At 37.9% G+C, this 288,358-nt stretch overlaps 5 protein-coding genes across 8 annotated transcripts; 3 read left to right on the forward strand and 2 right to left on the reverse strand.

Moving 5' to 3' along the window:
• Window positions 1-30,244: 30,244 nt before the first annotated feature.
• On the reverse strand, window positions 30,245-39,401 carry MZT1 (mitotic spindle organizing protein 1). Its single transcript, XM_082780611.1, has 3 exons — window positions 39,339-39,401; window positions 37,308-37,453; window positions 30,245-34,752 (listed from the first exon to the last, which is right to left on the reverse strand). Exons 1-3 carry the CDS (start codon window positions 39,385-39,387, stop codon window positions 34,729-34,731), a joined length of 219 nt encoding a protein of 72 aa, XP_082636737.1. The 5' UTR covers window positions 39,388-39,401; the 3' UTR covers window positions 30,245-34,728.
• A 237-nt stretch (window positions 39,402-39,638) lies between these two features.
• On the forward strand, window positions 39,639-58,204 carry BORA (BORA aurora kinase A activator). Of its 3 annotated transcripts, none has more exons than XM_082751966.1 (13): window positions 39,639-39,737; window positions 40,447-40,617; window positions 41,820-41,926; window positions 45,054-45,099; window positions 46,653-46,734; window positions 47,874-47,939; window positions 48,717-48,773; window positions 50,079-50,296; window positions 51,533-51,686; window positions 52,679-53,277; window positions 53,678-53,809; window positions 55,268-55,442; window positions 56,682-58,204. In XM_082751966.1, the coding sequence occupies exons 2-13, from the start codon at window positions 40,462-40,464 to the stop codon at window positions 56,765-56,767; spliced, it is 1,878 nt and encodes a 625-aa protein (XP_082608092.1). In that variant the 5' UTR covers window positions 39,639-39,737; window positions 40,447-40,461; the 3' UTR covers window positions 56,768-58,204. The 3 variants fall into 3 exon arrangements, with proteins under 3 accessions (XP_082608092.1, XP_082608093.1, XP_082608094.1); XM_082751967.1 differs by having other exon boundaries at window positions 52,709-53,277; XM_082751968.1 differs by lacking the exons at window positions 39,639-39,737; window positions 40,447-40,617; window positions 41,820-41,926; ... (1 more) ...; window positions 48,717-48,773; window positions 50,079-50,296 and having other exon boundaries at window positions 46,703-46,734.
• A 1,827-nt stretch (window positions 58,205-60,031) lies between these two features.
• DIS3 (DIS3 homolog, exosome endoribonuclease and 3'-5' exoribonuclease) lies at window positions 60,032-89,666 on the reverse strand. Its single transcript, XM_082784671.1, has 21 exons — window positions 89,377-89,666; window positions 87,799-87,956; window positions 86,911-87,101; window positions 86,721-86,794; window positions 84,593-84,760; window positions 80,850-81,014; window positions 79,822-79,935; window positions 79,590-79,727; window positions 77,449-77,595; window positions 71,996-72,112; window positions 71,071-71,172; window positions 70,377-70,441; window positions 70,201-70,285; window positions 69,466-69,593; window positions 68,929-69,015; window positions 67,909-68,065; window positions 66,430-66,644; window positions 65,830-65,998; window positions 65,203-65,361; window positions 64,677-64,799; window positions 60,032-60,501 (listed from the first exon to the last, which is right to left on the reverse strand). Exons 1-21 carry the CDS (start codon window positions 89,608-89,610, stop codon window positions 60,412-60,414), a joined length of 2,886 nt encoding a protein of 961 aa, XP_082640797.1. The 5' UTR covers window positions 89,611-89,666; the 3' UTR covers window positions 60,032-60,411.
• Window positions 89,667-89,751: 85 nt separating this feature from the next.
• Window positions 89,752-209,794, forward strand: PIBF1 (progesterone immunomodulatory binding factor 1). 2 transcript variants are annotated; one of them, XM_082752362.1, is made up of 18 exons: window positions 89,752-89,869; window positions 90,421-90,736; window positions 91,571-91,671; window positions 93,473-93,671; window positions 100,154-100,273; window positions 108,829-108,962; window positions 110,965-111,073; window positions 115,621-115,802; window positions 118,420-118,545; window positions 120,644-120,742; window positions 158,452-158,617; window positions 164,553-164,703; window positions 170,311-170,401; window positions 174,795-174,897; window positions 178,991-179,121; window positions 187,614-187,698; window positions 207,405-207,584; window positions 209,527-209,794. In XM_082752362.1, the coding sequence occupies exons 2-18, from the start codon at window positions 90,485-90,487 to the stop codon at window positions 209,581-209,583; spliced, it is 2,286 nt and encodes a 761-aa protein (XP_082608488.1). In that variant the 5' UTR covers window positions 89,752-89,869; window positions 90,421-90,484; the 3' UTR covers window positions 209,584-209,794. The 2 variants fall into 2 exon arrangements, with proteins under 2 accessions (XP_082608488.1, XP_082608489.1); XM_082752363.1 differs by lacking the exons at window positions 174,795-174,897; window positions 178,991-179,121.
• Window positions 209,795-229,321: 19,527 nt separating this feature from the next.
• Window positions 229,322-248,303, forward strand: KLF5 (KLF transcription factor 5). The gene is made up of 4 exons (XM_082751674.1): window positions 229,322-229,651; window positions 231,023-231,893; window positions 232,990-233,049; window positions 246,338-248,303. The coding sequence occupies exons 1-4, from the start codon at window positions 229,418-229,420 to the stop codon at window positions 246,514-246,516; spliced, it is 1,344 nt and encodes a 447-aa protein (XP_082607800.1). The 5' UTR covers window positions 229,322-229,417; the 3' UTR covers window positions 246,517-248,303.
• Window positions 248,304-288,358: the final 40,055 nt, after the last annotated feature.

The following is a 288,358-nucleotide window of genomic DNA, read 5'->3' on the forward strand; positions in this document are numbered from 1 at the left end:
CCTTACCATGCTTACAACCCAGAATTTCTCTGTTCAAGACCGTTTTGGCTGTGAGAACAGAATTAGTATTTTAGGCTGAAATGTCTGTGCCAAGCATCTTCTTCTGCCCTTACCATGCTTTATCCTTCTTTCAGCTCACATCCCTCCCACGCAGAAACACTGTTATGGGGGACTGTGAGGAAAATATCCCAGCACCTTGGCCATTTGCTAAAGATGTTCTTAAAGAACCTCAGAAAGCTGTGTCTGTACTGGACAGAAAAACTATGTGAGGCTTGGAGGACACCAGGACCCTCCTCACTGTGTGTCACAGACTGGGAGCACTGTTTGGGACTGTAAGACACAGCCTGCAGGGACATGGCATGGCAGTTCTACAGCAGGGTGAAGGGAGGACTGTTTCAAGCACAATCCCAAATGGACACTTATGGGGGCATTTACAGAGCAGTTAAACTCCAATTTACCTTTGGAGCAGGGAATTTCACCCCCAAGAAACAAACCGACCTCAAATTTTAGTGAATCACAAATCCCTGAAACTATACCTTTTTTTTTTTTTTTTTTTTTTTTTTTTTTAATCCATGCTAGACATGCTCCATCACAACTGAAAAGGACTTTCTTTGCAACTGAAATTGGAATTTGGGATGTCTAAAAGTAGATGACCACACTGCAGATGTACTTGTATAAGAGTGTGGGAAGGAAACACATGACAAACAGGATAAGGTATATGTGAAAAGAAACTGGGAGCAGGAGTGAGTGGAGCTGGAGACAGGGTTGCTGTGCGGGCAGTTTGGAAGAAGAGTTTGAACAAGAAGCTGGAAGGTGGGAAAATGGGATTAGCTCAACCTGTTGTTATAAAGCCTGAGGGGAAGAGACTCAGTATGATTTGGTGAGAAAGTGGGGAGGTGGGTGTAGAGTAGGAGTTAAAATTATGTAGAAAAACACAGCTTGGAGGACGAGTGTAATGAAAATCCAGACTAGGGATGAAAACAAGCACAGTTTGTTTCCAAAAGTACACTCTTGCTAGAGACTGGAAGGAAATGCAGTTCTCCTAGGTATGCTGTGAGCCAATGTCTATCAAATCCCCCAGACTGCCCCCACAGGACACATACACATTGTGGAACTATCTTTATTTGTATGCTCCACATAACTCTTGATGTATTCAGCTAAGAGGATGGACCTGCTGAGCTAACAAGACAAACATGCAGTAATCTGGTATTCCTACCCATTAACTCAAGTGGTTAATGTGGCTTTTGTGATTGATGTCCAGCATTCAGAAAGCACTACTGATGGCTGTTCATGTGACATAAAATGACATTTATCATTTCTCTTTTTTCAGTTTACTGTCTTAGAAACAACTCAAACTGTGTTAAAATAACTTTACAAAAAGACAGAAGTCACTTAAAGATTATGAAGCGTCAAAGTTAGGTTATCTCTGAGAACTCTAATTTGCCCTGTGCCTGTATTTTAAGAAGTTTTAAATTGGTATCAACACATTCTACTTTTTCCGCTCACTTCATTCAGTGCACATGAAGGCTGATGTTCACTTAAGGAACAGGTATTCAATATTTTGTTGCATCTTCCCTGTTCAGTGTATGGCCTAAAGTCTTACCGCACTTCATTCTAATCTTGCTCTGAATACCAAATTAATAATTTCCCAAAGGGCTACTTTGTAAAACTTTCTTAAATATTTCCTAGACAGTAGTGAGTTCACTTTCATAACTCCACTGGGAGATGAGTGTCATTATTCCCATTTTACAATTGGGAATAATGGCACAAAGAATGTTGGTGCTAAAGTATTCACAAGTTTGGGATGTTCAGTTTAAGAACAACAGGACCAAGTATTTATGAGCATGTAGCATTCTACAATAAAATTACAATTTACTTCAATTTCAGTTGTGAGTGCTTATTGCTTCTGTAAATCAGACTCCAGACACCCATAACACAAGAAACACACAATTATTGACCACCTGTTCAGTGACTTACCAAGCATCCCACAGGAATTCCCTGACAGATGCACAGATAGAGTGAAATTCCCTGTGGTTGCATTCAGCTCCCTTAACCATGACACCTTCTTTTTTTTTTTTTTTTTTTTTCCTTTCTTCTTTTTTTTTTTTTTTTTTTTTTTTTTTTTTTTTTTAAGTCTCTCATCTCGGCCACTATGCATGGGATTATGTCATCAAACATGAGCCATCTAGAAGTTAGCCCTGAGCTGGTTGTCACGTCTCTCTGTTGACAATAGGGAGGAAGGCTGAATCACTAAACCCCTGTAAAGATGAATGGAATGGTAGAGTAGGTGCCTGTCTTTCCCCGCTGACTAAAGAGAGATCCCAAACTAGCTTAGAATATACAGCTAGCATTTCAAGCATTTATTTTTATAAGGCTAACTTCTATTCAAATAAATCCTTCCCAGTGTAACTTTGTTGTTGTTATTGTAAGAAAATAAATAGCAGCATCCTCCATAACAAAAACTTGACAAATTCTCAGTGCAGATTCACTCTCTTAACTAGGTACATCAAGAGTTACATATGTGGATCACACAAGTAAAACAGTTTCGTGATATATATGTCCAGTGGGAGAAAATTAAACCATAATCCCAGCCTTATAACAGCACATATAGCTGCTGAAAGTAATTTAGTCACATTCTTTCAACATAGGTTTTGCAAGTAAAACCCTGTTTAACTCAGGCAGGCCATGTCCTTGTCTCAGTCCTCCTTGTCATCTCGCATGCACTTACTGCCTGTACTGTCACATTTTGTGATAACAATAAAGGAATCCACATCCCATACTGTAACAGAGGGCAGAATTTTCAATCCACAGAGAATTAGTTCAAATTCTCTGAAAAAGCCCAGATCCCAACTCTTTGGTAAAGACTCGAATAAAGATCAATAACCCTTAGATCACAAACCACAACATGGCCAGATAACTGATCTTAAATCCAAGCTCAGTCTAGTAAATAAGTCCTATCATAAGTGCCTATGTTCTCTGTCTAACTAAAGGATTGAAATAGATACTTTTAAAGAGCTCCAGAGGGCCACTTTGCCTGCCTAGGCATCTGAATCACACTCCATACCTGGAGTTTGACCCTTAGAATAACAAAAAAACACAATGCTTGATCTGGCCTTCTCCAAGTGGAAATCAGGTTGACACAACACTGAAATCTATTGATAAATTATGGTACTTTGGAAAAGGCTGTCTCAAGATGCCATAAATGACAACTAAGTCACAAAGCCACTACGGAAGCCAGTACAGCCTTCAGAAAAGGTTACATCTGAATGTTTGGAATGAAAGAGATATCCAACTTCAAACAAAAGTAAATATGCAGTGCTCATTTGTCTTTACCACTCCTCTACGCGGACTTTGCAGCTTGGACAATTTACAGTTGCTGTATCAAATGTCTTAGCCAACTCCATATGTCGCCTTTGTTCTTTTACTGGTATAAAATAATAGGGTGTGCTCTCCAACAGCAAAATCTTAGAGTACTGGCACAAATGTAACATAAAAATAAGCACAGTTATGCTGGTCCTGAACACCTGGTCCATCTCCAGATATCTACAACTGACTGCACAACAACCAGGTGCGCAGTATCAGCTACACACCTAAGGCGTGTAGCTGATCTATACATCTATAAAAAGTGGTAGACTGGTAGACTATATCTGCAGCTATCTACTGTGGCAAAGAATATGTGTTCACACCACCAAAATCAGAATAATACAGCACAGCATAAAAGGTAGGAAAGCTGGCATAGTGTTCAGAGTGGGTTCCATCTGAGTATGTGCAAATACAATCACTGCAAAACTCGTCAATTTCTCACTAATCAAATCCCCTAGGCTGACTCTTCATGTATCAGAGCAGTGGAAAACTTCATCAAATGCAGAAACAGAGACCGGTAGGTCTTGTCAGGATTTACAAAAGACACAACAATATATCTGATATCAAATACAGCATTGCTTCTGTATGCTCCATTTATTTTTCCTAAGACTTTGTACAAAAGGTGCAGCCAGGATAATCCATTTCATGGGTTAAAAAAGTGAATTCTTTCCAGCCTACAATATTTTTTGTCTCATATTGTCTTCAATCTCAATGTCTTCAATGTGCAGGGATACTTGTCTGTCTTAAATCTCATGTACGTATGCATCATGACTTCTTCATAAAAGGACTATAGAATGTTGAATAATATGTAAATTTTATGTTGTAATGAATTGGGTCCTAAGATCTTTAAAGGTCAGACACCTGATATAATACATCATGTTCTTTAATATCAACTACAAAATAACCGTAATAAATTTTGCCGCTACCATATCCTCACACGCTGTTACCCACAAAGAAGCACCAAAGGAAATGTGTCATTTGTCAAAACATGTAGGGAAACTGACATGTGTACAGGTAATTTTGAAAGTATTGCTAAGGTTAGGCACAGTTACACAAGTTACAAGGTTAACTCTTGAGGGAAGTAACACATTGCCAAAGAGCCTGTTGCTTAAATTCCCTAGAAGATTCATAAAGCCACAAGGCTATTTCTTTTAAAGTCAAGACTTACACCTAATGAAGTGACTGTGAATTAAAACTACCTTAGCAGAAGCTAGACACGTGGCAAATTGAGATTACTGCTGTTGAAGTGGAGTAAACAGAACAAGAAGCTATAACTAGAAAAACCCTTCATATAGACACGCATTCAGTAAAATCTTTCACAACACTCTTCAGACGCAAAAGTTAAAAGTGTTTAAATACCTTGTTGAACAGGAAAGTCATAGACATATGTTTCAATCTAAGCACATACTTAAATGTTAATATAAGAGGTACTAAGAAGGTAGATTCAATAGGTGTTTCCTTACTAGAACTCCTAGCAACATTAATGTGAATGGAAAGAGAGGTGGACAAAAATGTGAAATATAAACCAGAATTTACATATTGTTATGACTGGACCTTGGGCACACTGCATAACCACCTGGTTTTTGTACTCTGCAATCACACAGGTCTCCCAAAAGTGATAAGACAAGGAAAAAAGCATATTTCCCTGGAAAACTTTGACAAAGATAATACATGAGCTAATTTAATGCCTCTTCCCAGTTTGCACAGGTAGACAGCAAAGCCAAAGACAAGCAGTACATATACTCACTGCCCACCTTTTCTTTGAAATGTGAAGGCAGTGAACCTGTTACAAGTTATGTGAGTGGCAAAATCACCAAACTGTACTTTATAGAAACAATAAAAAGAGGAATACTCCATGACCTTCTCAAAAATAGGAAAAGTGAACTCAGGAATGGAGTAGACCATCACAGCACAAGAAAAGGTACCTCCAACCATGGGTTAACACCACCAATAAGGGTTCAACACTTAACTAGAAAGGACTTATTAAGAGAGAAATGGTATGCTTTTGTACTATGATCACACAATGCTAACAATCTGGCATATATTCCTGGTATGCTTCTCCTTGTATGGTTGATCTTCCTTCCACTGATGCAGGGTAGAATTAGGTAGGATTTTGCTTCAGATTCATTCACTTAAATTTAGCCACATCCAGTGTAGGTGTCAACTTGACAGCTGGGTGTCCAAGTTCAATTATAGTTGACAGAAAGATCCACAGCTCAATTCAATGGGGCAGTTTCTAATGACCACATGAGTCACTCTGGAGCATACCACTGAAATTCCCACTGTTACTTCAGGTCTCACCTGAAATGGAAACAGGCATGATGCCTGGAGCCTGAATGAGGCAACCGATTATACTGGGAGCTTAAACACCTATACAGGTGTCTGCACCTGTAGGCATTACAGATTTAGACAGATTTAGACAGAAGAGTCTCAAGGTGACTCCCACACTTCCTATTTCCTTGGTGAGATGTAGTTATCCACAACCAAACTGATCATCCTTTGTACATAATGACCTCCAAATAGACTGTTCCCTGATGAGAATATGCAGAACTCAACACCTCAGGCATGGATGGTGATTGAATAGGCTGTTTCAGCCCTAAAGAACCATTACTTCCTCATTAACCACAAAAGAAGCCCTGGTGATGCTCTCAAACATCTAAAGCTATGAGGAATGAATGTGATGCTTAATTTTATGTGCTTCTATGTTGTCACTCATAATGTCTTGATATGTTTTTTATTACTGATCTACTTCCATGGAGTTAGAGTTATGCTCATTGGCAGACAAATAGATGTAGAAGAGAAAGCCCCTGTGAGGAGGAAAAAGAGGGGTGCCCTTTGCCCCTCTTGCAGCAGGAGCAGCCAGGCCTGAACAGAGTCAACACAGGAAAAAGGAAAATCAGTGAGATTTCACAGTCTGTGTACTGGGTAGATTACCCTTACCTACCTTCCAGATGTCCTCTGAACACTACTTCTTAAGTTTTTGCAGCATTTTACAGACGATAAAATGTGGAAATTGTTGCTTCTACACATGTTTCCTAAGTCACTGCTTCTTCTATTGTTAATAGCATATAGCCATCAGGTATTAAAGAAAGAAGAGATTCCCCAGTAGTGTAAAACAGATGTATAATACAGTGTTAGCACCTGAAGAATATAATTTTAATTTTGCCATTTCATAAAGCCTTAATTCATAAATGTTAATGACACTGGGGAGTAACTGTCTTTTCCCTGGAGAGAGATTAGACCTTGTATCATATTATATATTTTCCTGAATGTGGTTTCAACCTGGATTTTATTATCATGTATATTTGATGATTTTTAAAAAGTTGATTCCATTCCACTTATAGAAAATATTTTCATTTACATGACAATTTGGGATTTTAATATACATGACATAAGCACAATTTTTTAAACTGCTAACACATGTTATTTTAAGTCATTTCAGTTCACTGTCAAAGAGTGTATGTATACAACAAATATTTTCACTCACTGGTGTTGCTTACCACAATATGTGATGCACAATCTTCTAAAACATTTTTCAGCATTTTAAATTAATTCTAATATAGGTCTATCAGTTCCTTGTTATGGTGCAGAACTTATATTAAATTCTGTGATCCATAAAACCTTTTTTTGAATGACACATAGTTTAGTTTTTCATTTAGAGGCTATAAAAGTGTTCACAAAAGTTATGTTGGAAAAAAAAATGATTGAAAGTGCTAAAACACTGTACAGAATATAAAATTCTTTCATAGACTTTTTATGACACATGAAACATGAGTCTTAAAGGTTTAATGTTACTGACTTTTATACAAGGCTTTTTAATTCTTGATTCCAGTTATGGTTCTGCAAATGAACTGTGACATTAAAAAGAATCAGGCTGGAACTGCCTCAGCTCTCTCTGTAGATGAGTTTCTCCTGGCCATGAAGGGTTCACATAATCTGCCCCACCCTGCCCACGTCTGGTTAGCACTAACTTGCTTTAGCAGCAGTGAAGTGTAAATCCTGCACTGCATTAAATCTGCTTAACACATCGCATCCTACTCAAATTCATCATTAAGGTTAGGTGGGCTTATAAATTATTAAGAAGGGTGAAGTGTTACTTAATTTTCCTTTCTCTTAATATTTAATAGTGTGCTACAACAATTGGGCATGTGATTTAATTGACTGAATACAGAACCAGCACTGATACGTACTCCCAATAAAGACTGTCTCAGAAGAGAGACAAAAACAGTTATTCTATTGTTTACCTAGGGCTAAAGATGGTCATGCATTTGGGACCAGTGAAGGGATAGATTCTCATACCTGACATCAGCTAAAAGAAGCCAAGCTGTCAGACATGAACCACTCTCCCAGTTCATCTGATTTCCTGGACTGTCCAAAGGAGCATTTCACACATTTTCTGGGCCTCTCTGTGGGTTGAACTGCCATGATAACAATACAAAAGATGCTCCCAACCAAACAGAAACATGAACCAATTTGGAGGGGTTTCCTCAGCACACCAAGTGACCTAAGGTACATATGCTGCAACAGGGGCTGCTAACACGGGACGAGACTTCAGTCTTAGCCTCCTTGAATCCATTTCTGCATACGTATCTGCATAGAATAATCATATTTTGCCTGAAAAGCAGCTCAGTTTCACTGGCCCAAGGACTTAAGGAGGCACAACAGTGGTTGAGCCAAGGTTTTGTTTTACCTAGTCATTCACAGCTGCCAGTTTAACAGCTGTATCTACACAATAAACAGAAAGAAATAGGGTATGGTTTATCCCATCATTAAATAAGTATCTAACATCATTAGAAGTGCTTCTTTTTCTCCACTGAGCAATAAAGCAGCTACAATGACTAGTCCTGGTGTAGATGTACGCACTGGTATGTAAGAGGGAACTTGTCCTCTGAGTCACTACAACCTGACGGCAGCCAGCTGAGAGTCCAGTGCAGTAGCAGACTGTGCCCATGTAGGGGCTGTGTCCTGCAGTTCTTCCACTTCTTCTATTGAACATCAAGAGAAACATCTGTGAATGCATCCTTAAAGTAAATAACATAGTGCAGGAGCAATTTTTTGCCCCTGTAAGCAAGAGGCATGCCACTGATAACATCTATACAGGCAAATTCCCCTTGCCTCTGGATCAAAATAGCTTTCTCTCTCCTTCTTACTGAGATTAGCCCTTTGCTCATGCAGAACTGTGCCTGGGTGCTTGTCTGCTAGGGCTAGCTGGTATGGTTCCTTGTTTGCAGAATGTACACTATGGGTGAGTCTGGACTATGCTTAAGCCCAGGCCCCAAAACTGTTCAGTTTACTTGTGTAAATAGTCAAAGGTTGCAGGTGAAGAAGGAAAAGAATATTCCAAGCGATAAGACAAAGGGAAATGGCCCCAAGTTGCACCATGGGAGGTTTAGGTTGGGTATTGAGAGAAATTTCTTTACTGAAAGGGTTGTGCAGCATTGGAACAGGCTGCTCAGGGAAGTGGTTGAGTCACCATCCCTGGAGGTCTTCAAGAAACCTGTAAATGTAGAACTTAGAGGGTAGGTTTAGATTAGATATAAGGAGAAAAAAATCTTTACTATGAGAGTGGTGAGGCACTGGAACAAGTTTTGAATGTCCCATCCCTGGAGGTGCTCAAAGCCAGGTTGGATGGGTCTCTGAGCTACCTGGTCTAGTGTAAGGTGTCCCTGCCCATGGCAGGGAGATTGGAACTAGGTGATCTTGAAGGTTCCTTTCAACCCAAACCATTCTGTGATTCTACAATTAGTAGCAGTGGTGGACTTGGCATTGCTAAGTTAAAGGTTGGACAAGATAATCTTTGAGGTCTTTTCCAACCTGAATGATTCTATGATTCAAGCTTCTAACTTCAATAATGGATATTTAATTCTCACTATAATTCCACACAACACAGAAGATTGATTGAGACTGAACTTTTAAGGACAGGGACATCTTTTCACTAGTACACCTTACTAAATAATGTTGAATTCTTGGAAAAAAAAAAGAACATCATTTAATTGTTATAATTTCTATTACTACAATATGTAGAAATGCCATTCATTGACTAGATTCCATAGACTATATACTAGGCAATTTACAATAAATAAATAAATAAATAAATAAATAAATAAATAAATAAATAAATAAAAACTGAGTCTTTTCATTAGATATAGCACTGTTACACAGCACAAGATTACATTTAAAATCCTGTTGTTTGGTTGCCAAACCATTGAAAACATAAAAACAATAATACAATAAGGTTTGCGTTTTCTCATATGCATGTCAGAGAAGTAAATTTGGATGGCTATTACTCGGTAGGAAACCTGGATTAAAATACATGTGCTTCTGGCATTTTAACTTAATACTGCAACCACTACTCTGTGTTAACTTTCTGACATTTCACAAATTCAGTCAAAAAGCTAGAGTAGGAAAATGTCACAAATACTTCACTGAAATTATTTTTTTTTTTCTAAAATACTGCTTTGTGTGTTCTTATATCTGCTATCCAAAACTGAGCTATAAAATCCCTTTCAATACCTTCTGCAAAAATCAATTGGCAAACAGAATTTTACAGTAACACTACTTGTTCCTGTTAAAAACCTAGATCATGCTGACTATCTCACAATAGGACAAAATGTCTACACATCCAAGTGCAGAAATTACCAACATCTTGTTGGTCTTTTGCCATGTAGTATGCCTTTAACTTGTTAGTTGATGCAAATGTAATATTATCAGTAGATGGCATGATTGGCTGGGATTCAGTACCAATTTACTTTGTACATGATGGGATCAAAATATCCATTGTAGATTCTCATGCTTGCTTTATATCTCATTACAAAATTATTATAGCTGTAGCTATGCACACTTAGCCAATTTCAGTGTATGCCATATTATATGTTAGTGGAAGTGAATCTCACTATCCTCTCCAGGGTTCGAAAACCTCAATAAAGGTTTGCTGGCTTTTTTTTTAATCCAATTACCAAGTGGCAAAAACACATTTACAGCAAAAGTTAATAGTGCATGATTGTGAAACAGCAATCTAGTTCATGAGCACTGTGTCCAGTGAATGCTATGGGCAATGTGATTCAGCTGCTGATGAAGAAAAATCCACTGCTGTTACCACAGTACATTGATCTATTCTGAATTAATTTTGTAATTCCAAAGTTCGCATTGGTTGCTCTTGAAGATTTGGCAAGCCCATTAAGGGTGGACAAAAACAATTTGTACATTGTATATCAACATTAGCAACTAAACTTTATATTCATTTTGTTTTCTAAGGTATTTAATTTAGCTTTTGTCTAGAGAATGTGCTTGAGTTGTTTGTAGGAAGAAATATTATTTTTACAGTGTGAAGGACTAGAAAAGAAAAATAAAGCTGTAAAGTGTCACGTAAAGCTGTCTGCTGCAAGGGCAATATTTCTCTCCTGACGGAAAAGCTCCATGTTCTTTTTCCAAAACCCCTCACTAAACTCAGAAACATTGATCCAGACATTTCTATTGCCTCCTTGCTCCACATGTTGATTACAAACTTCATGAAAACTCAGAGCTATTGTAAATTTTCAAACAACAAAAAGCGTAGCACTTATCCACATCGGATGTGCAGCAGAATGGCATTTTAACTTGCCCCATACTTTTCTCACCCAGCATTTCCATTCACAGTGTCAGAATAGATTGAAATATTAATGTCAAGCTGTAATATAATGTAAATATGAAGTAAAAGTAACGCATTACTCCAAAATGTCTAGAAAATCAACCTATTATTTTAGCAATTAGAGGAGTCCTTTTTCACAAAGTGACATGAAAACTGACCAAAAAAAAAAAATGTGCTGAAAGAACAAAGGTCAAAATCTGTTTTTTTTTGTTTGTTTGTTTGTTTGTTTGTTTCTGTTTTTGTTGCTTGAATAGCTGTTCCCTTTAAAAAAAACATCAAACTACTTTAGACCCTGATGTAACTCTTGCCTCTCATCACTTTCAGCTACTCAGCCTGTGCCCAGTTTCAAGTGCAAGCATACTGGTAAGGGGATATCTTCAGAGGAGGTCATCTCACATCTCGCTGCCTCAGACCTCCCCTTTCTCCTTGCCCTTTCTCCAGGACTTTCCCACTTCAACACAGCCTTTCAGAGCTTTTTTCTAAACCATTCATTTAGCCAGAACAAACCCCTACTGAAAACTGGGTTTATGTTGTTTTGAGAGATGATTGATCTAATGAAAAAAATATATTTTCTCATTTATTTTGAAGAAGAGAAGGTTAGGAATGAAAGAAGCATTTAGAGACCATCATGTTCTAGGAAAATGTGTTTTATGAAAGAGGCAAGGGATTTTTTGAACTGAAAATCCGAAATATCGCAATCAAGATAGTTGTTAACTACAGCAATGAAGAAAGTAGAATGCCACTGTAACCAATGGGTCTACGTGAGAGAGACTGAAGTGGGGCAAAAGAAGATGATATTCTCTTAAGCTATTGAGTTAAGGTAATAAGAAAGGATAAGAGGAAGAATGGGCAGCTGCAGAACTACAAGATAGCAAAGAAGTGATTTTTGATTGAAAGAAGATAGTTAGTTCCTTGCCAAGATGCCTAACCTGGATGAGTGTTAAAAATAAACAACACAGAAAGATTGCCACAGAAATGTAATGAATAACAGGAGAGAAGAAGTAGAGAAAAGCAGGAATAGCAGCACTAGTAGAGCAAAGAGAAGAAAAAGGAATGGCATGACTTTTTAAATCCAACTTTCTGCTATCCCAAGTGTAGGTACTGACTTCTGGGAATGGTTCCTATGCTTTCAGAATTCACTTTAGTTGTGTGCTTCTTTCCTTGAAAATCTATTTTACCTACTGTGTAGAGTTCTGCTTGTTCCTAAAATTCTTTTCAATATATCTAATCTTTTCTGTCAGTTTGGGATACTTTCCTACATGTCTTGTGTTCTTTGCATACAAAACAATTTCGCTGTTTTTAACTAAAGGAAATTCCAAGTCTCCTGTAGATTCCACTGCCTGAGTCTAAATGTAACTGACTTCATTAACTTACTTGAGATTATTCATTTGTCTTTTTTTTTTTTTTTTTTTTTTTTTAATTGAGCTACAGATATACTTCAGTTTTTCATTTATTTTAATTTAATTTGAGCTAAACTGTAATTGCTTGATCCAAAACCAGGTCTTCTATGATGCTTTATTTTTAAAACAAATCAGTGTCTGAACTATCACCATTTCTTAGTTCAGGAACACTTGGTGAAAAAATAAATAAATAAATAAATCTGTTAGTAGAGCTGTAAGTCTCTAAATCCAACTATTACATATATGGAAGTATCATCTCATGCTCAGATAAATATAATGTTAGGTACTGTTAATACATTGTTGTGGTCATGATCTGGTTTTGTAGACCTAGGTGATAAAATTATTAACCTAACTTGTATGGTGGGAAAAAACATTTCTGGGCACATGAGATGTAGAATGGAAAAAACAAAACTGAAACACTGTTAAGATACTGATGGATGCAAAAACTGAACAGTGCATGTATATCTGGACCCCAGCGTGAAAAAGAGTATAGAAGTACTAAAAAAGAGGAGATAAAGATAAGAAAGGTATAGAATGGTTCCCATTCAAACAAAAGCTAAATAAAATAGGATTCTTTAGCACTGAAAAGACATGTGACAGGGCCTATAAATCCTAAGTGGCATGGAAAAAGAAAGCAGATGCACATTGTTCTTCTTAATAAAAGACGGGAAGGGCCTTACATGAAACTAGCAGATCACATTGTCAAAGAAAGGACATTTTTTCTCATAATTCGTAGTTAAAATGTAGACCATTTAACCACAAGATTTTTGTGGATGCTTAATTGTTATATGGACTTGAAAAGAAAATGGACAAATTAATGAAGAAAAAAACCAATGTCTAGCAAATACAAAAAAAATTGACTATTATGTCCAGAAGTTCCTGAGCTGCAAATCACTGCAATGTGTGTTGGGCACCTATCACTGCATGTACTTCTCCAAGGCACTTGTGTTGGTTGTGATGAAACCATTGGAATGAAATGGAACAATGGAATTCCTGCTTCAGTGCAACACAGCCATTCTTATATTGCTATTAGTACCACTCAACTTTCGTACAATTTGGCTTTACTGCATATTGGGGGAAAAAAGTAACCCATAACAACTGAACTAATAGGTTCTTTCTCTCTCACTGCAATAGATGATGGCACACAATTCTGAACTGTATGAAATGTGTTTATAGCAGGCTCCTAGTCCAACACCATGACTTCTCATGTGACTTTTTAGGATTTTGGATCAGATTCTACCTTTTCACTGGAATCCTTCCCTCCAGGGACCACTGAAAGCATAAGCTTCAAGTGGGAGAATTAACTGAACAGGTCACAGCTGTAGAAGCCAACTAACAGGCAAAAAAATTTCCTTCCCCCTGACTCTACACCCTGTCAATATTAATCTTTTTCTAGATTGTATTTTATCTCACCTGTATCATTTTAAATACTGAAACTCCACAAAAAATATAAATGAACATTGTGACTGTGGAAAGCTGGTATTGACTAGTAGGATTTGAATGGTGTTGATCTATTCTGCTTGCAAAAGGAATTACATTACTGTCAAAGTCTCCTGGCCAATACATATCCATATCCACAAAATGGAAAACATCTTGGATCTTGCAATAGTGGCATGAGCTGACTAAAACAATATCCTTTTCACTGCCATTATACTAGCACAATATAATTGGGGAATTGCTGGAGTCCCTATATTTAATTTTAGTGCCCCGGCAAATGATCCTAATAGCCTAATGGCTAGATGCTGCTGTTGCTAATACTGTTCAATTGACTAGGTTTCAAAGTGTATCAATGAGTCTTTTAAGTATCCACTAGAGCTGTAAGGTTTCAGATTACGGCTCTTAAACTATACGTGATCTCTAATGAAAAAGGAGAAAGAAAAAAAAAAAAAGAATTGATAAAACAAGCTAAGGCAGCAAAGTCAGCAAAAATTGTGCAAGCGATCTAACTTCACTCTATAACCGGGTAAGCACATAAATTACATTTGGTCAGTAAATAATACACCTGGGAAAGAAAACAACAATGCAAATAATAATCCATTTTTTAATAATTAAATCTTACCTAGGCCCTCATTTGGTCACAATCATAATTTTTATAGAACTGTAAGTATGAACATGGGGCTTGTTTAAAAAAAAAATGCCTTGTAGCATTTTATGAAAATTAATGCATATCCAGTATTGATCCTGATTTGTGCATGTTAAAACAAGCCTCCTCGGGTAAAATATTCTTAAAGTCAATAATATGCTGTAATCTCATGTGACACTAATAAAATAACACAAATGACAATTCATTTTTGTTTACTTGTCTCCTCTTTAATGGATTGATAAATTTTGCTTTAAAAAAAAAAAAAAGTAAATCCTATTGCATAGTAGGCATATTTCTAAAACAGTTCTGATTGATTTTGGGGGTCATTTCTGAAGAAACAATCAATCTCTAGAATTTTTTCCTGAAACATATTTTAATGGCTGTTGAGGTATGTTGTGCATAAAACAAACACCCAAAAGCAGCCTTGAAGGTTCTAATCCAGCAAGCATTTTACACTTGCTTCCTCCAAGCATACAAATAGTTCCACTGAACTCAGTGAGGCACAGCTGATTTCACAGATTTTAAATTAAGCATATGTGTTTGCAGATTCTAGCCTAAAAGAAGCTGAGATATTACAGAAAACAATTCTGTCATAATCAGAGTTTATCTGTGTACAATGCCAGCTGTATTTATTGTAAATTGCCCCAAATTAAGATCACAGCTATTACCATTCCTCAAGTAGCTGTGTTTTGCAGCCTCTTGGAAACAGAATAGAAAATAGTGAAAGTCCTGTCACAACAGTACTAAGAACTACATGTATTTACTGAGACAAACAAAACAACCTTGAGACTATTCTTCTGCCATAGACAGTGTTTCACCTCCTCAGTTATGGAAAAGAGTGGAGAAAAAACAACAACTACAACAAATATTTAATTTACTCAGCCTTTACAAACTGGTAAGAGGAAGTGTACACAAGGTGTTGAGATCCTTTCAAATGCTGTTGGTTAGGTCAAGTATTTTCACCAGAGAAATCACAGTGATCTGTTGTTATTTTGGTGTTCACATAACAGAGGGAAGAGTTCAGTAAATAGCAAACGAGTTGAAGTCTGAATGGAGATAAGGTACCAGCCTACCTTTTTAGAATGTAGGTGTACTAGGAGCAGCATGCCCTATGTGCCCTTGAAAGACTAGCTCTGCGAGCATCAGAACCAAATTTCTGTATTCGTGTTACAAGTTAGAGTTCCTGTGGCAAGAGTCTGATTTCTAAAAGGGGTAGTCCACACTGCACCCAGTGAAGTTCAGCTTCCCCCAGTGGGACCATACCCTTCCTAGTTTGGATTTGATTGCTTCATGGGCAAATGGGCTCCATATATAGCCATGATGACATAACTGAATTTTTAGAGAGAGAGGAAAAAAAAAAAAAAAAAAAAGAGAGAAGGAAAAAGAAATGCTACAAAAGCATTTATTAGATGAGATTTTAAAGTCTCATTGAGTTCACCAGAAATGTTCATGGACCTGATCTATGGATAAACTGGCTACCATTTTGCACTGACTATTGTCCAGACACCCAGTTTCCTACTACATTGTATTTGAGTAGTTCTTACCCCAGTACTGAACAGAAGACAATGAGAACAAAGTAAAGTTAATCCTTTGTTAAACAGAGCCTCCTCATTTTTCTTTCTTTAAATGTTGAGCTTCTAGAGAAAAAACACTGCCTTCATGGGTTCTCTACTGTTGGAAGAATATAGCCTGGCAAGTTTTTAATAAAAAGTAGTAATTACTAGAAACAAACAAATTCATAACAAGTTCATGGTGCTGCCTTTTTTTTTTTTTTTTTTACTTTACTGCTTCTAAAATAATTTAAAAAATTATATGACTGTGTTTTAAATGTGCTTTATGTGTAAACCGTATCAATTTAACAAATTGTGCACTACCAAAATTCCAGTGTAAACTGGTTAGGTCCTTTGGTTAAATATATTTTGGTGTTGCTCCTCTGCAGTGAAAAGAACTATTCCAGATACAGATTAACATATATATTTTCTGATATCTGTTAGCATGTGTTCACGGACATACCTTCCTATCTCTTCCTAATTCAATTTAAGAAAACCAACTATTTGAATTAACATTATCTACTAAGTCTTTCCCTTTGTTTTTGCTTAAACAGCTCAGCTTCTGGTCTTAAGCTTCCAGAAGTTTCATCTAGCTCTCCATCATTCATTAAAATAAACACTGCCTATTTTATTATTTGCAGTTCTGATGTCTCTCCACTGAAACAAAAGGGTAGATTGTCTGCTACAAGAGACACCTGGAAGGTGCACAAAGTACAAAGGCTAGTATTCAAAAGAGTTCTCAGTGTATTCAACAACCAATTACTTCTGCTTGTGATAGGACACTGTCAGCTTCAAACACAAGGCATTCTTTGGAAAGATTAGTCCAAATTACATTTTATTACATTGGCCTGCTTGGATGGCCTGAACTTCATCTAGTTCTTATTCTAATGGAATTCAATCAAGGGTATTAATATATTGTTTATGACATGTTTGGAGTTCTTGTGTTATCAGCATACATTCATGAGAGGAGCTTCAAACAGTATCAGATAACAGTGAGCTGGATGTTGGATGTTGTACAGCACAGGGGATTTTATCATCTTGTTGAACCAGTGGCAGTGATTAAATTAAACTGTCTGAACAAAGCTTTTGCATGTCAGGCTGTTGAATGGCAAAATGAAAGAGTGACACACTTCAAAGATCAAGGAGAGAGAGAGCTGGAAAACCATAGTTATGTAACTTCTTATTTACTATAATGAAAAAACGAACCAGTGGCTGCCTGGGCTTCTACTAGCAAATAATCAGAGCAAAACATTTTATGCATTCAAGAATTAATTTACTACATGTGCCTGCCAAAATGCATACAAAGTTCTTAAATTGCTGCTGTTTCTCTGATTTCAGTGAGCACCACTCTGAGTCTTACTGGTTTTTCCCTGCCATACTTTTGAAAAACTTCCAGAAAACCTGATTTATACCAATTCCCCTTACAGCTCAGTTTTCGTATGCGTGAGATCCAAAGGCACGATTCATACCTGTTTTCTGAAATGAGCAATACTAACAATCATCATTTCATAGACACTTGCAGGCCTGTTTTTGGGAATAAATATTGTTCAGAAAGGTTACTACTACCGCATCCAGGCCCCAGATTCTTGAAATGTGAGATGCTTAACAATTCGTATTAATTTTTAATACAAAAAAATACAAATACAAATACTAATGGAGATCAGGTAGAAAGGGGACTAATAAAAGGCAAAAGAGGAGAAAAAAAAAAAAAAAAAAAAAAAGGAATGATGTATGTACCATCCTTCCACAGTGCTTGGTTTCTGAAAATAATTACTTTTGGTAAATTTTATTTAGATAAGTGGGACCATTTAATGTGAACACCATGATTTACAGTGTAGCAAACAACTTGCTGATATTTTTGGTATGAACTCAGATATCTTCCTTCTACTAAGTCTTATATAAACAAATACTGGTAGCATTTCATCTCCAAAATCTCCATAAAACATGCCTTTTATTCTAAAATTCCAAATAAGGAAGTCCTAGATTAAAAATAAGTAGGTTGAACCAGAAACCAATTGCATATGTCAAATTTTAAGAAACACCAGAATGACTTTCTTTCATTCTATGCAGAACTCAGAATAGGTCTTGACCTTGTTCAGAGTGTTAGCATAATATAAATTATCATTTCTTATCAATAATAATTTGATTCCATTACTTTACTTTGCACCTTTAAACAAGCTTTAGTATGCTATCTGCATAAATAAATAGATTTCCTATATTTATACAGCAAGATAATTTGTTTTCATGTGCAAAAATGAAAGCATCCTTATTTTTATCAGAGCTGTGACTTAAAACCCATCTTCTTCAAAACTTGTAGTGTTTCTATTTGATAGTAATATTTTTCCTTCTTGTAGAGCCATAGTGCAATGACATCCATTAACATTCAAAACTGAAGAATGCTTTCAAATTCAAATCCACTTGAGATGGTACCGTAGCAGAAATGGAGCCTGAGGGAAAGAATTCTGAGAATAAACAGAGAACCAACCCATTAGAATATTCCACTGTGTACATCAGTTTTTATAATTGGTGCTACATATGTGTGCATACATGTTTGTATTTAATTGCAGCTCTATGAATAAATCAAGATTTAAAATTTATGGCAAACAGTCTAAATATTAGATGTTTCAGTGTACTACAGTCTTTATGCAATAGCACAAAGATACCTAGAGCATATTAAAGAGCATATTAAATCTTACACATATGTATGCTTATTTAAGAAAAAATATACAATAACTTTCCAGAGATAGCTATTCATATTAGACATTCCAGGAATGTCAGGCTATGATTCAATATATGTATAACCCTTACTTTTTCCTTTGTTTTCATTGTTAAATGGCACCGTATATGAGACAACTTAATGGCCAATAACATTAAATGTACTTGCCTAGAAAATGTGATTGTTTAATTTTCTTTACAAAAAGTAAATGTTGCACATTCACTACTTATGAGACATGGGCAATCTAACCAAAACAATGTAACCATTTAACCAAATAGCAAGTCTATTTTTTTCTTTTTCCAAACTCTCTCTCTCTTTTTTTTTTTTTTTTTTCAAAGAATTATAGCAAAAATAATTTAAAAAATGATGGTTTTGGTATCACGCAGGATTCTAAAGCATGCTGAGATGAACAGCATTATAGTGAAATGAATGTAAGAAGCTCTTCACTTTAATTTTAGTTCTGCTACTAGAGAAGGCCAAAAACCAGGTCTCATTATTTATGCGCATATTCATGTAAGACAAGGAGAATGTGACCCAGGTTGTATACCAAGTTATTACAACCCTCTGCATTGCATGGTTTTTTTGTGTTTTTTTTTTTTTTTTTTAATCTGTATCATAGAATAAAAAATGCATAGTACTATGTACACTGGTATTTTTTATTGTGTACAAGCATATGTATTTATGCACTAAGCCCTGGGGTTTTATTCTTTTGCTTGCTTAATATAGGTGTAATTCACTAGCAAGTAGGGTGAAAGCATTAACAGTTGAGAATTTCCTCTGGTGTCTTTTAATTACTGTGTGACTTACTGACACTTTCCAAATCAGATCTCTTTCAGACATTCATAGTCTGAAGTCCTCAGCCTGTGAACATTTATATATATGACCAGTCTCACTGCACTCAGCAAAAATAGTACATGAATAATAGTAGTTGTGTCTGTGAGAATGGAGCTCATCTGATCAATAATAGACGGATGTGTCTGATATAGTCTAGATAATCAGCAGATTAATATAATGTGATTTATGCATAACAGTAGTCTAAAATAAGTCAGACTGTGTCCCAAAAATGCATCTCCACCAAGGAACAATATGACTAAGGCAACTAGCTCAGTAATAGACCTCATTATGGCAAATGTGAAGTTAAACAAAGTGAATCTCCAAGCTAAGTATCTACAAAGATAGGTGCTAGCATGCAGGAAACAGGTCTCCATTCTGAACTATATAAGTGCATGGGAATTCCTATGTAGCTCATAGGGTGAACATAAATATATTTAAAAGAAGATTGTAATCCAAGGCAGGAACAAGATGAATGCTTTCATGGGCTATATATATCAGACATAATTCACTAATGCTCTTTGAACCATTCATTCCTCATGCTCATCCTCTCTTACATAAGTCCACTTCAAATAACAGTAATTTACTAGTGATATTCTCAACATTGAAATTCATATTTGCTTTCTTGTAAAAATAAAATAGAAGCAGTCTTGTGTTTCGGTGGTACTACTCACCATGGAAATGTATCAGTTTCAGGGGAAGTTATATTTGTGCTTCGTTCCCTATATTGAAAAGGACTTCCAAACCCTGAATAGAGTCCGTGTGAATTCCTTTCCTTATCATGCTATTCCATACTGAGTCACGCAGACACAGGCTTAAATAGTCCTGTATATCCTATGTGCTAATCCATTTATTTAAGCCAGAATCTTCATGAAAGTACCTCAAACTACTACAAAAGCAGTGGAGTCCTATTTATCTAGTAAAAGCCCCATAGAAAGCACTCTACAACATGTCTTTCTGCAGCTAGAGGATGCATTACTTCAGCCAGAATGTCTGAGGAGTCTGTTCCCATTCCTAATATCTAGGAATGTATTAATTATTCTTAAACACAGCTATTAGAAGTGTTAGCACATCAATATAAAGCAAAGATAAAGGCAATTTAGAGTGTGCAAAAGGAGCAAGGCAATATTTTACTGTCTAAACTATATGCTTGTGTTAATGCTCGTGGTCAGAATCCATCATCATGCATCAATGCATGCCAGGTCGTATAGGAAGGAAGCACTACTCTAACTGGCAGCCATAGCATGGATCAAAAGACCAGAGTGATATGCTAATTTGGTTTAAGATGAATAAGCATGTCAGCTGCAGCATTTTATGTAAAACAGAACTTGTGAAGTTTTACAATCAGGTAGACACCAGAAAGGAATTACAATAATCCACCTTAGAGGTGACAGAAGTACTATATGGATTAGCATTTCAGCTGTGGCCTGAGAAAATATTATCCTCAACCCAGCAACAGCAAGCACATAAAATGAGTAAAAAGTGCAGTGAGAATGGCATGTAAACCATCACTAAAGAACACAAAGAGTAAGATGACTATAATTATCTGTGGCAAGGGATACAGGGAAAAATGTGTCTACGACAAGGAACGCTAGGAATCTACTGAAGTACTTACACGTGGCTTTTATCTCCATAGTATCTGAAACACCTTTGCACCTTTACCTGAAGGCCCTTACTCATCAGTGCATTTAAACCAGCAATTTGACATATATCCAGGAAAGATAGGAAATTCTAGCCAGTACCTATTGAGAGACAGGGTGACTTTTACTACTCCTAGCACAGAGCTGTGAGAGAAATTAGCTCCAAAAATGCTCAAGAATGCTCTAGGGATTGCTGTTGTCCCAAAAGGAGCTATTTTGCCTATACTCTCCTGGCCTGAATAACGAAGGATTTTTTTTATTTTTTTTTTCATATATATGGGTTGACACTATATTCTAATAGTGTTTTTTGCCTCCTTACATGACAATTACCACCTACAGTAGTGGTGTAGTAAAATCACCTAAAATAGGAGGTGTAGTAAAATCACTAGCGTATAATGTGGTTGCCAACTCAAAAAATGGAAAGCTACACTGAGTGCGTAGAAAGCCAATGAACTGGGATTTGAAGTGGTTCTGAATAAGCTTACAGAAGTAATTAAGATATTTAACATTCCTTTTTAAGCATTTGTGCTCTAGGAAACACTTGCACAATCTGGCAGTATCGGTTAGGCCTTCATCTTCAAACAAGGGAAATGGTACTCCGGGCTGCTTACAAGGCAATTATTGTGGACTTGACTTTAAAACCTGAAGCTTATGTTAAATGTATATATTAACATTCTTGTGCTTCATTTTGTATGAACAAGGATTTGCCTGGTGTCAATGTACCAAATAATATTTCCTCAGGGAATTATGCTAGAGATGGTGTGAGTCTAATTTAGACCATTATAGGAATATAATGTATGAAGTACAAAGATCATGCATTTTGATAAATATGTATATAATTTCTTTTTGCTTCACTGAGATAGGCTATACTGGGACAGGTGTTTTATGGGGACATTCCCCCATGAAACTGATAATCCTTATTCTAGTGAACTCCAACAGGCATTTTAATTGAGAAAATATTATCACACATTCAGTGTCAAGTAGTTTAATGGTGTTTAACCTGGTGCTAAATAAGTGTAAAATGCTCAACTCCATACTTCTAGTATGTACGTTGCAAAATAAAGATTAAGCAGGTATGTTTTGCTTGTACATAGCCAACTATAAATCTGGTACTGAGTAGCAAATAGATAAATAAGTAAGGCCTAAGTGTATAAGATCTAAACAGAGGGAGCTAGATTCACAGCTATATTAACACTCAACAATAATTTGATAGGAAATATGCAATGCAGACCCCACTAAAGTAGCATGTATAGTTGCATTGGTATTCAATATATTGATGCAAATTTTAGGTTTTATTGTAATTTACAGCAATGAGTAGTTTGATAACTGAACTACTTTAAGATCTGTACAAGCTTCATTTTACAGCCACGTACTTCTACTTCTGTCATTTTTGTCAGACCTGTGTCTGTCTACTCCTCCCCGATGCTTTAGATTTGAAATTGGCTTGTAAACTTTTTCCAAACTTCCTCACAAACTGGACTACATTAAAATAACTTTACCACTGCCCCTTTTTCTTCTTGAAAACATTATAGATGTCTCATTTCTTCCCTCATATTTTTGGAGTTCAGGACCCTTTAAATGTTGCTGTGCTGTGTAGGAGCCACTGACATTTCTTACCCTCCAAAGAATGCCTCTTTTTTTCCTAAAGCATTTTGGACAACTGAAGAACATCATAATCCTGGCCACCACAAAGGCTGCATGCTTCACGTGTGTTTTATAGTCTGAGTGTATGTTTAGCTGGTTAATAGGCAAAAACTTTGAAATGCTACAATGCCTGTGAGAAAACATTGAGCTTGCAATAGACTTGGGCAGGGCTATGTTCCTAAAAGGGAAAATAACAAATAACAACTAAGTATATCTTTCAAGGCCTATTTTTACAGTCTCCTGTAAACAAAAGAATCAACAAGACATTTGCGACAGTGCCATCTGGTGACTCCCATATCATCAGCTGTAATAATAGGATTTATTTGCAATAGTTAAAAGTTTGTAGCACAAGAGAATAATGAGGAATGTCTTCCTTCTGATTTTAACACATTCAAAAAAATACAATTTCTCTCTTGGATGTCAATTTTTGGCTTGGGTTTTTGGAAATACTCTGATTATTTTTTGTATTTACAAACAGCAGTCAAAAGACCAAAATACACACAGTTATAGAAAATAATATCAAACTATTTAAATATTGCATCCCATATATACACACTCACATAAGTGTATGCATGGAAGTACAAAGGAGAAGTGAAGGAAAATAGTAGGATGAAGAAAAACTTAAGCAAAAGATTTTTAGTCTAGTGCTGTATATTTTAAAATCTTCAGTAATAAGATAAAACTTGAATTAGCACGAATATTGTACTATTCTCTGAAAAGGGGAATTGTGATGACCCAAGTAACTTAAGGCCAGTAAGCATCAAAAAAAAAATACAGGGAAATTTAATGGAAAAGCTAATAAGCTGATGTGGGATTCAATTAATACAAATTAAAGGAATGAATATAATTAATGATGGTCAACATGGTTTTGTAGAAAATAGGTCTTGTTAAACAAAACTTACTTCATTCTTTGATGGGATTATTAATTTGGTTTATAAAGGTAACTGCATACATTTGGACTTCTGTAGGAAGTTTTGACTTTAGACAGTACATTTTTTGTTTTAAATGGCCTAAACTATTTTAGTAAAAACTCCTTTCACAGGATTAAGAAATGGCAAAATCTTTCAAAATTCACTTTCCAAAAACAAAGAAATTGCTGGGACTTGATTTAAATAAAGGACAAGCCATGTACATAAGCATATGCTGTGCAAGAGCACATACAAACAAGAGTACCTACCCTGATTTGAGCAGGGTGCTGTAAGGGTCAGTAGGTGACCTTATACCTTTTCATAGATAACCTGGGATTAAGTTTTAAAAAAATGCTGATATGGTTTGTAAATTACACAAAAGCTGATACTGAAGCTGGCAGAGTAGTAATGTAAAGACAGACAGAGGGATTTTGAACTGTTCAGTAAGGTAGACCAACCAAATCCATTTTAATGCAGCTACATGAAAAGCCAAACAACTGTGAACAAGTTGGACTACTGCGTTCTGCTAAGTAGTGCCTCCAGAAAGGACTTAAGGCATCAGACAAATAATTCAAAGGGAACCATGAGTGTGATACTGGAACAAAACGGTGAATAGAGCTGAGAGATCTTATCTCCACAGACAGCACAGGTGAGACTGCTATCACACCTGAGGGAGAGCAAAAATAAGACGGGCTGCAGGGAAGACCAGAATGATCACTGGAGAGAAGAAAAAATGCTTTACAGAAAGGAAAATCCTTTCAGCTTATCAAAAAGGAGATACAGTGGTGGCTTGATTATAATCGCTCCCTCAGGAGAAAAGCCCACAAACTAAAGAGTTCTTTAGTTGAGAAGGAAAAAGCATAACAAGCAGCTGTGTACTGAGCCCAAGCCAAATAAATTAAAACACGAAATAAGGCACACAAAGTTTAATAGTGGAGATGATTAACTACGGAACAAACCAACAAAGGAAGCAGTGGATACACTATCTCTATTAATGTCTTCAACTCAAGAATAAATGTCTTTTTGGATATGCTTTATCTAAACACAAGTTATTGAACTCAATAGAGAGGCTGTTGGGTGAAATTCAAAGGCTTGTGAAATACAGGAAGTCAGAGTAGATGATCTAATGGGAATATTTGCAAAGACTAATCTTAGCCTCGGGATCCTAGTCTCCTTGGGTTACCTCTTCAGTCAATAGAGAGTTTCCTTTAGAGAGCAATTCAGAGAAGAAGAAAAACTTCAGAGCTCTGATTTGCCCCTCTCCACTGAAAGCTTGCCTCTCCACTGACTGAAGAGGAAACCAGAGGTTTAAGGATAGCTGAAATAATCTGGGCTTTTCACTAAAATGTGACCATTTTAAGATTATAATAATTATAAAATGACAATGTTATTATGTATTTGGGGAAGGGCTTACTGGGTGAACTGAGGGGACAGCCCCCTTTTCACTAATTAACCCTTGACAATTTAATTTGATTATGCAGGAAGTTACAGTTTTTCCCAGATTTCATCACCACTTATGGTGTGAAGCTGAAGATTGATATGGCACTCCTTTCCCACCCCCTTAAATATCCTACCTGAGGAGATCTCCATCCTTCCTCCATTACCCTCTAATTTTGGAGACTACAGAGATTGACAATAGATGCAGAAACATATTTGGTGGATAGAAATGAACCCCATGACCACAGAGTTGGTGGGAAGGTGTCTCCGCTCCCTGTCCCTTTTTACTACTGGAAGTGGTAGGAATTGTCTTAATTCTTAACTAATGTATCAATGTGTCTATCTATTTCATACTTTTAAACTGTGGTGCTGCTATGGCATTGGTACATCCATACCATCTGTTGGTGCATGCTAACCAGGAAGCCGTATCTTCCTATGCGAGTCTACATGCTGCCCTTACCTCTGTTGTGCCCCCTTGTCTTAAACGATGTAGATTGCTGACTAGCTGCTAGAAAGTACATGAACACCAAAAGGAAAAAACTAACCCAGTTATGAACTACAGAGTGTTGTAGAACTTCCTTCAGTGCAGTTTCTAAGACACTGTGTGCAGCCTTCATTATTTTGAAAGGAAAAATATGTCACTACTGATTTGCCATGCTGAAAACACTCTTTATTGTGGCTACTTTAATGCTAGCATATCTCATTTCAGTAAAAGTTAAATGCATAACATACAAAATTTTAAGTGCCTAAAACTTAGTTTTCTCCTTTGTGGGCCAAAATCACAAAATCAATAGCATGCTTTTTTAATTCTTCCGCCTAGTTTTAAAATGTTTTCAAAAATAAATCAAAAGGTTAAATTACACCAATCCTTCATTACACTGAAAATTGATCCTAAGATACTATTTATTAGAATCCATGCAAAACTAACAAAGGAGCATTTTACAGAGCTGTGGCACTGGTTGCAAATGTTTGTCTGCCATCTAGTGGAGCATGTTACAGTTTTCAGTAATATTTATACTTTTTCTCCTGCTTTGTATTTTATAAATGTTGGATGTTATTTGAAACAAGTTATAGAAGTAAATATGAAAAGCATGAATGACAGTAGTTCTCTCCTCATAAAATTCTCAGACAACCTGAATTGCCTCAAAAGAAAAAATAGTCACCATTGTGTATGCAAAATTCTGTAATGCAAATTAGGTTGTGTCAGTTGACTAACACAGAAGCAGGGATAGAAAAAGATGAATACGTTGAAAATCAGGGCAAAGATCTGTTTTGTTTTGTTTTGTTTTCTGTCTGAATTTTGCACTAGAAGTATTCCGGCCAAACATGTACCTATATAAATAGAGACCAAACGTGACTCAGATACCTCCTGTTTGACACAGCACAGGACAGTAATAATAAAAAGCAGAGTAAAGCTGCATTTTTAAAACAATGAATGATATCCTTGATATCTCTCATAGAAAGGCTTGGCTTTTCTATGATAGGCTTAAAGATCATCTAGTTCCAACCTCCCTGCCATGGGCAAGGATGCCACACACTAGATTTGGTTGCCCATTATTGTATCTATGTGATATCTCTCCACACAAAATTGGTATGCACATACCAATCCATTGACTACCTACACTGCACATGGTAACACTCTAAAGGTATTTTAGGGATACATAAATTCAGAATTTTGTGTACCGGGACAAAGAGCAACTTTGGCCATGTGGAATATTGTGCAACTCGGACAGTCACTCTAATAGTTGTGCACATATTAGGACCAGTCAAAACTCCAGGACAAATATGATTTGTCAGGAAAAATCCTTATTGAATAATGCTTGATTATCTAGGGGAAATATTGTAGAAATGACTGCTGAAAAATTGGAAACCAATGAAGCCCCTCTAATGAGAAACTCAAAATTGAAGAGAGAGAGGAAAATGGTGAATTATGGCAAATTTATTTGGAATAAGGCCCACTTCACAGAGCAGAAATGGGGGGATAGGGCATAGGACATTAAACCATGATAAAATATTCCTGAATGAAAATCTTTGACGCTGTAGTATGTGTTTGTTTTTTAAAAAAAATTATTTGTTTTTATTTTTTTTATAATTGGCATGTTTTGATGAAGGAAAACAACCTATTTTAACTAGAGTGTTCACCCACTTGAAAGTTAGAGGATCTGCCCAAACAAAATCATATCTTTGTGTCCTCCATTCAGTCACAGTTAAGACAAGCAATGCCCATATCCACTGGTGGTTTACATCCTGTATGGCTTTCACTAACTTCAATAAAACTTCACATGATGTAAGTCAATGCTGAACTTGGGCCCAGCATGTCTAAAAATGGAATGGTCATTGCAAAGACATTTAACTAGGGCAGACAGACAGCTGCTGATTGACAAAAACTGGCAGCTTTATTACTACTGTCATTCTTACAGTGAAATGCATAGCCTGAGATACCATGCTAAAAATACAAACCAGATTACCAGCCTGCGTATAAGCTGTAGTCATTTTTCTTTCTTCCATGTGAGTACAATTGTCACAGCATGTAGGACTAAATGACCATGCATGTAACTTGCTGGGTTGCTCCTATGCCTGAGATTGTTTTCACACAAACTGAAACTAAACAAAACATTAATTTCTGAATTGGAAAAACACTTGATTTGAAAAAAAGTCTGAGCTTTACATTAGTCTGTATCTCTGATCTGATAGGAAATAGAAGCTAGACTTCTTTTTCTGTGACCTGAGGAAAGTTTGTCCAGATATTTTGGCTCATATCTTTACTTTAAAATGTATAAGGCCAGTGTACGATTCTCTTTTAAATCCCACATTAAATCTTATTTAGACTGGAGTACTGTATTTCCAAGTGATTAATATATTTCCTTAACATTTTTCCTAGAGCATGTATACCTCATCTAAGGTCCTGAGCTTCATGTGTAAGGTGCATGTGACTGTAAAATCCTGGCTTTTTCACAGCCCTAAAACACAAATAGTAAATAGCAATCTGCTACTCACGATACACAAGTTAGATGCAGGTTCACTGGTCATAGGAATAAGCCTATTTCTCTGTCTTTGATTAGCTGAGCCCTCTCAAGAATTTAGTTTGTCCTCTTCACAAATGTATGCCTCTATAAAGTTCAAAGAGAAATTGGCAACAAAGCCGGGGGTATGAAGCAGCCTTCCTAGGAGGGAAGAAAAAATGTCAGAAGAAGCTTTTCTGGAGTATGGTGAAGAAGGATGAAGTGAGAGGTGATAACTTCAACTAGCAGCCTCACAAGCTGCTTGCAGTGATGTGTGGTGGGACATTTTGGGTCAGGGCAGTGATGGCAGAGGAGGCTGGCAGCCCCATCTTCCCCCCACTGCCAGCCTCAAGGCCTAAAAACCATCAGAACAGTCAAAAAAGTTTTAGCATGGCCAACCCGGGGCTGTGTTCAACCTCAGTTGCCTTCACTAGGCTTGGCTCTGGCCCCCATCCACCTGTGGGCCCACAGCCCGGCCTGGGTCTGGCCTTATCCCCAGGGAGGCGCCTGATGCCCAGGGCTGCCCCAGCGTCCCCTCAGCCTGCCCAGCTCCTGGCTGGGGTGGTGAGAGAGGCCCTGGCTGCTACGACCTGACCTGACGGACCCCTGGGGAGCCCCTGGAAGCCCCCAGCCTCTGCAGCGCCCTGTCACTGCCTCGCTGTTGCTGTTTAATAAATGGCCGTGCTGGATTCTAAAAAATCTGTTGTTCAGCGTGCTGACCCCATGGATAGGGAGAAAGGAAACGTGACCATCAAGCATCCTTAGTCTCTCTTCCTATCTTCAAACATGTCAATTTTTGGGTCTGTCATGCAGATAACATAATCATATAAAATCAGGCTAGGATATCCCTCAGCTTTCTCACCTGACTGTGGCCCACTTCCTCTTCTCCCTGGCTTAGTGGTCCTGCCTGGCTGCTTCCTACAGAAATTTCAGTACAGCCAAGTGCCTCCTCCTCAATTCCTCTTTTCCATCTTCTTTATTGAAAATTACCCATGACTGTTAAATTCACATTCACGCATGTAATGATGTCATTGATCTCTCCCAACAGTTTTCAGAGATCCATTTTCATGAGCTGGCGTCTCCTTACATATAAAGAATCAGAGGTGAGAAAACAGGAACACAGTGATAATAGAAGTGCTCAAACTCAACATATTCTAGATTGCCAGCAACATTAATATCAGGTGTGGTGTGTTTTTTTTTATATCAGGTAACATTTAACTGTCTTAGAAACTAGGCTTCCATTTATCTTACTGACAGAAACATCACTGATATGTATCCTGAATATTCCTAATATTCATCACATTACTTTTTCTTAGAGCTTTTTTATACTGCCCTTCATGGACCGTGAAGGCAGAAGGAACTGCTATAACCAATTTGCCTGACATCCTGCAAAAAATATTGGAGACTTTTCCCCAAAATCTAGACTAAATCATGTCTTTTAGCAGTACCCTTGATTTCATTTTAACAATATCAGAGTAATCAGCTTGCCATTTCCCTGGTATGCTGAGTCAATGTTGCATTACCTTAGTTTCTGGAAAGTTGTACCTTATTTTTAAGGTACGATTTATTTAATATCATCTGTGTTCTGTTTGTTGGATTTAAAAAAAAAAAAAAAAAAAGCCATTGGATTTCTTTCCATGCTCAAGGACATACACATGGTGATAATGTCTCAAGTTTTCCTTAAGGAACTGCATAGACTGAATTTTGCAAGACCTCATAAGGTCAGTTTTTCCAGTCCTGAAACAGTGTCATGGCTTTTATATAAATGCTTCTTGTATCACCGTAAGTTTCTGGATGTATAAACATGGAGCCTGGAAGCAGTAATCAGACAGCACCATGGTTTTTGTGTTTTCACTCTGTCTGTATGATAAATCCATTTTCTGTATTTAGAAGGAACTCTTCATGGTTTAGTGGGGACTGTTGCGTTAGGTCAGAGGTTGGACTCGATGATCTTGAGGTCTCTTCCAACCTAGAAAATTCTGTGATTCTGTGATATAACTAGGCAACACTTTACAAAACCCTTTCAGTAAAGCAGTTTATTCAATTCACCATTTTTCAAGAACTACGATTTTTTTACATTTCTACACCCGAGTTAACTAGACAACTAAACAGATAACAACCCAGTACATTTCAGTTTTTATTGAATGATGTCAACAGTGTGTTTTAAGTGAAAATTGTCCTGCACAATTTAAGCATACTGCTTCTACATCTCACACATAAACCTGTAAGTAATAAAAGAGCCCACCTACATTCCTATGAAACAGTGTTGAAATAGAACTCACTACATTTTTTTTTTGGTCTTTCATTCCTTGCTGATAAAATCCCAAGTTCACAGATTCACCCTTTGCTATCGCTGATGCTAGGTGGCGGGTCTTCAATTCTGTTATCACTCCTGCTCTTTTAAGCATCAAAATTACATTATCACACCTTTCATCTCTGGAATCCTCAGTGTTCCAAACTTAGATTAAAAGTATTATTTGTGATCCAAAGAAGTAATCAGTTGACTTCTTTGGCTGTATATTACTATGCCTTACCTAAGCCCCTAGCTCAGGTAATGCATAGTAATATATAAACCCCCTTGTTCAGTGTTAGCTCTCTCGAAAGCAGGTTGTCTACTACTACAATACAGGACGTTTTGTTGTGGGTCACTGCTGAGTCTTAAGGGCACTGTCATTTCTGTGCTTTTTATTTTAAGGTATATGCAAATATGAGGTATACAAGGGCTGGTGGTGGTGGTGAGGGGGGAGTTCTATATCATAAAACTATAAGCAAGCTTTAGTCTGAGATAAAAGTACACAAGTGTTTGAAGGCAAAAGGTGTTGGGCAGAAGGACTCAGCCTGCTAAGAAAGCAAGTCTAGGAATAACTAGAATTTGTTCAACTGAGACCAGCAGGTGTGAAGGAAAGCAAGCTGACAAATGTATGTGTACTTTTCATGGATACAGTTCCATTAAATCAATTGTCTTTGCCTGATCATCATCCAGTGCATTTATTTATTTATTTATTTATTTATTTATTTATTTATTTATTTATTTATTGTTAACAGACTTTTTGGTTAATCACATTGCCCTAAGAAACTCGGACTCCCTAATGTTAAGATGGAGGTTTCAGAATAATTCTTTTTGTTGTAGTAATTTACAACCTCCTGTGAAATTATCTTCTTATTTAAATTTCTAGAATGTAATTATATAAATTCAAATTTCAAGGATCGTAACAGTTATCTAGAATTGTATGCTCTCTGCAGGACTGGATTCATGACTGTGCTTAAGCTCTCACAGCTACATTACGTGACACTAATGATAGTGAGACTGCAGGAAAACTGTGAGGAACTGCAGAAAGACATATTAAGACCGCTTTGGTAATAAAATGGCAGATGCAGTTCAGCATAGATAAACAAAATATATATATACATGGAAAGAAACAATCAAAGAAGATTGAAAGAAGAGCCTTTGAGCCTATCACTGCCACTCACAAAGACAGCTCAGTGTTCAGTTCATATTAAAAAAGTAATGTATTAGGAATTACTAGGAAGGAAATAAAGAATATAAGAGTATACAAAGAGGCCAGTATTTACACGGCTAGTGCTGTGTACGGTTCTGGTTCTCTTTTCAAAAAAATAATGAGACAGAAAAATTTCAAAGGATGACAAACACAGAAGCTATTCCACACCTTTGGGCAACCAAAAGGTATTTTAACATATATCAGTGTTAGTTACAGTAGTATGAGGAAATTTAAATGTAAATGTTACACCTGCCGAATCATGACTTTCACAACCACTACACTTAAAGGTTTACTGTGCAGGGAACATTAAACAAAGCTAGTAAAATTCAGGTTCCAAAGAAGTAAGAAGTGATGATTCTTTATGCCACTGACATCGAATGATGAAGGCTGCTGTTAGTCAGGAAACATATATAGTCCAAGGGAAACTGGACAAATACTGGAAAAAACAGCATTAGGGATTACTAAATAGACAAACCATATGATGTTCAGGAAAGCCTGGAATAGAAGACATTTAGAAGCTAGAATACAGAAGGAAAAGAACCAAATGTGCTTGCATTGTTCTTACTCTTCCTCAAGCATCTGCTTTTGACAACAAAAGAGAGGCTATTGTGTTAGGAAAACGTGTGGTTGGAACCAATATAGCTATTCTGTTTTCAAGAGTTCAAGCTGTTTGACTCCTTACTGTTAAGTCTAACTTGAATGTTACCATTTAGATCCATGTAACAATTAAAAAAAATATACAAATGCATTTTTAGTTTATATCCATCAAATTGAGTTTTTGAATGTCAAAAACATTCTCCACGTCTATAATTCCGTATGAGAAATTGTCTCCCAGAGAAAATAAGTGCATAAAACCAGTAATTTTATCAATGATAAAATGGTAGCCACAACTTATCAGACAGAATTGCATACAGGTTGATCTCATATTACAGTTGCAAACTGTTTTAAGCACTTCAGGGACATAGAACCAACACTGGAAATCACGCAAATGCAAAATGCAAAAAAAAATAATCAAGCAAAGCCACCAGAATTACTGCACTGTCTAAAGATCTGGTAATGCAAGAAAAGGAAAAGCACTAGCATGCATATGCACTCTAATAGAATTTCACAATAACTTTGGCCACATTTGCTACAGTTCAAAAAAAACTTTTGGTGTTTAAGTTTCACAAGTGAGAATTCTCAGATTTAGCTATACTTAGGAGCCACAACAATTAGACTGCCTACGGATATATATATTTACATAAAGGCCAGCATAATTTCTCACAGTAATTGTGTACTCATTGAATATATAGAACAATTTAATAAGAATCGCCAGAATTTTTCAATAAAATTGTACAGAAAGTACATGTCTTTGGCTTATGACAATTATATATTAAATGCTAAAAAAGAAGATAACCTGTTCACAGTGCAGAAATGCTCCCCTGGTCTTTTCTGATTATGACAGGTAGCACTGAGTCTAGCTAAAATAGCTGAGCATTAATTTAACTGACCTGATGCTTTCGTGACATTTTGCTGACTTTTCAGGTTTGGTAGGATAAATTGCATTATTAATCTTTTCATACTATGGATAACTTAGCATTTTCAAAAACATTATACCCAGTATTCAAAAAAGCTTTAACTCTGAAGTTAGAACATTGATTTACAAAGGATTTTGAACATCCATTATGACTGAGACAGATGATACTACTTTAAATCCCTGACAGTTTGGTTATCAAGAAGTTTTCAGAGCATCCTCCAGGAATAACTTTTTGACCAGAGAAACTGGACATAATGGTAAATAACTTAATGTAATACATATTCCTATTCTCTGCCAGGAATGTGAAGTCTTTAGCCTGCTTGATCTCTTTTTGTAGAGCTATGACCTAGCTAGAATGTGTATGATATAAGCTCAAAATAGAAAGACCTTTTTTTTCTCTGCACAAATAAAGTTTATCTTAAAGATTCCTGGTTCATTTCTATGTGTAATCTCTCTATCAACCATGCAGGTCACTACGGTTCCACTAGCAACACTATACAGCTTTAAATTGTTCTGATGAAAAATTGCAAAAGCTTAAACAGCAGCAGAGGAATAAATACACCAGAAACAGTTTTCTTACGAAGTATATTTCCTGGATGCAAGGACATTCACTGGATAACACGCTCCACAGTTCACTGTATATACACTATAAAGACTCATTTTGGCATCAGTGAAAATTCCTAGTGCTGAATATAGAGACATTCCTGCAAAAAAATGAGCATTAAGACTCACAACCGAATCTAGTAATTTCTATATATGCTTTGAGTAGGAAGTAACAACATAGGCTTAATATTTTCAGGTCTAGTACTCCAAACAAGTGTAAACTAAATAGGATTTGAACTCTGTAAGATATCCCTCTGCCATACAGAATTCAAATTTACATAGATATCTGCATAAGTCGAAGTTCCTTTTTTACTCAGGTTAAAAACACTTCTTATAACAACGTGAATTAAAAGGACAATTAATTAGCTTCATTATAAAAGTGCTTTATTTCTTACTTTTGGAGTGAGATTGAAGTCACTTAAATTATCACTGATACTCTAGTTACAATCAAGTCAGGAGGGGCTTCATTCCTATCTTGACCACAGATCAAAGTGTCTGCATTGGTTTATACAAATACAGGAGTAAAAACAGGATACATTAGCACTTCTAAAGAATGCATTAACCAGCTATACTCAAAATATTCACTGGAACATGCTAGCAATTTCAGCAAGTGTTCAGTACCTGGCATGGTTTAAAAATACTGGATGCTAAAGAGTGATTACACTGTATTTACAAATGGTTCACAAAAATAACCAAGTATTAAAGAATAATAAAATTATTGTTGGGCCTATCTTATTTTAAAAAAGCTTCTCAAAGCTGTTCTGTACGTCATCCTTTTCAAGAAGATTACAGAAATATTCCGAAACCTTCACAGCCATAATTTCACTTTATGTCTGAACAGCAGTCAATTTTCATATCTATTACCCCTACAACTTTGAATTCTTCTCATGCAGAAGGCTTCTCCCACCTCAGCCTGTCATATTTTCAGCAGCCTAGAAAAAGAAAAAACATTTATTACAAGTCGTAAAAAGAAAATACCAAGCGAGTTAAAGCCTTACACCTACCTAGAAAACTTCAAATTAAAGATAAGCTATTTATAATCTTCATAAGCTGTCATGTTGTTCTCTAAGGAATAGCTTAATATATATATATTTAATAATGCTTTCAACTGCCATTAGCCTTTATAAACATTGCCATTTCTGTTTGTTTTGTTAAATCATGTATCTTTATCTGAGCAGATTGTGTCCTGACCATTTTACTCTAATGCTTTCAGTAAGTGCAAGAATGCATGAAACTTTGCATAGCGAACCCCAAAGGAAAATCTCTAATTATTGCTCACTCAGTGAAATTATTTACACAAAATTTATTAAAAATGACACATTGCAACTGCCTAAATCACATTGCCAATTATTTGATCAAGTTCCTAAGCCTTTAAAACTGCGCAACTTAACCCACACAACTACGCGCAGTACTGATGGCAGGCAGGCGCTGGTAAATTTTAAGCCAGTTATGGGACAAACAGGCAAAGGACAGCAACAAAAGCGAAGGGGAAGAAACAACACCCCTCCCAATTACATATAAGCACAGTTAAACACACATTTGTACACACTAAAACATATAGATGAGTAGGTACACCAGCAGGGAGGGTCCCTTGGGAGTCAGTCCTGAAGGGCAGAGGGGTCCATGAAGGCTGGACACTCCTCAAGAATGAAGTCCTAAAGGCACAGGAGCCATAAGGTCCCCGTGTGCCGTAAGATGAGCCAGTGGGGAAGAAGACTGGCATGGCTGAACAGGGGACTTCTGCTGTGTATCCGGGAGACAAAGAGTTTGTCTGTAAAAGAAGGGACATGCAACTTGAGGAGAGTACGAGGAAGTTGCCAGCATATCAAGAGAAATAATCAGGAAGCATGATTAGCATGAGCTCAACCTGGCCACTATGGTTAAGGATAACAAAAATGTTTTTTATAAATATATTAACAGCAAGAGGACCAAACATCTGTCTTTGCATCTGTTTTTACTAGCCTATCCTTGGGGTGCTCATCCTCCTGACCTGGAAGTCTGGGACAAGGAGCAGAAGAACACCCCCGCAGCTCTGGTGGAAACAGTTAGAGACCTGCGGCTCCACCTGGACTGTTTTTCAATGGGACTGGATGGGATCCATCCGAGGGTGCCAAGGGAGTTGGTGAATGTGATTGCTGGGCTACTTTCCGTCATCTGTCAGTGGTCTTGGTCATCTGGAGAGGTCCCAACTCGATCTCCAGTCCTAACTGCAGACTTGCCAATGTGACACCCATCTTGTGAGGAGGACACAGGGAACTACAGGCTTATCAGCCTGACCGCGGTGCCAGGAGAGGTGATGGAACAGGTCATCTTGAAGGCAATCACACAGCATGTGCGGGACAGCCAGGTGATCAGGCCCTGCCAGCATGGGTTCATGAAAGGCAAGTCCTGCCTGACCAACCTCATCTCCTTCTGTGACCAGGTGACCCGCCTGGTGGATGAGGGAAAGGCTGTTGACGTAGTGTACCTAGACTTCAGCAAGGTCTTTGACACGGTCTCCCACAGTATTCTCCTGAAGAAGCTGGCAGCCCACGGCTTGTGCAGGTACACTCTTTGCTGGATTAAGAACTGACTGGATGACCAGAGAGTGGTGGTGACCGGAGTGAAATCCAGCTGGTGACTGGTCACCAGTGGTGTTCCCCAGGAGTCAGTGTTGGGGCCCATCCTCCTTAACACCTTTAGTGATGATTTGGATGAGGGAACTGAGTGCACCCTCAGTAAGTTTGCAGATGACACCAAGCTGGGGGGAAGCGTTTATCTGCTGGAGGGTAGGAAGGACCTGCAGAGGGACCTGGACAGGATGGGTCGATGAGCAGAGGCAAATGGGATGAGGTTCTATGATAGTCAAAAACTCAAAAAGGGTGGAAAAATAGCCCTGACTAGCATCCATCCAGTCAAAATCTAAAAACTGAGTTTTGCACAAATCAGAATAGAAATAGGCTAGATATGGATTTTCCCTCCAACCCCAGAGAAATAAACTTAAGTTATAGTGGAAAAGAAACCATGATGCTTAGGTAGGCAGTAAAGAACAAAAACCCTTTAAAAGGCAGGTGAGTTTTTTAAACTCTAGTCATTTACTCTATTAGCTGAACAGCTAAATTACAAAAAGTCACATATATCCACATGCACCTCTATGAAATCCCTTTGCTTGCCCCTGGAGAGATTTAAAGCATGGGTGGATGTGGTTAGAGCAATGCATGAAGTCTACATAAGCACCAGCAGCTGCATGAACTTGTTTACAAACACTGAACACTGAAGCTGAAGTTGCTTAAGTAAGCTGATGCAGGTTGAAGAAGAAAGCAACAAAATAATCACAACATGATGCAGATGAGGGGGGGCAAATGGCAGCTGAAAACTCCAGGTTAGAAGACTGTTTTTTATTTCAAAGTAGAATTTATACATATGCACAGCAAACTGAACATAGATCTGATTCCTTTAAGGTTCTCCTTAAAGGAATGTGTATGTGCTTTTTAATTAACAGAAATACCTTTAGAGCTTCTGTAGCTTTACGTAGTTCTTTAATAACAGAAGATAGTGCTTCCGGATTGATGCCCTGCTCACAAAGTCGCACACAAATAGACAAGGTCTCCATATCCAAGCCAGTGTTTAATATTCTTGAAATCTCAAACAGAACTGTAAAAGGAAAAAATGAAATCAATTTAGACCCTACAGCGATCAAAAGTGTTTTTCATCAAAATGTATTTTCCACTGTAGAATCCGTGGAGGTGGCAGTCATGGAAAGCACGTGCAGCATGAACCTCAACAGTATTTGTGGTCAGCTTTCCAGTGCAAGTCAGAATCTACAGCTCCTCGCTGACTTAAGTATCATGCATTTCTGATTCAGAAAACTTAACATTGGATAAAGGGTTTTGGAAAAAGTGAAAAAAAATCAATGATTAAACTGGCTGCAAATTCTGTGAGGCTATAAGAATATGCAGTTTTGAACTCCAAATACTTACTTGAAGACAAGCTTAAATGGACTGGAAGCTTTGACAGAGAATGCCAGGAGCTTTCTAGCCCTTTTATTCTATAGCTAAGCCTGGCTTTATATCCAACACTAACAGCAGACTAAGGACAAGCAATACTATTAGAATTTTACATAACGTGAAAAAAGACTGACACGACTATATGTCAATGTGAAACCTTCTAGAGAAGGAGACTGCAGTCTGTTGTGTTGTAACAAAAATCCCCCTCTTCCCTTTTAAGTCTTCCCTGGAAGGCCCCGTTTCTTCAACACCCTTAAACAGTTTTAATTACACATATAGCAACTGAGCTTGTTGAGAGTTTATTTCTGGGTGCCATGGTAATCTCCAACCTGAGGTTATGACAATACAGCTTTAGTTTGTATAGATGCTACTCCCCAAATTAGAAGAAAATGAAGTAGGTCACTCTTAGCATATAAAACCAACATGGCATGCAACTCCTGTCCTCTTGACAGCTATGAAAATATCGTGTATATTTTGTATTGTGTACACTTCAGTGTAACAAAAGCATATTGTAGCACAGCCTCAGAGTCACATTTACGCAGGCAAAGAAATTAAAGGCCTAACACATCCAGTCAATTCCATTGAAGTCACAGGGAAAAAAGATGCTGTTGAAGAAAGCCTCTGACTTTCACAGCAACAAAAGTTATCTGGCCATAGGAGTTAAATTATGAGCCTCATTAGAGCATTTCCAAAGGAAGCCTTCATATTTAACCACCCTCAAGGGATTTCTCAGCAGCTTTCTGCTCAGCCTGAAACCCACAGAATTTGCCCTAGTCCCCCTCCAGAAAAACTCACACTACACCCTCAAAGTTCTGTTGTATTTCCCCCAAAAGATGCCATTTTGTGCCCTGTTGGTTACCTCAGCTTTTCCACCAGATAGCGTCAAGTGTCCCCTCCAAGCTACCTTAGCTTCTCCCTCCACAAAAGAAAAAAGCTGTTTGTCCATACTAAGTTTGTCCCCTCTAATTCCCCACCTCCCCCAAGTCACATCTGTCTCCTCTAAGCATCCTTAACTTTTAGCATCCATTCCACATGGTGTTTTTTTTTAAGACCCACAGTTAAAACACGCCTCCAGAGCCTGCTAGCTTTGATTCTCCAGAGTTAGCCTGACGAGGAAAGGCAACAACTGATTTTTATTCACCCTGCTCACGTTGCTGAGAGTTTGTTTATTTACTTTAGGTTAGTTGTTTATTTATTTTAGTTTATTTGTTTATTTAGTTTAGTTTATTTATTTTAAGAGTATTTATAAGCCTCTAGACTCATAAATACTTCCCCCTGCCTTCAGTGCCGCTTCTCCCGGACTCTTTATGCCACAGGGCAGTCATTTTAACTTGTACTTTGGGCTATTCTGGCTCTGTAGCGCTCGCTGCCCTCCTCACAGCCCCTTCATCACCAGGCCGCCCTCCCAAGGAAGGGAACTGGTACACCCACAGCTTAATAGCAGGTATATTAGCCAAACCCAGAGCTTAATAAACATCTCCCGGGTTTAATTAGGGCTTAATTAGGGTTCAGTTGGGCTATTTGCCCCTCACCGTCCATGGTCTCCCTCACGGCGTTGAGGCTGGCGGCGTTGCTCGCCATGGCGACCGCGCGAGCCCCACCCGGAAGCGGAAGCCTCCCCTCCCGCACCACGTGACACCGCCCCGCAGCGCGGAGGCGGAGGGCGGCCCCGCGTTCGAATTCGTGCCGCGGCCCCCGCCGCCTATTGGCCCGTTCGAGACAGGAGGGAGAGCCTCCATTGGCTCGGCCGCGGGGCCGGCGCATCCTGATTGGGCAGCGCCGCGAAGGGGGCGGGGGCAGTTAAAGAGCCTGGCGGCGCCGCGGCTGCGGGCCGCTTTGAGCTGGGGCGAGCGGCAGCGGGCGCCCGGCAACCGCCCGCCAACGGCCACAACGGCCGCGCTGAGCGCCCGCGGCTCGGGGGGGCCCGGGGGGTACGTGAGGGGACCGGGGGCGCGTTCGCTTTCAGCGCTGCCGCGGTGCTTTTTAAACGTCTTTGGTTTTTAATTGCCTTTTCTTTTCGCTTTTTGAGGCTTTTAGGAGCGGTGTTTGGGTTGCTCGCGCGCTGTCCCCTCAGGGAATAATGCTGAGCGGGAGTGGGTCGGGTGTGGGGTCGGAGCGGTTGTGCCCCCTGGGGAAGAGGGGGATCCGGGGAGACCTCACTGCTCTCTACAATTACCTGAAAGGAAGGTGTGGGGAGCTGGCGGTCAGCCTCTTCTCACAGATAACTAACAATATGACCAGAGGGAATGGCCTCAAGGTGCACCAGGGGAGGTTCAGGTTGGAGATGAGGAGACATTTCTGCTCAGAGAGAGCAGTCAGGCACTGGGACGGGTTGCCCAGGGAGGTGGTGGAGTCACTGTCCCTGGGGGTGTTCAAGGCAAGGTTGGAGGTGGTGTTTAGGGACATGGCTTAGTGGGTGACATTGATAGTAGGGTGATGGTTGGACCAGGTGGTCTTGGAGGGCTTGTCCAATCTTTATGATTCTATAAAAAAGTAAGTATCACCAACCCCAAGTTACCTGTCTTTAGTGTTCTCTTGGCTCCTAACATTAAACCATTGCTCCTTAAAATCATTAAGACAACCCCCCCAAAAAAAAAAACACACCAGAATTCTAATTTCCTTCCCCTCTCTCTTTTCTAGGCACAGCTCATTGGCATGGGTGATACCAAAGAAGCTAAAATGCAGATCACGCCTGAAACTCCAGGACGAGCCGTGGTCCTGAATCCTTTTGAAAGTCCAAGCGATTATTATACACTTCAGGAGCAGATTGTCTCCAGTCCTTCAGTCTTTAAGTCAACAAAATCTTCGTCTGTAAGATCTAGTCTTTAGATAGATATATAGATGTTACGTATAGCACTAATGTTCTAAAATGCTTGATCACTGCATTTTATTTTAGTGTACTTCAATGTAGTACTAAGCCAAGAAATTTGGGGGCATTTCTGTGGTTCTATCGCTGACTTCAGCGTGCTTCTTAAAGTACTAACGTTGTTGCTCAGTCTTCCTACCTTACTGGTAATAATGATTGTTTTAAACTTTAAATATGTGGTGTGCCAGTAGGTTAGCATATACCTGGTAAATACAAGAAAAATAAAAGAATAAAGAACAGTTTTAAAAAATAAGTATGGTAGTGGTGCTCTTGTCCCACATTAAGTGGAACAAAACCAATTCCTACTGAAGTGCTAAGCAGTCTGTGTGCAAGCAAGTTTTATTTTTACTTTTACCATGAGCTGTTTGCATATATATCATGCATTGCACATGTATATGGAACACATTTTTCAGCTGTAAATTGCATTCTGATTTTCACTGGAAATTACCTCAATAAGGTTTGCAGAGGGCTGCGCTGGTGAAGCTAAAAGGGTAGACTTAGTAGATCATTTGCTCAGTGTTTTGTACGTAAGTGTTAAATTAAATAAAGGAGGGAGGTTACTGTATTCTAGAACTGGATTTTGTTGTGAACTATGCACAACATTGCCCCAAAGTGTGCCTTTGTGGTCTGCATATGGCATTACAACACCTGAGGCTCCTTGGAAAAGTGGAATAAAAGGAAGGTTGCTATATTATTTGGATATGTTGGATTAGATAAACCCATTAGATAATGCATTTTCAGGGAACCACATTTTTCATTGTGGCAATCCAGAAGCAGTTTTATCCCATGTTCTAGATCTTTAGTAAATTTGTCCTCAGAAATTGAGGGGAAAAAATGACAACTAGATTTGTAAATGTTACCAATAGGCTTCCACTTCATATAATCTCACAAATCATTTTCATACCACTACCAAGAGGAAAAAATCTGCTTGAGGTGGGGTTTTGTTGTGTTGTTGTGTGTTTTTGTGTTTTTTTTTGAAGCAGGTCATTTAAGTAGCAACTTTTTTGATCGGCTTTGACAAATTATCTGCAAGTTATGGCTATGTTGTTCTATAGGTATTTGTCCTGTGGTTTTATGTTTATCATTTTTCACTAGCAAGCATTAAGTTTCCATTTCTTTTTTTTTTTTTTTTTTTTTTTTATTTTAGACACCAGGAAAATTTAGATGGTCTATCGATCAGCTTGCTCTAATAAATCCTGTGGAAATTGACTCAGAAGATGTTCGACGCCAAGCAATGTATTTGAGTCATGCTAGGTAACTCACCATCCATTTTTAGGCAGTTAACTTAACTTGAATAGCAGAACACTGTTCATTTGCTTTATTGGTATTTCTCACAGCATTAAAGACCTTTTATTCAAATCGTTCAACATAAATTTTTACATGTCCCTGATGTGGATATAATCTTTAGATGAGGCTCCTCTGTATTACTCTTTTTTAAAGTTAAGAACAGCAGTGCCTCTCAGATTGCAATTTGGAAGACAGCTGGATACAGCAGTCAACAAAAGCAGAAAAGATAACTTGCCAATAACTACTATCTAGCTACCTCTTCTGCCTTGCCACAATCCTGTTCTTGTCACAACACAGTTTATCTTGTCAGAGTGTTCAGCATTGACACACAGGAAGCGTGGGCTTCTGTCTTTGGGACATGTGCAGAAGGATAAAGCTGGGAAAGCCAGTATTGGCAACCCAGTACTATTTTTGAAAAGTACAGATTATAACTAATGCGAAGGAGAAAAGCCTAAAATCCTTGTCTTTAAGGAGAAAACTGCTAGTTACTTGAGGTTATATGGGATCTTGATCACAACTTTGTCCTTTCTTTGACCTTTTCATGGTGGGGGGAGTACAAGCAAGTAAAACAGGCTTGGTAGTCTGTGCACAGGTTGAAGGATGGTATTTAATGCTACTAATGCAGTGATGTGTCAAAGGTAGTCAAGGGAAGACCAGAAGTGTTGATTCCTGTAAGTAGTCCCATATGTTTCTCAGATGTGAACTTCCACGAAGAATTGCACCTCATGGCATGAAGCACCATAGTAAAGGAATAGTAAAACAATCTTCTTTCCTGTTTATTCCTGTAGGACTTTCAAGTCCTGCAAGTGAAATGGAGGAACAGATAGAGGGCTGTTCAGGGTGAGAGTCCTCTGGATGTTGTGGGTTAGACAGTTTTTCTTACAGTCTGATTGTACTTTCGTTGCTCTTTTTGGACATGAAAGAGGTGTAAGAAGGAATAGGATTTTCTGTTTATAGTAGAGATGTAGAAAGAATATAACTGTCCTTGGCTATATCTGTGGGTCATGTTTATGGATGGATGCATGGAGGGGGAGAGAGAGAAGTATGTATGTAAAACTTTGTATGACAACTCAATTTATCTTGCATAAATACTGCTTTACAGAAACTAAAAAATGTCATATGTAGCTCTTGACATTAAAAGTTTCTGATTATAAAAAAGACTTTTGGAAGCCCATGTTTTGAAAACTACAGAATGTTTTGGGTTGGAAAGGACCTTAAATCTCATCTGGTTCCAACCCCTGCCATGGGCAGGGACACGTCCTACCAGACCAGGTTGCTCAAAGCCCCATCCAGCCTGGCCTTGAACACTTCCAGGGACGGAGCATCCAAAATAACGTTACCTGAACTATATACTCTTTTAATAAAGCTTGTTAGCAGTCATTTTCTCAAGCACTTGCAAAGAACCACAAGCATAAGGGATTTGGTGTATATTTCAAACTGTTAATTCTCCAGTATGTAATGAAAACCTTGCGTAGCACCAGTGTGAAAACCTACGAGCACTCTGTGTAGACTTAGGTTTGTGCATTATTACTGTTTTCATAAACTGGGCATCATCTGTGTGCTGTGTGTTTATTGCATTATTTATAAAGCAATTTTAAGAACCTTTTCCTGGCAAACTGTTAAGGAAAAATAGAAGGCATGTCAGTAATTTCCATAGCTGTATTTTGTTACTGTGGCGTAGTCTTGTACAGGAACTTTTTGTTTTTACTTTCTGTTGGTAGAATCTATGCTGTCTTGCATTCTGCGTGTCAAAGCTGGAAGTGCTCTGTTGCTTGAAGTTGTGTGCAAGACTGGCTTTTATTCCTGTTAAATACACATGCCACTTTCACTTTATTTCTGTGAGTTAGGCACTAAAGAAAACCCATCCTATCTCCGTGCTAGTCAGCGCTTTTAGTGGGAGCTGCTTTCCCAGTTTCACTGTTCGTCCTTTGGAGTCTGACTTGCAAGGATGCTTATTACTCATGATCCACTATGCGTAACTAAACAATGATTGTATGTTTACTTTTTTGGTACTGTACCACCATTTTGTGCAAGTGTCTTCACAGAACAGTCATTTATAATGTCTTCAGCTACATCTGCTTAGATGATGCTAAAGATAGCATATCAAAGTACTGCTCTTTAAAGTCTGATTTCCATCAATGAAAGAGATCTATGAAGGAAACTTTATTTATGTATAGCTACACCTATATGTGTTTTTTTTTTTTTTTTTTAGCAAATATTAAAAATGATTTTTAATATTATGTACCCAGGGATACTAACTCTACCGCAAAGTATTATGATTGATCTTTCTAAAGCGATGAAAAGTCATTGTAATCTATTCTGAACCTTATAAAATAGAAAGTAGCAATTGAGACTTGAATGTGATTGTTAGAGGAAATATAAATGGAGAAGCTCAAGTATTTGAAGGTAGTTGAAGTAATTTTTAATTACTAATTTTTTTATATTAGGCTTTTTGATTTATTTTTTTTGCAAAAAGTGTGTTCAGGGAATGTGTTAATTGGTTCAAATTGAACCAGTGTTTTATTCCTGAGCTGAAGAAACTATGGTAAGATTCCCTGTTTGAGAGGGAGAACCCTGTGCTGGGAAAGTAGGCTGTGTCAGAAATTTGAGTGTGCAAATGTGCTCTAAATATATGTTGCTCTCTTTTTTTTTCCAAATCTTTTATTCTACTAGATTTTATAGTAAGCTTCTTTAAACTGTTACCATGAGATTAGGCTTACAAGGTTCAACATAACTAAATGGTTTATTTTGGAAAATCAACTATAACTGAGCCTTTGTTCAGATTAAAAAAAAAAAAAAAAAAAAAAGCTTACTGATACAAAGAGTAAATAGAAGGTCAGTAAATCTGTATCTGTAAATTAATTCATTTCAAAAAGATATATACAAAGTAATTGAGATATGTTTGTCCATTTCTGAACTTGTAGTATGAGTTTATTGCTTGTAGCAGTAAAAACATGAAGTCTTAAATCTTAGTATGATCTCGTTTATCATATTTCTCTTATAAATACGCGTAAAAAAAGACTACATGGTTGGGCTTAATATTTTTTTTCCTATTGCAATAGTTTTGATAACATAATTGGTTTTTGTTCCTTAGAATTGATAAGGAGACAGAAGACAGAAGACAAAAAGCCATTGAGGAGGTAAACTCCATGCTCTAAAATGTTAATTTGTTTTAACTATATACTTTTCTCCTTCCCCCCTCAAAACAAAAAAAAACAAACACATTTTTATTATAGAATTTCAAAATCCAGAAGTGTTTTGGATTTTATTGGGTGCTAAGAAAGTAATTTTTGCATCCTCATCCCTTGCAGATGTAGTTAGAATCCACATGCCTTTTGCTTCCCATCTTCTTTCACATATTTGTGGGACAAAATAGCAGATTTGTCTTTCATGTGGTTTGGCTAAGAGGAATGTAGATGTTCAGCTAAACTCTTACAGTTTTACCTTGAGGCTAAAATAGTGGTTGAGGTTTTTTTCCTTCAGTAACTGTTAAGTAACTTTCTGTTTCTTTTATTACCTTTTTATAAAAAGTATAGCAGAAGCTTGGTGACTTTTATTTGCTTCTTCCAAAGTCTGCTGAGTTAGAAGTCAGACCTTCTTCCTACAGTGTAGCTTGTAATTCTTTATTTTTTACTATCTGGTTGTCTAGCAGAGAAGGGAAAGTTAAGCGTTTCAAATTTTCACTGCAAAAATCTTCAGTGTTTTTTCAATTTCAACTAAGAAATACATACAGAGACTGCTCTGATAGACAAATCTTCCATACTGTTATTGACATTCTCATGTTGTTTGTATAATGCTGTTACCAGTTTGTCCCTGTAAGCCAAAAATGTTTTATGATTCTATAAGGGTGCTGTGTAGTTGGCCTGTGGCAAAGATGCTCTGTTGCTTTAATAAAAGGATTTGCATATCCTTCTATTTCTTCCTTGTGAGGCCTAAGAACAGCATGGAAATGATAACTCAGATGGATAAAAATCACACCTGTAGTAGTTGTGCATTTCAAGTTGAGATTTCTTGCTTCAATTTCAGTCTTGCTTTTATTGTGAGAACAGAATTTGCCACGTGTTTCTTGAGGCAATGTAATAGTGTTTATGTTCTTAACATCATAGTATTTTTAGAGTATAACTGACATAAGGTATGGAAACAACTAAGCCATATGAACTTATATTACCAAAAAGCCTTGGTCATACACATTTCTTACTGCTACTACAGAGTTTCTTTGCTGCTTTTGCAAAATAGCTCAGTTGTCAAAGTACAACAACTTAATTTCAAATTTTAATTTATTTTTTTTTAAGTATGTTAAACTACACTGCAAATATGGTAGTGTGCAGTAAGTGCTGTAGAGATGATTCAAATTTTTTAAATAATTAGTTAATGTTAAATTAAGTGTCTACAGTTTTCATTGTGCAGACTTGAAAGACCTGAGCTGGTAGGTGACATTCAGAACACGGGTTCTTTTTAAATCAAACTGTTCCTCATTAATAACTTGGGACCTGAAATAACAAAATACATAGGTATAATAAAACTATCTTTTAGGTTTGGGGATGGAAGAATTAAAATTCTTAAAAATACAGGTCTGTTAATAGTAAAAAAGTATGCCTTAATTTTGTTCTTGGTAAGAGTGCTAATCTAAAATAAGTTGGGAGTTCACAATTTTTAAAAATTCTAAGATGTTGTTTATTCTATTTTACTCTAGTTTTTCACAAAAAGACTCATAGTTCCTTCTCCTTGGACTGATCATGAAGGCAAGCAAGTTTCTCAGTTTAATTCAACTAAATGTAAGTAGCTTTTGTCTGTCCACCTAGAATTGTCTAACATTTGAAAAAATATCCGTTTTTTTAACTTCAAATTTCAAGAACCACTAATAAAAGATGGCACAACTGATGGATTTCTAACAGTTCTCTCCAAGTGCTTTCTTAGTTTAAAAATCATTTATTAATCTAGAATCTTATTTTTTATTTTCTTTTGGATCCTGTTCTTAAATCTTCTTCATGTCATAACATTTCTCTTACCAGCTTAGTTCACACACACAACTTTGCTAAGCCAGTAGTGATAATAGCCGGGTCTTCTGTTTCATTCTTTTCTTTGTCATCTTTCTCATATTCTGATTGCTTTCCTGTCAGTATAAATGTATGGGAACAGAGTTCTATATTTTTCTAGCTTTATTTGGTATGTAAGTTCCTGTTGTTCTCTGTGTCCTGCTATGTCACTATTACTGTATGTTGTGGGTTTTCTAAACTTATTTAATATATGCCATTATTAGGTTTTGTATAAAATCGTATAACAATATTAATAACATAGTCAACATGCAGTAAGTGGCTTAGAAGCTGAACAAGTGTTGGCTGTGAAATACTGTGTGGTAGGAAATTCTTAAATAAGTGTTTGGGGTCTTTGATAAACTATTAAAATACTTCCTCAAGGAGATGCAAGGCATGGATAGTGGGTTTTGAATTATCAATTTTAAAATAATCAATTCTTGAGCAAAGAACATAAGCCACAATCCTAGACCTGGGAAAGTGAGTGGTGAAACAAAGTGGTGTAATGCTGTATAAAAAGGATGGAGTGGTAGATTCTTTGTCTTCAAGCCTGGACTGCATAATTTTTTGCAAATGTATTTTACTTTAACGCAGCCTATTTGCTAGCCATAATCCAGTTTTGTTTCTAATCTCTAATGTAGAGGAGGCTGCAGTGGGCAAAGATTTGGGCAAAGCTGATGCTATTTCACAAAGCTTTTTTGAATAGAAATATTGTAATTCTTAATCGGATATAATTGTAACTTTAGTATTCCTTTCTAATCTCTGCAAAACTTTAATACAGCTATATACAATTTCTGTATCAAATATTCTAATTTACAGCTGTTAAGTTTCAGAACTATATGCAGCACATACTTAAATTTAAATTCTTATCTGTTTCACAGCCATAGATCTAAATAGCATTTCTCCAATTGGAAGACAGCTACCTCTGCAGCCTGGGAAAAGCAATGGTGAGGAAAAAGCAATGTCTGTGAAATCACAGGTTTTCTTTGAAGCATTGTAACTCACTTTTTAAAGGCTACTTAACCTCAAAAGGGAATGATTTTTTGGGTAATATTCCTAAAGAAACAACTGTTCTTGAACTGTGTGCTACTGCTTATCTTAGTATCTGTTTCTTATAGTAATTTCATTCTATTATATTGGTTCATAGTCTTCAAAAAGTAAAAAAAAAAAAAAAAAAAAAAAAAAACCCAACCTCTGTGGAGTGTACTTTTTCCAAGTTCATATGTACTCTATTATCTGAATTTACAAATAGTAAATAAAAGCTTCAGGTTTATGGGTAAATTAGTTTCAAGAAACCTTTAATGTATTGGAACATTTTGGTTTACAAAATCTTGGTTATTCTCTCTGCCAAATAAATAGTTTAAAAGATTAAAAGATGTCTTAAGATGTCTGTTTCATTACAGATATTTTTTTCTTCCAAGGTATTTTGGTCTTTCTCCCATTTCCTTTTCAATCCTTCTTCTCATCAGAGGCCTATTTCCTCGGATAAGAATGCCTCTCCAGAGGCCTCTGTACTACAGCCCTCTATTTTATCTCTACGCTTGATGAGTATGCTATGTATAGTGTTGCCAAATCAGAATCCTAGTCTTAATTAACACTTTTCCTTATTGCAACTGTAACCTTTAAATAGCTCAATCGCAATGCAATTTAAAAGTTAATTTTTGTTTCTACAGTTATACTAAAAGGTCACTGTAAGCTAATTTTGTTGATTTTATTCATTACAGCTGCTTGTCAGACAGTACTGTCTTTGCCAGTGGATTTTAATTTAGAGAAAATACTAGGTATGCTTTGTAATATCTAAATTTAATTACGGATGTCTAAATAGAAAAGGTGTTTTTGTCTTGTTTTTGCTGTTTTTGTCTTATGAAATAATGAAAATTTAATGTATGAATTAGAGCTTTTAGTAAGTGGTCTTAAAAGTAGCCAGTTATTGTATGTTGCATGTATGTTGACATACAACTTAAAGTTGATATGATTAGAGTGTAGACATAAGGATAAAAGAAATGGAGGATTATTGGAGCTATATTAAAACACCAAATGCAAAATTGTTAATAAGCAGAAGACTTTTTTTCCTCCTTCAAATATAGCAGTTAGTTAACTTTGACAGTGATTTGTGATTAGATCAGCTCTACAATAAGGCTTACAGCCCAGTCTTTCCTTGAGTAAAACTATGCTATAATTATGTGCCTTTAATTTAAGTGAAGCTGTGGTGGTGTGACTAGCAGTTAAATGGTGGCAAAAATGCCATGGTTGCTGAGGAGGAAGGGAGAACAGTACAAAATTAATTTCTCTGTCTACCAGATCAAGCAATGACTGCTTGGCTCTCTAGGCAAAATGACTGTAAAGGCCTTTTCTTACAGTTTCGAGATGTGAATAGACAGCTCAGAGTTTTTTGGCTGCTTGCTCCTATCCCAATATTGAAGTTCACGATCCCGATTGTGCCAGTTAAATTATTTGTGAGATTGCAGTGTAAACTTATTTAACTTGGTTATCAAAACTAAAATAGAACCATACGCAGTGCTTCAGTGTTTGATCTTAACAAATGTTTCCATCAATGAGTAGTGCATGAATTCAGGTGAATTTTCATGTCTTACACTAAATAACCAATTAGAGCAAGATATTTGAATGAGTGTTTGTTAATATTGCACTTCTGCTGTAAACTGCTAAACTGCTTTAACTTCAAGTTCAATCTGTTTTACTTTTGGATACATCACCATGACCATCAGAGCACATGAGATTCTTGAAAAAGGATCTTGTCTTGCTTATAGAGTATAAAACCCCTTTTACCAATTTAAAATGTTAAGAGTAATATAGTTTTGGAAATAGGCCAGTAAGTAGATGCTAGCCCCTCTCTCTGTTAAATAAATTGCAGACTAAAGTGTTAAAGGTTGATAGGCAGAAGCAGAACCTTAGTAGATAGAGTGTAATGATTGTTGTAATGTTAACAAATTGGGATAGGTCCCTAAATTAGTTCAATTCCATGCTGTAATGGTAAATTGGATTAAATGTTTTGTTGTATATGCCTCCATAGTGGAAAGTTTTTCTTGCGTTCTTACTGGAAACAACTTCCCCCCCCACGTTTCTAGGTGAATATTTTAGAACTGATGAATTTGCAGATCAGTCTCAGGAAAACCTGAGCTCTTCATCACTCAGAAGAAAGTTGTTTTTAGAAGAAAATGGAAGTGTATCTGAGTGTTTGTCCCCTCCTCTGCATAATCCATGCGGTAGTCAGCCACTTGGAGTGCTTTGTTCAATAGATATATCTCCAGTCCGGTGCAGAAGCCCCCTGGAAACATCTAGCTCAGTAAGTAGCCTGTTGGGGGATGGATGGGATGTGACTTAGCTGGCACAAACTCTTTACAGCAGGCTGCACCAATTTTGTTTTCTAACAGATTTAACAAGATGAACAGCCATGTTTTTTTTAGAAAGCTACAACTGCTTTATGGGAGAGCAGGTATTAGACCAAGGGTGTCTTTTTTTTTTTTTTTTCAAATTCCATTTTCAGAACAAATTTATATGAACAGAAGTCTTAAAAGAACATAGAACTAATTTTTAATCATGCATAAAATTATAATGTCATGCTGCTATTCTCTATAGAAGGCATTGTGTTTTAATTTCCTTTTGCTATGAAAATGAAGTAGGAATTGATATATCAAGGACTTTCCTGTAAATATGTTGGAAACTGGTTATTTGTAAAATGAGTACGTATGGGAAAAAATGTTTAAATCGATGAGGTGCTACCGAAAATATTAGCTGATAAAAACTGATGATACAATTATAATCCTTATAGCTCATAAGCTCATTTGTGGTGGGAGAAATAACTTTTCATATAAACAGATCTTTGAATGCAGTGCTACATAAGCTTTTCTCCATTGACCAGCAAATTCATATGAATAGACAAATATTAGAAAATGGAATGTTATGTCTGTTTCTTAAATTGAGGGTGAATCTTAGGCCCAGATAAGCAGCTAAGCTCTTTTAGGTGGCATGGTGTTATGGCTTCATCTGTTTGGAGGCTGAAGTGCATGGAAAAAAATAATTCCAGCAAGAGTGTAGTTTAAAAAAAAGTCCATGCATTCCTGTAGCACAATTATACTGCTAAAATATATATTTTGCACCAGACTTAAGCAAGATCTATTGTGTGTTTTTTGAGGAAAATTACTTTGCTTGTGAGTTAAGTAATTCAGATATTGATTCCATTACAATATAAATAGTAGGCAGCTTTCATCTGTCATGGTGTTAGAAACTGAGGTGAAATACTTGACTACACAGCTTTGTTTAGGCTTCTTGTAGTTATTAAATATAATGGGTGTTACATTCTCAGTTGGTATTAAGTGACAGAGGCCATTGCTCTTCTATGTGGAGGCATAAAGTCCAAGTGAAAAGGTGGAACAAAGCCAAACTAATGAAAGATTGTCTTCATACAAGAAGGCTAGATTTCCTCAGTACTGTCATATTAAGCTTGTAAATAAGAAAATTTATTGTGTGCATATTAATCGAAGTTTCTATTATGAAAATGTGTTTTTTTTTGTTATTGAAGGGTCAGTTTTCATCCAGTCCTATTCAGGGAGGAACAAGGGCGTACAGTCTGGGAAGCATAACCAGCCCCACGTTTCCAGAGGGGTCTCCTGCACATGCTGGTTCTCCTGCTTTTTCACCAATTGCTTTTCATATAAGACATACACCACTGTCAGGTATGGTTTTGCTGTATATGTATTACTCGTTTTTGATTTACACATTTGGATTAAAAAAGCAGCTGTGTTTTTACTAGAATTTGTTTCAGAGACAAGGTAGTGGGCTTGGCGTGCCAGTTGTCTCCTTCTGTTTGGCACAGTCGTTGGCTGTGAAGTATCTGAATAATGTGAAACAGGGAAGTGTATCTACTTGCAAGAATCAGTTAAGGAAAATAATTTAGAAAAAGGAATGGAGACCTAATGAACAAAATGTGAAGGATTAATCTAGTCTGTGGAGGGGGTTTAAAGCCATATGCCCGAGCAGACAGGTCACAGTTTTGATTTGGTCAGACCTGAAGCATTTTAATTGGACAAGGGATATTTAGCTTGAGCTTTCAAATCATGTTATGGTCAAGATGATGTAAAATGAACTTGACTAGAGAAGAAACAACAACCGTTGGTGTCCTTGTTGTTACTCTAGAAGATGTCAGTATTTTCATTTTTCATCCATTACCTGGGAGGACTTGAGCCATGTTTATGCATGATTTTGCTCTGAGCCTTATAATGTTTCGGTGCGATTACATAAACAGATTGCATTGGTGTTTCCCCACACTTGATTTTAATTTTTTGACAATTTTATTGCTACTCAAAAATTTTTACATGCCTATGGAATGTGTGCATATTTTTTATTCTGAAAACAGATGGGGAACCAGCCTGCACACACTTTCCTGGGAACACTATAACATTGCTGTTTGAAAATGCAAGACCTCCTCAACCTTAGACATAGTTTGCCTTGCAAAATATATAGTTGGAAAAAAATTTGGTGGTAAAATTTGGATTGAAAGGTTGCCTTGACCACGTCAGGTACTTCCAGAAGGCCTTGGAGCAAGGAGGCAGTTCTCTGAAATACTGTGTAGTTGGCTATAATTATTCCAAGTACTGCAGAGCTTTGAGGATAGTGACTTCTGATATCTAATGGAATAACTTTGTTGTTTTTTTTTTCCTGTGGACAGACCAAAGAAAACTTACATTTTGTTCTCCAGATATTGCTTCTGCATCCAATAGAATGACACCCCCAAGTACAAGAAGTCCTTATATAGATGGTTGTTCTCCAATTAAAAATTGTTCTCCTATGAGTCTTGGAGGATGTAGGGGATCTGCCCAATATCAGACTTCTGTCATTAGAATACCATTTGCAGTTGAAAATCATGATGAGGATGAGGACAAAGAAAATGCTGCTCCCGCAGAAGTGCGGTTCCCGGAAATGGATAATGGGATAAACTTGTGTCAGCAGGACAGTGATGCTTTTGCACATGGTACACATCTTGTTCTAACAACTGTGTCTATTGCACAAGATCACTCGGAAGCTTGTCGTCAAAGGCTGTCATCGTTTCAGGATACAGAAGGCTTAAAGGAGAATAATACTGTAGATATGGCTGATGCAGCTGAAGTGTCAGAGGAGAACACTTGGATAAAAGAAACAATTGGCAACAGCAATGCACCCATGACCAGCTTTATGACAGGGATCACTTTCAGCATTGAAAACTCCCGCATGTGCATGTCGCCTCTTGCGGAAAGCAGTGCAAATCCTTGTGACAACAGCAGCATTCAGGTAAAAACAAAACCCTTTTTGCTTTCCTATAAAATTGAACTACATAAAGGCATGTTTAGCATGTATGCCATGCTGGATGCATTTGCCTATTTTTCCCTCACTGGATGTAGCTTGCAGGCTGTACTGGGGCTTTTACCATGGGTCCACCCCAACTTCCTTTCTCCAGTGGACCTTACATAGCACTTAATGATATTTTTTAATGTCACTACATACAGTAATACATTTAACTTGATCCAAACAAATTCTGGCTGACCATTTTACAACTTGCTTTTGTTAGTATCTGATAGTTGGTTAAATTTGATTAATTCAGCTTAATCTAAGTCATATCCCTCAAATTTTTATACTTGATTTATTAGTGATAAATTGCAGTACAATTTAAAGTTCTTCCTCTTGATTTCAGGTGGACAGTGGTTATAATACACAGACATGTGGAAGCAGCATTATGGATACTGTGGGGGCTGAAAACAGTTGCAGAGAAAATGATGTGAATACTAACATATTTCAGAATAAATCTCAGCTTCCTAAAACAAAGGTAGGAGTTAAATTACTGGAAAAAAAGTCTTCCCATCTAATTCATCTGTTGGTTATTTTATTCAGTTTCAAGGGGTCTGGGAATAAAAGAGGTCAGGCAATTAAGCGCAAAATGGCATATCAATATAGCATCATTTCAAGTATGTTGAAAACAAGAAATATAGGACAAACATTGTAAGCTGTCAATTAAATTAACGTATTCTGTAATAAAGGAAAAGGTAGTTTAACGAGAAACTGAGGTATATGCATAAAGGGTAGGTTTTAAGGCTGCTTATGGTCTGTCCTTCATTTTGTTGTTCTTGCTTTTTTCTTTTATTGCTTAGTTTTCAAAATCTTGAGTGCCTGTGGAAAATCACATTTTTGGGGGAATACTGTCCACCACTTCATTTTATAAACTTGCCTCCAGATTTTTTCCACTGTTTCTAACAGGCTGACTTGGTGGGGGTCTTTTGGTGGGATGAGTCTTTTGATTATGAGCCATGTAGTGACCTACCTTAAAGCCTACAGAAGACAACTGGCAAGATTCCCAGGCTCTTAGTCTCGTGACTGATGGGGAAGAATTCTTCCAGAGCAAGGGAAGCGGAGCTACAGTTTCTTTGCAGGAGAAAGCAAAAGTCATCTCCTCAGACTTAGTAACTATGGTTTTATAAACTTAGTTGTATATTGTCTTCTACTTAATGGTTTATGGTCTTTGAAGGAGAGACAGTAGTGACCAGTAATTATATATATATATATATAAAAAAAAAAGCACATTCAGTCTTGGTTTCAGTTCTGGATGTGATATGCTAATAGCTGCTTCTCTTCCATGGTAGAGCGGATTGATGCTGTCTCACAGACCAATGGCAATAAATCTGGGACTTAGCTCAGTTAAGATTAGGATAACTGTCCATAACAGGAAGAATAGATGAATCTTTTCTTCCTCTAACTTCTAAAAATACTCAGCAACTCTGATGTCCTGTCGCAGGCATCCTGGTGGATATGGATTATGCGTGACTATCCTTCAGAATCAGTTGGCTCCTATCAAATATGTTCAAGATGGTCAGCAATGTCACACGACTGGCTTTTCCCACGGCCAGTCTTGCGATGGCTTGATCCTGATTAAGCTCAATTTTATATTTTGGATTAAAATTTGCGTTGCTGACATTAATGTATTTAATTCAGCTCTTAAAACAGAGAACCCCCAGAGAATGGAAAGCAAAAAGCATGGCTATTGCTGGCTGCAAGAATTGAGCCTGGCTCATTCAGAGCATGTATGCTTTAAGAGATTCTTGTTGACAGCCTGTCTCAGCAATTGTCAAGACAAAACATTTTCATTGCTCTTTCATTTTAGAAGAGGAAAGATGGGAGGCAAAGGTATTAACTTTAACTTGACAATTTCAGATAGTAAGTTTGGATCTTGTTTCTTTGGGGGATTTTTTGTGAAAATGGTTTTAAAATAAACGTTTCCTTATAAACCTAGGAATGTGTTTTAAGCCATAAGGACGGTCAGTTGCTGAGAGCAAAATCTCCAGAGAAGCAATCCTGTTTCCATAAAGCGAAAACATACAACGTGGTATTTGGTCAAAATGCGAATTGCAACATTTCTACCTGGAAGCATAAAAATGAAAATCAAATTCAGGGATTTCACAGAAGTGGTATGTAATGTCCTGATGGGGAACTTCAGTTGTGTTGTCTAATAAATGTTGGTATGTGTTATGCCAATGTATAGGGAATTGGGAAAGGGTAGGCTCAGCCTAAATCAAGTGATGAAACTCAGCTGACTTTTATTGGGAATATGTGTATGTTTCATAGTAGACAACAGGCTGTTAAAAATGAATGCTTTTATTTTAATACCAGGCTAGTCCTTCACAAGTTTTGCTTTGTTTTGCATGAAAACACCGTTCCAGTTGTAGAAATAACACTTGCAGTTAAAATTTTTAATTTTTTAATTTTTTTAATTACTACTAAGATGAGCTTTATGTCAAAAGAGGCCTTTCATCAACTCTTTGAGCAGTTTTTGCGTTGGTTTCACAGAAATCAAGGAAAAGGATAGGTGACAAATCTCTTCATAGGAAAATAGAATTTATCCCTTTTAAACAAGCAGCTCTTAACTCTGAGAAGTGCGTATCCATCAGTTTACCATCACCATGTAGTTAACTAAGATGTACTATTGGTTACTTTAAAGTTAAATGCTAGTGTTGGTACCTTAGTAATTGCATTACTGGTGATCTTGAAGATGATCACCAGGCTTAACTAATGTCTAGTAAGAACACTTGTGTCCAAATCCATGCTCCAGTATCCTTTCCAAGGAACGTAAGCAGGTGCAATGGTTTTCACTGCTCTTAGTGTGTCAGTAAGGGAACAGTGCAGCCTTTGTTGTTATGGAAGTAAATAATTACATTTCTACTTCCCTCTCACATTTCGGTCCTAATCCTATTATGTCTGCTGCAAGAATTACCAAAAAAAAAATAGAGTATCTAGATAAAGTATCTAGAAATACTATTCTTGCATGCCAGTTTTTGTAAAAAGCACTCGTTTAAGAAAACTCAAAATACTTCTGAGAAAACCATCAATGAACAAAAGCAGTGGAATGAGGAGGGTCTGGAAGCCCGGCACTCCCTTTGCCTAATAAAATGAGATTTGAAAAAAATTGATTGGATTTGTTAAAAAGGTTCATTTGGAGTTAATGTGCTTGTGTGCATTTAGAAACAAAAATATGGCTGGTATTTTTCTAACCCTACTAAGTAAGAGGGAAGGGAAGAGATACGGGGAAAAATGGAAATTTGGGGGCAATGTGTTTGTAGCACTCTGAAGCTTTATATTTTTTGTGGATTACTCAAAACATCCATTTTAGTTGTTGCTCTGGTTGAAGTAGTCTTTCTCTCTCTTTATAGCAACGATATCCAGTCCCAGGATGCTGGATGGAAATTCTGCTTCCTGCGCTGTTCAACAGTCCACAGAAAGGCCGACATCACAGTGACAGATGCATAGCCATCAGCACACTAAGCTCGAAACAGTTGGTCCAACCTGAATTTGAGGGAAACTGACAATGTTTTTAAAAATTTCAGAAGTGGAAGTATGAGCAGCATTGCATAGCATTAAAAAGCAATGTGTTAGAGGTGGGACTTCTGTGCAGGCATTGTATGAATGGAACAGTTCTTGGAAAAAATGTCATCGGTGACGTACCACTGAAGTCTTTCTGAAAAATATCCTTAAAAAGAGAAACTTCTACGCTGTCAATAAAATGTGTTTTTAGTATTCACATTTCAAAAAATAAAAATCAAATAAAAATCACTTTAGGTTTCTCACCAGCAAACATGATGTATGTTTTTCTTACTTCAGTAACAATTTTATCAGTGTTTCTGTAATGTTTCTGATGATAATTGAACCTAATGTCCTGAGAGATCTATTTAATAAACTTGAAATAGTGCCCTGCTAAAAGGTGGAAATACTTGATAGGATTTGATAAATCCTGGAGGATTATTTTTTTTAAAAGTGAAGAATTAATTTAGATTTCTGGAAAACTAGTATGTTTAATAAGGCATTCAAAATGTTCTCAACCTTAACTGGTAAGATTTGTAGCTCAAAGGCAAGATGGCTTATTGTCAAATTGAAGTGTATTTATTACTTTGTCTTTTGTTTCTCACAATTTTCTTTTACAATCAGTTGAATGGGTTACCTTTAGGTTACCTTTAGATTTCTGGAATGTGCAAAGGAACGAATAACAGCATACAACAGTGTAGAGGGAGAAAATGATAAGCAGGGTACTGCAAATTATGATCAATTTCTGAACTGCTCTGTATAATAGCTATGGTTAAGACTTGGTTTTATGTTTTTAATGAAAAATGTTGATTCTTTATAGTGATCTGTTCAGTGATCAGAGACTTTTAAAGTAGCAGATTTAAAAAAAAAAAAAAAAGGAAAAGCAATCACTAAAATGTTTGATTGCACCCTCTATAAGTATTTCCTCAAAGATGAGGGAAAGATAACACCAAAAATGGCGGGTGTATGTGTGAAGTAATTAAGGACACCTCCCCCCCAAACTGCATTTGCTATCCTGTTTTAAGTCTTCAGTTATATTGGAATTATTTATTTTATGAGAACTTGCATATTTTTTATGTTTGTATAATTGTGTTGTAGAAACCTACTGTACAAATCATCATGGAAATAATTTGATCGTTCTGTTTCTCTAGTACTTAATGCATTGGTTGGCACATGTTGCACAAAATGGTCATTGTTTACATTAAATTAATTTCAGTAGTTTTTAACAAGAGTCTTATAATGTGGATAATTGTAAATGGAGTAGCAAAGCAGAATAAAGACCTCTCTTCATACCTTAGATTGTTCAGTGTTTTGCTGCAGTTTGCAGTATCTGTCACACTTCAGTGGTGCCTGTGTGTACTGTTTGGGTGGGGAGCACTGGGGAACTGTGGGAGGAGGTGAAGTGAGGTTGGCATGCTTGCTCTATGTTTACAGCAGCTTGCTATACATACAAGTCTGGGACCAGTTACATACCCAGTACTATGTCTTTCTTAAAACTAGACTTCATTTGTAAAGTTTCCAAGCAAACCTTTTAGACCTGTGGTAATGGGATTCAAACATCTCAACCAATGCAATGTTTTTCTCTATTGTGATCAGTTAATCATGTTAATTGGCTCCTTTTGAAGTCTTCAGAAAATCTGATCAAATCCTTTGTAATGAGTGTTCACAGAGCTGAGCAACTATTGTTAAATGACAGTTGTATCTGTGACCCCCTGATTAAGAAAACCACTGAGTGACTAGCAGTTCATGGGCAATGATTCCAAAGATCATGGAGAAAAATCTATTTTATGGGGGATTGTGGTTTCTGGACTCTGGGAGGTGGGAATTGGTATTGGCAGAACAAGTCTGTGCTGAGGCTAGAATGAAAGCTACTACACTCCCAGGCACTTTGGAGGATGATAGCTCAACTGCAATGAACTCACAGAATTCAACAGCTACCACCTTGAAAGTTTGGTATCTCGAGTTGCTGTGGTCAGAGTTTACCACTGAGTCTGGGAGCACACTTAAAGTTACTTTTGTTCATCCCCAACAGCACAAAACAACTACATAGCCAAGTAATTTAATGTGACTTACAAAAAAAAAAAAAGGGTAAGATCAGACCTTGTATCTGAACTTGCCCATACTGTAGCAATGCAAACCAGACTGATCCCTGTTACAATCTTCACTTTTGGATTTTGGCATAAAATTTAAAATAGTACAAAAAAAAATAACATTTAAAACAGTTTATCTGAGGGTAAGCAATGATCTGATGTTGCTTTAAGGTATAGGACAAAGGCGAACACCTGTACAGGGGTATGGTTTTATCTTTTCCACCTACACATTGTGCATGTGTGCGCACAAAATCACTCATACCTCCAACACCCCAATCTGGTGGGAAAGAACTTTTCCAGAGAGTAAATTAAGTCAATGGCATTTATTTTCCAAGAGACAGCCTTTGTTTTTTAAGGAAGGAGAGCCTGAAAATTCTGGTGATGTGGCTGAAACTTTTTTTTTATTAATTGGACACCTGCAGATGTGGGCTTGCTTTTAATGAATGTAACTCAGGTTGTTCATTGCTACTTAAGCCATTTTTTACTTTATCAGGATAAGGCAATTTCAGAAATCCTATTTTATTAGTTAGCTTTTGTGAACATTAGGTTTTATTTCTTAGCTGTCTTGAGCTGCAGAGCTTTCTCTAGGCTTGCTTTCTTTGCCCTTGTTTGCAGAAGGGTAGATTTGCCCTGTATTACTGTTCTTTTTAGGCATGATGTAGGTTTACTTTGCAGGTCTACTTTAGGTTAGCTTGCAGCATTCACTATGAGAGTGAATTCCTGCTGTCAATTTCTAGCATGGCTGTTCAGGCTGTCTCTTGAATGGTGTACACTTTCATTATCTTCCTCAGATGAATCAGGGTTGAAGCAGCATATTCTAACTCTCAGAACAACTGAGAACAAATGAATGTGTGGATACAGAAATGAGATTTACCAGTGAAGAGGGGTGGCTTTTTCTACTATGCTTTTTCCTTTTTTTAAACGCAGGATATTAACCCTTCAAGGATGTCCACGAGCCTGCAGCATTACTTGTTTAGGACAGGCTGAATTCCAAGAACAGATAGAAAATAGTATTTTTCTTGCTCTTAAAGACATCATTATTTTCTAACAACTTTACAGCAAAAAAATTGTTCTTCACAGCTGAATGAATTTGTTCTTAAGTATTGCCTTCACTAGTAATAGAAACTTCTAAGAAAGGGAGGTACAGAAAATAAATATACACTATGTCCTGTTCAATAACATCTACATTATTTTATTTTTTTTAAAGATGACAAGGGTCCAGAAGGTTATTCAGAAAAACATAGTATGACTATTTCATCTATTTCATCAATTTCATCACTTTGGAGATGTATTTATTTTCCTCCATAAGATAAGCAGGGCTACAATTTTGGTTTAAAAACTTTTGTCCTTTATGTTCATAAAAACAGTTAAAAAAGCAGTTTTACAAATTATTAAAAAGTGTACTTTAAAAGTAAACACTGTTTCCATCATTTTGCCCATAGGGAAAATGAAATACAAATAATTCATATGTGGTTTTAACCATTCTACTTAGCTATTGTTGTAGCTTCTTTTTCTTTTTTTCTGGTTCACTGTTGCTGCTTGTTGCTGTAGAGAGCTGTGCAGGCACATCATTTCCTGGTATCTACAGAAAAAAAAAAAAAAAAAAAAAGAAGTCAAAACTGAATTTTAGCTTATATTGTGCTGATAATACTTAAATTTACCTCCTACAAATACTCTTATCAACATGGGAAAATACTACAGTAATCATCTAGAAAGGACTCTAGCATCCTGATGTAACCATCACAGCTAAAATACTAAACTGGAGTTGGAAAAATAAGGGAGACACAAGCAGCAGCATCCCTCCCCCCTGAAGTGCCAGCTGTTCTTTTGCACAAGACTATGGTGCAATACATACCTCAGCAAATAGTTAAAAGCTGGTGAGCATGAATGAGGGAGAGGTGAAAAGGTCTTAAAAGCAAAATGAAAATTGTTAGACTAAAACAATCCCTACTCTAGTGTTTTCCTGAAGTGCCGTTACTGTCCAACAGGCCACGCCAGGCTCAGCACGTGGCTCAGGACACTGCACAGTAAAAAGAGATTTAGCTGTGGTAGAAACTATAAGAACTTCAAAATAAGTAAAAAAAAATACCATCTAAAACAAGGAGGAAATAGAAGAAAAGCCTGTACCTTTACAGAGGTAGGCTGAATTGTCCTCTAGGAAAGAGGTGGTTAAGAAGTGTGCTATGCTTTCTTTGGGAACAGGGGAAGTTTTACCATTCAAGCAGAAGAGTGAAGCAGCTTTAGAATGAAACACCTTTTATTTAAGTACAGTTCACAAAAAAATTAGACCAACAGCACCTACATGAATGTTCTGCTACACTCAAGCCAACCTCTGATGCCTGATGAATGAAGAGGTAATGGGTACTTCTGGAGTTTGATGCAAGGAACCTAATATGCAGGAGGATCTGGATAGGCTGCACCGATGGGCGGAGGTCAACTGTATGAAGTTCAACAAGGCCAAGTGCCGGGTCCTGCGCCTGGGGCGCAATAACCCCAAGCAGCGCTACAGGCTGGGAGATGAGTGGTTGGAGAGCTGCCTGGTGGAGAAGGACCTGGGAGTGATGGTTGATAGTCGGCTGAATATGAGCCAGCAGTGTGCTCAGGTGGCCAAGAAGGCCAACGGCATCCTGGCTTCTATAAGAAGCAGTGTGGCCAGCAGGGCTAGGGAAGTGATTGTCCCCCTGTACTCCCTGTAAGTTGGATATTAGGAAGAACTTCTTTACAGAAGGGGTTGTTAGGCACTGGAATGCGCTGCCCAGGGAAGTGGTTGGGTCACCATCCCTGGAGGTCTTTAAAAGACGTTTAGATGTAGAGCTTAGTGATATGGTTTAGTGGAGGACTGGTTAGTGTTAGGTCAGAGGTTGGACTAGGTGATCTTAGAGATCTCTTCAAACCTAGATGATTCTGTGATTCTGTAATCAGTAGGACTTCAATGCCAAGTTACACGAGTGTGACAACAATATACATCAGCAGAAGAGGCATGCTGAAGACAAGTTATGTTCTAATAAGATTAAATTAATTGTACTAGAGTAACACAGTTATCCATGCTGGGATTTAAAAACAATACCACTATTATGAACACTAGCACTTAAGGCTAGGTTTTTGGTCAGTTACCTAGGATGGGAATAATAATGACAAGCTATAGAGCTAAATAAGTACCATCAATGAATAAATGGTACTTAAAGGCACTAAGACACACTCTAGCTTTCTAGATGCTGTAACAGTGCCTTTCCTAGAGCAAAGAGTTACAGACGCCATGAAAAACAACTCTTGCCTGAGGACCTGCTTAAGAGATTACCCACAGAATCATCCTTGTAATATTCATTTCAGCCTACTTACTCAAATACACCATCATGGTAGAAGCAAAAAACAAACAAACAAAAATCTTAAAATGTATTACAGCAGCTACATCAAGGGATTTAATGAAACCGTCATTAAAGGTGTTGCAAAAATGATAGAATGCTTTCAGAGTGAGATGGAACTTTAAAAAAGAACCAACTGGGAGTCATATACAATTTATAAATAGAATTAAGATGGCAGTTTAAAAAAAAAAAGTGAGTAGAGAGATTTGTATTACAAGTCAAGAAAGATCCTTTAAATTAAAATCCTATTCAAATGAAGAAATAAGTACAAAACTGAGTGTAAAAGAAGTTAAGACATAGATAAAAAAAAACCCTGCTATAGACAACTGTAATTGAATAAAAAGAGCTTCAGAACAAACGAGGTAAAGAGTAATGATATTGTCAAGTCCTGTCACTTTTCATCCATTCTAAATGCAAGTAGAAAAATGGTCAGCTAGCAACGGTTCATGTGTAGAAGCTCATTGCTTCAAGTTGGTCTGAATACCAGAGGAAATGCACAGTGATGCAAAGTGTTCCCATGTAACGCCATACAGAACAGAAAATGTGATCCTGTACATATCTGTGTCATGCTTACGTTCTGAATCATGCTTGTAATTCTGTTCCTCCCAGCTCAAAACTCACAACAGAACTACAACAACATAAGGGTGACAAGGAAGATTAAAAAAAAAACAAACAAGATAGTTTCCAGAAAACCAAGAGATAACAGAGTAGACAAAGTATATGGAATTGAGTGGCATAGGAATTGTACATGGAATTAATAAATGTGTATTTTATTCCCTATATTATGAATCACAGAATCATCTAGTTTGGAAGAAACCTCCAGAAGTATGTTATCAAGTAACAGTATTAGGCATCGGGCTTGAAAAAAAGTTTTTTTTCCCCATATATGGTGATTTGCGGAATACTCTTAAGACACTGTGAGAGCCAGAAACTTAATTTAGGGTGGTGGGTGCGTGTCATTAAACAATGTCACAGAACAAGGCTCCATCATTATCACCACAACATTTCTCAGTGAGATCGTATGCAAGTCCCAAGTTGCTGAAAGCTTTGAATGGGCACAAAGGGAATGTATATGTGTGTCTTGTTCCTATATTCTTTCCGTACTATGAAGAGTTACTAACAGCAGATGTTTAGGAAGAGAAATTAGTTTGGATTAACAAGTATGGTCATTCCTGTATCAAGGGATAAGCTAAACTTACAGTATTGACTTAATTACAGACCAAGGACCTTTCCAGAAATAGTACAGGAAGCAGAAGGGAAGGGACAAGGAAAAAAAAAGGAAAAAAAAAGAACTTTCATGAGCTTACTCTGTTTTCAAAGAACAAAGTATGACCCTCGGACTGAAGTCAATGCCAACAGTAGCGTTCTTGAGTTGAGCCCAACAACAGCATCTCTCACAAACACCACTTGGTGTGCACAAGCAGTGGGCAGGCAGCTCAACTAGTAGTTGTGCTCCAGAATGCAGAGGTTTATTTACTACTACAAACATTGTCTGCTTCTGCTCTTTGAAAGCGTGAGGACTGCTTGTCACCAGGCATCAAAATATTTGCATGCATTTGGAAACAGATGATTTTTCAGATTAAAAAAAAAAAAAAACCAACAAAAACTAATATGTTTGTATAAACAACAAGGACCTGTTGTTTATTTTCACTTTTCTTTTTCCTTCAAGATGACATATACTCGTTATGTATACTCAATACTGCAACCATCTGTCTCCCAGATGAATCACATGCAGCTTATATGAAAGTACACGATCTTGTAATGCCATGGAAAACACTCTACAGGCCTGACGTACGAGCCCAGGTGAAAACCCCAGAGTCACAGATGCAGTGAGAAGCAGCCAAGTCAGAAATAGTCTTAAGTCCAGACATACACTTATTAGGATATTATAGGTCTTACACCATTATCAAAAGAGACTTTCATATTGTGGAATTTGTGGTAAGAAAGGACTGCTATTTATGCACCTCTCCACGCTCAATCATGCTGTTTCCTTCTGAGCTACCCAGCATAGCTGGGCAGTAGTTTACTGGAGCTAAAAAAAAAAAGTCCTCAGTTTTGGAAGAATTTCTAAGAGGAGATCTGATTACAGAACCATGAAATTTAAGAGATACTATTTCAGTGAATCATCATCTTTCCCATCACTGAAAATATTCCTGATGGGCCAAGAAAGGAAGTTTAATTTAGAACCCTTTATCCTTTTCAACAGTCAGTAGAAAACAGATCTGTGTTTTACTAAGAGTAGATAAGAAGCGAATCACTACAATCTGCTGATGTGTATTTTTTTTTTTTGTTTTGTTTTTTTTTCCTTTTAGGTTAAATTTTACTTTATCCTGACAACATTTTAAGATTACCGAAGGGTAATATGCTGCTATAAATCACAAAGCTTTTGTCTTACCTTTGGTTCTACCAATACCATCCGAATTTTCTGATGCTGGATATTGGAAGCATCTAACATAACGTTCACTTTAACCTTGTCAAATACATGCAGCGTTGTGTCTTCCACAGTAAGTGATGGTACCTAAACATTAAAGTTTTGTTTAAATACTTACTGCTTATAATGTGTCTTATATTTTTATATGAATAAATATTTCTGTACATAGTTTTTAATGTGTTCATTTTCATTAACATGTAATGAGTTATGGTGCTGAATGCCCAGAGTGTCATGGTACAGGTACTATGTTTAATTTCTGTAATAGATATTAATATCTAATATTAATCAATGTCAATACCACACATTCCTCTGTCAGGACCATTTGTGGTTAAACTTATGAAGACCACAGTGACACTATTACTACAGATAAATAAACCTGAAATTAGAAGAGCCTCTATTAACCACCTAACCCAACTAAAATAGATTTTAGTCATTCCGCTCAATTACCAAATCAAAAAAAAAGACAATTAATAAACATTACAAAACCTACTTCATTGTTGTAGTCAAGTCTTGGTGTTGGTTTATCTTTTTCTTCAAAGAAGACTGTTCCTTCTAACCCATACTTGGGAATCAAAACCACAATTGCATTTTTTCTTACAAATAATATATATGCATCTTCATTCACCACTCCTTTGGTTTTGAAGAACAGCTGTAACAGAAGATACAATAAAAAAAAACATTAGAACATTCTCTTCTGGATGACAAATACACCAAATTAAAAAGAGTAAAACATAAATATATATAAATATGCATTTATACTATAATATTTATATTTATACTAAATATAAATTTATACTTAGAGATTATTACCATATATTTAAAAGCAGATTCATATCATTATATTAGCTATTTATAGTATCGCTGCAGTATTAAGCATTCATCATATTTATTAAACAAAAAAAAAAAAAAAAAAGTAAAAAGCATCCTCTAGATGTAACTCTCAATTTTTTCAGTACCAGCAATGTAATGTTGAAGCTTTTCCTCAAATAAACAGCATTCATTCTTAACGATTACTGCAGACTTACTGATCTACAAAGAACAACCTGATTATTACTACTCAGTATTTCCTCCCTTCCTTTAAGGGCAATGTTTGTGCTCCCACCTCAGAACTATTTACCTGCGTATGGAATGCAACAGATGCTCTCTGTGCATATTGAGCCATTTTATGCCGGTAGTTAAGATTTTTACACAGATCTGATAGTTTGTGTTTATCCGTAAGTTCTGGATAAGTACTGTCGGCTCCTATGGCCACTGCCAGAAGTCGATGTACTATAATGTCAGCATACCTGCAAAGATGATCAGTGACGTGTCAAAACATTTTGTATTACATTTCTGAATATAATTTTGTATTTAGAAATTTTACAGATCAAAAAAACCTTTGTAATACCGATGGTCTGCTGATATCTCCCTGTATTAATTCAAGATCACATTCCCTTTATTGACCAAAGATATGCTCTGCAGAGAGAAAATAAACTACGTTGTTTTCTTTTTCATCTATGAAATTCTTTATTACATTCTACCAATACAGCCTGTACTGTTGAGCACTTAAAAGAAGAAATAAAGCCTTATTCTTGGACTAAGAATGATGTTTCACCGATACAAATCTAAAGCTGAACAAACACATTATTTTGTTTTAAATAGATACCACCACCATCTAAAATATTTCTTAACAGATAAATCACCTTTGTTCTCAAAAACTACTGTAAAATAAGGGTACCTTCTAATAGGTGAGGTAAAGTGGGTATAAATAGGTGAGGCTAAACCATAGTGATGAAAATCGTTATCCATTCCGGAACAGAAATACACAGCTTGCATCATGCAGCGAGTGGTCAAAATTCGCAAGAGTGTATTTAGATATGGGGATGCAGGAGACTCAGCTTTGTCTAATGATTCAGCTAAAGCCTTTGCAGAATCAGTCTTAATTTCCAAATTCTGTAGAAAGGGAAAAAAAGTCAGATATTACAAGCAAATATTAAACTATCATTATTTGAATTTCAACACTTAAATCCATGCCAATCCTAGCAACTGTAACAAATATCATACCTGATAAATTCTGAAGTGTAGACAACTTAAGGAATGACAGTGTTACAAATAAAGCCCCATGCATTTCTCATTATTATTATTTGCATTCTATTCAAACAATGGAAAACTAAGTCAGCCTACAAATTCAGAAAAAGCATGAAGTGTTTCTTAGTTCTGTATGGATGCCAATATTAACAAATTTCTCTTGGTTTTATTGTTTTCCATCTCAGTATTGGTTATAGGTATATGAAAAGGTATATAAAAAACAGTTACCAAAAAATTTATTAGTAACATATTCAGACTTCCACCCAAGTCCCATGTAAGCACTAATCAACCTTATTTTGCTTCCTACACGAATTATTAAAACTTACACTTGGAAAAGTGATTTGTAACATTACTACTTTTTTGTTCCTCGTGTGCCAGTGACACTTGTTACAGATAGCATGAAAACAACAGAAATGCATTTTTACTTTGCAGTGCCACAAGATCAACAGAATGTACACCACTGACAACAAAGGGCGATGTAGAGATCAAATGATTCCTGTACCATGGTAAAGTGACTGCATATTTATTAATAATAAAAAAAAATGTGTGTGTGTGTGTGTGTGTATATATATATATATACACACACATTTTTTTTTATTTACATATATATATATATATATATATATATATATATATATATATATATATATATATATATAATGCTAATACCTGTTGTGTTGGTTCTTTTGGAGTAATTAAAAGTAAATTTGGTTAATTAAGAGAAAGTTAGTCCATGGAAAGCCTTCTGAGTAAAACACTACTTTTAAAATCATTTTCAGATTAGAAATGTGTGTGACCCAAAGCCAAAAACCGTCTCAAAAATTACATTCAGCTTAGAAAGGAGAAATGTTTCACAGTGCGTAACATTTAAAAATAAAACAGACAGACAGATCTGCTTTCTTTACCCAAAAAGGTTTTTGTTTGTTTGTTTGTTTGTTTGTTTATTTTAAGCAAAAGATTTCACCTAGAAGTACAGGAACCTTGTTGCGGATACCAGTGGTTAGAAAGTGTAGCAGGACACATTTTTACAGTACTGCTTTCTAACCCCTATTCTTTGGTAAGTGCCCAACCAGAGAGAAAATGCAGCTTTTTTACCATACTAATTAAGTGAATTAATTATAAAACTTGCCTTGGACTTTGCTGCTTTCACAAGAATGTCATAATTCGATGGAGGAGGAGCTGGATGTTTCCTGAGCAGGGCAAACTCTGGGAACTCATCATAAATTTTTTGTGCTACAGAGACATTGGCAAGCAACATGAACTCTTCGACCATGGAATTTGTTTCTCTGTCAACATAAAATATTTTGCATTGTTAGAAAAGCATTATTAGGTATTTGTTTTGTGTGTCTAATGAAGAAACATGTCACTATCCTATAAATATTATGTACTAGTATCTAGTAAATCAGTATTTTTGAACATATAGTACAAGCAGACAAACATTTTTAAGAGTAAAAACACACCAAATATTTAGTAAAGTTCAAACACTGGGGCAGAAGGAAAAAAAACAAACTAAAATAATAGATGAAGATAAAAATGCTCTTTAAGATAGCATTGCTATCTGAAAAAAAAAGACCAACAGACAAGCTGCTTCTTTCTAAGAACACTATTTAAACATCATGTGTATGACGCTTAAAAGCACCATATTGCACACCATGAAGTCATGACAGTGGACACAACTTGGTGCAGATTTTAGCACAGAAACTACATAGTAGTATGACAGAAAGTAATTAGATCCAAAAATTGCATGAGTAGCTCTGCTTCTAAAACTCCTCAATAATACCGCTGATATCACTCTGCACATGTGCAGAATTGTTCTGTTGTTAAAGTTTCAGTAATCCATGACTCCAAATTCTACTTTGTTAGTTCGTACTGGTAGAAGAGCTTTGGAGAGGTCAGTGGGACGTAGACAGTCCATAGCCCAGTGCTCCTTTAAATCAGTAGCAAAGATTTAAATTAATCTACGAAGCATGCAGTTCATAACTTACTTCATAAATACTGTAGTAAATACAGATTAACTGTCTATTCTATGATTATTGACTTGAACTATTACATAAACCTTGTACACTATTAAGAAAATGCTGTTAGTTAAATATACCTTAACTCCATCCCTGCCCCAAATTAAGCAATTGAGGAAAATAAAAAGGCGTACTTAAGTTCCTTAGTTTGCAGGTCAATAGGATCATGAGTTTCACTGTCCATGTGGAAACGAACTTCTGGTGAGGAAAGTGTCAAAGCTCTGGAAGACAATTAAGAGGTATTAATGAATTACAGTAGAGCAGAAACAGCAGCAGACTTGCAGGCCTATGCACAGCATCTGGGTTTGTTATGAAAAACATAGCAAAAAAAGATTGGAATTAATGTTCAAAATAGCAGAAATTCTGATGCTGCATCCACAATTTCAAATTTTAAATACTACTCCTTTGGTTGTTTGCATAATGTCCGTAAGAGAACCATATTGCCAATTCATTTTGCAAAGGAAAAATTAACATCCCAAGTTTGTGTTTTTAGGGGAACAAAGATAACTGCTTTTCTGCAAAACAAAACGGCAAAACACTTTTCTTTCCAAAGATTTTCACTGGAAAAATGAACACATCATCTGCATATGTAACATATAATTTGACAGTTGTAAATAGACAGTAAATAGACAAAAGGGGGAGGGAGAGGTAACAGCAACAGCATGGTTTACCCATTATCAATTCTCTTCTTCTTCAGAATTTTTGCTAACTTGTTTAGTCCACGTAAACTGACAGTAATATCATCATTCATTGACGCTGAATCAATTCTCATCTGTGCTTCAGCATACGTGAGAGAAGCCTTGAAGAGGTTAAAAAAAAAAACATACATAATTGAACACTGAAAAGAAGAACACATTTCTATCTTGCAGAAACTGCTGTTTGTTGTCAAAGCTGGTTCACAGTAATACAAAACTTTACATTCAATACCTCAATGTATGTCATTTACAAAGACTAAAGGACAAAGCAGGACAGATCCATGGAAGACCCTAAGAAAACTCAAGCGTTTACAGTACTTTTTTAATGCTGATAACAGACATGTTTTATACATTAGAGGTCTGATTTTACAGAACTGTATTAAACGCCTACAGACTCTACTGAATACCAGTATTCATGGTGTATAGCAACCATGTCCAGTAAATATCAACACATTTATACTTCTTAAACAAAACATCATAACAAAGTAATTGCAGAAAAAACATTGCAATTGTTCTAAACATTGATGTTTAGAACAGGGCAGGATACTCTTTGCTTTAGGATTTAAGCATCATTTGCTAATTCCAATAAAGTACATCAATAACAGAAACAAGAAAAAAAAACATAACTTCAGTATCAAGTCTGTTAATCACTGCTTTTGTAAGAAGGTCTACAGCTTTTTAAAACAATATATATATATTCATGTGACTAACCTTGGAATTAATAATACTCTTCATAAATCTGGTTTTTAGAATTTCAGCATTATGGTTCATCTCCCATATACATGAAAATGCAAGCCTTTGAGAGAGGGGTGGAAAATCTGTTAAAAATCACATGCACACATCTGAAGTTTCTTGTCAGGACTGAAGTATGGATCATATACATATACCTGTCCACATTTGATCTCAAGGAGCATAAATTGGAACTCAGTAACTCCGGAACCATATCAATCCTCTGCAAAATAATGAATAAAACGCGTGACTAGTCATAAATACTTAATGTTGTAATTTTTAACCATAATAAAAGCTTGGAAATAGTTTGATTTTATCAATACAAAAAGCTCAGATTTGTGAAAGAAAGGTGCACTACTTTAAAGGAAACTCATTCCAACATCTATTTTAGCTATTTGTTGTTTTAACAGCAGTTATTTCTAAGAACCAGGTCTATGGGAAATAAGTTACTACAAACCTAAACATACAGTTCCAAAAACAAAAAACACAGACCATAGGAAACAGAGATTTAACTATCATAAGAAAAAAACAATGGAAAGAACAAAAATCAGGTCATTTCTTTTACAGTTTCAGATCTATATTAAAACAGAAGTCTAGTTTTAGAACACATTATTTCTTGCATCAAACAGGAGTTGAAAGGCATATTATCTATGTAATTGATTTATTAAAAAAAAAAAAATACTTGCTGTGTAGAATGACAGAAAGCAACTTCATTTTGATAGTTATGCAAATTAAGCGCAGCCCAAAGGAGCTTTTCTTTCTTAGTCTAGAGATAATGGCTCTACTAAGAATTTAAAAAGGAAAGCAATGAAAAATTAATTGTACAAAAAGCTGTCTACATAGAAAACATACTTTTTCACACAGATACACAGTTGTTCCTCTTTTTGCTGACTCCTCATCCAAAGCATTTCCTGGGCGAATAAAATGACTGACATCTGCAATATGCACACCAACCTTAAGAAAACAAAACAATAAAACAAAACAACAACAAGCATCACATTAAACATCTTATGAAACAATTAGGTTTCAACATGAAAGAAACTTTCTCAGGTTTTTATTTACAAGCCAATTTACCCCTTTCCTGTTCCCTCCAGCAGCTTCTATATTTATCAGTAGGTATAGTTAAAAGCTCTTAAATTAAAAAAAGAAGTAATAATTGTAGCAATTATGCAAAATAAGGGCATGCATACATTTAGTGGAAAGCTGCATTCATTACCAATGCAACTCTTCTTGCCAAGGGCCTCAAACAATCTGTTTCATTTTTTTCAAGGCTCATTGCAAATTGTTTTTTGCTTTTCTCTGTTTGCTAGACCTTCAACGTTGACATTCTCTGCTATTACAACTACAAATTAACTTATAGCAAAGAAAGCACAACTAGATCAGATATAATGGTGCAGAGCTAGTGTTAATCAACCCTATAGCTTTTTAATGCCTTTTTAATCAGTCCTTAGCTATTACAGCTGTAACTTCACCCTACTAGCAGTTTCTTATCCTAGCTGCAGATATCCACGTTTACAGTTAGCTAAAGCAGTAAATAAATTGTTACTTTCTCATACTAAATGAGCAGACAGCAGGGTGAATTTAGAAGAGATTCACCCTGAGATTCTGATGGAACATCTTTTCTTTATTCCCATCTTATAATTGTGCAAACACCAATAATTTCTTTCACAACAGATCTTGAGCTTTGCTGGTATTAGTTGCACTGCCACTATTACCACTACTGCACTGCCTGTAAAATAAATACTAAATGACTAGTTTGACAACACAAAGAACCCACCTCCAGATTTCCATTTTCCATTTCTCTATAATGTAATGCATCATCAATATCCGTACAACCAGGAGGATCAACACTACAAACACACAGATGCCTCAAGTCCTCCCTGTATTTCATATCCTGAAGTTAAAAAACAAAACAGAGAAAAAAAATCTTCCATACCAAAGTAGAAATGATCATTCAGAAGGCGTTTTTTGTAAGATTTTCCAAAGCAGCCAAACATTTAAAGAGCGGCTTTTATTTAGCATATGATTTGCAGTATTATTTATCTATAAGATGTAAAAACTATAGTGATAAAAAACAAAAAAACAAAAAAAACAACACGAGACAGAAGATGATCAAGTACTGCAATGTGGTTTTATAGCAAAAGGAAGAGAAAGAATAAATCCACAATGTTTTCATCATCTCAGATTTTTTTTTTTTTAAGTGAAATTGTGACTCTGCTGTCCAGCTAAATAAATTGTTTAGAATTACTGTTCTCAAGTAACTTTAGCTGTCCAAGGCTGAGATATCTACACAGCTGTAAGGAACTGCACACTTTGGAAGTATCTACCTTTGTACAGTGGCTACAGAAAGATACGTATCTTTGACTAGACAGCCAACACTGTCAGCTTCCAAGCTCAGAAGAAACCAGTATTGTGGGAGTGTGGCCATGGGGGTCGACAAGCCCCATGGTTGGGGATAACATCGGGCTCTTAACGATGAGGCCATCAGGAATGTAACGAGTTCAGAGGGAACAAAGAAGGGTGATTCAGGAGGCGCCTCGTCTCGGGTTGCCTGTTCTCCAGCCGTCAGGGCATGGCAGCGGGGGGGGTTGCTGTTGCCGGGCAAAGTTGTTTGACCAATGAATAGTGAGTGGGAAAGTACTGCGGTGGGGCAAATGGTATAAGAAGGGAGCCTGTCCTCAATGAGGGTCGAAGCTACGCCCTCTGTGAGGGAGAGATGGGGTTATGCCATTAATAAAGAAGTAGCAGTTACTGATCCTAAAAGAAGCCTGGTGTCCGAGTGGTCGTCACGCCACAAATGGCGCCGAACAGGGACATGAAGAACAGGGACACGCTGAGGAGCACGGACAAGCTAACGGAAGAGGGACAAAAACAAAAGAGGAGTGAATAGGGACAGGCTAGCAGAACAGGGACCAGGACAGGAACAGGCACACTGATCGCCTCATGAAGACAGGTTCGGCCAAACTCCGCAAACCCCTCAAAGGAGCTCGTACAGAAAGTCGCTGGAAATAGGCACACCACAGCTGGGAAGAAGCTCAAGCTGGGAGAAGCAGACCGGTGCACACAACTGCCCCTCGCTGGCGAAAGGTAAGCAGTTGCGCATTATGGGGAATCATACGTCCTTAGAAACAAAGGCTGTCCTGGTAACCTTACAGCTTACTCTCTTTATTGACAATCAGACAGTTTATGATCCTGAAATACGGAACCAAACTGAGGTCAAGGTGTGGGACTCAGCAACTAAAAACGACAAGGTTGTGGCGGGATTGCTCGGCACGTGGCGAGCAATCTCTGAGGCCTTAAACAGCCAGGTGGGACCACAGTCAGAAACGTGTGGTTTGCCAGATTGTGAGGGACCTGCGGGCTCGTCCACCGATCCTTCTGCTACACCATCGCCCCCCCCCCCCACTGCTGCTGCCATCGCACGCCTTTGCTGTTACGCCCTCTGGTGACCTGGACGTGCCTTTTGGCCCAGGCCCTTGTCACCTGTAAGGTTTTTGTATTTTGGTCTCACTAGATAGGTTTGTAACCAAATGCCATAAACAGAATAGTCTGAAGAGATTTCAATACATCCCAATATAATCCATTTAGGTAATCAGAGAAAGAGAAGTTGATGTTTACAGAATTGCTTGTTTCAAATGCTGTTAGTGAATCTCAAGTTCTGCCCGGTACCTTAGGCCTTGAAAAGGAGACGGATATGTTTCCCTTCGATCCGGGAGGAATAGGGTATATAAGGCCCGAAGGCCGAGTTGCTTAACAACTTAAAGCGAGACATATTGTTCCCACGACTGGCCCTGGAATTGTCCTGTGTTTGTAATCAAATACGCCACAGAGTATGGGATAAATGATGATAAAACTAGACCGCTTCAAAGGCAATAAAACACACAAAATAAACAACCAAAAAGGACCACCCCCAAAAACAAAGCAAATGAAAAAAAATCCCCCCCAAACAAACACTGTTGGTGTTCAGGGTTCCCTGGTGAGCTGGTTCTGTACGTTCTAAAGCAGCCGTTTCCTGTACCTAAGGTACCGGGCAGAACTTGAGATTCACTAACAGCATTTGAAACAAGCAATTCTGTAAACATCAACTTCTCTTTCTCTGATTACCTAAATGGATTATATTGGGATGTATTGAAATCTCTTCAGACTATTCTGTTTATGGCATTTGGTTACAAACCTATCTAGTGAGACCAAAATACAAAAACCTTACAGGTGACAAGTGCCTCCTGCTACGCAGAAGACAAAAGTTCCCCCATCCTGCCAGGCAGTAGGAGGGGACCTAGGCCAAGGGGGGGAATCGAGGCAGGTTCCTTCTCGGGGTGGTGCGTGAGCCCTGTCCCTGCCCACCTCACGTTCCATCAATCCTTGTAGAACAGGTATGAGGCCCTAGAACTTGTCAGTCAAAACAACTGATGTGGACGAAAGCCTGTCCCAGTTGGAGGGTGCCTAAGGCAAGGCAACCTACCCCCCCACATCGCTGCATCTCTTGCCAAGACAGAAGGGTTATTGTCATGGGGGAATCCCTTCTAAAAGGGACAGAGGGCCCGATGTGCCATAAGGACCCAACCCACAGCAAGTCTGTTGCCTCCCTGGGGCTCAGGTTAGAGACATTGCTGAGAAAGTCAAGCGCCTGGTACAGCCCACTGACTACTACCCACTACTGGTCTGTCAGGCTGGTAACGATGAAGTAGCAAGGAGAAGTCTGAGAGCAATCAGTGATGAGCTAAGGGATGGTGCACTAGAATCAGAGGGACTGTGTGCTAGTGAGGTCCTTTGGTCTGCTCCACAAGGTGCTGTGCGTAGGGAGGTGCATTTGAAGTGCTTCTACACAAACACATGCAGTATGAGGAATAAAATGGATGAGCTAGAAGTCTTGGCCCAGTCCCGCAGCTACAACATCATCAGCATAAGTGAAACCTGGTGAGATGAGTCCTGTGGCTGTTGTGCTGCAATAGATGGTTACAGGCTCTTCAGGAGGGACAGGCAGGGCAGGCGAGGTGGAAGAGTGGCGATGTATGTGAAGCAGGAGCTGGACTGTGTGGAACTTCAAGCTGGTGATGGCAAAGTTGAGAGCCTGTGGGTAAGGATTAAGGGACGAACAGATAAAGGGGATATCGTAGTTGTCGTAGTGGGAGTCTATTACAGACCACCCAGCCAGGATGACAACACCGAAGAATTATTCTTTGCTGAACTAAGATGCCTTGAGATCAATTCCCCTTGTCCTTATGGGGGACTTCAACTTGCCAGACACAAGCAAGTCCAGGAGGTTCATAAAGCACCTATATGATAAACTCTTGGTGCAGGTGCTAAGGGAGCCAACTAGGAAAGGTGCCCTCCTTGATCTGTTGCTGGAGAAGAGAGAGGGTCTTGTGGGGGGTGTGGCAATTGGCCGCCATCTTGGCCACAGTGATGATGAAGTGGTTGAGTTGAGGACCAAAGAAAACATAGGTCCTCTACTTGATGGGGATGGTCATCTTATAGACAATGATATAGGCAAAGCAGAGACATTTAATGCCTTCTTTGCCTTTGTCTACAACATTGATGATGGGCTTCAGGACCCAGAGTGCCCTGAGCTGGCGGACCATGATAGTAGGGATAATAAAATCCCAACCAACCCTGACTGTGTGCAGGATTTGCTGCTCTACCTGCATCCATACAAGTCCATGGGTCCGGATGGGATTCATCCCAGGGTGCTTAAAGAGCTGGCTGATGTCATCGCAAAACCTCTCTCAATTATTTTTCAACGGTCTTTGGTCTACTGGAGAGGTTCCAGTAGACTGGAAGCTGGCAAATGTGCCAATTTTCAAGAGGGGCAAGATGGAAGACCCTAACAATTACAGGCCTGTCTGTCTCAAGTCAGTGCCTGGTAAAATTCTGGAGAAGATGACCCTTGAAGTTAATTGACGTGCACCTGGGGGACAATGTGGTCATTGGTCCTAGCCAACAGGGGTTCACAAGGGGTAGGTCCTGCTTAACAATGTTTTTATAAATGATTTGGATGCAGGACTAGAAGGAGTTTTGAGCAAATTTGCCAACGACACCAAACTTGGAGGAATTGTAGACTTGGCTGAGGGTGGAAAGGCCTTCCAGTGAGATCTGGACAGATTGAAGAGCTGGGTGATCACCAGCCACATGAAGTTTAACAAAGGCAAGTGCCGGGTCCTGCACCTGGGAAGGGGCAACCCTAGCAGTATTTACAGACTGGGTGATGAGACGCTGGAGAGCGGCCCCACAGAGAGGGATCTGGGGGTCGTGGTAGACAGCAAGCTGAATATGAGCCAGCAGTGTGCCCTGGCAGCCAGGAGGACCAACCGTGTCCTGGGGTGCATCAAGCACGGCATTGCTAGCTAGTTGAGGGAAGGGATTGTCCTGCTCTACTTGGCACTGGTGTGGCTTCACCTTGAGTACTGTGTGCAGTTCTGGGCTGCACAGAACAAAAAGGATGGGAAACTGTTGGAGAGTGTCCAGAGGAGTGCGATGAAGATGGTGAAGGGCCTAGAGGGGAAGACGTATGAGGAGCGGCTGAGGGCACTAGGCCTGTTCAGCCTGGAGAAGAGGAGGCTGAGGGGAGACCTCATTGCAGTTTACAGCTTCCTCGTGAGGGGGAGCAGATCTATTCTCCTTAGTGACCAGTGATAGGACACACGGGAATGGTGTCAAGCTGAGGCAGGTGAGGTTTAGGCTAGACATCGGGAAGAGGGTGGTTGCGCACTGGAACAGGCTCCCCAGGGAAGTAATCACTGCACTAAGCCTGTCTGAATTTAAGAAGCGTTTGGACTGTGCACTTAGTCACGTTCTAAAACTTTGGGTAGACCTGTGCGGTTCCAGGAGTTGGACTTGATGATCCTCACAGGTCCCTTCCAACTCAGGATATTCTATGATTCACAATTGCTGAATTGTAAACTCCCATCCTTGTCAAGTAATTTTGTTTTACATTTTAAATGAAACCTTCTATAGTAGTAGTGGTAGTTGTGTGTGATTTTTTTATTATTATTATTATTTTTATTTTAAATTTTAAAACATCTATCCCTAACAAACAGTTTTAGCCAAAACACAAAAATCTTGCAGAAGCAGCTATTATTTCCACAGGAAATCAGGATAAAAGTCCAGAAAAAAATGCTTTTAGACAACATTTCTCCTCTATGTTTGGAACACACAAATACCTGAGAATGTCACAGTGTTTGATTTGAAGGAGAAGGCACAGTAATTATTGTAATAATTAAAATACATTACCTTTTCTGTAATGCTCCATGGCATTTTTGGTAGGAAACTAAGGACAGCTTGTGAAAAAGGTTGATGAGGGACATCATGTTCAAGCAGAAGAACTTCTGTCTCAGTTTCTTTATCTCCAGCACTTCCCAAGTTCTTTACAAAATGACCCTGAAAAACAACATACTTGTGTGTGTGTGTATATAATGTATGTACACACACACAAATACATGAACATCAAGCAATACCAATTGCTCAGAAGTAATTAAATATTTGAAATGCTTCTAACATGAATACTTTAAAATGTATTTTTTCTAATGAACTCATTCTTTATAACTCATTTTAAGTAGCGCAACCACAATGTAGCATATACTGAAGATGCATAACATGGCAATAGCAGCACACTTCTGTAACTTGCAAACAGGTGTCTGGGCTTATTTAACGATCTAACTAGCATAAAACAAATTTCTACTTATCATATACACCAACTATTTCAATAATAATGTTTCAACAAAGCCAAATCTCTGTGACACGCTTGCAGCTTTAAGGTATTCCTCCAGATACTGTTTGATTCTCCAGAAATTATTTAAAGTATTATTTCATCTCTTTTAATCTACAGCATACATTTACTATATAGTAATACCTTAAGCCTACTGTGTCTGCATCTCTGAGACCTGAACAGGATTTGCTTCTTTGCACATGTGATACACGTGTTATGTACATGAAAGTGAAAATATGCTTTTTTTTTTTTTTTTTTGTAAATACAGAGCTAATTTTTGTTTGGGTGCAAGCCATATTTAGTATTCACACAACTAATTCCGCTCTCCACATAAGCCTTCCACGATTAGATGCTGTACTGCTGTTAGACTTGTACACAGCTGTTTATTTTGCCAGGATGACAAGCTGCTGAGACTTCACACACATCTCAAACAACCCTGTTGGTCTTTTAGTCCTACTGGGACTTGAACATGACAGAGTTGATAAAGCTCAGGACACCCACCACTGGGTAGCAGAGATGTTATTCATGGAAATGAGGGCTACATATATACTAGCAAGCTGAACAGGAGCAGGTCTGGCCTGCAGGCATCTGTAATGAATAATGGAACAGAATAGCTCAGTTGGAAGGAACCTGTGAGTCCAACTGCCAATCGTGTTTGATCAAAAGTAATTAAATATTTGAAACTATTATTCCACAGATTATTAGTATTAAATTAGTTATTAAATTACACAGTAGGAGTCATATTTTCTTCTTCATTTAACCTTCTCAACTTAAACAACTGATTCAGGAGGTCTGAACTTTCTCTTTTCTTTTGCTTCAACGGTACTAAACTCTCTAAAGTTAAAACTGAAAAAAACTGTAAAGATGGAAATTCAGTTTTGCAGGAAAGAAAATACATTGTTCCCGCAAGCCACAGAACAACTAAGGTCTAATTTTTCTGTGAATTTGTGCTGCACCATACATCCCACTCCCTAATACTCACATTAACTCACACCTCTCATCCTCTGCAGCAATGCTGTTTGTCTTAAAACACTCTTTCTGTATGTTCTGAGTTTCCTCCATACCTTGAAATGTGCCTAAGACACCTGTGCTCTCACTATAAACTACACACTCTTACACAAGCCAGGGGAAGCCCCTTCCAAACCCAGTGTTCAGCACAAATTGAAGCTTATGTTCAAATTTTCTCTAATATATTCCTGTTTATTTATATGGAACTTCTAAGAACTTAATTACCTGCAACTCTGCCCCACCTGATAATTTGACTGCATTAGGCCCGTGTGCTTAAAACTACTTTCCAGGATGCTGATCGGCATGTAGATGAACAAAGCCAGAAGAAAAGAGTTGACGTTTCTAGGGAGCCAGACTAAAACAAGGTAGTCCCTAGTTAGTCTAGATAAAGCACCATAGTTAGGAAGTATAGCTTCACTGCAGAACCTGAGGACTGGGTTTTTAGGTTTGATGACATATATTTTTGGGGGGAGCAAGAGTAAACTAGATTATTTAGGGACTTCCTTAATTTGCACTATTAAAGAACAATATACAAAGAACTTTAACAATTCATGTCAACACCTTTTCAAGTTACTCAGCATTACAGATAATAAACATCTTACCTAATAAACAAGTTTAAGTCACATAGATAAAAGTTCAGAAGGAAACACAAACTTACGTTAGGATACCTAGAATTCCTGGGCCAACCATCAATAGCAACAATTATTCTTTGTCCTTCCAGTGTATCTGCTTGTCTTGTTTCTATTCGAATACGAGGAATCCTGCGATCAGCTGGTGTAAACAAGTGCCGCCTTGCCTATTAGCAGACAGAAAAAGGAACAAATAACTTCTAATTAACATAATAATAATAATAATAGAAATCTACTCTTACAATAGCTTTATTACCTTACCTCTTTGATCTGTGATTTGGAAAGCATGCCACAGAACGGTCGCCAGTTTCGTTTTATAATGCCCACTACTTTTCCTGTAGGTCTCAGCATGCTCTTGTTATCAGAAGTCTTCAACTGGTATAAAACAAAGGGGTGAAAAAACAGAATTGTTTGAACTTGTTAACGTGTGATTATAGCACATATCTCAAAACCTATGTGGTAGGTGGTAATAGGTTATGTTATCACTATAATGCCATAAATTCATTATGGCTTCATAAACAGAACAATTTTAGTATTTGTAATGTGACAAACCTTACTCTGTAAAGATTTTTATGGACATAATTTCAGAACAAAGAACAGCAGAAAAAAGGCTGAAGAAATGCTATCTTCTACTGTCTCAGCTTGTTCCCCGAGTATCCCCATTTTCTTTTCTAACCTATTGATTTTTAATGAATCTTTTTAATGTTTCTTGAAAATTCTCCAGTACTTCTAAACACCGTAATAAATACGTATCTTCCTATAAAATTCTGTGGAAAGATTATGTTTTTAAAGAAACGCAAATATTTGTTGGACAGGGTATATACACGTGTATACACACTAAGCAGAATTACTGCAAATAGCTGAGGAGTATGTTACAATTGGTTCCAAATATATCTAATGCCATTAAAAGCTGACTCTCATTGTAATACTGTATCTGCTCCTATTTCAGCAATTCCTAATCTACACACTAGCATATAGCTTTGCATACTGCCACCTGGCTACCACTCAGAAACATTGGAATTATGTAATTTAACAAAATAACCTGGGAATATCTGATAGGGATTAATACCCCTCAAAAAAAAGCACCTCTTATACATGTATTCACATATCCAATGCAACAGTAGGACTAGAATAAACATTTAATTTTCCAAGATTTTTTGAGGTAATTACAGCTTTTAGGAGGCAGTATTAAAAAGATGTGCAAATCTAAAACCTTATGGTCAGGATATTACAGATTTTGTCTCTCTCTTGACAGAGAGGTGGTAAAAAAGAAAAAACAACAAACATACAATGTTTTCTTTTTCCTCTTCAGTTTCAATATCATCTTCATTCTGGCCATCATCTTGCAAGACTACTGAGGATGGTGCCACCCATTCATCTTTTGCCAGCAACTCCACAGCTACAATATCTTCATGAACTGCTCGGTTTAAATGTTTAAGACCTTGTATAATTATCTGGATTTTTAAAAGACAAAATGAAAATGGTCACAATGATAGCAGCAAAAGACCCAAATCAAAGCAGCATAATGGAAGAGTATATACATTTATGTACAACAGGCTCTGTACTCTAAAGAACATTTAAAAGATTTTTTTTCCACTCCTTACGCTTATTTTCATTCTGATATTACTTCAGGATTCCAACAGTCTCTCCAAAAACATGTTTTCACCAGACTTTAAAAAGATATACAATAATCAGGCAATTCTATTTTTGTGGGCCAGAAGCCTCCACACGCTACCAGGAAATCGGAGTTAAGAGTCAGAGAGTGTAAGAAGCACCCACAGCTGCCACCAGAAATGGGGAGGGAAGAGACAACTGCTGCTGCTTGGAAATAGTGTCTGTACAACCGTACCAACAGTTGTAGGTACAGAATCACAGAATTGTCTAAGTTGGAAGAGACCTCAAGATAACCTAGTACAACTTCTGACCTAACACTAACAAGTCCTCCGCTAAACCATATCCCTAAGCTCTACATCTAAACGTCTTTTAAAAACCTCCAGGGATGGTGACTCCACCACTTCCCTGGGCAGCCTATTCCAATGCCTAACAACCCTTTTGGTAAAGAAGTTCTTCCTAATACCCAAACTAAACATCCCTGGCACAACTTTAGCCCATTTCCCCTCGTCCTGTCACCAGGCACGTGGGAAAACAGACCAACCCCCACCTCGCTACAGCCTCCTTTAAGGTACTTAAAAAGAGTGATAAGGTTGCCCCTGAGCCTCCTCTTCTCCAGGCTGAACAAGCCCAGCTCCCTCAGCCGCTCCTCGTAGGACTTGTTCTCCAGGCCCCTCACCAGCTTCGTCGCCCTTCTCTGGACCCGCTCGAGCACCTCCATGTCCTTCTTGTAGCAAGGGGCCCAAAACTGAACACAGTACTCAAGGCGCAGCCTCACCAGAGCCGAGTACAGGGGGACGATCACCTCCCTAGCCCTGCTGGTCACACTGTTCCTGATACAAGCCAGGATGCCGTTGGCCTTCTTGGCCACCTGAGCACACTGCTGGCTCATATTCAGCCGACTATCCACCATCACTCCCAGGTCCTTCTCTGCCTGGCAGCTTTCCAACCATTCCTCTCCCAGCCTGTAGCTCTGCTTGGGGTTATTGCGCCCCAGGTGCAGGACCCGGCACTTGGCCTTGTTGAACTTCATGCAGTTGACCTCAGCCCATCGGTGCAGCCTATCCAGATCCTCCTGCAGAGCCTTCCTACCCTTGAGCAGATCGACACACGCACCTAACTTGGTGTCATCTGTGAACTTACTGAGGGTGCACTCAATGCCCTCGTCCAGATCATTGATGAAGATATTAAAGAGGACCGGCCCCAGCACCGAGCCCTGGGCAATGCCACTAGTGACTGGCCTCCAACTGGACTTGACTCCATTTACGACGACTCTTTGGGCCCAGCTATCCAGCCAGTTTTTAACCCAATGAAGCATAAGCCAGTCCAAGCCTAGAGCAGCCAGTTTCTTGAGGAGAATGCTGTGGGAAATGGTGTCAAAAGCCTTGCTGAAGTCAAGGTAGATCACATCCACAGCCTTTCCCTCATCCACCAAGCACATCATTTTGTCATAGAAGGAGATCAGGTTCATCAAGCAGGACCTGCCTTTCATAAACCCATGCTGACTGGGCCTGATCACCTGCTTGCCCTGCAAGTGCTGCGTGATGACTCTCAAGAGGATCTGCTCCATGAGCTTCCCTGGTACTGAGGTCAAACTGACAGGCCTGTAGTTTCCTGGGTCTGCCCTCCGGCCCTTCTTGTAGATGGGCGTCACGTTTGCTAGCCGCCAGTCAATTGGGACCTCCCCTGATAGCCAGGACTGCTGATAAATGATGGACAGTGGCTTGGCCAGCTCCTCTGCCAGTTTTCTCAGTACCCTTGGGTGGATCCCATCCGGCCCCATTGACTTGCGCACATCCAAGTGCCGTAGCAGGTCGCCAACTATTTCCTCGTGGATTGAGCACCATATTCTGCTCCCCATCCACTTCCACCAGCTCAGGGTATTGGGTGTCTAGAGAACAACTGCTCTTGCAGCTAAAGACTGAGGCAAAGAAGGCATTAAGCACCTCCGCCTTTTCCTCATCTCTCGTCACTAAGTTTCCCTCCACATCCAGTTGAGGATGGAGATTCTCCTTAGTCTTCCTTTTTGTGTTGATGTATTTTTTATAAAAACACTTTCTGTTATCTTTAACGGCAGTAGCCAGATTGAACTCCAGATGAGCTTTGGCCTTCCTAATTTTGTCCCTGCACAGCCTTGCAACATCCTTATAGTCCTCCCGAGTGGCCTGCCCTCTTTTCCAAAGATGATAAACCCTCTGTTTTTTCCTAAGCTCTAGCCACAACTCTCTGTTCAGCCAGGCTGGGCTTCTTCCACACCGGCTCATATTTGGGCACGTGGGGACAGACCGCTCCTGCGCCATTAAGACTTCCCTCTTGAAGAGCGCCCAGCCTTCCTGGACTCCTCTGCCCTTCAGAAACGCCTCCCAAGGGACTCTACCAACCAGTGTCCTGAGCAGCTCAAAGTCAGCCCTCCGGAAGTCCAATACAGCGGTTTTACTGGTCCCCTTCCTGGCTTCTCCAAGAATGGAGAACTCTACCATTTCATGGTCACTCTGCCCAAGATAGTTTCCAACCACCACATCTCCCACTAGTCCTTCTCTGTGAAGAGAAGTTTAAGCGGGGCACTTCCCCTGGTAGGCTCACTAACCAGTTGTGTCAGGAAGCTATCTCCCACACTCTCCAGAAACCTCCTAGACTGCTTTCTCTGGGCTGTGTTGTGCTTCCAGGATATGTCTGGGAAGTTGAAGTCCCCCACAAGAACAAGCTCTGATGATTTTGCAACTTCTGCCAGCTGCCTGTAGAACTCCTCATCCGTCTCCTCATCCTGGTTCGGCAGTCTATAACAGACCCCCACCAGGATGCTTCCCTTGTTGGCCTTCCCGCTGATCCTAACCCACAGGGACTCAACCTTATCATTCCCAGCCTCGAGTTCTACAACCTCGAAAGACTCTCCAATATAGAGAGCCACACCACCACCCCTTCCATGCTGCCTGTCCCTTCTGAAGAGCCTATAGCCAGACATTGCAGCACTCCAGTCATGGGAGTTGTCCCAAGCAGGATAAACTTCTTGGGGGGGGATGCAGCCTGAAAATAGCAGGGCAAATAAAGCAGGAGAACCACACAGGGGCTCACCACAGTTTTTTTCATAATCCTCTGCAAAGTTGTTTCTCTTTCACCAAACATTTCAAAATCTAATCTAATTCAACGGAAATAGTATTAAGAACTAAGATTCAGGTTTCATTATATGTATTTTATCAAACCACAAATAATACCTTTAAACAGATTATTATTATTTTTTTTTCAAAAAGAGCATATTTGGTATTTCAGCAGTCTATATCCACACAAACAAAGGAAAAAAATGATGTCAGAAAAATTAATACAATATTCCTTTTTAACATCACAAGTCACCATGGAAGAATTACATTTTAGGTCATTACTGACCCTGACTAAAATTCGCAGTGTGAAGTCAAAATAAACTCACCTCTTTGTTTTCTTCAGCATCTCCATGAACCCAAACAGTAGCTTCAAGATAATTATCTCTGCTTGCCCTATAGGTTCCTTGGAGGTAAATACCAGATTTTATTCCTTGCTGCAATTTGCTAAGAGGAAGGTGTTCTGGGAAAATTATTTTGCCACTTTCTATTTCTTTCTTTAAGGGGGAAAAAAAAAAAAAAAAAAAAAAAAAAAAAAGTCATCTGTAATAATTCCAAAACTCTACTCAGAAACATGAAACTCAAGCTAGCAAACTACAAAATTATAACTATGTGTAGGAACGAACATGCACAATAATGAAAAACTATTATTAAGCAGTCATTTTTTCTGAAGAAGCATAAAATCATAAAGAACGTAGAAATATAATAATGCTAGGAACATCTTCTCCTGTTTGCCTGCAGTTACTTAAAGTTTACTGTATAAGTAAAGTATGCATGTATGTTTACTTGGATATATTGACTAAATACATGTTTGGTGAAGAAAATATTATCACAGTACTACATAGCAAAGAGTATAGCACGCAGGGTAAGCAGCTGTATGAAACATGAAAAGAAACTCGGAGGACTAAACTTTGAAACAGTAACTAAATTAAAGCTGAATGAATTGTAGATAACTCCTGAAAGCATCAGCTTGGCAGCCCTCCACTTTCTTCCCACTCCTGTGTGTCACAGAATCATAGAACCACACACTAGTTTCGGTTGGAAAGACCACCTATTTCCAAAACCCCTGCTATGGGCAGGGACACCTCCCACCCGACCAGGTTGCTCAAAGCCCCATCCAGCCTGGCCTTGAACACCTCCAGGGATGGGGCTTCCACAGCTTCTCTGGACAACCCATGCCAGTGCCTCACCACCCTCAAAGGAATGAATTTCTTCCTTAATATCTTATCTAAACCTACCCTCTTTTATTTTAAAGCCATTACTCCTTGAGTTATCACTACACTCACTGACAGAGTCCCTTCCCAGCTTTCCTGTAGGTCCCCTGTAGGTACTGGAAGGCTGCTATAAGATGTCCCCAGAGCCTTCTCTTCTCCGGGCTGAACAACTCCAACTCAGCCTGTCTTCACAGGAGAGGTGCTCCAGCCCTTTGATTATCCTTGTGGCCCTCCTCTGGACTTGTTCTAACAGGCCCATGTCTTTGTGCTGGGGGCTTCAGAGCTGAACACAGTACGGTACTCTGGGTGGGGTCTCAGGAGAGGAGACAGAGGGGGAGAATCTCCTCTCTCGCCCTGCTGGCCATGCTTATTTTGATGCAGCCCAGGATACAGTTAGCTTTCTGGGCTGCAAGCACACCTTGCTGGCTCATGTTGAGCTTCTCATCAACCAACACCCCCAGGTCCTTCTTCTCAGGGCTGCTCCATTCTGCAGCCAGCCTGTATTTGTGCTTGGGATTGCCCCAGCCCAGATGCAGGACCTTGTACTTGGCCTTGTGTAACCTAACGGGGTTTTCACAGGACCACCTCTCAAGCCTGTCCAGGTCCCTCCAGTGTGTTCCATTCCACTGTTAAAAGTAACTGATGGAATTTATCTTCCCTTTTCTTGGTGGTGTTAGTTTCCAGCTGTGTTAATCTTACATGAGCACCTGAACCTTAATTCTGATAAACACGGGACAAAGAGAATAAACAATGAAGTAACTCATCTGCAAGCTGCAGCATGCACTTCTGTCCATTAACCGCTAAATCAGATTATTTTGCTAGAAAATGCTTTTGATAAATAATAAATTAACACAAGCTTTCAAATAATAGACAAAACAGAAACAAAGATCAAATGGTTTGCAATAGACTTCTGACGTTTTCAGTTTAGTTGAATTATTTCTGTTTTTTACACAATTTGTTGAATCACTTGTTAAGATTCTCAGCCTTGTATCAGTTACCTAAAGCAACCGTTTTTTCACAAATAAATAGGTGATACCTACTAATAGGCATATAAAAATGCAGCAGTAAAAATAGTTGCAATATTTCCTTTTCAGTTAGCAAGAAGTTGTATTGTGAAAATGGTAATAAAGACCAGAGTTTTAATTTTCTGAACTGATGCTAGTAGCCTGACATACGGCATCTAACAATAGACTGTAAAACATTTTATAAAATAAATTAAGCACAAAAGAGAATAAAGACATACCCCTTCATCAGATACGCAAGCAAGACGATCTACAAGTTCAGGATTAGCTATCAAGCTTTTTATATACTCCTCACCTACAAAAGCACACACACAAATATTTATGCAAGAGAGGTAAAGAATTTAGGCACGAAGACACTGCTGAAATAGTGTATCCATGCAATAAATTAAACATACATGCCATTTAACTTACATGTATAAGCAGTTATCCCTTCCTCAAGGGCTTTCTCTTTATTATTTCTGTCATTTGTTAGAAAGATAACTTGGATCTCCTCATTCTGCATTTTCTTCAAGTGTTCGTTGTACCATTTTACTGCTACCCGAATGGCTCTGTCATTGCGGTCATTAGAACTTTCTCCTTGCTCTTGCTCTATGTATGTTTCTCTAAAGAAAAATAAAAAGTGGAGGGGGTGGTAAGCAAACCAAAACAACAACAAAAAAATCGCAACATTTATCCATAATCACAACATCTTTTTCAGACAAATAAGATTAAGATTGTAAAGCCAAACAAATCACTGCTGTACTAATTTTTAAAATATGCAATACTAAAGACCACTGAAGAGTTAGGAGACAGGAGGGTCAAGAAGAATAGCAAGGAAGTGTTAAGTTCTTACACAACCTCCTCACTAACAATTGAACAGCACTCAAGATGAACACTGCTACAACTATGATACTGCTGCAGTGGAAACTACTTACGAAAACAAATGTAGGCAAAGTAATCGCATCTTCATTTCTTAGACCCTTCTGTCACTACCTAACAGATTTTTGAATTTTCCTACAGATTGAGCCTGCATATTTATAAAGCATTGGAATATGTTTAAAAGGAACACTGAAATAGAAGAGCATTATTCCGTTGTGCAGATTAACACTATTGCCCATAAACTGCCTACAGCAGTTAAAAAATTAAAAAGCTCACGGAATATTCATTTCCCAATAGGATTTTTTGGAAGTATATAGTGCTATGCAGTAATTAAACTGACATGTCCATCTAATTTATTTGCCTAGTTCACATGTTCCAGCTGTTTCCCAGCTTTTTAGTGGGCATCTATACAACCTTATTACATCCTATTCTACGCCTTACCGATGATGTTCATTGGTGAAAGAATAGAAATGTTTTTCCGGGTTTCCAATCACGTCTCTAATTCGTTTGTACACTGGTGCACTCCGATTCCTGACTTCTTGTAGAACTGTCTGTAGCACAATGACATTCTTGATAACAGGATCTTCAAGTATATCAATCTGAAGAACAAAATGGAAATGCATCATTATTTTTTTTCTGTCCAATAACAGGATTTCAAATATTTGTTTGGTTAATATGCAAAAAACTAATGTAGAATGAGACATGCTATTCCTGCCTTTCTCTCTTGCCATTGGGAATATGAAGTGAATAATAAGCTGCACCCTTCTGCTTGTAGGCAAAATGCTCAAATTGGATTTTCCAACCTGTTTTTTTTTTTCCTTTTAAATTTAGCACTTTTTTTTTTTCTCTGCTCCTGATAGCCACAGTACACAACCATGTACAAAAAAACATATTCCTATCAGGAGAAAAAGATGCGTGCTTCACTTCTGAGCTTGTGGCAAGCAACTGTGTAAACCCACCTCCAAAAAGAGACAAAGATGAAGTACTGGGTGGCATGGCTGAGACAATTAAGAGCAATGCCAGATGAAGCTTCTCTGATGGATGTTTAGATGACCTAGAACAATGTATATAGGGCAAAAAGTTTAATACTATTCTACACAGGAGCTGAATTGCCAGGCCAAGCATTACTGTTGCAACCCTGTTCCAGTTGCTAGAGAAAACCTGTTGGTGTTGTTACCAAGAATGCCTAATACCCTCTGCTCTGGTTCATAGCACTGCATCCTGGCAAGGTCTCAGAGTGCTCTACAACATATGAAAATTTCACCAACAAACAAGAAGTTCACAGAAAATAGGCTGAAAACATCCACTTTCTTGCTGTTTTGGATGAAAAGCCTTACTTACCGCTTTTAATATAGCTAACTGCTAAAACATGAGAGTGCTGTGCCCCTCTCCTGAGTAAGGAATGACAGCATTCAGGACCCACATCTTCCAGCTTCCAACATCTGCAGGGGATATTCTATATCCTACCGATGTACTCAACAGTATTAAAACAAACAAACAAACAAATTAAACACTGAGCTTGAGAATTCACCGTCTCCCAGCCTGCTGTACTGCCTGCGTTGCCCAGACCTAAGCCGCTCTTTACAGTGATGGGTTGCAGAGCTCACCCCAAACTCATGGAGATCACTTTGGGATAACTTTGTGGGCTCTGTTCATCGCCTGGAACCAACACCACGCTATAAAATTTGTAGCGGTCTCTGAAGGCCGGGAGAGGTATTTAGGGCAACGCACGTGGGCTCTAAAACACACGAGGCCACCTGAGGATTCAGATGGCTGCTCCAGCATCTGCTCACCCTCCCTGCCTGCCTTCCCACACCCACGCCAAACCAAAAAAATAACCGGGTTTCCACTCCCAGCGTTTCCAGACAGCAAAACCCTGTAAGAAGGAGGAGGAGGAGGAGGAGGCAACCCAAAGCCGGGGGGCTGCGGGACGCGGGGAGCGGCTCCTCAGCCCGGGGTGGGGGCGCGGGGTGATGGCGGCGGGGAGGAGGCGTCGTGCCGTGCCCCGTCCCGGCTCACCTGGTGGAGCAGGAGGTTGGTGTCCGGCAGCAGGTAGTGCGGGCCGGGGCACAGGCTGCTGGCCGCGCCGCTGGGCCGCTCCTCCAGGGCGCTGGGGCCGCCGTCGGGGAGCGGGGGGCAGAGCGGGCAGGCGGCGGCGCCGCAGGGGATGTCGTCGCGGAGGTAGTGCTCCCGCACCACCTTCAGCACGGAGCCCGCCCGGGTGCGCTTCAGGAAGGTCCGCGAGGTTAGCATGGCGGCCGGGCGGGCAAATACAGAGAGAGAGAGGGAAAAGGAAAGGGGGAGGAAAGGGGGGGGAAGATGGCGGAGCCGCGTCGCCGCGGTGATGGCGTCGCGCAGCCGCGCTGAGGGGGAGGAGGGAGCGCGGCCGCCAGGGCGGGCGCTGCCGTGTGGGGTCCTGCCGCCCCGCAGGGTCGCTGCCCGCTCCTCTCCCGGTCCTCTGGAAGCGTGCACCGGGCTGTGCTTCTCCGCAGCAAACCCACGGCCTCTCCCCGTAAGTAGCTGCCGGTGCTGGGCGAGCCCCGGAGCCCTGCAACGGCTCCGGAGCCACGGAGCATCCCGGTGCTGTCCCCTGCCCTGGGAAGGGGTGGCCCCACCGGAGCAGGCAGCCCCCAGTGCCTTGGTTTTGGGAGGTGCCCCGAAGGTACCGGGCACATCAGTCCGGTACAAACAGCAGGGACAAAGCCGGGCTTCAGGGGGTGCCTCTTCTGTCTTCTCGGCCCACTCGCGTTATGCCCCTCGCTGGGTGGTGCTCTCTGATGCTTTATGGTTTGGGGGCTTGGGGTTTGCTTGAATGCTCTTCTGGCAGTGTGAGAAGCAGGTGTTTTTTGCAGTCAAACCCCTTGTTACTATCATTATTTAGTAGTATCAAAACCCTTGTTAGTATTATATATTAAAAGACAGAGTCCTCGGGAAACCACCCTGTTCGGAGCTTCTTAAAATGTCTTCCTTAAGTGCAGGAGAAATACATTACTGTGATGTTGAGAAGTATTGCTTCTTTAGTTAATTTTCAGTTACATTGTATCTTGTTTTGCTTTTTTGCAGTTGACTCTTCCGGGGGCTCGTCTCAAAATATAACTTTAAAAAGTGCTTCAAAAAGTGAAAGAAAATGTCACGTAAAAGCTCTAAGGAAACCAGGAAAGTAAACATCTCTAGCTCCTTGGAGTCAGAAGATATTAGCTTAGAAACCACCATCCCAACCGATGATCTTTCTTCCTCTGAAGAAAGGGAAGGTACTGTGAAAATCACTAAGCAGCTGATCGAACGGAAAGAGTTGCTCCATAATCTTCAGCTGCTTAAAATAGAATTGTCTCAGAAAAACCTGATGATTGATAACTTGAAAGTAGAATATTTGACCAAGGTAAGAGATGTTACGTTTCTTTCATCATACAATCGTTTCTTGTTTCTGCTGCTTTTAGAGCGTAGTAGAAGCTTGGGTCCTCAAAAGGATGTCTCTAAACTGCATACTGGAATCCTACTTAGCGTTTTGTTTGTTTGTTTATTTAAGATCACAAAAGGAGGAAACAAAGATACAGAAGATGTAGCTGAGTTGTGCAAGGTGTTACACTTACAAATGGATGAGTTGGGATCATCTTAGGTCTATTTTTTTTTCATTTCTAAAGTAAAAGGAAAAAAAAAACTTTTTTTTTTCAGAAACAGTAAATAATTTGTCACTAACGTGAAAAAGTTAATGAGGCTTTTAACCTGAACTTGACATAGGCTAGAAAAAGTCTTCTGAATGCTATTGAGTGATCTATTAGTGAAGATGTAGCTAGAATATGCCACACAGTAATAATAACAGTAGGAGACTTTGTTGCATACAACTTCAACTAAGATACATGAAATTAAGACAGGTTTTGTAAAAGCTTTGTGACATTTGTGTCAAGTCCAGGTTTTCAACCTCCTGTATAACTGGTCTTTACACTGGTTTGTTGGCGTAAGTTTAAGGCTACTTTGAAATCAGCCAATTAAGTAGCTATCTAGATGAAATAAGCAGTTGTAGAACCAAGTCTTTTTAATTTGAGGCAAAATCCATATTTTATTTTGTGAAGCCTTAGCATATTTAGATACTTTGTTAGACAATCATCTTTGTATTCCTAGTTCTCTACTTTTTCTGAATAGTTGTAATTCTTTAAAATAAATGTTTAGCAAACAAACAAAAGGTAACTTCTTTTCTGCATTTTGTTTTCTTTAGATTGAAGAGCTGGAAGAGAAGCTTAATGATGCAATCCATCAAAAGCAGCTGTTGTCTTTACGACTGGATAGCCAGCTGGCATTACAGCAAGAAGATGCTAGGTATGACAAAGTAATGCTATAAACTTTAATAGTTTATTGATAGGAACTGGGATTAATTCATGCTAATGAAAAGTGATGGTTATGAGTTGCAGTAATAGGATTTATTTTGCAGATTATACTAGTATTTCCATTCTAAACTGGTAAGCACAAGTAAATTTTAATTCAGTTCTCACTTGCTGCAGTCTGCGGTTTTGACTTTGTTGTTATCTGCATTCAAAATTTAATAGGAACTTGAATAAGGGGTGTTTCAAAAAACTGTAAAGAGCGAAAAGAGGGAGCAGACACTCTGAATCATTTAAATAGATTTTTTTATAACTGCGCAGCCTGCATGACTTAGGAGAGATAAGGGCTTACCCTTAACACTTCCAGGGGTTGCAGATTGGTCAGAAATGCTTCCTGTTAATGAGGCAGAAATTTGCTTTTCTTCTTGCTTTTCTGCAGCATTTTGAATTAATCTATAGCTGAGAATAGACTGGCTAGCATAGCAGGCTTCCCCAGTTTACTTTGGCAATTAAATTTTTAACACCTGTAAGCTGTCTGTGAAGGGAGAACATTACTAAACTGTCTCATGTTACAGTGAAGAATACATCAACTCAGAGGATGTGACTAATTCAAAGTAATATTCTGTAATAATTCTGGAACAGATTTAGTGCTATAAAGCCAGATCTGAGATCAGCAGACTTTCAACCAAGAGCAGCTGATTGTTGGAGAAGGGTCTCTAATTCTGTATGGCTGTTTGCACAAGGGGGAATGTTTTTGTTTCCTCATAATAAATTATCTGTGAAGTGCTCAGTAAAGTACTAATGTTCAAAATATTAGTAATAGTAACGGGCATAACAAGGTTGAACTGCTTTCCTTTCTTCATTTTTTTTCATTAGTTGTCTGTTACCTCAATTCTCATCCCTGTTTAACAGAATCATACACTATCTGCAGAAAATGTCTTTGTATGACTGCTTTGATGAGAAGTTTTATTTTGGAAAAAAGAAATGTCTTGTTATACTAATGATTAAATTTATGACTTTTAAAATAATTTAGAAGCTACTGCTTTTTGAAGAATGATTTAATTTGAATATGATTTGAAGAGTTACAGGAAAAAAAGACAGTTGTTTCTGATTAAATAATAATAATAAAATGTTTGAAACATCTCTTGCTGAACATCCAATTCTCTTGCTATACAGTACCTTGTCTGAGAATAGTGATGGCAGTGTTTTAAGTCTGGAAGTAATGTTGCTTGTTTAAGCGTGTTGGTTTTTTTGTTTTGTTTTTTTAAGGACCCCAATTTGCATGTACAGGGCAGAACAGGTATTTACAGGATAGAGCATGAAGGGATGGATATGTATGGAATAGACCATAATTATGTATATTCTGACGGTCAGAGAGAAACGGGTTGCAGTTAATACAGCTTTATTTGGTGATTTACTAGTTCCTTGGATTTTGTGCAGAAATAAATTCTGCTTTTTAACATTTTAATTGGCAAATTGAGGCTAATTTATAAATTCAAGTCAGCAGGTCAGGTTAACTGTCACTTCACAGAATCAACATAGTATTGTTAGTGACTTCAGGCTACTGTCAGTACAATTTTGCTGAACTGTATGTGGGACTATGAAGCTCCTGGTTTTTTTACTTATACAATGTCAGATGTGATTGTGTAACCATGGTGGTGCATACTCTTACACTGATTTCCTAATCTCGCTTTAAATTTTCTCCTTTATGACACAAGCATATCTCCTATGCCAGGATATTGTGCAGGTTTTTGACTTGTCTTACTGCTTTGTCTTCTGTTTTCGAATCAATCTTAAAGAAAACATCAAGCTCTAATGAAACAAGAAATGGAAACTATTTTATTGAGACAAAAGCAGCTGGAGGAAACAAATCATCAATTAAGAGAGAAGGCTGGAGATATCCGTCGGAGCTTGCGAGGCTTGGAATTAACAGATGACTGCTATGAGAAGCTGAAATCTCTGCCTGAAGATCAGCTTTCCATCCCTGAATATGTTTCTGTGAGTATTGTGTCCTATGTTGGCTTTTAATAGAGCTGTGTGCAGGGTCTGGTTGGGATGGCATTAACTTTCTTCATGGCAGCCTACATATTCCTGTGTTCTTGATTTGTGGCTAAAACAGCGTTGATAACACACCAGTGTTTTGGCTGTTCCTGGTGATTGTGGTGTCAAGGCTTTCTCTTTCCCTGCTTTGACTCCCCCCATAGGGTGATCATGAGCTTCAGAGGAGACACAGCTGGGACAGGTGACCTGAAATGGTGAAAGAGGTGTATGTACATGTATACATAGTGTCGTGCTTGGCTACATAAACTGAAGGCAGAGGAAGAAGATTGGGGGATGGGAGTGGTGATGGCTACTTCAAAGGTCGCTATCACTCAGACTAGCTGGGTACCGGTCTGCTTGTGGAAAGCGATGACTGTTTCTGCATAGCTTTTTTTCTTCCAAACTCCCCTTTCATTTTCTGGTATTAAACTGTGGAGAAAACACTGGATTCTGTGGATTCTGTGATTCTGTGAAAACTTCCTGTTCTGTCCGCTGTCCTGCCTCAACTGGTGGCAGGGAGCGTGTGAGTGACTGCACTACCATGGTTGGGAATATGACTGCTGGCCAGACCAACCCACCACAAGCTGTAAACTGCTTTTATTTAAAATCAAGGGCATCTACAGACTGTAGAAGCCATTCTGGATGTCTAGAGTTATTATTCTTTCCTAGCTAGAAATGAAAGACTTTTGTGCAGGTGTGCCTTTAGATCAATCCATTCTGGTTGGATTCAGGCAAAGGGAACCTCTTAATCCCAGACTCTGATATCTTAAAGAGTTGAACTGCTGATAAGAGAGTATCACAAACAGGGTGTTTCAATTAAGTGGTGAACAATGACATGTCAGTGATCTGGAATACAACATGGTGAAAATAGGAATTTGAAACTCAGCTTTGCCATTAAGTTAGGATGGTTCTTGCAAACATCTCTTGCTTTTCTCATGCTTTCAGTCCGGCTTTTCCTGTCTCTGACTAAATGGAGAAGCTAAAGGGTAGCTTAAATTATACTTTAGTTCTGACTTCCTTGCTTGGAGAAGTTTAAGTCTGGAACATGGGTAAATTTAGGGGGGAGGGAGCAGCATTCAGCTTGCATTAAAAAAGCAATGTTCTCACAGACTGTGGGCATGTCCAGAACACCCTGGGCTCAATTCTGAGAATGCAAAGGGTTTAGACATGTAACTTTGATTCACCAAAGTGCTAGTATTGTACGTATCTATAGAGGTAGTTATTAAGCAATGTGTAATTAACATAATTTTAAAAAGCTTAGTGTGTTAGTTGAGTTATAAATACTGTGTGAGTGAGCTCTCTTGCTAGATGCAAGTCATCATACACTGTGTTCTGGACTTGTACAGAGAAATAAAGCCTATCATCCTCAGCCAAAGATGTTCTTGGGAACATCTTTCAGAAGTTCCAAAACCTGGACTAGGAAAATTTTAAGGCTGTGAGTGATAAACAAAAATGCTTAGGTTGGAGCCTCCTGTGTTACTAACCCCTAACTGTCTGTTTTACCCCTAATCCTTTATATAAAGTATTTGAAGGTGGTTTGTTTGTTTTTGTTGATTTCTGCAATACCATGGTTGACAAAACAGACTTTAAACAGAAACTGAACTCCATGTCAGCTTGCTTGAAATTGGTATGCAGGAAGCTCCGCTACTTCAGGAACTGACTGACAGGCAGCTTAAAAGCCTGTGTCAGGAAAAGCAGGACAGGAATCAGGAATCAATGGCCTTGCCAACTGCTCTCAGTGAAGCTGTCACAGTATGACTGAAGTGCTTGGATTGTGTTTGTGAGTAGAAGGGAGTTCTCAAAAAGCTGTGAAGTGAGAGTGGTGAGTACCCCAATCTACGTTCCACCTTTCTTTTCCTTTTGCATTCAACCAACTGCTTGGTGACCCAGATTCCACTTGATTGAAGCCCCTTTCCTCCTTACGCATATGTCACTTGGTTCTTTTGAAGAACTGCTGGTCTTGGTCTCTTTTTTTTCTTCCTCCTCTATCGTGGTTCCGCTACATCCTCCCAGGAAAAGATATTCTAAAGATACACTGTAGTAAGATTCTGTGTTCTGCTTGTTCTCCCAACTGTTTTTCACAACGGGATCAGTGTGAACCTGAGTGTACCACTTAAGCTCAGGGCTTGCTTATCATTAATTTGAGTTATTCAGCTGATATGGACACTGGGAGGGTACAGAGCTGTTTTATGTGGCCTTTCTATGCATCCATTTGACTTCTGGAGGCTAGGAAAGGATGTTGAGAAGTAATTTTTTCTGATGCTCTTCTCAGCTTTGCTCACCTAAGGAGGAATTGTGTGTTACTCAGGCAGATAAAATGTCTGGATGCAGATTTATGTGCAGACCAATAGTATAGCCTATTGATATTAGGGTAAACTTCCCTTGGCAAGAAAGGGTTCTGCTTAGAGGAAACTTGAGTGAGAAATCTCCAGACTTGAAAATAAGAACTTTTTTCTATTTATCAGCATTAAAATACTGTCTTCCTATTCTTCAGGATGCAAGCAAATTTATATACAATGCATGTACTTGGTTTGCAACAAGGACAAACAGCGGGAGTACAGTTTAAAATACAGATATTGCAAATTTAAAATACTAGAATTAAATGTGAGATGTTTTTCTCTCTTCTTCCACAAAGGGGTGCAATAGTGACACGTTAGAGCTAAGGCTAAGCAATGTTTATCTTTTTTGATGATAACAAATGTCAAGTATTTTAAGCATCTTTTTTTAGTGTTGTTTTTTGTTTGTATTGAACTTACATGTAAAAACTTAGATTTTTTTTCATCACTTTGGAAAATTATTTTAAAGAAGCAGCATATGTGAAACTTTAAAGTGCTTCAGACCACTGAACTGGTGTTTGGCAGCTGAATCACTTAATGTTCTCAATGAAGTTGTGAGCATCTTATGTACTTGTATGTGTTGTTTTTTAGAAAAAAACAACTTGTTTGTTTAAATGAGTCAGTCTGCAGTTATGTTTCAGTTCAGTTTTAAGTAGGCTAGAAAGATAAATAAAAGCTGTGTTTTCCTTATGAACCCTGAAGGGGAAAAAAGTTGTTAAAAATGATGTCTTCTTTTTCAGATAGGTTTGAATTTAATAAGTGCATCTTTTATTTGTATCATTTTTGCTGTCTACAGCTGAGCTGCTCTCTTCTTTAAGAAGGTGCTTAACTGTAGCAGCTGCTTTCATGTAACTTAATTTGACAGGTGCCAAATTTCCCTGCTTTTGCACCCACCAATTTGTAGCCAAACTAGCTGTTGTGGTTTAACCCAGCAGGCAGCTAAGCACCACACAGCTGCTCACTCAATAATCCACTGCCCCTGCCCAAGTTGAACGGGGGAGCAGAGTTCCAAAGAGAAAAAAAAAAAAGTAAAACTCGTGGGTTGAGATAAAGACAGTTTAATAGGACGGAAAAGGGAGGGAAAATAATGGTGGTAATTATGATAAGGAATGTGCAAAACAAGTGATGCACAAAGCAGTTGCTCACCAATAATGCCCAGCCAGACCCTGAGCAGCCTCCCCCAGCCAACTCCCTCCAGCTTTATAGCTGAGCATGCAGCTGTGTGATATAGGACATCCCTTTGGCCAGTTTGGGCCAGCTGTCCTGGCTGTGTCTCCTCCCAGTTTCTGGTGCACCCCCAGCCTCCTCCCTGGCAGGGCAGTGTGAGGAGCTAGAAAGTCCTTGGCTCTGTGCAAGCACTGCTCTTGCAACTGATTAATGACTAGAACATTAATCAGTGTGTTATCAGCACTGTACTCATCCTATATCCAAACCACAGCACCATACCAGCTGTGTAACAGGATGAAAATTAACTCTATCCTTCTAGGACATTAACTCTATCCTTCTATCCTCCTGGGACACCAGGTTTCCCTAAAGTATTTTTTTAAGTGCTTTTATTGGTGACAACGAAGCTCTTTAAGAAAAATAATTTTAAAATGTTATAACCAGTTTTGGGAGGGGCAGAGGAGAAAAGACTTGATTGAAATTCAGTGCCCAGCTTCAGACACAATCAGACAAATTCCAAAAGAATCCAGACGGATGGAAGCTGTACTTAAATTGTACATACTTACTGCATTGCATACACATTTCTGAAACATTTTTATAAGGGTGTAGTTGAAGCCTGTAGTAGGTCAGAAAGAAGCCACAAAGGTAACTTCACTGTTCAATTCCACGTGAACCCATTAGAAGCAATGTGATTTCACAGATAGACATGCAAAAATACTCCTTAAATATTGTGGGACTAGAATACTGCATGAATGAAATAGTAATGAAACAAGTTGCATCAGGGGAGGTATAAGTTGTGCCAGGGGAGGTTTAGGTTGGATATTAGGAAGAACTTTACCAAAAGGGTTGTGAGGCATTGGAATGGGCTGCCCAGGGAAGTGGTTGAGTCACCATCCCTGGAGGTCTTTAAAAGACGTTTAGATGTAGAGCTTAGGGAAATGGTTTAGTGGAGGACTGGTTAGTGTTAGGTCAGAGGTTGGACTCGATGATCTTGAGGTCTCTTCCAACCTAGATGATTCTGTGATTATGTCGCTCACCCAAGCCTCAGGGACGCAATGATGGTTCCAGCAAAACAAGTTCACCCATAAGATTTACACTGCTGCCTTTTAACTCCTGAAACTCATAGGCTTCATGTTGCTTTCAGGATGAGAATTCGGCAATTCTGATGAGATTCCCTACTCAGTAGATCCCCTACCCAGACTCATGGTGTTTCTGTAGGGTGTACAGCTCGAAGTCACTTGAGGAGTGCGATATGGTTTAGTGGAGGACTTTTTAGTGTTAGGTCAGAGGTTGGACTCGATGATCTTGGAAATATCTTCCAACCTAGATGATGCTGTGATAAAGCAAGAGAATTAAGTTAGTTCACTTTAAATGAAAATAAAATTTGTAGTAGAACTGTGGCATCTGACAGTTTAATTTGTCATTGGAAATATTTGGAATGCGAAGAAAGTTGTCCCCATTGGGTTAAATTGAATTATAGTTTTAAAAATCTATCACTTAGGAGGAAAATTAAGGATGTAAGTAAACAGCCGTAACGAATTGAAAATCCCTTGGACACTTCTTATTATCTCCTGCTAATTACAGCGCAACGGAGGCCAGCCTTCCTGCATGGAAATGTTTGATTGTTCTCGAGCGTTGACTTTACCTATGCTTTTTTACTTGCATTTCTTATTTGCGTATGCATAAAACAAAATGTTAACTGGGGGGGGCACGGTAGTTTTTGCCTGAAAATGCCAAGTAATCTATTCATCCCCCCAAATAAACATTTTAAGGTAGGAAGTTAATCTAGAAGTTGTAGTGGGGGGGAGCACTGAGTACTGTCATAAAGGCTCGTTCTTTGAGTTTTTCTTTGTTTTTTTTACTGCTAACTTTGTGTTTTTACCACTGACTTTTCTTGTGTCTGTTCTTGTTCAGTCGAAGTGTTCTGGAAAAGTTTTATAAATCTGACACTTTTTTTATTAGAGGCTATGCTTATGACAGGAGTCGGGTGGGATGGGATAATGAAGGAGTATGTGTTAAACAGATTTAAAAAAAAAAAAATCCTTTTATAAGGCTTTCCAGTGCCAATTGTGCAGGGGCACATTTGTTTTTATGTCAGAGTATTCCCTTTTCCATCTCCAGCTGTGGGGTTTTGCCACAGTGTTGGTGAGCTAGTTTAGGCAGCTGGTTGGTCTGTAAAGCAGCTTTTGTTACTATTTGGATGGTGCATGGGGGTGTTTTTTGGGGGCGAGGGTGCTGAGAATTAGCTGTGTTTGGTTTAGGCAGGATATTGTTCTACCGAAGCAGAAATCAGAGCCTTCCAGTTGTTTCCTTCAGGATTCGTCTCACAAAACCCAAATGGACTGGTAGTGGAGTTTCACGATGCAGCTGAACCCATGGAGCACCACGTTCCTGCTGGAAGTGTGTGGGTGGTGGTGGTGGTATGCTGTGCTCACTTCTGTGCTTGCTCTTGTGTTTTTTCTTGGTACACAGGGAGCAGATTGAACACACTGAACAGGCAGAAAACAAATCTAATCTCTCGCCTTGTCTTCATACCCTACCAAAAAATGTACATTGTCTCATGAGGGTTAGCAAATAGGCTTCGGAATTGGCACAAGTGGAGGGGGCAACCATATGCTCCTCTAGCAGCTGTATTTTTTATTTTTTTTCACTTGGTCAGCCTGACTGGGAGCTGCCTCCATTGAACAGAAATGTGTATCTTTACCTTTATTCTTTTTTTTTTTTTTTTTTTTTTTTTAAGTACCAAGCACAAATTATTTCCTAGCTGTTTTTTTCAAAGGCTGAAGAAAGTCACTGTCTTTGGTTTAACCCCCACCCCATGTTCGCGGTATGCACTATTTTGTGAATTATTGCCACAAAATATTCATATGATTTGTTTTGGATTATGTTACACTGCAGTTTTGTCAGTCTGAATTTTGAATCTGTATTTTGTTCTTTTAGGTTCGGTTCTACGAAGTAGTCCATTCCTTGAGAAATGAGCTAAGTGACCTACAGGTGAAAAAGCAGACCCTAACAGAAGAACTAAGTGGGTACAAATCCCAACTGAAGTGTGTGACGGAGGTCTGTGTACTTAATTATCTCAATTAAGAAACTGTGTGAATATACATACTTATGTGTGTCATAGAATCATAGGGACACACATCTCTCTACAGATACTGCTACTTATAAACTTGTTCTCCAAATCATTATTTATGTATATGATACAAAGTTAGTTTTATATATGATAGTTTTAGATAGTTTTATATGATAAAAGTTAGTTTGGGGGATGGAGAGAGAGGAAAAGTGCTATTTATGTGTTTGTATAACAGCTAATTTTATGTTATAGCTACCCTGCAAGATCTACTTACAAGCTTCCTGCTGTTAAGGTAAGACATAGCTCATACCAGCTATGTCATACTGTATGATCGTAAAATTCAAATAGGTGAAGCTGAGACAGCAGATTCATCCATGAGTAGTCAAAACCACAAATGATCAGCATATAGTTTTCAACATGGTGGTTCTGTTAATAAAACTTGTTTCACCTTTTGTTTTCATAATATATAAATGACTTTTTTTTGCATTCTTCGGAGTTGCATCTTCTCTGTTATGCTCTTCAACTTCATACATTTTTATTTTCTAATTTATCATTCTACTAGACAGACAATTTAATTTTGGGTAAGATAAATATCTAAAGTAGAGAAAAGTTACTTAGACATATTTAGGTTTTGTTTTCAGACTAAAGAAGTTGAAACATTATAAGGAGAATGCTATTTTTTAAGGTATTTATAAATACTAATAGCATCCTTCTACAGCTAGGATGTTGATTAGTTTTGTATTGTAGCTTATTTCTGCATAAATCTGGAGCTTCAGCTACCCAGACTGTATTTATCTATATCATGGCTGACAGAGACTTAAATGCCGCTGTCATTTCATTACTTCTGAAATTATTCTTCAGTTACCACATCTTTTCCTTTTTTAAATTTTTTTTTAATTTTTTATTTTGAAATTTACTTATGGAATAATCAAGTGTAAAGAGATGGTAAATCATGCAGGATAGTCCTGTGAAAATGGTACTTTCATTTTTCTTCTTGATTGAATTTGGCAAAAAAAAGTCAATACAATTTGCGCATTTATATGCTTCAGCATTAACTTGTGCTCATCTCTGATCATATTTGAGATCAGATTAATGATGCTGACTTTGATTTACAAGGGTACTTTCATTCATTGTACATTTAACGTGCCCTGACTTAGTAAATTCTATAGGAGTATTTCATACTTGCAAGACTTAGCTGACATCCATGTTAATTTTGCTGCAGCAATTAAATGCAGTAGTAGATGATTAAAATTGTGCTAGAAAACACAATTGGCACAGACCTTTGGTACAGACCTTTCTTTAATGTGTACATTTCTATTGTGTTTTTTTTGTTCTTGTTTTTAACCACACGATGGCACTATCCACCTTTCCCACTGATTTATTTTTCAAACGTTAAAGTTTACTGTGATTTTCTTCTGATGCTGATGAGAAAGCACTAGACGTTACCTGTGTTAAATTGAGGTGTTTGTTTTTGCTTGTACACCTTTGCTTATACATAATCATGCTTAAACTGGGAGATAATTAGTGAGATTAAGTACCTCATTTAAAAAAAAAAAAAAAAGTCAGAAAAGATATCCTGATGCTGAAATGTCACAAGTTTTACAGTTACTAATAAAAATAAGTCTTTAGGACTCATTTCCTTTTCTCTGAAACCTCATTTCCTAGGTTTCAGATAAGATCAGTTAGTACGTTTGGAATAACTTGTAGGGTTGGGTTTAATGTAAAGTTTTCCCCCTGTCCATTATGTGTAGAGGTGACATGTTTTGGAAATTCAATGAATGTGGCCTGATAATGGTATTTTATGTACAGAGAGACATGAGTCTCAGTATTCTGCTTCTAGCAAGTTCACATTTGACCCAACAATGAATATCACTGTAACAAGGTACCTCAGTTTCTTTCCTATAAGGCAAGAGGAGCATCAAAATGTGAGAGTACTTTAGAATCTCTAACATACTTAGTACACTAAAGCTAATATACATCAGCATTTTTTGCAGCGTACGAATAAATGGTTTCAATGTGCACTGTTGGAGTTAACTTTGTCACTTGAACTCCTTTGATAAGGTCAGGCGTCACTACGAGGAAGTATATCAACAGGAAATAAAGCATAGTTTCATTCAGTTTTATTTAATCTCTTGCACCCTTTTACTACTGTTGTGTAATAATCATTCTTTATTTCCAGTTGCATGAAATACATGTACAGTTGCTGAAGTTCCTTGCCTATGATTAAAAAAACTTTATGCTCTTTGAATGCTTCCTCTGGTTTCCTGTCCGATGTTTCTTACCACTTAAGTTTTCTCTGACGGTTGTATTTCTTTTCTCTATGCTACTCACAAACTGAAACCAGACACTTTGTTTAAAAACTTCTTTAAGAAACTACAAATGCAGATTTTTGAAACACAGTCATCACTGAAGTTGATCTTTTTTTTTTTTGACCGTAAGAATAAACCACTTTCTATAATGTATTCCTTTTATTATTTTTTTTTCAGTATTGCAAATGATTATGGCTCTTCCTAATTAGTTTCACCTTCCTTTTTCCCCTTTGTAGAAACATGGAAAGGAACTAAAATATGTGCATATCTCCAGTCTTTCTATTAACTAGAAATGGGGGGAAGAGGAGCTCGCTAGCTTTTCTGGCTGTTCACAGAAACACTAGGTCCGCATAAGTTTTATATTTGTAGATATGCGCTCAGAAATAAAGACATAAGAAATATGAGAAAATTAGCTATAGACTCACAGGAAATCCATCTAGCCAGTACAGAGTTGAGGAGGTAGGGTTATCAGGGAGTATAGTGATACAAAACCGAGTAATGGCTTAAACTAAAAGAGGGGCAATTGAGTAAAAAAATATCTTGTATATTTACTCTAAAAGGGTAGCAAGGCACTAGGACAGGCTGCCCAGAGAAGTTGTGGATGCCCCATCCCTGGAGGTGTTCAAGGCCAGGCTGGATGGGGCTTTGAGCAACCTGGTCTGGTGGGAGGTGTCCCTGTCCGTGACAGGGGGGTTGGAACTAGGTGAGTTGCTTATGGAAGGAGCTCATTTGGCACAGCAGACATAGCCTTACACAAAAACGAGCACTGGGAAACTCAGTACAGTTGCCTGGTGTTATAGCCACTCAGCCAACTGAGCTTACAAGTCTACAGCTGCACTAGCTAGGAACCTTGCTTCTGTAAAACCTGAATTGTCATTGTAGCCTTGTAAAAGAACTAATTGTCCGAGACTTGACAAATCTGCATCTTCTTTCTCTATAGGCAATTTCATAAATTTATTTGTACTAGAAAAAAAATATTTCTGATTTCAGGCTACAAAAGGCATCTTTTAAGTATTTAACACCTGCCTTTGTGCCCTTGGGTATTTGAAAACATACTTTCCTTGTTCAAAAAGGACTGGAGGTCTGAAGTGTTTATCAGCCCCTGTTAACCCTCATTTAATTCCCCATATTCAGAGCAGTAAGAGCAAGAAACTTACAACTTTGTTACAGAGTTTTCTTGTTGATTGTCTGTCACAGCTCTCAGTTAGCATTTAATCAAAACCTGCTGAATCTGTAACACAGGCCCAGTAGGGTGGGGAGCTGCTTCTGGGGACTGGTAGCAAAAGTTTGAAGACTTCTTTTCTAGTGCTGCAACATAATCTGATAAACACGTCTGGTGTCAAAAGATCTTTGCCTCTATTTTCTGTTTTTTAAGTGATTGATACAAGTAGTTCAGCAGTACTACAGCTTCGTTGGTGGCTTTCTTTATGTAATCGTTGCATCTTGTGATTTAGATTGGCACAATTGCCTTGGTTTCAGGTTCAGCAGCAACAGTCCTGGCGGGAGGTGGTGAAACTTGTAAAAGTGCTGTTCCTGTGTGTTAGTGCTGATGGATCTCTTATCAGGTGTATAGGACAGATTTCTTTCAGTTCTCCTTTTGCAGTGCTCAGTACTTCAAGTACGAATGAATGATGTTGGCATTGCCACCTTTGGAGATACAGGTAGAAAAAGAAAGTCCAGGTATAGAGCTAGATTACCAGGAGCTTGCCAGAAACGAAACCAACTTCTGATGTGGGTGTTGCCAGGCTGAACAGCAGGGTACTATTTTCAGAGTCATTTGATTCCAGAGTGGTTAGAGCCTTTACTCAAACTGGTGTAATTTACTTCCCTCCCTCTCTCTCTCTCTCTCAAGACTGCGAGTCTGAGAAGGAAATTCTACTTCTCTTTGTAGCTCTAGAAGATCAAGTATTGCTTTCTTCATTTTGGCTACAAGTTTCTTGGCAATGTTTTCCAGGAATTCAGCCCTGATACAATTTTATCAGGGCTTCCTTTCTGTAGCTATAACTGTTTTTCTGTAAAGTTGCCTTCAGGACTTGTAATCAAATTTATAGTTTGACAGTTATCTAAAATCTCTGGGTAGCTGAAAGGCAAAGTTGGGTGTATGTAGGCCAAAGGTCTTTTCTAAGACCTTGTCTCTGAATTGGGATTAGTAGCTGTCAGGTTTTACTAGACAGATCTTACAATTTTCTGTGTGATAATGTTTCCCAGCTGGAAGAAAAACATTTCTATGGCCTTCAAAGAGCGAACTAAGCTATTGCATCCAAAGGGTCAGTTGGCGCTAGATGTGTCTGGCTGAGTTGTAAAATCGAGGCTGCTATTGCCACTCCAGAAACACCATGTTCCCTAAGATTTCTGCTGAAGGTTTCACATCTGTAACTAGAGACTGCACACTAGAAGCCTTCCCCAAACACCAATTCTTTCAAGCGGCGCTTTGATTACTTGGCCTCTGCATTGTTCTCTGGAAGGGACAAATACGACTACATTTCTAGGTTAACTGTGTGTCTCCTTTCTTTCATTATCATTAATATTTATCTTGTACAGGAAGAAAGCTGCAAAGAAAGAATTTCTACCAATAACTGTTAGTTCAGGGCAGCAATTTAACATTTTCAAGCCTCAGGAAAACTCATTTTTCTATTGAAATTCTTTTTCCTATCTAATCTTCTACCTCTTGATAGAAAACTTTGGCTTGTGTAGATTGCTGGTCGTTGTTCAGAAGGACCAAATGGCTTAATTCTGGTGTCTAATGCAATGATCCGAAGGACTTTTTTCATCTGAGAACGTCTAAGTGAAGAGTAGATTCTCATCAACTCAGATCCAAAGAAAAAGAGCTTGTTATTTTCTGCCAGTTTCTTTTGCAGAAAAGGCCATCCTTACCTTTCTTGCAGAACTTTACTGTTTTGAAAGTAGATAAATGTTTTCATTTATCATCTTTAATGGCAGTTAGTGTCCTATCTACAGTCCTTGGCAGATTACCAATTTCATACCAACATACTAGAACAGAAGTTTTATTCATCCAGTTATGCGTAACATTTTCCTTTTGTTTGGACAGTTGTATTCAAATAAATACTGTATTGACCAATAAACAAATTGAAACAAAATGCCATTTTTACTAAGGAGCAGCAGCCCGTTCAAATAAGGAAGGAGTTTACACATCACAATGATATAGTAGCTTTACATTTGCAGAGGTTTTTAGGTACTTTAGAATATGAATAGAAAGTGCTAGCTCGTGTGAGTTATCCTTCAAAGATGAAGTTCTTTGAAATAGGCTTTTTAAAAGCAGGATCACTTTCTTTCACAGGCTTATCTGTCAATAGTGTGAAGTCATACTATTACTTGATTGGCTGATGAATCTTTTCGTGCATTTCTGTTGTTTATCTTCTCATCCCCACAGGCCTTTCAAAAGATCAGTAAATCCCTAGCATGTAATATGTCTCACTGAATTTGTTCAAAAAGTATGTCATCCACATTTTGTACCTGGAATTTAGGTAGGTGTTTGTTTCAGTGACTACCCTAAGTTGCTCTTCAGTCCAGATGGAGGATAAAAGTGAAGCTTAATACCATAAAACTGAGGTCTGTCATTATATCTTTAGTTTCTGTATCTGCTTTGGGTTTAAAATGGTGCAGATTATGTAAGATTAGAATCTCCTGCTTGAAACAGCTTCCTATCAACAGTATTTGTAAAGAAAATTGAAATACTTTTTGGTAGGGACTACTTCTCATGCTCTCTAGAAACCATCTGCTCTGGTTAAACGTTGGGTCTGTTGGACATTTCTATTAATTTCTTTAGGCAATGTATGCCTACCCATCTCATATAGCAGAGGTTCATTTGTTTTAACCACCTCATTTGTCAGAGTTGCTACAGTGTGTAGTAGTAAAAGTTAGTAAGAAGCTGAAGAAAAGACATCACCATAATCATGTTCCATTGCAAGTAAGTAATGTTTATCCTTTACATTTTGTTAAGATTTGTCAGCTTATTTAAACTAGTAATTTTTATTTATTGGTGTTATTTCCAATTCAGGTCCTTGAAAGAGTATCTTGATCCATTTAAAAGCCCCCCTTTCTGCTTCAGCAGGACATGTTCATCAGGACGTCCAAGCTATCTCTTGGAGATAAATTGAAAGATAAAGATGTTCCAGTGCAGAGATCTTAAAATCAGTTCAGGGTATACGAATGTTTTTATAAACCAAATTAACTTCATCACATTCAAAGCTGAGCTTATTCTTCCTAAGCACAGGCAGCTTGATTGCTTGTATTTAAGATGTGTTGCTATAGAAGTCCAGAAGTCTGTTTATCTGCTACCTGGAGTTATGCATACTGTAGGCTTTTCTCTGTGTTAGTCTATATAACCTGAATGTTTGACTTGCCTCGTTGCTGCTTTTTCCTGTGATTAAAACGTGCGTTTCACACCTAAAAGATCAGGTAATTGGAAAACAGACTTATGCAGTAGAATTAGTATTTTTTCAAGAATTACTCTAAATCTTTAAAAACAATAAGACCAAAAAAACAAAACAAAACAAAAAAAAACCAGCTATGTTTAATTACATGTTTAAATGTTTGATAGTTGAAATATGTCTTGGTATCACTTTTCAAAAGTAGACTTTAACGTCCCCATATTGCCTGAGATATCTTGTAGCTTGACATTATCATGACATTAACAACTGATTTGTTGAGTAAAATTCAAATCCTATTTTAAGTCTCAGGTGTTAGAAGGTGCAAATTTTGCAGATATTTAACTTCTAATTGGTGCTTTAGAGATGTTCATGACAGATTTGTCTGGAGATGTGCTTGGAAACACATCTGTAGTTCACCAATTTTAATTTTATACTTCTGGTAATTGTCTTCTAGGTGCTAAATCTGTAAGACTGTAGGAGTTTTAATAGCCCACTCTGTGAGTGGTGTATAAATTCCAGCATGATATTAGTAACGGAATGGCACAGGATATCTACAAAGGAATTGTATCAAAACTTAACCTTTCAGTCTGCACTTAACTTTCAAGTGCCCTTACCACCGTATCCTATTGCAAGATGAGTCATATTTGCGCTTGTACTTGCACCTGTATGTTCCATATTTGAAACTCTATTTAAGTGGTAGACAACAACTTAAAAAAAAATAATCTGACAGAGGCTTTACTGTTATTATAATGCTATCTTTAGAAATTATGGCACATTAATTACTTACAGACACTCTTCTATAGTCCCGGCTTGCTTAATGTATATCATTAATTAGGATAAACCTAAAAATAAGCAACATATATCAGTACATTAGGATGGATAACAATTGTGTCTATAGATTACATATTCTTACTGATTTATCTTCCAGAATTTTCAGAAAAACTTTTTAAAGCCGTGATTTTGTGTAAAATTGTGATCTATGTGATTTTTATAGCAAGTAAAAGTTGCGAATTTGTGAAGTATATGTGTCAACAACATACCTACAGTAAGATTAGTAGGTCAGTTGTGCATTTCTGTAATGTCTAACAAGCATTTAGGTGTTTTTTCCAAAAGACATTCTGTTCGGGTTGCTTTATGATGCCTATGAGTTTGGTAAAGAGCATTCTTTGTACATTTCCATCCCTATCCTTGAATATTATCCTTGTATTTGCTCCTCCTAGGAAGCCATATCTAGGATTCACCCACTCCATATATCCTGCTGTCTATATATCCTGTTGTTGTGAACTTCTCTTGCCTATTAAAAGCTAGCTAAAGACAATTACTGTTCTTTTATATGCCTGTCTAAAATATAGCTTGTAGTTTACTTTTGAAAAATTAAGTACTTACTGCAGTTTTTGACTGCAAAATTAATTTACAGTGGAGTAACGATTGATTCTATAGTCACGTCTTAAGGCTGAAATTTTGACAGAAGTTCCCAAAGCTTCTGAATGACCAACCATCACAAGCAGACTGGTTTTGAAAATGTCGTATAGGTGGTGTGACTTGTGTCCTGTTACAGCCAGTGTCCTACAAATGTGTAGGATATACATGTATGAGGGCTAAGAAGTTGGGCTAATGGACAAGAGCATTAGGAAAAAAATAGGTATATTAATCAACAGTTAAAATAAGATAAAATAAGTTTGACAATCCATACAGCTGGTTACTTTGTGGTGTGTACAAGACTGACAAATGAAAATACTACTGCTTGAATATATACAAGTGGACTTCACAATGTTTGGACTGTGATTGTTTCAAGAAAATCTAAGTATAGCTGTGGTCACTTTAAAATGTCTTGCATTCTAGAGCTATGAAGATGAGCGGAGGAGTCGGTCAGAACTTGAGGTTAGATGCCAACGTTTAACACTGGAACTGGCTGATACCAAGCAGATGATTCAACAAGGTGATTACAGACAAGAGAATTACGATAAAGTAAAATGGTAGGTATCTCTAAACTTCATGTTCTACTAATACACAAATATTAATAGATTAAAAGCTTTTTAGTTTAGTCAATCAAAGTTGAAGTTTCATTTCATGATTTTTGGCTCTTGTGTGCCACTTATTTTACCTTACCTGTCCACTAATAACTCAGCTATGTCGCATAGAACATTGCAGTCATGAAATGAAAAACACGTTAAAATCTGGTGCATCAAATTATCTTCCTAAAATTTATTCAACAATTTCCTGTGTTTTTCAGAAGAGCCTACCTGTTGCATTGCAACTATAGAAATGGGGGCTGTCAATTACAAACGTCTTAGGCAAAATACTATTCTTAGAGCTTAAAAGCTGTGATCTAAAAAAATGGCCAGGGCTCTACTGCGGGGTGCCCACACAGTGAATTAAGAGAGTAGGACCTTGGGAAATAATGTTTAACAATTTAAACATTAACGTGTTTAACAACCATAAATCTGGAAGGGCAGTTATGAGAGCTGAGATTTGAAGATTCTCTTTATCAGAGAATCGTAAGAAAACCTTTGTGCAACTACAGAAAGTTCAAGCGTCTCCATTTTTAAAATGCAAATTTTAGGGTTCTTGCTTATGGTTTGAGTGCCCATCTCAAAAGCAAAATAGTGAAAATGGACTTTTTATAAATACACTCAGGCACATACTTCACAGTCTGTCTCCCCAGCGGCTTTTTCAGTTTGCTTCCGAGTACATGAAATCTGGCCTTTGGCAGTTTTTTTGGGAAATGGATTCAAAAATGAGGTTTATGAATAGAAAACACCCTGTCAGTTCCTTGTTGTTCATACTGCATAATCTCAGGTACAGTTATTGACACAAATGACTGTGCCACTAACTCATTTGAAAGAGGGTCTGTCTTCTGGATAACTGTTCACAGCCATATATACTAAAACAACCTTGGAATCTACCTGGAAGCCTGTTGCAAATAGGATGGATTGATGCTATGGTTTGCTTCCCATGTGCAACTGCATCTTATTAAGTGGATTGTAATAACTTTCTTGTGAATGGCCCCTGTGTTTAACAGTGTACATTCAAAATAGTCTTGAGTTGAAAATGGCATGAATGAACGTGCCAAAACTATATTTGAGAGAGTAGGTTGTATTCATCTAGGTAGGCACAGACGAAGAGGAGGGGAAGGAGCACTATTGGCATGCCTGCATCAGGATATTTGGGAGCATTGCGGGAGTTAATCACTTCCAGGCTCATTTCTGCCTTTAAAAATGTTGTGTTAAATCTTCTGGTTCTGGTGTAATGCAAGTTATCACAGTTCTAAAGCTATGCTTATGCTTAATATAAAAGTGGTCAGCTTTTTTTTCCAAACTGCAGGCTCACTGGCTCATTCATTCCACTGTTCTGACAGGGTCAGATACAGTGGTGACAGAGTTGCTTCTTTGTGCATATGGGAAGCACTGTTATTCAGGACACCAAGGTAATTTTTGCAGATGTATGATGTATGTTTTAAATATGAGAAGAATAGAGTTACTTCCTCTGGCATCAAGGGACTGTATACAGGGGAGAGCAGCAATTGAGAACAACTGTGCTTCGCTTTCTGTGTGATTAGGAATGGGAATGAAGTCACTTCAGTTTTTATCCAACTTAAATATCTGCAAAAGATTCAGGAGATTATAATGGGAAATAGCACCAAAATCTTGACAAAACTGGAAGGCTAGATGAGGGTACCTACATTTCTCCTCTTAGCAATGAAATGTACAGCCCAAAGTTACACTAAAGAAGAATAGTCAGAAGAGGATGAAATAATTTAGGATAGGGATTCAGAATTAGTATACTGTAACTTAGAATCATTGTTTAAATACTTAAATGAAGAAAACTCTTCCCTATAATAAGACACTAGCTGCCCTGTGAGTGACTTGATGGTAGAATTCAGTGTCATGAACTGAAAGAAGGCTGAGAAATAACTAAAGCATAGGACTCCTGTTCATTACATTTTACGTGTCTAATAATTTCACTTTATTTTAACAGTGAACGCGATGCATTTGAACATGAATTGTCAGAACTCAGAAGAAAATATGAAATATTAGAGATGTCACATAAAGCACAAGCTAAAGAAAGAAATGATTTATCGAAAGAGGTAAACTTTAAATTTCATATTTCGGTAATTGTCTTTCTTCAACTTGGGAGTTTGACTCTCTGTCTAGTCAAGTCTGTAAGCACCTGTAGGACTATAGAATAATTTGTATCAAGATGGCCCTTGGGATGCCAGCTGGTCCAGTCCCTCCATGCAGAGTAGAGCCACTTTATGTCAGGTTGTTTACAGCTTTGTCAAGTTTTTAATGTCTTGGAGGGTGGGCGTTCTGTGGCCTTTCAGGACAACCCGTTCCATTGTTTGTCTGTCCTCTTTGTGAAAAAGTCTTTGTAAAACCTGGTCAGAGGTGTTGCGGTTTGTTGCTGTTGCCTATTGTCCTGTCGCTATGCACTTCTGAGAGTCTGGCCCTGTTTCTGTGTTCCAATTATATAGGTGAAGATAACAATAAGATTTTCCCTGTCCAGATTTGTCTTCTGGCAGCTAGGGAAGGAGGAAGGGGAAAACAAACAAACAAAAAAAACTCGTTCTCTGAGCCCCTTCATGTGTTGTAGCCTATGACCATCTTGGTAGAATTCTGGCCTTGGTACAGTATGTTAATGTCTATCTTTATGGGGAGCTTTGGTACAAAAACCTAGTAGGTACACGGCTTTCTTTGCTGTCAGGATGCAATTGTGGCTTATGTTCAATTTGTTCAATCTCTTACTTACCTATGCAAGCCATATCTTGCTGGCAAAATGTTTATTATGGGAGGCATCTGAAAGCTATGCAAAAGTCCAAGTAAATGACATTGACAGCTGTTTGTCCATCTGGGGAGCCAGCCTCATCAGGTTTGCCAGATCTTGGTAAATCCATGTTAGATGTTTCTAGTCTCTTGTTCCTCCATGCTTGTGGACACGTCTTCCAGGAGGATTTGCTTTGTAATCTTTGAAGGGAGTGAGTTTAGATTAGACCAACCCATAGTTCCCTAGGTCCTCACCTTGAAGATGGATACCAGCTGTCAGAAGGCTCTCTTACTTGAAAAGGCTCTCTTACTTCCTATGGTCTTCCAAGCAGGAGAGCACCCTCACAGCAATATCAGCCAGCTCATATGCCGTGTGTTTTTCCCTGGATGTGTGTACACACCATGTTCCTAGCTCTCTAGCTCAGTCTTCCTTTGTTTCAGTCATCCAAAGGCTGAATGCTGTGAGTATGCCCTCTCTACCAAAAGGTGCATAACCAGTTAGTTACAAGTTACTTTAAATCTTTCTGACCAGTAGTGACGATTGGGCAGAGCTACCGTATGGCTTGTTTTGTCGCGTATGTGGAATACGTAGTTTTCTCTTCTTTGTGACTCCTAGGTAACTGAAACATTACTGACGTTTCCTTCACTTTGCAGAAATTAGGACTGTGTCAGGAATAAAAACACTGGTGTTCTGGACCTCTTCTTTCCATTGACGAGAAGAATTCCAGTGCTGCTTGCCTTTTGGGCAGGTCTGTCTGCTAGGCTGGTAGACTTCTTCTTTTCGACGTGTCTCCATTAGTCTTTGAAAGTGTTTCTGTTGGGAAGATGAATAAATGCCTTGTCAGATACAGAGGGATTCTCACCTTTCTTAGGGTTCTAGTGAGTTCTGATTCCCGTTAGGTCAGTCACTTCACACAAGCCTCAAACATTACCATTTGGTAGCACTAGTATTTCACAAAAGAAATTCCTTCCAAGAGCCAGAGGCCTGCTAGGTCAAGAGGAACATTCATTTGTTGCTTCTCAGTTCATTAGTTTATTCATCCAAGAGTCACAGTGGTTCAGTGATGGCACCCTGTTGCACATATGATAACTTTTGGGTCAAGGAACTCAGAAACACATATGGAGAGTGTTTCCAAATCCACTGGCTTATCTATAGGATTTGGTTGCTTATACCAGTACAAGCTTTCATTGCTAAGTATCCATTATGACTATTTCTGCATCTAGATTGTTTATAGGGAGGATTTGTTCACTGAACCTCCAGGATTAGTTTTTTACCTTAAGTTAGCTAGTTAGGAGTGAATCATCCAGAACTTTAAAAATCACTAAAGGGTTTTTCTCTGAGGTAGGTGTAACATTGCAACAGCTTTCCAGGAGGGAAAAAGGTGATATTTTGTTTTTGCTTTACTGAATCTCAAGAAAGAAACTTCATCAGTTTCTAATTACCATTGTCTAATTTTCAGGTGATTTGTAGCTCAATGCAACTTCAGTGCAAAACTAAGGCTACTTTTTAAGCTGGTTTTATGTACAGAAATCTTACCGGGATACACCAAAAGGAATAGGGAAAAAATTGATTAGCTATTCTGAATAAATCTTGTGAATTTTATTAATTTATTTTAATGTGATACGTAAGAGACACTGCACAAGAAGGTTACTCTTGAGTTCTGTACTTGTCTGGGCAAGAATCACAGAATTTCTAGGTTGGAAGAGACCTCAAGATCATCGAGTCCAACCTCTGACCTAACGCTAGCAGTCCCCACCAAACCATATCCCTAAGCTCTACATCTAAACGTCTTTTGAAGACTTCCAGGGATGGTGACTCCACCACTTCCCTGGGCAGCCTGTTCCAATGCCTAACAACCCTTTCGGTAAAGAAATTCTTTCAAACATCGAACCTAAACCTCCCCTGGCGCAACTTTAGCCCATTCCCCCTCATCCTGTCACCAGGCACGTGGGAGAACAGGCCAACCCCCACCTCACTACAGCCTCCTTTAAGGTACCTGTAGAGAGCGATAAGGTCACCCCTGAGCCTCCTTTTCTCCAGGCTGAACAAGCCCAGCTCCCTCAGCCGCTCCTCATAGGACTTGTTCTCCAGGCCCCTCACCAGCTTCGTCGCCCTTCTCTGGACCTGCTCAAGCACCTCGATGTCCTTCTTGTAGCAAGGGGCCCAAAATCAAGTGGAAGATCTCTGTCTGCTGACTGACAGTGGCAGCATAGTGATACCAATTACTTCTTAGAGAATTCAAGGCAGGTTGTGTTCCTTAGGGTTTCTGAACAGTGTTACACATTAAGTGGTGACTATAGCTACCACTTAAGAGAGTACTCTTCTGTCTAATTTTGCAGGTAGCCATAAAGATCTTCTGGAAAAAAAAAAAAAAAAAAAGAAACAATTTGATGTTTTGTTAGAAATTCTTTTATTTTCTCTTTCATAGCAATCTGAAGGTTTTGTTAAGCTGTTTCTTCATCAATGTTTTAGCATTGTAAGGGGATATCAAAATACAGGTTTGTTCTCATCCTGCAACAATGGCCAAGAAAGTATTGTCATGTACATGGAGATGTATGAAGGCATCAAGGGCTGAAGTGTAGCAGCAATAATGTTTTTTCATTAATTTTATACTAAGTAAATCTTAAAAGGAATAAAAATAGTACCACTTTAAACTAAAATGCCACTTCAAGCTTAAGTGTTTACACAGTATATATTCCAGGGGAGGGAGGAATTGGAGGGCTATGAACTTCTAGATTTTTCTTCAAGTAGTAATGCATAAAGTCTGTCATCACTGTAGATTGTACATATAACCTGTTACTTTGAGAGAGTGGACAGTCTTGTGTTTTTTTTCCCCTTAAAGTATAGGATAGGCATTTACACCTTATCCTCAAAGGTGTTCATGTTCAGCAAGTGGTCAAATAGAGAGAACTGTGCCTGAAGAGCTTTTTTCCCTATGACTTTTCAGCTGCTAACCTGCTTCTTGTGGGTGACTGAAATATCTCGTTTAAGTAACCTTTTTGTGCTTTTATGACTTAGGAGGCATGAATTCTGTTTAAAATGTGTACAGGATGTTTACTGTCTTTGGGGACGTATTTCTCATAAGTTATTAATTTATTATTCTTTTAGCTTGACATGTGACATCCTTGGGAGCTTAAACTGCAAAATTATTGAAGTTGATAAAAGTGCCTTTTGCTATTGTATTTGTAATTGGAGCACTCAGCACCAGTGACATTATGCTCTGTGGTTGTCCTCTGACAACCTTAATATCAAATAGATGTGGAGACCAGTTACAGCTATCTGTAGCAATGCTGTGCTAAACAAAGGTGAAAAAAATTGATGCATAGCCATCCTTGCCCTTGGTCCTGGCCTGGAACATTATTTTGTCCGTGACAATCATAGTTCAGCCCCAGAACTATCAGTTTTGCCTTTTCTTTATTGAGCAGTAATCAGTCTGTTGCCTTTAAACTCTTTACTTCTATTTCTTAGAGTATTGTAGCCAGTATGATGATGGGTTTGTACTAACAAACATATTTAGTATGTATCGTTTTTGATTTAGTACTATCAGTATTATTCAGTGCAATTACTATTCAATAGCTAACTGTTAAAGATACACAGGAATATTATGGGGCTCTTTACACCTTTTCAGGTGCCAACTACCAAAAATAAATAATGAAAGTTTCATAAAAAATTGAAATTTTATTAAAGTCTTTTTTTGAGTGTAGAGCTTCACCAACTTAAACATGATTATATATATATATATATATTTATTTTTTTTTCCAGTTTCAGTGTTTCATAGAATAGGGTCAAAAGGGAAAAATCTGTATGTGTGTGTTGGTTAAATATTTATCTAGAAGTTCACGTTAGTGTTCTTTTTAATGCCTTTTATAGCTGACAACCATACAACAATCCCTAAACCTGTTGCAAAAAGATAAAGATTATCTTAATCGCCAGAACATGGAGCTTAGTGTTCGCTGTGCACATGAAGAAGATCGTCTTGAAAGACTTCAGGTTCAGTTAGAGGATGCCAAAAAAGCTAGGGAAGAAATGTATGAAAAATATGTTGCGTCCAGGTAAGTTAGTGTGTCTTCGCTTCTGTCAAGTAGTCATTATTTAACTTTTACCTTGTTTCTTGCACAAATCCTGTTTTAAAATAAAAATTCTTAGCTTCCAGAAAACTAGCCTATTTTTGCGTAACTAGAAATAGAATGCTGCTCATGCTTTTAATGTGTATTTATACGTGAGCAAAATTTTCTTAAAACTTTGATATAAGACTACAGCAGTGAAGGTTTCAGTACTGAAGGCTTACGGCAACAATGCTCTTTAGTAAGTAAAGTAAGGTAACTGTAATTAATTGCAAAAAAAAGAGAAATTATTCTAAGTACATGTTTCACCTCTTTCATTGACAAATGACCCTTATTAAAAACAGGAATGTTTGAAAAGATAATCTAAACCATTTTTACAGAATGAAATATATTTAATTTTCACAAATGTTTAAAATAGGACATAGTTTGTTTCGTATCAGCTCTCAGTCTTTCATATCTCAGGTCTGAATACAGATATTCTAACGTTTGCCTAGAGGAACAAATTGACCATTGTATGCTAGTCGTGTATTACATGTATGTGGTAAATGGTGTCCAATTTTTATGCTATTTGAATTGATATTGGCATACGTACAGGATGTCAAATAGGAAATACTACATTATTTACCTATATGTCTTGCTACAAATATAGTACTATACTATAAAACTTCAGACCACATTTAGATTTTTCTTAGTCAAATTTCAAGGTTATCCAGTTCATGGATCATCTACATTTCTCTACATCTAGATAACAAAAATACTACTTCAAAATTTACCCCAAAATGATATCAGGTATTTGCCTATATTCATTAATGAACATACAGCCCTTTTTTTGGTTAGCAAGGTCCTTAGCAAAACAGCTGTGGGTTGGATGAATCTCTTCTTGAGCTTCGAGTATGAAGCCAGTTCAGCTTTCCTTCATTTTATTTGAATCAGCAAGATGCAAACAGCATCTATAAATCTTGTGTCCTTTCATAACTAAGATGAAGTGTCCTAAATACGACTCTCCTATAACACAACTAAAAGACAAATTGTAATCTAAATGGAAATATAAGAGCACTCTACTGAAATTACCAGCTATGGGGTTCCAGTTTGTATTGCTTATCAGAAGTCCATCTAAGTATTACTCCTTTCCCTACAGTTGCTTCAGCAGCAGCAGCTCAGTGTTCATTAAAAGGTGCTTGGCAGGTCTGTCAAGTTGCTTACTTAGAATATTTCCATTAAACAAGTGGTATCACTTGTTTATTTTAGTTACCATAAAAATAAGTGTCAGTTTTAACTGTCTTCTGGTGACATCACTGGGGGTGTTCAGGGCTCTTCCAGATTCTTCTAAAATTTTCATTGAACCTTCCTGACTTTTAACAGTCTTGCTACTGGAGGGAAGTATAATTTCTGCAACTGTAGAAATGATGAGTAGTTATGGTAATAGCAAGTCGCTACCATCTGAATACAAAGAAGATGATAATCCTAGTTGATTCTGTAAGAGTTGTGTCCTGATCTTCAGCATTTGTTTCCTTTCTGTTCTTTTCAGAACAGGAAAAAAAAAAAATTCTAATGTGCATTTCAGTGCAGTGTGTTTTTTGGGTCATTAACTTCTGTATTGTATCAAAGATCTTCACAAAATACCTTGCTATAGAGTGGTGCGCTTGAGTAAGGAAGGGAGAAATATTTACTCTGAAGAGCCACCTCAAATTCAGTGTCTTAATTTAAAAAAAAAAAAAAAAAGAAAGAAAGGATGAAAACCTGAACAGCATATGTTCTGTAATATGTAAATAGTTTTATGCGTTTGTTCAATTCAGAGGAAGTTTTTGGCCAGTTCAGGTGCTGATTTCTAAAAAGTACAAGGTATTCCACAACTGGAAATCCAAAGGAATCGAAAACTTTTTATGGCTGTAAATGCATATTTCTTCCTATATGTGCTTTTATTTCCAGACCTGTAATGGCTACCAGTGGCTTCATTGTGGATTGATCATTCTTGAACAGTAGCTAAGTGTCAGTATTACTCTGAAATGAGATGATTTATCCTGGAATCTTCTGATATCTGCTGCTTAAAAATACATATTTATTTTAGTTAATTTATTTGTAATATTGACAGGATAAATAAGTAAATCTCTTATTTTTATTTTGCAAATTTCAACAGCACGTAATCTTCAGTGTTTCTTACAACGTTTTACCCCTAGGATGAGGTGTAAATAGCACACAACAAAATCTTGCAGTATGGCAGTATTGTAGTTAAGTTTACTGACCTTTACCCTTATGAAGAAGCTAGAAAATGTTGGGAAGTAAGTAACTAAAAATCCTTTTAAGTGGTTAATTATTATAAGCACTCATGTAGATGGTGACAAAGGATTTCTACATCAGAAACTTTACATATTGTAAAGTTTGTAGAAAGCTCTTGTTACTGGTAAAATTTTCAGTAAATTTGCAAAGTGACAGGCTAGTATGTCATCTAAGCAAAGTTGCAGAAAAATGAATAATAATCAAACTGTGAAATGTACTGCTGCAACTGAAGCTTTCATATTTTGGCCATGCAATTCATTTTAAATTCCTGTGTCATTTGTTTGTGTGTTTTTTTTTTTTTTTTTTTTTTTTTTTTTTTTTTTTATAGGGACCACTATAAAACAGAATATGAAAAGAGACTTCATGAGGAGTTGGAACAATTAAGACTGAAAACAAATCAAGAAATAGAACAACTTCGAAGCACTTCAAAAGAGATGTATGAACGTGAAAACAGGTAGATAAGATGTGGCAATAAGCTAATTAAAACAAACTTGCAAGTACTGTTTTGTGCTGGGGTACAATATTAGTTGACTGGCTTAATGAGAGATAAACAAAATGTGAGAAATTAAGTTCAATTATAAAATTAATGAAAATCCTGTAAAAGCTAAGAAGAAACAAATTTGCACAGTAAAGATAAGTGTTAAATTTATTATGAAATGACTGACATTAACAGTGTTAATGAAAAGAAATATTAAAACTCATCTTGTAGATAAACTTCAGTGGTTTTAAGTTTGTTCAGATGTACAGTGTTAGTTAATTCATACAAAATATGTTGATTTACCTGCCATGCTGTATGGACAGTCTTGAAAATGTGCCAGGAAACTAGAAAGGAAGGTACTGATGCAAAAAGCAGAGCAGGAAAAATAAAGAGAGAAAAACCAGTAAGACTGATACACTTCTAAAATTGATCTGTTTGAGACTTAGAGAATTATCATTCACAAAAGCATTCATTTATTGTAAATTATAAAATCATCTTTTGAAGGAGATCCTAGTCCTGCAAAGACCTCTGGACTGAATTCTGTATTTTGTGTTGTCTTGTTAAATTCCATGGAATTATGTGCGGTGTTAGGCATTTATGTAAGTTTTTAGGGTTCCCTGTAGGGACTTGGACTTTTGGTGCTATATTTATTTTTCAGCTTGCTTTTTTGCCACTTGTACCCCTTTAAAATGGGAGGAGCACTTAACAATTCACTATAAACTCATTGTGTGTTGTGTGGAAAAGAAAATAACCATAATATAAAGATATTTGTGGCATTAGCATCTGTTCTTCTAATAGGTAGCTTTGTTATTGCTCTGCAGAGTGAAAAAAAAAAAAAAAAAAAAAAAAAAAAAGAGCATGACTCCTGCTGTCTGTCTTCCAGGCAACTGAAAGTTTCTAATTAAAAATATTGCATCACTCTGTAGTTTTGCAAGTGTGAGTAAAATGTATATATACGCACATATACATACGCACCACTTCCTCTGTTCAAATCTATATTGAATTACAAAGAATTATTAGGCTGTTGGTTGAGTTTTGACATTGGTCTATGTATCATTTAAAAAAATTAACAACATTGAAGGAAATCTTCTTTGCATCTGGAACCAATTTACACTTTTTTTCTCGCTTTGAAATAATTACTTTTGAAGTGTAAATCGCTTATATTTGACTTCACATTTCACAAGAAAAAGGATTTCTAGTGCATGCTCTTTATAAATTAATTTTGAAAAAATGTCACCAAAAGATGGTGCTTTCCCCTCAGTGTTGAGAGAGATGGAAGCCCAAATTAGGAGCAAAACAGTTTGAAGTTATGTGATGTGATAAGATGCTGATTGCCTGTGACTGAAAATAAAACTAAGATGATGGTTTTATCTTAAAGCTCAAAGCATAGAAATATATTAAAACTAAGCTAGTTTAATATTTAACTCTTTTCCTTCTCACTTTGAGAAGTCTGACGGGACTGATGTTTTCCTTGAATTTATTGATGGTCGTTTTACCCTTGGATGAGTCAGTCCAAGAAGCTAAAATAAGGGGTGGGGTGGGATCCAATAAAAGTGTGATAGAAACCAGAAGGAAACACCAACAATATGCAAAACCTATATGACTAACTATGCAATTAGTCGCATGTGGAAGTAGGATTTCTGTGCCTGGCTAATCTTTTCCTTCTTTATCATAAAAGTTGTAAGTTATCTTAGCTAGAAGGGCACCATTCCCCTACTTTTTAGTGAAGTACCCAGTAAAATTATTGGAATGTATTGAATTCCTACAAAAAAAAAAAAAAAAAAAAAAAAAGAAATTTATAGTTCTCATATTCCAAATTGCTCATGGATTTCTAAGTGTAACTAGGTTGTCTGATCATTGTTTTCAGAATTTCAGAACCGGAAATTTTTCATTTTTGTTGCTATATATGAATGTAATGTGAAGTGTAATGGATAAGCATATAGACAGACAGCCCTCTATTGCTCTACCAAAACTGAAGTAGGTAGTATTAGAGTTGGGATCAGTCAGTAGTAATCCATGAAGCAAAAGTCTTTCTCCTAACAGAATATTGACAGAATACTTCTGTTTCGTTCAGAAATTTGAGAGAAGCAAGAGATAATGCTGTTGCTGAAAAAGAAAGAGCAGTTATTGCTGAAAAGGATGCTTTAAGAAAATATGACCAACTCTTAGACCAGTAAGTATCTTTTAAAAATGCATATAAATAAATCTAAAGGTGTAAGTACACCTATATCCAAGGAGTTTTAGGTAAGAGGAATGACTGGTTTGTCTTTCTGCTTGTGAAGAATAATTTCAATTGCAAAAATTTTGTTTAAATGAAGTTACAGATTTAATTTTAGTCGTAACTTTTTTTTTGCATTACCAGTGTAGTAACAATGTGAATGCTTGATTCACCTCCTACAATCCTGTAAAGACATGCAACCTTAATTATGCCTCTTGTAGAAATAAAAGGTATATTTCATACTGTGCTGTAGCAGTGCTCAAACTCTTAACCTCCTCTTTGTCTTCAGTTGAAAGTGGTAAACACCTTTTATTATGACTTCAATTAATAATTTCTCTAAAAACGGGGATAGAGAGCAGTAGTTATAAAGCATTAGCTTGCTACATGCTTTTCTTACTGCTCCCTTTTCTCCCTCTTTCCTAGTCAGCGTATAAAATACAGGGTCTGTACAAACTTACAGTGCAGTTCACATGGGGATAGGGGAACTATGACTGATTCTCTGCTGGTTTGCTGTCTGCCTTCTTGCTCTGCAGCACCTTGTACTTGCTTTTTGCAAATTTAGAATATCAGCTATTATTAGTATTAGTAAATTATGGCGTATTTAAGAACTATTGACCATAATCAAAGCTGTTTGGGGTAAGTTTGTCATATGGCCTTAATTCTGGGGCTTGTTTAATTGTTTAGTGTATATCTTTTTTTCCAAAAAGAAAAGGTCAGTGCACTAACCAAGTGTGCCACCCTATCGTCTACTCAAAGGAAGTAGTTATGTGAACTTTTTTTTGCTTGGAGTTGTTTTTAATTGCACATAGTAATCAGATGAAGTGTTAATTTAATACAAGCACAAATTATTTAGAGCCTTGTTTTTTTTTTTTTTTTTAATGCAAAACTCCTGCCTTGCAGTGGCAATACTAGCAAAGAAATATCACTGCCCCAACATTAACCACAAAGGAATGAAAAAATGTCAGCACTGTCTAATGGTGTGAAACATGAGGTATAGTTCTAGAGTAAATAGGGTGGATTAGGGGACATGACATTCATGCTCAGCTTCAGGGGTTTGACTTCAGGTTGATTCTAGTTTGGGCTGAAAGCATTATAGGTGTTCTTAGATTCTCAAAAAGGAATTCAGTTAGCAAACTTTGAGATAACAGCTCCAGCAGAAAAATCTAAGTATAGAAATCAAAGCTGGTTAACTGGGCACAACCAGGAAACTTGGTTCAAAACTTATCTCCTGAACCAAACTAAAATGCTAGTACAAATCAACTGCGTATTTCTGATGAGACTCGCAGCTTTCACTGTTATGACTCACTATGACTTGCAGAACTCATATCTAACTAGAAGTTCTCTGGAAAAATAGGTCTAGCTTATGATAATTTGAATGCGTATGCTTTCTTGTTTTTTAATGGAAGTACCAACTTTATAATTCTTACTATATTTTAAAATTTAAAAGCCATGTAGGAAATATTTTTCTGTTCTGCTGTACTCCCATTTATATGTTGTTATCTTTTTCATACTGTTGCTTTTTTGAGAAGAGAAGATACCCTGTAATCAGAAACATAAGAAACAATTTTGAAGGCTTTTGAGAAATAAGCTTCCCTCTTTAAAGGGGAAAAATAAGAAAACTAGTAATATGCTATTTACCATCATCTTGATACATACTCATGCCTCCATCCTACTGTAATTTTTTTTATTCATAAGTTCTTCAATTAGGTAAAACTCTTCTTTCTTCCCTTTAAATAAGTTGATGAGTACTGGTGTTGGAGCTCAAGGAAGTAGGTTACTCCTCAGATGACTATGCTTTTTAAAGAAGAAAACTCTGCTTGAGACAATGAAAAAGACGTACTTCTTTAAAGTTGTTTTTTTTAATTGCATCCCTGCTAACCACAGTACAGGTGTCAAGACTGTGGCTGTTTACATATTCCAAATTATCTACTCTAATGAACTGCAAAGTAGCAAGTTGGCATGATGAGATGGAATAAATAACTTAAGACCCCAAAGTCTGAGGTTACTGTGGACTGAAATATGATGGTTTTGTGGATCAAAAAAAAAATCTAATATAACCAGAATCCCCAACAATAAAAGAGGGGCACTTATGTTGTCCAATTCTATATTTAAGTGATTATAACAGCTAGTTCTGCTTTATTGAAAACAAGGTGACTCATCGTAGTTACCACTGGTATCATAATCTGTATAAACAAACATGTTTGAAAGCTTCAGAAGTATGTGGAATGTTGACTGGCCTGAATTCTGGTTAAATAAAGCCCCTGGCAAATCTTGTGATCAGAAGTGTAACTAATAGCCAATTTTCTAGTCAAGTGCAGTTATTTTCATTCTGCTTACTGATGTCTGTGGTACCTTTTTGTAAATAGCCAGTTATGAATACCAATAAAATGTTGAAGTGATAGTATTTGTGGAAGTGTTACACTGATAAAGAATTGGTTGTTTTGACCTCAAAGTAGATCACTGTGATGTCAGGATGTAACATCGCTCTCTTGTTGCTCCCCTTGCTAATACACAGATGCGAATTCTCTGTGAGAATGCGTGTTTCATTTCTGTGCGACAATGAAAGAACAAGTTTGATATTTTGGCTTAAACTGTGGCAAATGTTACACGTTCTAGAAAACTGACCAAATGGAGACATTTTCACTTTGCCTCAAACTGCTTGTAGGGTGACTTAGAAGTTTTCAGATTTTAAAGCTACATTAACTCAATTGGAAGTCTCGGGGTTGAATGAGGAGAGCAACTCTAATAGTTCCATCTTCTACTACATAGCTAAGTGTAGATACTAAATAAGTTCTAACTCTTCCTTCTTTTGAATATTTTTCAAGTGTTATTTTGAAAATATTGACTGTGTTAACCTCTTCCTGGTCCTTGTCAAAGAGAAGGGAGGAAAGTAACTGAAAAACAGAACAAAACCAGCCTTGCTTCCTATTGCTTTTTCCTACTAGTTAAATTTTCTAGTTTCATATAAGATTAGAGGTCAAAATGAAATGGCTCCCATGGCAGGGTGTTCAAAATGGAATCCAAAGTCTAATATGGGGTAAACTCATGCAAGAGCACTTCTTAGGGTACTACAAGAGCTGCCTCTTGCCTTTGATTATTCACTTCCTTTCACAGAATTCCTTTAAAACTTAAGGAGTGTAATTTCTTTTTCCAGAGCTGTGCAGCTTAGCTTTATCTGTGGAAACTGTCCAAAACAAACAAACAAAAAAAAATCAGAATTACTGGAAATACAAGGGAAATCCCTAAGTGGTGTGATTTTTTTAAAATTATTTTTTAGAAGATTTTTTTTTTTTTTTAATTTTTTTTTTTTAGTGACCAAACAAGAAAATTTACATTCTGCTATGGGTAGTTCATTGCTGCTAATGTGATATGCTACTCAAGGTGATTTTCTGTTTTTGGAATGATAAAATGAGATGTGTAAAAAAACAGAGAAATTAATAAATATGTAGTAAAAAGAACACTAAGAAAACTTTGTAGTGGCAATAACGTTCCTTCAACCTTGCAGTAGGCACTATTAAAAAAAAAAAAAAAAGAACACAACTGTTTTATGAAAGCTAATTGAGGGCTTAAATTACTGCCTCTGTCTATGAGGAAATAAGATATTTTTAAGTATGTATGTGTGGCTTATTTTTTTAGTGTATTTAAATATGCAAAGATGTTGAAAGGGCATTTTAATGTGATGTTTTTACAGTTGGGTTGAGTAAGGACAGGATGATGACTACAAAAAATAGTTTAGTCTTAGGTTTGTTGTACAAAGACTTTGAAAGATTTTGGCTTATTGTGTAAACATTTCTGGATTTATTTATATAGCTCATCCATTTAAAACTATTAGTTAAGTAATGAATAATCTGTTAAGGGAGGAAAACACCTCTAGGAATATCTTTAGTGTTTCTATTTAGAAGTGCCTTTCTCAAGTAAAGAGCACAGTAGAATAAAAAGTTAGGTAGTTGTAAGTAGGAAAAAAAAAAGTAGAGTTCTCTGTATGGTGGTGTTTACCTACTTAATGCTTTCCAGTCAGGTGCAGGGCATGTATGCATTTTGAAGACTTAGTCTGCTCTTGAATCTTAAATATTAGAATCTTTTTTTTCCCCTTTTGTCTTTTTCTTCATAATGATAGTTCTTATTTTTAGAATTCATTTGGAGGTGAGATTAATGCTATCTGGCATTAGTCATCTGCCTTAAACTTTGTAGGTGATCAGGAGAGATGATCAATCCTGCTTATAAAATGGGTATTTAAGTGAAATGAAGATCCCTATACCTTTTGTATTAATTTTAAACAAGACTGGAGAACTATTTTTAGATGATAAAATCATTGGATAAATTTACTGAGTAAGTAAATGTTTTTTTTCGTTTAGAGTCTCTGAGTACGCAGGAATGTCGTGATTAAAGGTAGCATTTGCTACGTTATACATCCATTTTTAATAGAAACATGAAAAGTAATTATTTGCCCCTTTTACTAATATGTTTTAACAATCTGGATGTTGATGACTGCAATCACAGGAGTCTAATCATAAAATGATTAAGTCAATGTATTTTACTGCTCATGCTTAAATAAGAACCTATTATCTCTTCAAAAATGTTTGTATAAAATATTTTAAACAATTAATTAAAAATAACAACCTTCAGGCCTAAGTATTTATTTGCCAAAGCTGCCATAACCCCATATAAAAACTACTGCCGTAACCTTTTACTCCCTAGACATGACTGCGACTTTTATATATGAAGTACTTTATAATCCTGTGCATCGAAGAGCTACATAGATCTTGAAATTACTGTGTAAAATTTTCAGTTTCAATTAACATCGGCAGTATATTCTAAAATACTTTTGTTTTGTAATAATCATTTGTTGTTGCTCTGATAATTTGTGACTTCTATAGCATGATGTGTATATCTTGATAACATCAAAGATTTGTATCAGAATAAAGCTGAGCCATTACCTGTCATTGTTAGGCCTAGTCTAGATTTCAACCATAGTCAGTGTATCTACTACACACTTCCCATTAAAAACTGCCTTCATCTTATTCTCCTGATGAGAAAGATAATTATGGGGTGCAGCTACAGGGTAAGATGGAGATGTCATGGAAATTGCTGAAATACCCCTTCTTGGAAGCTCAGAATCAATGCAAAGAAAACAGTGAAGAAGGAGTGGTAGCATGATAAAGAAGCAAAGAAAAAGTCGGTTTCCTGGGAGACTAAATCTGGTTTGTTTTCAGACTGTAGAAGTAGCACTGATTTCTGCCGAAATGGCTACTCTTTTTTTTTTCCCTTCTGAAGATACGTTTCCATAGGCTTTATGTCATAATGGATGATCTTAAGCTGCTCTCTGAGTGAAGCGACTCTCTTTCTATAATGTTTCTGTGTAAAAAAAAAAAAAAAAAAAAAAAAAAGTCTGACATTCCTCAAAGCTTACTTCAGATTCCACTATAAGTGGAAAGCATTTTAATAAACAAAAGGAGAAAATTTAATTAGCTGATTTGATCAAATACACAGGTTGCAGCATTGGGAAGACTGCACACTTGCTAGGGCATGCCTAGCAATCTTTGCTTGCTCACTAATAGGCCTCTCAAAGTTTTGCATTCTTAGCTAAGATAGCATCCTTCCGCGATCAATGGTTTAAGCCCATAACCACTCACTGTAGCTGTCTTGAATGATAAACACTAGGTAGAGAATTGCCAGGTTAAGACTCACAGGAACTACAAATTAGGCTGATAGCTAGCATTTGTGAGCTTTGTTACATCTAGAACAGTCTTTTACCTTTATTCTCTTGCTCTGCATGAGATGTTCAATGACTATATTTATAGCTCTAGAAATCTTTCAACTGAAGTTCCATTTGACACAGCTCTTAAACAAGATATTAAGGATGGCTTGGGAAGGTTGTAATACAAACATATCCTCATATTGTTTCCCTAGATTAAGACTACAATTTTATAAAGATTTTCCGTAAAGTATGCATTCTTGTTTTACCTATTCAGTTCTTGCTAGACCTAATCTTAAAACATTAATAAAAGCACAATGTTAAAATTCTGTGATGGCTATTATGCTGAGTACCTAAGAAACTATTTACTCTTTCAGGTGTTTACGTTTTTTGATAGCCTGGGAAGACTGAAGGTGTATCAGTGTCCTTTTAGAACAACTTCAAAAGTGGTTGTAAGATCCTTCAAGAGGCATTCTGTATGAGGGTGCTGCTGCTTAGTCATCTTATACATCTTGAATTATAGAAATGAAAACTCCATGACAAGCCATGATTTTCATATGATTGTTAGTATCCCTCATTTACACACACATTTTTGTGATTCACAGTGTTCAGCTTCTTGTTAATGACGAGCACTGGCAATCAGCAAATGGTGTCTCTTCACAACTTCACCAAATGATGTTTCAGGTGCTAAAAGTTTACATGGGCTCAAAGGGAAATTGAAAAAGCTACTTAAGTAGAAACCACATCCAGCTCAGCTAATTTCTAGATAATTCTTGAGATAGAAATAGTTGGACACCAGTGGGAAAACTTAGGGAGCGATGCCAAGTACACAAACATCTTTCTTGCTCTTCTCAAAATACATACTTCTGGATCTAGTTGGAGACAGGATTACCAGGCTCCATGGACTTTTTTTCAGATATGCTACAGCTATGTGATGTTGAACAGAAGTTGTAAAATACTGTTTTCTTACTGTTCACTTCCTGTGCTTTGTGTCCCTTTGAAAAGTTTAGACTGGATGTAATGTCAAGATAAATGAAAGCATTTTTCTGACAATGATTTTAAGGTGTTGGGTTATTTTTCTGATTGCTACATATATCAGGTTATACATGCAAATATATATATATATTTTTCTGGAGTGTTTCTAACCATCTGAGCTTGAAATTTTAGTGTGAAGCCTCATAGCAGCATCAGGCAGCCCAAAAGATTAACACTTCAGTGGCAGATGAGAATATAAACTGTTTATAAGGAAACTCCACATTTTTTTTAGAATATGGAAGAAAAGCAATTCACAAATAACACGACCATATATTCCTGCAGTGATTATTAGTTGCATATGTCTACTAAAGCTGTGTATTATAATTCCTGTTCAAAAGCTAAATTCTTTAAAGCGAGGATATTGTATTTTCTGCATGGCTATGGATATGTTGATACTCAAATGATGGTTATTTAGATATCATTATATTTCAGCTTACTAAAACTATAGAAGTTCTCTTTTAATACTATATTGTAAATAAAATAACAGAAAATAGCACATCTGAAAATTCTAACCACTGTACAACAGTGTGGGGGATGATTTTGTGTAGCTTGATATGTAGCTAACACAGATAAGCACAAAAATATGTACCTGTACTTGAATATGTACCGTAAAATTAGTTGTCTCAATTACTATGATTTTCAGACACTCGTTTAACTATTACAGTTTTCTAGTATTTTAGCAAATGACTGGGAATATGAAGATTTTGTTGTATAATCCATCTTTTTTCATTGCCATAGGTGTTCTGCAGCTTTTTTTTCTTAAGTATTTGTCTTCACTGTTACTCAAAATTTTGATAATCTGTAAAATCAGAAGTTATGAACATAAGGTCTTCTGTAAGTGTTTTTTTTTTTTTTTTTTTTTTTTTTTCCTATATGTGTATTTCTATATAACATCCAAAGCATTTTGATAAAACCCTAAGTAAAGTTCAGGGTGAACTAGACGGTTAATGGTATAGACTTCTTCAGTCCTAGTGTCTCAGTAACCATACAGGTTCTAGCATCAGTGGGTGATTGCCTTCTGGAATTACCTTCTGAATCTGTGACTATGTTATGGATATCATCTGGAAAAAAAGATATGATGCTGTGCTCTTGTCTGGATGACTAACTGTTCAAGAGCAGTTTGCCTAAAGAGGTGCTTATGTGGTCTGAGAAAGGAAGCTTTGTGATTTTACAGATGACATAGTAAACTCATGGGAGACTCCCTGAAGTGTTAGACATGGAGACTAACGTTTATTAGAGCTTTGGGCTGAATTTTGGGCAGAGCTTGTCTTTGCAGAATCAAATTAAAACCATTGTGAAAATGTCAGGTATAAATAGGGAGTCGAAGTCTTCTGCTCTCAGCCAGTTCCTGTCATGCATGGTGGTGATACCCGTTACCTCTAAGTAGCTCTCATGAAAAAGGAAAAAAATAGCATGTTGTTCTGTGATTGAGGGTAGTCAGTCTGTTTGGCAGATATTCTGTAAACAAAGAAACTTCGTGCTGTGTTCACGAACGTTACCAAAACAGTGCCCATCAGTGAGCCAAGGTACTTTCAAACCATAAGCTGCAGGGAGCTGTTTGCCTTTGACATTAATCCCTCCAGTATTGAATATGCCTAATTGATCTTAATCGTATTGAGGCCTTCCCAAAGGAGAAGGGCAGTATGGTATTTACATGTAGTGCTCACGACTAATGAAACCACTGTTTGAGCCCTTGGCATCCTGTTTGCTGCTTTCTATCTTCATGAGATTGGCTTGTCCAGTGCCTTGACAGGAGAGAACAGGAAAACCAGGGCTGAAGGACTGACTTCCCTTTTGTGTGATCTTGTATCTAGGTGTTTCTTCAAGAAGGTATTCCAGTTTTTATCAGATTTGTCTCAGAGGAGTACTTCTTTGAGTTCTTTGTGATATCAGTGAGTGTACAATTGTTAAGTGTTTTTTATAGTAAAAAAACAAAAACGTTACTTTTGCAAGACCTTATTGGGATGGGAATATTTATTCTGAGTGGGCCTCTGAGAGCAACATCACATAAAAGTGGATAGGTTAGAAAAAAAAAAAAAAAAGAAAAGTGGATAAGTCTATTTGCATATCTTTTCTAATATTTAAATTATATATAGTTAAAATGATGCAACTTATAGCTGGTATTGTAACAAATACTACTGCATGTATATGTACATAACGTAGTTTAAGCTTTGATGTGGAACTTTGTCATCTGGAATTGTTTTCATGGATATTCTGATTGTTTCATGGAAGGTGTCCATTCCCATGGATAAATAGATATAAAAGTGCTGTGATTCATCTGATTCATTCCTTCTGAAATTTTGCTTAATGTTTGTTGTCTTTTCTTTGAGATATTAACGTTTTACTTCCCAGGAATATAATCTAAATCATAAGCTTCACGATGGTTCAGAAAGTTTCATCTTTCCATTTCACCTTGGATGCATTATACTGGGGACATCAAAGCTGGCCGTGGGTTGTAGAGAGAGGAAGAATTTTTCCCATTCAAATCCATGTGGGAAAGGGAGAAAGTTTTCGTGTGCGAGTGTTTGCAAAATGATGCTGTAAGTAGGTGAGTTAGAAGCCCAGTTCTCTCTTCTCTTCATGCTCACTAACTTCAGGCATTTAAATGACTCTCAAATCCCCAACTATACTCAATAGAGACTGTTTCTCCTCATAGTAGAGGATGAACAGTGTGACCAATCTAAATCTGTCCCTATGAAGCACAGGTTGATACAATAATTATAAGATTTTCACATCTAAAACTGTGTGATGGAATACTGTCTTGCTTCTGTTATATGTTCGTTGAGGACTTTTTTTTTTTTTTTTTTGTTCTTACATGTGGTGTACTTTTTTATAAGCTAGTGGGACTGGGTTTTCAGGTTTTAATTCTTTGCCTTATGACACACTGTTCCCATTCACAGGTTGTGAATTCTGGGTCTGATTTCTGTGTTATGTCAGTTCTGGGCATTTTTCAAAGCATTATACGCACATTGATGAATGAGGTAAATTTGTCAAGAGCTGGATGACAGTCTCCATTCAAAGGAAGAAAAAGCTTTTTAAAGTAGTGCATTTGCTGCAAGGTACTCGCATTATTAAAGTGTGCAGACAAACAGAAGGTAGTTGATATAAGTTAGGAAAGAGCTACCTTGTGGTTAGTTGTTTGCCTGCTGATCCTCCTCCTGTATTATTTTTCTTTAACTTTGTGAAATAATCAAATCTTTTTTGTCCTTTGTCTCAAATGGTTATCTGTTTATACAAAACTATTAAACAGTTTTAATTTAGGCATTAAAATAAGTAAAAATATTGCAACCTCTCTATTGTAAAATTGATGTCTTTTGGCAAAATTATTTGTGAATTATTTTTTAAAGAGTTTTTATATTTATCTTTGCACGTCTCTTTTGTAATGCCAGATGTCTAAATCTTTTCATAAACTTCAGTTAAAAGAAGCATATTTTCCGTCATTATTTTAAAATATAATGTTTACTGGAAGGGAAGTCTAGTGAATTCCCACAGATGAAGTGTGAGTGCATTTCTCCCACTTGTAAATGAGTTCTTATTTCCTACAGTACATAATCTGGTACCACAATGAGTCATTTTCAACATGTTTTAGTTTAGCTTCTAAAACATTTTAAAACTTGGCAGATACATGTAAATGAATGTTGCATCCAGTTTTAGAAACTGCTTCCAAATAATATTTTACTAACATGATGACTGTGAATAGACCTTTTAGAATGCAGAAGTGTCCTTTGTGATAAGCCTAAAAGCATTTGGCAAGGTCTTATTTTCATTTTTTTTTTACCTTTAGCACGTTTCAGTTTAACCATTCCATAAAATAGGGAGAATACTTTGGTGAAAGATCCTTAGGCTTTACAGGCAGAGCATTGTAAATGGAGTATTTTAACCAGACAAATGATAGATTTCTTTGCAAACTGAACTTTGCAATTTCATGCTGATTTATTTTTCAATTTTATAGTTTTGTTTCAAAATAAATATAGTGCCATCTCTGTTTTAATGACATTGTTGTGTCATATGTCATTCCACACTTTAATCTGTTCCCTGATGTGTAACCTTGACAATTCAAATAATAGAAAAGAACTCAAGATTAAATAATTCATATGATTAAAATGGAGTTATGAGTAATGGGGGTGGAATGGGAGGAAAATGGGGGAGGCAGAACAAGCATATTTAGATTTAAAAAAAAAAAAAAAAAAAAAAAGAACAAAAAAAAACCAACAAACACCTCCAAATTACCATTGTTCCATTTGTGAGGGAGTTTATTTCCATTTATCTGTTCCCTAAATAATAATTTTTATTTTAACTTTTCTTTCCTGGCTTCCTGGTATCTGGAAAATTTATTGTATTGGGAGCTTGGATACTTTGCTCAGATATTGATGCCCTGTTTTCAGACACAGTTATGTTTCTGCAATCTGGATTTGAATACCACCCTAAATTTTCTCCAGTTGTTGGCGGCATTTTTGTTAGTATAATATTCACAGTAGGGATAACTTTGCAAGTCTGTGATTCTCTGTTCCAACTAACCATCTGCTTGTTGTCCACGATGCAACACGATGTTATCAGTAAGTTGTTCTTACTGTAATTGCTACCCTTAAAAATCTCTTCGGCTTTTTATTAGATTTAGGAGAACATGGAGGAAACATTTAAAACATTTAACGCTTGGATTACTAAGGCTTTCATCATATAGATTTCCTGGAATCCTTTTACCCTTGGTTGTGTGGTGTAACAAAAGAAACCTATTTCAAAACCCTCCTTACCTCTGCCACCAATTGGTCTTAAATACACTTAACTTTTCATCAAGGAGAACATCAAAAACGGGGAAGGAGTTAATTTAGGGGATCAAAAGTCAATTATTTTGTCAGACAAAATGTGAGACATTCTTCTCCTTCCATTACAAAGTTGTTATGAAACTTGCAGAAGATTTGTGATAGGCAAAAGAAGAGGAAAGGTAATAAAGATGAGGGGTGGGGAAAGCCATAACATGAATGAAAAAGAGATGAGACAAAAAAGCAGTCATGAAAACTTCACTGAGCAGGATTCACCTGGATGTAGAATATGTAGTGCATTTTGCCAGTCTTTCTCTTGGTGGACTGGACAAAGAGACAATGGTTGCATGAAGGGATTAGGTGAGTTGAAGGCAGTGTGTTGGTAGTGGTGGAAGAGTCCATTTCTGCCCATGTGGTTACTTCTATGTGGCTAATTCCAGAGGTGGGGATTGTAAATCTTATTGGTGTAATGTCGTATGCATTTTGTTCAGAACATCTCCTTCCAGTTCTAACATTTTTTCCAGATAATTGGCTGATACTTTACCAGAACCCTTGACCAAAAAAAAAAGTATATATTTGAGATGTCATTTTGGTTCATACTACTGGTTCATAATTCTGTTGCATTTTTTGTTTTGTTTTAATGTAATACTGTTAGACTTTCGATGAATTTGAACTTTTTTTTTTTTTTTTTTTTTTTTTTTTTTTTTGCAAAAGGTAAGTGTACCATGGATTTGTGTACACATGGATTTGTGTTTTGCTGTGGCTGGCAGTGGTTAGACTGTTGCCTAACTTGACACACCTGCCCTGGGAGGAAGTTGTTTCTCTCCACTGACCTATAAATATAAAGGAAGTCTACATGACTAGCTTGGATGTAGATACCCGTGTTGAAGCTAGGTGAAGTGAGTCTCACTTGTCTTTTCCGAGTGAAATGAGTTTTATATAATCCTTTTTCTCAAATTCATGTTTTTTAGAGGTTTTACTGTTCAGCATTGCTTGGGAAGGAGAATGTTAAAACAATCTTTAAGCATATATCAGCTATTGGTCATAAAATAAAATATTTTCATTGTGAAGTATGATAACTTTTTTAATGAACTCTACTGTATTCCATGATTAGGAAAGAGAGAGTGACAGAAGTTCATTGACATTATGAAGATCTGTGGTTGTGATTTATACAGAGGATTAGATCTGATTAATAAAACTACAGAAGGCAGGAAGACAACATGTTCCTTCAAAATTTTCGGTCTTGGATATTTTGCAGTAACTCTTAGAAGGTCCACACCCAAGTGAAGAGGAAGCTTGTGTTTTTCTTTTTAGAGAAACGGGGAGAAAGGACAGAAAACAAATGGACAATACACCATAGTGCTTCTGTATTATAAAATACGTGGAGGTCTCTTTGGGTCTAAATGTGTAACAGCACCATTAAACAAAGTATGCCATAACTATACTTGAAATTTAGTACATCATTGATGAGTACAGGGTTTGCACGTACTAATGGTTTTCCAGCAGGTTGTCATAGTGATATCTGGGGGCAGATTTTCCGTGACTAGATTCCATGGAAGTCTTACCAATACCTCCTGTTCTCAAGCACCACCTAACCTCAGAGGCACTTGAAATCAGCCTGCATTCCAAATTGGAGCACATCTAGATAGAGGTCCGTGTGCATGCTCGGAAGTCTCCTGGTTTGGAAAGCTAAGTACTTATTTTGATATGAGTAGGGAGGTGCTTGAACGCTATTCAAGTCCCTGAAGGGTGTTTTTTATTAGGTTGTAGCTAACTCATGCAAAAGCATTGAGTTCACTCCCAAATGCTGTTAGAAGAGGAGATAAGTGCTATGTTTGCCTCTTCTTTAATGTGCTGTGAGCACTCACCCAGGAAGTTTAAGAAAGACCCAAGTCCTTTTTCTTTGTCTCCCTGCTGTTGGTGTTACCTGGATGTTAGGCCAATTTCCCTAGACTTATTGGCAGCAAGTGTTGCTATGAGTTAACCTGTGCACGAGTTAGGCAGAATATCACAAAGTAGAAAAACAGCTTTTGGGTTTTGTGCTTGTTGTTTTTGTTGTTGTTGTTTTATTTGTTGTGAAAGCCAATCAAAAGAATCTGCACAAAGTCATAAAAATACAATTAAAATACAAGTTTTAGAAAAATGATATTAGCATACTTTAGCTGTGTTAATTGCCTCTTTGCATTTCTTTTCCCATTTTTAAAAATAAAAGTGGATATCGGTAATAGATGAATTACTTGTAAGGTTTATGTGCGTAACTTGAGAGTGACCCTTCAGGGTCATTCTTTTGTCATTGCATGTAACTTTCTTTTCATAAATTAAATTAATCTCCACTATTCCTAATGGAAGATACTTTAGTTGTAAGTGTTTAGATGGAGTTTTAATTCCTGTTCTAACATTTTTTATTTTGTTGTTGTGGTGGTGGTTGATTTATTTATTTTTTTTCTGGACTATAATAAATAGTTTCTAATGCCAGCATCAGTCCTTAAATTTCTGTTGTCCTGGCGTCTTTCCTTCTCACTGCCCATTTAAGTCTTTGTCAGATTTGATTTTTCTAAACTGTAGCTTATCTCATGTCTCATGGGATAGGTTTCTTGTTGTCTTGAACATCTGAATAGCATTTTGTTTAATCTTGACCTTCCTTCAACACAGATAACTGGAAATGTGAAGTGTTCCACTTAATTTCCTACTTTATCTTGCACAATAACATACTTTCCCTTGGATGTACCTTAGTGATTCCTGGAATTGCATGTCTCTTGCATAGCTGGATCATGTTAATAGTTTCGTTAACCTGAGATCATGTAAAGTATCTAGATCCTTTTGGTCAGTCTTTTCTGTCTTCTAGGCATCTGGATTCTGGATGAAAAGAGCCTGCATCTTACATTTTCTAGCCCTGCTCTAAGTCCTGCATTTGTATATGCATTCTTACTTGTTTTTATGGTTATACTGCTAAATCAAGAATCACGCTCTGACATATTAGAGAGGCGTATTTTGGAAGATGTGCAATGTTTTTGCTTCACGTACTCAACATGAGATATGACTCACCTAAATGTAGGTATACTGAGCATGGGTACTGCAAAGGAGTTGCAAATGTGAAAGATATAGTAGGCAGTGGAACCTCAGTAAACGTAATCAGTGAGGTTTGGAGAACTGTTCAGCTGACCAAATGAAAATTGCTGCTGCAGGGCTCTCTTTAGAAACCTTTGACTGCAGTAACTAATTTTCACCAGTTATACTGGATGTGGATGGCCTAAGCCTTTCTAAACTTAGATTTACAAAGTCACAGAATCGGAAAGTTCATGGGATCACAGAACAGCCCCTGTTGGAAGGGATCTTGAAAGATCTTCTGGTGCAGTCTTCCGAGCCTCTTTCAGGCTTTCAGAGAGGCTCCAGTCCCTTTGTTTATGCAGATTTTTTGCTGGACTTTCTCCATTATGTCCAAGTCTCTCTTGTACTGGTGGGCCCAGAACTAGGCCCAATACTCCAGGTGTGGTCTCACCAGTGCTGAGTAGAGGAGAATCACAGAATTTCTAGGTTGGAAGAGACCTCTAGATCATCGAGTCCAACCTCTGACCTAACACTAACAAGTCCTCCACTAAACCATATCACAGAATCACAGAATTTCTAGGTTGGAAGAGACCTCTAGATCATCGAAGGATCACTTCCTTCCACCTGCTGGTAAGACTTTGCCTAATGCAGTCCACGAAACCATAAGCCTTCTTAGGAACAAGGGCACACTGCTGACTCACGATGAACTTGGTGTCCACCAGGACCCCCAGGTCCTTTTCTGCAGAGCTGCTTTCCATTTGGTCTACTCCCAGCATGTACCTGGGTGCCTGGGATTGTTCCTCCTCAGGTGCAGGACTCTGCACTTCTCCGTATTGAACTGCAGCAGGTTCCTGTCAGCCCAGTATCTCCAGCTTGCCCAGGTCCCTCTGGATGGCAGTACAACCCTTTAGTATAACAGATATTTCCCTCCTAATCCAACTAGACTCTGTGCCACTGATCGCTGCCCCCTGCACCTGGCCATTCAGTTTTCAGTTCACCTCCCTCTGTTTACACTGCCTCTTCCATCAGCTTCTCTGTGAGGATTTTATGGGAAACAGTGTAAAAACTCTTTCGTTACCTAAATGTAAGCATCCAATGATGTGTGTTTTTTCAGACATTCACAAAGCTGACATACATGGTAAGAAGACATACATGTATAGGGTGCATTTACACTTCTGGAGCAGCAGTTACAGGCTAGGTGGGATCCCAAAGTGATAGGGATGCCTGTGGGTGAGTAATTGAGTCAAACCTCTGAATTTTGTCAGGCTGAATCACAACTCTAAGCACATAATGAAGTGGGAGAATTATCCAGATAGTCACCTTGTCATTGCTTATATAGAAGATAAAAGTACATGTATTTTCTTAAAAATTTCATAGTCAAGCAAGGAGAAAAAGAACAGCAGCAAGATTTCTCACAATAATTGTGGTAACAGATTTGTGGATGAGTGGAAGTATAGGAAGAGGCCAAGTTGTATTCAAAAAGCAATAAAACTGTCTAGTTTTCTTATTAAATCACTTATTTGTTATTTTCTTTGGGATTGCAGTCTTTTTATTGTAGTAGCCAGGAAAATAAACAGCAATAGAGAGTGTCACCAAAAATCTTTATTGTTGAATGTAGACTATCCTTAGCTGAATTCTAAGGCATCAGAGAAGGTACAGAAAAGCATTCAGGTGCAGAAATGCTTCATTGTTGGAGTCACTAGTTTCTCATTAGTTTTAACAGAATTATAGTTGGCTACAAAAGAAATTATTATGCTCGTGGTATGATGGGCTCACTTTAGCATGAAATGCACAGGGGGTATGTATTTATGGTGTGACACCTTAGTCACCGAACAGGCAAAATTAGTTTAATATTTTTATTATCTTTATCTGCTTTACTTAGAAATCTGCAGAAAAGAACTGTTGTTAACATTGATTTTTTTTCCCAAGTATTTATTTTCTTTGTTGTCTTAAAAGTGTGTAGCCAACATAGTAATTAACATATCATCTAAGCAAACAATGGAGTCTTTAATATAGAAGCTATAGGTAGTAGCATGATAATACAATAAAAGACAATGTCATGGGAATGTCAAGGAATCTGTATTAATGTAACCCTTACAGCAGTTCCATAAAGAAAGTATTTGAAGCTTTATAAAATTGCCTTTAGCAAAATTCAGTTGATGTGAAATAGAAAAGAGCCTTATCTAACCAAAGACCATACTAGCTGTAAGTAGGTTTTGTTTCTATTTCCCTATCCCCTTTTCCTGCAACATTCTCTAGACTGGTATGTGATATGATTGCCTAAGCAAGGATTATTAAAATATTTTTTATCTATATTTTAAATATTTTTTCAAATCTTCAGCTATTCAGTGATGTCTCAATAGCATGCAAAACCTGAATTGCTTGAAAAAAAAAATTAGATTTCAAAACTTATTTTGTCTATAGTATATGATATTAATCACTGTGAACTTGCATTATTGAATTTGGAAAAAAGTAACTTAAAAAATGAAAAATACCTATAAGTTGATTCCTTGTTTTTGTCATTTAACAGTTCATACAGACCTGTCAAAGTTTTTGTTTTTTTTTTTTTTGCTGTATTAGCTAGTTATGAAAAAGCATAGAATAACTTATTCTTTCTCTGATTGTAATTTTTGTACTTGCATAAGTTATACCTCTTCTGTACTTATTATTTAGCAGCTACCAATTGTAATCATAGTGAAAATATTGACTGATGTTACTTTTTTGTCTTTTAAAAGCATGTAGGCTATAATCACATTTGTTTTGCTAACTATTATCCCTATGGGCTACCCTTCTGTATCCTATTAAACAGAAAACGTTTGATCTGTAAGAGTGCCTTTTTAATACACTCCTGATTTTGAGACTACAGTAGTATAAATTGTTAGCAGTTCAAACAATACCATTATACTTTCACTTGCCTGCTACCAATTATTATTTTACCCTTGCATCATCTATGAAATGATTAGGTATGTTTAAGCATCACTTCTTACATTTTTAAATTCTCTCTTATGACATCAGTACCTTTTTTTTCCATAATGCTTGCAATTTCAGCAGTTTTGTACTAAGTTGCCTTGCTTTCCTACTCCAATTACCACCCTACAAAATAAATCTTTGTATGTTCAAATTGATGCCAAGATACCAGCAGTACGAATTATAATGGATGATTCATATTACAAGCTCCTAGAGCATTTATTGGTGTGCTGGTACATTCTTAGGGAATGACAAAGTCAGATTAAATTTATATATGTAAATATTGATCATTAAAAAAGATCATCTTTGTTGATCTTGAATGTGTGCACATTTGATATCTATTCAATGATCTATAAATATGTTTAGTGCAGTCATTTTCTTTACTGCCGCATTAATTCTAAAATAGTTAATAATCCTTTTGAAAACAATCTTCTGAAATACTAAATGGATTTATTTTTTTTTGTAAACTAGATTTGTGTATTGTCAGAGGGAATATAATGAAGGAGGATCTCCTAAAATAAGAGAAAGTATATATTATAAAGGGTAACTGAAACGTGAATTTGTCAAATAAAAGAAGAATGGCTCTGCCAGTGTAACATTGTTTCATATAAATGTTTTTCTAGAACTTTGTGAAAAATCTGAATTCTAGCCCTGCCAACTGAATTGTCCTCAAAACCTTTTCCTTTTTTTGTCATTTTTTTGTGTTGTAAATTCACCTTTATTGCGTGTTCAATAATAAAATAATCACAATAATTGTGTAATAAAGCTTTGAAAAGGCTTTGAGAAAAAGATTTTTTAATAGAATCCCCCCAAAAGACAATTTTACTATTGAAAATGGGTCACAAAAATGGCAGTTTCCTCAATCAGAATAAAAAAAAAAATGTTCTAAATATTGAAGAGTGCTGTAGAAAGGATTCTTTACCTTCCTTGAGGCACTTTAATGTCATATGGTCCTTTTTTTTTTTTTTTTTTTTTTTTTTTTTTTTTTTTTTCTGAGATCCATATTGCTCTTTCATATTCTTTAGAAGTTTAGGCTCAATCTCCATATTTCTTTTTTTTTTTTTTCTCTTTTAATTTATTTTTAGAGATGCAGAAACTAGTTTTTAGTCAGTGAGAAATAAAGAATGGAAACTGTGGAAACTTGAGTTCCCAAGAAAAATGGTGTCAGAGCCCCAAGTGTTCTTGTTGTAATTTATGCATAAAATCTGACAAAAATATTCGCAATAACAGTTTTTTTGTTTTTTTTTTTTTTTATTAAATCCATAAAAAGAAATCTATATGTTAAATTCTCCTTCTAATGTATATTTTTCTTACTTTTCTCTCCCCAAAGTTAATGGACCTATTCTTGTCTAAATAAGAGCCCCAGATACTGCAATATACTGTTTACTTGACTAATCATATTGCTTGCCTTTTTTGATCATGATCTGAGAGATGCATTGAATTACTTTAAACACATGCTTTGGATTCCTATAGATCCATAGTACAGTTGTTGAACATACCCTGCATTTTTAAAGAAGCAAAAAAAGATTGCTCACATTCATACAAGAGCTTGCTTTCAAGCCAAGAATGACAGATGCTGTTACAGCTGAGAAATGAAGTGTTTTAGGAAAACACTCTAACAGTAGTTAACTCAGGTCAAAGTGGGAAAAAAAAAAAAAAAAAAAAAAAAAAGACTCTTTCTAGAGTGGAGGTAAAAGTACTTGAGGTGTGGGTATTGGTTGTACAAACTGTCAGAGCTCTAATTCAGTATATCAGCAATATCTGATTGAATATGGTAGTCCTGGTCTCTGCATTTTCCAATTTAGAATCATCCTCATTTCTCGATTTCCTCATTATAAGCAAATGCATTTGCAAGAACGTTTTATTGTTTGTATTTTGATATTGTAGACTGTGTGTAAATGATAGTATACCAAGGAATGGTGAAGAGAGGAGTTGTCTGCACATAATCCAAACTTTTGTGGCCTGGATTTGACTGTACTATGCCAAAGCAACATATTTGTCCTATTTTAATGTTGACATGGTTAGCTAGTCCTTAAATTCATTCCATCTGCTATAGAGAATAATTTACATGAGGGATTGACTTCATTTTGGAGAAGAATATAAGATAATAGAGTAAATGGAAATTTGAAAAGTAAAGGAAAAACCTTGAATATTTTGAAAATGAGAAAAAAATACAGATAAGACTGAAGTACTGAATTGCACCAATGCAGTATACAATGCTTTATGTAACATTTTTAATACACAGTATTATGAAAACATAAAAGATGCAGTAGCACAGACTGAACAGTGTAGCAGTTAATGTACCAGAAATATTGCACTTAAGTGATGATGGTTTTGTTTTTTAATATACTAAAAATGCTGTCTACTGTTTTACCTACATAAAAATTGTTCCAAATTAAAAAAAAAAAAAAAAAAAAAAAAAAAAAAGCCTTTAAAGATGGCACAGCAAAAGTCATTTCTCAAATCTGTCCAAGTTAGTAACTTTACAAACCTACAATAAATTTTTTGGAGTCCTGCAAGAAAACTTGGGAAAGAGGGAAAGATACTTATTGTTATTGACAATATATCAAAACAGCTGTAATAGCTCAAAAAAACAATCCTGCAGTTGTAACAAATTTTATCCTTTGGTTAATCTGTAAGGTTGTGTGTGGTGGTAATGGCAAATAACCAATAATTCATTTGGATTTAAAAATACATTATGTTTGTATGTAAACAAGTTCTGTTGAATTGTGTTACATTCTGTGGCTAGGGTACAGATTCATAAAGAACAGTTTCTTCTATTTTAAGGAAACAATTTTAAGATGGGATAAAATGCTTAATATTCTGTCTTACAGTGTTGGTGTCTCAGCCAAAGTTGAATTAGCTTAATATTCTTTTATTACTCTGAAGGGGTAAATTTATGTTGAAAGTTCAAAGAAAATGGTTGAAACAGATTAAGCCACAGGACACTTCAAAATAATCCTTGTTTAGAACTTGACATGTATCTAAGATAGCTGTGTATCTCAGAGCAGGTATTTGTTACTCTTACCTACATATTTTAATTCAGACAAGAATTAATTCAGGAAAGTCCTGTGTTTTATATGGGTCAGGCAAGCTAATCTGTGTTACTTTTGGCTGTGCCTAAGACTACATGTACACAGTTCGCGTTTTTCGGATGTATTTGATCTGATTTAAAAACTAGTCAGTTCAGATACTATTATTAGTTTCAGGACAAAGCTAAGCAAAGGCTAATAATATACTGTTCAGCTTAGCTTATGTATTGACTGGAGTCTTGAAAAAGGCTCTTTATTATTCAAGGTCCTGAGTTTTTGAAATCCTGATGTGGTCATAAAAATTACAAATCTTAGCAGTACATATCTAGAAGTAACAGATTTTAATAAAACAGGAATTTCCTCCAGTGTTTCCTTCCAGATACAGACATTCATACACTCAAGTCTAAAGGCAGTTCCTTTTGCTTGTCAGTATTCATCCATGTCACTTACAATCAACAGACATGCATTTTCGTCCTAAGTCCCTTTCGATACAGAGCACAAAGTGCAGAAGTCTGCTGCTGCTTCTTTTTTCTTCACTTCTCCATGGGTATCGCCTCCCCCAGTAGTTTTCAAATTGGCAAATTTGACTCTCATATTTTTTGTTTTCTCTGCTTTGAAGAGGGAAAATGGACATTTTGGTCAAGGACTACAGCATTGATAAACAAAAGCAGTTACTGAAAATTCTGGAAGTAGCCTCTGAAAGAGTCTGTTTGCTTCTTGGCAAAAATGTGAGACCCACTTCTAGTTTAAGTAAAATTGGTTTTGATCTTCATTTCCTAAAATCTTCACTACCATGGCAGAGACATTTTGCCTCATCTAAGGATTTCATTCCAGTAATCTGTTCATGTAAGGCACTGCTCTGGTGGACAGTTTACACATCCCTATGCCTGGAACTTAAGGATAGGGAAAAAATATCCACCAAGTGCTCTACCTGTAAGTTCAGTACCACTATATGGATAATAATGGCTTAACACCACTTTCATATCACTTTTTAACAGAAGTCAAAATGAGATCTCCTCATTGATCTAATAATTATTTCATCAAATTATTGTTGAATGTATTAGTAAATAAGATTGCTCGTTTCCAGCTGAAAGGAAGTGAGAGGTGATGATTTAAAGTTATTTAAAAAAAAAAAAAAGCAAACTTGGGGATAATGCAAGGTTAATCAACTTACATAAGACACCAATAGGAAACATAAATATTTCTCTTCAAATTTGTTTAGACAAATCAAGAATAAACCTGAGACGGTTTTTCAATTTCCTTGGTGGGAAAACTGAGTTTTTCGTGTGTTGCTCTTGCTGATCAGCAAATCCCAAACACTATATAACAGAGGGACTCTGCAAATGACAATATAACTGATAAAGTTCTCATACTAAGACTTTCTATATGCATACCAGGAGACTGATGGCATTGTTAACGGTTCTGCTTTGAAAATGGGTCAGATTTTTTTACATATAAGCCTCAGATCCCTCCCCTAGCAGTGGGAGAGTTGTCAGAACTAGTTTCCCTACTCATCATAGGTATAGGGTAGCCTGGTATGAGGAAGCATTCATTAATGTGTGTGTAGCCAAGTCAGTTAGGTTCTTGACTTATTTTATGGCTAGGCTGCTGACCTCTTTTGAGGTAATGTAACAAGTTCTTCATTATGTTCAGCAGTTTGAAATGTTTGGTCCTTTAACTCTGTCAGGCAACAAGAATTTCTCTCTCTCTTGTTCTTCTGCAGTGAAGTTCTACACAGCTGGCATAGCTGACATAGTTTCATTTTATGTTAACACACTAAAAACTTTAAAATACTTTGATGTGTGGGGCAGAGTGATCCTATGGCACCTTGATGTCTCAAAGCTTTCTTACCGGATGGAAAAGTTCTGATCTTTGTCATGAAAATCTAGCAGAGCCTGTGTCATAATGATGGTTCCAGAAAAACAAGTTCACCCATAAGATTTACACTGCTGCCTTTTAACTCATAGGCTTCACATTGCTTTCAGGATGAGAATTCGGCAATGCTGATGAGATTCCCTACTCAGTAGAACCCCTACCCAGACTCATGGTGTTTCTGTAGGGTGTACAGCTCGAAGTCACTTGCAGAGTGCGATATGGTTTAGTCAAAGACTGGTTAGTGTTAGGTCAGAGGTTGGGCTAGGTGATATTGGAGGTCTCTTCCAACCTAGATGATTCTGTGGAGTGGATGTTCTGAAGCAGAAATCAAATTTACACGTGACAGTTCTCCAAGGTGTGTTCTCTATATAAATAGTTACAGACCACTCTATTTATTACTTGCCTTTGGATGTCCTTTTATGGTTATGAGGAATTCTGGAATTGGGAAGAACTGAAAATACAGGCCAAACTCCATCCCATTCATATAATAGCAGTCAATGTATCTGGCTGTGTTGCCTATTAGTATTGCTAAGACAAGTGTGCTTTGGTGTCACGTACCTATAAGTGTTTCATCCTCCCCCGCTCACCCCCAGAATAAGTGTTTTCTGAAAGACTGGCTCCATTTTGAATTAAGGCAAGTTGAACTGTTAGCCTATTAAGTGGTTTTAGATGAAGCTTAGAGTCTGGTTCCAACCTGGTTCAGGCTTTAACAAAAGAAGAATGGAATGCTGAGAATGGAGTTGAGAGTGGAATAAAGTTAAAAATAGTATGGAAAAATATTAAACACCTCCATCTACTTAAACCTTCTTGTAATAAAGAAGGCAAAAGACTTACACATCACACAAAATGAGGTTAACTAAACTACAGTAGTAACTGGATTGTTTTTCAGTCATGACCTAAGCATTCACACAGAACTGGTGACTGTCATAGTCAAAAGTTTATTCACATTTCAAAAGAAAATGAACTATATCGAAGTCTCCAGTGAATGGAAGTCTTTCATGTAAACTGAAAGAATATGAAGGGTTAAAGTCTTGTTTTAACATATTGTTCAGTGAATGGGTTACTCTACCTTGATCTAAGGTGTTAATGTTAACAATATGGCTGTAAGAGAACTTTCTGGCAGCTGTTTGATGAGTACAAGGATCACATCTTCAGTTTGTTTGTTGGTTGCACAACAGAATTCTGGGGCTCTTGGCAGAAAGAAGGGATGATGTCAGGAATGAAATGATACAAGCACTGAACACACAGAGGAGTTGGAGCTTTCTTTTTCTGCCCCACGCTGAAAAGGTATCTGGTCTGATATGCCACAATCTAGAAGTTAAAAAGAAAATGTTTTAGATTCCATGTACTCAGCTAGGAAAGAGAACATTTGGAGATCAGGAGTGTCTTGTTTTCCTAGTCACATCAGGGGAAAAGACTTAAAAGAACAGACGCTCGTTTTCAGGTTCATTACAAGAATGAAAAGGAAAATGATATTTCTCAGGTATGATTAGTGCAGGTATTGTGATAATTCAGAAGAAGAAAGAATTAACTTTTGAGAGGGAATGGAGAAAATGAGAAGAGGAGGAGGATGAATACAAAAATGAAGATAAAGATGTAGGAATAGAGAAGAGAGCTGGACATAATTAGAGGAAACAAGAGAAACAGAAAACTTGGCGAGTCTAAGAATTATATAAGTAAACTGTAAAAGTGCCTGCAGATCTGTCTGGTAGAAGAGGGTATGGAGGTATTGGTCGATAATCAGCTGAATATGAGTGTGTTCACCTGGCCAAGAAGGCCAACAGCATCGTGGCTTGTATCAGAAATCATGTGGCCAGCTAGACTAGGGATGTGATCATCCCCCTATACTCAGCTCTGGTTAGGCCACACCTTGAGTACTGTGTTCAGTCTTGGGCCTCTTACTACAAGAAAGACATCAAGGCCCTGGAGCACGTCCAACGAAAGCCAATGAGCTGGTGAAGGGTCTAGAGAACAAGTCTTATGAGGAGCGGCTGAGGGAACTGGGGTTGTTTAGGCCAGAGAAGAGAGGGCTCAGGGCAGACCTTACCATGTTCTACAACTATCTCAAAGGAGGAGGTAGCAGGATGGGGGTCAGTATCTTTGCCCAAGCAACAAGTGATAGGACAGGAGGAAATGGCCTCAAGTTGTGCCAGGGAAGGTTTTGGTTAGGTATTAGGAAACATTTCTTCACTGCAATGGTTGTGCGGCATTGGAACAGGCTGCCCAGGGAAGTGGTTGAGTCACTGTCCTTGGAGGTCTTCAAAAGATGGGTAGATGTGGTGCCTAGGGATGAGGTTTAGTGGTAGCTTGGCAGTACTAGGTTAAAGGTTGGACTAGATGATCTTAAAGGTCTTTTCTAACCTAAATGATTCTATAATTCTATATGCTCTAAAATAAATAAAATTCAGTGCTTTTTGCTGTTGGCTTTTCAGAAGGCAGGTAACGGTTATATTACATCTAAGACTCTTAGCAGGTACCCATAAAACTTTTATTGCAAAGCCTGTTAGTGTCCCCATAATTCATGAATTCTGACTTCCTTTTCTTCTTTTCAGACCCTGATTTTGTCTTTTATATTTTAACTGCTTCCCACAATCCTACTGTTCTTAAAGAATGACTTTGTAGAAAAGCTGTATAAAGGCAAAGTTGTGTCTCTCTGTAAAATTTTTGTTAATCTTATCATGTAACTTATGAAATATGAAAGAGTATGTTGTGAAAGCAAATCTGCCTGAGAGTGAAAATAGGTTGGAGTTCATCTTTAAAACTAACTTTTTTTTTTTTTTTTTTTTTTTGTTTCAGTAAGGGATCGCAGTTTAAAAACGTTTTCATTTTTACATGCCTCAGTAGGCAATATGGGATAATTTGATAACAAGAATTTCTTTATTGGGACAGGCTGCTGAATTGAAAACATAGATTCATTTAACTTTTTCTGCTTAGAAATGAAAAGAAATGAGATTGTTTTATTAGTGGCATAAATGCCGTGGTGATTTATCTATTCAGGGTTCATTTATTACTCGTCTTGAAGCTTTTAAGAGTGTGCTGAATATCAGAAAGGTACATTCTGTATAGAAAGTACCTTTTATAACTGTACCTGCTTCATTTTATTCTGGGCTGTAAGAGTTTGTTCCATATTCTCTTATACTATTGATGCTATTGTCCAAGTGTGTTTAATTTTATATCTTCAGAAGATTTTCTGATTGGTTTGAAGGAGTTATACAGTATATTTTAAAAAGCAATATATGTTTCCTATCTGGGTAATGATACACAAAGATATCTATATCTTAAGACATGTAATAAACTGGTTAGTAAATAATATTTTATTATTTAATAGTTATCTGTAAAGCTGAAATGTAGCTGGCAAGCACTACCTTTTTTTAGGTCATATGAATGAAGAAAGATCCTAACCCTGACTCCTTCATTTTCCAGTTAAAGAGTAATGTTAATATAGTTCCAGTTATCACTACATAGGAGAGAATATTTCACATATCTTAGAGCTGAAAGAAGAAAGATACAGCAATGCTACACTATCCATTGCTAGTCTGTCAGTCCTTTCAGTATCCTTGCATTAGGTAATACCCCTCTCTGCTAACTGTTAACATTATCATGCCTTTCCATCTTTTGCTCTTCTAATAAGAACTCCCTGTGTTGCCCTGTTGCACCGAAGCATGCCTGAGGACCTGCAGTTGGATTAATGGAAGTTCTTTTAAGTTCTGAAAGACAATTGTAAATCCACGTATTTTACCAGTACAATAGTTTAAAACAGCTGCTTGCAGTGCTGTTATGGTAGCCTTTGATACATGGTTTTTAATATTCTGGTAGCTTTTATGTTGCACCCAAATGCTAGTAAACAAATAAGCGAATGCATCTTGCGTGTGACTACACATCATCATCTGTGTCTTTGAAAGGAACAAGTGGCATTTTGTAAGCAGCAAGCTCAGTGTCAGCTAGCAGCATACTCTGGCAGCGAAGGCAGGCAGCATCCTGGGCTGTCTTGGTAGGAGTATAACCAAGACATAAAGGGATGTCTAGTTTGGGGAAATTCAATACAAATAGCATTGTGGTAATCTAGGGGAAATCTAGTGGAGGGATTTGAGAATGGTCAGGGCTGGTGTACTTGCCATCCAGCAAGGATGTTGGACTAGATACCTCCTGAAATCCCTTCCAACCTGAGTTATACCTGTTTTGTATTTGCATTGTTGAGATTTTGTTTTTATTGATAATTTTACTGGGGAATAAATTGAAAATTATACAGCAATATGCTGGCCTCATATTTATTTTTGCATGTTTCTTAAGTCACTGCCAAGACACCCCCTTCCCTGCACCCTGTATATTAAATTTTATGGGAAAAGTTGCTTTCCTCCCCATGATTGCTAACCATAACACTTTTAGGAGCACATCCTTGACAGATAACAAGGTATGCCTGTACTTTGAACCCTGCTTATCAGGGAATCAAACCTGTTACATGTGATATTAAGGGACATACCAGTCACTTGCTAAATTCTGGCAGTTTAAACTCTAACCTTCTGACCTACTCTGCCAGACTTTCAGTGGGGAAAATGGGGGGTAGGGGAAAGCAGTTTCTCTGCTCTCAGCACTAACAGTAGTTACCTGCATCTTTTCTTTTCCAGATGTCAAAAGAGCTTTATCAGATAGCCTTCCAGTTAGCCCATACCTCAGAACAATTGTTCATACTTTCTCACTTTTCTCCCCATCCTTCTCTGGGAATTTTCAGTGATGAATTTTTTTTCTTTTTTTTTTTTCTTTTTCCTTTTCTAATTTTTTTTCTTTTTTTTTTTTCTCCAGAAAAGTTCCTTTTTTTCATCACTGCACAGGATAAAAGTTTCATTTTGATATTGTTAATTGCATACAGTAATCAGATTTGTGGAATTCAGAGCTTAAAAATTTGCTTGTTCATTTCTGACTGTTTAAGGAGTTATATGGCATTCCAAACATTTTTCTTCTGTTTGTAGCTGGCTGTATTTTCAGTGAAAAGAGATGTTTCATTATTGCTGTTGTCACTTATGTATCTGCTGTTCTGTCCATCATTTAACATAGGGTTTTTCTCTTTTTATTGAGATGGATTTAAAAATCATGCACTAATTATATTTTTATATATATTTACATATAATATTATGTTTATGAATTTTCTATTAAATAGTATAATAGCAGCATGTACAACAACAGACAATAAATGCTGTCATGGAAGGCAGAGGATAGGATTACTGATGTATATTTGTTTCTTTTCTCAAACTCTGGAATTGTTGATGTCTGTAGGGTGCAAAATGTGACTTTAATCTTATGATTCAGTCCATTGTATGTTAATCTTTCAGTCTGAGTATACTATAAAAGTTCTATTAAATTTGGGTGAGACAGTTAATCACCTTTTGCTCACTAGTAGTTTGTGTACAGGGAGATGGAAAAGGAAGAGCTGATGCCAATAGGATGCATGGGAACAGCACAAACCTGCACCAGTGGAGTTTCAGACTGGGCATTAGGAAAAGTTTCGTTACCATGAGCCTGGTCAAACACTGAAACAGGTTTCCTAGAGATGTGGTTGATGCCCCAGGCCTGTCAGTGTTCAGGAGGCATTTGGATAACACCCTCAATAACACCCTTGAACTTTTGCTTGTCCCTGAGGTGGCCAGGCAGTTGTACTTGATGATCTTTGTATGTCCCTTCCAGCTGATCAATTGCAACCTGTTCTGCGGGACAGCATATCCACATAGCCATTGCATGACCCCTAATATTCTTTCCAAAGTATCTTTGCAATCCATTTTTAATTTTCTGATGTCAACTGCTTATACAATCTAGCTTGTAGAAAGAATAGCAAAGGGACTGGAGATTTAAACTAAAAAAAAAAAAGAGGGAAGTGTATACAATTTATAGATTGATGTGTTCATAATATGCACCATGTAAATGAATAGAAAATGTAGCAAGTTTTGTCAGCATGAACATCCAGAGTTTGTTTCCTTGAATCTCCTTCCCTTTGGTCTGTTTATGGTTTAGATTTGACCAATATGTATATACCAGAAGCTTTCATTACCTTCTTTTTCAGTATCTGCAGAGGTTTGAAGTTTGTGAGTTATGATATTTTTTAAATATCAGACAAAACATGTACTGGCAGTGGCAATGCTTGTTTTACAATTTCTTACATGAGTTTGGCTTTTGTGTGTGTGTATGTACTGCTGCATGCCTGTGTTTATTTGGATGCAATATTCTTTTTTAACTGTGACATCATTGGTGTGAATTGACTAATTAAAGAAAAAGAACAAAGACTATTCCCTGGAAATGTTCGGCAGTATGTTGGAAACATTAACTGATAGTTCACATCAGCAATTCCACATAAACTTGGTAGTTTAGTGATAATTATGTCAATTTTTCTTCTTTATCAATCATACATGTTTCAGCTACTATCTCGAACAATTACTGCACCAGAACGTTCAATGAAAGGAATGTATGCAAATATGCCAGTTGTGAGCTGAGAGGGTCAGTGATGGCTATGTTTTGTTTTAGATTGTTCTGTTGTCTGTGGTCTGTGAAGCTGTTCCCTTTGGTATTTCTTCACTGTGTTTCAGAGAGCGCATTTAATAACCTTCCTCTTTGAAAAAGAGGAATCTTCTACCTTTATTTGGGGTTATTTTAAGGTTTTATTCAAGGGATCCTGTGAGATGATGATTTCCATTTTGGATTCACAAGCTAAATACCTTTGTTCCTACCTATCCTGAAATACCTGATCTCGTAGATATTTTCTGACCAACCTTGTATACTGATGTTTTGAGTTTGTACACTGCTTCATAGTCATCACTAGAAACATAAATGAAAACCCATCTTGACTAAACTATTGCCTAGGAAAAGAGAAAAGCAACTACTATTAGTTATCCTAAAAAATTAGCTGGGTGACTCTGTTCTCCTATTTGTTTATCTAAAAAAAAAAAAAAAGTTTTTGTGGTGGAAACAGCGGAGTTCTATCCCACCCTTTATTACTTGCTTATTAGTTTCTTCAGATACTTTATTTTTGTTAACTTTGTTGTACTATGCCTCTATACTGATGAAGTTTAATTATTTGAATAAATGTCATGGGTTCTTTTCATTGAATCAAATAACAAAACAGTAAACTCCATCAAGATGCTAATTAGTTAAATCAAGTAATAACAGGCTAATGCCCAGGTAAGCGACTCTGAGCAAACTAAGTGTATGCCTCAGCAGTATTGAATTAACACAGAACAGCAAACACATCTCATTTCATTAAAAGAAAAAAAGCATGACAGGAGTTGCTTGTGTTGTATACAGTAGCCTGGAAGTAAGTGCACGCTTTCAGGAAGTGGAAGACTGGATTCGGCATCCATCAGAACTCCAGAGCTGAGAGAGAACTCCCCAGTGAGGGTTTATTATACAATACTTAGGACTGAAATATAGCTCCTGAGTACAGCAGGGGTAGGCTAGGCTAGGCTAGGCTGAAGCACTCTCCACCAACACTATTGAAGCTGTGTCATGATGCAGAGACAAATCTTAAATTTCACAGGGTCAAAGTCAAATGAAAGGGAGTAGAGTAGCATGGCCCTGGGACAAGGAAACAAAGGTAGATTTCAGTCCCTGTAAGCTGGAATGGTTTAGCAGATATATCTCAAGCAGATTCATCTTTAAAGTTCATTCTTCCAATTTTTAAAGAGTTGGATCACGGTAATTAGTTCACCCAAGCTGGCTTTTCAAGAGAATACGCATAAAGATAAGCAGCTTAAAAAGCTATTTACCTTTATAGTAATTTGTCAAGATGTGGCTTTTATATGTGCATTCCATAACCCTCTCCCTTTAAGGTTGTACTTCACCAGTCATGTTAGTGAGTGGTTAGTGCGAAGGTCTGTGCCACATCTAACCTGTTTCTTTCTGTGGTATAAGGCACAAGAATACATGGAAAATATGCATGTTCACATTGGATGCTGCTGAGAAATGGTTCCAACATAATGTATACTGGCCATTGGTCTATTTAGGGTAGAAAGCATATATTGATCCTACATATTACCTATACTATAGTAGATCCTATAGTATATAGGATCCTATAGTACATGTAGTATCTATAGTATTTAGTATATAGATCTATATAGTATATAGACATACATACATGTCTGCATAGTATATAAACATACTGTACTATAGATCCTAGTAACTCCATTTACTGCATAAGTAAGTAATTTTGGTTTTAGGTGTCCTGAGACAAGAGGTAACGTAAAAGTTGTTTATCTTGCTGGATCTCCATGTTTGGAGCTACGATTTCCTACAGACTGCAAAATAGTATGTGGAAGTATTGCCTCTAAGGAAGTTGTTTCAGGAGAATGAGGATCAGAGACCAAGATACAACAAATGCTTAGAATGCTGCAAAACAGAAAAATCTGCTTTGAAGCAAGCAGCTTTAAACAAAGCTTCTAAGCTTTCTCTCTCAAACAGATTTTACTAAACCACATGCAAAAGTACTGCATGTTTAATTACTTGATATGAAGCAAATGTAACATCTGGCAAGAACTTGCATGTTAAATCATGCTTACCCTTTAACATTTAAGCCGTATGTTTCTGGATTTTTTTTTTTTTTTTGAGGAACAATCTAAACCAAGAATACAGTGCTGGATAAAACTCTAAGCATGTTATTTGGGGAAAACAAATTTTACGTAAAAACTCTTTCAGCAAATATTTTTCATTGTTTAACCATTTGTAGGTGGCATGCTTCATCTTCTGTTTGATCATTATACTCTGAACTTTTTTTTTCTTTCTTTGGAAGTATTTAAAAATACATTTGTTGGTATTGGGTGCATTATTATTATAGTCCATATTAGAAATAATTTCATATAATTGACAGACATTAATGAAGCATTTAATAAATGGTAGAAGAGACTGAAAACGCCTGCAAGGCTGATGTAAGAATCTCCATGGCATACTTGTGTTTAAATTAAGAATGACAGTTTTCTTTGCCATTTTGTAGTAATTATTTCAGTAGACATTTTGGTTTATGAAACCAGCCATATATGTAATGCATCAGATTGATGTTCAGTGCTTCAGAAACTGAGCAATCAAAGCATTTAAAGATCAGACTAACTAAAGATCAGAGTTCCTACATTTTCAGTTGCTTGGTGGGTAGCGTGTGAACTCAGTTCATGGGAAATTTCTTATTGCTCAGAAACAAGCCAACCAGTTTTTAGTACTGAGGATCAAAAAGAGAAACAGTGACAACAAGATCCTTTGAGCACCCATGTTTGAAATGGAATCTCAGTTTGCCACATGTATGGACAGCGTATGTGCTGCATTTAACATGCCTGAATTTAATTTAGACCAATCTCTGCTGTTACTCCTTCTGTGACTCCAAGCATCAGAATGAAGAGCAAAGAAAATTGTTCTGTGCTTTTACACTTGGTGTTGTTTTCTTTGGAAGCGAGGAAGCCGTAACAGTCACTCAGCTGCAAAAAGTGAGGAAGTTAAACTGTGATTTAGCCTCATCATGAAAGAAGTAAGGACAGAATTCGATGAAAGATGCTGAAGGGTGCTGAAGGATTGTCTCAAAACTGGAGGGATCATTGATATATTGTGTCCCTCAGGGGTCCATACTGGGACTGGTACTTGTTTAATATCTTTATTAGTGACATAGCAGGACTGAGTGCACCCTCAGCAAGTTTGTGGATGACATGAAGCTGAGTGGTGCATTTGATATGATAGAAGGAAGGGATGCTTTCCACTTGGCCAAGTGCAAAGTCTTGCACCTGGGTTGGGGCAATCTTAGACATCAGTACAAAGATGAACAGACTAAGCGCAGCCCTTCAGAGAAGGATTTGGGAGTACTGGTGGAAGACAAATTGAGCATGAGCTGGCAATGTGCGCTTGTAGCACAGAAAGTCAATTGTATCCTGGGCTGCATCAAAAGAAGCATGGCCAGCAGGTTCAGGGAGTTCATTTTCCCCTCTACTCTGCCCTTGTGATTTCCCACCTGGAGTACTGCATCTACCTCTGGGGCCCCTAGCATAGGAATGGCATGGACATGTTAGACTACATCCAGAGGAGGGCCACAAAAATGATCAATGGGATGGAGTACCTTCCGCAAAGAAAGGCTGAGGGACTTGGAGTTGTTTAGCCTAGAGAAGAGAAGACTCTGGGAAGACCTTGTTGCAATCTTTGAGTACTTAAGAGGGGCTTGTAAAGGGCCTCCCTCTTTTCAATAAGAAAGATGGAGGGAGAATTATTATAAATATATGTACTGATAGGTCATGAGGTAATGATTTTAAACTAAAGGAGCATAGATTTAGATTAGATGTGAGGAAGAAATTCTTCACAATAACATGGCAAGGCACTGGAACAGGTTGCCCAGGGAAGTTGTGGATGCCCCATCCCTGGAAGTGTTTGTCAGATTGGAGGGGACTTTGGGCAACCTGATATGGAGAAAGATGCCACTGTTTTTGGCTGGGGGATTGGACTAGGTGGTCTTTAAAGGTTCCTTCCAGCCCAAGCTATTCTGTGTTTCCATGATTGTGTAAACTCTGGGAGTGATACAGGATGAGATGTGAAGATACAGATGAAGACTGATACAGATGGAGACTGTGATGATAGGAATGGAAACTGAGTAGGCTAGAAGAAAAGTGAGAATAAAAACAGATACCCCAAGTAGAAAGAATGAAAACAGAATTGGAAAGCAGGAGAAATCAGGGTCGGAGCTGGGACAGAGAGGGAGGAGGGCAGGAACATTAGAGGACATGTTGGGGCTGGAAGGGGGAGCCTTGCAATAGGAGAGGTTAGGGAGGAAACATCTGTAGCATTTAGGTTTCTTTACAGATTTGGCAGTGAACCAAAGTACAGATGTTTGTGAAAATAGGAGAGTATGCTGTAATTACTTTAAAGATCTGAGACCTGGAACTGACCCATCTGTGAAGTCCGGATGATTTCATCATTTGTAGGTGTTTTTTGTTGTTGTTGTTTTGTTGTTGTTTTGATTTGTTTTACTTTTCATTTTTAAACTTGAAAATAATGTATCAAATATATCCTAAAGAGGCTTGGGTTGGTATAATCAAGTTTTCAAAATTATAAAGGGTTGGTGCTGAGCTTTGTATAATCTTAGTAGGACTTCCTTTGGAAGATGTATTATTTTATAGAATTTACTTGGTTGTCATTCTTTCCTATTAACAAGCTTAATACTAGAAATTGTTTAATTTTACAAATCTAGTTGTCTTCCCATGTACTTCATTATTCAACTGGATCTGCTTTTGAAGTACATCTCAAGCTTTGTCTACAGGATAGATGACGGTAGAAGTTAACAGTCTATTCCTGTTAGGTAAAAGCAGATTAGAGTTGCTATCCTAGTACATATGGAATGCTTGTTGGTACTATTATTAAGTGAATCTCCCTGTACATGCATATCTGATAAAAGAAAACAAAAACCTTCCAAATATAACTGTTAGATTGGGCTGTATTGGATGTGTCTTGTAGTTCTCCCCATTCAAAGAACAGTTGGTCATCACTCTTTCTTCAGGTACAGAGACTATTTGGAGAAGTGTACTTTTCTTAGATCGTACCACTTACATCAAGGTCCATTTTGTGATGAGTTTACCATGAAATCTTTCAGTTTACTCTCAATGTGTGCAGGTTTCTAAATATATCATTACCCACTATTTGCAAAAGCAAACTTCTCCAATAGAAGAATCTTAAAACCATTCTTAGAAACCAGAGTTTAAGTCCCTTGCTGAATATTGTCTATTCTACTTTACTCTAAAAATAATCTTTTTGATAATCCTTGTGTCATTCTGCATTAGCAAACTTCAGGTATTACTGCCTGGTCATCCTAATGGCAAAGAGACATTCTGAAGTTGAAACCTCGTTTCACATGATTCTTACATGCTTGTTTATTTTGTTGTTGTTGTCATCTGTTTTATTTGTTTTCTTTTTTTTTCATTAGCTTAATGCTTAGCTACGCTTTCATTCCCAACCTTACTCTTTTATGAGACAAAACTCCACTCTTTCACTTTATCAATTTTATTAAAATTTCTTGGTTGGGAAAAATCCTGTACACCCACATGCCTCTCTTTTATTTTTTTTCCCTTCCGTTGGAGTAGTATTAAAGCATGGGTGGTTTTGTTTTCTTCTGTTTTTCGTAGAGACCATCCAGGTAGAATAAGAAATGCATTTTAATATTGTTTCATGACTATATGTCACATGCACCCACACTTGTGCTGCAATATTAGCCAAGAAGTCAGAGATACTATCTGGCCAAGTAAAAGCAAATATGACAAGGAAACTCTGAATGCTGTGCTACAGTGGAGGAGTTGTTGGGGGCTCAACATTGTAGTAAGGTCAAAAGAAAACCTACGTGGTTAACAACAGTTTCTCCTTTACCAGCTCTGGAAAAATGGTAGATGTTTTCTGTCATTAAAGGAAGTGTTGCTTTTCATACCATGGATGCAATTATGTTGACAAAAAGCATACAAAATTGTTATATATGGTACTCATAGACTGTACCCTAATTTGTATCTCAAAAATCATTGCCAGTGGAATTAATATTATGTTCTTCATAACTGTACCAGTAAAAACAGATCATGCCCATATAAGCAACTTAAAATTTCCAAAGTACAAACTTTTTTTTTTTTTTTCTTCCCAGAAATTACTGTTCATGGTAGTGTTAATAAGCATGCTCTGGAAGCACTCAGATGACTGACTATACTTAAAAAAAAAAAAAAAAAAAAAAAAAATATCAGAAATGCAGAGAAATATGTGTAACTTCTGTTAATGCAAGTTTCCAGTGTGTAAGCTCTATACGGAACAGATCATTAAACATTAGTCTAATTTAAGGTCTGAAGCAGTCTACAGGAAAGCACAGCCATTTATTTTCTGTAAGGGCACAAGATACAGATTCGTTGTTTAAAGTCAACAAATGCGACTTGTAGATAAACCCCATTTGTGCACTGCATTGCACATCAGATGGCTGGATGACATGTATCTCTGTGAAGACATGCTCGTTTTGGAACAAAATTGTCTTCCCAGGATTGTAAACGATGTCCTTAGCAGAACAGATTCACTGTCATGTCTGCAGCCAATCATGTACAAAGTATGGAGAACATAAGCATGCTGGAACTATTTTTGTGTGGTAAATGAAAATACGAACATACAGTCAGGGAGCAATGATGAAATGCTTAAAGTACCAGCCTCAAGCAAAATTGACAGCAGTCAATATCACATAGATAATGGGCATTTAGCAGTTCTGTCTGAGAACAAATGTCATGCTACTATTGAAGAAGAAAATTGTTTTAAAAAGAGCGGTTTTCATGAGCTCAGTGGGCAGAACTTCCAGTCTCTGCTCACGCAGCTTGTGTGGGAACAATCTCATTCATGCACTGGACTGTTTATTCATACATAGATGTCTGCAGAATGACTGAAGGACATCATAATGACACCTGTTTGTTCTGTTCAAGTTAATTACAGTGAAAATTGCTTCCTCTTTGTGCCTTAGAAACATTCCCAGATCTGAAATCCTCAGGGAAAATATTTGACTAATCTTCCTTGTTTTTGTTAAACACTCTCAATCCTACCTAAAGATTAGGTACTAAGTAGGGTAGAGTTGTGTTGCAATGCTATTTGACAAATGGGAGTTAACAGCAATACTGGGTTAGAGTAAAGGCTTATCTGGCATTCACGTAGTTTGTCAAGTGGCTTCTGTGTGAGAAGCACCATCTTGCCTTTAAGAGTTGTCAAATCATTTATTTTCTGAGTGTTTGTTCAGTCTCCTGAGTAAAAGTTACCTTCTAGCATCCATAGCATCTTACGATAAGGAACTTTGCAGACCACTTGATATTCTGTGTGAAGAATGGCTTTTGTCTTCACTCTACATCCACTAGCTCTATTAGATGCCTCTTCATTCATCTATCAGAAAATACAGTGAATAATGGATTCCTACTCTCATTCTCCATCAGGATACAGGCCTCTGTTAATTCTCCTTTTGCCTTACACCGTCTCTTTTCCATGCTCTAGCATCCTAGCTTCTTTAATTAATTTCTTCCTCATGCTGCCACTGCCAGTTGTCAAAGATAAGACTTATTACCCTTCTCTGACCCTTTATGTGTTCTCTTTTATTCTTTGTAAGATGAGTTATGAGAAATGTATTCCACATTCATTATGCAGGCAGCAGTGTAGAATTGTAAAGTGATGTGTTGATTCCTGTATTTTCTCCCTTCCTTTCATAGTAATTCACCAAATGTTGGCTTAAACTGTTATTTAAAACTGAGCTGAAGTTTTCATGGATTATCTAGTATAATCCCAAAACCTCATTCCTGAATGAGAAGTCAGTTAGGAGTTCATTATTTTATGCATGTGGTTAGAATCATTTTTTCCAATGGTGGTGTATTACTTTGCATATGTCTCCTTTAAAGTTCATAGGGCATTTAATGCTCGGCTTCATAATGTTTTCTACTGTTATTCACATCAGCCTCTCTTTTTTTTTTTTTTTTTTTTTTTTACTGTCCAGTAAATTAGTATTCCATTAGCAAACTTTTACCCCTCTTGGAGATTGCCTGTTAAGTAGATAAACTGAATTCCACTTCTAAGTGGAATATTACTTTTCTGTCACCTACAATCTTACAGATATATTAACAAAAATACATTTCATTCCTGTTTTTTGAGTCTTCATACCTGTGGTTCTGAATGACTGTGGAATTTAATAAACTGCTGTGGTCTGATGTTTCTTCCCATCTTTGGGTATGGGGTAAAGCAGTGTAGCAGATACCCATCATACCCTAAAAGGGATTCAGCCTTGATATCACTGAGGTCTAATACCACTTCTCCCTATTATGTATAACACTTACTGGTGAAGATAGGAGACAACAGCTAATACCATGGTATCTCTCTAATGTCCTCTAAAAGATTTCAGTGTTAGAGGTATGGAATATATACTTTTGTATACTGAAAACAAAATTGGCGTTGATGTAACATTTTTTAAAATGAAGGTATACTGTAAGGTCATTGTCATTTGATTTTGCGTTATCAACATACTCAGCCAAGCCATGGACTGAGTTTTCTACTTCTGTGTTTTGTTGTTGTTATCATATTGAATTTCCCTAATGATGCTTCAAATAGAGGCAACAGTAGTTCCATAGGTAAAGGTACTAACATTTACTAAATTCTTAAAAATACTTTTTATTTCATATCAGTTATAAATTTCAGAACAGAACCAGCATGCGTTTTAAGTTTGTTTTGAATAATTTTGGAGTTGCCAAAACTTTTTATTTTTTCTGTTTTTAGGTATAGACAAATGCAGCTTGGCACAGAAAGCAAAGTAGCTGAACTTCTTCACCAAAGTAAGTTAAAGTCCTTTGAAAGTGAACATGTTCAACTCATGCAACAAGAAACAGCTAAGAATCTTTCACAATGCCAAATAGAATGTGAGAAATATCAGAGAAAGCTGGAGGTATGTTATCAAAAGACATTTTACAGAGCATTATGTAGTTGTTTTCAATTAGAATTTAAAATGAAAAAGTTTAGGGAAAAAGCACCGAAGAATATATACATGGTTGTATTAGCATTTCCACCAAATTTGGCTGGGGCAGAACCTAATGACAAAGTTTACTATGTTTGACCATTTCAGTGGAAAATCAAAGGAAATGGAAGAGGCAAAACTATCTCATGGAGAGATGTTGAAGACTTGTGCTTTAGATTACCAGTGTCCAATATAGAAATTCTCTCTTTGTGTCAAATGTCGGCATTTAGATAGCTTCTTTGTAAAGAATAGGTCTTTATTATGCACCCTTACAAATAAAGTCTTTTTTTCCTCTAATTTAGTTCTTCCTAAGACTGCATACCAGTTCTAGGGGAATTTCACATCAGGAATCAAAACAGAGAATTTATATTAAATTCTTTTTTTTTTTTTTTTTTTTTTTTTTTAATACATGCATATAGTCTGTAAAATTTATACTGCAGTTTCAAAACCAGCAATAAGCAAAACAAAAATTTGGTGAAATTCTCTTAAAAGTATACTGGTAGAAGTATATAAACTTTTTAAAGTTCTCTTACATCATTTAATTACACTAAAATATGTCAGAAAGGTTTTGTAGAATTTTGCGTATCTGTACTTGTTTTATAGGTTTATTACTAGAAAAAAATTAGTTCAGACCCTTTTATAGGACACAGCATCCAGTATTATCCAGCTTATCATAGTTATATGTTGACATTTGATCTCTGACATCCTTCAGAATCTATTTGTGCAAGATGAAAAATAAGTTGGTTTTATTTTCCTATACACGCAAGGGTAGTAGCTCGCTAGCTGTTTCCAACAGCTGCATGTTCATTGACAGCTGGCAATTAAAACTCCTTTTTTAACTCAGTGTTTCCAAAATAAGTGCAATTGTACATTTAGTCAATACTGCTTTATGATTAAAATGTCTACATTCGCACTCACAAAGGACCACAGAAGGGCACTTGGAAGTAGACAACCCCAAGCAATACTCTGCCCTTGCTGCAGCAATACTCTGCCCTTGCTGCTCCCAGCTCTTCACAGGAGCCATGAGCTCATCAAAGGACCAAGTCCTCCCACAAAGAAGATCTGAGGATCAAGGACAGTGGGGGAGCCCCAGTGACACAGTCCAAGACACAAGCCTCTGCCTATGGACCATCCCAGGGCTGTCCCGGAGAGCCTCAGCCCCATGGACCAGGGGGCACCTACCAGTGGGTCAGGGTCAATGGGAGAGGGTCACCTCACAGACTGAGGTGTCACTGCACTGGGGTATGGGCTACATGATGTGTTGCAGAAAAAGAGCATCTGGTGTTTTCAAGAGGCTTATGTTAAGGGAAGAAACCTGTGACAAGGGAAAGAATGGATCTAGGTGATACAAGGAGGAACAAGCATAGGAGAATAGAAGGATAAGGAGATTAAAAGCCATGTCTGTGCTACTGCATGGCTGTGTGTGTGTCGTGATGTGTGCATGGAACTCTGTTGTCATGAGACTGTGGCCTTAGGATCTTCTCTGTCCATACTGCTTAGGTGTGTATATATATTTAAATATATATAAGAGTTTATATTTTTTAACCTTCTAAAAGCTTTTTGATTCTCTCACAGTATCCTTCTAGAGGAAATGTTCAGCATACAGCTAGACATGCACACAATACAGTGAGTGAACAATTGGCTGAAGAGTTGGGCTCAAAGGGTTACAGTAAATGGGATAACATCAGGCTGGTGGCCAGTCACTAGTGGGGTTCTCCAGAGCTCAGTTTTAGGGCCAGTTCTCTTCAAAGCTCTTATCAATGACCTGGACACAGGATTTGAGTTCACACTAAGTAAGTTCACAGCTGCTACTAAATTAGGAGTCATTGTTGATTCCCTTAAGGGTAGAGCAGCCTTACAGAGATATCTTGTGGATCCTGGTCCAATGAAAGGCGTTTTGGTCTAGTGGGTGGCATCCCTGCCTATGGCAGGGGAAAGGGGGTTGGAATTAGATGAGTTTTAAAGTCTCTTCTAACCCAAACCTATCTATGATTCTATAGTTTTGATAGATTAGAGGGCTGGGCAATCACCAACCATATGAAACTTAACAAAAGCAAACGCTGGATTCAGCGCCTGGGATGGTGTAATTCTGGATGTACGTAGAGAGTGGGGGACAAGTGGATGGAGAGCAGCCCCGTGGAAAGGGGTCGGGGGTGGAGGTTTTAGTTGATGGTAAGCTCAGTATGAGTCAAGGGTGTGCCCTGGTGGCCAAAAGGGCTAACTGTATCCTGGGGTAGAAAGCTAACTAGTGAAAATAAGTGACTGTCTTTCCATAGTCAGCCCTGGTGCAGCCTCACCACAATTACTGTGTGCAGTTTTTATTAAATATATCAGATATTAAAATATCAGAATGTGTCCAAAGGAAAGCAACAAAGATGGTGAAAAGTAGAGGACATGACTTAGGAGGAGCAACTGAGGTCACTTGGTTTGTTCAGCCTAGAGAAGAGATGGAGGAGAGGTGACCTCATAGCTGTCTACAATTTCCTCATGACTGGAAGCAAAGAGGGAGGTGCTGATTTCTTCTCTCCGATGCCTGGTGATAGGACCAGAAGAAATGTGGCATCAGGCGAAGTTAAAGCTATGTCAGACGAAGTTCACATTGGATATTAGCAAAAAGTTTTTCAGCAAAAGGGTAGTCAAGCACTGGAACAGGCTCCCCAGGGAAGGGGTCATGCCCCAAAGCCTGTCAATGTTCAAGAAGCCTTTGGACAATGCTCTTAGATATAGGATTTAAGTTGGCCTGTACAGAGTGAGGAGCTGGACTCCATCCTCATGGGACCTTTCCAATTCAGGTTATTCTATGATGCTATTTAAGAAATTACTGTTTCTGCATTATCTCTTCCCCTTTACTGTCCACAACAGAGTTGGAAGAACAAGAATGTATGTTTACACATTTGTATAAAGTCTGCCACCTTAACAGTAGTGCTGATAAAAAAAAAATTAAGTTTTGAAAAACAATTTGGAAAATAGTACCAGTGTATTCCTGATTTGCCTTGGCAGTCTTTCTAAAACAGTCTGCTTTAAAATACAACTTGCAAGGATGGTCAGAGGGCTGGAGCACCTCTCCTATGAAAACACGGTGAGAGAGTTGGGGTTGTTCAGTCTGGAGAAGAGAAGGCTCCAGGGAGACCTTCTAGCAGCCATCCAGTATCTAAAGGGGGCCTTCAGGAAAGCTAGGGAGGGACTCTGTCAGGGAGTGGAGTGATAGGACAAGAAGAATGGCTTTATACTAAAAGAAGGTAGATTTAGGTTAGATATTAGGAAGAAATTCTTTATTCAGAGGGTGGTGAGGCACTGGCACAGGTTGCCCAGAGAAGCTGTTTTGCATCCACAGCTTCTGGAGGTGTTCAAGGCCAGGTTGGATGGGGCTTTGAGCAACCTGGTCGGGTGGGCAGTGTTCCTGCCTATGGCAGGGGAGTTGAAGCTAGATGGTCTTTAAGGTCCCTTCTCACCCAAACCATTCTGTGGTTCTATAACGTAGTTGATGATTTGAAGCTATTTAACACCTTATTGTCACTCTGTGAGATATTTTTATATGCAGAACAAACAACAACAAAACAGAAATTATATTCAGCAATATACTAAGAAAAGTATTCATACCTCAGAAACACCAAGGTATCGTGTCAGTACATGAAAGTACATCACAGATGTACTTTCAAGATCCTGAGTAATCTCTATAATATAGTATATAAAATGTCACCCCTCTGCAAATGTTTACCACTACAAGTAAACTTTCCACTACCTTGAGACTGCTGCCAACACCTTGACACCTACACCCAATATATTTTTTTTACATTATGTAAAAAGTTGAATGTTATGGACCCTTTCATCTCTACATTTGTAGGATTTATTCTTTTTCAAACACGTACCTTCAAAAACATATCATATCCTGTTTGCCTATTTTACTATTGGAAAGGTGTCAAGTCTGCAACAGAACAAACTTGAAAACAAAAATTCTTCACCTGTGCAAAGGTAGGGCTGAAAACATCACCAAGTCTAATTTGTGAGATTTAAATGAGATTGATAGTATGTGTCTAAGACAGCAGGATACAAACTGGGCAGGACAGAATAAGAGCTTTTTTTCCCAAGTGCCAGCTATGGCATTCTTAATTTTGGGGGGAAAGATACTGTTATTGGAGATTCTGCATTTCTAGCACTGAACCTGCATAGGATGTTTATGAAGAGGAGCTGTAGAGTGGAAACAGAATTACAGAGTGGAAACAAGGCTTTAGATAAAATGTAATTTCATGTTGTTCTGTCTGTATTGGAACATTCAGATCTTAGCTGTTGAGGTTAGTTGTGGTCATGAGCACTGGGAGTGCCAGTTATGCTAGACTTTGAGGTTGCTAAATATATTTTAATTGCACAGACATGTCTAAACTTTGAGGAAGATAGTTAAATTCGAGCTGTGTTTCCATTTTCTTTGTGGATATTTATTTTATTTGAATAACATCTTGAATATTTGGCATTCAACTGTACTAACTCTTTTGGCACTTTCCTCTCTAGAGATATGCCTTGAAACCAATGTTCTTTCATTACGAAATGTTATTGCAGAATTTAAACATTTGTTGTCTGTAGTTTTTTTCATTCATTCCTTTTGACTGAATTTTTATTTTTTTCATTTCCTTTCTAATATACAGTTTGAATGTATTAATATTTTTTTTTCATATCCTACCTTCTTACAGAGTATTGATCTTAACTAATGGTGTAGTCACTAGCACCTTAAGTGCTTCATGAAAAAACTTGTTTTTGTTTGGGTTTCAGCATAGTTTCTCTTATGCATGCTAAAACTAGGAAACAGCTGTTTTATATGTTGCCAAGTTTTGACTTATAAATTTATTCTTCTATGGCAACAGTTGTTTTTTTTTTTTTTAATTAATTAATTATTATTTCAGTTGTTTGTTTCTCTTACCATTGTGCATTTTGACAGTGTGTCTGGTATTACTGCTGTATACAGTATACATTTGTTTCTATATCTCGAGACCTATATTCAGTGATCATCTTCAATGTGCAGTATTTTATCTGTGAAGTCAGTACTAAACTTAGCTACAGTACCACTTAATTACTACTTTTACTTGTTTTTGTTTTTGCTTTTGTTTGTTTTTTTGTTTGTTTGTTTTTTTCTGCACAGTATACTGATTATTACTTCCTTAACCAAACATGTTTTCATTCCGGTCAGTTTTATATTTGTCAATGTTGTTTTCGATTTTCAAGTACCATATCACTTAGCTTTCTTGTTAAGCTTTGGTTCATATACAGACCTTCGTAACTTTTACTTTTGAATATATGGCTTTTTGTTTAATCTCGGTGGGTTAAATCACAGATGCTAATGGCATATTACCTTTCAGTAATCAGTAAATAATAAGAATCTGCTATATCTTAAATAACAAATTTTGTAATTTGTGCCTTTTACCATTCTATAAAAGAATGTTCTTCTTTTAGATTGATTACTGAAATCTGAATCCAGTTAAAGCAACAAAAAGAAATGCAGTCATGCTTTGTTGACTGGTGTGTATTACTTTTTGTAGCTGTTACTTTATTTTTTGTAACTTTTGTAATTTAAAATTATTGTAGCTCTTTCAGAGAGGGATTCACAGAATTACTAAGGCCTTAGGAGAGTGTTATGATGGATACCTGAGTGTAATCTGCTACAAGATCATATAGGTGAAAAAATGACTGATTTTTAAAGTATTTTGATTTCTCCTATGGAAAAGTTATATCGATGCATTATTGTTATTTGATAACATATTGCTGAACATTTTACATTTTATGTTTTGTTTTGTTTTTTGTTTTGTTTTTTTTTTTTTTTGCCTTTTTCAAAGCTGTGATGCTGAATCCCTGATCTTTTCATTATTCATTGTCACAGGTGCTTACAAAGGAATTTTATAGTCTTCAGTCTTCTAGTGAAACACGCATTATTGAACTCCAAACACAGAATTCTGAGTTTCAGGCAAGACTAGATACTTATGAAAAACTTGAAAAAGAACTGGATGAGATAATAATGCAAACAGCAGAAAGTAAGTTCTGACACAAATCATATTGTATCTGTAGATGTTTCTGACAAGACGTCTTATTTCTCATAGCACTTGGAAAGTCTTACAGTGTCTGCCATTCTCCCTCCTTATGCCTGACGATTAAGATGCAGTAATTACTTTGACAGAATATATTAGTGACAAGTTGGTTTTACCCAGCTGGGCAGCTGAACTCCATCACAGCTGTTCTCTCATTCTCCTTCCTCAAAGAAAAAGGGGGAGAAAATACAATGGAAAGGGCTCAAGGGTTGAGACAATGACAGGGAGATCCCTCAACAGTTATTGTTATGGGGTAAAAACAGACTCAGAATAAGAGAGATTAATTTAATTTATTGCCTTTCCCTGGCAGACTAGAACAGTGAGAAACTAAAAGCAAACTAAAAACTCTCTCTACAGTTACCTTAAAGGAGGCTGTAGCAAGGTGGGCATCGGTCTTATCTTTCAAGCACTACTAAGTAATAAGACAAGAGGAAATGGGCTCAAGTTGCACCAGGGAGGTTTAGATTGGATATTATGAAAAAATTCATGACTGAAAGGGTTGTAAAGTATCAGAACTGGCTGCCCAGAGAAGTGGTTGAGCCACGATCCCTGTAGATCTTCAAAAAACGTGTAGTTGTGGTGCTTAGTGAGATGGTTGAATGGTGGACTTGGCAGTGCCAGGTTAAAGGTTGGACTGGATGATCTTAGAGGCCTTTTCCAACCTAAATGATTCTATGATTCTAAGAAAAAACCCTTCCTCCATCCATCCTCTCCTACATATCGTTTCCCCCCAAGTGGTGCAGGGGAACAGGGAATGGAGGCTGTGGTCAGTCCCTAACACTTCGTGTCTGCCGCTCATTCACGGTCACTTCCTGCCCCTGCTCCATATGGGGTCCCTCCCATGGGATGCTGTCCTTCCCAAAATGAGCCTGCCCACAGGCAGCAGCTCTTCAGGAACTGGCTCTGTACCATGGCTCCGTACCATGGGGTCCATCCCCCAGGAGCAAACTGCTCCAGCACGGGTCCCCCACGGGTGAGCAGCAGCTTTCCCCAGACCCTCTTCTCCTGCATGGGCTCCTCTCCACGGGCTGCAGCTCTGGCGCGGGGGCTCTCCATGGGCCACAGCCTCCTCCAGGCCACATCCACCTGCTCCACCGGGAGCTCCTCCATGGGCTGCTTTGTGGAGATCTGCTCCCTGTGGGACCCATGGGCTGCAGGGGGACAGCCTGCTCCACCAGGGGCCTCTCCACAGGCTACAGGGGAACTGCATGGGATTCTGTTGGAGGAAAAAGGGGAGTTATAGTACAATATTATTTTAATATGTTTCAATAACTTTGCTTTTCTTACTATTGTTATTGTATCTTTCACACTGAAATTTAAGGGTAATACTAGTGAAGACTGAATTCCAGCACCAAGGTGAACTTCTGAGGCAAATCAGAAAAAAAGAAAAGACATTTCTTTTTTAAAAATAGAGAATATAGACATCCTTTCCCCTGTCTCAAATTAAGTCCTAGCATTTACGTGTCAAAACTAAAGGTCAAAAATATTTGAATGAAAGGAAATACCATTAGTTTCAAATTTAATATGTTCTAGAAATACTCCAATCAGTATTTCAGAGAAGATAAACTAAACACTTCTTTACATTTCAGTACTATGTGATTTTTTTTTTCCTCTACTTGAGTTATGAAGCTTCTGCTGTTTTACACTATCTGGGGGTGCTGAGCAGTTAGGGGAGAGCATTGGATTCTCTGGACTTTTTAGTAAACTGTGCATTTTCATGTTCAAGGTGTATTTTGTCATATAATCATATAAACTTTTTACTTTGGAGAATGTGCATGTGGAAAAGATCACTGAATTTTGACTTTTATTCCCTCATCATGCCTCACTTTATTAATATTGAAATAACATGAAACAGCCTCTTCAGGAAACTATCAAGAATTTGTATAGCCACTCCTTAAAGCATTTGAGTGGTTTCCACATGAATATCAACAGTAAACTTTCTTGGCATCTCTCTCTTCTTCCTTTTCAGGGTAAAATCTTCATGTTGAAGGATTTTTGTTGTAGACTACTCATTTGATTGTCTTGCTTCCTAGTGCTTGGAGCTGTTTAAGAAAAAGACGGAGACTGTATCCTCATGAACATACTTTTTTTGCTAAGTAGCATGAAAAATGACAGTAATAAGAGTTTCCCCTCACTAGCAAAAATGTACGTTTTCTATCACAGTGTCAGTTGAACAGCCTGGAAGGACAAAAAACAAGATGACACAAGCACATACCAATATAGAATGCTTCTTTGGCTTGATATCTACTATATTTCCAATTTTTTTGGTGTGTCTTCCTGATCTGACATTTATGTGGATACTACTGACAGTTATGGATTTATTGAGTAGAATCTCATTGACACTTTTCTAAGAAATACAGCCCCGAACTTGTAACCAAAAAGGTGGTTTGTGAGAAAGGCAGATTAAGTTATTTGTATGTTTTTCACAACCTGAGGTATTTCAGCCCCTGAGGAATTTCCTATCATAACTAAGCCTTAAAAATCTGAAGTTCTGCTGCCTTTTTACTGCCACAACAGTTGAGTTTTTCTGTCCTACTTACTGGAATTTCTATATTGTTTTTCACAGAATCACGGAATGGTTTGGGTTGGAAGGGACCTTAAAGATCACCTAGTTCCAACCCTCCCGCCATGAGCAGGGACACCTCCCACCAGACCAGGTTGCTCAAGGTCCCATCCAACCTGGCCTTGAACACCTCCAGTGATGGGGCATCCACAGCTTCTCTGGGCAACCTGTGCCAGTGCCTCACCACTGTCTGAATACGGATTTTCTTCCTAATATCCAAATCTGCCCTATTTTAGTGCAATACCATTCCCCCTTGTCCTATCACTTCAGTCCCTGACAAAGAGTTCCTCTCCTGCTTTCTTGTAGGCCCCGTTTAGGTATTAGGAGGCCACAGTAAGGTCTCCGTGGAGCCTTCTTTTCTCCAGGCTGAACAACCCCAACTCCCTCAGACTCGCTTGATAGGAGAGGTGCTCCAGCCCTCTCTGATAATCCCTGTGGCCCTCCTCTGGACTCATTCTAATAAGGCAATGTCCCTCTTGTGCTGGGGACCCCAGAGCTGAACACAGCCCTCCAGGTGGGGTCTCACAAGAGCAGAGCAGAAGGGGAGAATCACATCCCTTGACCTGCTGGACACACTTCTTTTGATGCAGCCCAGGATATGGTTGGCTTTCTGGGCTGCAAGTGCACATTGCCAGTTCATGTTCAGTTTCTTGTCAACCAACACCCTCATCCTTCTCCTCAGGGCTGCTCTCAATCCGTGCTTTGACCAGCCTGTATTTGTACTTGGGATTGTCCTGGCCCAGGCATAGGACCTTGTACTTGGCCACGTAGAACTTCATGAGATTTAGTTTATCTTCTATTTTTACACATCATATAATCTCAATTTGATTAAAATTTAGATGTTAGGTTAGATCTGCTTTGTTTGGATTAGTTTATCTGCCAATAAATATTTAGAATAGTATACTGTTGTTAAATTTACAATATTCAGTTATACTACAGCATGCAACAAAGATGGTGCAGGGTCTAGTGGGCAAGACACGTGAGGAACAGCTGATGTCCCTTGGTTTGCTCAGCCCAGAGCAGAGCAGGCTGAGGGCAGGCCTCATGGCTGCCTGCAGCTCCCCCATGAGGGGAGCGGATGGGCAGGCGCTGAGCTCTGCTCTCTGGGGACAGCGACAGGACCCAAGAAAACAGCATGGAGCTGGGACAGGGGAGGGTCAGGCTGGGTATCAGGAAAAGGTTCTTCACCAAGAGGATGGTTGGGCACTGGTCAGGGCAGTGGTCACAGTACCAAGCCTGCTGGATTTCAAGAAGTCTTTGGACAATGCTCTCAGACATATGGTTTGATTTTTGAGTGGTCCTGTGTGGAGCCAGGAGTCGGACCCAATGATTCTTGTGGGTCCCTTCCAACTCAGGATATTCAATGATTCTGTGTTGTCTCATAAATTCTATTTTAGAAGCACGCTACATTTAATGTTGTTATCACTAATGATATAGAAACGGCCAATGGGCAACACTAATTATGTTTTCAACTTTTTTTTTTTCTGTATTTTCATGAAAGGTTTTAGTTAATATTAAAGGCTTGTAGTAAAATTGTAGTAAAAAGTTGTGTCAGGGGTACGCAAATGACATAAAATCAGTGAGCTTTTCCAAATGGTGGCAAAAGAGGAAGCATCCCCTAATTCTGTTTCTGTGGAGGTGCTTGTTTAATCCATGAGAGAAGCACCTTGGCACAGACAGTTGCTAATTGATCAGGTTATTACCAGAAGCTATGCTCAGCAGTAGTTTGCTGCTTTGAGACTACAAGTCAAGTTCAGCATGTCTGGACTTACTCCACCCCAGATTTGGGACTCTGTATTTGCTTTTGCTTAAAGTTAAGGTTTTTGTCAGTCTATTTTTCCAGCCTGTCGAGGTTCTTGTGAATAGCAGCCCTGTTCCACAGTCTGTGATACCACCTCCCCAATCTGGTATATTTCTGAAACTTGCTGAAGGTGCATGATATCCCATCGTCTGCATTTTTAGTAAAGATTTTGAGCAGTATTAACACCTGAGAGATGCCACTATTGGATGACTGACTCGAAGTTGGACTTGGTATGACTAATTTGAGACCAAAGGTCCATCCAGTTTTCCACCCACCCAATGCATGCTGGTTTGGCTTTAAGGATATTGTGAGAGACTGTATCAAAGGTTTTGTCTTTACAGTAGTCAAGGTGAACAACTTCTGCTGCTCCCTCTTACTACCAATCATTTCATCACAGAAGGCTATCAGGTTAGTCAGACATGATTTGTTTTTGCAACCTGTTCCCAACCGTGTTCTTGTCCATACTTGGAAGTAGGGAAATTAGCTTCATAACTTTAACAGAGACTGACGAGAGACTGACTGGTTTATCATTCTACAGAATCTCCTTCTTGCCTTCTTTGAAGATAGGTATGGTATTTGTTTTTCTCAGATTATCAGGAATTTCTGATCATCACAGTCTTTCAGTGACGGTCAGCAGCCTTGCAGTGACATCAGCTCTCTTAGCAACCTTGGATTTGTCTCTTCTGATCCCATGGACTTGTTTATGTTCAGTTGGCTTAAGCACTCCCTAATTTTATCTTCCTCTACTATCTCATGTATGCACAAAAAATGCATTATTTAGAAAAAAACAAACGGCAACATATCTTTGTTCTGCTGAATTAAGCTTGTAATATTACTTTCTATTTTGTGACCATACCAGTAGTGAATATTCCAGGGCACTGACTTTTTTTTTTTTCCCCTAATTTTATATTATCTATTACTTTTTTATTAAGTCCTATGCTAATTCAAAAATAAAAAGTGAAAAGCTTGCCAGTGTTATAAAGTGAATGTAGGGTACTGTATTAATGCTATTGTCAACAAAACTGTTTGACTGAAGCCTGAAGGCTGTGTCAGTTTACAACTGAAAATCTATCTTCTAGAAAAAAAAATCACTTTTTTTTAGAATCACTTAGAAGTTTGTAAGTTCTCATTGTAATTATATTCTTCAAAGGACACCTTAATAATAGTACCTTTCTGGATTTTTTTGCAGTGGAAGATGAAGTTGAAGCTGAAAGGGTTCTCTTCTCATATGGGTATGGTGCTAATGTTCCTACAACAGCCAAAAGACGACTAAAGCAAAGGTAAATAGGTGGTTCCTGAATTTACTTGTTCAAGGTAAAGTAAATGAATGTGTGTAAATGTGTGTAGTATGTTCTATCTTAGAAACTAGCCAGTTTGGTTAACATAAAGAGTCATTTTAAAGACTTAAGAATACAGAAAGAGGGCGAAGAGTAGGATCTGTTAATGTGGTTTATATATATTAATGAGCATATAGATATTTTTCTAGGTTATTTTAAGATTTTTTTCTTATTTTTTAAAAAGATTAATTTTAATTGCATAAAAACTAAGCAGCTGTAAAAACATACTAGTTACATTCTTCATATATATATACACGTATATATATATAAAAGGAAATAAGTTCTTTAATACCTTTAAAATAACTTTGTTTAATTGCAATAAAAACATATCTGTCAGGAAATTAAGAAGGCCAGAGTTTTAGAGCATCTTTACATCCACAGTATTTGATTCCAATTACATGTTTCAGTTTGCTCTGATCCTATTTGATCAGAGCAAATCCAATTGCTCAGGACCTTTTACAGTTCTGATTATCTCTATAGATGAAGATTCCACGTACTCTACAATATCAGGTCAGAGTAATTTATTTTTTTTTTTTGTCTTCAGCCTGACAGAGAAGACACACTTAAGAAGGTTGTTCTCTCAGTATTAGACTCATTATTTGCATTTTGAGTGTGCCTACAATTTGCTTGAATGCAAGAAAGTACGCTGTAATTTGTGTTAGTGTTAGACTTTGACCACACTTCTTTCCATCAAAATGAGAAACCCCACCATTATTGGTGGACACGTTGGAATAGAGACAAGATAAACATGTAGCACAACTTCACAGGATATATATCTAGCATTCAGCTATCTGTATTTCAGAAGCTGGAAGTGCAGCTTTGTCAAGGAAAACTGTTTGTTTTTGCTACAAATGTGTGTTTAGTTGGTTTTGTCCTCTTAACCTCCTGCCCCCCCCACCTTCTCCAATAAAAAGAAGATTTAATGTCCTTTAGGACAGTAATACACTATGATAGTTACTGTTGTGAACTAAGGACAAATGATGGCCTGTTCATATTTGTAGCAAAGATTTGTGGGCTGCGCACTGTCTCTTCCATAGTTTATACTTGTTTTTCAAGTAAGTGTTGTCAATACTGTCAATTATATTAGACCTGTCATGCACTGAGTTGCATATTGCTGTCAGAAATCATAAAGGTTTTATGTAGTACTTAAGTTTGGCATAGCTTAGTTTACTCTTTAGCATTTTTATGTCTCGTCAGATTGTTTCCTAGTAACATTTCTTTTTATACTGCATAAAATTCCAGCAAGAAAAGGGAAAAAAAAATCCATAACCTTGTTGTATGTCTGTTTTAGGAGACTAGTGGGAGCATCTTTGCCTAAAATTTCAGTTCCCTCCTCCTTTGTCAATAGTTTGGGAACTTTTCTGAGTTTCAGCAGTTTTCTAGTTTCCTTCTTTTTTCCTACCATATTAGGTTCAGTTTTATTAGATGTAGATTATGTACACATTCAAGGATTCTGCTAAATCGCTTTTGAATGATGAATCTGATGATCAGTAAACTGGGATATCAGAAATGTTTAGAAGATAACTTCCTGAGCTTAGAAGTGTCTCTGTCAGAATGTATGCATCACAACTCCTCTTTTGTTCCAAAAGACGTTGACAGATAAAGCGAATTTTAATTCTTCATAGTGATGCTGGAGACTTCATAAATTTTAGAAGATAAAATTAAGAACCTTAAAAAAGCCATAAAAGTGTCTGTATGGTCTACCTGCTGCTGTTCTGACTCAACGATAGCTGCTATGTAGAAAAAGTGTGTGATTCCTTTGGCTCCAAAGCTTGAAAGCAAAGTCTCTCTGACACCAACTTCTATGTTTAGAGCACTTAAATAAGTACAGGTACATTTTCTATTCTCTGGAAAGAGAATCTATTACAAATGTGAATAGTAATCTTTTTTGAGTCCACTACCTGTTTTTTTAATTCCAGACCTTTGGAATCCTAAATGAAGAGCTCTTCTAAGTTCACAACACACAATTCAGAGTCAGATTAAAACTTAATACAAAACTACCTATTCAAGCATAGTGCATCATGGAGTCTATACCTCTTTGCCTCTACTTTTTCTGTGCTATTTCATGTCTTTGGACATAGGCACTGTAAACCCAGTGTATAAACTAGTATATTAAACCCATCTGGGAACATTTTCAAGAATTGAGACAAAATGGCACTTACTCTCAAATTGAACTCTCAGTGTAGGTTAACTGCATGAGAACTACTTAACAGTAACACTTGCTGGCCCGCACTAACCCCTCCACTGTGCATAGAAACTGTTTGTGAGAGTGTAAATTACCACGTGCCAGAATGCTAGCAGGGGTGTTTAGTGGTTTGCTAGACAGTGGTTTGCAAATAGTTATCTCATCCTTGAGCACTGTATAATTTTCTGTTGTAGTCGGAATCAGAGTTTTCCAGTCTTCGGAGATGCAGTACCTTTGTCCCTTTTGCTTTAAATTTAAGCTAGTCAAAAAACATATTGAAAAGCGTACTTGAAATACATACTTGTGCTTATCTTTAAATACTCAAAATTCAGGTTAAGTTCACTGAATAGTTGTAGCCGGAAAAAATATGAAAACTAATGCATAAAAAGACTAATGCATAAGGTCCCTAACTAGAGATATTACAGAAGTGGTTGTTTTCTGTTTTGTACTACATGGGATCCTAACGCACATCTCATACATCATAAACAAAACTCTGAATAACTAGTTTGGAGGATATCTCTTTCCCTCAGTTAATGTTTACAGTCTGATGCTCCTTGTAGGAGTAATTAAGAAAGAACCAACCTCTTAGTGAATGCTGTTGCCAATTTCAGGTCATTCCTCACATATGAGGTGAAAGTAGAAGATTGTCTGTATGAAAGGGTAGGTTTATAACACAAGTGAAGAATATTAAGACTTCTGCCAAATCTAAAAGTGTATTCCTTTTTACTGAGGAAGAGGTGGTGGTTATGAGTTGTCAAATTCTCAAGAGAAAGTATATATACTCATCTAGCTATACATAGTCTAAACCTCAGCTTAAGGGTAAATAAAATCTTCCCATTGGTCAGCTGTAGGCTACTTAGGCTCATATATGTTCAGTATTGTGGTCAAGAACTAGATAACACTGCTGTATTTTATTTGGAGACTCAAAGTCTTAGATTTTCAATTTATGGACAGTATGCATTCAGATTCTATGATCTGAACTGGAGTAACTCCTCCCTTCCTTTGATATAGAAGTTTTTGAAAAATGGTACACATTTGACTGGAAGGATAGATTGTTGTGTAGAGCCATCAGATGAGTGGTCAAGGCACATTAAAAAGGGATGAGTATTAGCCCCATGTATCTTTCTCATTGTTAGAACGCTGAATTTCTCGTGTCATAGTTGTATAATAGATTGGTTCCCGGAATACCTAAATATGGAGGGGTAGAGCAATAGCTTATCTAAATATATTTTTCACAATAAGTAGCCAAACTACTACAATCCCATCATTACAGGATACATAAATTTAGACATCTCATCATAGGTTTAGTGTAGAGATTTGACATCTAACCTCCCATTATAGTCAATCGAGTTCTAAGCAGTACAGTCAATGGAGTTTGGAGTATATTTCAGCTCATTGTCCAAGAGTCCACTTTAGTGGAATATGTTCAGGCTCTACTGACTCTATTGAATAGGACTAAATGACTGTAATAACAACTTGAAAGGCTGGGTTAGAGATCTGGAAATAGGCCCTGCGATTGCCTGCTGAATCTTCCCATTGCCGTCTATAGAACAGTGCTCTTGAATTGATGATGAACTTCTCTAATTTTGGACACATGCAACAAGATGAGGTGTTCGAGTAGCTGAATAATTAATTTGTGGGTCTGTTAAATAAGTGGTGATAACATGTAGTTAGCATATTAAATGTCAGACAAAACGATTTGCCTCTGTTTAGAAAATGATCGAGTATTACATTTTTTGCTATGCTCCTACAAAATGTATATTGGTGAGTATTTTTTAAGACTGATTTAAGGAGAAGCCACTTAAAGTGATTACTTAAAGTGCTAAAAAAGTAAAAGCTCATAATTAATTGAAGCATCCTGACATGATTATTGCAATTGCATAGATTGTACAAATGATACAGGTAATTACTTTGTAAGAAATACTACAATGGCATAACTATAGGAATGTCATTTCAGTGCTGTTAAATTCTATAATATTTTCATTGTTCTTTAAGCTTTGACCATTCTGTTTGGTTTCACTGTGTAGTTTATGTATTAATATTTAAATATCGATGAAAAATTAAGGCAATCAAGTTCTTAAGTATAATTGTGAGAATTGCTTTTGCATATTTGGGAAAAAAACAACTTGAGCTTGCTTTTTGTTGGCACAGTGTTCACTTGGCAAGGAGGTTACTGCAGCTAGAAAAGCAAAACTCATTGCTTGTAAAAGATCTGGAACATCAGAAGGAACAAGTAACACAGATTTCACAAGAGGTAAATTACTGCTACAAAAAAAAATCAAATCTGTAGAAACTATAAACATTGCAGAACAGCTGTTCATAAAATGAAATATTTTCTAAACAGTGTTTATTATCTATTTGATGTCAAAAAAAATAGCCTCATAATTAACCAAAACTCTATGTTAAACGTTCTCAAAGAAGTTTATATTGTGTTTTGAAATGGAGATCAAAAGAGGGATTACTTTATAGGCTACACAAGAATGTAGGCCAGACAGACAACGTTCTGATTTCTGAACAGAAAACCAGCTAGCCAAACTAGTTTGTTCTGTTTGATAGTTAATTGTTCAATGAATACCTCATTACTTTTTACACAGCTCTGCCCTTAAATCACTTTTGAAGATATTTCTGTAAATCCTTTTGTACTTCGTTCAGCTCTTGAGTAGTTTGAATATACAAATCTAGGGAATGTTTGACATTAGCCATTAAAAAAAAAAACAAAAACAAGCAGCTAAAATTAATCTTTTTGATAATGTTACAATGGGTTAAATTTCATGATCTTATTAACGACTGTATGTAATAGCTGAAATCGCATATTACACTCAAACAGAGAATAAACACTAAACAAAAATCCTTTTGCAATCTCCCGGAAGTAAAACTTTTTTTTTTTTTTAATTATTTTTAAGATTGTCTTCCAAGTTTCTCATAGGAACCAAAGAACTGCTAGACTTGCTGTTAGATATTGCCACCATATGAAATTTCCAGCTAACTGCTTTGGGAATACGGTTTACAGTTGAATTTTTAAAGCCATAGTAATTATAAATTAAGATAACTATATGAAAGTTAACTTTCTATTTACAGTGCAAATGCTTGAATTTTCTGCATATTTAAAAATCTTGGATTTTATGTATTTTATATGTATTTATATTTATAAATATAACTATATATATATAACTATATATATATCTATATATATGATTTCTGAGATATGTATATATGAACATTGTATGTTTTTGTGTTTATTTTTTTTTGACTAATACTACAATTTATTATGGATTCTTCCAGTTATATGTTAGTAATTTGTGTTTGGTTAAAACATGCCTTTCAAATGTCCTTGACTTGAAGACATGAAGTGATGAAATCCAGTGATATCCTTGATAATTTCTTCTATCATTAGCCTTATGCTATCATTAATAAAATAGGTGCTTTATTTCCCCAAACTATCTGGTTTCCACTTTCATAGATTTCTCCTTACGACTGGTTTTATTTACGTTGCTTCTAGATCACTCATGAAAGATTTAGAACCACTGACCTTAATTCAAATTCCTGCTAAATTCCACTAGAATATCTTCACCTTCATTTTTGGAAGAATTTATATGAGATGTCATGTAGCCTTTTCTTGATCTTTTGTCATATAATTGTATATTTTAAATCAGAATGTGATTCAGCAGTAATTTAAATGTCTTGCAGATAGTACAGACAGCTAATGCACAGCTACTAAGCTTGTATAAAGTTAAATTAATCTCTGTTTGCTATTTTTACTGTATGCCTTGAGCTAGTATGGATTTTTACTCCAATGTGTCTTGTTTCTTGAAATTTTTTAAAAAGCAAAACAGATCCTGTTCATCATGCTCAGGTAGCCCATTACTATTCTTTCAATTGACAGTTGGTTCAGACATCTAGGTGAAAGTTGATGACAAAGTGATTGCACCAACTTGTTTTGAACTTGGATTACGTACTGGAATCCATACTTGGATTCTGCTGCAGTATTTATGATTCAACCTTTTAAAAACTTTATAAAGGTGGGAAAAAAGATTATAATAACTACAATGGGTGCTCCTTGTAAGATTCTTTTTATAGAGTATTCTTATCCAATTGCTGCTGAGGTTTATAGAAAAGAGAGCTTTATAGATAAGGAATCATATTGATCTTCTTGTAAAGTTTAGCCTTACCAAGAAGTAAATGCTCACTTCTCCATTCTTTAATTCATTTGATGGAACTATGGTACCTGCTTGAAAGTTGGAACCCAATGGAAAAGCTCAGCTGCTGAAAAAAACTTACCAGTCTTCAGTTAGTCCCATTATAGTTTTTCAGGCTTTATTTAAGTGTGTGTTCTCAGGTGTTAAAAGAATGACGCAGGAACACATAAGAATCTGGTACATTTAGGCAGAAAGAGATTCAAGTTGCTTACAAAAAATAATACTTTTGCTCAATAATAATGCTTAATTCATTTGCATATGTGTACATGAGAAAAATTGATGTAAGAAATGCATTTAGCGCTTAGTTTATTATGGTTTAACAAAAATCTCTTTTGGGTCTATAGAATCAAATTAGGCAGAAAAGCACTGCTATCGAGTGGGAAGGGATAGCTGTTTTTAGTAAATGTGATCCATTCTAGCTAGTAAAATTAACGAGTGAATAGATGAGTTAGCAGCATTGAAACAAGCTTACAACACCTCACTTGTTCTTTCCTACTGAAATATTTCAAGTCTTATCAAGGAGAACAGTGAGGAACTTCACACTGTGATGACAAAATCCTTTGAAATTTGGTAGGCTATCAGGAACAGGTTCTTCCAAACAAGAGCTGCATTAATTTTGTTTCTCCTTTAATGGCAGCCTCAAAGTTTTATGCTGATACATTTAGATCATCCTAGACATTAATGCTCCATGTCTTGAAACTACCTCTATGTCATGTAAAGACTCCTTCCGTTGTTTTCCTGAAACGGATCTCTTTGATAGCTTCTGCTGTCAGAAAACTAATAGCTTATTTTTCTATTGCTTATCAATTTATTGAAGATTTGTTTCTTCAAAAAGATGGTTGCCTCTTATTTTTACTTCTCTACTATGAAATTGGTATTTCACTGTGGACTAGAGTAACTTCTTTAACTAATTTATTTAAATAATAAAGATTCATATGAATTTTAAGATGTGCAATGTTATTTTCTTTCATTACACTTTTTAAAACATGAGGTGAAGATAACTCTCCTTTTAGAAAGGTCAGTATGTTGAACAAGCAAAGTTTTGTCCAAATTCTGTTTTTTAATAAAAGTGAACCATTACATTGTAAGTTCTTTGCGCATTTGACAGAGTAGAGAGTATTATAGTAAAACTGCAATAAAATATAATGGAATCAGAGAAGGAAGGAAAAGAACTTAGGCAACGTAGCCTCATGTTTTGAAAATTGGGAATGAGATTAAAATCTGACTTTAGGAAAGTCCTAAAATATTACATAGGCTAGATCTGTAGGAAGGTGGGTATTTTGTTTTGTTTTGTTTTTCTGCTTTTTTTGAACAACAGTGTATAGCACAACTTGCTCCTCAGTCTGATTTGGCAAATGCAGATTGTTTAATCTATTCAGAAATTTTATAAACTAATTGGAAAGCTTAATGATTAAATTAATTCCATTAGACCTGTTTATATCTAAACTTTAAAAGATTTTAATTTATTTTCTTTCAAATCTAGTTAGTGTTCTTGATTTGTATGTACTCCAGCAGCTGAAACTGCTGAAATCTGGATGTTTGATCTTAATTCTGTGTATTGTTTAGTGAATTATATTGTTATACTGCTCAGGATACAAACCATATCAGTTAATATTTAGCATTGTATTTTATTGTTTTATTCCTAGTGATCCTAATTTGTGCAGGGAATAAGGCTAGAAAGGTTTGTTTCCTATACATAGGTATGACAGGTCTTTTATACTGCTCTGTTAAACATCCTGTTGGATTTTACAGTTCATATACAGCAACTGATTAAAGAAGAAGGGACTTTTTTCCATTATTACGTTGTCTTTATTTAGATTCAATTTCCAACATGAAAATTCCATTGTGAGAGTACTATTTCAAAAAGATGTCACTTGTGGTCAATACAGCGAACAAACAGAGGCCTTCTGTATACTCCTTTTTTTCATAAATGGAGGCTGTTACATTAAAACACTGAAATATGCAAACTAGGAGAATATAGACACTAGTAGCATGATTGTAGTGAAATTATATAGTTTGTTGCATTTTTGTGAGTTAACAGGTTTGGTTTTTATATTACTATGCAATTGGTAATAATTGATTGTGATTCAATAATAAAGACATCATTGTGCTTTATAAATTTTAAAATTAGTAATGCTTTTCTTTTGTTAGCTTGACAGAGCAAATTCTTTGTTGAGTCAAGTTCAACAGCCATATAAATACCTCATTGAAACCGTGCAACAGAGAGATTCTCAAATAAGTCTACAAAAGGAACGTATTGCACAACTTGAAAAAGATGTCAGGTAATTAAAATTGCTGTTTCTTTATTTTAAAATGAAATTAAAATAGTTTATGTATTTATCATTAGATAAAAAAAAGTTATTGTCCATAAAGTAGCAGATGTCATCATTGACTAAGTCTAGTTTTTATGCTGGAACTCTAGCTTCTGTGAATTCTCTCATACAGTCATAAAAATAGGCTTTAGGTTTGGAAAAGCAGGAATGAGGGAGTCAGGTTTAAAATGAGTCTGGAGTTGAGAAGAGTTCTCAGGAGGTAGAGGAAAATTCAGAAGAGTAGAAGGAAAGAATGACGTACCAGATGTACAAATGTAAAAGTAAAGAAATAAAGTCACAGAAACATAAGACTAGTCCACTAGCAAAAGGTAGCTCAGGTGTGACATGAGCAGGCTTCCTGTAGTGTAGACTCTGATTTGCTGTTCTGTCCAGCTGTCAGAACTCTCCGATCACTGAGCAGCTTCCCACCATCAAATACCTTTATAAACTGTGTTTACCATTTGGTTCCCAGCTAAACTGTTGTAAAATAATTTGCCACCTGATTTTCAAGGATGTGGATAGTTGTGTCCCACTGCACTACAGAAGAATAAATGTTTTATCTGTTAGGCATTTTTGCGGTGTCTTAGTTTAGGAAATGCACGTGGTAATAATTATGAAACATTAATGCAAATAAAAACACAGTTTTTCCAATAAATCTGTTAAATGAATGAGAATAGAAAAAGTAAGTCTCACCATAGCTAAATACTTTATCCTACATAGTGTCTTACATATAGAATCATAGAATCAGTTAGGTTGGAAAAGGCCCTAAAGATCAAGCCCCACCATCAACCTAACACTACTAGGCGGTAGACCCAAGCCTACCATTAAACCGTGTTCCTAAGTACCACAGCCACGTGTCTCTTAAATACCTCCAGGGATGGCAACATCTCCACTTCCTGTGTCATCCTGTTCCAATGTCTAACCACAGTTTCCATGAAGAAAATCTTCCTAATATCCATTCTGAACTTCCACGGTTGCAACTTGAGGCCGTTTCCTCACACATTCATTCAGAGTGTTTGAATGGTTTGGGACAGTGTTTGCTAAACCTTAAGGATGAATGCCTAAAAAGGCTTGTTATACAAATTGAACTATACAAAAATTAATACATTTAGAAATAAACTGAAGTCTTCACTCATAGTCCCTGACAGGGTATGTTTCACCGGGCTTATTTTTAATTCAGTAAGAATAGATTATTTGATTTTATTCCAAAAACAAGTGTTTTATTATGTTCCTAGACTTGATGTATTACAACAAAAACCTCACCTCAAAGATAATTTATATTTTTCCAGAGGATGAGAACTATATTTTTGCAGAAGATGAGAAATCACAATAATCTGTCCATACGTAAGGTCTTAACTTCTAATTGTGAATAAAATAATCAAAGAATTCATCAGTAGCAAATGAAATTTTCAGTTATAGGTGACTTGAATTTATTTTTATTTTTATTTATTTATTTATTTATTTACTATTAATGTAGCAGTAGTTTATTATTTGTGTAGTGCAAAAGTCTCTCAAAAGCTAGGAAAAAATAAACATTTGAACATTTTCAGTCCTACATTTCTTCAGATGAGGTCTTCATAGGCGTTTAACATTAGATTGGTCAGTTCGTTTCTGAAAAATATGTTTCATGCCATTAAAATATATAAGAACTTAAATGCCTTATTAGCATTGATGCTCTTGAGTTTCTATAGCTCATCACAAATAATCTGTATGCCCAGATATTCTTCCTAAATTTAGCCTGCAATTAAGGCACTTAAATTGGGAACTTGGTCATTTTAGCTTTCCTTAGTAGCCCATGGAGGAAGTAGCATCTCCAAAAAATAATTCAGATTTGTGGTGGAGTGAATTATTTGTCAGAGATGCCTGTTAGTCTCCACTGATTTTTGGCCTCTTAAAGTTCCCTAAGGTTAGGGAGAAAAATGTGTCTGCACCACACAGTGAGCATCCATGGTAAACATATACCAGCAATACCCAACTGTGGCAAGCTGGGGTGTGCTCACCATTGGTCAGTCGTTCTGTAAACGAAACTGTGGTCTGACAAGAAACTGCTTTTATCCTTAATGGTTTTGCAGCAAGAAAATAACGCTTTACACATCAGGTGTTTTAGTAAGAAGCTTTTTCCTGTAGTTTCCAATATTCCTTTTAAACTGAAATGTCTGATATTCCCTTATCACAGTTTTACCTCAGTTCTGCCAGTTTCATAGCTCAGTGAAAATCATTGGAAACAGACCAATCTGTATGCCTTTTTGTACGTATTAGTAGTCCTTAAATTCGTTGTTGATAACTACCTGTTTAAAACAAATTTCCTAAATTATTAGCTGAGAGTCCCTTGAGCACTGGAGAAATCATAATCATGTATAAACTTGATAATGTTGGTTGTTTGCTTTTCCATATAATGTTGGTCATTTGCTTTTCTATATCTGTAACTGGCATCAGATGTAGAGGAAGGGATCTCTAACCAGACAACCATTATATTCCAGCAATCCTCTGTCAGGATAACCTTTTGTATCTACTAATGATTCAGTATATCTACTGATTTAGATTAAATTAAAATTGAAATGGAATGAAAATTATATTAAAATTAAAATATCCTTTAGGTAATTTCAGTGGATATTATGTGGAACATTTTGGCTCTCATCTATTGCAGAACTGAATTCAGAATATGATTTAGATAAATGAATAAAATAATCCCTACCAAATGTATTCCAAGTAAAGCTCTGCTATATAAAAAGATTTAACAGTCATTCTTAGTTTATCAAACAACTTTTTGTTGGTTTGTAAGTTGAATATTTTTGAGAGTACAAGAAGAGTGGAATAGACTCAGACAAATCCTTTTAATATGACTCTTGAGAAGTCCATCCAAGATCCATCCAAGTTTACTTCCAGCATGGTATTCAGAGTTCATTTTACCCAGAGATGCTTATGTGTCCTTATGTATAAGCTTCATAGCTCTAGAGCTAAGGCTAAATGTCTTCCTTACACAGAAGAAACTATTTCAGTATTGTTCAAATAGTATTCAACGTTGCTTGTGTCAATAGCTGGCAAGTTAGAAGAAGAGTAATGGTCAAAATATGAACCAGAGTGAATCAAGGCTTGAAAGTAATATATTCCATCAGATCTGGAGCTACTTTTGTTGCTTGCTGAGAAATATTTCTGTTCTGAATACCTTCCACACAGCTGTGTGGATCTTTAGCCATACCTTTACCAAGAACTGCAAGAGCTATTCTGGTTGGGGTAAATGCTTAGATGAGCAGCTGTCAATACTGTTAGTTATTTCCATGAACGACTTAGGGACCGATCTCCAGGTTGTCATGGTCGTGTGGTGCTACTGCTTAACTTTATGTGTAAAGGTGCATGTTTGCTGCCACTCAAAGATGAGAGAAAAGGTTACCTAGGGGTAATCAAAGCTTTTTTGAATAATACCTGTGATCACTACTGCTGTCCTCCCCACCCACCACAGAATTTTCCTGGACAGGCTGTCCACTGTGCTGGCATTCTGCAGCAGAGAGAACTGAGGTACAATTGGGAGCAGGCTACCTTGTATGCTTGTGTGCTCAGCCGTGTATCTGCAGATATGCTTCAGTAACAAAATCTCTGCTCTTGAGTAACAAGGCATCTACAGGATGAATTTTTGATGGTCCACATATCTCAAGATATTCTATTAAGTAACCTCTCATTTATGTTAGTACAAAAAGTTCTTTCATTAACAAAATTAAATAGTGATGTTTAATAAGAGCAGTTGTATGTATGTGGATGACTGCTTTGTATTATAAAAAAAGCTCTTGAGTATGCAATTCTTTAACCAGAAATGAAAACACTGCATTTAGCACTCCTTTTGAAAAGAAATGCCTTGTAACGATGTCATGCTGTGGGAAAATAAGACTATGGATTTCATTCTTAGGTGTGTAGTGAAGTAATTGTAGTTTGGGTACATAGTTTGCTGCTAAAACATCTAGGTATATAAATAACTGGCGACATTAAACAGGACTTCATTCATAAAGAGAAGGTATTTATTTTAAATGTACTCCAATTTCTCAATACCAATTGCTAGTTTTAAAAGTAGCTCACTTATCCGAAAGCACTCCTCAAAAGCCTAACTGTGTGGCAAACCTAGAAGCAGTACAAGGATTTTGCTAACTAAGAAGCTATATACTGAAATGTTTCTTACCTAAACATTTGGGGTTTTCTAATTGCCATTCAAATATTATAAAGCTCTGCATACAGTTTTGGTTGAGTTTTTCCCATCACAGAAGGAGCAATGAGCTTTTTATGAGAATAGTACCATTCTGTGTAACATGCATCATCTATCCAAACACTACTGCAACTGGCCTTTTGAACAAAGTTTGTGCAACTATATATTTTTTTTTCTACAAATATATGTTTTCTGATCTATATTACAACTTTAAAAAGTACAACTTAAAAAAAGGTTGTGGTTGTTTTCTTAGATTTTTTTTTTTTTTTTTTGCAATTTAAAAAAGTAATTCTTTTTCGGTTTGGACACTGTTCAGACAGTTCTTACACCACCTGAAGCACTCTGATTGAAATCATTAAACAGCAGTCTCCTAAATGTCTTTAAAAATTTGATCTGTCATTATTTAGCTGCACAGTGAGAGATCTCTTCTGAAGAACTTATTATTTGAAGAATTTTTATACCTCCCTTTTTAACTACACGAGTTAAAAAGAAAACTCAACTTGAGCTTTCAAAACTAGCTGCCTTCTCTGAGCTAATCATCAGTAATTTGTAGAGAAGGGATATACCCACGTTGTAGGTTCAATTTTATGTACAAAGCCTTCTCATATACTGTTTTTAGATTTGATCGTTTTGATGGTAATATTTGGATATGAACATAAAATGTGAAAAAAAAAAAAAAAAAACACCAAGATTGAACTTCAATTTTCAACTTTATCTTGCTCTAACTTGAAAGTAACAGAAAGAGACAATCCTCATTTCATAAAGCATTTAGAATGTATGATTCTCTGAAAAAGAAACCTACTTTTTGTCAAACTGAACAGAAGCAATAATAAAATCCAATAATACATAAAACCATGTTTATTTAGTGTGTCCAACATAAACATATTATCCTAAATATCTAATAATAGAAGCTTCTGTACAGGCCAGTAGCTGGTATACTTGGATCAAAGATTTAAAAGATGCCTCAGTTGCCCAAATTCAAAAGGATTTTAAAAGTCTGAGACTGGGAAATGTTAGTATTCATTCTCCAGGAAAAAAAAACTTCACCTAAAAATGTGTTTCTTATGATATCCAAGCTACATTGCCTGTAGATCCTGAGGAAAGCAAAACAAAACAAGCCAGTGGTTGCTATGAGCAATGGGTGTGTAGGAGACAAGTGTATTCCCTGGTAAGTCCTGTGCTCCTTTTCCCTGGATTCATGCCTGAGTAGGTCTTGAAAGCATGGTGGAATGAAATTGCATGTCCTCCTAGACATTTATTTATTTATTTATTTATTTATTTGCTCTGGAAACCTATGCACACAGGAGAAGCATGAGCTGTTTTTTAGTTAATTCTCCAACCGGACTTTTGGGGGATATTTGGACTTACATGATATATCACAAAGGGCACCTTCCCCACACTCCGAATGGAACAGCCAGTGGCCGGGACTGTGGAGCAGAACAAGGTCTACACTTGCCCTTCAGTTTCAGAACAGCTGTTTGTGCTGTTAAATTACTCAAAGGATATTAGATCATCCCAACACAGTCCATTTCCCCCAAGCATTGACATGTTTTTTCACCCGAGACTGACCAAGTCATTGGAAGATTTATTTTGATACAGTGCTGTTTAATACTTACACACATCTCTGCACCATGAAAACTTGAAAATATGGTCAGTTAAAAAAAGGTTAAGATCCTGTGTCTTCAGGTGGAAGTTAAAGCCCTGGAGCTCAGCTACAAGAAGCTGGTTTGTCTAGACTCATAGGTTACGGTTTCAAGATCGTAGTAAGACAGTCAAGACACGCTGTCACCAAATGGGGCAGTCTTATCCTCAGCCTTAGGTTCCCACTGTACATGGTGAATCAATTTGGTTTGGTGATCTACATGTAAAATGACTTTAAAAACCACTCCAGTGTTCATTCAGGTCAGTAAAGCGACCTACTCGCGAGATCACAACTTTCCTAGTACCAACACAAAGAGAGGGAGTACCATTTTGTGGTTAGGGATAGGGAGGGATGATCTTTCAGCAGCAATTGCCATTTAGGTCAGCTGAAATGAACTGCAAACGAACTGCTCTCAGATTTGTTGCACTGCAAATTAGAACTGGATTAGTTTAAACTGCTTGCTGATGGAAGTGTGAGATGGCTTAAAGTTAGAACCACGTTGACCTTTTACATCCAAGATGCCTGTTCGGAACAGGGAAATGTTCAGTTCTTAATAGGGAAACGTTCATTCTTCTTCCCCAAACTGAACTTTCAGGAAGTTTTACTTAGTCATTATAGGTGTGAATTTATTAATGTTATTTCTGATAACTCTGCTTTCTCCCTCTGTTGTGTATATATGCCTCTTTTGCAGTATTTTTTCAGAAGTGTATGAATTAATTGCTTCTGTCTGCAATGATAAAAAAGCATAAGTATTGCAAAATCACTAAATCTGAAGTCTACACTTGATTTTGTAATTCTACATTCAAAGGGGTTTTATACCTGACAAAACACATTAAGTCCTACTGATTTACAATAGCAGTCTAATTCCTATATTTGACCATAAACAAAGAAAATTAGAACAATGCTGAGGCTGCTCCACATGGATCAGTTGTGTCATGTTCTTTCAGGAGATGCAACTAGTATAACTAGAATGGGTTCTATTCTGTGGATGAAATTAAACCTTGAACATGAATTTCTGGTTAGTCATGAATACTGACGTACATGCTTATTCAGTACTCTATTTAAGACATACAGGAATTTTTTATTGTTGCTTTTCTAATACATTTGTGAGTCATTCTCTAAATGGATTGGTTTCTGCTCTTAGGAAGTACAGAAATCCAAGAAAAACTTTCATATCAGTAAGTTATAACAAGTGAACCCAGGAAAATCATAGTACAGCAATTCCATCATGATTAAAAACATCACAGAAAATAACATTCTTGAAAATACTGTAGTATCTTTGTAGTTTTTCATAAATGTTAATACTTTCCTTTTAAATAACTCAGTAAAGCAAAAAAATAATTTGGCCAAAGTATACACTTTTTCCGAATTCTAGTGAATTCCTAGAAGTAATTGACAGTTATAATTTACAGTACAGAGCTGGTAAGGAACTGCCAGAAAATCTCTGGGACAAAGGATGATGTTGCTCATTTAAAACTAGCAAATGATGCACAGACAATTAAAGAAAAGATTGATTTATCCTGTTGATTATTTCTTGTTTAAATGTTGGGAATACTGAATAATTTGTGTTTGCTATATATGTAATCTCTCACTTCAATTTATAAAATTTTAATACATTTGCTTTTGAACTCGTGACCTGATTCAGTACTGCATATTTGCATTCCATATGCAGAGTTGCATTTTGCATAGTTGTTGATTCATATTACAGTTTATATTGCAAAATCTATTTAGTTAAGTCACGATAATGGTGTATATAACATTGGTTCTAATAAGAAAAATTATGTCTTTTAACAAAACAAAATTATGTGCTGGCATTAGGTATGCATTAGTGTGAGATTTATTGTTGAAATCTGTTGTTTGGGCTAAATATGAAAATACATTTAATTGTATTAGATGAATTGCTCTGTAGAACTGGAATGCGTATGCAGAACAGTGTTCATATTCTATAATTACGAAAACAAAGGACAAAGTTAAACCTGATGTTGCACTATAAAGACATGCCTGTATGTTGAAATAGTCATCACACTGTTCACAAGGCAAACTTGATTCCTTTGATTCTCTTGTAATACAAAATAAAAAATAGCAAAAATACGTTTACAAGTTCTGCAGAAACTACAGAGAAAGGGAGAGCTGCACATTATGCTTTCTTGTATTTATTTTCAAAATTCTAAATACAGTAGTATCAAAAGAGGTCACATTGAGAACACAGTTTGTGCTGTTTGTAGTGGTGCAAACAAAAGGAATTCACTTTTTAATATGTAAGTGCAGATATAGCAAACCTTACTCTACTTCTAAAATGAGCTCATTTTGCAAAGAAGAAACGAACAGTTAATAATAGAAGGTTCTGATAATGTTTTTAAATTACCCTTCAGAAAATTAATTAAATAAATAAGATTCTGAATAGAATTACACTTTGACTAAATAAGATTTTGTATACATCAATGCATTCAGGCCCATTTATAAAAATTCCAGTGCTTAAACATACAAAAGGATCATCTGATACAATTACTCGAGCAGATTTTCATTGTTGACAGTATTTAGCTTTAGAAAATGCATGTTTCAACCAGAATACAAGATTAAAAGAGATTATCTGTTGCTATTACTGAATTTCCTATCCTCTTTTACCAGTCTTTTAAATAAAGAAAAGACGGCTTTGCTGCGTGTCAAGAATCAAATGGCAGCAGATTTGGAGAAACTTCTAACTCATCGTGAGGTAATCTTTCTGTTCTTGTGTTACTACCATGAACTACATTTTCTCTCTCTCCTGAGCTTTAAACCATGGGAAAAAATGGTTGAGTTTAGTTTGATTTTGAGTGTTTTCATTGTTTGTTTTTTCTGCGTAATCTTGAGAAACACAGATGATGTCAAGCATTGTGGAGATTATGAGTTGTATTCTCAGTTGCTAAATTATGTCTGTTGACTTAGTCCCACTGCCTTTTCTTATGAGTAAATCATATGTGTTACAAAGTGTTTCGAATTTGCAATCATTTAACAACTATGTAGATAAAGGTGATGTAGTTGATACACATGCAATCTGCAATACCTGCGTGGGCCACAGTATGCCCAGGATGTCTCTCTGCTCTCCAGACATCAAGACCAAAAACCTGGGCAAAGCATGTCACAGTTCATTTCCAGTACACACATCTGAGCACCTCTTCAACTCTAAAATACAATTCAGGGATAGGAAACGGGATGATAGTCACCTAGGCTTCATCCAAAGTCAAAGTACTTCCGTATGTACTCACCTGAGTTTCATCCCAGCCAAGAAGTCAGGGTGCTTCTGGAATATACTCTCACATCTAAAAGTATATGAAGTCTCGCAGTTCAGACATAAATGCGTTATATGGGGATTCCCAAAGGCCTTTTGTAGAGATCTTGCCCTAAACAATCTTAAGAGACTAACCTGTTGAGCCGTATGGGAGAAGATCTTTCTGCAGATTAAATGTCTGAAACAAAGGATAGAAATTAATTACGTTTACCTATATGTTACATAAATATGGATTTTCCCCCATACTCCATGACAGGTGAGTTAACTATTTCCACAGTAATATGAAAGGTTTGCTAAAGCTACAGAATACTGAAGATACAATATCAAAAACTGAGTGAGAGGAGTTGTTAAATGACCTTCCAGAGTTGCTGAATGTTTTGGCAAAGATCTGCAAAGAAAATATAACATTCATGAATCAAAATTATGAATGTGAGGAAGAGCAACACAAGCTATATACACAAGGTGATGGAACATAAATAACATGTTACATGTTCAGAATGATCGTCTTGAAGTCCTTGTATCAATATTTCTCTAAAAATACCCTTTCAATTATCAGAGAAGAAAGATGGGGAGATGCCTTTCAAAGAATTTGCAACTCTCCTAGTGCAATCTTAGAAAAGATACCTTATCACTTATTCTAATACAATTATTTCCACAGAAACCTACCTATTCACACATCCTGAAGTCCTCCCACTCCACCTCCAAAACTCTTCTCCATCTCCTTTCCTTGCTATTGCTCAAAATTCCCTCCTTAGATCGGTACACCAAAACTCATCTCATGAATTCGTCTAAAATATTTTGTCTGTGCTGACCACTTTAGAAAAAAAAAAAAACAAACAACTTTTTTGATAGAAAGAAATCAAAATGATTTCACTGACTGCTGAGTTTAAGTGAGCCCCAACGTAAGTGAAAATTGGACTGTCTTTCTCCTGAGTGCAGATCTCAGATGTGAAACAATCACCTTAAATTAAAACAGAAAGAACACAAGTTCTTAACTTGTTTACGTTCTAGGCTAAATCACACTGGGTGGTCATCTGATGCAATATCTTCCCAGAACAGTTTTTACATTTAACCCTCTGAATTGATTGTAGTGCTTGTGAAGTTCCATGAATGGTGATTATAATACTGTAGTTACAGAAGAGAGTAATTGAACATGCTTCCCCAGAGTAATTTGCAGGTGGGTGTTGTTAACCCAGTAGGATCATCAGTAGGTGTATCAGGAGTGATCATTTGATAGCTCCTATTTCTGATGTCTTTATCTACATTGTACATTTAAATTTCAAATTTAAGACCGAGTCTGTTACACACATGCAGCTTGGATTTTTGTTTGGGTTTGCTTTTTTTTTTTTTTTTTTTGCTATGAAACACACTGCTATCTATTAATATAATAGAAAATATTTTAAGCATTTTTAGATAATTTACAAGCCTGCAATTATGTTAATTATATGAAAAATAGTCTGAAGAAACTAGTAAATTAATTGCATAAAGATATAGTGAACTTTCTGATTTCCAATATAATAGGACGTTGGCAGATTGATTTCAAATTTAATTATTTCAAAACTTCCTATTCCTACCACTGCTTTCCTAAGTAGTGCTGTTCCCAGGTAGTCCTGCTCTCAAATACTCATGCCTTTGGTGCCTTGTTCTCCAGAACAGGTACTGTATTGTATTTCACCTTCTTCAAAATCCCTTACTACTTGTTAGGACCATCAAACACTTGAGTCCTGAATCAGGTGCCAAGTATTGATCATCTTCATCAAGTGAAGAGTGCTGTAGGAAGGATACTTCATGGGAACATGCACCTTGTTACTCTAGGTATTGTGTATTATATATAGGTGGTCTCATATCAACCAACATGGATTGCAGATGATTAAAGCGAGTAGAATATGACTAATAAAACAAAAATGTATAAAATGTCTGCCTCAAAGCGATGCAACATTATTTACATCCAAATAATAGCCCCTATGACTACCCACTTAAGCTGTTCCTGATGTGCAGCAGTTTGCTTCTTTGTGTCATTTCACTACTTAAAATTTTCTGATTGTGGCCAACAATGCAAGCAAGGCTGAGTGAGACAGGCTTTATACAAAATAAGAAACCAAATACTTAAGTCTGCAACAGACTTCATCATGAATGTTCCTTGTACCCTGGAAGTTAAGAACTTGAGCAAGTATTTCCAAAGTTATTTCATTTTTGCCAAATTTCTTTTTTATACATGTATCTGCTAAAAAATAGTCCCTATTAATTATATTATTTCACCTAACAGCAACAATATTTATTCACGTTACCCATTCAAAAAAAGAATATAAGTACTGAAAAAAAAGTATTGGAAATTGCATGTTTGGAGAAAGAAAACTAAGAAATGCTAGTACAGGACGGAGCGGGGGGAGAAAGGTGGAGGAGGAGGAGAAGAAAAACAATAAAAATAAGCTAAAGTTCTTTTAAGAAAATGTTTGGAGAAGTAATTTTTTTTTTTTTTTTTTGCAGGAGGTGAGGAGGTGATTATGTTTACCTTATGTCATTTCTGTTTATTCCTAATGCAGCCTTTTATTTTTCAATTTTAATGCAGGCCTCTTCCAGTAAGCTTACTTTTTCTTGATTTATCTAAAAGGCAAATACGTCATGCGTTTAAATTTTCATGAAGGATAGGACAGCTTAGTTTACAATGAGTTTGTCTTCAAATAATTTTCTTTGCCATTTTAATAAAAAGTTATATAAGATATGAAGCAACGTCACAGTTTCACAGTAAATATCCCTGCTAATAGAAAAACAAAAGGCTATTCTTGGACTAATAAAGACCAACTTCATTTAGACAGGGTGTTTTTAAATATAAGTAATATGCATTCTTCAGATAACATAAATTATTTGCAGAAATATGGATTACAAAATATGGATTACGGTTTTAAGTGCTACATGCTGTCATGTAATATCACTATCAGTCTTGTTTAATCACTGTGCATACTGAAGTATCATTTCTTGCTAAGAATTACCTTGTGGCCCATGTTTGCAAGTAAGGACAGTAGAATTCTTGAATAGATAAACCCAAGATATTCATACTTAATATAAACTAAGGTTTTAAGTGTGTTAAAAGTACAAGCAAAACAACAAAATAATGTTAATGCTGTCTTACGGTGACATGTTTCAATAAGTAGATAGTTTTGATTTAAGGTTTTCCAGCCTGTGTGGTCTCAGGTTGTAGTAACTCTTTTTAATGAAATGTTAGAAGGTGGGTGGCTGGTTTTGGTGGGGGTTAGTTGTTTTTGTTTTTCATTTTCATCTCATTGTGATATCAGCTGGATTCATAACCCTTGATTTGGAGATACTGATAGCATTTTGTAAGCTTTTTGGATAAAGAATTTACATTTATGCTTAATCTTACTTCACTTTTCACTTAATTTTGGAAGAAAAAACTTTAATATTAAACTCTGAAACTTGGCAGAATCCATACAGGGCTCTTCTGTGAGCTTTTTTATTACAGGAAAAAAATGACACTACATATTATTTCATGTAATAAAATAGTTCATTATTTCAAATTATGTAGACTAAGCTAATTTGATGATTATTACTATATTTTGCTGTGGAAATTAAAATGAAAAGTGGTCATTTGACTATGTGCATTCTTAAAAAGCTAGGTCACCTATGTGGGAGAAAACCAAGATTTTTTATTTTATTAATTTTTAATTATCTCTTGGCCTTCTATTTCCTTTTTTTTTTTTGTTGATTAATTTCATAAATGAGTGGGGAAGACATTTCAATATAGTTTCTCATGTAAATCATTGTGAACCTGCTGGTACAGTAAACATTTCTATGGATTTCTTCTTTGTATGGATAAATGCAGATTTTATTATGTGAGAACAGGTTCAGTGGCATCACTGAGAGCAGTCTGTAACCAGAATCATGCTGGATGATCACTATGTTTTTAGAGGTTCACAACTAGCACTGGTCTCCACAGTGCTGCTGTCCTTTCTGAGCTATCAGAAGGAATTGGGGTGTGCGGTACTGCGATGCCATTTGTAAGCCCCTCAGTGCATGATATTGAGTACAGTTAGTACAGCCAAATTTTTCAGCTGATTTCTGACTAAGAAACTTTATGTTTTGTCAAGATAACCAATAGGGTTTGTAATTGTTTTTCCAGATCCAACAGAAGAGCATAAAACATTGTTTGAAAGAACAATGGAGTCTCCCATTAATAACCTCCAGTGCTCTTTTTTTTTTTTTTTTTTTTTTTTTTTTTTTTTTTTTAGGATATCCAGACTTTTTTTGTATTATTATTTGTAGTCTGTGCTATCTTTTTAATCAGCTGAACTTTCGACCCTCTATCTTTATCTGTGGTAACCAAACCACACACACAAGAAACTTGTGCTCTTGATTCATCCCACTCTGTGTTTCGTCTTATACCCAAAAATGCAGCCCCTCATTAAATTTGTATAGTCAGAGGGGCACAAGAAGGAAACATGTTCCTTCAAAGAATAAATCAGAATGAAATTACTCCTTATGCCTGAACTGACCCAATGGTCAGCTGCCTTGCCTCTTTGCTCCTAGTTTCTCCTTCTCTTGCACCAGATCTGGCACTTCTCTAACACTGCACTCGGACCTCTCAGATCACTAAACAGAAACCTAATGTGACCCCAAAACCAAAAGTGAATTGCTATCTGTTAGTTTAGCTTGTTTGAATCACCTTTGAAAAGGGTCCAGCAAGGAAAAGGGCAAATAAAATGGCTGATATGTCAATATCATTTACCTGGGGAAGAGAGGGAGTAGGCATTTTGTGTCCAGAACTGCAGAGCAGAGCATACCGAGCTTCTGTGCCATCCTTCGTCTGCATCCAAACCGCATCCTTTCCTGCATGTAACAGTAATCTATAACTTATAGGTGCTAAAGGGCATTTCTCTGTAGTGCTAAAGTTAAGTGGGATGAATCCACTAACTTTGTTCAGCTGAAGCTCTTGATCCATGATTCCCTTTTATCTGTTTTTCTTTTTCTTCAATTCCAACAGTCAGCCTTTGACTAAAAGAAATATTTACCGTGAGCTCTGTGATCTTGGCTCTTCCAGTGCCTTTCATGGTTGATGCATTTGTTAGTATTTTGGAACATCAGAAGTGCAATTTTAGACTTTATCCATTGGCATATAACCCTCAGATAAAAACTTGGAAGGGCAGTCTGTCAGCGCTCAGACATTTGGCAAGAAGCCTTAGCAATCATTTTCTGAGGTTATATTTAAGAGGTTATAAATTCACTATGCTTTGATGTATGGCATTGTACTATTTCTTCAGATATTTAAGATGCAAGCTTATTGTAAAGTAATGCAAGACTGTGCAAACGTATAGAAATTAATTTCTAAAAACTTGAAAATGAACAAAGTGTTGTTTACCTTTTTAATGTGGGATTCATAATCTATTGTTTTTGAAAAAAAGAGCAACTGTTATGAATGTGTTTTTTTGATGTTTTATAGAAATATTCTAGGAGGCATGAAAAGAAACAAAAGTGAGACAGTGACATAAGAGACAGCAATAGAAAGCTTTTAAATAGGTATTCATCTGAGTGTGAAGAACAGTTTCAATTTGTATGAATATAGGGGAGATAAGTTACACTACTTTTTTAACTGCTAGAATTCACCTGTGTGCAATATACTCTGCCAGTAGTCATTTTTAATCTATAAAAGTATAACTAATAATTTGAATCCATTCTACTAAGAAATAAAAGGGTAAAATTTATAAAGTTAGCCATGCAAATGAAGCTTTTCTATAATATTCATTTATTTCTTTATGCCGACACGCTTAGTTTTCAGGACATGAATATTATACACGGGTTGAAAAGATATGAAAACCTGCTGAGATTTTATCTCCTTTACACATCTGTGCACTTGTAGTACATTAGCAGCTGTGCATACAAGTGACAGAATGTAAACTTGCTGAACTAGTCACCTGCCTTATTGACACATTTATGTGTTACTGTGCCAAAGCTCTTTCAGTTAAGTTAGCAACCAGAAAACGGTTCTGGCTGTCTGCAACGGGACAAAGTAGAAAAAGTGTAGTAGTAGTTTAAATAAACCTATTTGATATCAACCAGTTAAATGCATACAAACACATGGGGCTTGATTGCTGTTTGTTTACTTAAATCAATTTAGCTTATGTCAGTAAATTGTTGTGTCGCTCGAATTGAGGGCTAAATCTACCTAAATACATGTGCCTGAATTAGTATGAGTCATAGACCAGACCAAGTTAAAAGTTATTTAGGTTAGCTGTTGCAAGATCCCATATTTTTAAAAACTAAGTATAAAAAACTCCTATTTAGCTGATCTTTCTGAGAATAGTCTACTCAGGTTAATATTAAAACACTAATTGCCCAAGCAACTATTATGTTGAACTTGTATACTGATTGGCAGGTCAAAAGCTTTCCAAATCGGAAGTACAGCTCATCATTTATGAATAAACATAATGCTTTTCTCTACTTCCCTGAAACCTTTTCCAGGTTTTCACTGTTTCTAAACAGTATGTGGAAATACTGCTGTTTAATAACTGAGTATTTCTCTGTCCTTCATCACAGTAACTGAAGACCTCACAAATACTACCCTTGCAATGTAAAGCAGAAAAGTGTCATTAACCTTGTTTTGCAGAAGCAGCAAACACAATGAAAGAAATAGTGGCTTGCCCACAACTCCACAGAGTTTGTGGTGAGGCTTAAGCCAAGAGTTCATGTGTGCTAATGCAGTGTCATAATCACAGACATTCTTCTTTCCTTATATTTTTCAGATGAAGGGCACGAAAAGAAAATCTCCTCGGTGTTTATTTTTCCTTACTACATGTAAATTACCTCTTTTTTTTTTCTTTGAAGTTATATTCTTATATGTGAATTCATTGTCATTTGGAAGTAATTTCACAAACTAATTACATTTTTACTTTGTATTTTTCTGAGAATTTACATTGACATTAATTTTTTAATCCATGTCTCCTGAAAAGGCCACTTTCCAAAGTCCTGTGTGTTTCTTAAAAAACAAATTTAACAGTGTTTTATTATTTGAACTGTAATGTAGACTTATTAAGTTTTCTGAGTCAATATGGAACACTTCAGAACCTCAGTTCTTAGTCTGGGTCTTTGGTCTAGAAGTCACATCTGTACTATGAAAGGCCAGGGGCTTATCCCTCTTCCTAGATTTAAGTAGCACAGCCAAATCAGCTCCATACTGCTTGTGACTGTTGTCGTCTAGACCAGACTAGCTGTGTCCACAGCAGTCTTTTCTAGGCCCATGTGATGGTTATGTTACCCTAACAAAGATGTTCTTTCTCTTGGTTTTTTTGTTTTAATTGAAATATTCAGAATAATGTAAAGTTTAAATATAGCTTGAAGGCACACAATATGTTTGAGGATGAAAAGCCTGCTGGGATAGTGTTGGGAGACTTCGCAGAACCAAAGACAACTCAGGTGCAATTTCACCTATCCTTCCTTTCGAGAGCAATGAACTGCTGAACAGGACTGAAATATTCCTAATCACACATAGGTGAGACCTAGATGAAAGCATCCAAAACAACCAGGGAGCAAGGTGATGTTTGTGCACTATGGCTTGATAGGGTTCAGTGCTCCAGCTCCGTGCTGTTCTGTTTCGCAGTCCTGATATATCCAGAGAGATTGGCTCATACTGTCCTTAGCCATTTTTACAGAATTCTGGTTGTCTTTATTTTCAGCTAGTTCTTAAAAATACAGCTTCTTTAAAAGGAAATTTCTTCACTAGCTGGAAAAAAAAAAAAAAAAAAAAAAGAAGAAGAAGAAAATTCATTGCCAGCTAGAGCTCTTATGTGAATGAGATTAAAAGTGTAGCATGTTTTGTCCAAGCAACCAGGATCTGATGGGATGCAAGAAAGAGAGAAACATAAGGCAGCATTGCACAGATAATAGGTAAGAACAGAGGAAAAGGTAAAACAAATGAGAGTTAGATGAAGTTAAGATCAGAAAATAGTTATTTTCTTATCCTCAAAGTGTTGAAAGCAATGTCGGATTTTTGCTTTTTTAATAGATGGTTGCCAAATGCATTTTCCAAAGTGTGTATAAGACTGGAGAGAGTCCATGTGATTGGGCAGGAGAAACAGCTACTAATTAGTCCTATTAGGATATGCATACCTTGTTAATGGCTCTATTAATGGCTCTAAAAGTGTTTTTTAAGAGAACTTCTATAAATAAGCAGGCTAAGGTTCCCAATGATTTATGTAAGTCTTGATGAATATTAGACTTTAAACATGGACTAAACGTGGATTATCAGAAGCATTTGCAATTCTGTGACACTGTTCTGGAATTTTAATGTTTCTAGAGTCTGAGAATCCAGTAGTCTGTGTGCTAGCACCTACACATCTATCTTATCCCAGTATCCTGCACAAAACCCTATTACTTCTCAATAGTGTTATCCCATTATCTGGCCTGCAAAAGTGAAAGGAAGGATGGGTGCTTTTATTCTTTTCCTCTTCTGAGGAGAAGCAAAGTCTTGTGATGTGTCTGCGCTTTACCTTACTTTGATCAATTACTGTTATATTCTCACATTTATCTTTCTTACTTTCGTATTCCCTTACAGTGAGGGGATGTCCCTCACTGCTAGATTTGCTACTCCCACCATTTCTTTCCATCTCCACAGTGACCTTGAGGATTCCAGATGAGTGTTCATCATTTAATTATTAGTCGTACTTTAAAGTACAGCTAGGTCTATCCTTAGCTGTAATTAAGTTATGATGAAGAAGATTGACTAGAAGTAACTTAGGACAGAAGGCTAGTGTATGGGTTTTAGGAACCTGGAGAGTAGCAACAGCTGCCATCTGCAAAAACAGAGGTAGAGAGAAGTTCAGAGGCTCATAAAAGTCTTTGGAGTCACAAGGGGGAGGGCAGTACGTGTTTAATCAGGGATGGAAGCTTACTGGATGAAAGGAGAAAACTGCTTTGTTGGGGGAGAGGGGAAGGAAGGGGTATCTGCAGGGGTTGGAACGATAGGATTGAAAAGAAGTGATTGGTAACAGGTGCCTTCAAACAGTCTCTAGTTCTGTTCCTTTACCCTCTTTTCTGTTTAAAAGATTGTACACGATAATGTCAAAATTATATGTTTCCAAAGTGAATGACTTCCTGCTCATCTATGTGCTGCAACTTGTTTTATATAAAAAAAAAAATGCTGATGTACAATGCTTAGCTCTCTTTTTAAATGTTAAGCCACAAAGTAATTATCATTTTTCTTATGCTACGTTTATGTTCCAAGATTCTAGTTTCTATTAATGTTCTGCATGTTTTCTAAGTAGATTACAGGGACATTTCTGCATCACAAGTAAGCCCTGGAGCTATTCTCAGCTTAAAGCTTCGAGAAACAAAGTGACATTTACATTGCTAAATGAGTGTAGAGAAGTTTCTAGCTCATATTTTACAAGGAAAAATATGCTCTTAAGCAGTATTCCTCATTTTTGTTATCTGTTTTGTTGTTGTCAAGCTTTAATAAAATTTGAATTCCAAACAGTGCTGAATTTAGGGAGAAGAAGGAATTATCATTTGGGTACATTCATTCTCTTCTTGAAGCTGTATTATTCAGAATGTCTTACTAACTTTTACAGACATCCTTTAAAGAATTATCTTTAAGTTTGCAGTGGTATACAGTAAACATCTGTGTATAAAATAGTGATTTCTAGTCAGAAATTCTTTTCTTTTTTTTTCTCAGAATCTGAGAAAACATGATAGTAACACAGGATTTATTAATGTCGATTAAGTAAATCCAATATAAATATGCTTTTACTCTCAATAATAGAAAGTTTCATAGGCAAAATGCAGTTCATGGATTCTGAGATGGAATTGGCATGTGCGTTTTAAATGATATATTTTTGACAGAGACAATATTACTTAGTGATAGCCATTTAAACAAGAAACCACTGGCACTAGGGTTTTCTGAACATTTAACTAACATTTTGTTATATTCAGTTTTATAGCCTTGGCTATGAATATTTCAGCCATATTCTGCTGGTTACACAGCTGTGTAAAATTTTATTTTTGATCACTTTATGGTATCATTTGAATACTGCTAAATGGACATTGAATTTAAATACTTCACAAGAAATACCAAAGATGGGGAGAATCAAGCTATAGTAATATGTTACACTGTTGGGAAATCCAGGAAATGTTTCATGATAATATATGCTAATACGGCTGTTTTGACATACTAGCGTTTTTAGCATGTTTCATTTAAGAAGACCTTACTCTAGAAATGATAGTTTTTATTAAATTTGTATTTGACTAAATGTCACAATAACTCAGATTAAAAAAATACTTGGGAGTTTAGTCTTCGTTATTTAGTCTTCATTATAATTATAAATATATATATATTTTTGTCTTTAATGCACAGTGAAAAAAATTCCAAAATTCAACATGCAAATTCTGAATTATGAGACAATGTATTTCCTGTTTTTCTTAAGAAATTGGAAAGATTTTAGCTGTTAAGAAAAAATTGAAACATGCAGCTGAAGTAGAAGTATCTGAAAGATGGAAGCTGTTTCCTGTAATGACTGTGCCATTTTATTGTTGCTACAGTTCTAATGTGTGTTCACCTTATAAAACTGGAAGTAGTTTGTAGATCCATTTAGTCACAGATCTATCCATTCACTTTAAGATTTTATATGCACATGGATGTAGAGAACTCCCGAATTAATTGTAGTGCAGAGAAGCTATCAACATCCTGCATATGGTCTGGCATCCTTCCATCACCCCGTTATCAGGTTCATTTGTTTGATCAGAACATTTCATACTGTCTTCCAGCTTCCAGCTTTACAATGTGTATCCATGTGCCTAACATGACCATATGTTCCAATCTCACACGAGAATTCTTGCTGACTTCTGATATTTCCAGTACAGCTGCAGCAGAGGATGCAGCTATGTCAAATACACTCCGCCTTACATGAGGGTTTAAACCATGATGTGTGGAGCTTTCTTAATTGCATAGATGGTTGCTAAAATCTTCTTGGAGATCCGGCATGCATGTGGGTTTTACTCCTGATGGGCACACAACCAGAACATTCCACTGTCGATGCTGAATTTGCACCATTCATGCCACTGCATCCTACCCATCTGCAATCCTAAACAGTGGAATGAACTTACCATTTGCTTCATTTTACTCTCTGCTGCATCAAAATACATCTTCTGTAGTGTATTTCTCAACTTTCACACTTTTCATCATTAATAAGGTTAGCATTTTTAATTCTGTGCTAATGGAGTTGGTGACTTTTCCACTCTCTGCCAAAAAAGGAAGATAGCTCTTTCCAGGGTGAGGGCCCTTTTGTGGTGTTTCTCTAGCTGTTTGGCAAAAAAATAAAACCCATGAGGAACGGTTCTAAAGCAGTTCTTTATGGGAATTGTCAGTATTTCTATAGAGAAAACATTCTAGGTACTGCTTTTGCTTGAGTCTCATTCCTGGTCAATGACACATACATATCTCCTTTCTCTGAGTGCACTCCTGAGTTAGAGTAACATACTGAAACTTTGTCTTCACAGCACTTCACAGACTTTGCGCAAGTCACAGCATAGATTAAAAGGTGGAATCGGGTTGTATTTCAGTTCTGTGGTCTGTTCCTCAGAAATATGTCATTGACTTGATGGTCTATGCCAACAGCCTGGAATAGAAGACTGTTTGTTCACCTCCCTTTTAACTGGTGATCTCTGATGATACTAAAGAGTATTACCAGTGCAAAGATGATTTAAGATGTTCTTGTTAAGTCAAGTAAGAAGGCAGAAGAGATGGATCTTGCGCAATTTTAAAAACTTAGATATCTATGTCTGAAAGTCATCTAGGGATTTGTAGTCAGGAAGAAAAACAGGCACTATTAAGGTGTGATTCACCGTATCCTCATTTAAAATCAGCAAAATGAGTTGTTAATTATGAATCTTACCAACAGCTTTAGAGAGGAGTCAGACAAGTTGGTTTGCCTATGTTTAAATGTCATTTCTGAAGTTGTCTGAAGTTCAGTGTGAGGAAGTCCACCAAGTATTTGGTCACATGTTCCAAAGCCAAATTACAACCAGAGGTCTCAGAAAGATCCCTCTCCATCTTAATATCAGCTGGTAAACAATACAACTTTACTTTTAATACACTCTTAATTTCCACAGGAAATCACAGTAGGAATCTGAGAGGGATCCGAGTAAGAAAATTCAGAGTTCATGGGGGACAACATTCTTAGTGTTTCCTCTACCATCACCTTCTATGCCCATCAAGCTTGACCTTACTGAGCACTCTGAGACAGACAACTGTGAATCCAGTTCCTTCTGAGCCACCCTGCCCTACCCATTTCCAGGTTTAGATCACTTTCACTTCAGAAGGAGTTACAGGAAGTATAAAACTGCTTTTTCTCTGAGGCCTCCCAAAAACATTTGGATACTGAACATGAGCTTTTAATTCTTGGAAGACTGAGAAATCAGTTCAGAAATGAATTGATTTACAAAACACTACCAAATGGATATAGCATTGTTAAGTGTCATTTTTGGTTTCTTGAGTAAGTATTCTTTAACATACCCATAACCTCTTTTGCTGAATTCTGCCTTTTCCGGTGACTTGTTTGAGGACTACAATAGCTGCCTAAGCTGGAGAGTATGTGCATATGAGGAAAGATTTCATTGACCTAACACAAACATGTTTTTCATCCCAGTACAGCTGTCTTCCCTCACTTGCATGTTCTGTTATAGTTGTTGTTGTTGTTATTTTAAAGATTAAAGTATGGCCAGAGTAGTCACTAGACTGCAGCACAGTCAACTGTTCTTGGACCTAAAGACAATGCTGTAATCTCTCAAGTTTCTCCAGACTGGATACATATTTTTATTTTGCGTTATTATTTAGCCACATGGGGACCATATGGTAGTTAAAGTGAGGAATACAAGCTTTCCCAAGATGCTCCTGAACATACATGCTTTACTCTAACAATATGTAAGACTAACAGATCGAGGGGAGGGGGAGGTGACACATCTACAACCATTGTCTCAGTGCTTGACTCACAAATTCTGAGAGATTTTAAGTTTTGATTAGCATTTTTGAGAAATTAACCCCTCTGGTTTTATCCCTCTTTAAGCTGATTTTCCTTTTTTTGTCAGTGAAATTGGCTTTCTTAAGGTTCATAGTATTTAGTGCCTCTTCTGTGTTTCCATTCTTTTACTGGGAATTTATGCTGCTTTCTTCTCTGGGAACACTTGTCAGTCATCAAAATTCAGTGGTTCTGCCAGAATCTGACGCATTTTCTAGCACAGTAATTTCATGTTCGGCATCCACAATAGACATGCTCTGCTTCAAAATGGAGTTCTAATCCAAGGCAAAGTTTGTAGTCATAAATTCTATTTGTAAAACTAAAAGTAGAATACTTTTTGTCATCATAAAGGTTCAGATAACTGTGCTGTTGTTAAGGGTCACTTTTGCTTTAGAAGATATTTACCTGAGTGCAGTAATTGTGGCTTTATTGTATGAGGAGAGGCAGATGGACCCACTGCCTACTTCTGTGATGATTTTAATGCTATGAACAAACATTAAGTTTACTATCAGAATAAATCTGTCTTCAGTCCAGAAATACAGGTGTCTCTGCCTACTGAGCATCTTTGACCTTTCAGTTTGGTCTATGTAAATTTTCTTTTCAAGATGATTGTATGGAGAGTATGTGAAGGTGCAAGGCATCCCTGCATAACATAAGAAATGATGTTTATGTAATTGATTCCTGTAAGTCAGTTGCATTTTCTTAACACATTTCTTATTTTGCATCTGCTTCCAGAGCATGATATGTAATATATTTCATTTTATTTGCTTATATAAATTGATTTTACAAGTTTTATTTATTATAATTATACACACATATAATGTTAAGGGCCTTTACAAGCTGTTGAGTGCACAGAGGGGGATTCTTTCTTGCTTTGATTATTGTTAGATGACAGAGTAAGAAGAAAAATCCTCAGGCTTCTTGATGATCCACTGAAAAAAATTAAATTACTGTTTTGGTAAATAGCCATTGAGCTTAATGTAGGCTTTTTATATATATATATATATATATATATATATATATATATACTTTATCAGTTATTTACTTGATAAAACAGCATTCTATTTTACGTCTCAGTCATATTCAACATCAGGCGATTCCTTTTGTTTTTATTATGATTACTTAAAATAAGATTGTTATATTTAATACTATACTTATTTTGAATTTCTTAGAACTCATTTGGGAAATGTAATTGGCTTTTCTGGTACAAGCATGTTTGAGCATGTATCAAGGACAACAAAAACACTATTAACAGAGCTCTGTTTATAGAATCCATAACTCCAAATACATTTCTGCTTGATACTGCTGCCTTTTTAATTCTTGTGTTTGGTCATCCCTGTCTTCTAATATTTAATTGAAAGAATCAAATTTTATCCTTCCTAATCCCAAACTGATCTTCCATCTCTGTTCATGTAATTTATATTTCAATTATCCTTATAAACAGGTAAAAACAGGTTTAAATAAAATATAACTTTTACTTGCTTTAAGATCAAACATCATCACAGGAATCTCAAATTCTACTGAAATACGAATATGCAGACAGCATCTAACTCTTTTGCCTTTTTTACTTTACCTTTTGAAAATAATTGGCGCTTTGGTTTGTTTCCTTTAACATGGTTTAAAAGCTTGCTGGTTTTGATACTGTATAAAGTTTTTACAGACTGTTAAGAGAATTTCATCACAACAGCACTGATAGCATTCAGCCTAATAAACTGACAAGGTAGAATTAGGAAAAAATCCCAAAACAGAAAACATTTTAATCAAAGAGCAACATGGAGAATATTTGTGCCTATCCTTTGTCTACACATAAATATGTCATTTATCAATTAAACAAAGAAACAAACACTGGCATATAAAATGCCTTTTGCTAGTTTTAATTAAGGATGTTGGAAATCACAGCACAAAAATAAATAAATAAATAAATGGAAACGGACAAGTCTGTTCTTCTGATAGTATTCACAATGCAGTATATGTTACCTTTCCTCAGCTCCCACTTTGTCACTCCCATTGTTCTCAGTCTGTTCATTCTAATCACTTCTTTTGAATTCCAGCTACTAATTATATATGCAAAGGTCTCCGTGATTCTTTTATAGTTTAAGTAAGCTTCATTAAATGTGGGTAATTAAGTGGAATGTGGGATGTTAGACTGTTCTAGTATGAACCTGTGTGTGTTTAGGAAAGCTTACATGATCAATGGTGTGAGTGCCTGTTCTAAAAATGCAGTTCCTTTCAACACAGGAATTCAATACTTCAAATATGTGTGCGAGGTGAATTAAAATTGCACATTGGCTACTCAGGATGAAGGATGTTTTAGGTGAAGCAGAAGGATGAGAAAAGTAAATGATGAGGAGAGTGAGGTGAGAAATGGATTCAGTTTATGACACCTAACTTTACTTATCTAAATGGAAGTGAGCATTCGTCCCTTTGTTTTACAGCAGCTTAGTCACTAGCAACCTAGTCAATATGTTAGTGTTATTACAACACAATTCAGCTGACATGCCAATAGGTGTCCACTTAGGTGTAATGGAAAATTAAATTCCTACCTCGTGTGTAGATACTTAAGTTTAGACATGTAAATGAAGGTGTTAAAAGCTTGAGCTAAAATTCCATGTGTCACACAGGTCATTACTTTGTTGTTTGTTTGTTTTTTGTATTTGTGCTGGTAGCCAGAGCAGGTTAGCATCCTTAAGGAAAAATTTGTCAGGTTTCTGTGGACAGGCTTTCAAAATATTTAATGATAGAATATGTCACTGATACTTGTGTGCAACAGTCACTGTATATAAGCAGTGCTTTTGTCCCAGTTGCATACTTGAATTTTTCCCTTGCTTCATCTGAACCCACCTTTTCAAGCTAACTGCATTGTTTTCCATTATCTGTACTGCCACATTCCCACAGAATACTCCTTAGGTGGGGACTGGGTGCTGGTGTTCCCAAAGTTAGGGGCAAGTGAGACCAAGGCTGTACTTCCAGCACAGCGAGGAGCTGGGTGAATCCACACACAGGTGTCAGGACACATAGTCCTCCCAAGAATTGCTGTCTGGCTCTCCAAAGCAAAAGTCCTCAGACTTGGAAGCCTCAATACTGTGACACTCCATGGCTTAGATATCATGGCTTTCCTAATCCAGGAGCCAGCACAACAAGGGCTAAATAAATGGAGCAACTTTTTACTGGGGCAGATAATGCTAGGACAAGGGGAAATGGTTTTAAACTAAAAGAGAAGAAAGTCAGATTAGATGTTAGGAAGAAATTCTTTGCTGAGAATGTGAGTTGCCTTTGGTGAGGCACTGGCACAGGCTGCCCAGAGAAGCTGTGGATGCCCCATCCCTGGAAGTGTTCAAGGGCAGGTTGGGTGAGGCCCTGGGCAACCTGATCTGGTGGGTGGTGTCCCTGCCCATGGCAGGGGGTTGGAACTAGATGGTCTTTAAATTTCCTTCGAACCCAAGCTGTTCTATGATTCTGTGACCTCCACAGAGGACTTGGGACATACAGAGCCTTAGCAACGCTGTTTTTTCAGCACACTGAGGAACCAAAGTGAATAATGTAAGTGAACAATTTGCACGGGACTGCATTGACATAGAACTGTGGACTTGACATGGTAAAATTGTCCAAAAATTTCAGCCATCCATTTCTCTTCACATCTTCCCTTACTTAGCTTATCCTGAAACTAATACGTCCTACACAAAAGATTATTCCTGTCCATTTTGAACCCTATACCTACTTTCCCCCTTTTTATTTCTGTTCAAAATGGAACAAATCCACATATTTCTCCTATGCACAATCTTCAAACCTTTTGCACTGCTAATTTTCCAGACCGAATTGTCAGCTTTTAGGATTATAAAATAGTATTGAATCAAGGTAATGTGCTAACAGTGCCAGGTATTGCTACCGAATCTTTTAGTATTTAAAAGTGAAGCTAAGAAATAAGATTGTGTTAAGGAGCATAGAAATCTTTAGAGATATGAGTAGAACTACTGCAGTTCGGGACAGAACTTTTTTGTCAATGTTACATGAGTAGAAAACTACAAATCTCTTGCAAGTGCTGTTCCAAATTTCTTTTCATGTGTAGCAGTATACATAGTAGTGATTCTATTGGATTCAGTGTTTCCTGTGGTATTTTGCCAATTTTGTTAAGGTTTTTCTTAGTGAATGTGATTGTGGAACAAATATGAAGGCAGCTTGAACTAAATTCTCATAATAAATTTGGCTGTGATGCCAAATGAATTTATTCATTGTGGGCTAATTTGTCATCCCCACTCCCTGTCATTCCCTCCCATAGTTTCTTATTTGGGAATTCCACTGTTAGAGTGGAAGTTCATACTAGAGCTGACTCTCCAGAGCCTGTTCCAAGTCTGAAAAAAGGCAGGGCTGTCAAGTACAAGACAGACACTGGGAGGAGAGAAGACCTTAGAGTGCTGAGAGGATTTTGATATGAGAGAATTTGACCCTATGCATACAGGTTTCAACTCTGTTTCTGAAATAAATCTGCATGACAGTTTTGAGGTTTTGCCTTGTTCAAACGTGCAGCTATTTGGTTTACAGAATAACCAAGTTTAACTATAGGAACAGCACTTGTTAATGTCAAAACATTGTTTATGTACAATTTAATCTCCTCTGATAGCGTACTTATTTGCTATATACTTGCTTGAGTTATTTTCATCAAGAAATTCTGTCTATGTGTCGCTTTGGCAACATCTTTGCAGAGTTTACAACTTTGAAAAACATGTTGGCATCAGCTATGCAGTCCTTTCAAACAGCTGCTCTGTAGTCATGCTGTTTTAACATGCCATCACACATGGCTGAATTATGCAAATAGTTAATATTAAATGACTGAGATACAAGAACAATTTGTACACTCGATAAAGCTCATCAGTGGAGTTTAACATCCATTCATAGAACTGAATTAGTGTGGGGCATTTTAAAGAGAACAACGTGGTTCTTTTGACTTTAGGTAAAATATTTGTATCTTGTATTAAAGGCAATAATGGACAGAGAGAAGCTATATGTCAAGAATGTTTTAAAAGGCTTTTCTTTTAAGTGTTTATTAATAATGCAATGAAAAAAGGATGTGCATCAATATAACTGGCAAGTGCTAAGAAATAAGTAAAAGCAAACGTTTGCCATTCAGCTATAAAATTGTAAAACTCCTTTGTTTTAAATGAGTTACCCTGTTCTAGTTTAGAGATAAGATAGAATGTTAATTATTGTGATGCTAATCTTTTAGTTTTCCTACTGACTTTGCTGTTCTGGTTCTGCAATAATGAATTGTGAATTACAATCTGGAGGTAAAACAACAGATAAAACACTCTAAATTCTGTAACTTATAGTAATTATACCCATTACATGCTGGGGGAGAGAACATTAGGCACTAGAAGATGCAAGACAACAAAAGAAGACAGCCAATTAAAGTCCCAAAGTATTATGAGTTTTCCTTTCTCCCTTTACGATACCTTTTGAATAATGGATACTTTCAGCTAAGTAGTATGAAAAGGCTGCTTTTTAAGTTAATTCAAATTGTTTATAAAGCAAATTATTAGAACATCCAAAAAAAAAAAAAAAAAAAAAAAAAAAAAAAAGTACAAGAAAATGTTTAGTTTTTTTTCTCCTCCTATGTTGGAATTTTTTATGTTTCATGAAATTTCTTTTCCACCTGATCCCATTTTTGCTGTAGGTCCTCTTAAGGTTTTTCTCTGACTTTTCTGATCCAGATATAAAGACATATATATTTCTCGTAATGTATTTATAAGGCTTCTGTGCAAGACCTAATGCTTGAAAGCACAATTTGTCACAGTCTTTCACATTAGATTTGTAAACTCTCTCTGCCTGACAAAACAAACTCAAAATAATTATTTTAAATTAAATGAAAGCTTAAGTTAAAAGAGATGCTGGGAGCACAATTAATGATCTCCTTTACAGCATGTAAGCAATACAAAATTGGAGTTGTATAAATCCTATGTGACTTTTTCACTTTCTTACTTTTACTAGTATCCAATTAGTAATCATGTTAATGATGGTCATGCTTGTTGTATTTACTGATCCACTTATATTTAGTTTGGTGAATATACATACATTATTAACAAAATAGGTTCAAATATAATTTTACTGAATAACTTAGTTTTGTCCTTTTGTGGTTTATAGGAACTAGCCGTAATGAAACAGATTCTAATTAATCTGCATGGTAAACACAAGGAACAAAATTTGCCTCAGTCTAATATTGATGTAAAAAGTACGACGGCAAAAAACATACTAAACCCTTTAGTAAAACTGCCACCAGAACATGAAGAAGAAAATATATTTACACCTAAGCCAACGTTATTTGTAAGTACTATACTAACAGTAAGTGCCATAAGCTTTTTTGATAATTTTCCTCACATTTTAGAATGAAAAAAAAAAATAGGTTCGTACTTCAAGGAGATATATAAATAATTCAGCTTAATATTTGCAGCTCTTTATGGTAATGTTTAATTTTGAAGAGATAAATTGCAGTTTATGATGTTATTTAGCTGTTTGGTAGTTTCTGCATCTTAAGTTCAAAGTAAACAAGATAAAAAAAAAGTGATTGTAATGTTAGAATTATTTAGCAAAATTTTAATAGCTACAGAATAAGTATATAATTTTAAATCTACCCTGAGCATGGGTTGAATGTGTACATATATCACAAAGAGCATCGGTAAGAAAATAAACGTATTTATGTATATTCCTGCATATATTATATTCATGTATATGTATAAATTTATGGCCAGAGATTTTATCAGTTCTTTTACTAAAGAACTTTAATAAGTTCTTTACTAAGGTATTACAAAACCCTGTTTTATTCCTTTAGAAACTAAATGCTTGAATTTAAATATTTCAAGTTGCCTGCTTAAGATTTAGTGCTTCTAGTATTTGAAAGCTTCTGAAAAATAATTTAGAAGTTTCTTACTATGAGTATGTCTCAACTGATAAATTTAATAAAGTTACAATGTTGAGTCACAACACAAATCATGACTCAGAGTTACACTGCTTGAGGCTACCTTTAGGGTAGACTGGTTGAATCCACACGAAGTAGAATTCTACACCCTATTTTTTTTTTACTTTTTTTTTTTTTTTTTTACTTTTTTTTTTTTTTTTTTTTGTCCAAATATGTATCTTTTGTGATCCAGGATCTGAGTGGTTAATCTGTCCTGTCTTAGGGGTATAAAAATAATGTGGAAATCTAAAAAAAAAAAAAAAACAAAAAAAACAAAAAAAAACAAAAAACTGCTTTGGCATGTTTTAATTGTTTCTCTTTGAAAAACTCTATCCTTTTCAGACTTTGGAGTAGGGAACTGAAAATGGGCCAATGGCAGAATTTCTTACTAGATGGGGAAAGAATTTAGTAGTCCTGTGAAGAACCTGCCGATTTCATCCAATTTCTATAATTTTAAAAGTTTGTACAAATAAGCAGATTTATTTTTATAACTGAGAACTTAAAAAAGAGAGAAAGATGGATATTTAAATGTGTTGAGGATCCAAAGCCAGCTGAAATTGAAGATTGACTAGCTATTAAGTCTTGGAAGAAAAGAAATAGCAGACAGAAAACTGAACTAGAACAAACTTAGAGGCAACACATGGAAGAGACAGTACTCAGTAAAGCGCGAGTTTGTAGTGACCTCTGAATACAGAAGAGTCCCTACCTTGTTGCACCTCCAATTTTTATTTTTTTTTTCTCTCTATAACAACCATTGAATTTGTCACAAGAACGTTATGCTATCCTGACTGTGTAGCAGTAGCCCATAGGATTATGAAGGCAAGGAGATGTTGATCACAGATGATTCTCTACAATTAAAATACTTTCCACATCATCAGAAAACTGCTGAGTTCTTTTATTTTGGATTATAATTTTTTAAGAACTATATTTGTGCATGAAGTGTTGGTTAGTTATGGTACACGTAAGATGTCTTTTCTGAGTTCCATCCATTCTCAGATACAAAAGTATGATGATGGTATTTAGAATGAAATCTATTTATGGTACACTCAGCTCATGTTTTCATTGTGATCTCTATTTTAAAACAAATCCTTTATCTTATCCACTTGCTGTTACCTAGAAATAGAGAGGTTTTAATAAACATATATAGTAATAACAACCTAGAGTACATAGTCTTATTTTTAATTTATTTGAATTTGAGCAAAAAGTTAAATTAATGCTGCAGAGGAAGGAAAGAGACTTTAGTGTGGATTGCATGTTTTTGTCTAGACTTTCGCTTTGTCTCACAATTAAGACATCTTTTATTTTTTACAGACAAATACAGAGGCACCTGTATGGTACAAGAAACTGCAGAAGAAAACATCACCGTAACATTTTTCCAAAAATATTCAAAAAAATCCTTTGGGGAGCTTTTCTTTGAAGAAAGATCTTTTCACCATAATTATGCCCTTTTTAGCATAAAGGCAAACAGCTGTTTTGTTTTCAACTGTTATTTAATACCTGTAAAATGGTCTTATGCTTCATAAAATAATTTTTAGATCTGTCACATGAACAAAATGTGTGGAAATAATGCATGCAGTGATTTTACTAATATATATTTGAATTTTAAAAGATAAATAAACACTAGCATATTGTACACACAATCTGGGCTGTTAAATGGTGTCTTATTCAGAATGTTCAAATTAATGCATGCTTCAGGTTTTTTATATTGTTTTTCTTGGACCCTGTGTTTCATGCCACATTCCTTGCAATTATTCTGGCACACAGAAATAAAAAAAATATATATACAAATTAGCATCCTACTTTCTTTGAAGGAAATACATCATGTCAAGTGAAAAAAAAAAAATATCAGCCTTGATTGGTTTAGTTTGTCAATTAATGTCATTTGTTTTACCAAACAATCATTAAAAATCTTCAGATGAAGGAATAAAATACATCTTAGTTATCAGCTCAGATACTCACTGGGCTAGATACGCTAGCTCTAGTGTAATTGTGTCACTATAAAAATAAAAATGGAACCATGATATGTGAGTGCTGTAGCATGTAACGATGAAATGGACAACTTCACATTTTTAATTGTATCAAAATAAACCCCATCTTCCAAGAATACTGTCTGCTCACCTCTTCCACTGCACTGTCCATTTAGACTGCAGAGAACGTCTCCAATACTTGAAAGCACTTCTGACTGCATATGGTACATTTATATATATATATATGTATATATATCACATAAATATTGATGGCATTGTTTAAGTGACTGCATACTGAAAATATTCGGTACACATCAAATTTCATTTAAGAGGAATATTCCTTTTCTTACCTCCTGTTTCCTTGACAGTATGTCTTCAACTGATTCATTGTTCCTAGCTGGGCATGAACTATATATATATACACTACGTTATATACTATATTATACTACAATCTATATGTATTAATATATATAAATATTGAGGTTATGATTGCTACCTATACTTTTATTCTTCATTTTCCAAACATCAGTCTGAAGCAAAGTAATACTTCATCTCCTGCAGGTAAGCTTCAATTCCTCTATTTTTATAATAATAATAATAATTATTATTATTATTATATGCTAATTTTGAGAGAGTAAGATAAAAACACTAGCAATTGCACATCACAGGATTAAAATTTTGTTTCTGTGATTTTAAAATTTTGATTCTTTTGATTCAGGAGGCAAAGTGTGTAGACAGAGGTAATGTCTTACAATAATAACTTGTTCACTGAAAAAAAACAACACTATAGCAATGTTTGGGCTCACATACATATCTGTACAGACATTATTGGATAAACTTTGATTTCCTGAAGTGTAGAGCTTTCTCTAACATTTTTTTTTGTGAACAGAATCATTAACATTTTTGCCTTTCATGTGAAACCACTCCCATATGCAGATATTAATTTTGTAACTGATATTTCATATGATTCACACACAGCCCATAGTTTAACTTCCCAGACTATTCTGCTTGTCTGTTATCACCCAATAATCAATAAATCTAGAACGACTGTGAACTATTCTGAGAAAGATACTAGTAGGAATCCTAAGTATTCACAATTTGTTCTTCTATAGTATCCTTATAGACAAATTGGTGAGATGTGGTCTATAAAGTGGATGGAAATTTGGCTGACACACCAAGCTCACGGAAATGTGATCAGTAATGCAAAGTCCAGCTGGCAAATACTGGCATCCCTCAGCAAGGTCACAGACAATGCCAAATTTGGGGGAGTAGTATATATAGGGCAGGGTCTTGGAGGGGCATCAGCAGGCTGGAAAGATGGGTCAACAAGAACCTTATGAAGTTCAACAAAGGTAAATACAGAGCCCCACCTCTGGGATGGAATAACCCCATATGCCTGATTAACTGGAAGGCATCTTGGCAGAAACAAACCTCAACATCCTAGTGGACAACAAACTGAACATGAGTCAGTAGTATGCCCTAGCAGCAAAGGGGGCCAGCCGGATCCTGGTCTATATATAACAAGTATATAAAGTATACCCAGCAGATCAAGGGAAGTGGTTTTTCCCTTCTGTTTGGCATATGGGAGACCACATCTGGAGTATTAGGTCCAGTCTTGGGCTTGTTCATGACATTGACAGATGGAAACATATGGACATATGGAAGACATCGATGGTGATTCAGCAAGATGATTTGGAGTACATTGATAGAGAAGGGGAGGGTGAAAGAATTAGATCTGCTGAGCCTTAAAGGGCTTGGAGGGTTTGTGGGGGTCTCCAACTTGTTGTGGTCTCCAGCTACCTAATGGCATGGTACAGAGACAACAGAGCCAGACATCTCTCATAGGTGCAAAATGATGGACTAAGAGGCAATTGACACAAGATGTAATGGTAGAAATTTCAACTGGCTATCATGAAGAATGTTTTTGCCATGAGGGTGGTCAAACACTGAAAGAGAGGTGGTAGAATATACCTTGGAAATACTCAGAACACAACTGGACAAAGCCCTGAGCAACCTGATATAATGAACCTGCCTTTGGGTTGGACCAGATGACTAGTTTTCAGAATTCCTTTCCAACTTAAATTACTCAGTGGTAACGTTTCTAAATATACTAATACAAGACAGGGACATTACTTCTTACCACATGTTTAATCTTTCTGTGGAAATAAAATATGCAAAAAAGTTGTGGTACTTCCAAAATGAAATGTGCTTTGTAAATTTCTGCATTCTGCAGCTGCCTGATTTCTAGGAAGGCTGACAAAATATTGTACTGATTTATGGTGAAATTATGTTGACATTTAAACAGTTCTTCAGATGACAGTGACATATTTTTTTTTAAGTAATAACAAACTCCTTGAAATTTGCAAAAATAAAAGTAATCTGTTAGCATATATTGATAATTCGTAATGCTCTTGGTAGGTTCTTGTAATCCCCAATCAATATTTACATTTTTTTTCCTATTGAAGACTCTGTATTTTTCCTGTGTCTCAACATTAGATTCTAAGACTATAGTTAATTATCTAAGAGGAGACCTTCTGAGCTTTGCTTGTGAAAGCTAGAATGTCACTTAAATATGACTATTCAAACATGAAATGCCCTGCAGCAAAAAATTAATAAATTTTTTTTACTCTTTAAATAATGAAAATGTTCAGTTGCATTACCTGTACAGCATTTTTACTGATGTTATTTCCCACAAGCATATTTGCAAAATGAATTACTCCAAAATTATTCTTCATGAAATGGTCTTTTCAGATTCCCATTGTAGTAGGTCTTGTGTCAATGAAGTATGAGTCAAAGTAGTGAAGTAAAGATAAATGTTTAAGGGTAGTCATGCATATAAGCAACTTGTGACTGAAGTGCCCAACCCACATAATCACCCTCAGTTCCTCTTTTTCAAACCAAAGAGAGAAAAGAAAGAAAAATCTCTATCCGCTATGACATTTTTTAGTACAATATGTTGCTGTTACTTAAGTGTGAAGTTTCGTAAGTATATGGTTTGAACAGGAAAGAAGGAAGGACAGTTGGTTTGGAGCAGGTTAGGATTTTTATTTTTTTTTTTAACAGTATAACTGCTTTCTCACATTTTTCTCACTTTGTTGGAATCAAAGACACTTCTAAAGAATCATGGAAATCTCTTGTTCAGGGAAAATAAGTTGAAAATATAAAATTGAAAATAAATAGAAAATAAAATTATAATATATATATATATATATTTTATTTTTTTTTTAATAAGGACCTAAACATTTAAAGTGTGCTGCTGAATCCAGTGGTCATACCTCACTGGCACTGTAGTTTCTAAATACTTTCTCTGCAAATAAATTATATGTCATTGGGATTTGCAGTCTTGCTCCCCTCTGAGGCTTTCTGTGCAAAACAGTGATGTAACCTTGGAAAAGAGGAACAACTGCAAATTTAATATTTGTCGGTATCTCTGGGATAAGATTTGCTACCCCTTAGACTTTAACTTATTTTCGAATTCAGGTATCATTTTATGTGATATCTAGTTCCAGCAGAAAGGAACACTAACTCTGCTAAACCTCTGACATTTCCAGATGACCAGGTAGACTTTTTTTTTGCTCCTGGTATGTGTTCATCAACTTCCATGCCTTCGGAAGGCACAAGGCAGAGAGCTGGCTTGTGCCTTCCTAGAAATAGCGTAGTACTTTTAGGAGAAGTATTTATGATGTTGCGTAAATACCTCAATTGTCATTCTGCTTGAAAACGGATTTATATACAACAGCTTGAGCCTGCAACATCCTGTCATCTTCCAGGCCACTCTCATTAGGGAGGTCTACTGAGGAAAGGATTTATCTCCATGTTAACATTGCATTTAATAGAACACATGCCAGACTTTGCTGAGTCAAAGAAGTATATCCCTGGAATTTTTGTGTACCAAAGCATATAGATGATCAGTATTCATTCTTGACCTCTGAAAATGAAATGAGTATCTCTAGAAGATTAAATTTTGCTTAGTGTCTTTGGGCAATATTATCCCCATCTTAAATTCCCAGGGTTGGCTGGGAACTCTTGACCTTTAAAATGCAAGCTTCCATAGCTTAATAAGGCAGTTACACTCGGGGTATTTCACACTTAAGCCTGACAGCAATCAGCAACAATGCAAGATGCTAACTCTTAGGAGACGGCATTGCTAGTGCAGTGGTTGAAAATTACAGAGGAGTGACAGTGTTGCAGAAGGTGACAGCGATGAGGAGAAGCAGGTATGGGTGGCTCTCTGCAGATGTTAGACCCTCGGCAGCTCTTTAAGCCCTCTGCTGACAGCACTAGAAGCACCAACTCTGTTCCACAGTTAATTTTTCAGAGTTCCCTGGTTTTCCTCCCTCACTAAGAAGTTTTGTATAATACTAGATGCCTCTCAATTAACTGTAAATAACCCTCCCCCCCCTTTTTTTTCCTTTTTCTATTTTGAGAGTCTCCTTTTTCTCAGGACATTGGAACTGGGTTCAAATAAAGGGTGAATTTTAGTCAGCTTATCCTTTAAAGAATGAAGAGGACAAAAAATTCATCCCCATGAAAGCAAGAAACTGCAGAAGTATTAAATGCAAAAAGTTAGGATTGATCATGGAAATAGCTTTTACTCAGAAACTTACATGTTTTCATAGACTGTGCCCTTTTTGAAGATACTACAGAAATAACCACTGTAGAAGAGAATGCTGCTTTGATTGAAGCAATAGAATCAACTTTGTTTGACCATGAATAATTGAAGTCTTTGTGTTAATGCTTCTTTTAAGGAGTAGTGGATCAGTAAATGTAACTTAATTGCAGGAAAAGTCTTATGGATGGAATTTATGACTGCATTTCAATGAAAGTCTTTTCATTTTTCCTTCTTGGTTAAATAGAAGAAGGATTACTTAGATTATTCAGTCTTGCAGCTGAAATGGTTAGCAATTCCCAATGCTCCTTTTTATCGTGATTTTAGAGATACATATTGTGGCATGCAAGACTTTCTCTTTTGCTTTCTTACTCAGTTCTTTAGAAGAACATGTTTCTTTGTGTATTATTATTAGGTAAAGCCTGGCAATGTAGTGCTTGACTTTTATAAGGAAGTTGTCAACTAGAATTTATATGTGGTTTTCAAACAGGATTGTTACCTAAGTGCAGTGGCCCTTTGTAAATGAAAGAGCTGGAAATAATCCCAATGAGTTCTCTGAGACCTTGAGAGAGGGTCTTTTCTGTGCCCAAATTTCATATGCTCCCCACCACTGGTACAGAGCCACACGTACAGGAGACTTGTCACTCTGCGCTTCTCAGGCCTATGATTTCCAAGCCCAGACAGCTCCCAGTGCCAGTGAGTGGAGCCACGTAAGCAGAGATTCACAAGTTGTCACCCAGAGCTGTGTGTAAGATGTTCACACAAACACTAATAGCACTCATCTCTTCCGTGATGCTGTGAGAACTGTAAGCAAGCAAAAAATACAGCATTTTGGTGCAGTCTATTCATTGGCCACCTTTTCCTTCTTGGGAGTTAAATTATTTTAGTGTATAAATAAAATCTGAGACAGTCTTCATTCTTGGTCATTCAAAAGGAACCATGCAGCAAGTCCTGTGCAGATGGCTAAGTCCTTTCTTTCAGATACTTCATCAGAGATCTCTGTGTTCAGATCTCAGGTACTGATCAGACAACTCTTAAGAGACCATCAGGCACCACCGCTTACACATTAATCTTTATTTTATTAACTTATTACTTAAATACTAAGTCAAAAAAAATCCACTTAGTATTTATGAGTAAAGGGGTACGTGCCTGAAAGTAACAAAGAGCAGTAAAGGGAATAATATGTCAATGACTCGATTCTTACTGAATTAGCACATTCCCTGTCATTTTGTGTAATTTCTTTCATTATTGCAGTAATTAACTTTGCAGAATTGCATTTGTTCCATTCAGGAGGGAACGGAGAACAATAACAGTGTTTATCAGCAGCAGGAGGGAGCTTACCTTTCTTTCTCAACTTCTCAAAATCTCTGCAGGCTAATCTTAAGGCACAGCTAGGGTGCCCTCCTACACAATGGAGCCTGTCTGAAACCTCCCTTAGGGAAACCGAAGTGAGCTGATTAGATCTGTTGTCAATGAAAACAGAATATCCAATCCTATGAAATATAGCGGTTTTGCATTCTGACGTGCCATTTCAAATCTGCCCAAGCTGAAACCTTTGTCATAGTTTTACACTGTGATAACAGTTCTGAGGTCACTGAATGACTTGAAAACAAGGAAAGAGCATTTTCAGTCTATTAAACTCTGTGAAAGTACAGAGAAAGAAACGATGTAAAATTCTTGTGTCCCTAATTGTAGTAACATCAAGAATCTTTGATAATTCTCTATTATTTTGGAAAGTGAAATATAGGTATACAAATCAGATTATTGCTTCTAATCACATTTATTTTTAATGCAAAGCAAAAAAAAAAAAATCCTGTGAACAGACATGTTTAAGTCGGTTATGAACAAAATGCAAATAAAGCGTCTTGAAATTAATTTCATTTAAAAATGTAAAGGCTGCTGTACTGCATCATCTTTGTGGGTGTGTCTGATCTACTGTCCTGTCTCCAAGAACTGTCAGCTTCATGATGGAAAGGTGCAAAGTCGCCATGGGCAAAGAGTAGATTGTAGCATATTTACTGATTTGAATGATAGTCCTAGTATTCATAAAAATGTGTAGTTTCTTTAATTTGCAAGCTTTCAGATTTGTTGGATGTCACTGGAGACAGGAATACCTGATCCACTTTCTCACATATTTTTATTATTGTGTTTTCAGTTATTCTTTCATTGAAGAGATTTTCTGTGTTCTTTACTCTCATAGCTCCTATTTAATTTATGAAAACATAAATTGTAAGGTGCTTAAAACTCTGCTTCAGTGCCACTCAGCCATGAAGGTACCAGAAGTACAGGTCTCAGTGACCACTAGGATGTGTCCTAGGATGATGCCAAGTGTCCTAGGATGATGCCAAGTCCTACAGTAGGGCTGTACACAGGGAGATGACCGTACTCACAGTGCTTCATTCTGCACAAAATGCTGACTGTGGGGTTTGGCAATAAGAACAACTGTGAGTCTGAACATCTATTGAACCAGAAAGCAGAACCCGTTTCTCCTTATGATCGTTATTCTAAGCACTAAGCTGTAGCTGATGCTTATGTTCTCCCTCTTCATGGGATGTTCACTGATTGAATACACAGTGGAAGAGTCTAAACAGACCTGGCAAAGCTGTTGGCTTCCCAGCACTCTATAGCAGTAATGCTGCTTCTATAGGAAACTGAGTATGTTCCTGTTTTCCTCAGACGGGATTGAATTTGAGCCATCCCCTTGAGTGTTCACAGAAGTTAATTTTTGGACAAGATAATGACAGGAATGTTTCTGTCCTTCAGCTTTGAAAAGAAACAGACAACACAAAATTCAGAGCTTCCAGTCTATTGGTTTGAAGAAGCACCTCCTACAGACTGTGTAGCACTGACAGGGTACTGAGGTTAATAGATGACCCTTCCTTCTTCATTTTCTGTTGTCTACTTCAAATGTCCCATTTTGCCAGTTTTTATTTATCCCATTCTTAGGCACCTAACTTTGTGAAATAACAAAGAACCTTGGACAAATTTTAGAGAGTGAATATGGACAGCATGACTGCTTCAACACTTCACTTTGCAAAGCTTAGCACTTACTTTTCAGTTTTAGGACACCAGTAAAAGTACATGTAATTCAATACAGCAAATTTTGGAGCCATAGCATTTGCTGGAGAGTGGATATTCTAAAACAAAAAGCTTTAATGTTTAACAACGTCTTTGTAGAGGGGAATTCCTTAAGTTGCATAACTCAGTGTGAATAGGCAACTTGTTCAGCCCTGGCGATGATTACTTAGCTTTCCGTGAGCAGTGTTTTCACTCTTGCATTCAGAGCAGAGGCAAGCAGGCATTGCATCATACTGTCTGTCAGCGCAACATTTCTGAAAGAAAAACTGACATGAGACAAGTTTAATGATACCACAATGTCCCTGGGATCAAGAACATAGAGCTTCTTAAATTAGATACCAGGAAAGCTTATTGCCACTGTTTCATATGATAAATAACCTCACCTGGACTGGAAATGCTGCAAGGGATCATTGCAAAGTGCTCCTGCTGACAGAGCACAGGGGACCAAGCTGGTCTAACCCCACCGTGATTAATAATTATCTCATACATGAATTTCACTATGTTCAAGTAATTGTTTTAATGTAAGATTTCAAATAACAGGAATGGATACAGATGTGGTATTGATGAAAGCCAGTTTGTGCAATTGCAACCTGCTCTATTCACATGATCTGAATGCTAACATGAAGCAGAAGAGTTAACATCCTCTTTGTCCCTTCCACTTTTACTTCTTTCCCCTTTCAGTGAAGCCATATCTGAATTCAAAACTTAGAATTTGAAAAAGTGTAGTGCTGCATTGTGAAATGCTTTAAAACATGTAGAACACGACATGATTTTTATTGTGTTCCAACCAAAGTGTATGTTTTAATATTAGGTTTTTTTCTCCTGTACATAAAATGTGTGTAAAATACCGATATATATTTTTTTATTCAGAGGTTACATGTGTTTACGTCGTAGTATCTTAGGCACTTCGTAGCCCATAGTGCGTGTGCCAGCTTTATGAACTACTAGGCCTTGCTCTTGAATTGCACAGAAGCAAGGTTTTCTAATCGCTTAAAAGAAGCTTTGCATTTGTTAATCTACAAAGTTATCAATATGCAATCTAGAGAGAAAGAAGCCTTGTTTTGTTAAAAGAGTGAATCAACTTCTCTCCTTTATCTTATTTATATCTTCAAAGCAGCACAGGGATTAAGATGTATTGTTAAGGTCTTGCCTCATCCAACTTGCTACATTAGTTATGAGTTCATGCATAAGCTGTGTCCATAGCTTTACCAAGCATGCGATGAGCTGGTCAGGTAAACACATCTGAAATGGGCTATACATTCATGGAGTGCAGTTTTCCATGTCATAACACAATAGACGTAGACTAAGCTTTCATTAAGTCATGCAGCAAGAATACGTAAGGCCCAAACATGAACATTCTGTGTCAATATATTAACAAAGTGTTTGATGTTCTTCTCACTGAAAAATTACTTTCTTCTGTTCTTCAGGCCTGAAATATTTTGAGAAAGGCTGAAAATCACAGGGAAAAAAAGCAACATTATGCTAAGCAACTGTTTAGATATATTGTATATTATTTAACTCAATATACTATTTAATATGCCTGAGAACTGAAATTAAAAACATCCTAAAGAACCTTGAAATTGAATGCATCTGGAGCTCATTGGAATAATGGGGAGTTAGACAAACTAAGGTGATATCTGTAATACTGTTCTATACAATTAGACATCTCACTTTTTATAACATATTATTTACCCTTTTTTTTTTTTTTTTAATGGACATATTAACTTACATTCCTTATTTGTGAAGGGGGCTGTTTCTGTGTAGATGCATTTGGATAGACGTATGTCGGTTTTAAAGCCCAGTTGTGAACAGGATTTTCAATCACTGATAATCACTGTCATTTTTCCCCACGATCTTATTTCCAGATTGTTCCAGTGCTGGCAAATTGGTCGTTTTCTGAACGTGCCTTACCTAATTAAATGAAACTAGAGAAACTGTGAGGAGGCATTGCTTCCTTGATGGGAGGAGTTCATCACGAGGCAAATAGAAACCATGAAGGAGGATGCAGCTGTGCCTTTTCTTTACATTACATGACTAGAAATACCAAAATTCCCCCATTCAGCAAGCTGAACATAGTCATCATCTCTGCAAGCCCTCAAGTGAACAGGAGGTAAGACTTGTGATGGTGTGCAGCCACGTTTTATCAAGGCTGATCAGCTTCTTCAGAGTGGAGGACTAGGATCTCTGGGGTCAGTAGCGTTTGGTTCATTCATCTTTGGTATTGGCAAACCAAGCCCCTGTGATGGCCACTATACACAGCAGCAATTACAGTGAGTTTTTAGCTTCACTGGCAAATCCAAACACATTCTCCGACTTCTGGAGTTTTGGCTAAGATGAGCATTTTAAACAGTCTGATCACACAGTGACATTCCTTTTCTATGGTGTGATTTGGGGTGAAAAATTGGGTACACTTTCAAAAAGCTTTCCAAGGAAACACCTGATGCATCCTTCTACTCCAGTCTGAGGTAGGCTTTTGTAATGTCTACTTTGCTTTTATCCTTCCTGACAAGTGACAGCTAGTTATTCTGCTCACTATTGAAAGATGTTTCAAGTGCCTTCAGTAGAGGTCAAAGCTCACAGTCTTTAGGCAGATGCATGGAAAATCGGTACGTAGTATTGACATTTTTGGAAACTATTTGCTGTTCTTAAACTTCCTCTTTTTTCAAGAAATGTCAATCAAGCTACCAGGATATGTTGAAAAGTGTAATGGTCATCTGAGTTACTACCCTTATCATTAAGCAAGAAAGAGCCCTGTCGTAATTTTAATATCCCCTAACTGAAAATCTGTCTTTTGCAGCTGCTCCTCATAGCAGAAAAGCTAGTTGGTTTTGTTTTGTTTTGTTTTCTCCCACCAGTGACATACCATTAAGTAGATAGGAGATACTGCCTAATTCTTTGTGTTGAGTTGGGCTGGCTCCTCTGAACAGATGATGGAATTGGGGTGCACAACAGCAAAAATGAAGCAGCAAAACCACGTTACAGGTTTACATCTAAATCAGGAATTCCTGAGCTGTTCTGCACATGTTAGTGGTCTATAAGCTGCTTTAGAGTGGTTCTCAAATACTAACAAAAAAGATTAATTCCACCAGAACATAAATAGTGATACTCAAGTAAACTCAGTTTGGGAGACATGATCATCATTAAAATTCTCTTGGTTTAACTCCAGCCATTCAACTTCCACCCCTGGTAGATCTTTATCTGATAACTCAAATAATTCATTGTCACTGATTTTCCTCTGCTTAGGCATCTATATTGTGCATAATTTTTAAGTATTTCCCAAAAAGTTCCTTCTAAAGCAGTAGCTATCTGTCTGTGAGCTTCTGTTACTCCATGAGGTATAACAAAGAAGGAGAGCAAGCCTATTGGCAATACATTTCAATCCTTTATACAAGATATATATGTATATATATTTAATATTTATTGAAAACTAGATAAATAAATAAATAAGATGGGGCTGTAAACAGGAAAGATGGAAAACTGCGTTCCTAAAATGAGCACCTAAATTTACTGCATAGCCACTACCTTCAGAGGGAATTAGCCTACGTCTGGAGGCCTACCTGTCTCCATTGGCTAGCCACAGAAAATTTCACTGAACAACTGGGTGCAAGCTTAACAGACAAGTATGAAGAATGGATTTCAGCCCCTCTTGAGCTGTGGATGTGAAAAAAAAATAAGTGTTTCGGTAAAACACCCTCACTAGTGCCTCTTACAGTATAATCTCTGTACAATTACATGAGTTTCATCTGGTTAGGCATCTAAGTTTTACATCCCCACTGTCCACCTGAGGAATCACCTTGAGCTAACTAGCCATTATTAAGCCCAGGTCCTTTCCATGTCTTCATCTACATCTATACTGGAAGATGAATTGTTTAGCAGGATCCAGCATAACAATGAACGGTTTGTTGTTTAAGTAGGCAGGTTTTCTACCTTCATTATTTATTTCTCCCCCACTCTTAATCTTCTCAGCAAAGTTGATCAATTAGTATATTTTCTTTTAAGCCTTTAAACGGAGGGAAATAGCAATATTGTATTTAAAAAAAGAGACTTGCTGTTTAGCAATTCTAGCCAAAAATGTTGAGTTAAATCAAGCAATACGCTTTACAGAAATGTTTTGCATAAACTCTGCTATCTTTTGCAACTTTATTCAAGCTAGTATGACAAGGTCTTGTTTTTCATAAGCACATACTGACTGCCCTAATTTTATTATCTTTCTACATTAATAAATCCCTGCACTGATTATTAACGTTAAGCTGCTCAAAATCAATGTCACAATGCAAACTTATAATTACCTGCATCATTCCATTTACATTTTCTTTTAAGTATTGGTTCGAACTCTAGCTTTCTTAACAGTCTTCTGGAATATGTCTAGTGTTCTAACAATTACTGAATATTAATCCTGAAAGCTCACTGACCAGCTCTTTTAAAGTTCTTGGTGTGAAGTTATCCAGACATACCGATCTAAGAACATTAATAGTAGCTGTTTTAATGTGTTCTTGAATTACTGTTGAAATGGAAAATATTTTGTCATTATCATTTGATACAAATATATTACCTACTCTTTTCCCAAACACGGCACAGGAATATTCAGCGTGTTTTTTTTCTGCTTGCTTATCAACATTCTACATTTCTTTGTCTAAAAACAGACACGGTAGAATTTCTAGTACACTTCGTGAATTTTTTTTTTAGATCTTCTTTTCAACACAGGTCATTGACTTCTTAGGTATTTTTTTCTTCTATATTATTTTTCCATAATCACTACTGTCAGATTTATATTCACTGTTACTATTTATTATTATTATTATTTGTTTGTTTGTTTCCCCAGCTGTTGGGTGTTTTTATTTACAACTGCTTTGCAAAATCCCCTCTAAAGAGGCACAAAAGGTTGTTCTTTTGAGGAAGGGATTTTTTTGTCTGTTGTTGTTTGTTTGATTGTTTGTTTTTTAATTAGCTTCTCTGGTATTGTAGACTTTAAGGCTTGTATTCACCTTGTTCAGATTCTGCCTAATTATTCAGTGTTTACTAATCTGGCCTACTCTTTCAGTGTGTAGAATTAGCCCTTTAAAATCATGAAGGTGAAAGCTTTATGTTTCAGTCTTCTCTGCTGATTACAACCAGCATGATTAAATAATCATTTTGTGATGTTCACCAAAAATGTCTGGGTTTTGGATTGGTTACCAGATCTGAGGATTATAAACTTGTCTAGTGCACGATTCTCCTACGCTGATTGCAAGATTATTTTGAGTACAGAGACTACTTAATTTTAGAAATTGTTAAGACATTGACACCAATAGCATGAGCTCTCCTGCTTCACCACTAAGGGAACAGGTACATGACACACTGAAATTCAGGTCCTCGCTCTGAATATAGCAATTCAGATATCACAGGGAACATAGTCACACTGGGTCATCAGCTTGTCTGGGTAGCCAAAATGGTCCATCATGGTCACTTTAAGGCCCCTAGCATTGCAGCAAGCAGCACACTGTGTTGTGCAGATATTATGCTCCCAAGTCCCCAGGATCTTCCTTCTGCACATTACAGACAGTTGATTAAGGAGCTTATCCTTTCTTCCCCTACTTGAAAGAATGCAGCATAAGAGGTGAAGGAATTTTTTCTGACCACATCCCTTAATTATTTGTGTTCTCAACATCAGGATTTAGTTCCAAATGAGTGTTCGCTGCCCTACCTTATTATGCTAAGAGGTTCTTAAACAAGTATTATGTCATTGCTTTAATGCCCTCCTAGCCTGTCTAGCCAGACCATCCCCTCTGCCATGTCCAAGTCTGTAAAAGCTCCATCTCCCAGCTGGTGGAGCAGTACTTCACAAAACCCAAACCATTCTACAGCACTTCTCTAATCGGGAGACTTCAGCCAAAACATGCAAGCATGCCCATCTTACAGCGTTAGTGTTTGCTAACAAATTTTCAGCATAAACACTCTGGAGCCAGAAATGCTGTCTTTAGTAGTAAAGAATGTGGTTTTGTCTCATATTCAAGCAGTTAAGCAGCAGTATAGGACCACCCATTGCTAACAAATGTTGCCAACAGCACTTGCTTTTACAAAGCAGGTAGCCTCAGCATGCCTGAGGTGAGGCAGAAGAAAAGGGTGGTGGTAGTTTCTAACAAAATTTGAAGTGATGGACAAACCACCTTTCCAAAAATCATAAATGTTATTCTCTGAGTATGTACTTTAATTAATCTTGTGTAATTATACTTCGTACAGATTTCCATCTGGACTAATAGTACATAAATAATTAAATGACATGCTTAAGGAGCATGCTGTTGTAGTTTCTGGCCCTGCTATGCAACAAGTCAGAGCTGAGAAGCTGTATGACAACCGATGAAAATACAGGAAACACTCGTGTCTTACAGCTGAGTCAGTGACCTGTTGTTCTCAAAAAAGCCTGTTGTAATAAACAGTCTTCAGTTCTGAAGTACATCAAGCCTATAAAGGTCACAAATGGGACTGGAAAAAATAAAGGATTTTGCTGCACTTCCTCTTCTTAAATGGGCTGAAAACACTTGAAATGTACCTGAAACCAAGAGATCTGTGGCTGTTACCTAAAGTTATGAAGACTCTTTAAAATCTGAGTAAAGATTGAGTTCAGCTACTGAGTAAGATGTCTTGTTTCCTCCAGACAGGTTGATGATTCTTAATCCAAGAATTCAAGTAATGAGCAGTTGAAGTTTCCATCTTGAAGCATCTGTTCCGCCAAGTCAGCACTGGCCTTGATAAATAGCAAATCAGACTGATGCATGCAAGTGTATACACACATGCTCAAGTTAAACTTGAAGGAAAATACTTGAACAGATCTTTGCATAGACAGATTTATATAATTAATCTGTAATTAGGCTTTATACAGTGCAGACTGACTCAGGTCAAAACACAGAAAATGCAGACATGGTAGGATCTTTACCTGTTGCTGCAAAAATAAAAAATAAAAATCAAAGGTTATTTGTGGGTAAGCACACATACCTGCATTTAGTTGTCACAGACCTTCACTGGTATTCTAACTTACTAATTTTACATTGAAAGAAAAATATGTTTAGCTAAAGGATAAAAACAAACCACAAGTACAACTGCATCTGGGTGCTTTTAGTAATCTTAGTCAACTTCAAACATTGAGTTTTGCCTCATTTTTAAACTGTGCAAAAGAGAAGCTTGCATACATCACTTGTTTTATATTTGCCTTTACTGAGCTTTGCGATGGTAATCCCCCCTTGGCCTATAGAATAGAGGACTTGGTTGTTTTGCAGTGTTTATATCTTTATATTCTAAAAAGTAGTCAAATCCAGCTCTCTAATGCTGGAGTCACTCAATTCAGGAGGTTTCTACCTGACAAGATGTGCCAGTTCAATTCCAGCAATGAAAAATGCCAAGCTGGTTTAGAGAAGGTGCTCTCCACTCCAGGCAGTGTGGTAGAGTGCCTAAGGACTCATCTGGGAATGGGAAGGTTTTACACAACTGTCCTAGGGCGTACAGAGGGATTGAGAACATGAAACTTATTGTCTATACGTGCTTCACACTAAAGCATTGTCAAAGGGGAACTAGAGGTATTTTCCTGATAGTAAGTCTTTGCACATCAGGGCAGAAATCTGGAAGTGGGTGACTAGTGAAATGTAAGGAAGAGAAAGACGTCAAGATGAAGTGTTTTTTTTGTTGTTTAAAATACCTGCCTGAATTAATTAGGAAGTGCCATTTTCTACTTAGGATGAATATCCTTTTTTCACAGTATTCTGTGTAAAGTGAAATGAAAAATGGCAACCTGTCTTGCCTTTGAGGAGGTGAAGGGAACACCTTTGCAAGCTAATCCCGAAATGGCAACAGATAAAGGTACACAGCAGCAAACTATCATTTCATGATTTTCCACGTTCACTTTAACAGAAAGTCACCCTGCTACATTCCTCGTTGTGGTGGTGCTGTATTACACAGCGCATGAGTGGCATTCGCAAAGCCTGTCATGACTTAAGATGGTACCTCCTGGCTCCAGCGATCTCGTGTTCACTGGAAAGCTAGAATGAGACGAATGGCTTTCTCGAGGTAAAAGGATCACACTTGCTCCCTTTTGAAAACCGAAAGAAAAGTGAGAAGACATTTTATTCCCTTGGGGAGATGGATTCTAATGGGAGGCCAAAAGCAGGTGGCTACCGACTTGTCAGGAAGGAAATTTACTTCCACTTCTCTAGTAAGTTTACATGAGAAAATGAAACGGGTGTTTTCTGACTCGGGACGGGCCTCTGAATACGCTAAGAGCACCCGAAATTATGATCAGACAACTTCATGTGGCCTAAAGTCTGTCTCAGTTGATATCCTCAGGTTTCCCTCACCTCATCGTTACAAAACACCCCATCCAAGTCTTTCCACCCCTCCCCTCCACTCCAGTGCTGGCCCCTTTCCTTCTCGCCGGCACAGGGTCCCTGCCTAAAGGTGCACCTCATGCAGCTGATGAATTGGTTAAAAAGGTAGATGTTTTTTAGTCTCCATCCCTTCCACCGGTCCTGAACTCCTCAGCCCCAACCGCTCTCCCACAAGGCAGTGCTGGGCTCCACCACCGCCAAACACCGACCGCCTGGGACCTGACATTTGTTCTTGTTTTCTCCTGTCTTCTCTAATGGGTACAGCACTACTAAGCGAAGAGGAATGCAAAGAACAAGGGAGTTCAAAGCAATCGAGTCTACATTCATTGAGAATGTCTGGATCCTTGCCCGCCCAGAACCTGGAGCATTTACATAGTTTCAGAAAGTTTAACCCTTTTTCATTAAACCCAGCAATGTTCTTCCCAGCGTGGAGCGTTGTGCTTCTCTTATCAGTGACTAAACACATCGGAAGGCGTCCTTCACAAATCCAGCTCCAGGCACTCACCATTCTGCGTTTTATTTCCCAATTTTTCTCTGTGGGACAGGAACTTAAGACCTGGAGTTCTCTGTTGTAAGATGCTCAGAGAACTGTGTCACGGGGGAGCGGAGGATCGCTTACAGTAATTCCCAAAAGCTCCGGCCAAAGTTCTTGCTTACACGATGGAGCTGAGCTGGGTTTAAAAGAGCTTACTCTTTTTTTTTTATTTTTTTCTGCAAATTTGTCTGCTCAAGTGTAAACTCACTTCTGGCTCTGCAGAATCAGAGAAGAAACAGAGACGTTCAGAAATGATTATAACAAGAAACTTGTATTTTTTTCTGATGATTAATTCTGAGCAAACTACTGTTCAGTTTTATTTAGGAGATGATGTTAGTTGGCAGCTTATTACGGACCTTCAATTTGTGAACAATATTTATTTGTTGAAAGAGGTATAAAATCTAGTAATAGTGGAAATCCTTAAAACAGGCTATCAAATCATTTTTGCCTGGACCTAAGCATTTATTTAGACTATCTCTAAGCTAAATAGCACAGCACTGCATAGGTCAGATAAGCAGCAAACCTGAGTAGGAACAAGAGTCGATCCGACTTGCCTGTTTAATCGTTAGTGACAGTAGGAATGCTAAAATAAAGATTGACCCTTTCAAAACTGCCTACTCTTTAGTAACCTTCCATCGACTGCTGCTTGACAGAAGACTGTAGGACTGGGCCCCTCATTAGGGCAAAAACATGGAGATGGGATTGGATTTGTTTACCTGCAGTTCAGACCTAACTACATCCTTTAAAAAAAAAATAAAATAAAAAATTGAAGACATTCAGCGCTGCTACTGAAAATGTTTAAGTATACACAGAGCCTTACTCGGTGATACCGCCCTAATTAAGCTGCCAAAGCGTCTGCCAGAGCAGGCCCTTTATAAATGTACATATATAAAACAAAGCAAAACAAAAAAACAATTTTGAAATTATCTGTTTATCATTCATTTAATCAGACGGAGGCAAAGCGTGTAATTAAAGTGTGCAAGTCTCAGAAACATTTCAGTTACTACAGCCATGCAATTTACATAAATGTCTGAAAGTTACGGGTGTATGTGCTCTGCCAGATGCTGCCTAGCCCCGCGATCCCGCTGGTCTTCTAGGAGAATTACAGCTGAAATAAGGTGCAGACAGCACATTTTTAAAGTTGTTACAGAGCAGTCTGCCCCAAACTTGTCATTTCCGAGGGTCACAACCGCACTCGGGAGCCTCGCAGGGAGAAAACAGGGTTATGTGAGGGGCATCACACAAACCCCAAACGAGACCTGTTTGCTAAAACACCTGTTTCCAGGCTGGAATGGAAAAAAAAAAAAAAAAGAAATGCTGGCGATGAGTCCTGGGGAAAAGGACGCTGAAGTTAACACACTGTATGAGCTGAATATGTGCTAGCGGTGGATGGAAATCAGTCTGCGCAATTTTTAGGGCTGCGTTGACGGGAGCAGCCAGACCCACGTTAGCAGCAAGGAGCACCAAGCAGCTACACGCTGCTCGCCAGCCGCTTCGTGCAGTAAATGCTGTGCTGCGCTCCTCCTGGCTCCCTGACTGGCCTTCTGCAACAGCCTCCTTGCACGGGCTGGGAGGCGTGCGAGGCTGCCCAGGGAAAAATGCTATTTATGTTTTTGCCCTGGAAAAAGAGCCCTGTCTGTGAATGACAGGGGCTGGATGTGGGGAGGGCAACATTTCTCCAGACCCGGAGATTCCCTCCGTGCAGACCGGGACCGCAAGGCAACACAAGGGTGGAAAGGTTTGGGTGTTTTTTTTCCTTTTTTTTTTTTTTTTTTTTTTTTTTTTTTTTTTTTTGGTAGGCTGTACTTTTCCCAGACGGTGTGAAGCCTCTGTGGCTGTGCAGCAGGACGGTGTCCCTCCTTCCTTCTCCTCCTCCTGTGGCGAAACCCGAGGGAGCCCAGCTCGCTGGCCGGCCCCTGCAGCGGCATCGCTCTGCTCCCAAACCACACCTCAAAACCAGCGCGCGGACAGAAACTCGCCTTGTCCCAGAGGGGAAAAAATAATCACAGAAAGAGTAAAAAAGGGGTGAGAGAGCGACAGCGTGCCTCAGCCTTGTCCTCTCCCCTTTTTGCTTCTTCCACCTTTTTCCTCTCCCCTCCTTCCAGCCACTTTGATCGCAGCACTTTCCCCAGCACACGGCAGCGATGCTGGACACGGTAGCACCAACATTTATTCACGGCAGCTTTCGAGCACGAGCTGCCTCCGGGACAAAAATATATCGATAATAACAATAATAACAAACTGTTGAAGACGAGAGGTGCGCAAGGCGGCTACACCCAGCCGCGGAGGGCTGTGCATGACACTAAAACCCCCTCAGAGGGGGCCGGGGCTGCCGGGCACTTGTTGAGGCTCCCCTTGCCGGGCCGGGCCGTGCCGTGCCGCGGGGAGGAGCCCGCCGCCATCCCGCGGGCCCTGAGGGCCGGCCCCTTCCCCGCGCCGGGTGGGGTGCGGGGGGCGGAGAGGGGGAGATAGGGGCGGAGAGGGGGGGAAGAGGGGCGGGCGTGTGCCGCCCGATAGACACCCGCGGCCAGGTACGGGCGGAGGCACTGAGGGCCACGCCGGGCTGGGGCTGCTGGGCAGCGAGAGCCGAGCAGGAGCCGGAGCCGCCCAGAGCCCAGCGCCCAGCGCCGCTGGGTCCGTGCCGCCGCCGCCTTGCCTCATGGCCACCCGGGTGCTGAGCATGAGCGCCCGCCTGGGCGCCGTGCAGCAGCCCGAGGAGCCGGTGTTCGCGCAGCTCAAGCCCGTGCTGGGGGCCAGGGAGGCGCCCATCTTCCCCGGGGAGGACATGAAGCAGCAGCAGCCGCCGCCGCAGCCGCCCCCTCAGCAGCAGCAGCAGCACCCGGGGGGCGGCGGGGGCGGCGGCGCGACCCTGCCGGCGGAGGAGATGGTGCAGGTAGGGGAAGGGGGCTGAGGAGGAGGAGGAGGAGGAAGGAGAGGGTGCTGCCCGTCGGACGGGTCGGGGGGAGCCGGGTGTGCGTTGGGAGTCGCCGCTGCTGCCCGGGGTGGGGTCGCGTTGGGGTGGGGGACGCGCCCCGGGGGGCTCCGTGCCCGTCCCAAAATCCCGGCGGGATCCCGGCTGCTGGGGGAGCCGCGGGTTGGGGGCTCGGCTTCAAAGCGAGCTGCCCCCGGCTTGTAAACAGGGGGGGGGGGGGGGTGGAAGGAGGAGGGAAAACAACCCAAAAACTAAAAAAAAAAAATCAAAAAGCTGCCTGGCGTGTTAGGGCAGCCCCGGATCAAAGCGCCGGGCCGGTGTGTTTGTTGTGTTTTCTGGTGGTCTGCCTTTGAAGGAAGGGCTCGAAAGGCGCTCTGGGGCAGGGGTTGCTGCCTGGCAGCTGCTTTCTCTTTTCGGGTGCTAAACGGATCTGGAATGAGCGCCGTCTTCTTGACAGGGCGAGGGGGAATGTAGCATTTGCCCACTGGAGAGTGCACGATAAATGTTTTGCCGATGACTGTACCAGGCATGCATCAGGCGCTCGCCACCCACGGATTCCCTCGCACCACTACACCAAGGGAACGATCCCCAGTAATTAAAGAGCTCTCCCGGCACGGCACCGAGGCATGAATAGGGACGTGTCGAGCACGCTGTTAAACAATTACACACCGTGCAGATTTATATATATATATCTATATATATTTTTAACTTTTTAACGTAGTCCCCGGGACGCTTCACACGAGGGGTGCGCTAGCGTAGCCAGCCCGCCCCCCTTTTATTCGGTGTTATTTATATCTTCACACTCCGCGTTTCTCACCGCACGCCCTTCTTCCGAGCCCGAGAAATCCTGGAAGCGCAGGAATCAGATGTGGCCAAACGTCGTCTGAAGCGCTGGGAGAGCCGGCCGAGGATGTGGCTGCTTAAAGTTCGCCTTTCAAAGCGGCGCGGGCGAAGCAGATCGGCAGCAGCCTTGTTAAACAGCGAATTCCCGAGCGCCAGATCTGTAGATTAGACACGGAGCCTGTCATTCCTCCGTGTAGTGCTGTCTTGTAGACATAAAAGATGAAAAGTTTGTCGTGCGCCCAGGCATCGGATCAGTCTCGGTGCCTGCTCTGCGTGCCGGCACTTTACCTTCCCGTTCTTGATGATGTTGATTAGCCTCCCGGTTATAAAAGGCAGCTTTTTATTTAAAACTTCCCCTGTATTTAACTCGGTGTTGGCTAAAGAGCACTGTTTTTTTTTTTATTTCTGAAGCCTCACGCGACGTGCGTGCAGTCTTGTTTCTCAGTGGGTAACAAGTCATGGGGGTTATCCTACATTTTCTTTTTGCAGACAAGATGTGAAATGGAGAAGTACCTGGCACCTCAGCTCCCGCCCGTCCCTGTCATCCCTGAACATAAAAAGTACAGACGAGACAGTGCCTCGGTCGTAGACCAGTTCTTCACTGACAGTGAAGGCTTGCCTTACAGCATCAACATGAACGTCTTCCTCCCCGACATTAGTCACCTGAGAACTGGCCTGTACAAATCCCAGCGACCCTGCGTAACCCACATCAAGACCGAACCCGTCACCATCTTCAGCCACCAGAGTGAAACTACTGCCCCAGCCCCTGCCCCTACTCAGGCCCTTCCCGAGTTTACCAGCATCTTCAGCTCTCACCAAACTCCCGACGTGAACAACATTTTCATCAAGCAGGAGCTTCCGACTCCAGACGTTCATCTCTCCGTCACGCCCCAGCAAGGCCAGTTGTATCAGCTCTTGAGCTCGCCGGATCTAGATATGCCCACCACGACTCCTCAGGCAGCCGTCATGGACTCCCTTAGCAATGTTTCCATGCCCTCAGCCATGGCAGGCCTTAACACCCTCTCCTCGGCGGTTCCACAGACTGCAATGAAACAGTTCCAGGGTATTCCCCCCTGCACCTACACCATGCCAAACCAGTTTCTTCAGCAGCAGGCCACTTACTTCCCCCCTTCGCCCCCAAGCTCAGAGCCTGGGAGTCCAGACAGACAAGCAGAGATGCTACAGAATTTAACCCCTCCTCCCTCATATGCCGCAACTATAGCTTCCAAGCTGGCAATTCACAACCCGAATTTACCAGCAACTCTGCCAATAACTCCCCAGAACATCCAGCCAGTCAGATACAACAGAAGAAGTAACCCAGATTTGGAGAAAAGACGCATTCACTACTGTGACTATCCTGGTAAGCAATGTGTTCCAGAAAACTGAGCTCTTGTGATAAGAAAGTGTGATTAATCACAGTCTTTTTTTTTTTTCAGCTGTAGTATGCTTAGAGAAATAAATAATTTCTCGTTAAAATAGATTTTTTTTCTTCAGCATCTTATTTTGTGTGGTGTGTATTTACATTCTTTAAATAATGCACATCATTTTATTTGTGTCACTTGTTACCCTCTTAAACTCCTGAGCGCATTTTCCTGTGTTATAAAAGTTGTGTTCCATTTAAAACATAGTAAAAAAACAAAAAACAAAAACCTTCTCTAATTAAAGTCAGCGTGGCTGTCCAGCTCATGCTTTCGCCTTTCCAGCTCCTGTGATGGAGCAGAAGCTGAGCTTGAATCTGACGCTGAAAGACTCACTTCAGTTCCTGGCAGCCAAGGCTATGGCTGTATCTCCCCTGGTACAAATAGGGAATTCAGCTGCCTAGATAAATCCATTAAAGCTACCTTTGAAAATTGTCTACAGATAAATTCCCTTCGAGCCTATCCTTCTATTAAATTGCACTGGAAGAGGAATCTAACTCTACAACCCTTTCCTTCAAGTAATACATGGTGCCAGGTATGGGACACTGACACCGCTCTGTGCGCACCTAGAAATTGCGGCTCTTGGTTCTCTTTCCCTTTACAAATACTACTCAGAGTGGTGTATAGCCCGATCGGTGTGCAGCATGATAACTGCATAATGGAAAAGTGATGTAGAGTCCTGGGTAACAACAGCACAGACTGGCTTGAGCAAATTCTTTAGGAAATTTAAGAAAAAAAAGTCTGTCTCTGAGTTGTTAATTTATGTAGCAGGTGTTACTATACGTAGATTGTTCTACACTACATTAGAAGGTATTAAGTCTACCAGAAACATTTTTTTTTTCCTATGTAAAGCAATGTCTCCTAGGAGCTTTCTATATTAAATTATACTTCTAAATGATTATGGTGCCAGAAGGTAATAAACTTAAATGTTTCCAGATAGTACCTCAGCACTGCATGAGGAAGTTTAAATGTAATGTGAAGCGTTCCTATTCTCCCTACTGAAACACTTCTCTTCCATTTTATTTTATTTTGTTTTAGGCTGCACGAAAGTTTATACAAAGTCTTCTCACTTAAAAGCGCACCTGAGAACTCACACGGGTATGTACTCGCTCTCTCGCTGGGTCTTGCTCATTAATGGGTTATGCATCTTTTGTAAAGGCAGAAGCGTTTGATCTGCCATCTTCTCCCTGTTTTCTGTAGAGTGGTATGAGATCAGGCTGGCAGTTAAGAAAAGTTTCAGGTTTGGCCAGTAAGAATTCTTTTTATTCTTAATGCAGTTTTGTTGAACCTTTTACAATACGAAACTCAAATCAGTTAAGAATAAAGCAGATGGAAGTACTGCATTTCAAAAAATAGGACTCGCTTCCTGTGAATAATGAATTCAGCATAGTAAGTGCTCTAATTTTAAAAATTTATCTAAATAAAGAATTTTCTATTCTGAGCTTTATCTTTGGCCTGTTGGAATTACTTAATTTTTTTCAGAAAGGTCATGAAAATTCCCCAGGTATCTCCATTTAAGTAGTCCTTAGCATTAAGTGTGCTTTTTTATTTTTTTTAAGACAAATTGTTCTCCAGTAAAAAGAACAGAGACTTCATTTCATTTTTTTGCTGGTGAAAGACATTAAAATGGAGGAAACGAAAATGAAAACTGTTTGTGTGTAACATTTGTGTTTGTACCTTGATCAAGTTCTGCCCGCAGCTACAGACAGTCCCAGTTCGTGGGCCTGCACCGAGCCAAGCTCAGGACAAAGATTTGCTTATCCACGCATGCACAAGCCGTGCCTTCAAAGAACAGTTATTTGAAGGCAAAACTTCACAGGGTCTGCCCCTGAGAGTGGACCCATGTAGACAGAAGGCATGACAAGAAAGGGAGGTAGGGGGAGAAATACCTAGCTCCCCAACAGCACATTTGAAGCTATTAGGATAGTTCTCTGCTGGGATCTTAATACAAAACTGGTCACGCTAAATCTTTACAGTAAAAAGACAATTGCTTTTTTTGTTTTCCTCTGTGGAAATAAAATGAGAGGGCTACTACTGTTGTTTTTAAAATGGAGTGCGAATGCAAACTCTTATGTGTAAACATCAATCCAGAGCAAAACAGGAGTCACAGTTCAAGCAATTCGCTTAGTGAAGCAGGCTGTCAACACTGTGGTTGTGCTGTTCAAGTACTGGGATTTCACCTAAGTTTAACCCAAAAGTCAACAGAACAGAACACGAGCTATGATCTAACAAAATATTTCAGTATCTCTGGAAACAAGGATGTGTTTCAGCAGCTGCTCTGAATGTATCGTTAGCTTATTGTAGAGAAATCGAGTATCTCCAGGCTAAATGTTACTATGGAAAATTTGTTTTGATAAATGAAAGAGTTATCTGTGGTGCAATCACAGTAAAAAGTTAAAAGCAACTGTACAGGGATTATTGCTGAACTGTAGTATTAGACTAAACAAGAACACACGTTTTTGATGCGTATAAATTCACTCATTACCAACTAGCGTAATAAAGACATTTTGTGAGGCTATAAACCTGAATAATGTCACAGAGTGCTATATTACTGCTCTTTAATAAAAAATCTGTAAGTGTGTGTCCATGCACTTACGCATTTCAGCCAGCAATTGAGTCTCAGTTTTAAATATGTCACTTGCTTTCTACAATAACTAGGCAGAACATAAAAACCAGGTTCTACTCTAAAAATGAGCATTACTTAGGCTTCGTTTGAAATAAAAAAAAATATTTTTTTTAAATAAATCTGTATTTTTTGTACTTTCGGTAATGACTAGGTTTTAAAAGTTAGTGTTGGTGTGCATAGAAGTGTGTGTACATCATTAATGTACATTGCTTAGGGTCACTAATGTTTATTGTTACCTTCACTTTTTTTTTTTTTTTCACCTATAGATGTTTGACCTTAGAAATGTGGATTAATGTGCAAAGGTCAGAGAAGCTGATGTATTCATGGAAACAAGAATGTTGTTTTAGATAAAAATCTAGTGAATTTAGGCAAGCCTGGAATACAAAGGGTCTTCTGGGGAGGTGAATGAAGGGATAAACTGTCTAAAGTGTTAACATGCAAGAATGCGAGTCCATATCCTGTTACCTGCATTATTTCAGAGTTTGGATTAGTTTAACTCTCTTGAATATTCATTTAATACTTGAAGATTTCTAGTAAAGATTCTAATCTCCCTCATAATTTACGGCTGAAATGTGTCGATTAACGAGCAGGGTCTCTGATGCATCCGAAACCACATAAATCAATTAACTGAACGCTAGCTAACGAGAGTGGACACAATCTCAGGGCAACTGAGTTACGCTGGGGGCCCAGCTCCCTCAGGATTGCAGGGGAATCTCCCTGCTGACCTCAGAGGAGAGGGACTTCATACGGAGGACTGAATTTGAGGGTGTGTTTGTGTGTGCATACAGTCCATTTTCTGTGCACCCCATCCCCCAGAACTATGACTTCATACGGTGTTTATTGAGCTTTGATTTTAATTTATTATTTTTTTAAAGACTTGTGAAGCTTTTACCTTCAAAGTCTGAAGTAATTGTCACGTAATCCATTTTAATAAAGTTGTGTGTGATATTCTTTCAAATCCCTTCAGGGATAGCAGACCTGTTTATCTGGCTAAACCCGTTCTTTAGTAATCATGGACCACTGAAGTTGTTTTCTCCTTATTCTTAGTTTCTTAACAATACCTTTTAAAATTGGCTGCAGTCTCTCTCTCATCCCAACCAGTCCCCGCCCTTCTCAGCAATCTGTCATCTTAAAATAAAAGAGCCTGCAGCAAAGTTTGTCTGCCATTAAAAGTCAAGACAGACCTTATGGTTTTCCTTTTGTATTGGAAAATCTCAGCCTTTTCACAGTATTTATTTAGCAGTCTTTCTCTGCTGAATGGCTTTCACTGAGTCTAATAGATGTTCTTTGAGAACAAACTTAAGGAAAATGTTATTTTTGATAGGTGGAATGCAGGCTATAGTCTTTCTTAGAATCCAAATATGAACATGTCAGACTTCTATGTTTAAATAAAACCAGAGGAAGCACGCAAGAGGAAAATCCTGTACTTTTTTTTCTTAGGTGTTTACCTTGCAGTGAGTCAGATGGTATAAACTGGTATAGTTCTTATCTAATTAAATTATGCTGGACTCTGTATTCACGCTTTCGTTGTTGATTTGGAATCCAATATTCATGTAAACAGCTAAGCAGGGTTAACATTCCAGTTGCTGAAGCAGGCATACTTTTTTTTTTTTCCTTCCTTTAGACAATGCTTTAGCATATGTAAATTGCAAAGTAAATTTTGGCTGTTGATAAACTGGTAACCCAAAACATGGAACATAAGCAAATATTCAGCTGCTGCAAAGATAACACAACATTGTGCGTCCATCTCTGTGCAGTTCTGGAGCAGATGTCCAGTATGTTTGAATAGCTTAAATACTTCAGCGTGCTATCTTAACTCGGTATTAGTTCTTCCTGAAATGGGCAGAGTGATATTCAGCGTGCTGAACTACCTGTTGGAGCATCTGTCAAAACAGATTGGATTTTTTTTTGACATCTTGAAGCAGGGATTTTCTTCTAAAATGATTCTACCTGTTAGTCATGGAACGAGTTTAGTTTCATAACTTGTATTGTGCAACTGGTGTGTATAATGTGGGGGGGGTGTTAGGCATTTATTGCAGGCTGTCCAGCATGAAAACTACCTTAAGGCACATGCATAACAGCTCTGTGTCCAACTAGAAAAACGTGCCAAATGTCAGCGCAAAGCAATTCGTTGCCAGTTGCAGATAAACCTCATTAGAGATCTCTTCTGTGATGTCTGAGTAGACACATATATATATCAAACTGTCCTTCAGAAACAGCAGTCCTATAACTTTGCCTGTTGCATTTCTTTATGTGTAAAAATTTGGGACTCTTGAAGTTGAGCCTTTGATATGCAGGCACCTGGAATGCCCTACCTGTACCCTACCTGTGATACTGCAGCAGAGCTGCTGGCTCTAGGGTGGTTTTTTATTATTTCCATGAACAGCTGCATTCTTGAGAATTGTGTATGTTTTTTAGAGGAAAATCTGTCACTGTTTTGAACACATCAAGCCGCACACATCGAGGACATTTTCCAGCTGCATATTGGTTTTCCGTATACAGAGTCTTTGTACAGGCATGTTCTCTGATCACATGGTGGGTTTGCCATTAATAGTTTCTAACATTAACTGCAGAACTATTTCATCTCTATCTATAGATCTAGTTTGTATTTGGTGATGGGAAGTGGAAGCCGAGATAACTCCAGAGAAATGGCATTTCTCTAAATGAGATGCACTCAAAATACTTCCACTGTCCCTGGTTATTTCAAATGTTACATAGGCATGGGACAGCTGCTATCCTGTGCAGTTCCTCAAGGTGTTAAACGTTTCATTTTAATTTAGATCTCTGCCTCAATCGATCCAGAATTAGCCTGTGATGGTACACCAGAATTAGAACCAGTTGTGTGCAATAGACCTCAGCAGTCCTCAGGACTTTGTGCTCTGAATTTGCCATAGCTATACATGTATGCGTGTTAATGGTGGCACCATACAGCATTGCCAGGCATTCAGGATGCCTGTTCTTTAGAAGGAAAGATGAGCAGTATTGGACTCCTACTGGAAATAAAGCACCTCACAAAACCACGTATTGACTCGAATCGTCCTGAGAATTAAAGGAAGGATTTCATTCGTGTTGTACGAGTGGAGAACTGAAGCTCCACAAGGCTCTGCCTCGCTCATGGTAGCAGTTTTCCGTGTCTGTAGCTACACTTTATCTTGGAAAAATCTTTTGGATCATGAAAATAGCCATTAAGTAATATTTCCATGCAGATTCTGTTTCTTTAAACTGTTGAATGAGTCAGTTGTGCAGATTATACTTTAAGGAGATGTCAGTAAATGCCGTCATTGGTAGAGAGAATAGGGAAAAATGGAGGAGAGTTAAATAAAATTGTTGACAAAGTGCATTAAAGTGCAGTGTTGCTAGACACTGCTGGAGAATATGTTGGTATCTTTTATTTATGAATTCTGCTAAATCCATTAGTTGCCTGTGTGAGAAATGGAAGTACATTATTTTCCTCTGCAAACCACAGTTTAAGGGAAAATAATGCATTTTTCAAACACTTTGTGGATGATTGCAGACCTTTGGATTAATTGATTCAGTTCTTTATCTGTAGTCATAACCTAAACGAGACATGTTTGAATGCGTTGCTCTTTTCTGGGTGAAGTCTTAGCAATATAAGGCTAAGTTTTAATTAAATATTACCGGGCATTCACGTCAGCGTCTGGCACTCCATTTTTAGGATGCAGGGATGAAATTCCAAGGTGTCAGGTGAGGGATACTCCTGCTGGACTTGAGATACTTAAAAGAAAAGCCTGACATTTTCCTTTTGATTAAAAGCCTAGAAAGTCTCTCTGAGCATGAAAGCTTAAAGCAAAAAACAACAAAAAAACACTGTTGTTTCTGTCAATTGCTCCCTGAGAGGATTAAACTTCAGTTCCAGGATATTTGATTCCTGATAAGGAAACTGTTGACCTAAGAGACCGGATTTAAATATAGTTCATTTTGAGACCGCCCTACATATGCTAATATAGTCCAAGATTCACAGCAATTGCCAGTGATTAAAACTTTCCATTATTTGATTAGACATTCCTTATTGTAATTAATTTCTGAGCTTGACTTGGACAATTGATTCCTGGTTCCACAGAACATGTTGTGAGTGGCGGTGTTTGTTGTTTGTTAGATGACCTGCACCTCCCATCGGTGAAAGATTAGAAACATGTAAGTAATGTCCTAGTTTAGTCTGAGTATCTTGGTAGCAACATTCCTGTCCTGTCAGGCTGCATTATTTATATTCGGTGATCTCTAACAACTCTGATTAAGGACATATTAAAACCTTTGATTTTGGCAAGTGTACAGCGCTTCGCTTTGAATTAAAATAGCTTTAATGTATTGCTTTCAGCTTTTTTTGTGTGTGCATACAGTAGATGGAAATCTGGAAGTCTACAGTACATGTTTAATGAATTCCATTTTAAGAGCACCTCTTATCTGACTACACAAGAGCCAGTGTTATTGGTATGAGAGCTAAAGAGCTGTTCTTGCACCACAGGCGTGGATGAGGAAATGTGTTCTTCAGCACAGAACTTGTAGACACGGCCATGCACCCCAGATGGCATGGATTTCTTATAAACCTACTTAGAAAAAATTCCTTTCCTCTTTGTTTGCATATCTCCTTGTGGAGAGACCACCTCTGTTAAGACAGAATGTTATGCCAGAAAGAAAATAAACCGTTTCGCAGGCCAGTCAAGATTCCCCAGTAATCCTTGAACTGCGTAAGACAACACTTAGCAAAACAAGAGCGCTTCGGGCGTTGGTGGGAGCTCTGAGAAAGATACTGCCCTTACATAGCTGTAGTCAGAAGTGGAATGATGCATAAGGTTTTTTGACTGTCCTATTTGCTTACCAAACAGTTACCTTTTCTCCTGTGCATGCTTTTGTTGGAAAGATCAAACGCTACTTGATTTATCAGTGATGGGGCTTACCAAATGGAACTCTGTTACGGGATTCCTTAAAATCCTGTTTTATTGTGAAATAGCACTTAATGGTCACCCATTAGCCCTTACTATACTAGGCACAGGCTTTTATCACATTTTTAAATGTGCAGCATATGTTATGCATTCATATCACCGGGGGACTGGATGTTTCAAGGACTACATTTATTTCATCACTCGCAAAATAAGCTGGATTTCCTTCAACCTCTTTGTGCGCTGTCAGCCTTCTAATCCCTCTCCGTCTTGGACAACACAGAGAATTTCGATGCACGAAAGAGCTTTTAAGCAGCTGAGGTTTTTTTTTATTTGTTTTGAAATTTCAGCTTTCTGTTCTTTCTCTGGGAAAAAACAGCCTTAAATGAAGGCAAAAATGCAAGCTAAAAATCTGCTTTTAACAACTGCAACGCGTAGTCAATGACAGAAGGAAGGTCCAACTTTAGGTGAGCTTCCAGAGGTAAAAACTTATTTTGAATGAGAGCAGAAGGGCACAGAAGTAACTGTGTTTGATTTCAGTCAGCTGGGAAGAGACAGGAGTTTAAAACTGGGATGCTGTAACCTAGAGGAGAGCTATTTCAGGCAAGCTAAAACGGAGGAAAAACACTGCATTTGTTCCTAGTTCTTCTACAAATTTGATTGTGGTATGTCAGCGAACTAAGACAACTAATTCTAAGATGTAAAAGCAAATGTGACAGAAAACTTGGAGGCCAGATAAATCTCTCTCATTAGCCTGTTTTAAAACTGGACAGGACATAGATACCTACTGGTACAATCTCTACAGTGCAGAAACTTCTGCTTTTCCTCCCACCTTCTTATCACACCTAGTCGCACGTGTTTCAAGGCCAGCGCCTGGCACTGTGAAAGTTAATTTGAGTGGGGCATGGTGTTTTGTGGTACTGATGGGTCTGAGTCTTGCCCCAAAGCTAGGCCAGCCGCTGCTTGGGCCAGGATTACGTGTTGTCTGGGCTTTCTGGGGCTGGCTTTCTGCTATTGTCAGACATGTCCGTCTTCTCGCTCCTGAGGAGGCAGATGCCAGACAGCGATATGGCACAGAGAGAGCCGAAACGTGTTGTCTTTGTCAGTGACTCATGGAGGCGATGCGTGCCTCCTCACAGAACTTCAAAGGGGTCCCTTCCCCACCCCCTGCTCCACCACCAGGTGAAAACACTTTCCTACAGAACAAGAACGGGCATTTCATCTTCTAGCCAGCTTACTCATGTCGGCTGTGTCTTCTGTTCCCTGTCATGTCCAGCAGCAGCCTTGAAATGTAGGACCTTGGGTGAAATTGTCCCTTTTTAAGTCGCTGGAGTCACCGTGCCTGCTCTGTCAGACGTGTGGAGGCTGCTGGCACTCCCTTGCATTTCCATTTGACAGAGGCCTGTTTACTTCGCCCGTAGTTGCAAACACTTAGGTGGGTCTCAAACGCTCTTTAAAGCACGTAGCATTAGGTAGCTTGCACATGATAAACACGAGTAACATAAAAAAGACGGAAAACTAGGAGGAGGGATCATTTTATACTCTTAGGAGCCTGTAATCAGACATTGTGTTTTTGCAGTTTGAAAGCTGTGCTGCTTTTTCTTTCTCAAAGAAGCTCATAGCTCTGACAGAAAATAAGAGACACTGCAGGTTTCGGTGGGTGTAATACCTGTATTTGGGTTTCTGCATACCAATGCAGCTGACTAACTTTAGGTTTGAAAAATCTGGCCTGTAATGTTTGCAGCTTTATATTTAAGGAAAGAAATTCTAGTAGTGAATTACAAAAATAAAGTCACACAAGTCTTTTCTTGGGTGAGGTGAGGAAGCTTACTTTTTTGTTAATGGAGAAATTCATTGCTAATGGGGGGGTTTCAGTGACTCTTTTCCAAACAGCATCTTAAATAGAAACATTTTCTAGAACAAGGTCAACGTGGTAAAGGGTGTTTTCTGAATGACCAACATCCACCCCGTGGGTGGCACTGTACCTTACCCGCATGAGTATGGGAACTACCGTCACTGCCAGTAGATAGAATTAATGTTAGGAAAGCACTTGGTATATTTTTAAACTACTGTGTCGCATGAAGATAAATTAAAAGGAGAAGAGCCAGCGCTGTGACTCACCGGCCCAGATAATGCTTTTGAGGTATCAGCATGAATCCCAAACCTTGGGATCTACCTTGGGGTAGTTTGTGTGTCGAAGTGGCCAGTATGGTCGGCATGTTATATGTAGATATCCAGACATCTTTTTGACATCTTGCAATCCTAAGGCATTGTGCGTGTGTGTGTATGTATGTATGTATATATATATATATATGTATATATATATATGTATATATATATATATTTGGCAGACAAACACATCGCAAGAAAAATAGTCTTCTTTCAGGCTAAATTCCCTTATCTCTTGTTAGGTGCTTTCTGTAAAAGAGCTTCCAAACTAAACATTAGTACTTAAAAATTTCTATGCTCGAGTACAAGCCTGTTTCTCATGCTCTACAAATTTATTTTTAAAACTGTAGAATGGATGCCTATTAACAGTTCAAGAACTTAAAATACATTTTGGGATGTATAAGCCTAACAAAATATTTTAAATCAGTGATACTGGAAGGAGGTTATGCAAAAATCCAATTAAACTTATGAAATCCCTATCCTGTTGAAGTATAATTTAAAGGAAAGCAGTTCTGTTTCCCAGAAGTGCTGTGTATAATATTTCTGGCTTGGGAAGAAAGGGCTGGAGTGTGCTATTTGGCTAGAAATCGGTACCAGCTTCCTCCGTGGTGTTTTAGTTGAACAGTGTTGACATTCTAACAAATCCCGTGGAAGCTCCCCTGAAGTGGAGGAGTTAGCTGTTTTCTTGCTTTTACAGTGAAATATCTGTTTGATACAGTGATCGTGTTCCAGTAACTGAGCTATACTGCGTTCATATTTGATGACCAATGGCATTCTTGGTTTAACACCCTATAGAAGTCCTAAATTGCTGGAGGAAAACCAAATATTTCTGAGACTTTGCAGCTACTGTATTTCACACAATCATTAAAGTAAACAAATCTTACATTACTATGTAGCCAATGAAAATACTGGATAAAGGGTTCAGTGTCCCTTGTTTTGTATACCCGTGTTGTTTGTTTGTTGTCGTTTTTTTTTTTTAAATAAATCCTCCAGCCTGGATTGCTCAGTGCTTTAAAGTCAGTGTAGTAAAGCAGTAAGTTCACTTCAGAAAATGTAACGTGAGGCTTTTTTTTTTTTTTCCCCTTGCCACAAGAACTTAAACCAAATTCTTATTTCTGCTAAATGACAAAAAGCATGTGTATAGACCGGGAGAGAGCAAATGCTACCAGCTAGTTGTCCTTTTGCTTTCTTTAAAGGAGTGAAAATAATCTCCACCTTCTTCTTCTTGCCCCCCTTCCTCCTTGCCCAAAAGGAAAACATTTGAAATTGATTCAGTTCTTAAATAGAACTTTCCAACGGAAACTAGCATTACAAACATAGATATTCAGTATTTTACCCCTAGGATTTATTCAAAATAATCTGGGCCTCTATATTGGCGCTAAAAATACATTTTCCAGTTCTTACTGGTAGCCAAAGCAGGGGTTAAAAGCAGCATTCTGGCTTTAATTTCCAGTACATAAAAGTAACACTGTTAAAACAATCTGTGTAAGGCACCAGCTTGTTCCCCTCCGTGCATCCCCTGAACGCTGTTCAGTTCAGCTCAGGTCTGCAGAAGGCAGCAGGGCTTTTCTGTACGTGCCGCTGCCCCATCGCCTGGCTTTTCCCTGAGTTTCAGGGGCTCTTCGTGGCCGTGGCAGCATTACAAGGTGAGGTGACTGCTGCCGTGGGGTAAGCTGTGCAAGTTTCTAGATATATCTCGGGGAACCCGGGTCCCCTGGAGTTTGGTGGGGGTCTTGCCATTGAATTCATCGTTGACTGGGAGCCTGTCGTGTCCAGCAAGCCACTCCATTCACTGCATTCCTGGCTTCTGGTGGTTCATATGCCAGGAGTCTTTGCACCACTTGTCACAAATGAGTCAGAATGGGAGGTCAGAGGTTTTGTTTGGTCTTAGAGTCAGGTACTACCTGTACAGGACAATTCTGAGACTGCTTGTTCAATACAACACAGCACAGCACTCAGTGAGTTTCTACATGCTTTATACACCTCCTCAACACCAAGTTCAGAAACCATGGGTTTAGTCTCCTGGTCTCTGTTTCATCCATTTCATTCCAGGCAGTCCTGGTCTCTTACATGCTAACTGCTATCTTCCTGTCTTCTTGAACCATTTCTCTCATTGCCAATTCTGGAAATTGGTAAACACCTTGGGAGCATACAGAGACCCATCTATTGATCTGCTCTCTCCAGGCAGTTTTGTTGGGGATCACGAGCCTGGGCAGTTACAACTGACAATTACAGCAGTTTTAAGTGAAAGTTTTTATTAAAGATTGTCCAGAAGCTCTTACAGAGTCATCTTAATGAGACTACTCTGGATTTAGGTTAAAAAAGAATAATTCTAAACCAGATAGAAACAGTTGATTAGAAGAGCTTAAAGCCAATATGGAGGAAGAGGAGAAAGAAAGGAGAAAAGGAAATACACTGTTTTTGGGTTAAGGTGTTTCAAATGCAAAATTAACACTTTTGTGCAACTCCTGTGTATTTTAACACACAAAAAAAATATTCACAGGAGATGACTCTGGCATTATTCCTGTGGATCAGCAGTGCAAACCTTGCAAGACCCAGTTTAAATAAATGAAGGATCACATATATATTGCAAAAGATCCTGAGAACCGAATAGAGATATTTTCTGTCACTTTGCCATGAAGACCAAATGCGTTATCTCGGCTGGCTACTCTGACGTTAGAAAAGCTATATGCACTGTGTTTGAATGAGATGTGTATTTTAACCTGCAGTCTAACATTGCATGGAACAAACACAAATATCCTATGTTGTAGGTCACTCCAGTCTTTGGTTGGTATCAGGCAGGATAAATTCAACCATGACAGAAATTTGTAAGAAATTGTGGTCTTGATTTACCATCTGTCAAATAATTTTGAACTCTGGGAGGTGATTCCAGGCCCCAGGTTTGTTGTTTTCTTAAGGCTTGATATTGTTCCTTTGTGATGTCAATAAATCCTGGTTGCCTTTTGTGCAAAGAGGAGGCATCTTGTTTAGTTGGTTCGTTTTTCTTTTAGAGGTCTCGTTCTAGTTGTGATCATTCTGCAAGTATGAAGGTACTTCCCCATGGTGAACAAACAGATGACTTTACTGCTATTAGTAGATGGAAAGTTACTACTTAGGTGATCAGAAGAAGCAGTACAAACTCACAGACAAAACCAGTTCCATGATTTCATTTAAATGAAAATTAAGAGACTCTGGAGTGCTGTTCTAAAGTTTCTCAAATGGTGTTTTCTGCAGAACAAGCATTTGAAATGCAGGATACTGGCTTGTCTTTTTTTTCCACGTGCTAACGTGATGGTAAAACAGGGAACAGGATGAGTCACTCCACAACGCTATAGGATTGCAACTACGAGGGTAAAGGTCTGAGACCAAATGGAGAGGGAGAAAGAAGGTCTGTAAGCCGTATTGGAAAGCATTTTTTTGAAATCCCAGCCTTGGTCTGATTCTGCTTCAGGTGAAGCTACTGCCGAGTGCTCGCATAAACTCAGTTTTCTTTCTCTCTTTGCCAAATGGATCAAATAAATATAAAGGATAGGGATAGCAATTGACTGCGAACTGAAAGGTGTTTTTGTCAACCAGCATCAACCAATAGCCTATAAATAGGTAATCTTAGGCTCTTCATATGAAGCTTACTTGTATGTTACATCATGTCCATACCAGCTCCTGAGCAGGTGTATGTCCGCATGTAAAGTTCTCTTTTCACGTAGAAGTCATCTTGACTTCGTGGCTTCGTGTTTCTCCCGTTTCAACAAGCAAGTCCATAAATTATAGACGTGCTTCAAGTACCCTGTTTATAGTTTTAAAATGGATGAATGCAAGTGTTTTGGGTGGTTGGACCAGTGTATTTAGGTCTAGCAGGATACTTCAAAGTTGTATTCAGATTTTCTGTAATGTAGCAATGCCATGCTCCGTCTACGTCAGCACAGACCGATAGAAACAAGCAAGCACTTGCTACCTCTAAAATACACCTATTTAAGTACCTGATTGTAGAGATTTAATTCTGAAAACAAGGACTTTGGTCTTTTAGATGCTTTCTTCTATATATAGCTAGCCCAAACCAGAATACCACAAGATTTTGTTGCCTCTGACGTTTTAGAAAATATTATCCCAGTTGTATTTGTAACACACTGTGCACCTTTGTTCGCACATCGGAAGATCTTAAACAGATCTATACACTGTAAGGAATCTTTATAGAAATCTTTCTTCTAGTTTCAGACTGGTTTCAGCTTTTCAAAAAGCTCAGTTTAACTTAATTTACAAATTTTTAAAAGGTACGAGTGTTCAGTCACAAACTAGGCCTGACTGTTACGAGACTTTCTCTCTACTCCCTCTCATAATGAGATGGATGTGAGGAAGCATATTTCTCATGCAGGGATTTTTTAAAACCTGTGTTCCTTTCTGTGCCATAGCTGTCTCTAACTTGAATAAGTAGTAAGCTTATGTTTGAAAGTTTCTGAAGTGGTGCCATTTTAATGAAGCATTAATCAGAGGTTCAAGTGCAAAATTTGCTGAAACAGACAAGGGGTTGTTAATTTGGGGCCTGCTGAACATGCCTGTGAATAATTGGGAAGGATCGGTTCCCACTTCATTGTTGTTTTTCATTTTAAACTGAGCAGCAGTGTCAGTGCGAACTCACGCCCATTTTCTCCGGGAAATGGAGCGACAGCTGACAGTGCTCTGCCTTCTGTCTTTCCAGGTGAAAAACCATACAAGTGCACGTGGGAGGGCTGCGACTGGAGATTCGCACGCTCGGACGAACTAACGCGCCACTACAGGAAGCACACGGGGGCAAAGCCCTTCCAGTGCGCTGTGTGCAACCGCAGCTTCTCTCGCTCCGATCACCTGGCTCTCCACATGAAGAGGCATCAGAACTGAAAGCTGGACTTGTTGCTGAGGCAGTTCTGTATCTATGCAATTTCCTATTGACTCTCGACGTACAACTAAAATGAGTTTAATTTTTGAGTATGGATTATCCATTTAAAAGAAATCTCAAAGGCAACTGGAAATGTATATTTTGTATATTTATGCAGAAAAAGGGAAGACACTGTATCACGATATCGGAGTGTTCAAGTCATTTGTTTGCTCTCATGATGTATATGGCTTTAGTCAGCAGGTTTCATCTCTTTACAAGTATTATGTCTTGACACATGGCAGCATTACACTTTTTTTTTTCTCTTGTGGTGTTTCGACCAAAGCACTGTCATTGTGACAGTGTTTAGTAAATGAATTAATGAGAGGCTACACATGAATGGATGCAGTGGAAAAGCCATGAATTGTAATCTGTCAGGTTTTTACTGGACATATTTAGTACTTGTGTTTGTTGTTTTTTTTTTAATGTTAAATCATTCTGTGGAGAAAAAATACATAGAAAAATTCATAAACAGCCATAGAACAAAACATTTTGTTCTGTATGTTGCATGTTTGCTATGACAAAGATTTTGTAAATATGCAAATCAGCTTTTTAGGTTTAATACAAAATTTTTCTAAGAATTATCTGAAAAAAAGCAGTTGTTTTACATTTGATAACACGGCACATTTACAAAAAAAGTTACTTAAATACCTCTCAAAACAATACCAACTTAGCTTCATTTTTCTTAAGAGAAATGAGCAAAATGTTCAGATGTTTTGTACCTGTTAACTCAAATGGTGTGCACTGAATATTCAAAGCAGGATTTCGTTTTCAAATTGCTTAAAAGGGGGGAACATTTAGAATGAACTGCAAAGTAAATGTTGGAAGCCTACATAGTGGGGATAGTTATGATATACATACAGAATGTTAAACCTCTTACTATAAGCTAAACTTAGTATCACTTTAAAAAGAAGGATTTAGGATGCAATTTTCATATACAGACATGTTAAGCTGGTTCAGCACGAGTATGATCTAGTTTCATGTGGATATTGCGTATAATTTATTAGAAGGCAAAGGATACAGTAATTTTATTTAAAATTACAGTGCAGTTTAGTTAATCCACTGTTGAGATGGACACACGGGAGAATTTACTGCTGACAAAAGTAGCTGAAACTCCACTGAAGTCAGTGAGGTGGTGCCCTTTTATGCTAACAATGACTTTGATCCACAGTGTTCAGCCTTGAAATAGTAAGTGACGAGCCAAAGATGAGGTTAGACCATGTAGGATTTGGCCAGGCAACAGGAGAAAATGAAACAAACCTAGTAAAAGTGTCTGGAGTTCACAAGCTGTAATATTAAGCTGTCAACCAAAGGGTAAAATAAACAATCAAAATACCAAAAAAGGGTCTTGCAGGAAAACCTAGCTTTGTTGAAACTGTTGTTTGTCTTTATTTATTTGTGGTATATGATAGACTCTTTTTTTTTTTTTTTTTTTTTTTTTTTTTTTAAGACAATTTTACATATACTTGATAAATTATAGTTTTGTTTGTTATAGTTAGAAATGTTGCTCTTAATGTAAATAGTTGACAAATGATGTAAATAATTTTGTAAGGCTTCAAATGTTTATACGTGGAAACACATGCATAAATTGGTTGCTGTTTTGCTTCTTTTGCCTCCCCCTACCTTATTTTTGTATTGTGGTATTTCCTATGCAAATGATGGAGCAAACAGCTGTATAGTTGTAGAATGTTTTGAGAGAGAATGAAATGGTTTATATATAAAAGACTTTTTTTTTTTTTTTTGCAAAATAAAACAAAGTGCCTAATGTGCGTGTGTGTGCCCTCTGTAGCTCTTGACAATGACAGTTCTGTGTTTTTGCATTACAAACTGGAAATCATAGCAATATTAAGCTAATTAAGAATAAGAATGCATATTCTTTCATAGCAGGGATTGTCTCTTTGGAAAGTACCTAGCACTTCTGCATCCTGCCATGATCACAATAATAAATGTGAAGTGATAAGTATTAACTTCAGGGTGCTTTTCTGCCACCAGAACTTTAAAGGAAGTGTGGAGTAGGCTGAGAACAGTTGCAGTAGTCCATCCACAGGCATGTGATAGGAAAGGAAAAATACTCATTGGGTGCATACAAAAGTATGCAAATTCTCTCCCACTTTCAAATCAGGTAAAAGCTGTTCACACCCATCTACAGTGTTGCTCAAAAGTCATTTCTCCCCACAAAGTTCCTTCCATGTTCTGGAAAAACAGGAGGCTCCCAAAGAAGTGCCGTCCACAGCTGTCTCCTTTTCTGTTATTTTTGCTCAGAAGATGTAAGTACGATTCAATTTAGAAATTCAAGTTGGTGTGGGTTCAGATCTGGGGTTGCAAATGTGTTTCGATCCTTTCTGCCAAGCTTCAAGAAAATGGGTACACTGAACTTTTTTTAATGAAGTAGGTCTTACAACCAATGCAAGTTTCTTTAAATTTTGTTTATTATTCCAAATTCATATATCCAATTAAATGAACTATCAATTTACTCAAAATTCAATTATTGTCCTGTAAACTGTGGCTCTCATTCCTGTATGTCTCAGTTCTTTCCTTATGATCTAGCTTTGATTTTTCTTTAATTGATTTTTCTCTCTTAATTAGCCTCTTCCATTTCACATAAAACCAGTTCCACACATTGACTAATCCCCTCCTTATAGAAAATACCAAGGATAGGCATTAGTAAAGTCAGTGAAGCCCTGGTTAATTACCAAGGAAATCTGCCTGTGTCTAACCTAACTGCATAACCGCAAATACAAGAGCAATGTTTTGGAGGCCTGGAACGATAATTCCCAGCAGCATTACTGCCGCATTGCCCTTTTTTGATCCAGCAATTAGAAAAAGCGCAGCATTTCTTCGGAGTGTTTCTGCAAGGAGGGGAAGTTGGCAATGAGTTTGGCCATCACTCATGTGCTGTCACAGCTAAGAGAGAGTTACCAGAGCTTATTTTCCTGCTTATTTTCCAGGGTGAAGTAAATAACAGCAGTGTTCCAGGGCGCTCGGCGCGCCAAGCCTCGCCATTTGGCTCAGCCCAAATAACTCGCGTCCCGTTTGGGATCGGACCGGTGGCAGGTTTAGTGGCTGTTCCTGGACTTCTGTAGATGAAGACAGCTCCAGTTTCTGTGTTTCTCATGCCTTTCCACAACGAAGGCCCACTGATTGCATGGTTTCAGCCTTTGACGTTGCCTCACGCTCCTTTTAGATGTTTCTATTGCTCAGCTGCCTGCTTGCATAAACCAGCTTAATGGCTCCTTGTTAATCTTGAATGAAAGGCCATAATTAGGCCCATCTACTTCAGCAGCACTTAGCCTAACACAAACAGAAACACGAAGAACAGACCTATGCTCTGGAATACATTACAAAACTGAAGGTGGAGAAGCTTGCTTCACTGGCGAGTGCTACCTCCACAGCTCGTGGTATTAAAACAGTGGTTGAACAGCCTGTCCGATCTCAAAACCTGCAAGAAGAGGTAGCATCATCACAGTCTCTGCGTGGTTTGTTTGAAGCAGTTGGCGCAGAGTCCCCTGAGGTGCTGAGGCAACTCTCAAATCCAGCTCTCAAATTATCATTCCACGTGAAGGGAAAATCCAGTTGGCAAACTGGCTTTTCTAGTGATCACGTGAAAGCAACGTTGTCCTCTCCACTGGGTGCTGAGTTCCTTCCTGTGGTTTTTATATTAGCTGAGGGCCTGATCCTCCGCAGTGCCTCTGTGCCCACATGGGAATCCTGTGGCCTTCATTAAATGGGATCCTCTCAAGGATCCTTGTTTTAATCTGGTCTGTAAGGTGCCATGAGGCTCTGCCATGCTATACAACCACAACAATGGTTTTGCTGTTGACCTTCATGAAAGAGAGTCTGGCTCAACAACTATTATCCAGAAGAATGTGGTGAATTACTCATGTGCTGAATAATGCATCCTGGCACTTTACGTGTAAGAAGGCAGAGGGAATGTATTGGCCAATGTAAGCAGGAGAAGCAGCCCAATGGATATGCTTTTAATCAAGTGACTTGCATACTTTGCTTGTGTTTACTTATTCCTCCTCTCCTTCACCACTAACCATTATGCTGTTGTTGTCCTCTGCTGTGTTTCTAGCACCCCCACAAATGTTGTTGTTTGGGATTTGGGATTTGAGCTGACACAGGCCACTGGAGAAACTTATGGCAGACCGGGGAGAGAGGTCTACAAAGTCCCGTCTATGGCAAACGAGACGTGCAGTGGTTCCAAAGATTTCTTTGATGTTGTTGTTGTGCTTTTTAAAAATAGGTACTGTTTATATATAAATAAGTATGCAAATACATATTGGCATCTGTGTGTATGTGTGCCTGCTCGCTTGAATATTCAATTTAATTCTGACTCCTGGCAAACACTTGCTTTTGAAAGCGTTTGATGGCAGAGAGATCCACAGGTTAGCTGAGGAGCAGAAGGGGGAGGATAAAATGGATGTTCCTATGTTTGTTTCCTCGTGGAATTTCTAAACAATTAGGGAAATGTAAAGGTCTGTTTTCCCTGAGCTGTGTACACTGTAGTCAGGAAAATGCAACAGTGAATTTCTGTTTCCAATGAGTAGGTTCTTTGTTTTTTATTTTGAAGTCTTTTAAATTCTTTTGGAGAGAGTGAGAGAGAGCTGTACGGAGAAGGAAGGGCAGTTACATCAACAAAGCTAATTAGAAAAAGAAAAAGAAAGTAAATCTTCAGCTGGGCAAGCTAAAAACATGATTTATTTCTGCAGGAGAGCTTGCGCAAGACAGCAACCTGAACTGAAGTCTCGAGTGTTGCTTGTCAAAGCAGAATTCCTCTTCCCCTAGCTCCACTTTTCTTTCCTGGTCTCTGCCCGGCCCTGTTTCTGCTGCCCATCAGTCTCAGGTTTAATTCATACTCTTCATTGCTCCCATGTCTCCAGCTACCACTGCGGCTCCATCCCATCCCATCCCACCCCACCAGCTGGGTGCCAGCTCCTGCTCCCAGCCGGAACGCACATCTCACCTAGCTCAGGTTCCAGCAGTGATTGCTCTCCCTGAGAGGGCAAACTACAGGGAAGCGAATGGTAGAAGCAGCTGTGTACAGAGCACTGACCAAGAACTGGGGAAAAACAGCCTGGAAGTGTGTCAGCTTTTCTCTCTTCTTCAGAAATTTCTGTCTGTTCCTATTTTCATTTGTGTGTCTTTTTTCTTTGACTCGGGCTGTGAAGAGCTGGCGGAGGAGTGAGATGAGAGTGTCACAGGAAGAAGGTGTGAACCTGGAAAGAAATGTCTTCCTCGCTGTCCACTTCTCTTTGTGGCACGAAGAATATCAGCACAGCTTGTTTACTTTCTGCCAGCCTCCCTACGCTGTATTGTATAACCAGGGCAAACTTCCTTTTTTCCTTACGTACAGTGCTTGTGTCAATATATAGGACACGCTACAACTACGCACACAACGACTTTTGCACCCAGTGTGATTTTATTTCTCTGCATGGGGCTCGGGAAACTGGTGGGAGCCTTCTCCTTCCCATGGGACAGGGTGAAGGCATGTGATGCCGAGGGGGATTCTCATACTGAGGCAGTAGCTCAAAAATGTTCAGCTGTTCAGTGTGGAGTCATGGGGTTTTCAGACATGCTTTTTTGTGCTGACCATCCCATTTTCCTGCCTCACTCTTTTTCACTGTAGTAGAGTCAGCTCAACAACAGCTTCAGCTACAGGAAGCTTTAGGAAAATGTGGTTTGACTCTTTCTCAAGAACTGAGGAGTCACACTGGCTGATTTGCCATCTTTTCTGCCTGGGAAATCAAAGTTTGAAGTCTCTTCTAAATAATATCCCCAAAGGCCATTTCTCTTCCCAGTCTCAGTTGTTGTTTCTGTTTATACTTGTTTGGTTTAGCTGGCTATTGTTACTGTGGTTTGTCATTATTTCCAACGCATCGGGCTGGATCACTAGACCAAAAAAAGGACGTAGGCACCCTCAGAGGGACCCGAAACCCAGTCTGCATGTTCTCCCAGGTCAATACCCAAGCTGCAAGGTTGGGTACTTGTGCTCTCTGCTGTTCTCTTTTTCCAGTCCCACGAATCCTGCACTCTCTGCTTCTCTCTGGCCTCAAGAAGGATGAAAATAAACTCTGTGGAGTCCTCTTTCTGGGTCCAAATAGTTTGTGGAGTGGTGAGCTTCCTAAGAAGTCAGGGATTCAGGCTTTCAGTCTTTTCAGGCTAACCAGGAATGGGCACCATGGTCCTGGCCACCAGAGGATTGTCCTCCTTCAGTTATCATTGTATAAAAGAGGAACACCATCACCAAATCCCTTCAAGGCACTGGCTGTGCAAAGAAAAGCAGTGGCAGCTTGTGAGAAGCTTCATCGTGTATAAAGGCAGAAAGCAAGCCAGAAGAGTGCCTTTGACATTAAGACCCCCAGAGGATTTAGGCAGGACAATGCCTAGTTTCTGGGTCCTGACCAGGGATAAGAGTGACCTGAGTCCTTAACAGCAGGAAGCCTGAGGCTCTGCTGCATATCTACACAAGCACAGCTTGAGGACCATAAGGAATTTTAAACTCATAAATTCATGGGCATATAGAGTTTAACCTGTAGGGTTAAACATTGACAGTATGCAGGTTTTCTGGGTTATATGCTTGCATTACACCCCACTTTAGGTGCTAAATCCTTTCTGAGTGATTTTTTGCTTCAGTGAGAAGGAGCAATGTGCAGCTTTGGTAACACGTAGCTGGGGAAGGCTTAAGAAATTTGTTTCTGTGGACTGTGTTGGCATCAGAGCTGGACTTGAGGTCTGGGTCTGTAGGAGCCAACTTCTTCTTCAGTGTCACTGGTGCAGAGCTGGCATTAGCTGAGCACTGCCAGCGTCTTGCAGGTGACTCCAGGCACCTTGCACACACGTCAGGCTGGACCAGGAACTTCCACAGCTGATTGAAATGACATAGCAAAATAAAATTTAATTTGAAAAATTGCTGCATTACAGTATGACATAGAAGAGCTAAAGTCTGAGTGTATTGCTCTCGGGGAGCTTTCACAACAAATTTCTGGATTTCAGTCTTTTAATTCACAGTGTCTCCTGGGACTGGCTCCAGATTTTGTACTTATGAAGATGTTTATTTTCCAGTTCTGTTCAAATACAGCAATCTCCCAAGAGCAAAATTTTTGAGATTTTGACTGTGGAAGATGGCAGAATTCTTGCAAGATTAACAGCATTTGTTCTATAGCCAGCTATCAATTAAAAACCTTACATGGTCCAAAACACTCCTCTCAGCCCATCTCTGATGGATCCCTTAAATGAACACTTGAATTCACAAAGTGCTGCTAAGAAAAAGCAATAGTAATGTGTTCAGATGCTCTTGAAGTTGCTTTTTTTTTTTTTTTTTTTTTTTTTTTTTCTATTGTGTTGTTTTGGTTTTCGTTCTCACTGTTCTCAGCTAAATACATAGTAGTTTTCTTATACAAATATTTCTAAGTTATTACTAAATTTACCTGTGGCTTTCCCTCCACCCCAAAATTAATAAATCGTTGTTTTCCTAGCACTGTATTTGGTTTCTCTCCTGTGCTGTTATCAGGCTAGAACTAAGAATCATTCCTCCTTTGAAGAAGCTCAGACAAATGGGTAAGCCAGGCTAAATGTCCCCGGGGGAAAACTTACTTCATTTCTGAAACATTAACAACAGCAATCAAATGAAATGTGAGTATTTTCAGAGTACATACTGTGCCTTAGGACATTTAAGCTACTTTCTTGAATAAAGGAACTTTTCAGTAACCTTAAAGAAGCATACCCTGAAAAGACAGTTCTGAGTATCAGATATTTCTGACACGTACCATCTGCAGAAAAAATAGGCTCAGGGGACGCATGTATTCCTCTTTTATCTCCTTTCTAAGCTTATTCTGTGTATTTATGTTGCTTAGCTTGCACCTTGTAGCTGGTAGTTTCCCTGTGACAGATAGTTCCCTGTTTTGTGATAGTCCCTTAGAAGCACCTCGTGCTGTTTCTTCTTAGTGTTACTTAGTTTGTTGCTGCAGTGGAGAACAGGGTGCTAGCTGAAGTCTGGTGAGCTGAAAGGAGGATGGCCATCTGACCGATCTTCAACTTGTTTCCAAGCAAGGATTGTTTTCATGAAAATATTGCCTGCTACCATGTGTCAGTGTACTTCAGCATACCTGAATAAACAGCTGGGGCTGGAGGATTGGCTGATGAAACTGAATAAAATCAAACTTTATGCCATTTGCACAACTGTGGTTCAGGATGGTTTGGCCAGCGCCTGGACAGACATCTGATTTGAATTGTTTTCCTGAGGTCAGTTTAACTGCAGAGAGTTCCCATCTGCTTCCTCTCATATTTTTTACTTCTTAGTGCCACTGTGGCATTAGCAAGATGGTCAAATGTTGTTTATTCTTCCTCAAGTGTCTCATCCGTGGCAATTAAGCACAACCATCTGAAAAAACACCCTTACCAATTAAAGGGAACAAATTAATCTTACGGCCAAGGCAATGCATAAAATCTGTCTGCAAGCAAATGTTTACCCCAGGAAGACAGGTAGGCAGTCTCCTCCTTGCAGCAGTGTAGTGGTATAAGTCTTAAGACTGAGAAACATGTTTCTGTTCTAGTAAACTAAACATGATTGGGACTGCTCCCTGGCACTGAGGCTGATGGAGATGGAAACGGCTGCATCCGTGGTATTTGTCGCTCCTCCCCTCCATGCCCCGCATACAGACTGCCTATTGAGAGTAGTCTGGTCTGTGCCAGCTCTTGGCCTGCATTTGGGAATTGTTTGGGAAAGCTGGCTCTGGCCCCGTTGTGCCAGGCACTATGCTAACAATTAAACTGCACAGACAATTGCCTTCCAGTGCCTGGGAACGCTCCTTGGCACTCTCTAATTTGCCAATATGGACGTTAGCTTTGGAGTTCAAACTTTGGCAGATTCAGCTTGGCTTCCCCCTGGCTTTAAAAGGAGGGAAACAAACAAAAAATGGCATTCAGGGGAGCAGTTCTGCTGCATGTGGTCCTTCTTAGAGCCTGAGAAATATGCAAATACACAGGCTCTATTGATTTTCTTCAAATTATTCTGCATTGACAATAGAATAAAGACAAAAAGCAGAAATGACCCAGAAAATTGCCTTACTATTAAGAAAAATGAAAGGGCATTTTATTTTTATTTTTTGTTATTTTATTTTATTTTAGTGAGTGACAGAGCATGGGGACGATGTCTATATGGGGGGCTCAGCTGGGAGGCTCCTCAGGGAGCTATGTAGAGGAAATAGGAAGAAATGTTCCTTTTTAAAAAAAAATAATATGAGAGAGGAAAGAGGTCTAATCCCTTTGAAGCTCACAGTTTTATGAGAGCTTTGTCCTTGGGAACTATTCACCAAAGATGACTAGAGCCGCTTCGAGCTTTGCAAAATTACTACAAACATAAGGTGAGTGGCTTTATCATAAAATTGGAGTGGCCATTAAAACTTCAAAGGAGACGTATGACCTGAATTTTACCTGTCACAGTCTGGAGTATTTATTATAGGAAGATTTGATTCCTTTCTTTAGTTAACAGCCTGGTACTCACGTGAGGTCATGGGCTAGATTATAGTTTTCATTGGTGGTATGACAGATTAGATGTTAATATTTTATTGCTCCTGACCTTGGGAATCCATAAACCATCGGACAGGTGAGAACTGAAAAAACAACAACCTGGCTCCTTTCACAGTGGGAGCATATTTCTAATGCCCTAGTGTGGCCATAGTGGTATGTTTCCATTGATTAGCATCTAACCAGGCTGACTTTGACAGAACACGTCCCTCAGAGGATGTTGGAGACTGCATTTGTTTAGGAGCCCTGGTCAAGCAGCACCATTGTCCATTTACTGCAAGCTTTGAAATAAGAATGCCCCAAAGGAGAGTCAGAGTTGGCAGTCAAAATGGTAAGGAAGGAAAGACACTGTGATAAAGCCATGTTTTTCCCAGCAACATCTACGTATTTTCCCAACCTTTGTTCTTCCTTATAAATCTGCAGGCTCACTGTGCTCATACCAGCATGGTTCAACACCTCCTTGTCTCATGGGCACAGAGGTAGCCTCTTCCCCTTGTTCTTGCTGGGGCTGCCAAATTTGCCAAATCATCAATTGGTTCCCTTTTCTAATGCCTTGGTGCACTCTCATTTTCAGTCTTCTCCTTTCACTCCTTCGAAAATCTTCCCCAAAATTCACGTCTTCCTATGATTTCCCATCTGCCCTTCCAGTGTTTTCTACCATTCTCCTGCCTGCTCCCAAGAAGTGCTTGTAATGGCCCACTTAAGAGACCAATTGCCACACAGGTCTTTGGCTTTCCAGGCTGCTTGTATTGCATCTTAGCAGGCAAATAATAGCTGCATCTGAGTGAACACGCTTGCCTGCAACTGTATTTGTAAATATTCAGAATCATTTTACTAATATTTGCATGAGTCTGAGATGCTTATTGTTCTAAGAGAATATGGCAATAGTATTTTAGCAGTACTCGAGTGGGATCCTCTATAAAACTGTTCATCTGCGTTTTCCAGAGTTGGTTAAGTAACATTTGCAATATCCTAGTTGAGGAAATAAAAGTGGTAAAAGAGAACTTGATTCAAAGGCACGGTATTACTGTGGCACAATTGACAGCATAACCTGTGGGTCTGGATTCCGAGGCAAATACAAACCTGTACATAGTTTCCTACATCCAGATTAAGATGTCAATAGATCTGAAAGATGGGATTTCAATAGATTTTAGGTGCAACAGTAGAGATAGCCAGCTTGCTAGTACTGCCCTACTTCTACAGGTACCTCTATGGTCAGCCTAAAAACAGTGGTACTTTTGCTTATTAGGAATAATGATGGTGGTAGACAGCTTTTGCATAATAGGCCTGTGGGAGCACTACTTTCTCAGGGACTAAGAGGACCACAAGACATTTTACTTTAGACCACTATTGAAGTCATCGCCAGCATGACAGTCCTAGTAGCCTTGCCTAGGCAGACAAGGCAGGGTACTCCTTAGAAAGAAAGACTTTACGAAGGGAACACTGGATCTGCATCAGCTGCTGAGTTCAGAAGCCAGTGACTGTTGTGATGTACAGAAGTAGACATGCAAAATCTAGATGTTATGATTTTAAGTGCAAAAGTAAGTGATCTACAGACGTGTGTGACAGGACAGGCTCAGACCTCTTCCAACAGTGTAATTGAACTTGGAGATAAGATTACAATCTTTGAAATAAAATGAACAAACAAGAAACAGATTATCATATAGAGATGCAAGCCTGCTTACTGAAAGCCAGACCCTCTCAGAGCTATCCACCTTTCCGCACTGAAGTGAAAGAGAACTGCAGGTCTCTTGGGACTTTGACCAGGGCATCTCTGTTTAATCCTGATGGCTCTCTTCTCACCTCTGCCATGACCTGAAAACCCACAATCTTGTCTCTCTTGTTCACTCTATTTTCTTCATCCTTCTCCATTACCTCCCAGTCCTAGCCATTGTTTATCCTGATAATTCATGGCCTGCTGTTTCCTCGTTCCTTTCTCCCTCCAGTCAATACTGTTATCACAGCAGCCCTAACCACAAAGTTTCTGACTGGCATTGTAGTGGGATGTCCACCCTAACTGAGGTCATCTCACCATCCTGCTACCAGGAGGACCCTTTCCTCTTCCAGGACAGCAAGAGAGAGACTCGGCCTCTCCTTTCTTGCTGCATCAGGCCCCTTGCATTCCCTCTGCTCTCTGACGCCATACCGGTACCCCAATCCCTTCACATATGGAAAACCCAGGATTAAATTGTTCCACCAGCAGCTAACAAGCCACAGCAAAACTGGCCTGGCTGGTTGGAGACCAGCCAAATAGCAATACGGTGGATCATGTGTCACGGGTACTTATAGAAATGAAATGTCACAGCACTCAAATAGAGAAGGAAGACTTGGTCTCAGGCCACGAGGTGTAAAAAAGCTTTATTGGAATATTTGCTACTTGAAACTGATCATAAACCACTTATTTCCACTGCTAAAAGGGGCCTGGCAAGCAGCTTGCTGGGAAACATTTTTTTTTTCAATTACAAATATATGAATTGCAAACTGGATACCAGCCTGAGTAAGACTTGTAGAAGCAGATAGACTCTCTAGAGTACCTGGGAAAAAATGCAGTGGAATAAAGTCCAGAGGTAGGGTATTTACATTGCAATTTTATTAAAAATCCTGTCTGAGACAAAATATAGACTGTAACTGCCATGTATAAGGTTGTGATGCCACAAAAAGGAGCTAAGGCTTTTAGCATATTGTTTCTGGGAAAGTCTATTTCCAGATTCTATTGTCAGTGTTAAAAAAAACAAACTCATAGGACCAGTAGGATTTTGTTTTAAGTGATCAAGAGAGTTGAACCTTAAAGTGCCATAATAAAGACAAGTGTTTTAATGAATAAAGTGTGTGGCATGAAAAAAAAATCTAAGAAAAGTGTAAAAGGTAGGATTCAGAAGAACAGAGAAATTTCTAAAGGCTTGACGTGTTCTGTTATGTAACAAAGAAGTGAGAGAATCCATACATGGTGTTTCATGTTAGGCCTAGGAATAAAACAGGTTCTTCAGACCCAAATAATCATAATTAAGCTGGATGCAAAAGTGTACATTGATTTAGCAAGAAAGTTCTGCTTACAAGTACCACAGCCAGGCAGCTAATCACACACAGAAGGTATCTTTTTAGTGGACAGGGTGTATTATAGTGTCTGATCATTCGTCACAGCGGAATTAAATGAGCAGTGGATAACACCAGAAGTAGCAGTTGCATCCAGTCTCTCTTCTTGATGTCCAGCTCCTTCTGTAGCCAGACCCAGTTCCCTCATAAGACCTGCCACAACCCAGCCTGGTCACACTGCTCCAGCCTCTTGGCCTTGCCAGGCAGTGTCTGCCCCAGTTCCCAACCCATAGTCCACCATGTCTGCTCTGCCTCTCCCATCCACCCAGGCCTGTGTCACTCCCCAGCTTCCTTCTCATTCCCACAGTTTTGCTTCAGGAGTCCCCCAGTTCTGACTCTTCATCTTGTTGTCTTTTCCATCCAGCTGTCCCTCATGTCTAAACTGCTTGTCTCTGTTAGCAAACCATGGTCATGTAGTCGTTGCCTTGCTCTTTCTCAAGCTCCTTATCTAGACTTGCTGTCTGTGTTTACACCATTGGGCCCAAGAGTGCTTCCCAGTTCCCATGTCTGTATGTGTACTTAGTCATGCCCAAGCTCCATGCTGGAATAGAAACCTGGATGTGTATGCTGGATGGGAGCTGCAGCGTGTCCTAACAGGCCTGACAATTCAGAGGACCAGGAAACAAGGGCCCCGAGATATGCTGCAGAGCAAGTAAGTACAGATGCAGCAGCTGTTTCTCAGCTAGCTGGCTCTCTAGTCCCAGTTCCAAGTCCAATTTTCCGTACGCAGTCATCACTCCCCATCTCCACGCCCAGCCAGTTTAGGTTTCTGTTCCCCACTTTGAATCCATCTCACAAAATTTCTCTTCTCAGTGGATCCCATTCTGACCTTCTGATCTGACTTAGCCTTCTAATCACATCTCTGAGTCCAATTCCCACTGCCTTGGTTCCAGCAGCAGTCTCCTGGAGTATGCAAGAGACAGGTTTCTTGCTCTTGGGCCTCGTACATGACCCGTTTCTGCTCCTGGCCACCTCTACCAGCCACAAAGTGATGAAGAAAATCTTCTTTCCTTTAGCTCAATCATTTTGTGGAGACAGCCAGCACTTGTGTCCATAGGCGCCAGAGTTCCACCCCTAGTCTGAAGAGGATTTTACAGCCTGGTCATAAAAAGTTTGATGGCAAATGTCTTGGACATGTATTAACCTTAATGTGAGCAAAGAACTTGGATTAACATACATGGTGAGACCAGATTCCCTGCACCAATGACCTAGTAGCAGGCCTCTACCCAGACCTTTGTTCTGTGTCCAGAACCATGTTTGTGCAATGTTGTTGCTTGTAGGAAATTGTGAGAAGCTCAGGTAAGTTCAGTGACAGCAGGACTTTAGTCACTTTAACCAAACAAATCTCTGAGCAGGTGCATAACTCAAATTTTCAAATTTTTCAATTGCCTGAATTTGGGTTGATTTTTGCAGGAACGTGGAAAGACACATAACTAGGTTTGCCAGCATTGCAAACTGTGCTGCAGGGAAAAACCTGACCGCCAGCAGTTTTCAGTCACCAGTCTTACATTGTTCCCTCCTGGAAGAAGCTGGAGAAGGCAGTCCATGTGTGCCCTCAACACCAGGCTCTACTCTAGACAGGCTTATTTCTGAGCTGTGTGCTGTATCTATAGCTGCACCACAGCTACTATTGCTCCAAGGGTCATTGTATTAGGAGCCAGGTTCAGGCTACACTCACAGACAGGACTGTCTGCTACTGTGTATTTTTGTTAAACTAGGACACAAAGGCTTTGCCTTTCAGCATAGGATCACTCTGTGGAACAGGGTGCTTATGAGAAGCTCTAGACTTTCTGTATCTCTAGGATATATTTAAAAGAGTTCTTAAAATGTTGATTTCACCTGGTCATGGTCTTTAAGGGACAGCTTGGGGGCAGAGCCCTCAGGATTACTAGCTGTGTGTTCAGTAAGGTCACTGGGGGCTGATCCTCGACATTTCAACTCTACCTGCTGGGGAGCAGTTACGATCTCTGACTGTGATTACTGACACTGAGCTCTGCTGGAAGGCAGCTGGGGCTGCCTGAGCAGCTGGGAACCAGCATGTACCGATCCTTTGCTTCTTTCTGGAGTCAGGATGTTGCTGAAGGATGTACCCAAACCCAGGAGCTCAGAGGGGCTCCATCCATACACCTTCTTCAGGGACATACCAAATGCTTGATGAAGTTTGCTGAGGGTTAACTGCTATCTCATTCACTCTGTGAATTGTTCTTCCCAGTTCTGTATTTTCCCCTTTTTGCAGTGCATTTGTCCCCATCTCCTTGTATTCAGGCTTCTAACACTTAATATTCTCTTGTTGGTTCCCTGTCTCCTTAGATGTATGTATAAAAGTTCACGGAGCTGTTGAAGTCTGTCAGCTGACTGACGCAAAGCACCATAAAATAACCCAGGTCGCATACCACATCCAAGTCAACCTAAGCCTGGGCACCCCAAATTCTTCATGCTCCTTTGGCTAGTGCTGCCAAGAGGAGCTGGAACTTTCAACTAGATCTGACATATCAAAACCAAGCAATTCTCTGTCTCTTTGTTCCATGGCCGTATCAGGTTCTAGTCTGACTTGAATGGGAGAGGTATTCTTAAGACTGCTTTTGTTTGTTTATTTTCAGATGCGCATACCACAAAAATTAGATTAGGGTTTGGATTTTGTCACGGCTGTCTCCTGCGAAGACTGGTTCTGTCTGTAGCAAGTAGTTTCTGGAGGGCTTCTTCTATTAATTACATGCTGCCACCCACTTATTTCCTTAAGGCAGATTTTGCATCCGTGATTTCCGTGTGAAGCTTCCTTCCTGTAAGGTAGTGTGTCTCTAAGGTGGGCAAACTGACATCATAGAAATGGCATTTACAATCCAGGGGTCAGAATATTTTTTTTCTGCCACATGGAAGGATGGCAAGCGCACGGACTATGTGACAGAGAGCATTAACTCATTCTGTGCTAGCACAGTAAGCAATTGCAAACTGAGGCTGCAGTGGGAGATGTAACTGTTACCTTGATCCTGTGATCCCACATACGCTTAACTTTACATTTGTAAACAAGGAGAAGCACAAGATAAATACACAACACTAAGGAGATGATAATTTGGAAGTTTGTTAACATAATTTACTTTTTACTGGTTAGATGGCAGAGTGTTTGAGGCATCTTGCTGAGGGGCCAGAGGTGCGAGTGCAAGCCTTGATTCAGACTACAGTTAACAGTCGCAGTCAGCCGCCTGTATTTGGACACTCAGCCATTGGACTATCAAGACAGAGATGAGGGTCTGCCTACACAATTAAGGCCTCACATGAGCCTCACAGACCAGCCACATGCAGAGAAATCTCTAATCTTGGTGTACATGTTAGTCTTGCGCTGCAGGGTCTCTCTGGTGACTTGGTGAACAGTGCTTGGCTCACAGCAAGGATTCCTACATATCATTGCTGTCTATGTCCATGGAGAAATCTGGGAACCGTGGTTTTATGATAACCAAAGGTGATCATGGCCTCTAACGATTTTTTCACTTTTCATTTGTATATGTGAGTACCTTTGTCTTGTGTGTGTGAGTACCTTTCGTTTGTACCTTTGTGGACATTCAGCTTTCCCCCTTTTGCACCGTGGTCCTTGCTTGCACTAGCACCATGTTTTCTTTACTTTCTGTTTCTCTTTCTCTCCCTGACCTAATGAATATTTACCTATTCTGTTCAACACGATGGAAGGTTGAGACAGCCCAGCCGTGTACCTGGGGTGTTCCAGGTTGATGGCAGAAAGGTCTGGGAGGAGGTGTGAGATGTGTGTCCCTCTTCAGCCTCCTGCAGCACAAGTGTGTCTCAAACTTTGAGCAAGTGTTTTAACTGTGAGGTACAGGGTACAAAGAAGTTTGCTGCTGTGGCCTTTCTCAGCCACATTTTGCATTATCTTATGTACTTTGTGTGCCCTGAGCCCTGCAGGTAACCCGGGGTGGTGATGGTTGGTGTGTGTGAAGGCTTCTCCATTGAGCTGTTTAACACAATCCCAACCCAGGCTCTTTTGACCTAGGATGCAAATGAGATGCTTTCTGTTTTCATCTGTTGTTTCTTTTAACCTTTCCTCATTTTCAAGGAGAAAGAAAAGGAAATTCTCAAAAATATTACTTAAACAGGCACTTTATGCAGAATAAAATTAAGACAAACTAAATTACCCTGGTGCTGTGAATTTGTTTGGCTGAGAGAGAAGGTTTGTCTTGTTCTTTCACCTAAAGCTCATTAAAATTTCTTTCCAGACATGTTTTGCCACTCAAATTGTACTCCTGCACGCTATGAAAGCAACAGAAAATTAATTCATCTGAGGTCGGCTGCCCATCCCTGCCCCACTTTCCAGTGTGAAATCCATATGGCCATCAGGACTCTGCCTTTTTGGGATGTATTTGGGGTTGCACCTGAGGCCCCACTTCCATCCCCAAGCAGTGGGAAAACTCACCTGAGAGGCAGCTGCAGCTTTCTTTTGTGCAAGGAAATCCCCTCACATAGCATAAGGCTGTTATTGTGAAGGTAACTGACTCTGTGCCACCTTTTCCATATTAAACATTGGCAGGGGAATTTACCATGCCAGGTAGAACAGCTACTGAGTGCTCTTCTTGCACCAGGGCCAGCGAAATGTTAGTTACCAGACTGCTGCTACTTGAGCAACAGAAAGTTTTTGAGGGTTTGATGGAACATCACATAGCTTCAGAACCACCCAAAAACCATCTTTCCCCTTTCCCTTTCCCCTCTCCCCTTTTCCCTTTTCAATTCTCTTGGGTTTAAACTGGAGTGAAAGTTCAGCCCTTTCATGCCTTGTAGGATATGGATAAAAAGAAACAGAAGCATTTTTAGCTTTTAGATTGACATCTTCTTCTTAGTTTTATGTCCCTGATCTCATCTGCCCTATAATTGTGTCAAAGATTTGTTTGGAGTAGTTGTGGTTTAAAACTGGAGAAAGCTTTGTCAAAATTTATGTGCAGAAAGTCTCCTGCAACATGGTTGTCGGTTCACGCTGTATGACTTCATTTACAAATACAGTTCAAGGAACAGAAACTGAGTAGAGTGTATTTTGACAAATATCTTAAAACAACCCTCCTTTGAGACAACTGATTTTGATTTTTCCAGCTCCCTTTTCCAAAAACAGGAACTTAGAACCTGAGTTCCATTTTATTTTCTGATCATTTAAGTCATACTTCCTCCCAAGTAGTGACTTCACAATTTGCATCAAAGCACACTGTTTGTTCCCCAGAGTAACTATTATTGGAGGGTAAAGGTATAAATGTAGCCCAAACCTGTCAGCTATTTGGAGACTATTAATATAGGACTTCACTATATTGCTAAAACTGCAGAGAGCTATACCTCCTATAGATTCCATTCATTTTTTTTGTTTGTTTGTTTGGTCCTTAGGTTGCACAGCTGGCCTGAGCTGATATAAATGTTATTCTGGGAAGTACAAATAAAGCTAATAAATCTACCTGTAAAAATTTTACTGGCTGTTCTACGTCCACACTTAAAAATGTTCACCCAGGAAAGTTTTTTGTTTCAAATGCTTAGTAAAAGGAAGTACAAATATGTGTTTTTATAACTTGTAGTCCTCCACTCTCTAAAGTTACATAGAGGCCCTGATGGAAATTATCACTGAGCAAGATTTTTAGTTCTCTTGACCACACTAACACAGTGACTTAGTTTGCTAAGGAAGCCCAAATGTTCCTTAAAATGTTCCTTAAATAAAACTGAAAGGAAGCTGTAGAACCTCTGCTTAACAATAGCAAACAGAAAACAGTGAGAGCACTTGACGTTGAAAATTTAATTTTCACCACCATGTATTTATCTGAGTTTAGCACCCACTCTTAGCTGATAAGGAATAACTAATCATGATTTAAGCATTTCTTCAAACCTAGCAACCTGTTGAACAGCTTCTTAATGTGCCTATCAATCACTTGGAGATAAGGATAGTTTGCACTCATAATAGCTAGTTGTAAAAATAAATAGAAGTTACTATAACTAGTTCAATCAACAATGGGATCTTTGAGGTCAGAGTGGAAATAATCAAACAGTAAGTATGAATAGGCTGTAATTTTTCTGATTAACAAATGTTTTGCTTGTCATGTGATCTTGAGAGCTGCTCTTAGCTTCTTAGAGGACTAAAATACATTTCAGAATGTATGTATTTACATTAGAGGGTTAAACAAACACATGCACATACCAGTTACCTTCTAAAGCTATCTGTGCATGCAAAGTTTCTTCTTCTTTTTGAAAGTATCTTTGTTGTAAATTTAAATTTTCAAAAGGCCACTTTATAAAACACTGAGCATTTAAAAAAAAATGGAAACCTAATAGTGTGTAGATAGTACTGTGGAATGCAAACTACAAATTACTGACATACAAAATAAACATATTACTCACATCTCTCTGATACAGCTGAAAATATAACAGCCAACAGGAACATATTAAGTCTCAACACCAGTTGCTGATCAAAATAACAGTGCCCATATATAGCCAGTAGTTGTGCAAGAGGAATAGGAGAACTATGGCTATATCTGTATATACATCCCAATCAATGACAACCACAATCTGAAGATTGAGGAGACATTGGCCCTAGCTTTATGAATCCAGAATAGATGCTCTGATCACCTTTTGGAAGCACCTGTTTTTGGCAATGATTATATAAATATCATAACCCCCTAACATTTGGTATTTAATAATTGCATCTGTGTTATATATCTAAAATAGCAAATGAGATGATGTAAATAACTTTCTTCTCTCCTTACATGTAGCCTGTACAAAAATACAGGGTCTTCTATGTTCTGTGATAATCACTGCAGTGATTTCAAACAGGGGTAAATATGTCTGTAACCCTTATATTGAACTCAGAAACTTGTATATGCCCATGATATTGTACAACCTGGAAACATCTGTGCTCTTAAGAGACGGAATCACAGAATCACTAAGGCATGAGGAGACCGTGGGAGGTCTCTCATCCTACTTCCAGCTCAAAGCAGGAACCGTAAACCAAAACCATAAACTCAGACTGGGTTGTTCAGTGCTTATCCAATTGGGCCTTAAAAACTTCCAAAGCTGGAGACTGTACAGCCTCTCTGGGCAACTTGTTCCAATGGGTGGTTATCTTCACAATTCTTTTTTTTTTTTTTTTTTTTTTTTTTTTTTTCTTTCCTTGTGCTTATAGCTACTCGGAATCTCTCCTTTTTTCAACTTTTGGCCACCACCTCTTGTTCTCCTGCCATGCACCACTGTGAAGGACCTGCCTCTATGTCTTTGCTGGCCTCCCAGGAGGCACCAGGGGTTGATGTTACGAACTCCCATGGGCATCTTTTCTGCAGACTGAACAAACCCATCCTATGTACAGTGCAAGGACTCCAAATGGAAATAAACAGCTGTTGGAAATCCTTATGTTGGTAAGAAACCACAGCATATTTCCTCTATCAGTTGTTTGCTTCTAACCTTGTTCATTCAGTCATGAAAGGAGTGACAGCACTTGACAACTGTCTCAGATCTTAGATATTTAATTAATTTTCACCTTTACCTTCCTGAAGAAAAGAATGTCCAGTTCATCACAAAGTAGGATACTAACATTTGACCTGATTCTGCAAAGCAATGAACACTCACAACTTTTGTATGTCTGACAATTCCCAGAAACCAGCCTTCTATTAAATACAGTGAGGGTGTTGGCTATTTGGTGTGTTTCAGTATTCAACAATATTCAAAAGGAAAAACTAGTCAGGAGACAGCAAACTACAAAGCATTCTAGAGAAAAATTTGCTTAAAGACCATGGAAGAATGAGATTCACTGATGTCTAGGAGGAGCAGACAGAACTTCAAATACCATGGAGTCATTTTGGAAAACAACCTTTTTGGAACAGCAGATTTGTGGAACTCACTTTGTTTACCACACAAGATCTGAATCAATTTTGTGTAAGGAAAAGAGCTGTTCTAAACGAGGTGCTGTGACTACTTACCTATCAGTCACTTTGATCTATTTTGACTCATCCTTTTACATTTGAACACAACACAGGAATACAGTAACTTCCACAGGAGCTGATTGAAGAAAACAGAATATATATAATGAAGAGATGAGCAAATCTCCAGCATTGCAGGCACTTTAGCTGGAACTTGGCCTTTCAAAGAGACATCCAGCTTTTATTTTAAGGGTCTCATGTGGAGAAACCTCTTGATCCCTTGGTAGGTTTTTCCATTTGTTCATTACTCTGATAGCTGAAAAAATAAAAGATGTATCTATTCTCTAAACACGACAGTGCAAATGTGTTCATTCAAAGGGATCAAACCAGAATTTTATATGAATTTTCCAAGTTACTTCTTAGATCTCATTTGTGAGAATGTGTGTGTGTGTTTGACTTAAACCCAAGTCTGTCACTGCACACTTGTTTTATGTTTCATAAACTTAATAAGACCTCTAAGTAAATGAAGTGGGAAATTATTAAATGTCACTGAGGACACACATAAATATCAACTCTTGGCTCTAAAAAAACGAGTCCTCTGGAAAACACGTTGAGTAAACTTATTAGTATTTATGTAAAACCACTCAGGTCTCCGGCAATATAATTCTAAAAAAGGTCTTCCCCTCAGGTAAATAAACCTCAGGTTCTTAACTACTTGTAAGGTTTAAAATGTCATAACACAAAATATTGCATTATTTTGGCTTAATAAAAGCATTTTAAATTGTTTCCAAGACTGCAGTAAGGGGTTGTTTGTGGTGCCAGTGATGGCTGCAGAGAAACAGTCCTTATTTCAGGGCAACAGCCGAGCATCTGTGACGTTTACAATCATATGAGTTACAGTTTAAAAGTTTAAAGCTTTCCCGTAAATGATGATCATAAGGAAATGGATTAAAGAAGCAAAATATAGAACTTGTTGAACTAGTCTCTATTTTAAACGGGATTATATCTGACAAAGCCTTTTGTTTTAAAGTAGCCATCTCAACAGCAGCAAGAACAGATTGGGTTACTTAAAGGGCCACTGACAACACAGAGGAAACAGAAACCCCTGCGAGTTAAGACAGGGTGCCTCAGTGTCGGAAAACAGGAACTGTTTGGTGTGATATCATCTGCTGGTTTTGCTCATTCCCCCCAGTCACCTCATTGCCTTTATCAGGTTGTGATTCAGTCTAAGAAGGCATGGAGTAATAAGGAAAGAAAACTCCCCTTTCCGCTGCTTTCACCCATGTTGGTGAGCTCCCCATCAGAGAACTGAGCGTGGGAGCCTGGAGAGGGAAGCTGTGGATCCCAGGCCCATGTGTCTGGGTAGGCATGTGGCTGGTGCATGGAGACCTTCTTCTGCACCACTGGGTACCCCGGCTGAAGCTACTGTGATCTCTGGGAATGGGAACAGCACAGGAATGAATTACATGTTTGATTTTGATGGGTGATTTTACCTTTTCCTTTACAAATACTCCAGTGCCCTTTTCCCCTCTAACTGCACAGACATACTGTTAAACAGTGGAGAAACCCACAGAGCTGTTCTGTTTAAGGAACAGGAAAATGTATTTTAGCTTTTGCAAGGGAAAAAGGGGAGAAGGCTGTTTAAGGGCACTGAAAAAGTGGGATGATCCCTTCAGGCAGTCTAAGAAATCAAACTACAGTTTAAAGGACATCGTTGAGGGATTTTGATGGAAAAAAACAGGTGGTCTTGTAATCATTTTCTGAACAAGAGTATCCAGCGTATCCAGGGCAATCACACTGGGCTCAGGAGTGCTGGGATTTTTTGGATGGAGGCCACATGAGATAGCTCACAATACCTAGGAAATTCCAGGAAAATGATTTTCAGGGCCTCTGAACCACGCTCTAAATGACAGTATGAGGGGGTGGAATTCAGCTTCAGGTTGTAGATGCCTAAATTAGGTGTCACTGCAGGCACAATGGGAGCCAAGTGTCTGAGCACCTAGCATGGTCAGTGGAGTTTTAGCCAACACAGCATGGGTCTAGAGAGCCACATGGTATAGAAGTCTTCTTTGTCTCAAGCGGAACAACTCCTTGAACTTCCTGAACTGTCCATATATGCCAGTTTTTATGGATGAGTGGATAACTTCACAGAGTTTTGAAAGAACTGCCTAGAATTACACTGAATATTAAAAAAAAAAAAAAAAAAAAAAAAAGGCCAGGAATTATCTACAATTATCTATGCAGGGAGCTGAACTAAACCTAAGACAATTTTTGTGTTTTTATGAGCTAAATCTGAACCATTAACTTGATATTTTTGTGGAATGTAGATGGCACCTGAAGAAAGTCTTTCCATTTATTGATTTCACTAAAACCTAATTATTCAGAGTAGGGACACATTCAGCTTGCAATGGTTTCCCCTCCCCCAAAGCAAAGGGTTTGCCCTCTGCACAGCAAATTGAGTCTTGTCCTCTTGTTTCACTTCACCTGACTCAACATCCATGCAGCTCAGATTCTCACTCCTGACTAACAGTGCTGATTTATGGGTAGAGAGAAAGAAGAGCCAAAGTCCTTATCTTCTGCTTCCCTGCCATGTTGTCCAAGTTCTCTGTGGGACACAAAGACGCATCTTCTTACTTTCCTTATGTGAAGGGAAACATCTTTCCCTTTTATTATGTGAAGGGAAACAGATGAGTATTACCAGGTAACATACTGGTCTGAGTTGGATCAATTTCTGTGAACAAGAACTCCAACTGGAATCAACTATAAATATATATATATTCAACATTTTAAAGTACAGTTTTAAAGTAAGGCTGCAGAATCTTGGGCCTTTCTTATCAAGCCTTTTCCCCTCACGAAGTCAGTCATCCTATGCCAGAGGCTATGTAGTTAAAAGAAATTTTATTTTACTAGTAAAAATTATAAATTTAAAAACAAAACAAAACAAATAAACAAAACAAAAACAAACAAACAAACAAACAAACAAACAAACAAAAAACCACAAAACACCACCACCAAACAGAAAAGCTCCAAAATCATTTTATTACTTTACTTAGACTTCTTGGTTTTCTTTTAACTTTGCTAGCTAAGGAACTAAATGAAGACTTTCATCTTACACATTTCTTTTAGAGTTATCAGGTTATCCATGAATGCTTGGGTTGTGTCTCTGTCATCTGGATTTCCAAGTCATTTCCTGTTCAAGTTTTGCCTAGGGCCAGGTTTACTTGGTCCTTCTATCAGATAACTGTAGGCAATCATGGCAAAGGTGTCATCAAGATTAGTCATCAAACTTTGATTCCCAGTTGATAAATAAATAAAAAAAAATAATAAAAAAAAAAAACAATTGGTGAATTTACCAAAAGATAAAATGCAGTTTATTTAAATGATTCTGCTAAACTGTACATCAACAAGGCACAAATTTCATAGGCCTGTTGAACACTGAGTTTTGCTGAGATTACAAACACTGGAAAACTGACATGCATAGTCTGTTAAAGCCATGTGTTTCATGCAGATGTGTCTGAATCTTTTTTCCAGAAATAAGCACATGAAATATAAAACATTGCCCAATTCTCCTGTATTGAAATGTGGTGCTGTGGTGATGGACTCCCAAATATATCTACAAAGTATTAATTAGGTTGTCCTGTTACAAGAATAAGACATGTCAGTTTGAACTATGAATCATACTCATCATTTTCCTGGTATCTTCCTGGTATCTTCTCCTACAAAGACAGGCTGAGGGAGTTGGGGTTGTTCAGCCTGGAGAAGAGAAGGCTCTGGGGAGACCTCATTGTGGCCTCCCAGTACCTAAAGGGGGCCTACAGGAAAACTGAGGAGGGACTCTTTGTCATGGAGAGTAGTGAATAGGACAAGGGGTAAAGGCTTTAAATTAAAAGAGGGTAGGTTTAGACTATATGAAAATATAATTTTTTATTATTTTTTATTTATTTTTTCCATATATGGAAAAAAATCTTTTTTAAAATCTATTTTTAATTTTTATTTTTTATTTATTTTTTATTTATTTTTTAAGAGATGCTAATATCCTCTCATTTAAGAGCAAAATCTGTATGTGTGTATACTTACAGAGACAAGAGTTCTCTCAGTAATGCTTTTGTCTCCATACTTCCCAGTCATATTGTTCAAAAGGGGCAGAGACACCCAACCTCCCACATCTGTGTGATCTGGGAAAGAGTGTGTTCAGGCAGCTGATTGTTCAGGAGTCTATGACATGGACATATCCAGAACTGGGACCAGCAGCTACTCACCTCTAGGATATTGATGAGAATACTGAAGGGATATCCACAGCTGAATGTGATAAAAGATTGGCATTTTCTAGAGGGGACAGGTTGTGGTTGCTCTTTTGCACAAATTTTCTGATGGCTGAGAATAACAAAAATGGTTGCTTTATTGTATACAGCTGCACTTTGCACTGCTAATAAACACTGTGGTTTGACAATAAGTTTCACCAGAAATCAGTGACTTGGGACCCCTATATGCATCCATGAATTTTCAATTCAATAGATTCAGTTTCTGAAACAATTTGCTATTGCTGGTTCACTGAAGAGCTCTCAAGTTCTTCCTCTACTTGGAGAGACACCAAAAGTCTTTCTGTAGCTCATGCAGTTCAGTGAAATGACATTCTTATTATGTCTTCTGTAGATGAGGATAAATTGCAAAAGCATTTCTGAGGCAGGAAGAAAGGATTTGAACAGGATAATTAAGGTGTACTTCGATGTGAAATGGCATCCCTGACTAACCAAAACATAAAACATTATATTAGTTCCGACTTAACTGTTATCCTGGCTTTATCTACTCTTATTTACAATAGATGAGATGTCAAAAATAAGCAAAATATATGAAACAAGACCACAAAGTTGAGTCTAATATCTGCCTTAATGCTCAATCTTCCCATTTCTAAATTTAAACTAATATTTCCAAAATACATTTGTGAATACATTTCTTATTTAAAAGCAAAGAAAAATTCCCTGTACGGATAGGCTTCAAAACTCCCTAATTATTTTTGAATCTTGCTACAATCTGTCAGATAATTGTTTGATCTTTCACTCTTTTAAGTCAATGTCAAAACTATTACTGAGTATAATAGGCTCAGAACTCAGGCTGAAGAAGGGAATTTTAAAAATACAGACTCTTGGCACCACGTACCATAACATTACTGAAGGCGTATTATATTAAAAAAGTCTTTTTTAGAATGAAGAGAGTAAATTTCTTTGAAGTTATTCAGCCTATTGGGCATGTGAATGTACAACAAGCACATAGTATGTTTGCCCATTGAAGACTCTTGTTTGGTTTTAAATGATAAAAATTCCAAGCACTGTAAATGCTGGTTGAAAACCTCATTTGCTTTCATAGTTCCAGAAATCCAGATTTCTCACAAAAACTAGGTACATCTGTGTTGTTGGAACAACTCCATTCTTTACACCTTCTTTAGGTCTAAACACCACTTTTTTGTTTTGAGGGGTTGTTTTTCCAAATGGAACTGGCTGAATGGATTTTGAAACATAACCTTCAGCAGAAGTAGTCAAGAACTGACAGCTTCAGATTGGGATCTCCTCATAGCACTGGATGACTCTATCACTAACATAAGATGAAATTAAATTTACAGCCAGTCTGCAAGGAGTTAAGTTCCCCCTTGCAGTTGCCTCCTTGGTAGCTTACGGCAGTGGACATGAGGAGGTGCTTGCTGCACTCACTGGGTGCATCTGCATCAGCTATTTACCACTCTGGAGAAGTTTCACAGAATCACAGAATCACAGAATCGCAGAATCACAGAATCACAGAATCACAGAATCACAGAACTGTAGCGGTCGGAAGGGACCTCGAAAGATAATTGGGTCCAACCTCCCTGCCCAAGCAGGTTCCTCAGAGCAGGCTGCCCAGGTAGGCGTCCAGAAAGGCCTTGAATATCTCCAGAGAAGGAGACTCCACAACCTCCCTAGGCAGCCTGTTCCAATGCTCCGTCACCCTCACCGTGAAGAAGTTCTCATGTGGAACTTCCTGTGCTCTAACTTGCAGCCATTGCCCCTTGTCCTATCCCCACAAACCACTGAGAAGAGGTTGGCTACATCCTTCTGTCTCCCACACCTCAGGTATTTATACACATTGATGAGATCCCCTCTCAGTCTTCTCTTCTCCAGGCTGAACAGACCCAGGTCTCTCAGCCTTTCTTCATAGGGAAGATGCTCCAGGCCCCGTATCATGTTTGTGGCCCTCCGCTGGACTCTTTCCAGGAGATCCCTGTCTTTCTTGTACCGGGGAGCCCAGAACTGGACACAGTACTCCAGGTGAGGCCTGATTAGGGCAGAGTAGAGGGGGAGGATCACCTCCCTTGACCTGCTGGCCATGCTCCTTTTAATGCATGCCAGAATCTTGGCCACAAGGGCACGGTGCTGGCTCGTCATCAACCTGTCGTCCACCAGGATCCCCAGGTCCTTCTCCTCAGAGTTCCTCTCCAGCAGATCATCCCCCAGCCTGTACTGATACTTCGGGTTGTTCCTTCCCAGGTGCAAGACTCTACACTTGCTCTTATTAAATCTCATTTGGTTTCTTCCTGTTAAGTTATTGATTTGGTGCAAATTCATCTTGTGTCTGCAATTGGAGTCATGAAGCACATACATGAGACCACCCCATGGTCACTGTGGGTGCAGGGTACCTCCAAAAGGGGAAAGCACATCTTCCCCATGTCCTCCAGCAGTTGGCATTCTGCACAAGCACGTGATTCTGTTGGCAGCCTCAAAGCAGCCTGGGCTGGCTGTGCAGAAACACACTTTGCATTGCCTGCTAGCTATAGATGTGTGGTGTCATGTGCCCAGCACAGGCAATTGCTATGAATTCATTACTATAAAGATGCTCCTAGAACCAAAGCAGACCACACCAAGTCAAACCTTGCTCCTGCCTTTTCTCACACCTCCCCAGCTGGTAATATAAATGCCTGCAAAGTGGTAACTCACTTGAAAAACGTGGCAGGTGTCTGCTCTACCCATTTGATTGTGTTTGCCTTATCTCTAACTCTGTTGGATTTCTTAGTCAAGCAACTTCAGTTATCATCTAGCTCTCTCACAGATTCCATAGACCTTCCTGAACAGAGACCATGACACCTGCTGTGAGGAGACCTGTGCAAAGACTCAGCAAAATATTAATTGCAGACTCAGCAAAATATTCATTGAGACACTAAAATATAAATGGTGCATACAGTGGATTGCAGAATCATTCCTTGTATCTGAATTTATCCCCAGAGTAAAGTTTTAGTGTTTATTAAAGTCAGGATACTGAAGGGACTTTCATGCTAACTGAAATCCCATGCAAATTAATAAACAAAACATAAAAATTACATTGGGCAAATTAAACTTGCAACACTGCTGGGAAAACAGTTTTAATGGAGGGCAAGTCTTTATGAAAAGGTATATGAACTGGAATCCTTGGGTGTAAAAAGGCTACCCATTAAACCTTAGAGAAAAGGTTGCTGCGAGCAACCTGTGGTGATGAGGCTGTTCTAAGCCTTGCACTGCTGAAATCACCAAGGGAACTTCTTGTGATTTTTTTTTTTTTTGAAAAAGAAAGCAATGAAAAATGTTTGTATGCCGAGCTTTAACCTGGGACTGATTTGCTTCATGTGAGTGAAGCCTCAGTGTGTGTGCACTCTGGCAATTGAAATACCAAACTGTATGAGAGACCCTTCCTTTCAAAGGACAGATGGGTCCACAATAACTGTACAATTGCCACAGTTGCCGCAGAATCGGAAGTTTTGTAATGCTTGGAATAGGAGGATATTTAGCATGTCTACATGGCACAAAGCACTGCTTTGCAAAGCTACCTCTAAATGAGTCGGAAGTAGTCCATCTTCATGCAACTTTCTCCTCAGGCTAATGAACTTTGCCTCTTGGCAGGGCTAATTAACCCATGTGAAGTGCTATGCTAATATGTCTATATTGTGTTTGCTACCCACATTACATAGTTTCAAGTCAGGTTGGCTATCTCTGCATTAAACTGCAGTCATGGCTGTGCCAAGGGCATCAAAATACCCTGCTAATGTGAGTCTCAGAGCTTGCCTCTGCCTGTGCTCCTCAGAGAGAGTTCTCATTGCAGGCAGTGGGAACTTAGCCTAAGGAGCCCATGACTGGGCCTTTAAACATTCAAGACCAACATTTTGAATAATTGACTCTCTAGTTTGCCTCAGGATATTATGATAGTTTTCAAAGGCTGGTTCCAATATAGCAATAAGCCACAACAACGTGTGTGTTAGTATGCAATCGGTGCATGCCTTCAGTGCATTGGCATGGAGCCTTTACCACCCAAGAAGTAATCCCGAAGTAATCCAAAGCCTACTGAAATCTGTGGAAAACTTTCTATTCAGTTCAGTTGGCTTTGATTTCCACTGACTTCAACAGGTTTCAGATCTGCCCCAGAGATTCCAGTCCCTCATACAAGGACTGTTTACATGAAATCATTAAATAAAATATATAAACAGCTCTTGGAACAAGGACCAGCACCTAGGACTCTTCTTGGTGATGACCCTAATCACAGTGCTGAAGTCATACCCTTTTCTGTTTTCTCTCTCTTTAAGCCCATGCAGCCCATGAGTGGTGTTTTTTATTTTATTTTATTTTATTTTATTTTATTTTATTTTATTTTATTTTATTTTATTTTATTTTATTTTATTTTATTTTATTTTATTTTATTTTATTTATTTTATTTTTTATTTTATTATTTCATTTATTTTTTTTTTTTCCATGCAGTCCAGCCTGGCAATTTCAGCACAGGCTTGACCTGAGCACTCCCTGGGGACTTGGAAGATGAGTAGCTTAATGTCTCCAAATGGGAAAAAAACATAGGCTCCATATCACACATCCTTCATGAATGCTCTAGCCACTAAATGGTTGTACATAAAGCGGTTGTTGGCAGCTCTTCCCTTGGCTGTGTTTTACAAAAGGTGGTATGAAGCACCCTGTTGTATGGAGGCAATTGGATGTGGACAGTGTGTGGGATGCCTTAGGAAAGATCTGTGGACCAAAGATCCTCATCTTGTGGATCTCAGCGAGGCAGAGGCATGAGCAGGGGCCACACTCCTCAGCTCTGTCACGGGGAAAATATGTCTGCATATGCCCAGAGGCACATTTCAAGGTCTGTGGAGAACTTCCCAAGGCAAAATTGGAGAAAAGTGTTTAGATGTAAGTTCATATGCTTTTTAAGCCCCACATTACAGGTTTCTCACAGTCCTGGCCTGAGTTACTCATCATCACAGCACTGCACTGACAAACACAAGGCCTTCTCCATCCACGGGCTAGCTCAGTGTTAGCTTCCAAGTTAGTGCCTACAGCCATACTATCCAAGTAAGTAGCCTTTAAGCCCATGCAGCTAGGTTTTGTTTAAAGTCCTGTTGAAGAAAAATAGAGATGGAAACCTAAGACTCTGATTCTAAAGAAAAAACTTCTGGATTTGGGATTATCAAGAAGCCTTAGTCAGGTATTAGTCTGGCACTAACGTTCATTTTTACTGTGGATCAAGAGCTTCTTGTTGAGTAAACTTTGGTAATGGGTGCTGCAAAGATTATAGAGATGATGGTAAGATCTGAGGTTATAGGAATGCGTTTGCTGTTTGGTGATCATATGAGTAGAGTGGTATTTCCATAGCCAGGTGAGTAAAAATATTGCAGGAAAGGAATTAAAATGCTCTTATATTTTAAATTAGTATCCTCATGGAATCATAATTTAATAAATATATTTCTGATATACAGATGATTTTTTTCCAAATCAGTTATGCATGAATTTCATCCATGGGCAAATTGATTAATGTATTAACAGAGAAGTAATTATCTAATAGGATGTCTATTTAGGTAATGTGTAGTTAACAATTAATGTACCATTAATAATAGTTAATGTATACTGTTTAGTTAAATACACTCATTAATCAAAACAGAGCAAGCTACAACAATGCTAAGTACTCCTGTATCAGTGTATTGCCAGCTTGGACAGTGGAGTTAATTATAGGTCAGATGCTGATAATCTTGCTCAGATCAAGAAGTTCCTTGTCCCTTTAATAGCCTCAGGGGGTATTTCTGCATTTCACTTTGAGATGCTCCCTGAAGCTGCTCCCAAGACCACATGCACTGAGTCTGCTTCTCTACTAATAAATTAAACAGTGCCAGGGCACTGGAACTGAAGTTGTCAGAGCAGCCGTTGACACGCTTTTGGCCTGGGCCAGCAAGCACTCTCCTAAACAATTCCCTGGCATGACTGGGGAGTCAGCAGAGGCCAGGGACTATTCCCAGGTGGCCGTGTGAGTGTGGCCACCCTGTTTTGGGGAGTAAGTGAGTTTAATACTAATGGCATGGTACACTGTGGGTTGGCCAGTTTTGATGCCGAAGAATGGTCCCAGGCAAGTGTAATTTATTACTGTAAGTGCCATTGAGCAGCAAAAATGGTAAAATCTGCAAACACAGCCCCAGCTGTGGCTGAAATCTACTTTGTGGAGTAAAAGGGACTCCCTAGTAGTTCACAACTGTGCTACATGCTGCATAGCCCGTTGGGTAGCCTTGCCAGGCACACCAAGGCAGTCTGTGTGCATAAATGGGAACTGTGTGTGTGTGTGTGTGTGTGTCAGGGACATCCTTTTTCCCAGCCATGTAACCGAAACCAAATATTGTCTCTTACTTCAAGCGATGTATAAATCTATATGCATATATACACATATATATTGCTGACATGTAGCAATTGTTGATGGAGCAAGCTCTGATGCTGCTGTTAAACTGCACTGAGTAGTTAATCAGTGGCTCTATTTTATTGTTTTTGACATTGCTTTCTACAGGTTGAAGAAGTTTACCTTTATAAGAAGCAGAAAGTTGACAGATATAGTAGATAATTCTGTTATGCCTGCTTGGAAATGATTAATGCTAAACTTTTGAACAGGTCTGCCTTGAAAAGGAAATGTCACCTGTTCAAACGCAGCTTTGTATGTTCTCCTGTGGTAATGTATTCAGTGCTTATCGAAATGCTGATCTGCTGGTAGTTTCAGGGAGTAAAGCGAGTTTCAGCAAATGAAGCCCAATCCTGCAGGTGCATGTTCAGGCAAAACTGCCATTAGTTTTAATGAGAGTTTGTCTTATTCAAAAGTGCAGGATGAAGCCAGCAAGTGGGTAAATGTGAGCACAAGGGTGGGTTTTTATTATTAAGTATATTTTGATGTGCCTATGAGACCATCCAAAAATGTTTGGAGTTTGTATGAATTTTTCATGCAAGAGCAATCACTAGAGCATTTTTATGATTTATTAAATTCTCATTTTATTTCCCTCCCTTCCGGCTGCTTAATAAAGAGTCTCCAGCTGTTTGTACTTCCATTTGACAGATAAAGTAGACCCTGATTCTGCAAAACACCTAGGAACATGTGTAATTTCAAACATATGAAAAGTATCTTCTGACTGAAATGAGCTATCAGTGGGCTTGAAATTATGCATGTAAAGAGACAGATTTTCTGAATTTCTTAAGTGCCTAAAAATTTAGACATGGTTCAGTGGGATTTTTAAAGATACTTAAACATGTTCCTGACTCCCTCTGTAATGATTTCTTTAGTACTCCATGTAGAAATGAGAGAATAGCCGATACAGAGCACACTTTTACACTAATGCATTTCAAAAAAAATGCAGTTTCTGTAGTGTAGGGAATTAGGAAAAGTAGGTTAAATTTAACAGGAATGCCAGGAATAGAGATAGACTAAATGATTGCAATAGTTGACTGTCATTTCCTCTCTGGAATTACCTGAAACATTTACAGGTTTATTACCACGCTGACATACTAGAACCTAAGCAAAATAAAAGGTCTTATGATCTATCAAGTTGTTTGAGGAACTCCAACTACTTCTGTTCATGAATCATCTGTGAGTTGTTCACGTTTTCCATGAATTTGTCCATTGTTCAGATTTGTATGAAATTTATTTTCTGGGAAAAGCCTATTAATTAACTAACCGAGGAACCAAAGATTGGGGCCAAAGGGCCAGATTTTCAAGTACTCTCTAGGGAGAGTACTGTTTATACATATTTCATGGGAGGGGTTATAATTTCAAAAATAATTGTGGTGGTTTGGAATTTGTAAATGCTTTGGGTGGATATTGTTACATATTAAGTTTTTTGAAGTAACTAAAATTCAAATGACATTCTTAGTCATTTAACTATTCAGTATTTGAACTTCTCCTTAGAAAGTTGTTTGACAAATACCAACACCATGGAGACTGTAATATTTATGTACTAATTGAATACAAATAGAATATTTCCTCTACCACTTATCTTTGTACAGTGGAGACAGTTCCTCATTCCAGATCTGTCCCCCTATCTATCTATCTACCTACCTATCTAAGCCTTGCTCTGTTCAATTCTTCATGCATACTACAAACGTTCTCTCAGTAACATTTTCACTTCACACACTTCCCTTTTAATCACTTCGTGTATAAATAATGCACTGAGAATCACTTTGACCCTTTGAGTTTGACACTACTGAAATTGCAATTCAATATGAGTAATTTTCCTAATACATATTTAAGTTGTCCAGTTTTAAGTTCTTATTTTTATCTAGTTTTCAGCTGGATTCACATGTTTTGAATGCCACCAATTCAGTTCTTTTGTAGAGATGTGAGGACATTTACTGGGATGTTTGTTGTTTTTAATTGAATATTGCAAAATGCACAGAGCTGGAGGATAAAAATAAACAGTCTGTATTGACTTTTAATGGAAATGATTAGAAAACTGGGTTTATAAACCTCTTCCTTTTAGGGTGTATCTATACTTCAATCATGGTTATCGCAGTTGTCAGTGTTAATATTCCCACAGTAGCTGTAAATCAACTAATAACTGCAGCAGTACAGGGCTCTGCTAAGACAGACCACACAAATATTTACCTGGCTGAGTTATATATATGCAATCAGTACTAAACTTCATACTGATGTTGCTCTTGCTCTGCCTAGCCAGTTTGCAGTTAGCTCTGCCCTGCCTGCAAAAGGTGCCATTGTATCACCGAGTGTCCTTTCAGAGAGAGCTGTAGGTTAATTGATGAGCAAGGAGTGCTAGTTTAGTAAACAATTGATACCTCAGAGCCAAGGGGCTGGTGCTGGGTGGCTTGGATGATTAAAACACTATTTTAAGAATGAGGAATACTCTAGAAACCTTGATATTAGTAGTGATGATTGCAATGAATACACCAAAAGATGATCATATTTCTGCTGCAAACACACTTGTTCAAAGGATCAGCGGCAAGGTGACTTGTTTTCAAATGGGTCTGGATGTGGTGGGTTCAATACAAATAACAACAGAAATATATGAAACCTATTTTGTGCCTGAATCTTGGAGATTTCACATAATTCCTAGACTATCCCCAAAGAAGGAAAACAAAAATTGGTTTAATGGCTTAAATGAGGTGAAGGAAAAGAGAAATCTTTCTTCTCTGGCATGCAGTGACAATTAAGCTGCCTGCAGACCTTGCAGAATCAGCAGATGAAAGAGCTACCAGACCTTGGAACCTTGGAACCTCTTGTAACACCATGCAGAGGAAATTCAGTGAGAAATGGATAGTTTATTGGAAAGTTTTTTTTTTTTTTTTTTTTTTTTTTTTTTTTTGTGCTCCTCATGTATGATATTGCAGCAACATTCCAGCTGTTGGAGGCTTTCTGTTGTTCTGCTGGAAGAATCCTAAAACTCCTAGAGTATGCGAATAGCAGTCTGATTCACTTCCCATCCCTGTGTAATGCTGACCAGTGCCACAAGTGTGAGCTGGTGTATGGTGTCAGAAGAACAGAAATCGTTTTGCAATCACAAAACACTCATTGATCATGCATCTTATGCATGCATAAATTATTAAGTAATTTAAATTTAAAGTATTTGCCATGGTAAAATGTGCTGCTTTACTGATGCACAGAAATAAAATACATCTTCCAAAGAATCCCTGAGAAAGTCCCCTTAATGCGCTGCCAGATCCTGATGTGTAATTCCAGACACAGATTAAAGTACAAACTAGAAAATACTGGTTGTTTGACGACAGTCTCCATAAAGATGCCCAGACTTTTTGTTTCCTCTCTAGTTCTGTGTACCAATACAGACCTAGAGTAAACAGAAACATGAGCTTTCATTACCTTGCATTCAAGCAGCTGCAATAAAAACTGCTAATGGAAGACGAGGAAAGGAGGGAAAAGATCAAATGCCCTAAAAGATATTTACACAACATAAGAGTTTTGTGACCATAAGATACTATTTTGAGTTTATGTACAGTGAGTGAAGAAAGAAACTGCACTTTCAGGAAACTTTGTAACAAGAATAGGTGGGAAAATAATTATATTGCATGTCTAGCTTTCCCTTTTTACAGACAAATTATATGGCAAATGCCAAAGCAAACAGTTTATAAGTGAAGCCTAAGGTTTATTCATTTGCTGTCTGATCAGAGGAATTTATACATACCTGTAGTATGAGTGTCTTGATTTTACGTTTTCTGTTTTTAAACGTGGGAGGTCTATTAAATCGCTGTTAGGAAAGTTCAGGCGCTTTACTTTGGAATTTTATTTAGAATTTAAGGATTATTGCATGATTTAATGTGAAAGTATTACCTTAATTACCTTTTCCCTCCTTTGAGCAGATAACTAGCCTACTGAAGAGTGGTGGAACAGCAGATATTTTAGTGAGACATTTTTGATTCTCTCTCTCATAATGCCATGAACAAGCTAAGGAAACATAATCTCTAGGAAATAATTGGAAAGTAGGACAGCCTGAAAAATCTTTCTCAAAACATAAGCATGAGATTCACTGAAAATTGTAAAGTGCTTCCAAATGGGGTGCTTGCAGGCTTATGTCCTGGACCCAGACTTGGTCTAGATTTTCAGTAAGGGTCTCTATGATAAGCTAGAGAGCATACACACACACAGTTAACTTGCAGATGGCACCGATGGAACTATGCTCCAAGCACTTTGGAGGAGATCTTCAGAAATCTGATGGGCAAAATGAAGGGATGGCCTGAAATCCAAAATAAGGGGAAATGCAGAGAACTACACTTCAGAAGAAAAATACAAACATAAATAAAATGGACAATAACGACAGATACAGCAACACAGCAAGCAAAGATTTGGAGATTACTGTGAACTACAAACCAGTTAGGAATCAACAATATGATGCTGTTGTCAACAAGACAAAAACAATTGGGAGGCGACTGCTTAGCTCTGCTAAGGTATTGGTGAAAGCTTGTCTGGAAGACTCATCCCACTTTCAGGCACTGCACATGAAGAAGGATGTGGGCAAATTCAAGGTGAAAGTAAAAAGCAGGGTAAAAGGTTTAGAAGATATGACATACAATAGAAATTGGATTGCTTTGTCTAAAAGGGGAAGGCTGAGGTAGGAACAAGGTAAGAGTCCACTACAATAGGATTATTATAGAAGGAAAGATTTGCTTGAGGAAATAGAAAATACCTTTTTTTGAAGGCTTTTAAGGATGCATTAGACAAGCATCTCTAAGGATGAGCTGGGAACACTTCTTCTCAACAACCTCTTGAGGTCATTTACAGCCTTATGATCCATTGATGCATACCAAAACAAATGCATCTGAAATTGAACTTCTATTCTTAAACAGATTATTAGAAAACTTTGTGTGTGTGTGTGTGTGTGTGTGCTTGTTATATTTAGCATGCCACCCTACTATTATTTTCCACAGACAGAGTGTTTCATAATTTTCATGTCAGTGTTTTCTTAGTACTTGATGATTTTCATGAATATTCACATTGAAAAGGCTTTAGGAGGTCTTTTCTAAATAAGAATCATATTCCGAAGGGCTTTACTGTCATTTTGTAGGTGTTTGTTAGATACCAAATACCTCTTTAGTCTGTTTCCTCACAGAGGGTAAGGTTTTAATCTCTCAAGATGATTGTAACTTTTGTATTCAATACACATACTGAAATTTAGTTGTAAACCACATGATTCTTAGCAATTTTTATCCAGAAATTGTATATAGTTCCTTTGGTTTCCAAGCCAAATCTCAAAATATTTTTTCACTGGTACTAGGAAGGTTCATTTGCATCACTTTTGCTTCATTTGTATCTCTTGGCAACGTTTTTTGGTTCAGAGCACTTACCCTTTAAAAATATACTTATCCACAAGTAGTGACCTCTGGATGCTACCCTCAGTGTAGTCAGTGAGACAAGACTGTGAGAATAATTGATGTTCTTGTTATCTTGATAACACTTTGTTATCATTTAAGAAATTATCTTGGATTGATTGAAAATAAAACTTACTGTGAAGTTTTCAAGCTGAATTTAACATTCTACTTAAAGGAATATTAAAATTCCTCATGTAGTGTTGTCAAAGAGGAAACTGAGAGGCAGTTTTGCTTTAAAAAAAACCTGTGAATATGACACTATTTTTAAAGATGTTTTGACTTGACTCAAATCAATGCTGTTTTCAGTGAAAATAGTTATGTCCCATCGTCAGAGCTCACTATAAAATCCATTTGTTAGCAGGAGAGACACACATAAATTAATCACTGACAGAGTACAACGTTATACTCATCGTAATAATAATGCAGGCTCTGTTGTATGGAGAATTAGGTGATAAACCATCTACTTTCTGGCATGCAAAGGATCAGATGTTGCTGAACTATATAATTTGCTGCAGATTATGAAAACAGGAGGTTCAACAGTCACAGGATTAGATTTATTTTTTAACCTAGGCTTTAGTTGGGATTTTGGTGCAATCTTTGTGGGCTGTGCATTGACACACAGATAATAGACTTCTCCTGTGATAACTAGAAACATAATTAACATTCATTTTTTGTGCACTAGTGAGATGCCTGTCTGCCTTCCTCCCACTCGTGTGGCTGCAGGCCCTCTGGAACAGAGCTCCAGACCAATGCAGCCCATGGGCCACAAATTCCCACCCCATCTGAAAAGGGAAGCCTTCTCCCGGAGGGATGATGGCAGCAGAGAAAATATTGCAGCCCTGGGCAATGAGTGAGGCAGGCAGTCTGGCACTGTGGCTCAGCAGATCTCTGAGACATGAAGTCACCTAAGTGAAGCCACCCCACACACGTCAAACCAACTGATGGATTATGTATGTGTGCTTCTTCACCTTTCGGTTCCACCCAGACAGTAGGCCTTATGTGGGATGTAGGTCCAGTAGGTTTTTATCAGGGATTCCACTTAAATTCCCTTTCCACCAACATGAACTTGACTTTCTTGGGAAGAGTTCATATGCTGTTTCACACACCTGCAGGGATTTTAGTAGAGCTGCTCATTATTCCAGTCCTCTCATCTGAGAAGATGTGCTTACACCAAGGATGCACCTCCTGTGGCTATTTTCTCTTTGAGGTGAGGGAGGTGAAATTGTTTGCCTGGTATATACCATTCATTTTCCTCATGGTAATGGGTGAACACCTTCTTCTTGCTGCTGGCTTTCCTTCATTGAACCTGGAATGTTGCACAAATTTTCCATGTATTTGCCTAGCCTGTAGGGCACTCTATTCCAGTTTCATTCTTTAGGTTTCTTTGAAGCGAATGAAGTAGGACTGGCTCTTGAAAGTGCAGAGGTTGGGCTCCAGTCCATATTTATATCGTTTTATGCATTAACTGCGCAGTTTATACCAAACGACAGACCAGGCCCAAATGAGACTTTAACGAGCTTCTTAAGTCAATAAGAAATGTTTTGGTTTTTAGCATACTGATTTTTTCTGCTGTTGCTCATCCAGAAAATTTGGCAATAGATTTCTGCTAAAGATTTTAAATCAGACCTTGTTATACCACATGAGTAAAGGGAAATAAATTGTTTGTATTTTATCATTTGCATTTGAAAATTAATAGAGATTCTTCCACTACTTTCAAACCAAAATAATACTTTCCCTTAGATGAAGCAGAAGACTGTGGTCACAGCCCATCTGAAAAAAATACAGTAAGATATGTACTCTGCAATTGAAACTCCCTACACTGGAGCACTTAGCTGGTGTAAGAGCAGTCTTCTTCAAGGGGTATGACCAGTACGAAAAACCCTTTTGCTGGTATGTCCATGTTTGTCAAAGACTGGAAGTCCAACCTGCAGTCACAGAGCTGTCCCAGAAGAAATGCAAAGCACAGACCAAATCGAGGCTGTCCAGGTAAGTCCAATGTTGCACTGAGAACACGCAGAGGAGAAGTCCTACTCTGAAAAAAAAAAGTGAACAAGCTTAGCAAGGGAGATAGGAGATTTGATCATAAAACAGTAAAATGAAGACAAGGACCCAAAATTCTTGTTCATGCATTCAGAGTGGAGCATAAAAAATTTCAGTGACAAAGCATGACAAACTATGAACAAATACTACAGGATGGGGTTCCTAAAAACCTTTTGACAGCCAAACATTCAGAAGATGTTGAGAGGCACCACAACATCTTGTTCCCTGGCTAGTGTACACAATATATTCTCCTCAATCTGGCAACAACGAGCCATGTCTCTTCTTTCATTCTAGTTTGTGTACTTGTCCTCCTTTTCCTGATCCTTCCTGCAGAGCCATGTCTTTTCCACATTTTCTATGTTTCATGTACACTGCAATTATTATCTTTGTGGCACTAACCACTTGAAGTTCTACAACATCTGCCTAAGTTGATGGAGGCCTTCTGTCATTTTCTTGACATGAGCTTTTGTTACATTATAAACAAAATGGACAGATAAGCCTTTGAAACTGGGTAAAACTTTGTGGCCCTTCAACTTTTAGTGATCACCTTTGGAAAACAAGGGTGAATTTAGGTGACCTCTGGAGAATATGTCTTTGCTTTCCTTAGTTCCTCATTTTACTCTCTCTACAACTTTCTGAGGAGGGGAAGCAGAGAGAAATGTGCAGATCTCTTCTTCCTGGTGGAGAACCTACATGTATGATAGAATGCATGGGGATGCCACAAAGCTGCACCAAGGGAGATTCAGATTGGGTATTAGGAAAAAAAATACTTGCTAGGAGGGTGGTCAAACACTGGAGCAGGCTCTCTAGAGAGGTTGTTGATGTCCCATGCCTGTCAACGCTCAAGAGGCATTTTGGATAATGCCCTCAATAACATACTGTAACATTTGGTTAACACTGAAGTAGTTGGGAAGTTCTTCTTGATGATCTTTTTAGGTCCCTTCCAACTGAACTATTCTTGTTCGCCTCTGTTCAAGTCATTTGGATTACAACTGTGTCTGTCCTTGCTTACCATAACACTTTTAATATACAGTAAATAATTATAATGCTGAGTCTGAGGCCATTCTCCATACTCCACTAACGTTTCATTTAGGGCTGGATGAACACATGATGGTGATTCCAATTTATTACCAATTGCTGAGCTGTAGTAAATGTCAGCTAAAGAAGAGCTTAAATATCTTCCAGTGCAAGCATTTGCCATTGCAATTTTGAAAGGGAACGAGATGATTCATACCAGCATTCACTCAGTTTGGTAAGTTGGTTCTCAACTAGTGCATGTTTGTTAGCAATTTCGTACTGGAGAAGTTATTGTTGAAATTAAGATTTTCCCTGTGTCTGTTCTTGGAACTGTGTAGTACACATGTGAGCATACCTCAGGAACCAAAGCAGAGATTAAGCCCTCAGAGTCCATCCAGAGCACTTCACTGACAGTGGGTGCAAGGTGCCTTCAAAGCACATCTTCCTATGTCCTCCAGCATTTCACACACTATGGAAGCACACAATTCTTTTAGTAATGGCAAAACAATCACAGATAGCTGTACAGAAAGCTACTTTGCACTGAAACATGTGCCTTGAACAGGCAACTGGTGTCCTTGTTCCTCAAGGGTTAGTATTGGGACTGGCAGTGTTTAACACCCTTGCATCAACAGTGGGATGAAGTGCACCTTCAGCAGGTTTGCTGATGACACCAACCTGTGTGGTGCAGTCAACACACAGGATGGAAAGGATGCCATCCAGAAGGACTTGGACAGGCTTGAGACATGGGCCTCTGTGAACCTCATGAGGCAACACAAGGCCAAGTGCAAAGTCCTGCGTCTGGGCCAGGGCAATCCCAAGCACAAAACCAGTCTGGGTGGTGAATGGAGTGAGAGCAGCTCTGAGGAGAAGGACCTGGGGTGTGTTGCTTGACAAGAAACTCAACATGAGCCAGCAATATGTATTTGCAGCCTAGAAAGTCAACCGTATCCTGGGCTGTATCAAAAGCAACAGGGCAAGCAGGTCAATGGAAGTGATTGTTCCTTCCTACATCGCTCTTGTGAGACCCCAGCTGTAGTACTACATTCAGCTCTGGGGCCCCCAGCACAAGAGGGACATGGATGTATTAGAATGAGTCCAGAGTTGGGCCATTGAAGGATTGTCGAAGGGCTGGAGCACCTCTCCCATGAAGAGAGGCTGAGGGAATTGAGGCTGTCTAGCCTGAAGAAGAGAAGGTTCCAGGGGGACCTCACAACAACCATCCAATACCTAAAGTAGGCCTACAAGAAAGCTGGAGAGGGATTCTTTGTCAGGCTGTGTAGTGATAGGACAAGGGGGAATGGTTTAAACAAAAAGAGGGTAGATTTAGATTAGATATTAAGAAGAAATTCTTTGCTCTGAGGGTGGTAAGGCACTGGACCAGGTTGCCCAGAGAAGCTATGGATGCCCCATCCCTGGAAGTGTTTAAGGCCAGGTTGGATAGGCCTTTGAGCAACCTGGTCTAGTGGCAGGAGAGTGAAACTAGATGATCTTTAAAGTCCCTTCCAACCAAAACCATTCTATAACAACTTCAATACCAGAAAAAGTGTGTTGTGGAATAGCTTCACAACATTATAGCTCTACTGTAATAAATTTATTCACATTATGGTTCCACTGTGATGAATTGTACCAAATCAAGCCCTGGTTGTTCCTTTTTTTGTAGGCCTCAGAAGTAGCTACTCTAGTTGCATCCACTGGAAAATGCTTTGTGATGCAATATTCTGCCCATGTTGTGTCACAGTCCAAGAACCTACAAGTGACTTCAGTGGTAGCCTAATTCAATGTTGCCAGAAAAAAAATGAAAAGGAACAAAAAGCAAGTGCTTGACTGTAGCCAAGAGATCATTTCTTTGATAACAATGACTTTGATTATGAAGCAATGATTGATTTTATCAATGATACTAGATTACAGGCAATGATCCCTCCATTCTGACTACTTTCATGTGCCTGCACAAAGCTGGTGGTTGTTACCTGTTAAAACACCTTCCACTGTTACCAGACAAACGGTATTTCAGATACATTTACAAGACTTTTTTTTTTTTCTACTGCAGACCTCTTTTTTTTTTATTTTTTTTTATTTTTTATTTTTACCACTTTCAGCAGTATAACCTGCTCTTTTTCCAGGTCCCT

Source organism: Aythya marila (genome assembly GCF_965140915.1).
Source record: "Aythya marila genome assembly, chromosome: 1".
Taxonomy (NCBI): Eukaryota; Metazoa; Chordata; class Aves; order Anseriformes; family Anatidae; genus Aythya; species Aythya marila.

Bases quoted from the DNA above. Each gene is read 5' to 3' on its own strand.
- PIBF1 (XM_082752362.1), top strand. From the start codon at position 90,485: ATGTCACGTAAAAGCTCTAAGGAAACCAGGAAAGTAAACATCTCTAGC. The intron at 118,546-120,643 runs GTAGATAAGATG...TGTTTCGTTCAG, and splicing joins ATGTATGAACGTGAAAACAG to AAATTTGAGAGAAGCAAGAG. The intron at 179,122-187,613 runs GTAATTAAAATT...CTCTTTTACCAG, and splicing joins CAACTTGAAAAAGATGTCAG to TCTTTTAAATAAAGAAAAGA.
- DIS3 (XM_082784671.1), bottom strand. From the start codon at position 89,610: ATGCTAACCTCGCGGACCTTCCTGAAGCGCACCCGGGCGGGCTCCGTG. The intron at 77,596-79,589 runs GTAAGTTTGTGT...GTTGTTTTTCAG, and splicing joins GGAATTCTAGGTATCCTAAC to GGTCATTTTGTAAAGAACTT. The intron at 60,502-64,676 runs GTAAGACAAAAG...TTTTTTCTGTAG, and splicing joins TGGTATTGGTAGAACCAAAG to ATACCAGGAAATGATGTGCC.
- MZT1 (XM_082780611.1), bottom strand. From the start codon at position 39,387: ATGGCGAGCAACGCCGCCAGCCTCAACGCCGTGAGGGAGACCATGGAC. The intron at 37,454-39,338 runs GTGAGGGGCAAA...TTCCTTTTACAG, and splicing joins CGTGAGGGAGACCATGGACG to TTCTGTTTGAGATTTCAAGA. The intron at 34,753-37,307 runs GTATTTCTGTTA...TTCTTTTTCTAG, and splicing joins AAGCTACAGAAGCTCTAAAG to GCTGCTGAAAATATGACAGG.
- BORA (XM_082751966.1), top strand. From the start codon at position 40,462: ATGGGTGATACCAAAGAAGCTAAAATGCAGATCACGCCTGAAACTCCA. The intron at 41,927-45,053 runs GTAACTCACCAT...TTTGTTCCTTAG, and splicing joins ATGTATTTGAGTCATGCTAG to AATTGATAAGGAGACAGAAG. The intron at 47,940-48,716 runs GTGAGGAAAAAG...TATTCATTACAG, and splicing joins GCAGCCTGGGAAAAGCAATG to CTGCTTGTCAGACAGTACTG.
- KLF5 (XM_082751674.1), top strand. From the start codon at position 229,418: ATGGCCACCCGGGTGCTGAGCATGAGCGCCCGCCTGGGCGCCGTGCAG. The intron at 229,652-231,022 runs GTAGGGGAAGGG...TTCTTTTTGCAG, and splicing joins CGGCGGAGGAGATGGTGCAG to ACAAGATGTGAAATGGAGAA. The intron at 233,050-246,337 runs GTATGTACTCGC...CTGTCTTTCCAG, and splicing joins GCACCTGAGAACTCACACGG to GTGAAAAACCATACAAGTGC.